The sequence below is a fragment of the Mesocricetus auratus genome, unplaced genomic scaffold (assembly GCF_017639785.1).
Source record: "Mesocricetus auratus isolate SY011 unplaced genomic scaffold, BCM_Maur_2.0 Super-Scaffold_100009, whole genome shotgun sequence".
NCBI lineage: Eukaryota > Metazoa > Chordata > Mammalia > Rodentia > Cricetidae > Mesocricetus > Mesocricetus auratus.
The window spans coordinates 73,886,839-74,175,196 of record NW_024429193.1 but is presented as its reverse complement, the minus strand read 5'-3'; the positions used below and the strand labels follow the sequence as shown (position 1 = coordinate 74,175,196).

The 288,358-nt window shown below is 38.8% G+C and overlaps 1 protein-coding gene across 1 annotated transcript; it reads left to right on the top strand.

The window, feature by feature from the left end:
- The first annotated feature begins 50,073 nt into the window (after window positions 1-50,073).
- On the top strand, window positions 50,074-197,855 carry Pdgfc (platelet derived growth factor C). Its single transcript, XM_005076153.4, has 6 exons — window positions 50,074-50,534; window positions 143,199-143,394; window positions 166,519-166,699; window positions 190,642-190,849; window positions 194,993-195,210; window positions 196,276-197,855. The coding sequence occupies exons 1-6, from the start codon at window positions 50,417-50,419 to the stop codon at window positions 196,390-196,392; spliced, it is 1,038 nt and encodes a 345-aa protein (XP_005076210.1). The 5' UTR covers window positions 50,074-50,416; the 3' UTR covers window positions 196,393-197,855.
- The last annotated feature ends 90,503 nt before the right edge of the window (window positions 197,856-288,358 follow it).

Here is a 288,358-nt window from a genome sequence, read left to right as displayed (position 1 = left end):
GAAGAATAACACATGAGGTTGTTCTCTGGTCTCTCTGAGCATGTACACACACACACACACACACACACACACACACACACACAAGCTGAAATTTAGAAAGGTTGAAGAATTAGTTCAAGGGCACAAAGTTGATGGTACAACCAAGATTTGAAACTAGGAATTCTCCCTTCATTTGCTACAAACGTGAGAAAGAGTCAGTGAGTAACTTCTGGAGCAGCTCTGTTATGGTATCCTGAAACCTAAGGAGGTTCTTCCATTACTGTGGTATAAAGGCCGGGGTCTGAAATCTGAGTCTCAGCCATCTAAACCAAGAAATATCCTTCATCTCTCTACCCATGGACTCTCTGGAATAGTCTCCAAAGGATTCAATAGCTCTGATATATATATATATATATCATATATATATATATATATATATATATCCAAAATGCTGTGAAGGAAACAAAAGAAAGATACTCAATAGAGAATTACTTCATAATTAATATCACAGCTCTTACAAGGCCTATCCATATTCTGATACCCAAGATCCTTTCACCCTGAAAGATTACTGAAGATAACCCATTTCAGATGTCAGAGAACATGGTGTTTTGATCTTCACAGTAAGATTTGCATCTCCAGTGTAAATGTGATGTGTTCTATATTCACAGCATTCTACCATCAACTTTACTCAAGTCAGACCAGAGTCCCAACATTTCTGAGTCCATGGTGTTCTTAGTGTCTGTATTTTTCCTAATACTTATCAGACTAAAGAGTTATCTAATAGTTCATTCTATTAAATTGCAAGGGCCAAGCTCTGTCCCAATAATTTAGTACACTATTTAATTGTCTCATTACTGTGACAACATACCTGACAAAAATAAATTACAGAAGGGTTTATTTTGGTTTACGTTTTCAGTGGACACAATCTATCATGGCTGGGAAGGTATGGCCACAGTAACACAAAGGTCATTAGTTAATATTCGAGGAAAGCAAGCTCAGCTCATTGTTTTCTCAGCTTTACTTATTCATGCTAGAACCCCAGCATAGGGGAACGTGCCTTCCATATTTAGAGTGACATTTCTGACCTCAATTAACCTAATCTAGACATTCTTCACCAGTATACCTTTAGAGTTGTTTCCATGGTGATCTTAAATCCCATCTAGTTGACAGTTAAGATTAACAATTACATTTCTTAACCATGCAGACTAAAACTGCATGTAAAAAGTTTAAAGCAATGGTTGTCAACCTTCCTAATGCTACAACCCTCATAATATGATGACCTCAAGCATAAAATTATTTTTATTACTACTTAACTGTAATTTTTACTACTGCTATGAATTGTAATGGTTCATAATCTGTTTTTCCCCCAATGGTCTTAAGTGATCCTTATGAAAGGGTCATTAGACCACCCAAAGAAGTCAAGACCCACAGGTTGAGGACTGCTGGTTCAAAATATAATAATTATATTTCATTCTAAAACATCTTCAAGTCCTTACTAATGATATGTGCACCTATTGAATCTATGCAGCTTATGAAATCTTTAAATACAATCAGGTAATCCAATCTCATTTCTCACATCATGTCAATTATCATGTAGTATTCCTCTTGAACCACAGAAACTAATGAAAAACCAGATCATCAGAGCAGTGACATCACTGGGTACAAGTCTTAATTGAACTCTGAGCTGCCTAGTTAGCCAAAGGATCCACCAGAGTCTGTGAGCTGCACTTTCCTTGAACACATGTAATGTAATTCTGTTCCCCAGTGGTAATTAGGAGACAATGTTAAGATAGTATGGCCAAAACTCTCTTATGAGATTTTGTTGTTGCTACCTTGGAGAACCAACTTCCTTAGACTTAGTATACTTTCTTCAGGTTTGTTAGCATGTTCCGATTGATGCTCTGGCCAAAGATTTAGTACTTTTTATTTTTTCAAATTGTATCATTTGTTATTTATGTATGTGTTATTTTGCCTGCATAAAAGCACATGTAAAATATATATTGTCTATATAAATTACTTACGTTTTTTTATAGATTAAGTGAAATGATAAAAGTTCTTAGAAGATGATGGACATATCTAAATCCTAAATAAATGCTACTTGTTATTTACAGTCTTTGTCATGCCAAATACATTGAATTCTAAGTACCCAAAGTATTAAATGCATTTAGTCAGATATTTCCTTATTATGTAACACAGCTCTCAATCTTGCTGGGTTCTTCTAAGTTTCACTACCATACATGAAGCAATCAATTTCAGTCATCTATTTTGTTTCTTGTCATTGTGAAATTTTTTTGCTTCTATGTTTCAGTGTCTCTCTTTATTATCCTTAAAATATTATTTTTCATAGCTAAAGAGGTCTTTTAAATTATTCAGATGTTGGTGATTTATTTTGGTAGTACCTGCCGCTTGTTCAGATTGACAGTTGTGTGATGGGGCTGTGATCAGGCTGTGACTTCCAGTCATACCTGCCTCACTGGTTGGTGGATGGCGGTAACATGTAAATGGCACAACTGTCAAAGTGTCCCTTTTGCCCGTAGGCCATTGGTCAGGTTGAGTCATGTCATGTGACCCATCCTGACACTGTTGAGTGGCAGAAGACAAAAGAATAGAGTATTTGTTGGAAAATAACTCAAGGTTCTGGATAAGCAGATACTGGCCCACATCTTATTAGGATAGGACTCACTGAAAGTGATGGAGGCATAGAAGTAAGGAGTATCTATGAGGATGCCTCTATCTCTCATGCATTTTTAGGGCAACTGGTTTTTAATAATGTCCTGCTTATTATCCTCATTATTGTGTTTGTTCTCTATACATGTCTCTACTGAAGCTGTGGGCTCCCCTTCCTAGTGTTAGCACACACCCTGGAGCACATGGCCCACAGAAATGACAGTTAGGTCTGATACTACACAAGTTTACATGTGGCATGTGATTTGAACCTTTTCACATGCAATTCCAAATGTATCAGTATGCACCTCCTCCTCTAGACAAATGTCCATCTTGCTTAATAACTGCACAGCTACACTGAACGATGTTTGACAAGTAAACTGTCTTTCAGTCTGACTATAACATGGTAAAGCCTGGCTTTGCACTTGAAAGGATGCTTGCCTCCAATGTAAATGAGACAGAAAGAGAAACTTCTCCCACTTCCAGCCCTGCAGCCCTTCCTCCCATCATCAGCGGTGAAGGGAGGAATTCTTTTGAATTATATGAAATTGTAGCTTTCATCCTTTAGATAATATTTACGTTCAAGGGTCAGGCTTAGAGCAATCATCTTGAAGCTGGCTGCCAAGAGGGAAGTGTGAACAAAGGCAGGCTGTATTTCTCTGATGAGGAATCCAGCTTATCCATTCTCAGAACCTTTAGAGACTGCACTTTGCACCTGATAGTCATTTCTACGTGCTAACAGATTTCTGGCACACTGCAAAGAAAGCCACTCCATCAGAGCAGGCAGTCCATGAGCATGTCCTTACTCCCCGCCACTCTGTGGCTATTATGTCATCCATCTGTCAGAGTTCACAACTGTGGGGGTAACAGTGAGACATTCAGTGCTTCCGAAGAAATCTTACACCAGCTGCTGACGTCAGTGTCCCACCTGTTCATCTTATAATGAGCTTCAGTTTCTTACAAAGACAGAACGAAACTGAAGCTAAGGCTGGGGCAAGCAGGCAGTCTCCCTGGTTCTTGAGGGTCATGATATCACTCATTCTAGTCCAAAAACATGGAGTAAGTAAAGTACAGAGCTGATTGCCGGGGCATTAGGCCTTTCAGCAGCAAGTTCTTCACCTGAAAGTCTCTGCTGTTTCATATGTGAAGTTGTGTCTTAGGTTCAAAGGTAGTGAAAATATAAATCCATTGAAGCTGATTATCAAAGTTCTTTACTAGTTCGTTCCAGGTTTCACACACAATAAGGAGAACATCTGTCTGAAAACAAATGATGAAATAAAATGCCACGAAGTCAAACTTGGAGAAGAATTACTATAGCCTTGAGATCAGAACATCCCAAATCTAAAGTGCTGGCAGAACTGACTCCAGCTGAGCGTGGAACACAGGGCAGCCTCATTACAGCTGGTGGGGACCCCAGGAATGGATCAGCCACACTTGAAGATACTTTGACGGTTTTGGATAAAACAAAGGAAATTCGTATCGCATGATCTTGCTTATACTGCTGGGTGTCACAACATCATTGGTGCCTATGTCCACATTAGCATGTGGGTATTTACAGCAGCTCTACTCATTTGCCTAAATGTGAAAGCAACTGAGATACTCTCCAATGGGGGATTAGTAGTATTCAGAAATAGGAAAAGAGATGTGCTGCCAGAATATGGAACAGACTGGAGGGAACATATATATCTGTAAATAAGTGAAAGTATCCAGTCTAAAAAGGCTACCTATGATATCCGATTCTCTTTAATTATGGAAAAGTGTGGAAACAGTAAAGGTCCAGCAGATGCCAGGGGTTCAGGTGATGGGAAAGTTCAGTTCGGATTGTTTCTTAATGATTATGGAGTGTTATTTATTATATTTACGATGTGGTGATATTTTAACAAGGCTTATATGAAACGCAATGCAAATCTTGCACAGTGTGTATCAGAACAGCAGTATATTTTTAACATGAAATTTTGCTATTGAATTAAGGTAATTTTGGATGTATTCCAGGCATTTGTCAACATGAATTCCTTTCTATTCCCTTACATCCTGAACTTTCTTTCAATAGTGTTCTTTCTAACAAGATAAAACATCGTAAGAGAAAACAAAAACTATCACATTGACGTTGAGCAAGGCAAACCAACAGAAGGAAAAGAACCCAAGAGAAGGCACAAGACTCAGAGACCCACTCATTCACACACTTGGAAGTCTCATAAAAGTACTCAAGGGAAAGCTTTGATGTATACACAGAGAATGTGGTACAGACCCGCGTAGGCCATGTTCGTGCTGCGCCAGTCTTTGTGTGTCCATACGAGCTTTGCTCAACTGATGCTGGGGGCTTGTTCCCTTGGTGTTCTCCATCCCCTCTGACTCACACACACCTTCTGCTTCCTTTTCTCGTGGGCTCTCTGAGCTCTGAGGAGATGGACTTGATGGAGATGTTTCACGCAGAGCTGTGTGACCCACTCTCTCTCTCTCTCTCTCTCTCTCTCTCTCTCTCTCTCTCTCTCTCTCTCTCTCTCTCTCTCTCGGCAAATGTCTGGCTGTGAGTCTGAGTATTTATTCCCATCTGCTGTGGGAGTAAGCCTCTCTTAGCTGGCAGAAGTCAGCCACCGGGGACAGGGCTGAGAGCTATAGCTACTTCTGGTTCTGGCCCAAGACCATTGAAGGATGGTCCAAGACTATTGAAGGATATGCCAAGGTGTGAATAAGCCCCAACTACACGACCCTACCACATCATAGAAGACCCCAATCCTGAAGTCTTTTCTTATAGATATATTGATCACTGTAGCCAGAAATATAATTGACAGAGAAGGAATGCATAAACTCTTTTGATTTCTATTAATTTCACATAAATTTAAAATTTCTTGAAAACTAAGTGTCATTAGTTTAAGAGGAAATTTTAAGATGATATAGTTGTGTAGGTAATTAGGTTACAATTTATGGTATCTTTAATTATAATTAATTGGGCTGATTATGCAAGGTATACATGAAAATAACTTTCATTATGCATAATATTTTTCTCATGATAATCGAAGACAGATTTGGGAAAAATGTATCCAAACACATTTATCATCAGCTTAAAAGCTTGGTTTTTTAAAGTTTTATTATTTTCTTATTTTTACGTGTATGAATATTTTGCCTACATGCATGTATGTGCATCATATATATATACATATATATATATATATATATCTGATATTCACCAAGGCCAAGGTCAGAAAAGATCATCTGACCTGACCCGCCTGGGACTAAAGTCACAGAACCCAGGTCCTCTACAAAATAAATAAGTGCCCTTAACAGCTAAGGTAACACTCAAGCTCACAAGCTTGATATTTTTTAAAAAAATATGCTGTACTCTGTAAGCAATATTAATTTAAGTATGGAGACAGTAAAATATCAACTTACCACAAAATATTTATAATTTTAAATAATATAAAAGTAATTACTTCAACTGTCTGTATCTGTAGAAGTTACAGTAATGGGAGATATCACTGACACAACTACATTTAAATTCTAATATCTATGTAGCATTGTTAAAATAGCAGCAACAGCTGGGTGTGGCAGCATATGTCTGTAAATACAGCACCAAGGAAGATGTGGCAGAGGGATTGTGGTAGGTTTCAAGGCCAGAATGGGCTATGCAGATAGACTGTCTAAAAAAGGCAGAGAGGGCCAGAGATGTGATTTTTCATCATGTATTCAATTTTGAATTTTCTCACCAATTCTAATTACCTAAACTTCATTGCATCTAGGGCATATTTATTAGCAATTATAGGAAATCCCAAAAGCCCATCAACAGAGATTCTCTTCTTCCATAACCAGGAACATCAGCCAGAGATCAAGTGTACAAACATATGAGCCTTTAGGTACATTTTTCGTTCAAATCACCACAATTATGTTGGTAATTAGAAGGTCATATCCAGTGCCTGATTTCTGATACACTGCAATGTGGCGAACCTCTAGTCTATGCCTCTGCTTCCATGAACTCTGCCATGCATTTTCCCCTGTGATAGACAAAGTTCCTTGAAATACCAATGCAACATTTTATCCTCTGATATTTTTCTGCTAGATATTTGCTCATAGTGAGTTGACAGCAACCAACATACAAATTTTGAGGGCAAGGCCATAAATGTCCAACTTCTCTGACTTCACGATGCTGTATCATGAGAGGGGTTCGTCACAGGCCTACATTTATAACAATGCCATTCCATTCAGCTTTTCTTTCAGTTGTGACTAAAAACAGTCTAAGTAATGCAGATCTGTGGGTTCCTCACAAACCTATGGGAAGATTGTTTCTTAGGAGTATTTAGGCAGTCATGAACTTCTTCCTGGCTAACTGTAGTGCTATCTGTTTCTGGTTACATGAAAGTGTTTCACTGTGCTCCACTAGCTAGGGTTTCAGACCATCTATTGTAGGTCATGTCATCATACTGTTTGTAAGCTGAGTTAGACTGCCACAGTTTTGTGGACATGGAGATTCTTGGAGGTATGACCTTGAAAGAGATATTGGAGCTCTATTCCCCTTTGCTTCCCACTGCCAACAAGTAAGAAACTTTAGTGTATCATGCTCCTGCCAGAATTTATCACTTTACTCTAGCCCCCAAATCAACAAAGCCAACTGACCATGGGCTTCTGAAATTATGACTCCAAATAAACCATCCTCCTTAAAAGTCGATGATCACAGGTATTTTATCACAGTGACAGAAAGCTGACTAACATACATGCAGATGCACACACACGCACACACACACATGCACACGCACATACACACACACACACAGAAAGAGAGAGAGAGAGAGAGAGAGAGAGAGAGAGAGAGAGAAACAGTAATAATCTGAGTATCATCACTTTCTTGGTCCAGATTTATACATTTATTTCCAACACTACATAATTAGGCCAGAAGAAGCCCGTGTGCAATGAGTTGGGTTTATGACTGAAGCAAACTTGTACACAACATGTTAGAGAAAAACTGTCCAGATTATCTTCATGGATAGCAAACAGCCTCATCAAAGGAAGGAAAACTGTTGAGTCCTCTTCTTGTTAGACACTCAGAAATATGTGAGCCTGGGAACTTTCCCTCAGCAGTAACTACTCCTTTATACCAAGGAGTAATTACCTTCTGCACAATTCATACAAGCAGATGGCATGGGCAATTGAGTTTTACATGTCTGTTGTCATTAGCTTTGCTCAGTTTCCTTTATAGATTGTTAATAAATTATAATTATTTACTGACTCCCTTGATATCAAGCTGCTATTTTATTAATCAATAGAAAATATGAATTTGCATTGAATATTTTTCATTGATATACAGTTTCTTTAATCATAGTGTTGTTAAAATTGCAAATTAATTTTAAAAATGACTGGAAAACCAAAACATGCATTTGAAAAACCAAATATATACCTGTATTTATGTATACACTCTAGGTTAATTCATGGGTCAGAAGAAACAATAGTAACAGTAACAGTAAATTCAACAGAAATGACAATCTAAGGAATAAAAAAAAACTAGTTAAGGCAAATCAATAGTTTTCAGTAACAAACGTAACATTACATGTGAATGAATTATTCACTTAAAATGTTAGAAAAGGTACAGTGATGAAGCCCTCAAGGAAAAGAAAGGTAATGAATAAAATTTGAACAGGGCTAGTGACTTAGAGGGAGGGATCCACAATGACGGTGGGAGAAAATGTGAAAAAATATATCTCTTAATAAATGATAACTTTGAACTTTAATCCTGTGAGTTTGATATCAGGTAAAATGAATATTCTATATGGAATTTTATTGACATAAAAATAAATGGAAAACATGAATTAATATAAAATGGTTCTCAATTTTGAATTATTAATATTAATTGGAACACAAAATGTCATGTTTCCTTATGGCATCTTTAAACAGACTTTATTTTGGCTGATCTCATCTCTGGCTCTTCTCTTCCTGTCTCTCTTCCTTAGATGTAGCCTCTCTCTCCTCACATTCCCCTTTATGTTTTCATTTCATATGTAGTCTATTCATCTCCCATACCCTACCTGTAAAGCCTGGTTTCAATTCCATGGTTCCTTATTTTTAGTTTTATATCCCATACTCACTCTCATTGCTGCATAGCACACAGATATAATAAGTAGAATGTAGGATGTGTATGTTGGAGATAACATGTAGTATTTTCTTTCTTAAATCTGTTTCTCCATCTTAGAGATAAGCCTCAAAGATCTTTTAAGTAGCAGATATTCCATTTGCTTTTCAAAATGTCCCAAATAATAGAGAGAATGTTTCAAAAGCTTATAATGAAGTTGTCTTGATTTCAGAAGCAAGCAACTCATTGTAAAATAAACATACAAAGTTTGAATGTTAATAACACTAAAATCTGTAAAACAATTAAAGTATTATTCATGGCAAAATGCCCTTTTTCATGAATTCAGGAAAATTTTACATTATAACATATGTTTATAGCTTTTCTTTTACTTAAAATATTTTTCTATGTATTTATCCTGATTATGGTTCTTCTCCCTCTATTCTTCCTAGTTCTGTACTATCTCCCCTGACATTCACATCCACCCCCTTTTGTCTCTCACTAAAAAGCAAACAGGCTTCTTAGGCATAATAACAAAATAATTTAATATAAAAAATCAGAAGAGTGCAAAACAAACAAACAAACAAAACACAGAAGGAAGAGAGCTCAAGAAAAGGCATAAGAAATAGAGACACCATTATCTACTAGCTTCATACTCAGAAATCCCTTAAAAACAGACAACAGAAAACAGCAGCCTACAGAATGAGAAAAGATCTTTACCAACCCCATATCTGACAGAGGACACAACTCCAAAATATACAAAGAACTCAAGAAACTCAACATCAAAAAACCTAAATAATCCAATTAAAAAATGGGTACAGATCTAAACAGAGTACTCTTCAACTGAAAAACGTTTACGGAAATACTCAACATCCTTCGTCATTAGAGAAATGCAAATCAAAACAATTCTGAGGTTCCATCTTAACACCTGTCAGAATGGTCAAGATCAAAAACTTGGATGACAGCTTATATTGGAGACTATATGGAGTAAGGGGAACACTCTTCCATTGCTAGTGGGAGTGCAAACTTGTACAGCCATTTTGGAAATCAGTATGGCAGTTCCTCAGAAAATTGAGAATCAGTCTACCTCAAGACCCAGCAATACCACTTTTGGGCATATACCCTAAGAATGCACACTCATACCACAAGGACACTTGCTCAACTGTATTCACAATAGCATTATTCATAATAGCCAGAATCTGGAATCAACCTAGATGTCCCTCAACTGAAGAATGGATAAGGAAAATGTGGTATATTTACACAATGAAATACTACTCAGCAGTAAATAACAGTGGCATCTTGAAATTTGCAGGCAAATGGACAAACTGGAAAAAGTCTTCCTGGGTGAGGTAATCCAGGCATAGACAGACAAAGATGGTATGTACTCACTCATAAGTGGATATTAGACATAGAGCAAAGGTCAATCAGCCTACAAGCAACAACCCCAGCAAACGTAGGTAACAAAGTATCTACTGCTGGCTATGCAGTCAACCCTTAAGAGTAAGTTGTTTCTCAGCCCTGTGGAGAAACAAAGATTACATTTCCAAGTGCTTTTCAGTTGGAAACAGCTTTTGGTTTTGGATGGATGTATGGGGGCACTTCTTTCAGAAGTAGGACCCCATCTGGTGCAGACTCATGAAGGCCCTATGCATGCTGCCTCCGTCTCTGTGAGTTTACATTTTGATGCTCCTTATTTAGAAGATCTTGTTTACTTGCTATCCTAGATTCCCTCTGACTCTTACATTCTTTCCTCCTCCTCTTTCACAGGATTCTGTGAGCCCTGAGGAGGGGTATCTGATGGAGATCCCCCACTTATGGCTAAGTATTTCAAGGTCTCACTCTCTACATATTTTCATGCCTTGGGTCTCTGTTTTCATCTGCTGTAGGAGGAAGCTTCTCTGGTGATACTTAAGACAGGCACTGATAAAGAGTATAGCAGAATGTCATTGGGAGTCATTGTATTGCTACATTCTTTCAGTAGAATAGTAGTATTTGGTTTTACTCTAGGTCCTTGGGCCAGCTTCTTGACCACCCAGGCAATGTCAAACATGGGTTCCTTCCCATGCAGTGGATTTCTATATCAAATCAGATATTGGTTGGTTACTCCCACAATATTTGAACACTACTGCACTTGCAGAGGGGACATTAGGGAAGATTGAAGGTTTTGTCACTGGGTTGGTGCCTTATGTTTGTATTTCTCTTCTGGTAGCATGAAGAGTATATTAGAGTACCAAGAACATTAGCCTGCAAGGGTGAAGGCTATATGTGTAGGAAACAACTAGACTCTCCATGTTTACTGGGTTTTATTGGTGTTATCTTCAACAAGAGGGCCTTTATGACAGTTTTTGGAGAGTCACTTATAGCCTGGGCAACAGCCTGAGTTGCTTGATGATTCTTCTCAGATTCGTTTTTGCCAGTATCTCAATTATATGTAATTCAGTCCTCATTCTAGAAATGCCTAGTTGGGACTCTGTCTTTCCTGTTATTTAGCAAGATCATTTAGATCTACTTCATATATGTGTATATTTTAGGAATATTCTACTGTATTGGTTTTCCATACTACCCTTCCAACTGGCCTTAATTTTATGGTGTCTCCCTTATCCCTCTCTTTATGTCCCTTCCCTTATTGATCCTCCCATTACAGCCCCCCCTGTTCACTCTTAATTACCTATTCCATTTCCCTTCTATTTCCCTTCCCTTTATCTATCTGCCCCACCCCAGTCCCTTACTCTATACATAACTTCTGTGGCTCTAAAGATTTTAGCTTGCTCAGTATTAATTTGATAGTTAATATCCACATATAATAGATACATACCATAGTTGTCTTTCTGTGTTGAGGTTATTCAACTTGAGATGCTTTTTTTCTGGTTCTATCCATTTCCCTGCAAATACCATTTTATAATGGCTGAGTAATATTCCATTGCATAAGTGTTACAAATTTTCTCTATCTATCTATCTGTTGAGGGACATCTAGGTTGTTTCCAATTTCTAGCTATTATGAATATGATTGAGCAAGTATCTATACGATTGAATGAAGCATCTTTTGGGTATATGCCCAAGAGTTACATAGCTGAATCTAAAGTTAGATCAATTCCTATCTTCCTGAGGAACCACCATAGTGATTTCCATAGTAGATGTAAAAGTTGGCAGTGCAAACACCATTGTATTATTATTCCCCTTACTACACAGACTCACCAACATGGGTTGTCATTTATTTGTTCATCTTAGCTATTTTGATGGTATAAGACAAAATTTCAAAATAGTTTTGATTTGCATTTCCATGATGACTATGGGTGATAAATATTTCTTTTAAGTGATTCTCAGCCATTTGTGTTCCCTGTTCTTTTGCAATGATTTTCAGTGTTTTTTCCATAGTGAAATTTCTTTTGTTCTGTGGGTATGAGCGTATGCATTAGAGCATGCCTCTACATATATGCCTTCACCCAAAATATACCCTTGCATGTCTCTCTCACCCAGTTCTCTGTTTGAAAGTTTTGGGAGTTTTCTTTCCAAGGCCCTGGTCAAATGACTGTGACATCAACCCCCACCTCAAAGCTTGTGACTCAGTTTCCCTGTGCTACTTGATCTGTTTTCATGGCTGTCAGACCCACTCATGGGAGGTCTCTCCACATAATAACATAGAAGCTGCTGCCACAGTCCATTTAGTTAGCACAGTTGCTGCCTGATATGAGGACTTCCAAGCATCAAAACATCTTCCCAAGTCATTTCTGGAATCCCATCAGCCACTGTGCTGCCACCTAATCTACAAACTCTTCCTGCCACTTGTACCATGTGGGACAGTGGAGGTCGCAACATATGAACCCCATCCACTTTCATACTGCAGTTCACTGGCAATACAGCAGCTGACATGAAGCTGTTGTAAGAAGCCAGGTGATGGTGGTGCATGCCTTTAATGCCAGTACTCGGGAGACAGAGGCAGGTGGATCTCTGTGAGTTCCAGACAAGCCTGGTCTACAGAGCAAGTTCCAGGACAGGGTGCAAAGCTACAAAGAAACCCTGTCTCAAAAAAAACAAGGAAAAAGAAAGAAATGAAAGGGAGCTTTCAGTGAAAACGCATGTACAGAATAAAGAGAAGAGAAAGAAGTAAGCAGGAGAATCCATTGACTCTGTAGCCTGTGAGAGGGGAAGGGTGCAGGACTGGGAAAAGACTGCCATGGTGTTTTAAGAAAATTCACATCTGGCCAGAGGGATTGCAGATACTCCATAGGAATAGCTCCCTGCCCCTGCCCCTGCCCCTGCCCCTGCCCCTGCCCCTGCCCCCATCAGCAGGTGATAATCTTTACAATGCATTTGCTGCCTTATGTTGGCTTTGTGAACTACTGATAGGTGGGTACTTACTTTATTTATTTATTTATTTTGGTTTTTTTCGAGACAGGGTTTCTCTGTATTGTTTTGGAGGCTGTCGGTCCAGCCTGGCCTCGAACTCACAGAGATCTGCCTGCCTCTGCCTCCCGAGTGCTGGGATTAAAGGCGTGCGCCACCACCGCCCGGCTGGTGGGTACTTACTTTACAGAAAGTAGTTTCACACAACCTCTCTCTGCTATCACCATATTTCTGATCAGGTCATTGCCTATCATCATAAGTTGGCTGCCTCATGGTGACCATACCATGTCTTTGTCCATACTCATTTTTAGGTCTGCAATAGGTTTGCTTATGTACTATTTAGAATATTATTCAGGATCTTAGAGATGATTTAATATGTAACATTAGCATAATCATATTGATATTAGTCATATTCAAATTCCATGTATGCATGTAAACTCAAAAAGATTATTGCTACTGCAATGGGTGGCTTTGGCATTCTGATTCAGCTGTATCCTGAAACAACAACAGCAAAAATAAAATAAAACAAAAATCCCACTTGAAATGTATTGAAAACACAAAGTTCACAGTTGAAATAAACAAAATGGAAGCTTAATTAAGTTCAATCCTAAAGGTGAAAATAGACTGTCAAGAATGAGTTGGAAATTTGAAACAATCATTTATAAATTATCAATAAGTCTGGCAGGCCCTCGTGTCAGGGATGTGGGAAAGATAGTCCCAATGGCCCCAGGGGCCCAATGGCCCAAATGACCCCAGTGGCACCAATGGCATGAACACTGTAGAGCTGTCCCTCCCCCTTGCCAGCTGCTCAGTGCTGTAGACTCCAGAGAGGTGGCCCCACCCCTTGCCTGGTTAGTGTTGGAGAACTGTCTAGGCTGCTCCTGAGAACTGGCTGCATGGGCATGGGGGTGGCAGAAATGGCCCTACATCTCATCCCTACCGGTTCAGTTGCAGGACAGCTGGACCCACGCCTCCCTTGGGCAGAGCGGAAGAGTTGGCCCTGGTTCCAGAGGCCTGCCATAGTAGAGCGGGAGAGCTGACCCAAGTTCTCCCCTGGCCAGAGTGAGTGCTGGTTCTGGTGGCATGGATGCAGGAAACCTGACAGGCTGGCCGATTTAACTGCCACCCAGGCCCAGGTCCAGGCCTTTAAGTTGGCCCACTTCAACAGCTTCTCCACCTAGAGTATGACGGGGCCACCAGTCGTTGCTGGAGTGTGTGCTCCATACGTACGAGCAACAGCAGAGTATCTCTGAGCGTCCAGTATTGACATGGCAGCAGAAGCCAGAGTCCTTGGACTAGCCTAATGACTTGCAATAAACATGCGCAAGGTAAAGCTGTCTGGGCTGAGTAAAGGGTGTACCGTGTGACTCACTGCAACTTCCGGTGCCACTTCGGTGAATGACCTTGCGGTGGGGGTGTGAGGAAGATGGAGGAGTGTACTGGAACCTGCACAGAATGTCGCTGCTGGCCGAGGGGCAAGTCGCTGCACAGAGGGGTCAACAAGAGGGTTTTTTGTTTTTATTTTTTATTCCTTCCTTTTCCAATTGTTTTTCTGTTAATTTGGGGGTGAGGGAGACTACAAGGGTGGGAAGCAGATATTGAAGGACTGGGAAACGCATGGGATTGTGGTACATGATGGGAATACCTAACGATTCAATGAGAAAAAGTTATACAAAATACACATCACAGTAGGTTTGCGAAAGCCCGCTCTGTGATGATGACACAAAAACCCATATTATGTGACATAAAATAGCCCTCATCCTGGGTACAACGTGTCCATGGCTGTGAGCATTTGAGTTTCCAAACTTTGTTCCTCCCTCTCCAGCCCTTATTGCTCAGTTTCCTTTCTTGAAATATATCATTTTCTAATAACTGTCCCTGCTTCTGTTGCCAAAAAAAATTAAGGAAAAGAAAAGAAAGAAATCTGACTTACCATGACATAAAAATGGTTAAATTATCTCTCTGTTCTAGCAATTCGTGTGAAAATATTGAAAATTAGATTTAAACATACATTAATATGCCATAGGAAAAAAACAATATAGGGACATGCTTGGCATTTAGTTTATTAAAATACTCTATTAATTCCCTCAATCATGTTTGTGAAATTGCTTATTAAAATATTATTCAGTTTGCCATACTAGTTAAAAATTGAGCTGGCATGTTCTCTAATTTTTATAATTTTGTTTTAGTTTTTATTAAAAATACTGCAACTTGTAAAAGCCATACCTGCACAGAAGTTAAACTCTCTTTCACAAATTTGTACAAGGCTGCAGTTATTTTATTTTCATTTAGATATTACACACACAGGAGTGAAAATGCTTGAAATATTAGAACACAGTGTAGTCTCTTAAAATTGCAAATACAAGAATATCGATTGCATGGTATTGTAAACTGAAATAAACGTGTTGGAGTAAAACTGAAATTTGTAAGAAGGCTCTTGGTGTTTTTATGAGACTGCTAAGCCTTTCAGCATGGACCAGACAGTATCTCCTGTCCTCCAGGCACTTCTCCGGCTGGAAATGCAGCTGGTGCCACAGCATAGGAGAGCACACCACACCGGGAGACAGCACACTTAGGGGTTAGTCAGGTTTCCACAACAAATGAGGGAGCTTTCTTATTTTATTTCACATTTTTTTGTAACCCGTATCAGTATTTTTCTCTGAATGTTTAGAGGACTGGGCTAGGTTTCTCACTATTTTTAAAGTATATGACAATTACTTTCGATTCAGCCAATAAGTGGAAACCATTGTCAGATCGTAACCATATTCTGCTGTTACAGTGACCCAAAACCTATGAAAACTTTCAGGTGTTGTAATGGGCTAATGTTAATAAGTATCACTTATTAACAATGGTACTCATGCTCATATTTAGGTACACATGATTTTTATTATACTTACTATTATTGCTTTCTTAGCAACAACATAAAAGATAATTACAAATGCTTAGGCCAGCTGGACTCTGTTGTAGTAGACAAGTGAAGTCAAATACTGGTGACTGGGAAAGAATAGCAGTTTCTTTTACTCATAAAGAACATACCAGAGGTGAACAGTTAATATAAAAGCTTCATGAGGTCCTTACAGACACCCGGAGCCTATGTGTTGTCTAGTCTACTTTCTCTAGTATGAAACTAAACACCAGCAATAGCTTCTAGATCACCAGTCATCCCAATGGCATGATAGAAGAAAGCAGACATAACTTAAAACAGTGATGTCATGTCTGTCACCATATGTTTTTTAAAGTGTATTCCCTAGAGATACCCTTGAATGCCTCCTATACAATGCTTTTGCTGGCACATTATTTCTTGGCTGTAACTAGCTAGAGAAGAGATGGGGGGAAGTACTTGTTTTTCCTGGAATGCAATAGGTCTGCGGAACCTCAAAGCTGCTCTCTCTGGGACAGGAAGGGGAAGTAGGAAGCAGGATGTACTGCAGTGTGCTGGTCTTGTCTTCTAAGAATTTGTTGCCATTATGATGATTTCTTTCTGAGGATTTGCTTCAGTTTGACTCTTTGACCTCAGTCTGCTCTTATTTTTTTTCCCCTGGTTTCTGTCCTGTGGCATGAATCTAATTATCTCTTCCAAGGAGAACAGCTGGTGATTTGGACATCAGTCTTGCTTCTCTATTTGACTTCTTTGCATTAGTATCTCTCCAGTCATTTTCCCAACTTGGAGGGCCATTTAAGATTTAGTGACAAGCCTTAGAGGCCCTTCTCTGTTTCCATCTCAGTTAGCAAGGGAGGCCAAGCAGCCTACTCCCTTTCCAGGAGAGTTTGTCCACTGATACCCTGGACTTATGGTGAGATTAGAATCCCAGGCAAAACCCCTACAACCCCTTCGTAAGTTTTGTTATGGAATAGCTTTTCATTTTTTAGACCAATTTCTCAGTGGTCTCATTGCTGTATTCGTTTCACGATACTCAAAATGTGTAGATCACCCTTCTTGCACTTCGCTTTAGGAAATAGAGGGCTCCTTTCCATTCATATTGGCACAATTGCACATTCCCAAAATCTAGCAGTGAAAGCAGGTTACACAGAGATAACTCCTTTCCCTCCAGAACACTTCATCACATAAAGCAGGGGATCACTGTGTACTCTTACAATGCCTTCCCAGTCTAATATTTCACGATTTCCAGACAGTTACAGCACAGCTCCTTATTTATCTCTGACTTTCAACTGCTGGGTTTCTCTTCTTGGCAGGTGTTCTCTGGCACTCTTCAGTGGATATTCTACACACCTTCCAGCAGGAATGGCTTCAAAGAATTACTCTATTTACTGTTACTGACTGTGTAGCCCATCATTTTTGACAGCAGTAACACAACTTCCTGGAATTAGGAGAACACATTGTTCTTAGCTGGTAATTTGTGAGAGAAATTTAAAACCAAATTCCCAAGAAAACAGGCTATGATGAATCTAAAAACCATTAAAACTACTCCTTGTATCAACCACTATCTAAATATGCTTCATTAATCCAGAGTATATAACGACATGGAATATTTGCTGGAAAGAATAAAATTGATCCTGGGGAGCAGAGCGGGAATTGGGTGAGAGGTTAGGGAGGTTGGGGATCGGGGAGGAGGGGAAGGAGAGGGAACAGGGATTGGCATGTGAAGGAAGCTTGTTTCTAATTTAAATAAATAAAATAAAAAGAAAGCCAGGGAAAAAAGTAACCCAATGCACACCTCCAGGAAAACAACTGTTTGGTAATGAGGTCAAGTTTTTCTCAAGTTTTCAAACATGTAAACTCTGTTATGAATTTCCAATCAAGCTCAGAGATAACAAGACCAAGAGTGGCATTCCTCAAGGAATGTTAAATATATCTCTAAGAATCTAAGAAGTCGTTTTGGAAAAAGAAATCAGAGAAACATCACCCTTTACAATTGCCACAAACAACATAAAATACCTTGGGGTAATGCTAACCAAACAAGTGAAAGACCTGTATCATAAAAACTTTGAATCTTTAAAGAAAGAAATTAAAGAAGCCCTCAGAAAATGGAAAGATCTCCCATGCTCTTGGATAGGTAGGATCAATGTAGTAAAAATGGCAATCCTGCCAAAAGCAATCTACAGATTCAATGCAATCCCCATTAAAATCCCAGCACAATTCTTCACAGACCTTGAAAGAACAATAATCAATTTTGTATGGAAAAACAAAAGACCCAGGATAGCCAAAACAACCCTGTTCAACAAGGCAACGTCCGGAGGCATCACCATCCCTGACCTCAAGCTCTATTATAGAGCTATAGTCCTGAAAACAGCTTGGTATTGGCACAAAAATAGACAGGTAGACCAATGGAATTGAATTGAAAACCCGGGTATTAACCCACATACATACGAACATCTGATCTTTGACAAAGAAGCTAAAAATATACAATAGAATAAAGAAAGCATCTTCAACAAATGGTGCTGGCATAACTGGAGACTGGCATGTAGAAGAATGCGGATCGATCCATGTTTATCGCCATGCACAAAACTTAAGTCCAAATGGATCAAAGACCTCAACATAAATCCAGCCACACTGAACCTCTTAGAAGAGAAAGTGGGTGGTACCCTTGAACGAATTGGTACAGGAGACAGCTTCCTGAACATAACACCAGTAGCACAGACAGTGAGATCAACAATTAATAAATGGGACCTACTGAAACTGAGAAGCTTCTGTAAGGCAAAGGGCACAGTCAGAAAGACAAAAAGGCAGCCCACAGAATGGGAAAAATATTCACTAATCCCACATCTGACAGAGGGTTGATCTCCAAAATTTACAAAGAACTCAAGAAGCAAGTCTCCAAAACATCAAAGGACCCAATTAAAAAGTGGGCTGCAGAACTAAATAGAGAGTTTTCAATAGAGGAGTCAAAAATGGCTGAGAGGCACTTGAGAAAGTGCTCAACATCCTTAGCCATCCGGGAAATGCAAATCAAAATAACTCTGAGATACCATCTCATTCCTGTCAGAATGGCTAAAATCAAAAACACCAATGACAATTTATGCTGGAGAGGATGTGGTGAAAGGGGCCATTCCTCCATTGCTGGTGGGAGTGCCAACTGGTTCAGCCCCTTTGGAAATCAGTATGGAGATTCCTCAGAAAAATGGGAATAAACCTACCACAAGACCCAGAAACTCCACTCTTAGGCATATATCCAAAAGATGCCCATTCATACAACAAAGATGTCTGTTCCACTATGTTCATAGCAGCTTTATTTGTAATAGCCAGAACTTGGAAGCAACCTAGATGTCCCTCAACCGAAGAGTGGATAGAGAAAATGTGGTACATCTACACAATGGAGTACTATTCAGCAGAAAAAAGTAATGGAATCATGAGATTCGCAGGCAAATGGATGACACTAGAAGAAACCATCCTGAGTGAGGTAACCCAGTCACAAAAAGAGAAACATGGCATGTACTCTCTTATATATGGATTTTAGACATAGATCTGGGGCGAGCCAGCCTACAATCCTATGGCCAGAGAGTCTGGGAAACAGAAACTTCATTTAGTGGCTGATCGAAGAAGAGGCAGACTCCCTTGGTTAAGTACTGAGCTAAACTCAAGAAAGCCAGTAACAGAGAGGGAAGACTGATGATCAAAGGGATTAAGACTGTGCTGGTTTAACCCCCCAGAAACAGCTGACCAGACAAAGGTTAACTCTTGAATCCCAGGCATCAGCCTGGGAATCCAGCATGGGACTGGTCAAGACCCCCTGAATCTGGGTGTCAGTGAGGAGGCCTAGGTAATCTATTGAGCCTTGGGCAGCAGATCAGTACCCATCCCAAGTATACACACGTACTTTGGACTCCCATAGAACAATGTGAGGTGCACTCTCACCCTGAACTCTTGGGGAAGGGTCTAGGCCCTGCTCTATATGAAATGACAGACTATGGACACCCCCATGGAGGGCCTCACCCTCCCTGGGGGAATGAGAGGATAACGGGGTGGGGGGGAGGGCACAGGAGGAGGGGAGGGAAAGGGAGAGGGACCTGGAACTGACTTGTGAAGCAACCTTGTTTCTTATCTAAATTTAAACTGGAAATTAAAATTTAAAAAAAAAGAAAAAAAAAAAGAAGTCGTTTTGGAATAGTTTAATCTTGCCCTAGATTTTATAAAATTCAACAGAACACCAAAAAGTTATTTTTCATTTGGGACCAAAAATTTTATTCATTCCTTTGTTTTCTCTTCTTTATCATACTTCTGTTTAACAATAATCTCTTTTTCATTTGATTTCTTTGCCCATATTGTTTCTGTCACTCTAACAACTTAGCATATGAACATATGGTATTACCACAAGTATTAGGTAATGTATGTTGTGATGGGAAATTCTGAAAATTTAGTGGTTTCACAGATACGTGCATGCACAAAAATGTGCAAGGATGCACACACTTCATGTGCATCTGTGGGAAGCCTGTAGGCACTTCCCTTCAAAAACAGTCACAGCTCTGGTGTCATACTATCTGTGACTCCAGAATGTGTCCATCTTTGGCCCCCAGAGTCACCGCAATGGGAAAATAAAGTCCTCAAGGAGTGTGTAGAAAAATTTCTTTCCTTCATAACCTTTATCTAAAGATTAGCAATGTAAACCTATTCTGTGTGTGTGTGTATTATGTGTGTATGTGTGTAAAGTCTTCTCTGTCCAGTTGAAGTTGTATGGATAGCCCTGATATCGTGAGATACCTACCATAAATCTGAAGTCTAGTCCCAAGAGTTTCACAGTACTTGCTGGTGATGTGTGATATAACACCAGGAATAGTGTGAGGCTGCATGTTACACATTCAGAGCTGAGGGGTACAGTAAAGTCAAGTGATACAACACACGAAAGAGATGTTAGAAACACAGCACTCATTGGAAGTTTGATTTTAAAGTAATTTTGAGGCATTTCATATTCAGAAAACTGACATCATTGTTGAATTTTTTTCAACAATCCTACATTCCTCATATGGAATCACAACTGAAGAAGGAAGAAGGAATAAAGTCTAAAATTAAGGAAATATTGTATCCAAATATCAATAAAGAAAGTAAGTAAACAACCATGCCCACAACTTCCAAGAACTCAGGGCTATGAAAATTAATTCAAACCTAAGAATTCATGGGATAGAATGAAAAACTGATGGAAACCGGTCTCAGAAAATCTATTCAATAGATTTCACAGAAAAGTTCACAAATTTACCAAAAGAAATGAAGGAACTCAAGTGAAATTTTTATGATATCTTTTGTGGGTCCATTTCTGATTGTTTAAAGTACTGGCTATTGTTAGTGCATTAAAGTCACGGTTCTCACTTAAAGGGAATCTGGGATAATTTATTCTGGAGCCAAATATGATGGATCATGGCAAGGGGATGCAGATTCAGATTTCCCAAAGGCCATGTTCTACTGTTTAAGTGGGTGTATAAGGTTTATATTGGTTAAAAAAACAAAGTCATATAGGAAAATATTTACCAAATACATTGGTGGGGACCACAGGTAGGTAGATTATAGCAGTACAGAGGAAAAGGTGTTAGAACTTTAGACATTATCTGATGACAGTCTTAGCTTTGGGTGGATGAAAGCTTCACACCTTTCAAGAGTCCTTTGTAAGACTTTGATAGTTACAGGCTGCTGAGGTCAGGTGCAGGTGTGCATGATAGATAACTTTTAAAGGGATAAAAAAGACCCAAGATTATTTGTCTTTGGCACATAACATTTTAATTCTCCATAATCTTTAAGATTTCTCTTTATAGTATTATTTAAACTTTTATGTGTAAGTATACATATGCATGTCTGCATGAGTACATGCCACATGCATGCAGGATCCTGACAAGTACAGAGGGTGTCAGATCACATGAAACAGAAGTTACAGACAGCTATGAGCTGCTTAACGTGGTATCTGGGAACTGAACCTGGATCCTCTGCAAGAGCATCCAGTGTGCTTTTCACCACTTAGTCGTCTTTCCAGTCTGACTCTCCAAAAGTTTGAAATTTAGTCATTTGGCCCTTGTAGCATCTTTAATATAGGTGTATCTTTGTAGTGTCTTTTTTTCCTTTTAATATTTCTTCTTTGGAGAACCTCAATCCACACTATGGAATTTGACCAGATACTCTGGTAATTTGCCTCTAAGGAGCTATTAAGTGTCACTTAGAAACTGCTCTTACCAAATAGTCCTGACATAGTTTAGGCCATAGGGTAATGAAAAGTGCTATTAAAACTTGGGGGCCAGCCATTGTCCTAAACCCACAGTCACCTCAGATTTCAGGAAGAGTAAGACTGATTGAGAAACACCTTTATGTAAGAGTCCACAACTACCCCCTAAGCTGTGACAGAATTCATGTCTCCACCCAAAATGAGGTCAATTATCAAAGCTGGCAAGGCAGGGCCAGTAGTAGTCACCTCCTGAGAAACAGTTTGTTCCCTCAAGTGATCCCCTCCCATCACCTTCTAGGGAAAGAACTGAGAAACCGATTAAGACTGATTGTGCAACCCTCTTAACACCTGCCACAGATTCCCTCTATTTAGGCATAAAGGTCCTGCCAGTGCCTCAATGAAGGACTTAGGCTCTCCATGTCAGAATAGGCAACAAGTAGGAAAAATGGGAGGAGGCAGACTCTGAGTCAGGTTAAAACTTCAAAAGCTTACATTTCAGCAAAACCATCCCCAGTGTCTCACTGCCTAGTTGAAAATGAACCAGAAGAGCTGCTGAAGATACTTAAGCAGCAAGAAATCATAAAAACAACAACAAAAACAGTTTTCTGTACCTGTTGTACCTTCCTTGCCTAAAACTAACAATACCCAAAAGGTAGACTCACAGTGATGAACGTGGCTATCTATTTGCATTTCAAATATCCAGCCTGAGTTCTGGGATATACAGAGCATTATTCAACTGGTTAAAAATCTTGACCAATAGTAACAATGTGTTTAATTATTTCTTCCTTTACTGGTCAAAGGAGGCACAGCACATTTTTTGCATCCAAGGTTCATAACACCCTGGGCACTATGTAATTTTCATGCCACACTACAGTAAAATCTCAATCATTTCTCTTTTTTTTCTTTTTTTGGGAGGGGTTCTTTTTTCTGTTTTTCCTTGTTTTGCTTTGTTTGTGCTTTTCGAGACAGGGTTTCTATGTATTGTTTTGGAGGCTGTCCTGGAACTCGCTCTGTAGATCAGGCTGGCTTCAAACTCACAGGGATCCACCTGCCTCTGCCTCCTGAGTGCTAGGATTAAAGGCCTAGGCCACCAACCCCTGGCTGTCTTTTATTTTTATTTTTTGAGACAGGGTTTCTCTGTCTAGTCCTGGTGTACTGGGACTCACTCTTTGGGCCAGGCTAACCTAGAAGAGACCTGCCTCTGCTTGAAAAACCCCAAATAAACAAACAAACAAATAAATAGAACTCTCAGTGCACAAAGATGTGATACAGTTGGTTCTTTCTGTCTCCAATCAGCCTACCTTCTTACCAAACAGCCTATTCTTCAACTGAACTCTAATTTCACTTTAATTTTCTTTAGGCTACCGTCTGGGAAGATGTTTTAGGTGAGAAATTTCTAACTTTAGGCCTCCCTTGTTTCTGGGTATACTGAGGTTCCCTTTTATAGTTTCTTAGTTTCATTAGTAAAAGAATCACATAAACAGATTTAAAAAGTAGCATAGGGCAATCATATTAGAATCACCAAGAAGGCATCAAGGTGGCTTCCTCAGGAGGAAGGGGAAGTCCACAAAGACATGTGGCAAAGGAGGATAACCTCAGAAGAAAGGAAAACAAAAGTCTAGAGTACATGAGAAAGCACCCCAGGCTTTGGTCAGCGTACAAAACAAAGAGATAGGAAGAGGTTATCCTTTTTAATAACAGAAATAAATGTATTGCTATGAGTGTGAGCTCCTCAAGCATCTCTTCCAAGGAAAGCACCATGGGGAAGGGCAAGGACCAAGGACGTTATCTGACTAAGGCTGTAATCAGTCCTCCTCTCCTGGTTAGCATATCTTCAGTTGACCATACTCCTGGTCAGGTGATTGACAGGCACAGATAGATTAACTTCTTAAAAAAGGAGTCAACAGCATGTCTCAGGACCACAGGCAGATTTTAGACTTGATTCTTTTGATCAGGAGGTAGAAACTTTGTCTTAATGGGTGCTTTCGTTTACCTTTTGCTGCTGTGATAAAAAAGCATGACAAAACAGATTTGCGGGAGAAAGAGTTGATTTTGGTTTGTGGTTCCAGCGGGCGAGTCCAGAATGGCAAGTGGCAACAGCAGGCTGGCAGATGAAGAAGCAGGGAAAGCACATTTTCAACCTTTTGCAGAAAGCAGAGTAAGAAACGGGGAGGAGCTATAAACTATCAAAGCCTGTCCCCAGTGATGTACTTTCCCCGTGAGGCCATACCTCCCAAAGGTTAACATATCAAACAGTGCCACCAACTAGACACTAAGTATTCAACCATCTGATCTGCTCTCACATGGGACATTTCTCATTAAATCCACTACAAGAGACATCATAAATAAAAAATAAAAGGCCTCTAAGACTACTCTAATGCCCTCATCCAATGAATGGGCTGATTTTCCAACTCTTCAGTGACAACTGAACCCCTTTATCTGTCCCTTTTCCAAATGTGTCACACTGATTCATTCTCCTTTCTGTGCTCCACACTGTTACTGCCTCTTTAATCAGTATCTAGAGAAGCAGAGCTAAGGCTCGCCCAGGTGCACTTGTGGAATAGGGGTTTTAGCATAAACCTTTGTAAGTAGGAAGGACCATTTCCAAATTACTTATGATGTGATGGTATGGTGTTAGCATGGAGCTTCCATGCTTTAGAGCCATCGTGACTACGGTTGCTGAAACTCCTGTTACGTAGGACAGTATTATGAGACTTTTCCTGTTGTCTGTGAGTTTGAGCCAGGCTTCAAAGATGAGGACAAGGCATGACAAGAACCCTTGAAGTGAATGATTTAAGATAAAGAATGGGGTGCTTGTCAGCTTTCCAGAAACATAGACGCTGATGCACACCTGGATAGGCACTTCACTCTGGTCTATCTCAGCAGTGGATGACGCTGGGGACTGGGTGATCTCTGGGGCATGAGGGAATGACTGCTGGGACACTGGGGATCGGTTCTTTTCTAGACGAGTCAAAGTCTAGTGCTGAGGCTGCCTGACAATCAGATCAAAGATTGCAGCTGCTAGGGGAGGGATCAATCCTTGCAGAAATGGGACTGTTTCCCAAAGCTGGAGGCAACAGCCTTGGAGTCTGGCCAGGTAGGAGTCATCAGGAAAGAACTCAGCCCAGGAGCACCAGGAATACAGCTGGGGCAAGACCTGAGTGGCCATTGTAAAGTAGATGCAACAGTCCAATGTCTGTGTTAGGAACCAGAACAGTGCTGTAGCTAGGGGGAGGGAGAGAAGAATGGGGAGTTACCAAGTCCAGCCCTGGATAGACTGTTTGGTAACTTGCCCTGACAGAAGGCCCACATTCATTATTGCAAGAGCACCAGTCCCTTAAGGACTTGTCCTTTTCCTATCATTCTTTTCTTTTTTCAGACAGTTTCTCCGTGTAACAGCCTTAGCTGTCCCAGAACTTGTTTTACAGACCAGGGTGGCCTCGAACTCACAGAGATCCACCTGCTTCTGCTTCCCAGGTGCTGGAATTAAAGTGTTTGCCACCACTGTCCAGTCTTTACCATCATTCTTGCATCCAGCAGCAACACAAAGGGAGGAGGAGGGGAGGAGCAAGTAGGGCAGGGGATGTAGTCAGATTGCCTGTCTTCTTTGACAAACTATAGACAGCATGGTGACTTGGGACCTGGAGAACCTTTGTAAAATTGGAATTATGGCATTTGATAGGAGCAATAGTTCAACAACACCATATGAAACTATGCTAATATACAAGAGGCACTCAAAGGTTGTAGTCTATGTCCACTGAAATGGGAAGAACCAAAGAGAGGACCCCAAAAGGCAGGTTTGTAGAGTGGGTGAACAGAGGGGCAGTTGTTTTCAGCGTGCGCCAAACCGAATCTAGCTATCTTTATTAACTCCCTTCAGTTGTTGCAGCAATCCTTCATGTCCAAACACAGGCTCACTCTTCACAAGCTATATACAAAGCTGATGATAAGAGCAACCCCATCATGAGTTCATGGGTCCCAGCAGTCCCAATGAGAGACAAAGGGTCAGGGAGAAAATATGTAATCAAGGTGACATGTTGAGGGAAGTCGATAAAAAGGTCCTGTGACTTCAAGTCCGTCTTTAGAACACTGGCATGAAATATAGTGGGGTAAAGGGCAAGAGGTGTGTGTAACTAAACAGTCTTGGCCATGGTGTGGTCTACTGGCCTTATTGTGCTTCCTCAGAGTGCTCGCAGAGGTCCTTATTTCGTGAGTGGATAAGTTGGCTCTCAGAAGATAACTCTCACTCATGATGCAGCCACTTGGTCCTGGATACTTGCCCTCATCTAGGCTCTATTCTCTCTTTCTGCCGCTCCTGGGATCCAAGGTTTAGGACAAAGACTAAATACAAAACTCCCTGTCTTGCTTTTGGCTGCCTTATGATCAGTGCTTTATAAGAAAGAAGTTTCTCAGTGGCTCTTCTAGTGGGATACTGAATTTTGTTTCTGTCTTTTCTGTTCCATTGAAATAAAAGATATAATCAACTTTATTAGCTTTGTGAGAACATTAATGTATCAGTGACTCTTCTCATTTCTTTAACAAAATATCTGACAAAATCAGCTTCTAGGGGGAAGGGTTTACTTGGACACACAGTTTTAGGGTACAGAAGATCATAATGCAGAAGGTAGAGAAGTAGGAGTGTAGAATGGCTGGTCAGCTCTTCTCACAATGAGGGATCAACATGCGAATGCTGGTGCTCCATTCACTGCCTCCTTTTTATTCAGTCCTAATCTATAGCCTAAGGCATGGTATTGATCAGGGGCAAAGTGGTTCTTCCCTGCTCACTTTCTGGACATATCCTTGTCATTGACACATGCAGAGGTGTGTTCACAATGACTGTAAAGTTGGCAGTGAAGATTGACTATCACAATCTTTTTTATTTATTGATGTATGGCTGGAGAATTTGTCTTATTTCCTCTCTTCAACTACCTAATTCATCACTGACTATTTCTGGCTGGCGACTTCTCTATTCACAGCCTGGTCAACTAAGAGGCAGCGAGAAATACTAATATCATAAAACAGATATCTTTAAAAAGTAAATAGATGCCGGGTGATGGTGGCGTACGCCTTTAATCCCAGCACTTGGGAGGCAGAGGCAGGGGGATCACTGTGAGTTCGAGGCCAGCCTGGTCTACAAGAGCTAGTTCCAGGACAGCCTCCAAAGGCACAGAGAAACTCTGTCTTGAAAAACCAAAAAAAAAAAAAAAAAAAAAAAGTAAATAGATCTGGGTCCTAGACTAGCTACTGGCAGGGTGATTTTCAATTTCTTAGACCTACCTCTTCTAGGTACCTCTGCCCTTTAAGTATGATAGTGTGGAAGGGACAAAGATTGCCAAAGGCCAGAAGCTTGCTGGTAAGGGAGGGTAAGAACAAAGAAGCAGGCAGATCAAGGAAATAAACAGTACATGTGGTGACCTTTGAATTGAACAGAGGTCCTTGCCTTCTTGTAAAAGACAATTAGCATAAATTTCCAACATCCAGTTTTGGTTTTACAGCTAATTAGAGAGAATACAATAAAGACTTTATTTATGATTCTGTGTGCTTGTAGTTTTTTTTCCCTAAGAATATCCACATTTTTCTGTATAATTAATTATGAATGTGGGTTCTCAATAGATCAACCAAAAGCTCCATATTGTCTTCACTTTAGTTCTGAATAGTCAAGTGTAAGGCATCCACACAGTCAGTGCTTGCTGAGCAGATAAATTTAACATGGCTAATCCTTTCAGAAAAAGCAAAACCCCTGGTGGCTAATCTACAGCACTACCTACATTCCTCCTGAAGCCATGACAGTCACAATAGGAAATGCCATTTTGAAAAGAAGAATTACATTGTGATCCGTATAAATCTTGCATGTGTAGTAGCAATTATACTTGTCTTCTGAATACCTTTCAGTCAATAAAGAGGGAAATGTGGGACAAAGAATTTATTAGTGATGTTTTAAATATGTGAACTCATTGCATTCTATTTTATTGAGTTCTTAATATTCCTTATGATAATTAATAATCTGTTAAGGAATACTTGAAAAAAAATTAAATAATATCTTGTTTACCTACATTGTCACATATATGGCAATGGCTCATATGATTGCGTCATGAGGACAGTTTCCTATCTAGACATGATTAGATTATGGAAATATGAATGTTAATTGCCACTCAACATGTGACTCAATGCCAAAAACTTCCATGCAAACATGTTAAATCTTTCCTTGTTCATGTTTGTACAGTCTAACATTTGGTGAAACTCACCTGATCACTTTAAATATATGTCTCCCCTAGAACTATGACCATAAACTAAGATAACTAAATTTGGCTTTAACAAACATTTATTTAAAAGTATTTTGTAACCTGGGATGGCCTCAAACAAAGCAGTCTTTCTGTCTTAGACCCCAGAATTTGGGAATACAAGCATGAGCCCACATGCCCAGATGGTTTTCTCTATTCTAAGCCATTCTCAAATTTGTACATGTGATAACACATTTATCAACTTAGCAAATGTTTCTGGAAGGGCTACTGTATCTTATGCCTGATTTGGGGAGACAACTACTACTATCTTACAAGTTTGACAACTACAGTTGTTACTAGAGTTTGGATCTGATGTTCATGTACTAGAAGTGTGGTCCTCTGTGTGGTGCTGTTTTGAGGTGGTGCAGCTCCTGAGGCATCAGGGAGAGGGAAATCATTCAGTCATTGGAGCATGTCCTAAGGGGACTATTAGGACACAAGCTCCTTTCTTGCTACATTCTCAGCCTGAGATAAATAGGTTCTAACACAGACTTGAATGCATGTTCTCAGAGAACAGGATCCATGCAGTGACCAACATCTCACTTTTACTTTTTCTATATGATACTGTATACTCTGGTCACTGTAAGGATACAGGCAGAAAGAAAATGAAATGCATAAAAATTGAGGAGAATTTTCGTTATTTGTAACAAGTATGTTTCACAGGGCTTCTATAACAGAGAACTCACAACAGAAAAAATTTCTGAGGCTGGTGGTCCAAAGTAAAAATGTTGAGGAAGCCAAGAGCTTTCTGAGGTTTCTAGGGGAAGTGGGGCTCTTTCCAGATCCTGGTAATGGAAATCAGGGCAAGAACCTTGCGGGGAGGAACTAAAATAGCTTGCTCCCTCTGGCTTGTTCTACTTGCTTTTTTATATAACCAAAGCCCACCTAGTCAGGAATGGTGCTGTCAGTAATGGCTTGGAGCCTCCCAAATCAGTCATCAGTTGTGAAACTTCCCAACAGACTTGCCCACAGGGCAATTTAATGGAGGCAATTACTCAATAGATGTTCTCTCTTGCCAGGTCTAGTTTGTGTAGTTCACAATAAAAACTAAGCAGTATAAATAGCAACTGAGGCAGGGCCAGTATTTGTAACCAGATTTCTAAATGATCACCCAGAAGTATGATGAACATCCATGGCTTCACATATAAAGCACAGCACACTGAGGAGAACACATCCTTAACATGTAATCCCCCCCAAAAAAATGGCTGGAGGTAAGAACAACCTTCTCAGCTTGAATCAGAAGTGCTGCCCAGAGGTGTGAATACCATCTGTGGCCCAATATCCTACAGGGATGCTTAGGGCTTTGATAGGCATCTGGGAGTCCAGGATAGAATGCTGAGCTACTCAGGCTGGAACCAACAAGAGGTTGGACTCTTCATACGTTATCCCTGCAGCCATCTCATTCCTTCACATGTACCTGTCTTCCTCTGTTCTTGTCCTCTCTCTGCTTCTTTCTTTTCTACTTCCTACCCATGTTTTCCCCTTTTCATAGGTTTACCCTAAGGGCATAGAACAGCCTTGTTGGTGAGCTCTCTGTGTCTCAGCTCTCTGAGGGCTGTTTTAGATTATTTGGTTCTATTTATTTTTGTTTTTCTTTTCATTCTATGTTTAGTCAAAACTTCCTTCATGTCCCTACTCTTCCTTCAATTTACATTCCTACTTCCCCTATTTCAACTACTTCAACTCAAGAGTAATCACTGATATTACTCTGTCTCTTTGCCTTTCCATTCATTCTCCATGGTTGTAATATATCTTTGCACACAGTGCTATCAGTGTTTCTATTTCCTAAAGCAATTGGCCCTCAATTACTTGCGTATAGGAGGCATTTATACCAAACATAAAGTCTTGTGTTTTATTAGACTATATTGCATTTTTATAGTAGACCTACCCTTTGATAGTGGTTATTTTTTTGCTGACAGTATTCTACTCTCAGATGATTACTGGAATCAAGCCTGGTGTCCCAAAGAATTTCTAGTCTAGCAGGACAAAAACAAACAACCAAAACCAAAACATCAATGATAACAAAAAATCCTGACACTTTAGCCCAATAACATCTTGAACGGTTTTGAACACTGTATCACTTCCACTGAAAGAATAATTGTAGTTTAAAATTAAATAAAAAAAACAACAAACTTCACTGAATGATGTAACCTGAGAGGCACAAGTCCTAACACAAAAACACAAGAATCATGAAAAAAAAGGCAATACAAATCCTCAAATTCCATATTAATGGTCTCTAATAAAAATGAAGTAGATGAAATCAAATCCCAGAAAAAGAGTCCAAAAGAGTGATTGTGAGTATGTTCAAACAAAGAGGATACAAATAAAAGAATGAATTACAAGGGAACACAATAAGCAACTGAATAAAATAAAGAGGTCAAAAGGGATATGAAAGGGTCATTCAATAAAGCAGTTGAAATATTGAAGATCAATGAAACTTAAATACTGTAAAAAAAAAAAAACCTTTGTGAGATGTTTCACAAATAAAATGGATCCAGGGGATGACAGAACATAAAGTTTGAGGACAAGGTAGAAGATCAGAAGACTCCAGTAATGAAAAAGATAAATTAATATGAAATTATGATTAGAGCATTTCAGATCTATGAGACACTATGAAAAACGTATATGAATTGTGGACATGGAATTTAGAAAAGAATTTCATGTGAAAATCATAGGAAATATTATCAGAAAATGCTCTGCCTCTAGGGAAAGAAAGGAGATGCCCATTTGACTATAGGAAGTCTTTTGAACACACAACAGACAAGATTAGAAATGAGTCTCATAGTGAAAACACTAACCATGAGGCTGGAGAGATGGGTCAGTTGTTAAGAATAGAGAACAATTGTCTATAACTCTGGTTCCAGGAGAATGGAAATCTGCTGGCCTAAAATCATACACGCACGCACACACACACACACACACACACACACACACACACACACAAACACCACACACACATGCCTTTGACAAAACCCAACACCCCTTCATTATAAAGGTCTTGGAGAGATCATGGATAACTGGAACATAACTAAATATAATAAAAGCTATATACAGTAAACCAACAGCCAACATCAAACTAAACGGAAAGGAACTCAATGTGATTCCTCTAAAATCAGGAACAAGCCAAGGCTGTCCACTATCTCCATATCTCTTCAATATTGTATTTGAAGTTCTAGCTAGAGCAATGAGACAACAAAAGGAGATCAAGGGGATGCAAATTGGAAAAGAAGAGGTTAGACTTTCACTATTTGCAGATGATATGATAGTTTACATAAGTGACCCAAACAACTCTACAAGGGAACACCTACAGCTGGTAAACACCTTCAGAAAAGTGACAGGATACAAGATGACCTGCATAGCAAGAACTTTGAGTCTTTAAAGAAAGAAATTAAAGAAGATACCGGAAAATGGAAAGATCTCCCATGCTCTTGAATAGGTAGGATCAACATAGTAAAAATGGCAGTCTTGCCAAAAAAATATAAAGATTCAATGCAATCCCTATCAAAATCCCAGCACAATTCTTCACAGACCTTGAAAGAACAATTCTCAACTTTATATGGAAAAAACAAAAAAAACAGGATACTCAAAACAATCCTGTACAATAAAGGAACATCAGAGCATCACCATCCCTGACTTCAAGCTCTATTATAGAGCTTTAGTCCTGAAAATAGCTTGGTATTGGCACAAAAATAGGCAGACTAATGGAATCAAATTGTAAACCCTGATATGGACCCACTTACATACTAACACCTGTTTTTTGACAAAGAAGCTAAAATTGTACAGTGGAAAAAAGAAAGCATCTTCAACAAATGGTGCTGGATAACTGGATGCTGGCATGTAGAAGACTGCAGATAGATCCATGTCTATCTCCATGCACAAAACTTAAGTCCAAATGGATCAAAGACCTCAACATAAATCCAGCTACACTGAACCTCTTAGAAAAGAAAGAAGGTGATACCCTCGAAGGAATTGGTACAGGAGACTGCTTCCTGAACATAATACCAGTAGCACAGACACTGAGATAAACAATTAATAAATGGGACCTCCTGAAACTGAGAAACTTCTGTAAGGCAAAGGACACAGTCATCAAGACATTATGGCAGTCCACAGAATGGGAAAAGGTATTCCCCAACCCCACGCCTGATTTCCAAAATATACAAAGAATTCAAGAAGCTAGTCACCAAAACACCAAATAATTCAACTAAAAAGTGGAGTACAGAACTAAATAGAGAATTCTCAATAGAGGAATCTAAAATGGCTGAAAGACACTTAAGAAAGTGCTCAAAATCCTTAGCCATTAGGTAAATGCAAATTAAAACAATTCTGAGATACCATTTCACTCCTGTCAGAATGGCCGAAATCAAAAACACCAATGACAGTTTATGCTGGAGAATTTGTGGGGAAGGGGAACACTCCTCCACTGCTGGTGGAAGCACAAACTCATATATCCACTTTGCAAATCAGTATGTCTGTTCTTTAGGAAAATGGAATCAGTTTACCACAAGATTCAGCAATTCCTCTCTTAGGCATATACCCAAAAGATGCACATTCATACAGCAAGGGCAACTTTTCAGCCATGTTCATAGCAGCATTATTTGTAATAGCCACATCCTGGAAGCAGCCTAAATGCCCCTCAACTGAAGAATGGATGGAGAATATGTGATACATTTACACAATGGAGTACTACTCGTTGGAGAAAAAAATGGAATCTGGAAATTCAAAGGCAAGTGGATGGAACTAGAAGAAACCATCCTGAATGAGGTAAGACAGTCACAAAAGAGACAAACATGGTATGTACTCACTCATTTATGGATTTTAGACATAGGGCAATGGAGTAGCATCCTACAATCCACACAACCAGAGAGGCAAGTATACAAGGAGGACCCTAAGAGAGAGACATACATGTTATTCCAGAGAAGGGAAAAGGGACAAGATCTCCTGAAGTAATTGGGAGCATGGGTGGGAGGGGAGAAGTTGTTAGGAGAAAGAGAAGGGGAGAAGAGGAGGGGAAAGGAGGACATGAGAGAGCAGGATTATTGAGTCAGGGAAATAATAAAGAAGAGCAAGAAAAGAGATACCATAATGGAGGGAGCCATTATAGGTTTAAAGGAAAACCTGGCACTAGGAAAATGTCCAGAGATCTACAAGGTTGACGCCAACTAACATTCTAAGCAATAGTGGTGGTACTACCTTAAATACCCCTCTCTGATAATGAGATTGATTATTACCTTATATGCCATCCTAGAGCCTTCATCCAGTAGCTGATGGAAGCAGAAGCAAACACCCACAGCTAAACACTGAGCCGAACTCTCGAATCCAGTTGTAGAGGGGAAGGAGTGATGAGCAAAGGAGTCAAGACCAGGCTGGAGACACTCACAGAAACAGCTTACCTGAACACGTGGGAGCTCATGGTCCCCAGACTGATAGCTGTAAAACCAGTACAGGACTGTTCCAGACCTGCTGAAGGAGGATGTCAGTTTGGAGGTCTGGTTAATCTATGGGGCCTCTGGTAGTGGATTAGTATTTATCCCAAATGGATTTTGGGAGCTCACTCCACATAGATGGATGCTCTCACAGCCCAGACACATGGAGGAGGGTCTAGGCCCTGCTCCAAATGATATGATAGACTTTGAAGATTTCCCTATGGAAGGCCTCATCCTCTCTGGGCAGCAGAAAGGGGATGGGATAGGAGGTTGGTTGGGGGCAGGGCAGGTGGGGAGCGAGAGGGAACTGGGATTGACATGTAAAAGAAGCTTGTTTCTAATTTAAATTAAAAATGGGGAGGAATATTTTTAAGAACTAGATACAGAGAACAAAGAGTTTTCAGTGGCCAGAAAGCATGTGGAAAGAATACAAATTTTGACAATCATTAACTCTAGTGACACTAATTAAAATCACAATACTTTGGATATATATAGTTAAAAATTGCTGACATTATCAGTTGTAGGACAGGTAGAAATCTTACAAAATGTCAATATGTGTTAAGAGAAGCTTTTTCTTTTGCTAGCCGCTTTGGTTTATCCCCCGCCAGTCGCCTGGGCTCTGCCGCGCCAGCCTGGTTCTAGATCCGCATGAGTCCCAAATAAACACACAGGAGGCTATATTAATTATGAAGCTGTTGGCCTTGTTTGTCTCTTACTGGCTAGCTCTGCCTTAAGTAATTACCCCATAATTGTTAATCTAAGTATGTTTCTTACTGGAGAATAGTTCCCGGCATCCTACCCCCATGGCGTCACATGTTGACTCTCTTGTGTTTCCCCTTCCCAGAATCCTCCTCGACTCCTAGTCCCTCCTATCTAGGTTTTCTAGTGGCCAGACAGTACTTTATTGACAAATGCACAGGCAAATAACAGGACTTTCCCAACAAATATGAATGTAAAATGTCACAAATCTGATGACACTAACTTAAGGATGTATTTTATTTTATGGGGATTAATGTTGATGTCTTCCACAGAAGCCACCAGATCCTTCAGATCTGGAGTAGCACATGGCTATGACCCACCATGTAGGTCCTGGGAGCTGAACCTGGGTCCTCTGCAAGAGCAGCAAGTCCTCTTAGCTGCAGAGCCACTTTCTCAACCTCAGAAAATGAATACAAATTAAAGTGCATGTGTACCACACATTGTATTCAAAGATTTGCAAATAAGACAAATTTTCAAGGTGTTTACATTAAAAGGTGATAGGAATCCTGGAACTTGTCAAAACATGCATCACTGCATGAGTGACATAGATTGATAAAGTAATTATCATCAACTTCTAAGAAGGAATAAGTTACTACTTCAGTAAGTTATTTGAAAGGAAGAATCCAAGCCACAGACAAAGGCTGTAAACAACTGAAGATATACTGTGATTTTCTTCTTCTCTATCATTCTGACAGTGCCAGCTTTTTAGTAGTGATGGAAAACAGGAATGTCATCAACAGGACTAGGGTAGAGAGGGGAAAGGGCAGAAATACAAAGAATGATGAAAATGTTCTATCTTCTCAGTGTGTACATCTGATAAAACACCAAAAGGTACCCTTTAGACTCAAGCATTTACTTGAATAGGAATGAAAATTAGAAGAATGTTTGGAGATAGTGTCTCCTTATGTATCCGAGGTTGGTCTGAAGCTCACAATCCTCCTGCCTTATCCTGCAAACCTGCATTTCCACACCTGAATGAATATTTTTAAAATCAAATTTGTAATTTACTTTTCAACTCTTTCCATGTAGTTTTTCTCTAACAACGCTTTGCCTATGAGATTTTCAAGTTTACCTCGGTTTCTTTTCCTTTCTCTTTCTCCTTACTCTGCTGTCTCCAAGGGTCTAGCACATTAATTGATATTTATAGTTAATAGTGTTTTTAAATAGAGTGCTTAAAGAACAAGGAATGCAGCTCAATGATAGAGTGATTGGCCTGGGTTTGAGCCCCAGAACGCCCCCTCCCATCCTGAAACACCTGCCACACACAGTGGGGAGGAGAGCAGAGAGAGAAAGAGATACAGAGACTCACATGCAGAGAAAGAGAAGAGAAGGAAGGGAACTGAGGGGAGGGGAGGGGAGGGAGGGGAAGGGAAGGGAAGGGAAGGGAAGGGAAGAGAAGAGAAGGGAAGGGAAGAGAAGAGAAGAGATTGAGAGTAAAATTGAAGCCTCACAGCACATTCTGACTCACTACCTGAAAAAAAATAGCTTTTACTAAGTTAAAAGGCTGGGAGAGTGTGGAATCAGCAAAGTGCTTTGCATACAGGCAGGAGGACTTGAGTTTTGATGCCCTGCACCCACGTGAAACAGCAGGGCTAGGAGAACCAAGACGCACAGATCCCTAAAACTCAATGGCCAGCAAGTCTTAGTCAGTGAGCTTCAAGTTCAGGGAGAGATCCTGCCTCGACAGAGAGACAGACAGACAGACAGACAGACAGACAGACACACACACACACACACACACACACACACACACACACACAAAAGGATGGAAGGATTGATAGATAGTTGAAAGTGACTGAAGAAGATGCTTGATGTAGTCCTCTGGCTCCCATATGCATGTGCCCTTATGGACTCATGTAACCATACATGTGCACTCATGCAAAAAGCATGTACAAAAACATATAACACACACACTCACACACGCACACACCAAAATACAAGTGAATAATGGTACAACAATGGTACTTTTAGCTGAGCAAATGTATTACTAAATTTCTTTATCTGTCCTTTCATTCTCAAAATCATTTTGTACACTAAACTACATCTTACTTATCCCAGCTCCTCTCTATAACTCTTCTGTGTCACAGCTGGTGGCAAACATTGAGTGAATGTTGAAGTTAACGATACAAGCTAGACCTGTTTTCTTTCTTTCATTTTTTTCTTTTCTCAAAACCAGTTACTTAATAATGACCTGGGAATTTTCAGAAAAAGATGAAAATTTTATTTTACTGCTCCTGACAATCAAATTTATTTATATCTTTGTTATAAGCTGCCTTCCTTGAAAAGAAGAAGAATGGAGAACAAATGAAGTTAAATAAAGTGTTGCCTACTTCTCAACAACTTGAATGTAGGTAGACGGTAATGTTTTAAATTTGTGAATGCTTGATCTTTCCTCTCCTCTTAAAATATGCATACCAGTAACCATGGTAACAGATGTAACGCCTCCTCTATGTGCCTCCTGGTGTTATCAATGTGAATAACTAACTGCACAGTATTAGAATCACAGAAAATCAAGAACAAATTCACAACCACACGTAGTGAGAAAAGTTTTAATAGCTGTAGCACTCTTAATTTATATTTAATCTATGCAATATTAACATTTATTATTATATAGTTATGCAATGATACTGCAAGTAGTTATTCTGTTACGGATAACTTCTAACTAAAAACATTAATATTAATGCTACATAATTTGCATGCACATGGCAGAATAGACAGAGTTTTCAATCCATTACTATTTTATCCTGCTCTATGAAGTTTAAACAACATGGCCATGCTAGCAACAGCACAACCAAAGCAGAAACTGACCACTGACATTTTATAACACTTATGTACACACACATGCACACACATGCATGCATATGTGCATGCACACACACATTAATAACGTGACTTCTAACTTTTTAAACACTGAGACTAATAACAGAGTTCTCTCTATAAATGGATGTTCTGGTGAAATCCAATCTTCCTAATTTTGACCTCACTTCTATTCTCTTAGACTTCATGTGTTTTAATTTTTTTCATTCCCAGATAAGTTTCTTTTTAAACCAATGTTAATGTTTTCAAATTTGCATTTATATTTCCCAAGCATAGGCTTGATAATCTCTAGCCATTTGCCCTCTACAAGGAAACCCATGAAGGCTTATCTGTCTATTAGTATTCTATCATCTCCTCATCGATCATCTGTCTTACTATCTCTATGTCAGTCATCTATCAATCTAAACAGAGAAAGAGAACAAAGAGAAAGAGTTTGGTCGAAAACAAAACAATTGTAGAGGGAACTGGAAAATGAAAACACAGCTAGCTATACTTCATTTTCCTAGTTATAAAAGGTCACGACCAGAGAAATAAGTTAGTATGCTTGTCTGTTTGTTGGTTTGCTCTCTTCTTTCTTCTGTTATCTGAAGAAACAATGCATATTTCTGTTATTGAATATATTCTATTGTATGATGGTGCCCTGTAACAAATTCATATTCTGGACCAACAACTGAGGTATTTTAAAACATTTTCACACCTTTCAAAACTAAATTACAAATGAAAATTCACTCCTGCTTTCATAAACCCGTGTGACCTTTCTCCTCTAATCTTTGCTTGGTCACTTTTGCAGGCACAGTTAGGTGGAGCAGTGATCGAATACGCCACACCCACACATGAGTTGCAAATGAATCGTTTAAGTATATAGCATGTCTGGATAAACCTTTAGAGGGATTTAAACAATCCTGAACAGGTTTTAAAATTCTGACATTAAGTAGAATCAATATTTATGAATTTGAAATAACACACATAATTATATTACATCATTAAGACAATTTGTTGTCACTATGCTATTGATAAATTTATTTCTTAGAATTAAGTACCAGTACATATGCATTTTTGATTGGTGCTTGATAGAGAATAAAAGAAGTCATATTTTATTCATTCTATGGTTGTTTGTCTTTTATGCTACTAACCCAGAGCTTAAGCATAAACTTTTGTAGTAAATTAGGTTTCCCAAAGCACATAAAATTCAAATGAATTATTGTTTAGTTAACTTATTATAGAGATGACAATTTATAAAATCATAACCTCCCACATCTTATAGAACTTGGTGAGACTTAAAATACTTTCTATTCAAACAGCAGCAGTTTAACTTTTATTTAATAAGCAAATGCATTCACATTTTAACTTTGCATACTCACATACAAGGTTAAAATAAAAATTCCATTCACCATCTTCTTATTCAGAAGCAAACATGCTTTCTTACAAGGTATTTGCCAAAATAATGACATCTTAGATGAAATGGCTTGCTTATTAAGTAGACAGACTCTTGTAAACCATATGTTGTGTACAATTTTTCTATCAGAAAGAGTTAACTCTATCTAAACCAGTCAGACAATATGGGCCCTGGCTGTTTGCCAGGCCTTAGAAACAGCCCAGTGATGTTGGAATGGAATTTAGCACCATATTTGCAAAAAGACATACGCATTGTCACTTCCATTTATCTGTGAGCTTTTCACTTAGATGTAGGTGTGAACCTGGGGAATCACACAGTTTGACTGCTGTTTTCTGTAATTTAGCGCTTCCTTTCCTGGATCCCAGCTTTGACTGACAGCCAAGCAAGAAAATGAACTCCACGTGCTCCAGTCACCCTCAGAATGTCAGAAGTGGATGGCTTTCCATCTTCGTTTCTTCCTAAACATGAGCATGGGTGCATCTGCATCTGTTACTTTATGTTTTTTGAAATTCCCCTCAGCAAGTACTAAAATGTGTGCTAAACACGTGTGACGACGTGAGGCAAGCTACTGCTCCCAACACAGGGAGGGCTATGTGGTGAAACATGTGTTGGAACACACGTGGCTACCAGAGAGAAATCAAAAAGTAAGATACAACATGTCTTCCATCAAAAGTTTGTGAGTAATACCCAGGAATATATGTCAATAAAGCTAGAAAATAAATTCATTAATACTGGGTGTGGCAAGGCTACAGATTTGTTCTGCAAAGCTTTTAGAAGATGAGAGACACTGACTGACTCTGGTATTGTTGTGATGTGTGAAAACCGACAGAACATAGGACAAAGTTTCTTTGGTTAAGCAAATGTATTCGTCTTTTCGTGACTTTAATTCCACAGATCATAAAATTAGCTATCAAATTAGCAATAACCTTAAGAGGGATAAGAAAAGAAATGGCTTCTGAGTAGCCTACTAATTAATTGAGATGTCTTGCATTCAGTCTCATAGGTAATAAAATAGACAGTGTTTTCTCATAATTCCAAAATACAGCTATACAACTGTTTGTATAGACTGCGTGTTTAAAACATGTGCAGCTCATCACTAAAGACTTTTCCTACCTTGTCCTGTTTAAGCCTACAGACTCAGAAAAAGATTCCTTTGTGATTTATATGTAATGATGACACAGTAGATGGTGGGAATTTTAGATTTCTGTCCGTGTTTCCTCAACTAGTTAAATGCTCATCCTGATTTTCTTGGAATATGTAAGTATCCTCTATTAGGATAAAAAGAGTGAATTAAGGGATACATGCATGGAAGTTAGAGTTAACCTTTAAAAAGCACTGGAAAATATTAGCTCAAACCCCCAGCTGGGCTACAGCTTAGCACCTGTGAGTTCTTGAGAGTTATTGAGTAATGCTAAGAGATACAACCACTCAGGAGCACACTGACATCTTTAGGAGATCACTACAGTTTTATACTGTAGATACTGTATTTTTTTGTTGTTGATGACAAACACACAGGAAATTCTCATAACAGTGGCTTTTATATAGGAAGATTTAGTTCTTACTAGTAAGTGCTATGTGTTAAGTACTGGGAAGAGACTATAAAGGCCAAACAGCATAATACCTAATAACAGTATCTACAACTGTGGAGAGAGCATAAGAGAAAATGTAAAACCCACTGAGAATAATATGAGCACACACAGTATACTGTGTCTGGAAACTGTAAGGCTCAGGGAGCTGGAGACTTGGCACATAAAGACAAACAGATCAATGATCAGAGATGGAATAGCTTTGATCTTACAGGCAAGGTGGCCAGAAACCTTTCACACAGGGGATCTAGATCTAACTAGATCAAGCTGGCACTCTATCGACTGGCTGTGTGAAAGAGCACACCAAGCAGCAAGCAGGTGGGAGGCCTCTGTGCAGGGAGCAGATAATTAGAGCAGACAGGGGTTAGACTCGAGGTGGAGACTAAAGCAAATGCAGAGCGATTGGCTGGACAGACTCAGAGAGAGCAGTTGAAGGCTTCAATAATGTACTTTTACTTACATTGTAACTTCTTGGGTCCAACTGCTTGCTATTAATGTTCCCCATAGATAGCTATTTTCATAAAGTCTGTGATAATCTCGGTGGCAACAGCAAACATGTCTCTCTCTTGTAACTCTCACTTTCATAAATAATCAAGTCATCACAGCAACTGCTCTTCACAGAACAGTCCTCCAGAATGCATTTGAATTTAACCCATGTGCTTCCTTCATTCCAGCTGTCAAAGTGGGGGGTTTTATTGCGAAGAAATGAACATTAGCGTTTTGTCTTTAGCATTGTTTCAGAAGATTCATCTCTTACTTCTCGTCCCACTCAAGATACTGACATTTTCATCAGCTGGATACCTGCTTCCTTTTATGTCTGGGTCATTATCCTTTTGATAGGAGGCAAAATCAGGATAGTTTATATTTTGAGGCAACAGAATTTGAAGTTACCTACTTATGACTAGAATTATGAAGAGGTATAAAATAAACACCAAATGCTTAAAATAAAGGCATGCTTACTAAATTTGAAACATTTTTCCTGAGGCGCTGTATATTTTCCACTGAGGAGAAGTTTTGGGAGCGTGATGAGAAAATACTTAACCATGCCTGCTCTAGAACCACTTCAAAGCCTTTCTGCCTTCAATACTTAAACACCCTGTGACCTAGGTTGCACAATTTCTCGGTGGTTCAGTGTCCTCAGGGAATGTGGAATGACACCACAGGGAGATGCCATCTCACACCTTTGGGATGGCTCTTATCAGAAAGAGGGATGATAAAATGGGGTCCTGTGGATGTGAGGAAAGGGGAGACTTACACTGCTAACAGGAATGTGAACTATGGAAAAATAAAGAAGCCTCCAACAAAGTAGAATTTCCATTTGACCCAACAGTACTGCTATGGCTATTTTACCCAAAAGAATTGAAATCAACTTGTCAAAGGGATGCCAAGACATCCATGTTCATCATAGCACAGTACCCAAATGATGGAAGCAGCCCAAGGGCACCTAAGCAAAAAGCACACAAAGAAAATGGGACATATATGCTCAATTAAATAGTTTTTAGCCTTTATGATGTTAATACTTCTAAACTTCTATGAAAGTGACTTCACATGTTCTTATCATGAAAAGGTTAAATATTTGAAAGTAATCTGTTAGCTAAGCAGCTTGATTTACCTACTATACATAGTATTCGTAAGTCATGACATCACTTTGAGCTCTCCAAACTTATACAAGATATGTTATCAATTTATATGAAAGAAAGACTTTAAGAGCCAGGATGGAACTCAGGGGAAGACTGTGTGCCTATCATGAAAGAGTCTCAGGTATGGCCCCCAGCATCACAAAAGCAAGTAAATAAGTGACTAGACAAAGACACAATAAAGTGACACTAACTTTATATGATACAAAATGAAAATAGGCAGTGCACCTTGGCTTCATGCCAGGCACAGTGAATTTTTTTGTACCAGACTAACTTGGCCTTGAGGCGTGAGAAGTTTCTGTCTCTTAGCAGTGCTGACAGAGCTGAATGCAGTTGTACACCATGATAATAATCTTTAGACAGAAGTCTAAGCAAGCAGCAAGAAACAGATCTAGACGGGAACAGAGGAAAGGCTATTTGGAAGTGCTTTGAATTCTTCAGATAGTGTTTTTGTAGAGGCAGAGGGCAATCATTTCCATCATTTGAGTATGAAAAAGGTGACTAAAATAAAATATAAATTGCTGATTCTTGCATTTTCTGTTTAGTTTCATATGTCTTAAATAATGTGATATTATTTAATATATATGTATATATACATATACATATATATACATATATATGTATATATACATATACATATATATACATACACACACATATATATACATATATATATATATATATTCCCGAGAGTTGTGGGGTGAGACAAAAGAGGCACTACCCATGGACATTTATAAGTTACATGCCCTCAGACACCAATGGAATTCATGTATGGAGTCAGAACTTCAACAGGAGACTTGCTTGCCTGAGGGCTTAGCCAGTCACCAGTTCATGCATGCCTCAGACTTTATGCTTGGAATCTCTCCAACTAATCTAAAATACCTTTTAAAGTTATCAATGGAGATGCAAATTTGCCTTACCAAACATTTTAAGAAAACCCTCCATCCAGAATTTTAAATCAGAAACATATGGCTCAGGGAAAGAGCCATGTCTATAGGAGTGCATAAGCGATTTTGACATCCATCAATGATCATAAGCCATTCCCCAGAAGGACTGAAAAGGAAGACAGAAGACTTCTTCCCAGTCATGATGCTTCAATTCAGTAGCAACCATGAGTAGCAAAAGAGGAGTGATAATTTATTTCCTTTGTCCTCAAAGTTCAGGAGACAGATTCTGTGACATAACTGCTTGCAGATGGGCTAAACGCAGGCAGTCACTAGATGATTAAGGCTGGCCAGCAAACAGGCAACTATGTCCAGCCCACACTTTGGGTGAGCTGCACCAAGAGACTGGCTTCTGGAGGCCTTAGTCACCCTCACTGCCTCAAAAAGCTACATTCATTTTTCTCTTTTGGATTTTCAATTAACATTAACTGTCTTATGCTCAATTAGTGTTCCTAAACTCATGGGAGAGTTTGTCTACTAAGCCTGTAGCATTCATTGTAGGGGAAGACAAGGAGACATGAAGAAGGAAAGCAAGAGGGAGACTGTAAGAAATATTAAGGTAACAGGGCTTTTGTTCAAGATCCAGGCCTAAAGGTGTCACAGTGAAGTCACCAGGGAAATGTATATAAAGCAAACGGTTCTTATTACATCCTCCTGAGGACATTAACACTCCTCTCTTGGTTTCATTTCTCCACAGTAAAGGGGGGAAGCTATCCAGGCATAGTGGCTCACTCCTTTAATCCCAGACTCATGAGGCAGAGGCAGGAGGATCTCTGTGAGTTCATATCCAACTTGGTCTACATAGAGAGTTCTAGGACAGCCAGAGTTACACAGTAAAAGCCTGTATCAATGAAATGCTCTTCCCCAAAGGGCTGGTGTGAAGATTTAGTGATAATACAGCTTCTGAATACATCTACAGTTCCTAGGATATGGCAAAAACTTCAAAAAATGAGACTGAATGTGAATAATATTTTCATTTTCATTTCTTTGGCTTGCTTTTGAGCAGTCTTCAGGAGGAAATTTATTTTTTCCTAATTTCAATGAGGACAATTCAAAGAAGAGTCGGCTAAAGAGAAAGGAGAAAGTCGCATATAAACACAGCTCTCACTTCAAATGCAGGAAAAGAGTGTATTTCTGGACCCAGTATGAGTGATTGTGGAAAGAGTAAGATTTAGTTACCCCAAACTCCAAGTTCAATTTGGGCAATAGCTTGATGAAGCTTGTATAGTACCAAAACAAAGCAGAAAATAAAGGCACTTTTCAAATACATTAGGTAGGAGGGTTAGAGAAACGTGAGGACATCTCTCTTATAGGTCTCCAATGCTACTAGTAAGATGCTGAAACTTTTGTTTGGCAGGTGCTAGTAGGTTTTAGAGTTACTAAATTCTAGAAGTTCTATTTGTTGGTCACAGGACTGTTAAGTCAGAACCAGAGGTGGCCAAGGAATGGCTACTGAAGGGGCCAGCAACAGCTGCAAACAAACTGCAAATGGACTCTGGAATGGCAACATTCCAACCTCTTCACAGTCATTGAAGTTCTAATTTGCTGTTTAGTCTGGCAGAAGGTTCAGTGTCAGGTGCCTTTCTTTCCAGGAGCTTTTATTTCCAGGGGTAAGGAGTGTAAAAAGACAAAAGAATCATAGGCGCACATGTTGCCAACAGAAATAAAACCTCTTGAAATTTTATGCCTTAAAAGTGTTGCACTATCTTAAGAAGGAGGAGAAGGAGCATGGATATCACTGAAAGGATGACAAACAAGGAAACAGAAGTGATCCCAGTAGTGGGGATGAAGATTTGTTGCTCTAGCTTGAACTTCAATAGTGAGCCATGGTACTTTCAGTACTGTGAAGGCTGCCTTTTCTGTGTGTTGGGTAGACACACACACACACACACACACACGCACATTTATGTATATATATGTATATTTGTATGTACATATATTTAAGTTCTCACATAGTCATTTTATGTGTTTATGGGATATGATGTGATATTTAATATGTACACAGAAGTCAATAACACTTTTTAGAAGTTACTGATAAGTAATGACCTGAGACCATGTCCTCTACAAAGGCTTGTGGTGGAGAAAAGAATTGTGCTTGAAAGGATGATCACAAGCTACAAGGACTCTTCTCCCATGACCTTTGAAATAAGAGAGTCACTGTCTGAGAACAGAGGGTCTGTGGTTCCGACTTGACCTCTTTACTATGATTTGTCACGATGAGACAACGGCTTTCATATTCCACAAATGATTGCAAGGGAGAGAAAAATGACATCATGCTGACTGTAGGATGGGGCCCAGAGCCGTGATGGGTTGTAGTCCATGCTTTTATGGGATGCTTCTTGCTCTGTGGATTGTTTCACATTCCACCAGTGTGACTCTATAGAACGGTATGAGATCAACTTTCTGTTCTTGGCTGACAACAATATTATTTCCTTTTTATTTACAAGTCAGGTTTTACGCTAGCTATTTTGCTTTACTGTGATATAGACTTGGGGCCAGGCCTGCTCTTGGAGTTCTTGTCATCCAGTCAAATATTAAAAATTAAAATGTGGTCAGCACACATAGCTCAGTAGTGTCCTTGGATGCAATAAAATCTGTGATTCTTGCTCTAGCCAGTGATTTCCAAACTCCATTCTCTCCCCACTTTTGTGTAATCAGTAGAACATCATTCTAAACTTCTCAAGCATAATAATAACAATAATAATAATAATAATAATAATACCTTCAGTGGAACTTGTTTTGGCTGGGCAAGTTTAAGCAGCAGCATCTATTCAGTAATTTTCTAGCCAGCCATGAAGACATCTGAGACTGGCTAGGAAATCTCTGCACTACTCATTAAAACAAAAGCACACAAGGTTGAAAATATATTGCCATCATTATCTATAATTGTTCAAAGAATCAAAGAATTTGAAACCAGTCAGGGGTCTGGGACAGAATCCAGGATTGATTTCTGAGGAAATCCAACAGGAGGTGGAGAGGGAGTGCTGTTTGTTTGAGGTACAGGCAGACCCAGCCCACAGTCTCCCAGATTCTTGTGAAGTGATCTTGTGTCGCTGTGGGCAGGAGGTCACCTGGCCTCCTCTTTCTTGGGGCTGGTTGCTGACTGCTTGCTTTCTCTGAAGTCTGAGTCAGACAAGCTCTTCTGAGAGTTTGCAAAACTCTGAGCATACTCATTATGATTTCCAAAGGAAACAGCAGCTTTTCCTCAGTGAGAAAGGCCACAGAGGGCCTCTTCAACAACTGTCCTTGTCACCCACGTACCCTGTATTGGCCCACACACATCTGACTCCCTACCTTTCACTCTCTTACCCAACTGCAAAGTCAAAAGGAGCACATTTCCACTCCCTGAGGAGAAGGGCAAATGTGTCTCCCATCTGCCGTAGAAGGTAAGCCTTTTCTGGACCCCACAGAGAGGAGGCCAGGAGGGGGAAGGAGGGGGAATGTAAGAATAGGTGTGCTGCATTATTTCTAGATGGGAAGTCCAGCTTCATAATCTACTACCACTACTACCGCTGCTAACTAATACAGGAGAGCTTCTATCGCCACTATGTGTGGTTGGACAAAACAGGTTGAAATGGGAAAAGCCTTCAGACAGACTGCTTCATTTATTTATTGCCATCCCCCCCCACACACACACATACACCAAGAACAGACATTATTTCTCTGTGGTCTGTGGCATTTGCTTTGCTTAGTAATGATTTTCTGGGCCCAGCCTTTTCCATATGTGGGTATAATTGTTGCTTCCTAGCATTTTGGAAGCAGGATGGACAGGCATTTATGTACAAGAAAGGTTTCAGAACTCCAGTTCAATTACCTACAACTAAAATGCTGAAAAGTTCTATGAAATGTCCTAAAATAAAAGTGTGTGTGTGTGTTGTTCTGAAAAAGAACAATACAATTTGTATTATTTGATTTTTCTAAATGAAAAATACATTTCCATGGTCCCTGCCCTTCTCCCTTTCCCATTGTTTTCAGATTAACTGGTGTAGTATCTTGTTAGGGAGGTTATTTAAGTTTCAAAAAAATTATAGATACTCTTCCTCCCCTCCCCCATATGGCTATCCGGAAGTCAAGTGCATCCTGCCGTAGTTTTCAGTCATAATTTATTGGTTGCACTCGCTTCCAATGTATCCTGCATGATTGCCATTCTCATGGCTTCCTACAGTCTTTTAAAAAACACAAAAACCACAAAGAATGTTTGCAATGATTTTTTTTTTCTTGGTTGGCGGCATGGATGCCTATCCTCAAGGAAAATGCCTTGGGCTAAAACAAAGCCATATTCATTCAAAATAGATTGTTTAGTAATTGCAGGACTCTGGATTTTGTAAAACTGACTTGCAATGCAAGGGTTTTTACTTTCCCGGGGAAAGTTAAAAGCAAAAGGAAACAAAATACCAGCAGAGGACAAAGTGTTAAAAAGAACTTTGCCAAGGGCAAGAGCAGTTCAAACAACAACCCTTGGGTACATTGTAAAGAAAGCAGCCAATGTGGATGTGATTTTGTCTTGGGGTCACTCAGGAGAACCTGGCTGGCTTTATTTATAAGGCAATTGTCAAATCATTCTGTAGAATATGGATGAGGTGAAACACAGAGGTGGGCTCTCATTGTAGATCATCTGTAACTTTTCAAATACAACCCTCTCTGAAATTCCACAAAGAATGTGATTCCAATAAAGAAAGCTGTCAGTCAGTCCAGTGTGTTTATTTATGATCCCGGTGTGCCAGGCACTGTTCTAGACAATCTGAAGTGATACAAAATAAAGCTTAGTCATCACCCCTTGCAATCTTGAGTGCAAATGGATTAAATGCGAGCACAATCGTGTACACACACACACACACACACACACACACACCCTATGTGGGTGGTCAAGAACACCAACTGTATGGAGACAGAGCAATGAGCTCATTTAGAAAGTTCCTCATCAGAAAACTAAGAAAATTATGAAGACTAGGCAGTAATGGATTGGATTGTAAATAGATCTATTCATAAGGCATGTCTGTTTTCTGTGTGTGCGTCTCATTCTGTTTAAAATTGGTAATTCTCCTTTGCACATTCAAAACTGCACAAAATAGTTTTGGAATTCCTGTGTGCTATTATGGAATTACTCTAAAGTTGAGGTTCTGTTAACTTGAATAAAATAGCAAGGCTTGTACCATTAGCATGCATACTCTTATAGTCTAAGTGAGGGACTTCTGTCTTTATATCCAACACCAAGAAGGTAGGAACCCTGTGAGTTCGAGACCAGCCCGGTCTACAAGAGCTAGTTCCAGGACAGCCTCCAAAGCCACAGAGAAACCCTGTCTCGAAAAATCAAAAAAAAAATGTAGGAAGCAAAGAATAAGGATGAGTGAAGTGAATGGGACACACTTGTAAAGATTTCATAGGAGAACCGCATATTTATTTACTTGGTCTTGGGGATGGAACTCAAGACTTCCTGAATGGCAAACAGGAGTTATCCTAAGGAACAATCTGTCCAGTGCCCACTCGGAAGAGGGGAGACAGAGGATTGAGACCTGTCTGGTAGAGAGGGCTGTTTGGTAGATCCCAACGGTGTCCAAGAACAGAAAGAAGGCTTGACATTTTAGCATGGGGATTGGACCAGTAGTCTATCCCTGGCACCAAATTATGCCTGGGTTTCTGTAGTTGAAGTGCCTGCACTGACTGATTCTACAAATATTTGGTGACTCATCTGATTGCATATCAAAGATTTTGCTTGATATGTTATTTAAACTTTTCTTAGTTTCATTTTCTTTTTATTCGTTTAGCTTTCAAATTCCGCTTGTGCCTTCAACACTTTCATAAGAATTTTCTGCCGTTTGATAAGGAAAGCATGTTAGATCCTGTCACAGACACATGCATTGCACATAGAACCACTGGAGGCTCTGCTAATAAACCCAAACCCATAAAACAAACCATTTAGGTCTTAGCAGGAAGCACTTCTTGCATAAAGACAACCAGTTCAAACATCAGGGGTTCCAGGACAGCCTAGGACAGTATGTGAGTACCATATCCCCAGGCAATTCAGGAATTGAATTTCATGTAAATTGTCAGGAAGCATCCAGCTTCACAGCACAGGGACTCCCGTGCTCAGTGCCACCCTCCAACCCCAGTTCCTTGCCTGACAGGGCGCATTTGGACATAGTGGTGCATGGCTACAATCCCTGTGACAACTCGCACTCTGTCTTCAAGTTGCTCTATTCATCCCCCTTCAGATGGAGTCATTCTAGAGGGATCTTGAGTTCAGCTACACTCCTTCAGTTCAGAACTCTGGCCACGAGTCCTGGCAAAGCTCTTTGGGAGTGGGGATCCCCTTAGGAATGAAAGACAAGGGAGAGCCAGAGGAGGAGGGGCTTCCTCTCCTACTTTGCTCTCTGTCTTTGCAGCACCCTTGAGCAGCCCTCAGGCTCCTTATTTGGGGTTAGGGGCGCCCAGGGGAAAGGAAGCAGGGGCCGCCTGGCCACATTCCTCGCCACAGTGTGGGCTCCGTCTGCCGCGGGCCCCGCAGCACCCCCTGTCTGCGCCAGCACCTGTTGGCCCGCCAGCTGGCGGCCCGCGCCCCCCGCGCCCCTCGAGCCCGCCCCGCGCCCCGCGCGCCGCCCGCTGGGGGAAGGTGGAGACGGGGAGGGGACAAACGCGGTCCTCCCGGCCCGCCAGGCCTTCCCAGCGCAGCCAGTGCAAAGCGGCCACCGCTCCCCAGCCGAGCGTCCTGCCCTGCAGCAGCCCAGGCACCGGAGCGCGCGGGACTCTGAGCCGCCTTTAGGTCTCCCGGCTTCCTGCAGAGCATAGCCGGTCCCGGGAGGACTTCGGTGGCCGCCGACTGCAGCTAGGCGGTGGCTCCCCGGTGGATTGTAGCCAGCTCCGAGTCGCCCCCGCGGCCTCCCTGCCCGCCCGGGACCCGCGCGGCGCTCGCCGGGCACGGTCCCCTCCCCCCCAGGTGGGGGTGGGGCGCCGCCGGCCGCCCCGATCCACAGCTTTGTCATTGATCCCAAGGTGCTCGCCTCGCTGCCGACCTGGCTTCCAGACTGACTCGGCAGGACTTCGAGTCCTCGCCTGCGTCCTGCCCCCCAAACTGACAGGTGCTCCCTGCGAGTCCCCACGACTCATCGCCGCTCCCCCGCGTCCCCACCCCCTCTTTCCTCCTTCGCCTCCCCCCCACCCCAGGCACTTCGGCACAGCTCAGGATTTGTTTAAACCTTGGGAAACTGGTTCAGGTCCAGGTTTTGCTTTGATCCTTTTCAAAAACTGGAGACACAGAAGAAGGCTCTAGGAAAAAGTTTTGGATGGGATTATGTGGAAACTACCCTGCGATTCTCCGCTGCCAGAGCCGGCCAGGCGCTTCCACCGCAGCGCAGCCTTCCCCAGGCTGGGCTGAGCCTCGGACTCGCCGCTTCCCCAGTGCCCGCCGCGAGTGAGCCCTCGCCCCAGTCAGCCAAATGCTCCTCCTCGGCCTCCTCCTGCTGACATCTGCCCTGACCGGCCTGAGAACCGGGACTCGGGCTGAGTCCAACCTGAGCAGCAAGTTGCAGCTCTCCAGCGACAAGGAGCAGAACGGTGAGTCTTGTCCCCTCCTCCCCCTTCCCGCTTCTCTCTGCGTTCCCGTTGGCATTGTGCGGTGGCGTGTGGGGTCCTCCACCCCTGGAGCTGATGGTCGCGTCTCAGGCGCTGCAGATGGTGTCCTGTGAGTCCGCGTGCACTTTCGGGGGGTGGCGGGGATTCCGGGAGTTTGCAACTTCCAAAACTCACTGGGCAGCGGGAGTGCCCCACAACCTCAGCTTGGAGAGGACACTCAGGTTGTGGGAACGATCGGAAAAGTCAGCTATGACCACATTGCAGAGTGGCATATGGCCAGAGTTGCGAGTAAAAGAACACCTTTAAGAAGAAATAAAAAATGAATGAATCGTGGCATGTTTGACTTTACACAGGTATGGGGGGGTGGGTAGACTGAAGAGTTCAGGAAAGGTATCAGCGCCCTTATTTGAAGGCAGGCACCAATTAAGAAATAGCTGAGAACACGGAGGTCCAGAGGCTACTTGGACATTTTGAAGGGAAATCAGTGATGGTTTTTCTCTTGCACTTTTTTTTTTAACGTGCCTTTGTGCCCTGAAATCCTCACCTTTGGTGGTGTGTTTTTTTTGTATGTGTGTTCGTGAATGACTATTTTGTGTGTGTTGGAAAGGACTTAATCCTGCATAGGAAATGAGAATTACTTTCAGCTTTCAAGTGTACCTGAAATGTTTAGAAAACTTTCAGATGCGAGTTCCTCTGGGCTGGGATTGCACAGAGCTGGAGAAAGGCTCCTTTCATAAGGCCAGGGAAGCTTCGGGTGTGTAATTTGCTTAGCCTCTGAACCCCATATGATTTACATCATTCCATTTCTAAACCCTTTTGCTCTTGATCTGCCATTATGAAGTAATTTTTGAGACTCTTTTGTAAATAGAAATTTTATACTGCACTTGAAACCACAATGTTAATGTAGGCTGTCTGAAACTGGAATATTAAACACCCTGTTTACAAGTGGCGGTTCTTGCTGCTATTTGGAAAGAAATGTACATGTTTTTCTACTTTGTCATCTGTTTACAATGCAACTTCACCAACCAGGTAAGAAGTCTATGAGCGACGTTTGGAGTACAAGAATGGGGTGCAAGCATTGTTTGACTCACAGTGATGTTTTCTATATATAGGGGATGCTTCAAGGCTCCACATCTGGATTTCAACTCTATAAAGGGTTCATCTTAAAACGAAGTCCCCAAATACATAAGTACTCTTCATGATCCCTAGTGGTGCCAGGATATAGCATCACACTTATTGTCCTGCTTGCTCCTTACCCCTAGCTAATGTTATGGCATGTGGCATCTGCAGGCTCCTGAACGACTGATCAAAGGGCAGTCTAGTGATCCATCTATAATCATAGGACTTGCAGAGGGCTCAGGGGTCAAAGAAGCCACAACAACAACAGCTATACCCAGGCAGGAAGCAGATCCAACCAACCTTTGTCCTTTCTAATGCAAAATAAATGTCCAGTTCAAAACATCTCTTCTCCATAACACCAGCGTCCAGTGCTCTTCTTCTGTTCCCAGTTCCTCGTCTCTCACCGCCGTGTCTTAGCATCTCCCAGACTCCTCCGTACCTGTGCACGGCCTCGCTCTTTCCTTGCGGTCATTTCTTGTGATCAGGGCGCCATCACTACTTTGTGAAGAGCCCTAGAGCTTTCAGCTGCCCGCGGCCACTGGGTAGCCAGCCTCACATCCTCAGGAGATGTGAGTTCATTAAGCCAGGCCACACACATTCTGGTGCCATCTGAGGCTGGGCCATTCTCATTCCTAAGATGCATGATGCTAAAAATAGCCTAGTCGTTTCCTAATCTGTGGGCAGAGGATCTGGCTATGTTTAGCTCTTGGAGTGCTGGCAGCAGAAAGTTAAGTAGAGAGCAGAGGAACTACTCACCTGATAGTTTCCAGCCTAAGGAGAGGTAGGACTGGCCAGCACTAGGGGGCAATAGAGAGCTATGTTTCTACACATGCTCAGGTTGCATTTCCCACTTGAAGGTTTCAGGATTTGAAGCTAACAGGTGGGTGTGGAGGAAAAGCCCTCTGGAATGTGACCAGATTTCCTGGAATTGCAACTACTTCCTCCTTCTCTTGTCCTTCAAAATTGCCACTTCCTTTTTTTGGGTTATTTTTCACTTTTTCACTCTCATAGTGGCTTGTATTTGGGTTTTGATTGCACTCTTGCCCTGTGCATTGGTGACCAATTCTGTAGGCGTGAACCCTCCTAAAAAGTTCCACCTAGAGGAATCCAGGGGTCCGCTTGATGCGTTGCACGCAAAGGCCTCCCAAAGACCAATCCACAGTCTCCAAATTGATCTGGTTTTGTGATAATAGGAGCTTGTCACTGTTTTCAAAGGCACCTTCCCCATGGTGCTCATATTCCTAGGCCTCATTAGTATTACTTTGATGTCATAAGTGGGAATTGGGTGCTGTGTGTACTCCACAGTGGAGCTAGCTATACCCACTTAGACTGGAACATGTGGGCATGACTCAAACTTAGGGATTGCCATCAGTTGCATGGTTACAAGTTGCTTGTTGGCTTCCTGTTGTACGATTGTAGCTCTTGTTATCTGAATGAAAAATGCTGTTACCTACCTCCCCCACACCGATGTTAGCGAGAATCCAGACCTCACACATGTGAGGTAAACAATATACCACTGAACCTTACCCTTCTTTATCCCTGAAGGCTTACTTCATATCCCAGAGGCTCCTGCATGAAGCAAAGATTTCTAGATTTTCCTTGAGGAAATGAATTAGGAAATAGCATTGACCTACTTGGAGGATTTCTGCCTGCTAAACTCTGAGGGGAAATACTTATGTCAGTATGAAGTAAGTTTTTGGGATGAGAGTGCCCACTGTGAGATGCAGAAGTTCTTCCTGGGCGCTTCCCAGTTCCATCGGGAGGAATCACACATATGTTCCGAAACAACGAGAAGGAGGCCTTATTTTGTGCACTGAACGCAGCCCACATAGATAGCTACTACAAACCTTTTGGGGGAGTAATGCTCTACCTATCTTGTGTCAGTGATTTTAATTGACCCGTAACCTGAAATTGCTTTTTGCCATCCTCATTCTCCCTAACTGCTTAGAGTTTTGACTTAGAGTTTGCCTTTCTTGAGACTCACTTACCACTATCAGTTATTGTATATGCTCTTTCCTACAGGGGCCTTCATAGTTCTTGGGGCAACTTACCTTGGGGAGGATGATCCATTAGGGATGCTTTTAAGATTTTGGTTCCATTTTTAGTGCTAGCTCTTTCTTCCTGCTGCTGCCACATGCCTGAGCCTAATCAAACTGTGCCCATCTCTTATCACCTTAGGTGTTGCCTGGAGTCTCTTTGGTGAACAAACTTCCCAAAGTCTATAGAAAAGTACCCACTGTACATAGGGTCTGAGTGAGGGCTACAAGGGTTTTCCTGCGAGGCAGTCCTTAAGTTTTAGTGTGTGACCTTTGTGCCATTTATTTTTGTTATTTGGGAGCTTTAAAAAGAAACTTCCTCCTATGGTTTTGTTCTGTATGCGAGAGCTGAGGCAGCTGACTAAGGAAAGAACTCTTATGTAACCAAGAGTCCAGTCCTTCCCTTTCACTGGGTGGGTTTGGAAGGTCTTGAATTAACTGTTACAGTTTCTACTGAATCACATGTATGTCACAGTAGATTTAAAAGGTATTCAGAAAGAGCAAAGGTCCTGTAGAAGTTCTGCAGATGGCATGGGATTGGTTAATTCCTTGTAAGCACATGCTGGCATTGGAACTAAGCTTGGCCTGTAGTTGCAGCCTGAGTAGTATAGATCTTCCATCCAGCTAAGCCCCAGCTGTGCCTGGTCATATTCGTCTTCCTGAAAACTTCTCAACTTCTACCTTTGTGCTTGTAACATCTGTAGTGTTAAGATTTTCAACTATATGTATAAATTTCCAAGTCTTTTATTAAAAAACCCAGACGATAATCTGGTATATGATTAGTTAAATAAGACAACTTTGAAACAGTTCTTTTTAAGACCACTGAAGTTGTCCCCATAGGTTTTGCGTTGTGCCAAAATACCATGTCATAATCAAAGTTCCTTCATTAGATTATTCTCATTTTAATGTTTTGAATCATTTACTTGAAACTATCATTTGTAGCCTAAATAGCTCTATAATGTTCTAGTGATAGTAATTGCTAATTCACTTATTAAACGCTTTGTGCTACACATTTATGTCCACTTCTGGCTTCACCTGTGAATAAAAATTTACCCTTTCCTTTCTCCTATCAATCTGTCCAGAGGTTGACTTCCAGATGCTGTGCCCTAGTACTTATGCTATAATGTTAAAATGGGGGAGATGTCAGGCACACACCTTTAATCCCAGCATTCGGGAGGCACAGACAGGTGGCTCTGTCTGAATTTGAGGTTAGCCTGGTCTACAGAAGTAGTTATAGGATACCTAGGGCCATTATAAAGATAAACGCTGTCTAAAAAAAAAAGAGGGTCATGCTTGTCGTGGGCCTACTCTTCCACCAGCACAAGGGGCCAGCCATTGAAAGCTGCCCCAAGCCCGAGAAAAGCTTCTTCAACCATGGAGTCTCAGAACTGACTGAGGGTTGTTATCCTCCCAACAGCAAAGCTTCCTGACACAGTAGACAGCTTAGCTCAGGTAGCAGTTAAGGTCACTGGAGAGACCTGGAGTGAAGAAGGGGTGTGACTTCTTTTGGCTACACTCCTTCTTCCTGGCTTCACGTTTAAGAGTTGTACCTGGAAGAGGTATGGAGGCAGACATTGGAGGTCCAGTGGCTTAGTTGACCGTCCCTGCTTCTCTGACTAATACTGACCACTCTGCTTTTGCATAAGTTGTGGCTTCCTGTCATGCATATTAGGCATACCTTTTCCAGGGCAGGTTTTGCCAACCCTTCTGTCCAAACTATCCAACCTTCCTGTCCCATCAAGGATAATTAGCTACATAGAACATTCCATGCTTTGTTATATTGCTCTTGGTTCTTGATTCTTTTCTTCCCTTTCTTTTAATTGGTAGTTTGTTCTTCTCAGCTCTTACTATGGAGTCTGAGCCTTATGAGAGCGTGGACCTAGTCTAATTTATTCTTTGTAGGAGCTATAGCCTCTGGATCAAGGTATTGCAATCTTGTCTTCTCACTCAATATCTGTGAAATATTCTGGGTGTGAGGTGCCTTTTTATATAGCAAGACAATGGCATCTACTATAGGAGCAGGCACTCCTTGAAGATATTGCCCACAGGGTTTGGCCCTTTTCTAGAAAGATAAACTTGGGCACAGATCAGAATACTACTTGCCAGTTTTGGTGAACATACCAATCCCCAAGTGTGTGGTACCAAGCAATGGGGAGGTTTCCTAGATGCGATGTGATGTTGGCTACTACTCTCTTAAAAGTGCTCTTTGCATGTGCATATGTGTGTCTTCTGAGGATGGGGATTTGATGTGGGCTAAGACTGTTGAAAATTGCAAGTAGATGAGCAGCCATCAAAATTGGGGTGCCTTTCATGGTGTACTTTGGCTCATAGACAGATTGTACCTTAAAATTCTAGAGATCAGCAACCACAACTTTGCTGATGATGTTTGACCTGGAAAGATCTTAGGATTCACTGACAACAAAACTGGGTGAGGTCTTAAAGAGAAGATATCTCTTATCAAGGTATGAGATAGCATATCAGTAGTCAATCGCTAATACGATGATATATTTTTTCCCTTATGTTTGAATCATATAGGCCAATTACATTGTGTTGTCAGACTGAGACACTTTTTGAAGCATATTTTATATAAGCAGGTTTTGTGCTTCGCTTGTCTAAGAGATAATACACTATCTACAAGAACATTAAAGCAAACAACTTCATAATGATCACATTCAATCCATAGATCAATTTGTCTGGCTAAGGCATATTGTAATAATTCTGCTGTATAAACATGGGGCAGTTTGGCAAATGACTGAAAAGGCTGCCTCTAGAGTTCTTGCTATTCAGTTTCATAGCTTCACAGCAAGCAGGCCAACTGCTTGATGAGTTATTTTAATTAATATTTCACTTCAATAATTGACAGTGATGAAATGGATGGTTGACATTAGCAAGGTGGGTTCTAAATGTGAATATTGTATGTAGTAAGATTTGTCACTAAATGTTTCACAGAAAATGATGAATTGTCATGTGGTGAACTAGAAAAAATATGGTGTGTTATTCTTTTCAAGAAGATTTTATTTGCTTATTTATTTTTTAAACTATGTTTTTACATTCCAACCAAAGTTTTCCCTCCTACCTCCTAGCCTCACCCCAGCCAACCCCATCCACTACTCCTAACAGGTACTGGTTCCCATGGGGAGTCCAAAAAGTCTGGCACATTAAGTTGGGGCAGGATCAAGCCATTTTCCCCTGTGTTAAACCTCAGCATGGTATCTCCTTACAGGGAATGGGCTCCAACAAGCCAGCTCATGCACCAGGGATAGGTGATTTTACGTAGTTACATAGTCAGCCCCATTTAGAAGTTAATTTGCTCTTAACAAAGCCAAAAAACATCAGAAAATAAACACAAAGATAGATCATTACCTTGTCTAAAACAGTGTAGATTTAGTTTATTTAAAACCTTTTTGTTAAAATGAGTAAACCTGAGCACAAATGATTTGTAACTTATAAAGGTGAGCTGTAACACAGATATTAACACTCAAGCCAAGTCCTTAAATGTGATATTTTTATGCATTCCAAGCTCATGTCTCCTACATTGATGGCATTACACTCAATCCCTTCCTATTAGATCTCTGGACCTCGCAGATGTTATTGTGGTCTGCTGGCGATTACATTTCTTCCTTTTGGTTGTCATTGGTCTTGGTTGTCACCCTAGTTGTCTTTGAAGACTTGCTTTTGTCCTTTCAAACCATGATGCTTTTGTACTTGGCTTCATCCATTTCCAGTTGAGTTGAGTCATTTCCGAGTGAGATGAGCTGTGTTGCTGAACACCTCCTGAAAAGTATTGTTTTCCCTTTAAGGAAGCCAGCCTCCCAGTTCCACCATTAATGTAAGTTCAAGCCACGAGTTTCCACTGCTGCAGGATCCATTATTCATTGATAAGACAACAAGGGCCATCAGGAAAACATAGAATCCACAGTACAGGCATGGTTCTTGGGGTCTCTGTGTGAGCCTCATTTTGAAAAGCCTCATGAGCTCTTAGGAGTGCCCTACAGGGAACATATTTATGGCCAGTGTTTGCAGAAAGGACACAGTTAATCTGGGAGCATCCCATGAGTTATTCAGGCAAACAAGTAGCTTAGCGCAGTTACCACAGATGGTGAAATATTTTCCTTAAGTCTGACTCCAAGACAAACCTTGTAGTCATGTGCTTTGTCTTTATGAAACAGATCCTGAATGCTTTATCAGGACACTGCCTTCAATCAGCAAATGTAATGAGCATGTGCTCTGGTTCCGTCTCTGCCCTAGGTGCTGGGGTTCTGTTGGGTACATGAAGAGTTTGTTATTCTCCACTCTTCTTTCTCCTCCTCCTTTTAAAACATTTGGTATTACTTTGTAGTTCAAGCTGGTCTTGATCTCACTACTGTAGCCCAAGCTGGTTTTAAAACTCACCATCCTCCTGCTTCATCGTTCTGAGTGCTAGGGCAGTTATTGTCCTTGAAAATCTGCTACAGAAGGTTGGCAGAACCATTCTTTAGCTCATGTGCTATCAGGTCGGTGTCAACAATATTATCAGGATTAAGAGGACTCACCACACTGAAAGAGTTTCTTGGTCTGGATGTCTGATTTTTGCCTGAATAGAAGGTTCAAGGAGAAATATTCTTGTAAGGATAAGCTGAATTTATTCGAAGTGAGGGCTTGAGAGAAAGGGAAACATTCTACACAAGGGAATAGGCTGAACAAAACAACAGAGGCAGCAATAGTCTAGACTCCACAGCATAAAAAGGAAAGGTGAGGAGTTGTATTTGAAGTCTTGATGCTGTTCTCAGTGTCTGCTTCCTGTAGCACTGGCAATCAACATAATGAAGTACAAAATTGACTGCACGTTTATAATTCAGCTCAAAACCACCATTTTAATTATTTTCTAAACAGACATGCAGGGACAGAGTTTTAATTTAGTGTTCATGGTCAATTACTCAGTGCTTGAGTTTTTCTGTTCTTTCAGAAATTAAGCATATTCTGACCTGGCTAGATGAGCAAACTGTCTAATCTCCCTTCCAGCTCCTAAGCCCTACTGTGTTCACACTACTCTGTATTGCCTTCTTTATGTAAACAAAGGGCTATTTTCACACTTCATTCATGAAATAGGTGGCATGCAGAAGGAGGCTGGGGGGAGGGTTCCAAAAGTTGACAAGAAGCAGTTTCTGTTACAGGGCATTAGTATAATGAAGCTGTTACTTAAACATGGACAACAGTCTTATTACTTTTAAGGGAAGAGGAATTTAAGTATAGTAGGTTATTAATCCTCTGAGATGCCTTTGCTGAGAAACTGCATGAGTTCTCTGATGAGGTTGGCCCCTGTATATGTGACAATACCTCCAGTATCTTAAGGTAGTTAAAGACCAGGAAGGATTAAATTGTGGTGAGTATGCTGTGTAGATGTGTTACCATTATTTGAGGCTATATTGTTTGCACTCGAAGAAATCATTGTTCCTGGTAGATGCTATTTTAATCATTTCAGGGTTTGTAAGATAGAACTAGGCCTCTGGCTTAACTATGCCCAGCTGCCCACTGTACCTGCTTTAGATCACAAAAGGGTTACAAGCCATCAACCACAGAGGTTAGATTACCACGACACTCTGTTGTTTCTGGCAGTTCTCTTTTGCTAACTATTTATAAGGACATCTGTCTTCTAAACAGTCATATCATTTATCTTTTCTCTCTACTGAGGGATAAATCACAGCTCATATACCATACTGCCACACATATTCATAGCTAGGGTGATTAGAAATGTAAATCTGTAGGCATTAAAGTGCTATAATTTCCCTTTCTATGGCAGCAGAGGGTGCTTATAATCAGTGCATTTGCGTGAGATGTGAGCAAGATGTGAACATACGAGATGAAAGATTCAGTTTTCTGGGTTTTGAAACAACATCTTCCTACACAGCCCTGGCTGTCCTAGAAGTCACTATATAGACCAGGCTGGCCTCAAACTCACAAAGATCTGTCCGCCTCTGCCTCCCAAGTGCTGGTATTAAAGGTGTGTGCCGCCATACCCAGCCAGAAATGTCAACTTTCTTATTGGTGGCTGCTTTGTCATTGGGCTTGGGAAACTGGACAATTCAGAGTGTTTATTTCTGACTTGTCCTATTGTAAACCTAGAAGTGATTATGGAGACTGAGGTTCATATTGCTTAAGAACTTGGGAGTCACCATAAATTCACAGTAATGCTTGATAAAGTGTCATCTGCCATCAAATGACTGGAGAAACACTTGGCATGTGTAAGGCTCCAGTTTCCATCAATGACAATAAAAATGGATTCACTAATAAATAGATCTGAGTTATTATAGCAAATTTTAAATACTCTAAAAAGATTAAAATTTGATAAATTTGAACAATATGGATTTGTATACACACAGTCAAAGTCAAAGGCCAAACTGGGTGTGGTGATATTACTACTACTACTACTACTACTACTATTACTACTACCACTACTAAATAACTAATTAAGTTGGATGTAACAGGATCTCACACTATGCATATGGTTTAGTGTGCTATTGCTGACACTCTATAAGCACGTGAAGAGCCTCACAGTACCAATGCTACATGTCATAGCACACACAGGAACATTTTAATAGCTTTTGATGCATTTTTCAATCCATTAGAGACATAGATGATGATTGCAATGGAATCTTGCTCTGTCCTGGTCATTGCAGTCAAAATTGTCTTAACTATTTGCAAATGAAGCAAGAATCTAAGAATAGCATAGCATTGCAGGTTGAGAACTGGCCAGGATATTGAAGGGCTCCTCCAGAAACTTAATTGGTGACACTAAACCATTAAAGAGTAACTTTCATTTCTGTTTTCTTGAGGATATTTGCAGACTAGAGTTTTAAAGGCATGATTAAGCACATGGAATAAGGAATTAAATAATCTCTCTGCTTCTTAAAAAATGTGTTTTTCTTTCCTGGTGGAAATTCATTTTTAATCTGTACCGATAACTTTTAATAGGCATCAGTTGGGCACTCCATTAAATTAACTGCTTTAAAATGATTTCCTTCTAGAGCCTGCATTTACATCTTAGGAAAGCAATTAGCTTGTCTGGATTTCCCATTTACCTTGCAGTGTTCCTCGGAAGTCTGTTCAGAATGGTTAGCCCACTATAGAAAAACCCTTGGAGGTTCAGGCCTTCTGGAAGAAGTGCAAATGCCACACTTTGCATTGGAAAAAAATGGGAAAATGGGCCTCATAGGCTATATCTGCCGAGCATTTTAAGCTGCATAAAGCACAGGAAATACTTTTGGCATGTGGGAATGTGCGGAGTTTCCAAACTACAAACACTGTTCTGCAAAGTTCCCCGGTAGTGATGAATTATATGAGACCACGTCCATCTAAGCAAGGCTTGTTTAACTAGCTTGTGGTTCTGGGGCTCATTCAAACACTCTTAAACAAAATAAAGGGAATGGATGTAATAACTTCTTTATGGAAAGTCCATAAAAAGCTAGAGGGCCGTGTAAACAAATTGGGTCATTTAATAGATGTTTCAGTGATAGATTTGCAGTCCAAACTCAGGGCTGCATGTGATGTTTAATAGGGTGGTGCCTGTGTACCACCTTGAGAGTAAAGGGATAAATTTGCCTGTTTGTGTGTTTGTTTTTGTCTAGCACATGAAATCCCACCATTGCTGTTTTATAGTATATCTTGAAAACACCTAAGATTCAGTCCATGTACATTTGTCTGTCCATTCCACTATATGTGAGAAGTTGAATTTGTCTACTTTTGGGTAGCTCTGGGTTCTAATAAAGAAAAATATGATGATTGAAATTGAAATTTTCCTTCTGGGCTCAGACATGTCTCAACTAATTGTAAAATAATTGTTCTGGCTCAGAAGAGTAGAACTATAACTACAGCCATGTAAAATAGAAATCCAACTGCGTTTATGATTTATGGTCACTGGAACTCTGCTTGTCTTGGAATTAAACCTCTCATGACAAACCTCATATGACATTGGTTCATCTTCCTGGAGAATTGGATATTAAATCCACTCCTCAGTTTTCCTCTTCTCAGTAGAGTCTGCTTACCGCATTGGATTATTCCTTTGCCTTCTCTGAAAATGAGCAGGAGGGTTGTGTCACACTGATTCCAAACATGGGGTCTGGATAGGTAGGGGCATAAGCCTTATACATTAGGTGGACAGCAGAAGTCAAGCATATTTGTGTGCACCAGAGTGAGCAGAAGATAGTAAATAATTTCTACATTGAGTCTGTAGCATTATCATAGTTCTCTGGCATCCCTCAGAACTGCTTGGTTTACTTGGCTTTAAAGGAAGTGAGTGTGTAAGTATTCCATAGTGCAGATCAACCAAGCAGTGGTTCTTTCTAGATTTTAATGGTGTCACACCACACTGGCAACTCTTAAGTGTTGCTGTTGGAAGTTTGTCTCCCAAGTTTAAACAACAGACAAAAAGTGAATTGTACAGTTTCTGTACAACATCAGACTTGCTTTCCCTTCCTTCCTTCCTTCCTTCCTTCCTTCCTTCCTTCCTTCCTTCCTTCCTTCCTTCCTTCCTCTCTCTCTTTTTAATGATGACCTTAAGTCTGAAAACAACAACAAAAATCTCTAAGATTTTCTCCTAAATTGAATTCTCTGTGATTTTGCACACAGCAGCCAATGTTCAGACCCAACTCCTTTATATAGCTGTATGCAATCTATCTTCATACAAAATCTTTGAAGGAAATGTCAGTGACAGAGGGAGGACAGATCCTGCTCTAACTGTGAAGCATCATGGTAGACGAAAAGTTGAATTAGCCTTTGCTACTCAACTTTCCATCACTAAAACAGCTACCTAGATAATCAGTTCATAAAGGGACCAGTTTTACTTGGCCTCAGATGTAGAAATTCTCACCAACAACTTGTCAGATCCACTTCTTTAAGTCACTGGCTGGGGACAGCATACCATGATGGAAGTGTATGGCTGAGAAGCAGAAGATAGGAAAATGAGAGTGCTTGTTTCCTGCTGTATCCTTCAAGGATATGGTCCCAGTGATATAAAAACCTCCTTCTGGACTCTGGCCATTTAAAGGCTCTATCACCTTACATAGCACCATTCTGGACACCCAGTCATCATCACATGGGCCTTTGGTGGGCTCTTATAATCAGTGCAGCTTGGTGCCTCCAAGTCATTCATACTCAAGGGAGAATATAAGATATACATCCAAGTCCATCCATGGTAGTACACACCTATAATTCCAGGAATAGGATAGCTGAAGCAGTATTGATGTAAGTTCAAAGCTACTCAGGCTGCAGGATGAGGCCCTGCCTCAAAACACAGAATGACAATAGCAAAAAAGAAAGAACGAAAGAGGGGGGAGGGAAGGAAGGAAGGAAGGAAGGAAGGAAGAGAAAGCAGAGATTTGCCACCAGCATTATGCAGAGGTAAAAAATGCCATAGTGTTGGGCTTTCTTGAAAGAAAGCTTGTTTATAATGGAGTTATTAGAAGATGTTGAAAGAAGTTGTTGGAGCAGGCTCTGAGAAGAGGAACTGGGAATATAGGCACACCAGTACCTTGCAAAATCAGAAGTAAAGTGAGTTTTTAATAAGTGGGAATACACTTTGTCTAAAGTATGGCTTGTCTTCACAGTGACATAACAAATAGACCTAAAGGAATGGTCACAGCAAGGTGGCAGCATGAAGGGAAGAATATTTTACCAGCTTCAGAAAAATATATTTGAGCTTCAGTAAGCCAAATTATAAGCTACATGCAACACTTTGCTGAGTAGAGATGGAGGCATAGGAACACTGCTGACCAGTGAAGACTGCAGTTAAAGGAATAAGAAACTACATGCAGAAATCCCCATGAAGGGTTACAGTCCAGGCAAGGGGGCACGTGCCTGGAAACAGAAAGTACAGAATGTCAAGGGTCAGTAGAGAAGTTTGAAAAGCCACAGAATCAAGAATAGGATGACTAGTGAAAATAAACTTGAAAAAATTTTTGAATGCTTCAATGCAATGAGGGCTATGGAAGAATGGTAAGTAAGGGTGTGAGATCTCGAGGTTTAAGAGGGAAACGGATAGCAGAGTGGTCCCAGAGTAGAGGCAAAGAGGAGAAGCAATGGTTCGCTTCTATACCGGCATGCTAGGACTGGCAGAGGAAGGGAAAGGCTATGTACATAGTAAAGAACAAGAAGACTCAGGCTCGCATAGTCCCTATGCATCAGGGAATGCGGATGAAATGCACAGAGACGTCTGATAATGATTTTCTATATCCGTCTTATGCCTTGCACATTTTTATTATTGTTTAAACTGTATGAGTGTGAGCATGCGTGTGTGTGTGCGTGTAGGCCAAAGAACCATTTTGTAGAGTCAGTTACCTCCTTTCATTTTTGCGTAGGTTCTGAGGGCCAGCCATCATGCCACCTGCCCATAATTTCAGCACTAGGAAGGATGAGGCAGGAGAAATGATGTGAGTCCTATGGATAAAATTCATGTTGCCAGGCTGGAGCCGCAAATCCAAATCCAGTGAGCTAAATCATGGGCCTTGTCATACTCTCGAGTTGTTCTCTTCATGCCCGCCACATGCCTGTTTCCCACCAAAAAGGCAGAAATGTTGAGATCCTTGCTAGGTCTAAGGGATTCAGTATTCACTGAGCATTATAGCATTGCCTCTGAAAAGTGGAATAGCAAGCACATCTGTTTTATTGTTGGTTGATATCCTGGTACCCATCTTGTAGATTCCTCACTTCTACCCAGTTATTCAACTTCTCACATGTTTGGAGTACTTTTAGAGTTCATGGGCTCTCTTGGTCTTAGCACTGTAATATGAAATTGCAACTTCAGATGGGCAGCTTCTGTTCTGCATTCCAACACAAAAAACTCCAGGTGTTTAACACAATCCATGAAAGAAACCCAGAGCTATTTTCAAGGTAGTGAGTGAATGTTGATATTTCTATTAGCAGGTAAAATATTTATAGTTACATTTGTATTTTCTAGACTCTGTTATTATCCAAAGTCTGGTGCTGGTTACCTATGGCACAAGCTGTGCCCAAGTACCCCTTTACTCAGTGATCTAGGTTTAGCTGCTCCTTTTTAGCCCTTTGATCAGCTGAATGAGGGTGATGCCTGATAACTTCCCCACAATGGAGCTGTGGCTGAGTGTACTACAGTCAGGCTTGGGCGCACATGACTTGGGGATCAGATTGTGATTCAGGTTCTTAGTTATCAGGTTCTGAGTGGAGCTTGAGGGTTTGCTTTTGAACAAGCTCTTAGGTCCTGCTGTTGCTGCTGAGGACTAAGGACCAAATCTTTTTTGCTTCCAAGGGTACTGAGATTCTTTCTTCATTCCTTCTTATACAAGATGCCCCATAGCTGATCTGTGTGTACCATGAATACCTTCATTTTCCGAATGAACAGTCATCCCACTGGTCCAAGTGGTCAGTTCAGTACCATATACTGTTGTTCTAATGGCCTTGCCATACTCTGAAAACATGTCATCCAAATGTAGTTACATATACACTTAGAATTCCCAGCCAGTGTATCGTATGATATACTAGAGACCTTCTTGGGATGTTAAAGGAACCCAAAGGTGTTCTACATCCTGGATAGGACAGGTTTCTCTGAAGACATTGACTAAGGCTGATCTTAAAGAATGAAGAATGTAGCAGGAAAGAAAGTGTTGCATGCAGCAGCATAAGCCTGTGAGAGAGCAAGCCTATGCCTTCAGTATGCAATTGTCTTTAACTGCTCTATACTTTGTTGTGGAAAACACAGAGATGAAAACCTTCTTGCTAATTATGAAGTTCTATATCTGATATACTATGTGATTCTGATGAACTGTGTGAATGTTATTGGTAAGACCCCAGCACAAGAAGGGTTTCTGCTTTTGGATTTAAATTTGGTTCCTAATGCTTGATTTTGCTTTCCTTTTAAAATATATACTTAATATTTTTCATATTATTGTAGTATATTTTCAAACTTTATCAAATGTAATCAATAAATAAAAAACTGTGTGCTTACCATATTCAATTCAATGATTTGATATGTGTGTTCACTGGAAAATCACTCTCAGAGATCAGTTAATCACATGGTTATCTTTTTTATATGATGCTACCTTTCAACGCTAGATTTCTCTAATACACACCTGTTGGATTTTTATTTGCTAGAGGATCTATCAGAGTGGTAGTAAAGGACAGAGGAAACAGAAGGTGTATACTGTAGTTCAGCTGCCAGGGACTGATAATATTGCCAATTTAGTAAGTGCTTGTGACTGGCCAGGGAGTTCTTCACACTTACTGAAAGCCCTCAGACAGTTAGGACCTGTCTTTACTGTGCTCTGCTAAAAACTTTTTCCATTTCTCAGTCTGCTGTTCTTATTCTCCAAGCTCCCAGAATGCTCCATAGTCATCACTTGTTATTGTGGATTCTAGTTATCAGTGGATCTAATCTTCCATGACTTTTAAGAGTCAGTCAATGAAATGCTGAATAATCTTTAGTACAGTGCCTCAGATGAAATACAAGCAGCACACTTAGACCCAGGACAGTCTGTCCTGCTGTGCTGTGCTGTGCTGTTGGCTTCGGGGATCCTAAACCATCATCTAAGATCTTTAAGTGAGTCATCTGCCTTATTTCACAACTGAGAGATGTAACTAACGTCTGGCTTCATTTTGAGGAACTAAAAGGAGACCCACAGGATGTCCCCAGTCTTTCTGCTTAGACTGAATAAAATCGATGAACCAAGAACCTGATGGGCAGATTATAATGATGACTGCTTAGAATGTTATTTCCTCAACCAGAAAACAGAAATGTATCATTTCCAGGAAAATCTACTTTTAAACTGTCAATTTTGTGATCATGTTCCATTGCAGTGGGTTTGTTCAGAGAAGATCATGACCTACCAAAAGTTTATTCCCCAAAACTTCAGCTTCTGGACTCCCTTCTCCTTCTGAATTTTCCATTTACACTCAGATGCAACTCAGGTTTTTTTTCCCTTATTTTTAGTTTTCTCTTTGTTCCTCACCTTTTGAGATCGACAATCTTAGTTTGTCCTCTGGAAAGCAAAAATGTTTTTTAAAAAGGTGGGTTCTTTTTTTGATGTTTATAGCCACTCAAAGAATAAAAAGCATATGTTTTCTTCTTCTTTGCAAATGAAGTTGATTTTCTCATTTCTGAACAAATAAGATTATGACCATGTCTTCTGTAGCTCTGGCATGTGGACAAAACAGAAGCAGACCCTGGGGAGAGAGTTCAGAATTCATGGCAGGAAGCACATGTTCAGTATGCCAATATTTATGGTGTCACAAGCAATCTAAAACCACACACTGCTGTTTATATAAGTGTGGTGCCTAGACTGCACAGGCTTGTGCTGTGTGGAAATACAATGTTTAACACACACACACACACACACACACACACACACACACGCGCACGCACGCACGCACGCACACAAAATCAACAAAACAAAACAACCAAAACAGGCGTTTATTTCACATTAATTTTCTTTATGAGGGAGAGTTATTAATTACTTAATTATTTTCTTTATTTATTATGTATGTTTAGATTTGAAGTCAGCTAAAATTACAAGTGGTGACATTGGCTTTATGCTGTGGGTACTTTGTGTAGGTAGTTGCATCCTAGCATCCTTCAGTCCTGGGCTAAGGACTTAGGTGTGCTGATTATCCAACTGAACATGAACTTCTTCATAAGTACACTGGTGATCTTTGTTCTGCCGCATGATACACTTTATTCAGTATCTTGGCTTATATTGCCTCTCCTTGAAAAATACGGACACACATGATTTTGGTAGGAATACATATTTGCTGCCTTTTATGGCAAACATTCTGATAAGCTACCATTTGGTTGAATTTTAAGGATAATAGACTAGTAGAGGCATTGATGGTAGTCCCACTCTTCTCTCTGCTTTCACAAGACAAATACATTTAATGATTTAAAAAGTGACAATATCATTGTGCAATTGCAGAGGAACTGTAGTGAAAAGTCACCAATACAGTGACATTGAAAATGAGTTCTGTGGAAAACAGTGTGTCACATCTGCTAGATTGATGTGACATTGGGTGTGAATCTTGATCAACTCTTTACAGAGTTCTACATTCTCGTTACCTACCCTGTAGCCAACTCCAGCCCAATATTCTCTGGCAAGTATCCAACTTACTGAGCATGTTAAACACTTTGTCTGATTCTGCCCTTTGAGAAATACTGCTGTGACTCGGTGTCAAAAGAAAGTTTCTCAACACGGTTGTTGATGGAAAAGGTTGATCTTTGGTGCAGAGGAGAAGGGCTTCCCTTGTGATGGATAAAAGAAAAAAAATAAAGTAAGGCATAACTCCCACATTTACCAGTGGAGCTTGACTGTATAAATCCTTCTTTTTACTCAAGGGACAGAGCCCAACATATTTAAGAGGTCATCTTAAGTTTTGAGCTCTGTAATTTAAATATTGTGCTATTGCTTTTTGTTTGCATTTCAAACATTTCTTTCTTAGCATTTCCCCCGTAGTGTTTCCATAAAATGTCAAAATGTAATATGTTTATTTTGTAAGTAATTACCTTCAACAAAGATTAAAGGACAATAAACTTTCTTGAACAGCTATTTTCATCCTAACTAATCAATATTCTTTATGCTCAAAATTTTGAAAATGATTATGAGCTTTTTAGATCTAATTTTGGTGCTGGAAAAAGAGAAAAAAAAAAGAAATCACAACCCAAATCAAAGAAAGTTCTCTACAGTTTATTTTGATAATTTAAGCCCATTAGAGGCAAATAAACAAACTGAATTTCTTTAGTGATGATTACAAAGTTGAATAATGGTGCTGGCTTTTTGGATAGACCTTTAATAAATCAATTTCTTGACTATTTCATACCAGGAGCCTCCCGAGACTTGGAGGAGAACTGGCCTCTGCTATCCTAGTGCTAGTCTAGACACCAAAATTGATTTCCACATTTTGTATGTCACTTAGGTGTTTGTACTGGAACTGACAGCAGGTTAAAGAATACTTCGAATTTTAAAACATTAATAGGTTTAGTTTTAGTGTGGTCAATATTGTCAGTGAGTCACCAAAGTGCAGTTGCAATGAAACAGTTTGAAAGGAATCTGAGTTCTCGGTAGTCGATAACTCTTGATACCTTTCCCAGTGACTTAATACCAGCAGGTAGGTATGGTGTTCCGTAAGAAGCTGGGAGGTGTCATTATATAAATATCTATGTAGTAGCTGACCTGTAACTTAGGCTCTCCTATTATCCTGTGACTTCAAGTTCCTATTGCTCACTTTTTCATGACTCCAATGCTCATGTGTAGGGAGGGTGTTGGTCAAACAAACCAGAGATTTAAGCCAAGCTCCAGAACAAAGTTTTGCTTATTTAAAAGTAGCCAGATTAGGCAGATTCTCCCTTTTGGTGAGTACTTTGTCCTCTCCTGTAGACAGGTCATATTTATTTCATTTCAGCCTATGTGCTAAAATGAGTTCTACAGATGCCAATATGACCTGTGCTGATATTTTACTCAGTTTTGGAGAATTAAGTATAGAACAGGACAATATTGCTGGGAGATTAACAGTCTTTTTCCTTTGCATGTAAACAAGTTACTGGCAACTTCATTGCCCCTAAACTTCACACTTGGAAAGATCTAGATATTTTAGATATGGACTATGTTGTCTGAATGTATTGTTGGCTCTAGGAAGCATTCAATTTTATCTCTTGTTCCTCACATTTTATAGAAGCAATGATTTAACTATTTCTAACTAGTTGGAGAGTGGATCATCAGGCTCAGATTTTGGCTAATTGAGAAATACTTTTCTCTGTCTACAATAAAATCTAAAGGTTAAGCTGACTGTGGAATAAAGGTGGGAATCACTTTCCTTCCTTATTTACATGCTATGGATACTGTCCTCAACACCGTGATCTCTCTCTCTTTCTCTCTCTCTCTCTCTCTTCTCTCTCTCTCTCTCTCTCTCTCTCTCTCTCTCTCTCTCTCTCTCTCTCTCTCTCTCTCTCTCTCTCTCTCTCTCTCTGTGTGTGTGTGTGTGTGTGTGTGTTCAGGGAACGGTTGCTAAACTCAACCTCTGGTATAGTTCCTCAGGTATCATCCAAATTTTTACAAGACAGGGTCTTTCACAGCCCTCTAACTAGCCAGTTAGGTAGGACTGGCTGGCTGGCAAATGCCAGGCATCTGCCAATCTCCACTTCTCCAACACTGGGGCATCTACCACACCTAGTAGCTTTATTTAATTTAATTGATTTACTTATGTATTACTTTTACATGGATCCTGGTAGCCAAACTAAACACCTCATGTGTGCAAAGCAGCCAGTTTACCAGCCAAACATTTTCCCCCGGGCCTATAGTTTCTTAAATTGGAGGTTATTCAGGAGTCCTGCTAACTTATTTTCTGCGTTGTGGTGGAAGCCTTTGTAGACTCACTTAGCAATGTTGCAATTTAATTATTAGAACTTCATGCTAATGGTGATTTCAAAATTTACCAAAATCTAATCCCATTTTCATAAGCATGTAAATAGCTGAACACCTGTATCCCTCATTCCTTAACCACACTTTCAGGATTGCACAAGTAATTTCCTGGAATGAAATCTGATTGAATCTAGTAATAAGCTGTGCTTTTTTTGATACTTTTTGGAAGGTAGTCTCATGAATGAAGTCCTTGGACTTCCAGCACGATGAAGGCTGAGGCTGTTGTTAGTAGTGTAAGTCTGTTTTCTCCTTTCTCTGCTTTGTCTGCTGTACCTAGAACCTCAGCACAGGGAGTAGGTACTTATTGTGCAGAGACCAAAGACTCAGGGGAAATAGAAAAGTGTTCACCTTTCTGATTCATGTTTAGACTATGAGTTATCACATCTACAATGTAGGCATTCAAACATTTAGAAAGTAAATATTTAAATCTATGAAAATCTAATTTCCTATACAACTTTGTTTGATATATTTGATAATCATTATCATGTTTTATTTTTGATTTTATAAATACATCCACTTAGCAATACAGCTCTTATAAGCATTTTAGAAAATGTTATAACTACAAATACAAATGAACTTTTTTCATAGTACAATACTACTTATTTTGCTTTTGGAAGGGAATAGCAACAGCTTTACACCTTAGCTTTTAGACCTGGAATGTGCAAGTTAAGCTGAAAATGGCAGTGCAGGAACAGGAAAAACATATGACTTTTATAATTTTGTAGGCTCGGGGACTTCACAGAAAGATGCAGAAACCTAAGGAAGTAGTTAGACATGGGACTTTATCTGCCATGTTAACCACAGATGATAAATTGTAGAGTAGGATAAGATAAAGGAAATGGGGTTTGGATAAACCCAGTTTAGGAAAGTGGCTTGGGAATACATGTGGAAGCAGCAGTGTTTTTGGGGGCTACTGTAATAAAGTCTTAATATTTAAAGGACTCCTCTTGGTACCATATCTCCTTTCCAAGTGATAAAGACCACTTTCTTCCACCTAATTTGGGGACAGGAGGCTTCATGCCATCTTCACAGAGAGAAAATGTGCTCCATGTTTGTAGGTACACAATGTGCTGAAAACTTTTCTTTATTGCTGATTCTCAACTGTCTTTGACTAAAGGTTCTACTGTGGAGCTTTCCGTATCATTGCTTAAAGTGTTGAAAATCTTTTAGCAGCAGGCAAACTTTGTCTAGGAAGAGAGGGTTCAGCCAGTACTGGTGTTGGTGGGGCATGCCTGGGCTTGTCCAAAGAGTACAGCCGCCCTCTTTCTTGGCATGGGTTTTCTTGCTTCCTTTCCTGAAAGTAAAGCCAAAAGTTACAAATACTGTGTCATCCAGTGTGTAATAGCAATAGCATCTGGCCCGACCAAACCTGTGTCATCTCAGATGGGTCCTCATTTGTGGTGCTGGGGTAAGCATTAGAGAGACAGGACTGCTTTTGAATTAGTGTTGCTCTTGACTTCCTGAGGAATCAGAGGTCAACCCACTAACACTGTGCAGTTAGGAAACCTGGAGTGTTATGACTCATTTATTTTGGCTGTGTACAGTATAGAAAATTTCTTGTCTGGGAAGGAATTCCTTTAAAAGTATTGGTATTCCCCACACTTCTGTCTGAATAGGCAGTTTTCTTCACATAGGCATTCTTGTGGGCTTAGCTGCTCTGTAACCTCCTCACCCCTCATTAATAATTTCCTGAGGCCAGTTTGTTATACAGAAGCATTACCTGCCAGACAGTGTGAGTGTGTGTGCGCGTGTGTGTGTGTGTGTCTGTGTGTGTGAGTGTGAATATGTATGTGAGTGTCATAGTGTGTATATAAGTTTGCATTTGTGTGTGAGTGCGTCTGTGTGTGTGAGTGAAAGTGTGTGTCTGTGAGTATGATAGTTTGTGTATGAGTGGGTGTATGTGTGTGAGAGTGTGTGTGACTGTGTGTATGTGTGAGTGAGTGTGTTTTCTCCTTAATGACCAACTAGAATGACGTCAAAGCTCTGGAGAAGAAAGAGAACATTCAATCCCCCATGCGTTGCATGCTAGCCAGGGATATCAGACTCTTAGGAGGAATGTCTTGGATACTTTTCCAATCAAGTGGCTTTAGCTTCTATTTTGTTGACCTTTGAACCATTTGAGGATTTAAAGGAATAATTAAGCATTCTTCCTAGGCTTTGTAGTTATTAGGAAACCACAGAATAAATAGATTTTTTTGTTTCTTAATTGAAAAAAAGAGAAAGGAATAAAGAAGAAAAGAGAAGGGAGGGAGTGAGGAGGAAGCAGAGGAAGGAAGGTCTTTTCTGAAGAGCTCCCTGCCGGTGTGGGTGAATCTGGAGCGGGACCTAGAGCGAATACCCTACATACTAGAATTCTTCCCAACCTTTCTCATAGTGGTACTACACATGCCACCCCGAATGTAACCCTGCTTAGATGGCTGGTCCCCAGGGCAGTAAACCTCTCAAGAGAAAAGTTGTGAACTGCCATTACTCATGGGACTCAGAGGCAGGTACAAATAGCCCTTCCCCACTGGAGAACACTCATTGCTCAGCTGACACCATAGATATTTTTACATGTCTTCATAAGCATTTCCCTGAGTGTATAAACACTGGAGTGATATATGCTACTATATTGTAAATAAAGATATTTTATTGATAAGGACCATGGTAGAAAGCAGTAAAGATTATTGATAATGCTTTTCCTAAAATATATTTACTCTTTTTGAAATGTTCTCTGGTGAGCCCACATTACATTAGACACAGCTGTGAGTTAATTGTTAACCCTAATCCAGAAGCTTGGTGAGAGCAAATGAAGGCTTTTATTTTATTCTGCTTTTATTTATTACTTAGACAATATCTAAAGTGCCAGATTTGATCTTAGAAACTGAGTCATGGCACTGCTGAAAGCTGGCCCTTGAAAGTTAAGGTTTTAAACTTGGCACCACATTTTATCCCAGAGGCTAGTGTGGCTATGGTCAGTGCAGCAGAATGCATGCCCTATACACACAGCAGAGCTGTAGTAACAATTATCTGTGTTGTTGTTGGCACCTAATGAGAAATGCTGTTTTCCTAAGATCTAAGGGTTTGTCTGGGAAGAAAGAAGATAACTCCAACACAAGGCAACATAAAGCTCTCTCCCCCGCCCTTTTCCTTTGTTTCCTTCCTGTCTTCATCTAATTTCTCCTTCCTTCCTTCCTTCCTTCCTTCCTTCCTTCCTTCTTCCCTTCCTTCTTCCCTTCCTTCCTTCCTTCCTTCCTTCCTTCCTTCCTTCCTTCCTTCTTCCCTTCCTTCCTTCCTTCCTTCCTTCCTTCCTTCCTTCCTTCTTCCCTTCCTTCCTTCCTTCCTTCCTTCTTCCCTTCCTTCCTTCCTTCCTTCCTTCCTTCTTCCCTTCCTTCCTTCCTTCCTTCCTTCCTTCCTTCCTTTCACAGTTGTTTATCTTTATTTTTTCCTGGACACTTGTTGGAAGTGTTGGGAATATGCCATCTGGTTGCACACCATGGTCTTTACAGACAAATGTGTATGAGAGTATGAGATATTACCATGTTTACAGCTTATGTCTAGGATGCCACCCGAAGTCCTTATTGACAGGCTGGAGAACTATAAGTTAATTTGTGTTTCTAAATATGATAACTCTCCCAAGAACACTGGCCCCTGCATCTTATTGAAGCAGGCTACTTGCATTTGATCCAAATGATGGCTGTTCATGCTTTCCTACCTGGGCATCTCTTACCTATTTGTTACTTCCCTTCAGAAAAGCCAAGCGAAAGCTCTTTCAGACTCCAGGTATGAAGAACGGTGAACACTCCACTCCGGAGAACTGTACTGTCTTGATTTTTGAAAGGAGTGTATAATTTACATTTATGATAGCAATGTCACTATAAGTGTTGTGGTTTTGTGTATTTGTTTTTGTACTTTGTTTGTTTGTTTTGCTTTGCAGCCATACCCCAGTGCAAACAATTATTTAGGAATGTCATCGTTCATTAACGTGTCCTTTGCTCATTCAGGCAAAGAAGAAAAGTAGGCAAGCAGCCTGGCTCTTCCTGCCCTCCTGCCTTTGGTCTTCCATCCTCTTTGGTTCCTCCTGACTGGGACCATGGCAGCCTCCTTCTGGCTGCACAGGCATTGGTGACTCAGCTGACTCATTGAGACTGCTCTCCAGGCCTCTCACCATAGGAACAGGTCTTCATGCTGCCCCGACCCCAGCCTCTCAAGTGGAATCTGGAAGACCATTTCCATTCTGCAGAATGGAAAGAGTGATGTCTAACAAGTCTTCAGTATTTTTAAGCTGAAAGACAAATCCTTAAACGCTTGTACACTGGACATTTTCAGATTAAGAAAATCTTTAAAATAGAAAGATACACACTGGGAGTGACTTGCATGCCATGGTTGCCTGTCTAGCCCTCTGGCCTTGTAGAAGTTAGGTCATTCTGGAAGCAGTGAGGGCACTGTGTTACTCATGTAAGAGGGGCTGGGAAACAAGGCTGACTCTTGCCTGACTGCTTTCTCCTGATATGCTTCTTAGCCACGTGACAATTAAAATTAAAATAGAGAATTAAAAGCCCTCTTTTATACAAAAGTATTATAAACAAATATAAAAGTTTCCATGAAAAAAGAGTTTTAATTAAAAAAAGAAAGTTACTCCAGGAGAAAGAGTTGTTAGTAAGCAAATAGCTTCTGATATCAGGTGCAGTGAAAAAACAACAACCGCAGCAAAAAAACAAAACAAAACAAAACAAAAAAACCCAAAGTTTTCCTTTCACCCCAGAGGTGAGAACCTTGTTGCCTAGAATATTTGCTTACAGTTTCGTCGTTAATGAGAGTCAGCCGGAGCGAGTGCAGTACCGTGTAGGGTGCATGGTTGCACATTCAGGTTTGCTTGCTTTTGCAATTCTGCTTACCTGCTCACTGGATGCTTTGGAGACAGAGCTCTTGCTCTTCCTCGGTGAGAAGGAGAAGTCACTATTTCAGGTGGCCCATAAGGACAGATTCAACACTCCACACACTGAAAGCTTTCCTCTCCACGTCTTCTACGCCAGGCATGAGGAGGACTTTGTGTTGGTCTCACACCTCCTTTTTGTATTTTCTCTAGACGTCTAAAAAGATTATACAATTGTCATGGAGATACGAAGTTTCCCTCCTAAGGGCTCATGTACTGAGTGGTTGGTTCCCAGCTAGTGACAGTATTTTTTGGGAGGTTCTGGAAACTTAAGTAGGTGGTACCTAGTTACAGGAAGTAGACACTGAGACACAATCTTGAGTCCCTTCCTTACTCTTGTTTGTGTTTTCTGTGAGATGCAGAGCATTCACTCCAAACTCCCCACTCTCAGGCTGCTTTCGCCCAGATATGTGGCTAAGATCCATTGAAACTGTCAACCATGGGCTGAAATTTCTGAAACCTTGAGCAAAAGTTCCCTCTTGCCTTTAAGTTGTTGCATTTGGTTATTGACCCCAGCAATGTAAAAAGCAATCCCACCTTTGAGGTTTTGTGTATATATGGTTTACAGGCTTCAGCATAAGCATGTGGTTGTTGAACAAACAAATACCGTCAAACCCAGTAGAGGGTAGATTATGAATTTACACTTGTGATTTCTCACAGTTCAAATAAGTAAGGTCTGATTGGCATTGAAAGACAAGAGCTGAAATCTTTACACCATAAGCCTCGTGCCCGAGTCATTGGCCAGGGGTGCAGAGGTGGAGGGGTAGGGGTGTGAGGGGAGTGTGGAGGCAAGGGGGGGTGGGGAGGTAGGGGGGGTCTGGAGGCAAGGGGGATGGGCAAGTGCTCATGGGTGAACAGTACCACAAAGATGGACCGGTGCAGCCGTGGTTGTTTTCAGAAGAGAGTTGAAACCAGACTGTGGCCAATAAAATTCCAAAGGTGTCTTTTGCAAGATTTTGAGTTTGTAGCCATCACCCTGACCTGATGGATAATTGCCTGTCAATTGACCCTGTGATTTTGTTTGTTGCTTCCTATTAATATTCTATAGTTGTTTTAAGGAAAAGCCCAGATATTTGGGGTATGAAAAGCTTTTGTGGGATAAAGGTAAAGTATAGATATCTGAAAGCAAAATCCAAATGGTATATAAGCTCTGGTTGACCCACTTCCTGGTCATGTGATCTGTTCTCTGTCTTTCTCAGCACTTAATTCTCAGTTTGTAAAATTCAAAAATTAAGGATTAATTTAGTGGGGACTCTCAGCAAAATTCCTGGTCTGACTAATATATATTAATTTCTTTCTCTGTCTTCCTGGCTGCATAGGCTATAAATAAATATAGAAGTTTCTAAAAATACTTTAAATTAATTTGTTCAAGAAAAAGGATTGTGTGCACTTTCTTAGGTCTGTGTTTATCAGATTTGGTTTTAAAATTATTTTTTGCTTGTTTTGTGTTCAGAAGCCGTTAAGGCTGCCGACTTGTTTATGAGCTCAGCATCTGTTTTTTGGGTCCACAGAAAGAGCTGAGATTTAGAGGCAATTCTCTCAGCAAGAGATGTTCAGTCAGATCCCCAACTGTCAGAAATCATTTGGATCTTGTGACACGACAAAATCAAATATTAACTAGCTGAGAATCATGACCTGGGCCCTAGGTAGTTGGTGTCTTGTCGTCACCATACATCACTGAACAGGGACCTCAGAATCCTTTCAGGGGCTTAAATGGAAGCACAGCTTAGTTTTACACCTGAATACCTGCTGTCATACTGTCCTGCACAGTAACTGTGCATTCACACAGCCTGCTCAGTGTACAGCTCTCTGTGTCTCCAGGGTGCAGTGACTTCAATTGGTTGTTTGCATTTTGACTTTTCAATTTTATATTTTGCTCATTTCAGTGATTTATACAATGTTTCTAAGAACTTTCAAAGTAGCCTTCTAAGTTGGTAAGCAGTGTAACTGCTTGATAAAAGTATCTTCTTTATTCATCGCTTTTCCAGCAACTGCAGTGTTACTGGAAAAGGGTCTCTATCTATGAGAGATGTGTTTTCTGTTCTCCTGAACAAGGTTAAAGCCTTCCCCCCCTCCCCCGAGTACTTCTAAAATTGTCACCTGTCAAATTATAGTGACCCTCTGCTGTGTGTGTGTGTGTGTGTGTGTGTGTGTGTGTGTGTGTGTAGAAGCTAAGTTAGAAAAACAAAATACAGTAGATGTTGGGAGGGAAGTGGTGAGTTCTTGAATCCTGTTTGCTTTGAGCCCTGAGACCGTTGTGTGCTGGCAGCCCTCAGGAGCGCCTGTGAGTATGAAGGAATAGGCTGCATAGTAAATATGATCCTGTGTGCGGTTGCTGAGAACATGCAGACTGCCCTTTTATGGTCAAGCAGGGCTTCCCTCTGGCCCGCAGGCCGACCACAGGACTGTGTGTTTTAGTATAGTTTTGATATCATCTCTAAGACTGGAGTCACAGTTTGGCTCCCTTGTGAAATCTTGGATGCATTTTTGAGATATTTGCCTTTATTCCCTAAAAGATCAGTTAGAAACTTATAAAAATGTTTTATAGGGGAAATGCCATCCTTTTAATTCTTTTTTAATGCATCCATGTTTCCCTTTAATTTTGTTAATAGAGTGTATTTTCAAAGCCGGAAGTCTTTTTTGTTGTTGTTCATGTTCTCCCAATATCCAGCTCCCCTATTGTTCCTGTTCTATCAAGGAAAATATACTCTATCTTCCTTGTCACTCAAGTAATGTCTGGTTTGAATTTGAAATATTCCCCATGAGCTCATGTTTTGAACCTTCAGTCTTCAGCGTGTGGTGCAACTTTGAAGGCTAGGGAGCCTTTTGGGGTGTAGCCCAAGTGGCACTTGATTTGCTTATTAGACAGGACTTCATGATCTCATAGAAGTCTCGTGGGGTTCAACTTCTGACTTTTCTCACGACACTTGGAAACTGACTTAAGTGCTTAGAGGGTAGTCTGTGCTGACATCAGAGAACAGCTGATTTAATGTAATAACAAGATGGTTTCCTGACAGTTCTTTGGCTGCAAGGCAATTTTAATACCTTTAAATAGTTAGGTATGCATTCACAAATTGAAGATTACATTTATAAATAATTTGTTTGCATATGTGTGTGAGTAAATTTCCCAGAGCACACTCAAACAAATCGGAAGTCAGCTTCCAGGCAGTTTCTCATGCCATCATGTGGGTCCTGGAGACCAAACTCAGGTTTTCAGGCTTGGCATCAAGTGCAGGTACTCACTGAGCCATCTTGCTGGCTCTAAATATGCACTACTAAAATCCACACTATTAAGTAATGTAATGGCCCTTTGCATGTTAATAGCCTATCTTGTCATTATTTGTTACTGTATGTATAGTAGCAGTGAATCTTTCTCCCTGGCACATGACTGTGAGTTGGGAAGATGGTTCTAGAAAGTTCTGTTGCATAGCAACCACAGCGATGTTCTCTCCAGTTAGCCCTTGACAGCTTTACATGTGATAAACACAAGTAATTACACTACCAGCCCTATTCTGCCTTTTGCCTTCACTGGACTGGATCCTTCGTCGTAGCTCTGTATAGTAGAGATGACATTTAGGGAGGAAAGTTGCAGAAGGGTCAGAATTAGACTTGAAATGATTATGTAACATGTTTGAAATGACGTATTCACAGAATGTTATGTTCACTCAATTTCATTGGAAGACACTTTTCTATCAACAGCAATGTCAAGTGGTATCTTTTGTACCTAAACTGTGGTTTGTACATATGATGGCAAACATTTATTTCCTGTATTTCTTATGTACCGAACACAACTGCAATAAATCGGTTCCTTTAGTAACAACTCAGGTTGTGTGGCTCATCCTCCTCCCCACGTTCTCCTTGATGAGCCTGGCTTTATTTCTTAGGTTTATGAAAGAAAATTCAGGCATTTCCGCTTGGTCCTTGCTGATTCCTTCATGGAGGGGAGAACCCTCATGTTATTTCTTGTTTGTAATCTGACTCACTGAATTATTTTTCCAATGATTTCACATTGTTCATGATGACAATAGTACAAGTGTACAACACAGAATGCTGTTATATAATGTAAGATGATATTTGGAACTGGAAAAAAATCACACACAATATAAATAAAAGTAGTGATGTTTACAGTGGTGGTCAAGTAGGGTGAGGGTATAACTTAGAGTATCTGGTGATACACAGATCGAACAGCAAAAGACATCTGGTTAATTAATAGTATGGGCATGGATAGTATTCATCCAGAAACTGGGAGAGAAGCCACTGTATTCAAATACATTACTCAACCAGAGATTTAGGGTCCTAAGGAGGGACAGATTCTACATTGGTTTTGTCACCTACTTAGTGGGAATACTAGTATATTATTTTGTACTAAGGCAGTCTTTATCTCAAATCATTCTGACTTGAAAGACATAAATCGTTGTACCTCATCAGTATCAGGATTGTTTTCTTAGTACTGAAAATGGTAAGTAAGTTGCACTTTCGTAATAGTTTATAGTTTATGTTATATGTTAATAGTAATGTTTTAATAGTCGTATGGTTAACAGTAATATGTTAACAGCTTCTTAGTGTATTTGTTGGTATGTCATGCTATTATATAAGTACTATCTCTTAGGGATCACATGGTTTGTGAGGCTCATTGATGCTTTTAAGTTTTTGTTTTCTGAATAAGAAGGCCTAATATTTGCTTGAAAAAAACATTTAATGTATCCTTGAATTACACTTTGTTTTCCACATGTGAGTATTAATCTGAGTCATTATTTTCAGAGAAGCAAGGTTTAATGTGTATTATTTATAGCTGCTTTGTTCACAGTACAAGTTTTTGTCAGTGTTTTTCCTCTATAAATACTTGTTACTGTCAGTGACTCTTCAACTCTAGGAAGTCATTGGATATACTAGAAATATCCGTGGAATGTTTCTCTCATAAAAATTTATACACAAGAAAATATTATATGAAGTGCTCAGGGTGTCTGGGCTGTAAATCTCTCCCGTTAGTGCTAGACCTGTTACATTCTTTACTCTTCCTCAGGATTCCTACCTCTTGTAACCACTTAAATTTTGTTAAGTCAGCCTCTTCTGACTAGGCCCAAAGACTGTGTTAAATTTGGACATTATAACAACCCTACAATTATCATCCAGGTAATGCTATCCTTGTCACATGTTTTCCTGTGTGTTTCAGTATATGACTTCCTGTAAGTCAAAATTTCACTGCTACTTAATACTTGATATATTTAAGGGAGTATGTAAAACTACATGAGTGTCATTTTCCAATATTAGAAATTTTAAACTCTTTTCCTGGTTGATAAATTTAACATATGGATTAAGTAGTAGATATGGTAGCTTGACATTAAAATAATAATTTCTAAATGACTAAGTTGGAAAAGAATTTTCAGGCTCTGCTTTCCTGTTTCTAGCATTTCCTTGGTATTTTTCTAAATAATTTACCTGTCAGTAGGTTTTCTTTACCCCAGTAGTTAAGGTGTTCCTAAAGGCATGCATATTTCAACAAATACTGCAGAGTGTTTGGTGATGCATTTTACAGATATTGTTGAAGAAGTTTGAGTCACAAATACTATTTTTGCCTTCCATGTTCAGGTAGGTAAATACAAGCTTCCTGTTTGTACTTATATGAATCATTCCTGGATTCTTCTGGCTTTGTTATGTGGGATGGCCAATCTGTGTTCTACTGGGCTTGCAGTAGAGAGACAATGGTTGTCCGTGGAGGGATCTCATATCCAGTTCTTGAGAAATGAGTCACATGCTTTAAATAATGATGTTTCCAAGACATTCTGTCATCTTTTCTCTCAAAACGTCATCTATGACTGCACTTCCTGTAGCCATTTGTTGATAATTTCCACATTTCTGTTTTCATCGCATTCCTCACATTTGCCACTCAGTCATGTCTGCGTGACTATTGGGTATAAATTGGTGGATGCTCCCTTACATACCTCAATTTTTAACATATCTCACATGGTCTTCTTACCCAATTTTCAAATGTGATTCTTCTATTTGGTGCACTGCAAAATAGCATTTTCAGCAGATCATTAGCTTCAGAAGCCCTTACTTCTCGTTTCCACCCCTTTACTTTTACGTTTCCCAATTTTTGTTGTTCCTACTGACTCAAAAATATCTCAAACATTCTATGAATCCCCTCTGTTGCTTAGTTAAGGATGTCAGAGTATTCCTGGAAAACTATGATCACCTCTGATTCGAGGTTCTCTTTAATGAGTGGCCTTTCCTCTCTGTGGCCAGCAGTGCCACCTCTAAATCCCTCCACAACCTTTCAAATGACATCTAAGTTGAGTTCCTCAGTATGTCTTTCTACCCTTTCAGTTTACTGGCGCCATTCACAAGAGTCTTGCTCTACAATCTATCCATGATGGAATTCTTGGTCAAAATATGTAGGGGGGGAAATAAGTGTTAGTTTCCCCCCTCTCTGCATTTGCCTTTGATAAGATAAACTGTATTATCTGATTAACAGTTTATGTTTTCAAAGGCAAAGAAAGTCTGTCAACACACCAATAGACTAAACTTGCTCCTTGTCTCTCCTGAGCATCAGGAAGTATGAGGCAGGGTTGGGGAGTCGCGGATATGAGTGGACTTTGTGTGGAATAGACACCAGGGCGATAGAAGAAAGTCTCCTTTGAAGGTTTCTGGTCCCATCTTCATCAACTCATCATTGAAGACCTTTGTCTCCTTTGTGTTTCTGTTTGCAAACACCACATTTAAGGCTTTCTGTTGCCACTGGTGTTTTCTAAGGAGGTTTGCCTTTATATATTTTACATGTCACTCATGGCCAATTCCCTTTGCCTGAATGAAGCTTCTGAAACACATATCTCGTGTTTAGGAACCCTAGAGAGGATTTCAGCTCCTCACTTGCCCCTCGCCCTTTCTTTTTATATAGCACATCAACTGATAGAACGCACAAAAGTAGAGAACCTAGGACTAAATGACCTTCAAAATGAGAAATGTTTGTGACATATTTCAGCTGTAGATGAACATCTTTGGTGTATTTTTTCACAGAGCCTGAGAACATCAGATCCCAAAAACAATGCACCTGGGTCATTCACTATATCATCTGCCAGTGCTCTCAGGATCACAAATGGTGCTACCTACTAGGCATTGATCTTCATCTTACAAATAATTTTTAGAGAGTAGGCAAATTCATTAACACAGATGTTGGATAAAGAGACTTTAATTTAATGAGCCCCAAAACATTACTAAACACATCAACACATTCTCTAAGGATGAGACCAGTTCAGAGTAATGTATTTGTGGGTGATTTCAAGTTGAAATTTTTATAGGGTTCTGGTCCAAACCTACATGACATAGGTCAGTGGCACTATGTAGTCTCTTGATATGCCTGAGGCTACTGCTCATGGAGCACCAGACAGTGATTTGCAGTAAACTGACCTGTGTGTAGGAAGAATACGATCTATTGTAATGTAAAATATTGCAAATACATAAACCAGTTTTTTACCAGCTATCATAATTGTACAGGCTGTATTTGAACAGCAATTCTTTCCTTGTTATTAGGTGATAGATATTTAGCTGGTTATAATTACTACAGACCAACATTTCATTAGCTTTATTTCACCAAAATCTTTAAACACCATATGGATTGTCTGGTGTCCTGGCGAGGGTGAGTAAGCACAAAGGCAGGGATGCTAGCTATGGGAACTGGCCCTGGTCCATAGTTCAGTGGGAAGTGCCAGGGCCAAGATTCTCTATAGACCAGACTGATTCCACTATAATGGCTGTCATAGTTCTCATTCCAAACTTTTCTTAACTCTTTGAGATAACTATAGTATATTTGGCTTAGGCTCACTTCCTTTATCTAAGGTAAACATGCCTGTTTTGGTTTAAAGTCATTAATTTATAAAATTAAAAAAAATGCCCCGAAGAATTTAAGTTGTAAGGGATGGTAGCTTAGTTGGTGATGGTGCACACCTATGACACAGACTTTGGGGAGTGGAGGAAGGAGAATCAGAAGTTGGAGGTCATCTTGGGATCTTGGGTTACATAGCTAGCACCAAGTTTGTCTAAGACATATGAGACCTTGCTTTAAAAGAGGAGAGAAAGCTTAGTGTCAAGGGCAATGGTGACTCTTGCAGAGGCCCTGGGTTTGGTTCCCATGAACTACATGTTGAATCATGACCATCTATAACCTTGCTGTCAGGGGACCTGATGATGTCTGACTTCAAGGAGTATCAGGAACAGTGTGGCACACATACAGATGAAGGCAAAACTACCACACACACAAAACAGACCTGGAGAGATGGCTAAGTGGTGAAGAGCACTTGCTCTTCGTGCTGAAGACCACAGTCTGTGTATTACAGGTTAGTGCCTCACAAATGCCTGCAATTCCAGCTCCATAGGAGCTGAGGCTCTCTTATGGCCTCTGGGTCTGCACACATGTGCACCCATGCACACACACACAAACATAAGTAGAAATAAAAGTGAAAATAACTGGAAACAACGTAAGGAATGCATAGGGTATATGAAAATAACCTCTACCTGCGGTGATAGATTGTTTATGATTTATTAAAGCCGCTGGAGATCAAAATAGCAAAGCAGCCACACTAGTTTGCTACAGAAGCTAGATAGTGGTGGTACACACCTTTAATCCCAGGACCCAGAATTCAGAGGTAGACATATCTCTGTTAGTTCAAGGCCACAATGACTACACGAAATTGATCCAGTCCTAAATGAAAACAGCTTACACAAAGGTCATCTCAGTACCTGGAATCACAGGCCTTTACTCCTAGCACTAGGGAGGTGGAGACAGGAGTGATATGGCTGGGCAGAGAAAGGAATATAAGAAGGAAGAGAGGGACCCACAGCCTTCTGCCTCTGAAGATTCATAGAGACAGGATTGCCATTTCAGCTGGGTAGAGGTAATGTCTGGCTTGGCTGCTTTGCTTCTTTGAACTTCAACTTGAAGTTTGAACCCCAATATAAGCTTCTAGTTCTTTTATTTTTTTGTTCTACAACTACCAAGTGGGCCCTAGTCAAAACGAAGATTACTAATGTTACTAATAATAAATTAAATTGGTCTTGCACTGGGAAGTAAACATCCCTGTCTTATCTTTCTTATTTATACATTTTCTAAAACTTGGAGCTATTTCAAATGTATTATAAATGTCGTGGACAGGTGTTATAACTACTTTAAAATGGTTATGTTCAGAGCAATGTTCAAGGTGAGGAAAATTCTAAAATAAAACACTGAAGAACACTAACTGAGAATTTTCTCTTCAACAGATATTAAAAAAGAAGAAAAAACCCAAAACCAAATTTAAAAAACCTCCTATAAATGCAATGTTTAAAAATCCTATAAATGTGATGTTTAAAAATCCATACAAATATCTGTCCCAGTGTAAGTATGAACCATAATTCTGAATAAATATCTCCTCTCTAGTTTAAGAGGATAGTTAACATAGCTAATGTCTGGGTGGTCCAAAGCTTATGAGACTGGAGCATGCTGGGGCATCAGGGCCAGCAGGCCTCCTCTATTAACAGGGGGGTCTTGCATTTGTCCACTCTTGAGACCTTGGCCATGGCAGTGCTCATAAACAGTTGAGGTGTGATGAATGTGTGTGTGTGTGTGTGTGTGTGTGTGTGTGTGTGTGTGTGTGTGTGTGTGTGTGTGTGAGACATCCGGAAGCAAAGGTGATGAACTGAGGTGAGCATCATCCAGGAGCTCAGAAGTTTACCTGGATCTTTGTCAGTAATTTCAGCTTCCTTATCAGTAGAAACAGTACACTCTTTTTCCCTATAGCTCCGGGGCACCTACCTGGCTCTGCATTGTCACTGTTACCTTTTCAAATGTTCTGTGATTAGTCTTGGAAAGGTAAACATGTTCTAATAGTAGAAACTCCTTACTATTTTACCCACCACACAAGAGGATCCACGCTTACTGATTTTAAACTCTAGCTGTCAGAATTCTAAGGTTGTGGTATCCTTTGCTTTCAGAGTTTTTAATATGCAAGGAAATTAAACTAGAATAAAATGGATTTGAATGCAGACCGAAGTTTACAACCATAAAGCTATATTCATGGTACCTAGTAATCATAAACTAATAATTTGGACAAGGTGTTTCAGCTTTATAAGAGGTTTGTTTTTTTCTAAACAATTATGTAGCTGCCACCACAAGATCATGCGTATAAAATACCTTTTCAAGATTTGGTAAGGAATTACATTGTATGCTTTGTTTGTTACACAGATCTTCCTTTGATCGGGTCAACTCTCCATCTTTCCACCCTAGGTATATTTCCCAGTTCTCTTATATCTGGGGTTTGGCAGTGATTTTCCATGATTTTTATATGTGTGTTTTTTTTTTCTACCACCTGAAACTGTTCCACCTGCCTACTTGGAAAAACATGTATGTTCATAAGGGTGAACTATCCAGAATTCTGTGAAATAAGCAGGGTTTTGAAGGAGAGTGACTTCTAAAATTATAATTTTAAAAAATATTGTACTTTGCACATGGTGTGTGCTGGTTACCTGGTATTCATGTAGCACCCCCTAGCAATGTGGGGTGACATGCTTTTGAGAGGTTTCAGAGACACATCAGTACAGTGGAGAGCTAATGCAGTCAGCAAACCAGGTCCTTCAGGTTGGAGCCATAGTTTAGTGACTGCCTATTTTGTATTCTAACATCTGGCATATCACCATGTGTGACCTGAGGAATTTTTTTAACATCTCTACTTGTGTGGGCCTTGGAGCAGGGCTTTATGCTTCTCAGGACATTGCAAGCTCTGACTTGTCAACACTTGTATCTTCAAAGGATCATTGGAAACAGAGAGAACAAACTTATGAAATTCCCTGATTTGAAAGTATTATCGGTGATTCCTGATGTCATGAGCATGGGGCAGATGAGAAAGCAGCAACCTTTTTCATTCTTCTCTGCACAGAAAGGGAGCAGAGACTCCCACTCTGTTAGCTGGACAGAGCTAACTCTTTTTGAATCTCAAGTTGTTAACAGATGGAAAAAGAGGAAGACGCAGAAATATTTTTCTCTTGGGTTAATGCCTTGTCTTTTGATGCTTTTGGAGAGACTGAAAACCTATAAATTTCATGTTCTGATTTGATGGAGCAAAGCAACTGTTTGTGGAACTGAGAATTATTATTTTGTTGTTTTTTAAATGAAAAACTGATTTTGTAAACTATCAGACTGTTTTTTTTACAAGATATTGTTATTATGTTTTGTTTCTTCTATTTCCATTTTCTTCCCTTTCTTCTCCCACTGGGTAGCTTAGCACTTACAATGTGTAAGTTTAGGAGAGATGATAATACTCTTTAAGCTTACACAGATGCCTTTAGTATTCTATTCACATATTTTAGACAGTGATCTCCTTTTATACCATCACTTTTTAAAGGACAACTCATTTGCAAGCAATCTCCCAGGCTTATCTCTCTTCTCCGGATTCCTGAATGATGGATGTGTCTCAAAGGACATCATTAGTAGAGTTGTCACAGCATCCTTGTCTGTTGCTGACTCTCTTATGCAGCCTCTCACAGACTTCTTGGTCAATCATTAATTTTTCCTTATTCTTTGCTTTATTTTTTTCAGAGACCAGACACATTCTCTGGGTTTGTGCTTTTTCTCCATATCAGCTTGCTTTTTATTGCTTTGCTTGGCTCTCCTTGACATGTGCTCATGTGCTGTTCCTATGGCTGTCCTCTTCAGAATCCCCCTAGAGGAGCAGGGAGGACCACTCCATCACTAAAGCGCTGAACAAGCAGAGGGGCCTGACTTTGATGCACTCAGGACTTGTGCAAAAAAGTTCAATGTAGTAGCAAGGACCTGTAATTCTGGTACAGGAAAGTAGAGGCAGGAGGGTCTCAAAGGTTCACTGTTCTTCAAATCTAGCTGAACTGGTAAGCTTCAGATATAGCGATAGAAGCTATTTTAAAGAAATAAGTTGGAAAGCAATTGAGAAGACATCCTATGTCAACTTTTGACGACCACATGTACGTATATGTTCACATGTATGAACATGGGCACATGAATATCTTATATATTCATATGCTCCCCAAAACAAATAATAACTAAATAAATATGAACCACCTAAGATATCCACACTTAATAACTGTAAACTTTTTGTCTAATAGAAATGGGGAAAATGTGGTTTAAGTTGTGTTTTGCAAGAAGTCTATTATGTTAAATTTTGTTGTTCAGGAGTTGTATACTACACATTCCTCAAAGGCTGTCACTCAAGGATGTTTCTCAGAACCTCTTATAGAATGGGAGATTGAAACCCAACCATTGAGTTTAAATGTAAGAATACTTAAAGAGACTAGTACAGAGCATGCCACAATGTCCAAAAGCTCCTTGTGGTCTCTGCATTGACCTGGCCCCTCCTTAATCATTTGAGCTTCATTCATTCTTTTGGGCAGTCTGACCCTTGTCCTTTACTGTTTGGCCAGCTATTCTGAGCTTGGAATTTGTCTTCTCCTTACTCAAGCAAGACCTTTTCCTGTCTTTTATCCAAATCCAGTAATTTCAACCTTGGATGTGTATTATGGATCTACATGTAATTCACCAGATTTTAATCATTAGGAATAAAACTAGATGGATGTATAGGTGAAAATGTACTAGGAAGTGAGCTATTCACTGGGAAAATAATAACAAAATGGACAATGTGAGAAGGAAATCACTGAATCATTATCACTGTTCATAATTCCATTTAGTCAAGGAAAGTCATATGATATAAAATGGAAGCATAGCATGGTTATTGTTTGTTTGCTTTGTGTGTGTGTGTGTGTGTGTGTGTGTGTGTGTGTTTGTGTTTGTTTCTTTGAGTCCAAACTAATGCTTTGGCACCCTGGAAGAATAAGTTATTTTTAATATTCAATTTTCGGCAGTGTATTTAAAGGTTCTAATGTTATACAAATAGTCCCTGATGACCTTATGTACTTACCACAGAACAGATTCAGCTATTTATTGAATCCTAAATTGGACTCCCACGAGAGTCTCAGCTCCATGGTTGTTTCTTTGCATGTCTCACTCACAGTAAGTGCACATCTTAAGCATTTATAAGCCAGATGTTAAAAGACTATGTTTCTTTAAATAGTTTCAGTGTCTTTGAATTCTCAAAAATTGCCCATGCTTGCACCTTGTGAGAATTGCTCTTTCCCCAAGTGCTCATGGGCCTTCATCTTCTAGGAAACCCTTTGATCATTTTGGAATCTTAGCACTTGAAAATGAGGATTGACACAGGAAATATCATGACTGTCCCACAGCTTTCTGTGTTTGGTCATTATCTCTTTGATGTTCAATATCTGTATAATGATAAGTGAAATATTGGACTGACCATTTAATGATTTATAACATAATCAAAGATTATGGATACAAGCTTATCCTGTAGTTTCCTCTTCTCTTGTTATTTATTTATTTATTTATTTATTTAGTTTTTTTCAAGACAGGGTTCTCTGCGGCTTTGGAAGCTGTCCTGGAACTAGCTCTTGTAGACTAGGCTGGCCTCGAACTCAGAGATCCACCTGCCTCTGCCTCCTGAGTGTTGGGATTAAAGGCGTGTGCCACCACCCGGCTCCCTCTCTTGTTTTATGCTTTAACTCATCCATCTGTTGCCTTCAACATGTGTGTATGTGTGTGTGTGTATGTGTGTGTGTATGTGTGTGTGTGTGTGTGTGTATGTGTGTGTGTATGTGTGTGTGTGTGTGTGTGTGTGTGTGTATGTGCCTGTGCTTTGTCTCTGATTCCCAAGCTCTGTAATCTAATACACATGTTAATTTTAACAATCCAAACAAATATTCACTTTCTTTCCACACTTGTGCATTCCCCCTTCTCCTCTTCCTCGTGTAAGGGATCACTGGCATTACCTCATAGAGTTCCTGATGGACAATGAGGCATGCCTCCAGTCTGCCTCTCTGCCACCTCTTCCTGATTCTTGGCTTTGTGAACAAGTCAGATTCCAGTATACATGCCAGCTTTTTCTTTGGCCTTATGGCCACCACTAGACATTTGCACTAGTGAAATCTGTTAAGAATGCAGAAGCAGAGATTCACAGCTAGGCACTGAACTAAACACCTGGAATCCAGTTGTCGAGAGGGAGGAGTGTTGAGCAAAGGGGATAAGAACATGCTGGGGAAACCCACAGAAACAGCTGACCTGAGCAAGTGGGAGCTCAAGGACTCCGCCGACAGCAGGGGAACCTGCATAAGCATGAACCAGGCCCCCCTGAATGTGGGTGTCATTTGGGGGGATTGGGCAATCTATTGGGTCTCTGGTAATGGAACCTGTATTTATCCCTAGTGCATGAATGGGCTCCTTTGCTCGTTCAGCGCTTTACTGATGGAGTGGTCCTCCCTGCTCCTGCTTTGGGAACCCGTTCTCTGTGGAGGGATACTCTCTCAGCTTAGACACAAGGGTGAGGGGCCAGGTGCTGCCCCAAATGATATGACAGACATTGATGATCCCCCATGAGCTCATTTTGTTTTGGCTATCTGCTACTGGGCATGTGGCCTACCCCAAAGAGTAGTTTGTTGCCTCACTGGGACTCATTTTGAGGAAACTAAATTTTCATTTGCAAGTAGTTATCATTTAGAGATTGCTTATGGGTTAGGCATGGGGCACATGTCCAATTGTCCTTTCAGCTCTAGGACCCATCTAGTGCATGTTGTCCCCGACTCTGTGAGTTCATCTGTGCCTCAGTCTTGTTGGTTCAGAGGTCTAGTTTCCTTGGTGTCCTCCATCCCGTCTAACTATTACACTCTTTCTGTCTCTTCCGTGAGATTCTCTGAACCCTGAGAGTAGGGACTTGATGGAGACATCCCATTTAGGGCTGAGTGTTCCAAAATCTCTCACTCTCTGCATAATGTTTGGCCATGGGTCTTTGTAATTTTTCCTCCCTGCTGTCCACAGTCATGTTGATTTATGTCTGGATGCTCAATTTGATTTTATTGATCAACATGTATGTTTTTATGCCTGAAACCTGCAGTTTTTATATACTATGGCTCTATAGTACATCTTGAAATCAGGGATGGTGATGCCTCCAGATGTTCATTTAGTCCTCAGGATAGTTTTACCTGTCCTGCTTCTTCTATTTTCTTTTTCTTTTTTTTTTCTGGCTAGTTTTAAAGTAGCTAGTAGCAAGAAGTTCATTTGAATGACTTTGATGGGTTTTTGAAAAAAGAATCTTTGCTTTTACATTTAATTCTAAGAAACTACTTGAAGAAGAAAACAGCTTTTGTATTTTTACTTCTTTGTTTACAAGTTAATTGCTTTCACCAGCTTTTCTCTTTAGTGCTACTAATTAGCAGTATTTACAATTAATTGCTAATGACATCTCATCTTGATTTTCTGTTATTTCTTTTATTCACTGAATAAAATTTAATGTGTTTTTATGTTCCTTTTTCTTCTCTTTTCCTTCTTTTATTTTTCTGAGCTGGTTTTCCTTCTTTCTTAATGTTATTGTTTTCCACTTATAGAAGAGGTTGTTTAGATTATGCTTCCAGAGGGATAAGAGGCCATAATGGTAGAACTGAAGCATGGTAACAGATTGCAGATATGGAGGCAGGAACAGAGAGTTGAGAATTCATAGGCAGAAACAAAAGCATGAAGCAGAGAGGGCAAATTGGAAGTATTGGCAGGATTTTAACTCTCAAGGCCTATCCCCAGTGATGATGAGTTCCCTCCAATAAGGCTGCACTTACTATACCTCCCCAAACAGCACTGGGAATCAAGAGTCCAAATGCCCCAAACTATGAGGGATCTTTCTCATTCAATCCACTACAGTAGTTCATACAGAAAATTGGCCAGTGGATCTCTCTTTATGAGCTAGCTTTCTTAACCATGCATTTCTAGGATATGAAGGACACTTAGTTTGATTCATAGATTTGTATTTTCTTCACTTAGACTTTGTTGGTCAGTGATTGTGTCTAGCCTCTTTATACATGCTCTCATTTGGGGATAATGTTAGATTCAGGTATATGGGTTAATGGGTAATGGGTTAATATTAATAGAGTTATTTACTAATGGATGCTAAATCAATCCACGAATTCATGAATTCAAGTTCTTAATCTTTAAAAATTTCAATATCTCCCTGAAACTTTTGGCCACCCTAAATAATCTAAAATAGATCAAATAAATACATTTTGCTATGTTCTTTGATGCTCCAGAGGCATCTCAATGGCCTCTAGGATTTCACTCCTAATTTACAAACATTACTGTATCTGCAAATCTACTCATAGTGGCTTTTTTTTTGGGTGAGGGCCTAGAATTAAGGGTGTACTTAAAAGCATCTCTTTAGCAATGTATCTCTTGCTCAGTGTATTAAAGGTACTTACTACAGGTTTGAAAATGAAAAGGAGATGAGTAGTTTCCTTCAGTCTGTGCTCCCTGCCCCGTGTTTCTCACTCTGGACAGGACCAGAGGCAAAAGCCCAAGTGACCATGGGCCAAAACCTCTGCAGTTATGAGCAAAAATAAACCCTTTCTTCTTAAAAGATGTTTATGGCAGGTGCTTGTCTTAGCAGAGCCTTAGAGGACTGCTATAGGATGTATGGAAGGAAGTTGCCCTGCATTGGCACTGGATGGTTCAGTTTCTTTCTCTAGGATAATCTTCTCCATTTGGGATTTGCTGAAAACTTCTAACTGTATTTGTGGACTGACTTCCTAACCCCATTTTCAGTGCCTACAGTGAAGGTCACTGAGGACATTTGAAGTCACCTGTGTGTAAAAGCATATGTGTTTTCTGATGTTGAGTTGTAACTTAAAAAAAATATATATGTGTATATATATGTATATATACACACACACATATATATATATATATATGTGTGTGTGTGTGTGTGTGTGTGTGTGTGTGTGTGTGTGTGTGTGTGTGTGTGTATTGAGACAGTTAGAAAGCATGGCTTGTGGAGCCAGCCATAAAATGATGCATGACTCCAATTTTCAGATATATTGATATTAACATCTTTTAAAATATAGTTTGCATGGTTCGTTTTCAAATCTGTGTTTCTATGTAGGGTTAAATGCATATGGGAGCAAGCCAACATTTTCAAAGTTTTGTGACTAGGGAATTAAATAAATACTGTTTGACACATATTCAGGTTGGCTACAAGGCTGATAAAATTTCACTCTAAATTTCTGCTTTAGCTCTATTATACAACTTATCACGTAAAATACCAGGAAACAGTAGACCCTACACACTCAAAGTATGTTCTTTGAGAAAATTTGGTGGTAAATTTTTTCATAGTTTTTACACATCTTAGCTTTGTAGGATGGATTAGGACAGTGCTTGCTGAGAGACTTGATTTACATATGTAGCTTGCCTAATTTTCAACTTTTTTTTGTTTGCTTGCTTTTGTTTTTCTAAATGAATTGTGTTAGCTTAATGCCTAACTTGTTTATATACTCTCCTCCTCTCCTTCATCTTCTCCTTCTCTTCTCTTCTTTTCTGTCTCCTCTCCTCTATCCATCCCCTGCCTCCCCTTTGCTTTGTGGTTCTAGGGTTTAAATCCAGGACCTCTTGGTTGTAAACTAAGCACTTTACCACTGTGCTATACCCAATCCTGTTGCATAGTGTTAGTATTAAAATGATGATAACTTGGAATAAATTCCCTAAGAATGATTCTTTGTAAACAGACGCATAAGGTTAGTGTGGTGGTCTGGTAAGAATGTCCCCCATAGGCTCAGATATTTGAGCACTTGGTTCCCGGTCGGTGGTGCTGTTTGAGGAATTGGTGCAGGTTTTCTAGTGGTAGAGTATCACTGGGAGTGGAATTTGAGAGTTCATAACCTTACCCACTTTCAGTGTTCTCATGTAGTGGTCTGAGGTTAACATGCGACCTCTCAGCCTCCTGCTCCCGCCTCTGTGTCTCCTGCTTGTCATATCTCCTTGCTACAATACCTTTGAAACCAAAAAGCAAAGTAAACTCTTTTTTCTGCTGTTGTTGTTCAGCAAGTCTCTTTAGATCATGTTGTTTTATCACAGTAACAAAAAAGTAACTGGTGCACTTAGAAAAATTAAATTTAAGTAGCACCCCAAGGCAAATTAGAGAAGAAGGAAATGTACTCAATTATGGTTTAAGGTTTATGTGGTAGATGTGTGTGATCTAAGGAGTGTCAGCTTCTTGTGTTCCTCTAGCTCCCAAGGCAGTGTGTCTTAGCACACAGATGAACTCTCTACCCCTCCAACCATGATGGTGTTTAATTGGATTTGGAACAAATTGAAACTTCTCTGGGTGTTGGAAGAGACAAGTGCTGTTGAGTCTGAATCAACTTGAGCAACTTAGGACAACAAAAAATGTTTTGTTTTTTGAAGTTGGTGCAGAATTTTCTTTTAACATTGAACCTTTGAAAGCTTAGAAACTACAAATGCTGGCTTGAAGTTTTGTTTAATTAATTTCTTAAATGGTTTTGCAAGTTAAGTATTTTGAAGCCTTCATTTAAAAACTGCATTTAGGAAGATCTTTCATTATATAAACTTAAAAAAAAAGATCAGACTCAAGACAGAAATGAAAATTGCTTTAGGATTAAATTTTTAGAAAATTTATGTTCAACTGTGGCAGCATTTGGATGATTTTATTGTGATTTTTCAATTATATTTATATTCAATTAACTCTGAATGTAGAGAATTTGCCAGTTTTATTCTGTGTCCTTAATTTTCATGCTGTGTATTAGGTCTGAGGCTTTTGTGTTGGACAAGTGATGTGCCTCTTTGCCAATGACTCTTCTTGGGAAGTACACTCTTCTGCTGTATGGATACAAAAGGGAGGTCCAGGAGTGTAGAATTCCTCAACTCTCTCCACCCCTTCCTTCAGCTTCACCTTCCATAGTGACTCATCCCCAGGGTACTTCATGAACTCTAGTTCAAAGTAAACAATTAGAAGTTAGTGTTGCATGTGAGTTACAGGCATTAACTCCTTTAAAAGTGTCTTTACTTAGGGGAGGGTAGATGTTTTTTTTGACAATATGCTAAGTCAGTGTTTTATGTAATTATGGTAAGAATAAAGGTAGTTCTTAAAGGATAAATTAATGCGAATGTAACTGTATTAATGCCAGTTTAATGATCTTGTTAAATCATCTTAGTTTCATAGCTCCGAAAATATACTAAAATGGCGGAATTGTACATTTTCAATGGGTAAATTGTTGTGGATGCATTTGTCTATCGGTAAAACCATTAAAACAAACAAACAAACAAAACTATTATTGACCTGCTCTACTGGTTATTTTTGTTAAAAATTGTCTATTGTAGGTGAGGGATAAAATGGGATTCCACACCTGTGAACCCTTACTGAATTGGCAGTTGGTGCCTAAGGAACATATAAAGTTTTTCAATGGTTTATTGACAGGCATCTGCACATTTTTGCTCCTATTGTCTAGTGATTTCTTGTAGCCAAAAAAGGCAGAGCCCTTGGCCTTGAGCTTTCAGTGTCTAGTTGGTAAACGGAGACAAATGAAATACAAGGAGTCTAGCTACTTTCAGATTTGAAGGTACTTGCGAATTTGTCTGCTTCCATCCTGAAGTTGAAAGTCCTGTACCTATAACACAAGTTTTTCTTCTGACTCCTAGAAGCAAAACAAAACAAAGCTAAATCATCTTAGTTTCCACATTCTGGACTAAATTATTATTTTCTTCATACATTGTTGTGGTTTTTTTTTTTGTCTACATCACAGCAAAATTTTCCTTGTCTCTCTACCCTTTCTTCCTTTGATAGAATCTTCATCAAATCATTTATTTTTTTGTATTTATTGCTCAGCTACAGTTAGTTATTAGTCACCTTTTAACCCATTTTGGTTTTCCTTTATCTTTTAGGCAATATATAACACACACATGCTTGCGAATGTATAGTTTATACATAGAATTTGGAGCTACTTTTATGAAAATATGGCACAAAAATGGCAGTGTACATAATTATTTTAAATTTTATATGAAAAATGCTAGTGTTTTAGTCTATTGATATAAATGTTAATTACTGCCACAAACACCTTCCCAAACACACCCACTAGTACTGTCTACCCAGCTATGGGGTATCTCTTCATTCCAATCAAGTTGTCATGTAAATATGTGCATTACGTGCTAATAGATGCCATAAAGTGTGACAATGAGATAATCTTAAGTCCTCAGCTTGGTGAGGGCTGCATGGTTCCACCCAGCCAATCACTACTTACCTCTATGGTGATCTGTTTTGAATTCTGTCACCTCTCCTCTGTTTTACTTGTATTTTAGTTTCTTTTAAACATAAATTCACAATATTAAACTATAATTTAAATGTCCAAAACATACTCTTTCATAAGCTTTGGTTTTCAACTAAGAGTTAGTCTTAATTGTTATCTTCAAAAGGTCATTTTAAAAAATGTGGATGATATATACATGTGAAATTACTTATGAAAGGGTAAAAAATTATGATTATGAAATTTTGTAGGCTTTTTGGCATTTCATGTTATTCAGAGATTATTTTTAAATATAACTTTATTCGTTAATATGTTAAGTGTTTTCTCTTGCTTTCTTCTTTCTTGTATTGCATTTGAGGAAAGTCTAAACACATAAGTTTCATGTTCTTATGGAAATATATTTTTGTTAATTTTAATATTTGATTTAATACAATAGATACCATCATCACAAATTAGAATAGAAGCCACTAATGCTCAAATTTTAAAGCAAATTATAGGTATTTATGCTATTATTCTAGGGAACAGGCTAGCAAGTGACTCATTTAAATGATATAACCCTAACCAGCTTTCTTGAAGTGCAAGATGGTGGTCTTTTTATATCATACTTTTTAAAATACAAATTAGATGAAAGATAACAAGGAAAACTTTTGATTGCTGTTGTACTTTTTGCAGCTGTTCTCTTCTGTGCTGTAGCCTGAAGCATAGTAGTTATATAAAGTGTATATCAAATCTCACATTTAAACTAATAAACATACTCATGTGAATAAATATTTGAATAGGAATGAGGGGAAAATTTTCATGTAGATACTCCATCATGGAAGAAGTAAGACTGAGTTCCTCTTTCTTAAAAAGTATGGAAATAAGACATAGAAAGCAATGAAACAATAGAGAGTCTGACCCATACTCCATTAGCAGAGTGGTTTGAAATAACATTAGCAATTATAGTTTTGTGGCTAGCATATTCTTTTAATGTGGCATGATGATAATAATATACATTTATTCAGTGTCCTGGTGGTCATATCTGCAGACCACAGCATGATTGTGAAGAAACAGCAAAACTTAAACAGAGAGTCCTTTTACAAAACATTTGTCCAGTATTCCCTTGTACTATTATGTTATCCAGGAACAAGGAAAGGGACAACCAGAAACAAACAAAAGGAAGAAAATTTGAGAAAAACTCTACAAGAGAAACTCAAGGCAACCAACACATTGACCAAATGCAGAATCTTGAAACAGAACTTTTGGCAAAACTAAAGAAATTTGAATAGGAGGCTGGCGTAAGTTAATAATAGTAATGCTGGTTCATTAACTAGAAGAGAAGGAGCAGCTGAATGTTAACTTACTAATGAGAGACAACAGCAAAACAGGACACGGGAATGCTTTGGCTTATCTTCACAGTTTTCCTAAGAACTCTTAATTTCTCTAGAATAAAACATTATGATTGTTTATAATTACATATAATTGCAAAAAAACATAACAGGTGCCAAGTTTAACTGAGCTGCACGAGTCACCCGTGTGCACCCTTTTCCCCATCCCCTCATCTAATAACCTTCCTCAGAACAATGACAAATAAACAGAGCCCTGGGTCTGCAAGAAGAAAAGGCCCCCATAACCTCAGTAGTCTATTTACACTTTAAGTATATCCCAGAACTTCAAAGATAAATGTTTGCCCATGCTCAGGAATTTTTAAAAGTACATCATAAATCTTAAAAAAAAAATCCCTATCCCCCTAAGCTACTTTCCAAGAATTCTAATTACCGCGAAGTGAAAAACCAGGAAGTCAACAACTATTATTCACCTGCCTGCTCTTAAAATGATAGCTTTACATTCCATTGTATCACATGTTTTACAAGTGGTGGAAAACAACACTGTAAATCAAAAGAATAAAGTGATTATTCCCAGTTTATGTTAAACGAAAGAGGAAAGCCAACCTTCTTCCCACTTAAGCAGCAACTATTTTAGAATTATAAACAATGAAATAAAATTGTATTTACTATCTTTAGCAATGAATATAATTTTAAAGATCAGGGAATACTTAAAATTTAGTATCTTAAGAAGTGTAAGCAGGTCATTTATTTTATAAATTATATTTAAATTAGAGACAATTTTATTTTATATATTAATCCCAGTTCCCTCTCCCTCCCATCTTCCCATGACCCCCACTGACCCCCCATCCCATCCCCCATCCATTTCCCAGGTGGGGTGAGGCCACTAACAGGTCATATTTTTAAGCAACATGTCTTGTTGAATATTACGCTTATGAAACGCTGTTAACTTATTCACATTTCCAACTTGATAAATCCAGAGGTAGTAACATGAAAATGTATATTATATGCATACAAGTGTGCAGCTAGTAAGTGCATATATCCTTCTCTCCTTGCCTACAAAAAGTGTACTTGTTCTGGGAACCATAAATTACCTTCTGGTTTTTGGCATTTTGTATGATTAACTTGTAAGCAATGAGATCCATGTATATGCAATTTATTCAGCGTGGAGCAGCATATATGCCTGTTGTTTCAGGTATGTAGTGCCGACCTCAGGTGCCCCATGGGTCACACAGAATGGCCTCTGTGATGTAATTAAAGTGAGGCTGAGCTCTGCACTTTCCAAGTGGATTTACTTCAGTGTCAGGGTATGTACTATTTTGGGGGTATTGAATTAGACATTGGGTGCATAGTCTAAATGGTTACTGGGGAAGGACAACTCCATACAATTGAAGTAGATGATGAGAAAATCTGGGAGGATAAGAATATTATAGACAAAATAGGAGGTTTACAGTCACAACTTAGGTACAAATCCTGCCTCTACTCCTGTGTTATTTAGATAAACTTCGTCAGTATCTTTGAGTCATATTTCTGTTTACATAGGTGCTCATTAGGAATAAAACACCTTTGAATATGAAAATCAGCACAAAATAATTACACAAAATACCTTCTCAGGGCATCTGGCATACAATATTAAAGGATCATACTGCAGCTACTCATAGGCTTTTGCTGAAATCTCAACAAAATCATGAACATGAGGAGGCATCCAAACAATGTCTGGCCTGCACAGTTATAGCATCATCGATTGCTTAAGGGGCATCTGAAGATTGCCACACTCTTGGTCATTGAACAAGTCCAATTAGTTCAATAAGCTTGATGATTCTGTATAATGCTGGCATTTACTTCTAGTTCCAAGCCTAACCCTAGCCACAGCCAGTCCTGGTCTTCATCCTTTTTGTGTAGCATAGACTTTCATTCTGGCTACTACTGCACCGTTCCCAGAGTAGGCTTGTGATGACATGGGGATTTAAGCTAGCATGAGTTTCCTTTTCTCTTAGGATACATTTTTTTAAAGACCGCCTCCACATGGTTTTCTTTTTAGCTCATAATTTTATTAATCAGATATTTTTCGGGCACCTGCTGCACACCACCAGTTATGCAGTAGAGAGCACAGCGCATATTTGGTCTTAAGGAGCTTACCTTCCAGCAACAGAGACAAATAGCAGACACTTAGCTGTGGCTGTATTATGTGATGCACACCTGCCAAATAGCACCAAGGAGCAGGCTAGGGACTGAGGAGCTCAGGTTGGCAGCTCTTTTTTAGCAGCAAGGGAAGATTTTGTTGAAGAGAGGCATTTGAGATTCAAGTGATGGGTTAGTTTTTCACACAGAGAGAATGATGGAGCAATGCAAGATGAAAGGAAAGATGTAGTCTAATGAAGCTCAGAATCTGTTGGAGTTTCTCACAGTAGCTTGGGTGAGAGGTTATTTATGCAGCATGGGTGGCTTGGGCATCTGTATCATCGGAAATCCCATCCCAGATTGAGTGACAGCACAAAAATTCATGGTTGGAGTTCTTTGCATGACAGCTGCAGACCAGAGGATCTCCAATCACCAGCACTTGCGCACTGCTTCCAAATTCTCCAGGATGAGCTTATGAATGTTGGGAGGTTCATGAGCCTTGAGAGTTTGGGCCCCCATGCTGGCATCTTTCAATCCAGAGGATACAGTGATCCAGCATCTAAGACTGCATAATCTGCTTCACTGAAACACACAGGCACTACCCTCCCCAAATGCAAGACATTTTCTTAAGGTTTTAAAAATTTCTGTTAAAGTTCATATCAAAGCTTTCTTAATTGTGCTACACATCTATTCTTAGTTGCATCGTGTAAATTAGGAAGTGGTGTCATGTGCGATCGATAAATGGTAATCCGTGTTCCTAATTGAATGATGGGTTTCTATAACACTTCTCACCAGCTATTTAATGTTTACAGTGGTTTAAGGAGGAGCTATTAGCCCTTGTCTCAGAGGTGTCAGGAGTTCTGTAAAATTTACTAATGTGCCTAAAGGCATAATTAATGACTAATGGAAGGACTTTCAATTCCAATCACTTTCTGTTTCATCAAGGACTTCCATGGGAAACTAGGGCATTGAAAAGATGAAAATCCAATGTGGTTGTTGAGGACTTTAGTTCTCTGTACTATTAAAGACCCATTAGCTGCATGTATCTAGTTTTAATTACATTTAAGTCCAAATTTCTTGTAAATTATTCTGTAGTCTCACTGTACTAGTCTATAACTGTGTCCATTTTAATGTGCGAAGTAAATTCTCACATTTTATTTCATTTTATTTTGGCTGTTTTAAGTTTATTGGAAACCTGGTTTTGTGTCACTAGCAAGACATCAGTTCAGTCAGCCTTCTTAAAGGCAGATGTTATGTCAATGATCTTTCCCTCATTCCTGCACGCAATGCAATACGTTATCCATTCTACTTGTGCATTTTCTTGTATTTAAAGTTAGTTTTAACTATAGCACACATTGTACTGAACTTCCGTTGTAACAGAAATTGGTTGCATAGCCTGTTTGCAATTGTTTGCCATGTCACACTTTGCGTAAGTGGGCTTAACTTCCTTGACAGAAATGTTATCTGAATTTTTGCACTGATCAGACTCACAAATCCAAATTAACTCTTTAATGATGGGGTTACTTGAAATACTTTCATCCTGTGTGTTCATGGATTAGTTCATTTTTAAATAAGTTCTGATACAGATTTCCCAGGATACTAAGACTTGCTAAACTGCATAGTGAATGATACTTCTGTTATTTTCAGGTCCGTATGTCTAATATCGTTAGTGATTGAAGCCATGCTTGTATTCATAACATGATAAACCTTCAGTAGCTATGTAAACATAAGTTGCAGTAGACAGGAATCAAGGTGCAGATATTGGATGTGGCTGGTTAAGCTCTGGGGTTTCCTGTAGGAGTGTTTCTTCTGTGACCCCCTTTGTTTCTCATTGTTAGGTTGATGGATTCCACAGCCAGGAGCACAACCTCATGCCTCCTGCTTCTCTCATTGTGAGCTTTCTCTGTTCTACTGAAATTATTCTGCTGTTGCTGATAATGCACCATGTCCAAAAAGAAACATCTTTTGTATTAACTCTGTGTTTTATTTTGCCTAACTACCAATGTAAGATTAGTTATCCCTTGTGTCCTCCCTTTTCACATTTCTACAGCTTCTTGTCATGTCCTCTCTTGAAGTCCTTGTTATCACTTAGGTCAGGACCTTAAGTCCCTCTTTCTTGCTCTTCAGTGGCACCTTTCAGTATTTCTCCCTTGTGCCAGGATCGTTAGTCCCTCTTTCCTGCCCCTTAGTATCTCTCTTTTGGACTTACAGACTTCCTATGATCAATCAGCTTATTTTACCAGTGATCCTGCTCATTGCATGTGCTAGCTGAGGGCCTTTCTTGACTTCTTTCATCCCTAGGACCATTTTGTGGGATTCCAGAATAGCTCTAATGTCTAAGGCATCTGGAGACTCTGGTAAGAATGTGGATTCTGGGCTTGGGAAATGACTCAGTCAATAAAAGAACTTGTCCACAGCCTGATGTCCTGAGGTAGACCCCTCTTCTCCTACATGTTAGAGGGAGAGAACCAATCCTTATAGGCCTCCACAGATGTGCTGTGGCGTGCTCACCATTCCAAGATAAATGAATAAGAGTCAATAAGAGGAGAAAGAGTGTGGATTCCTGATATTTCTTCAGAGCTGATGGGTTAGAAGTCTAGAAAGGATTCTCAGTATCTTTAAGAAACACCCAGATAAACTAGGTGCTTAGCACAATTTGAGAACTTTCAGTAGGTCACAGAATGAGCATCTCTTTGCCCTGATATGGATGACTAATTCTGTATCCATCCCCTTTCCTCTGGCTCTCTGAATTATTCTTGCTCATCCTTTAGGACTGCAATATGGCAATATTTCATCTTAAAGCAACACCCGTCACCACCCAGGCTCATATACTTTACCTGCACACTCTGTCTAAGTTTTCCTGTAGTGTGGTACTTTTTAGTGATGGTGCTTCTGAGCCCAGGAAACTTTTTAATATTACATATGACACAGTTCCTGACCTGAGGTGGGCCTTTAAGGAGTTGAAATATATGTCAATTGCTCCTTCCGTGGCTGAAGTTTGAGCCTGCATTTTTAGATCTGGAAGAAAGGAAGACCAAACTTGGACACAGAGAATTACAGCAAGAATGATAAATTTAGATACTTAGAAGTCAAGATTGGAAATGAGGATTCAATAAAAACAGAAGTGATGGACATTCTAGAATAGAGGAAATAGAGGAGTAGGACCTTTTAGCATTCATATTCCTTTGGTCCATGGTTTTCATTTATTAATTTAACGGGCATGGACATATTTACTTAGAGATATAATTTATGTCATTAGGTATAAAAATGAAGTATTCAGAAGATGTTAGTCAATTGGAATTCATGAAATGATGGGGTTAGATTATCATCTAAAGTGAGAAATGGAAGGTTTACCGTATGAGTACTGTAAGTGTCACTATTTAAAGAGAAGCTGAGAATTGAGCTTAGTGACACATTAATCAGACGAGAGGTAGTATCAGATGAGTGGTACTTTACTGAGAGAAGAAATGGCATCAAATGTGAAATGCTGCAGAATGGTCACACAAAACATGGATCATAAGTTCTTTTGGATGTTGCTGTTAGAACTTCAGTGAGTAACACTAAAAGGTAATTTAATATGGCAGTGTGAATAGATATCACTAACAGGACATGCACAGCCAATGAAGGTGCATTGATGGAGTCTCCTCTGCATCCCAGAAGTTTAGCAGAGAGCACTAGGGTGCTAAGGCAATGCTGAATTTTCAACTTTTCTTTTGTTGGTTTGATTATGAAAAGTTTGGCTCAAACATTTATGAGATGGAATTCCTGGGAAAGCACAGCTTCTTTTAGAATTTAGTACTAGCATTCCCAGTAACAAAAAAGGATGGGAGGGTGGATTATCTTCAGTTATAAGTAGTGGAACTGTACCTTGGGTAGAGGTTCAGCTACCTCTTCCTATAGAATGCAAGGGATAGCAGGGTGGAACTGGCATTGTGGATGTGCTGTGTACAAGGGAAAATGAGAGATCCAGGTGCCTAGACCTGTGAGGTCATCCATACCAGGCTGCCCTGGTCTAGTCTTAGTTAAGGATCCTTTCTGGTCTCAATAGTCTACTTTGCTTTGCCCTAGTTTTTCCCAATTACAGACACAAACTCTAGGAGGTTTATGAAGAATAGAAACACGCTTCTTGCTGTTTGGGAGGCTGTGAAGATTTTGATTAAAGAGCTAGCAGATTCTGTGTCTCTCTCAGGTCGGGCTTCCCTCTGCATCCTTTGGACTTGGTACAAGGGGCAGATAGTTCTCCTGATCTGCGCTAGAAGGACTGGAGTTCGCCAGGACTTAATCGTATCCGTTATGTCAGTCTACTATGGGTGAAGTCTTATGTCTGTGTATGTCTAAGAGAAGGAAGATAAAAAACAGGCAGTTTAAAGGCAATTGAGTTCAAAAGAGTGATTGCGACTTCAAATATAGTGAATTCAAATATCCTTTGGTGGATTTATGATGGATCCAGATTTTTGGTCACTGAAAAAAATATAAGATCAATTCAGTTTGGTTCAAGACTTTGATGTTCACCTCATTTGCACCTAAAAATTATTATCAGTGCTTAAAAATAGTCAATTAAATTTCCCCTCTTTTCTATTTTATGTACATTCCCACCCATTTTTAGATGTCCTCATAGCTGGATAGTGGGGATGCATGCCTTAAATCCTAGTACTAGGGAGGCCGAGGCAGGGAATCTGTGAGTTCTAGGACAGCCAAAACTAAACAGAGAAACCCTGTCTTGAAAAACAAAGATGAAAAGAAAGTCCTCTGTATGGCAGCAGATGTTGGTGGAACTTCTTTACCATCAGTATAAGATTCTCATAAAGAAATCATTTCTGCCCAAAACCACACCATTTTTGGGGGGTGGGGTGGGCAAATGGTCAACACACACCCTCTTCTGACATCAATTTCAAGTTTTGAACTTTTCTTCTAGCAAAGAAGGGAAAGGAAAAGATCGCTCCAGTATTGCTTAGTAAGCGACAGCTTTGTAGAATGTGTGTGTTGGGGGCTGAGTGTGCTGGGCTGAGTGTGCGGGGGTGAGTGTGTTGGTGGTGAGTGTGCTGGGCTGAGTGTGTGGGGATGAGTGTGTGGGGCTGAGGGTGCTGGGGTGAGTGTGCTGGGCTGAGTGTTCTGGGTTGAGTGTGCAGTTGTGAGTGTGCGAGCTGAGTGTGCTTTTCCTGGGGCTTTCAGTGCCTGGAAGACTGAGTGGCTTTGCCATTTCTCTTCCTCTCAGTTGCTAAAGACAGCTCCCTGCTGTTCAGAAAGTACAATGGTGTCTGCTGTGTTTTCCTGCGTTTTTGCCTTTGTTTTATTTGCAGACCCAGTGTGGAGCTCTGGCCCTTTTGTGTGTACACATCAGGCTCTGAGTTACCCCCTTGTCCATTCTCAGCCTTTAATATACAATTAACTATTTATGCATGAATTTTCTAATCATTCAACCTAATTTTTATTTGGTTACTTTACTTATTAATATACTAAATAAAACTTCTCTGTTCAAATTTATAAAAGTTGTCATCATTTTGTTGACAATGTTACGTAGGTGGAGAAGGTATTTTCTTTTGCAGAGCAGTCTACACAGCTGTATGCTCAAGAGCAAAAGGTCCCTGGATCCCCAGGGGTAGCTCCTGGTATCTGACAATACTCTTAATACTTAGCTTAGTAGAATAACTCAGGATATGAGTTGGTATATGGAAGCATCTAGTAGTCCTCTAGCTGTGAACGATGAATTTACAGAGACTGGCTGAGAGCTGATGCCCCTTATGAGTTCGTGATCTAACTCTACAAACTTTACACTTTAGACTGCTAAGTATTTTTGAATTATCCTTTAAAAATTCTTCAATTATTCCGTATATGTTTCTAAACATTTTGTCTGATAAATGTACATTAGACTCAATGTGTTTTTTGCTTACATTGGTGTTTAATTAACCAGGACCCCTTAATCCTGGCATCTCTTTTTTCAGAAGTTTGTAGCTAAAGTATTACAGTCATTTGATCTCGCTAGCTTTCTGTGGAGGTTTGGCTACATTAGCTTGTTTTGATTCACTCTAATGAAAATGGATTAATTATTAATGCAGCAGAGCTAACCTTTAATAGGTTTGTGGTGTGTGCCGTCTCAATGAGTCATGACTCAGCTCTTCTGTGGCCTCATTAACTTCCCTGTTTCACTCCTCTTTCCTACTTACTCTCTGTCTTCCTGTGAGTTTTAGCCTCATGCTTTGTTCAAAGCCATTTACGTGCCATGTACACACACATATTCCCACGTGGACATACATCGTGCACGCCTGTGGTGTCTGTACCAGCTCCTGTTTGCGAAAATGGGTACGGGTACACAAGGATGCCACAGGTTGATGTCACATTCACTACATGTCTACATTATTTTACTTTTTGAGACTAGAACTCTCTCTAAACTTGGAGTCCATTGATTTCAATAGACTGGCTGGCCAGTGAATTTCAGGGACCCCAGCCACCTAGGATTGAGATTACAGTCTCAAGTTGCTCAATTCAGCTTCTGTGCTGGTGCTGAGTGTCTGGACTCAGGTGCTCATAATCACATGACATGCAGTTTGACTGGTCTAACTCCTCAGTTCAGATCACACATCTGTTAATGTCTTTGTAGAACAGGTAGTTTGGCATCTCCTCTGTTCTTTGCCTTTGGTTGTTATATATTGTTGTGTATACACATATTTAAATTTGAGGGGTAGGCAAGATGGCTCAGGGGCAAGATTGTTTACTGCCAAGTCTGAGGACCTGAGTTCAGACCATGGTACTTACATGCTTGAAGGAGAGAAACAATTCCCTCCAAATGTAAATTGTAAAAAATACCAAAGACAACACCAATGGACATGCTAAAGTGGATGGGGAAAGGCCACAAGGCCTCAACTGTACTAAAGGAAATTGAGGAAAGTCAGAGCCGGAGAGGTGTTTCAATACCAAATGGTTCGACCTGAACGTGAATACAAGTAACCTAATACAGCATGTGTATTGAGTAATATATATGTGTATGCATATATGTATGGGATTTCAAATAATGAAAAAGAAGCCACAGATTTGAATGAGAGTGGGAATGAGTGTATGAGAGGTTTTGAAGGGCTAAAAGGAAAGGGAGACATGTTATGATTATATTATAATCTCAAAAGTAAAACAATAAATTAGAAATATAAGAGTGTTTTAAACTATTTTACATGTTTTAATTGTGCTAATATTTAGAGACAGAATATTCTGAGTTAAATGAGCAACACTTGCAACTTTTGCCTGTTTTATCTTACATTATTACTAGTAGAGACCCCATGTAGTACCAAAAGCATGTACGCATGGTGATGTCTATGGCTGCCCTGGGGTTGTCTCCTATATTATTTAGGAGGTACTGGGGTCTGCGAGGGGAACAAGAAAAGTATGCTATGTTGTCTGAATTAAATATCATCATTGGACATGGCTGAACACTAGTGTGTTTGCAGAAATAGTAGACTGTGTAGGAAGGAGCTGTGATAATCTTGAGGGTAGATAATAACAACTAGAAAAGTTTTGTTAGTAAATATGATGCTGGATCCAAATATAGAAAATTAGAATTTAAACCCAAATCAATGTGTCCAAGGTGACGAAAAGACTGTTGTTTCACTTCTAGCATTAATATATTAGAAAAAGACTAATGATTTATTAACTGGAGTCCTTTTCATTTCCTTTTTGACAGAATTTCAATAATGCCCCAACCTCATGTTATCAATTTTGTTTTTGCGCATACTGACTATAAATAATAAGATTAATTGCTTTGAGTGCATTGTTTTGAAAATTAAAATGTTCCTAGTATATAATTAATTAGCTTCTATACCTATTATATGCACCAGTAGAGGTAGACCAGCCTTGCTAACATGGGCCATTTACAACAAATGAAGTAATATTGTGGTTTTGTTTGTGTAGAGATTCACCTGCTCATGCCCAGCTCTTTTTGTATGTGAGTATATGCAGGTGCATGTGTGTGCTTGTGTGTGTAAGGAAGAGACAGAGGGAAAGAGGAGGGGGTGGAGAGCGACTGAGTAATTGGGATGTCCAGTTAGGAAGGTGTTGCAATAGTATACATTAAAATATCCTGCACTAGTAAGTTTGAACTGTAATTAGATTATTTCTCCAAGGACTTCTAAATAGCTCAACAGTATGTCAAGATTATGAAAATAAATAGTTACTTAAAATTGTCCAGTGGTGGTTATGGATGCAACACGCTTGTTGCTAATTAGTATGCCTTTGCTGATGTAGTAATGCATTTAGTTATCACTGTTCTGTCATCCATGGGTTAAGCAAGGCACAGGCAGTAAGTTAGCTCAACAATGGCTTCTCAGCACCTGCTACATCCTACGACCTGAGCAGTCAGTAATGAAGGGTGAATATTATTTCATTATGGTGAGCATCAGGTTAACTACAGCATAAATCATGGCCATAAACTTTCCTGTGAGAGAAATATGGCAGTATGATTTCCATGGATGACTTTAAAATAAGATGTGTCTTTGTAAATATAGATATAATTGATATTTTCCATGTAAGATGTCAGTAGAATTCTAGTATATAGGTTTACTTTTATCACAGTGACATCTATTCATTCAGCCAATTGCTGGTCAGTCAAGCATAGAAACTAACCGATTTAAGTCCTCATTATAGCGTCAGTAAAATTAATAAATTATTGATTTATTTATCTGGTTTTTTTCAACACAGGATTTCTCTGTGTAGTTCTGGATGTCCTGGAACTTGCCCTATAGATCAGACTGATCTCGAACTTAGAGATCTGCCTGCCTCTGCTTCCCAACTGCTGGGAAAAAAGGTGTGCACCACCATTTCCATGCCAACTTTATTTTTAATGGTAATGAGTGATCTCATGAGTAAATGCAGCCGTGTGTTTTTATGTGTTGTATGTATGGAGTCCACCTTGTTTTGAATCACAGAACTGAAGGTTGAAATGCATTGCTTTTGCTTTGTGTAGTAAACTGAGTGTTTTTACATTAACAACAATATTCTGGTTATATATTAACCTTTTCCATTTGTTAACTAGAATAAATAAAATAAATAGAATAAAAGAACAAATTAAAAATGATTATAGCAAATATGGTGTGTTAGTTATTTTTGCAATAAAGTGACAAAAAGGAAGGGAGGTTGTTTGAGCTCAGGGTTTCAGAGGCATCTCAGTCTATCATGGCAGCATTCATAAATATGAATGATGCCTCTCTAACATGTACCATGAGGCAGAGAGACAAGCTGGGAAAGGGGCAGACATGACTTTCTGAGGCGTAATGTAGAAGATCTGCTTCCACTAGTCAGGGAACACATCCTAAACTTCATAACATCAGAGCCGTGGGCCAAGCTTTAAAAACCGGAGCCACTGGGACCCTAGCACGTGTTTTTTCTTTTTTCTAAATGCGGAGTAACAGAGTAGCAAATACAAGGTTTGGGCCGGTGAGAAAGAAGTTTGTAAGGCGTTACTTAATGAACTGCTGTGGTACGGGCAGCACCTGGTGAGGATTTCATCTGATAGATGGCAAGTTTTCGTAGTTTTTCAACCAAAGCATTAGCTAAGAGGATTTAGTCCTCTAAAATACCAGCCAGGACACAGTTGTGAGAACCTGCAGGCTGACACAGGAGGAAATACCCTGAGTGCCAGCTGCCTCCGCAGCACTCCACCTACAGACTGGCCCTGGGGTACACATGCCTGAGCAATGTGAATGACGTCACCAGCTGTTGCTGAGGAATTACAAGATCAGCAGAAATCCTTTGTCTGAAGGGTTCAATTATTGCAGCTTTTCTAAGAAAAGTTTACTTCTTTTTCTGCTTTCTTTTTGAGGCAGGTTTCTTTGTGTGGCTCTGGTTGTCCTTGTATTTGCTTGCTAGATCAGGCTGGCTTCAAACTCTGAAATCTGCCTGTCTCTGCCTCCCAAATGCTGGGACTAAAGGTGTCTATGTGAAACCATACCTGGCAATATTTTTATGTATCTGTTTTTAAATTTCTTATTTATGGGTAGTCTTTTTCCCCTGAATATTCCCACTCTAATTATTCCCAGAGATGTTTGTATTATGGGGTTTCCCAGTTTATGCTTTTCATGAATCAGGAGAGTGTTCTATCATGTAATTTCATTTCTATTTGAGAGTTTGGGTAAGAGAGATGGTTCTGCCAGGAAAATTAAAAATTGAAGAATTATAACATCAAAAATGTTAACCTTCAGAGCTGTTTATGGAGAAGAAACTATTAATTCTTCCTGGGATACATTGAATTTTCGCTGTGTGTGGGATTTCACAGCTGAACTGAGAAATATGTATTACTCTTGCTAATGTTACCCCAACTAGAGTGTTAGCTACTAAAGTGATTATCATTACTGTAACAACACCTGCCATTTTCATTTTCTATCACTGATATTGTTACATATTTTCTCTTTACCCTATGAGGGAGGTATTATCTACCCAGTTCTATAGGTAAAGCTTCCAGGTCAGAGTTCATTTGTTCACTTAGATAGTTGGTACCACAGCATCTGTGTCTACTCAGGATGGTGTTCAGAGCATGCTCTGTGCCTCTCCAAAATTCCCACTCATTTTTATAGTGTCATTCACAATATGAGCTCTGGTTTAGATTTGTTTCCAAGTTTTTCAACTACAAAAACCTTTAACACACATCAGCGTCAGGGAAGAGCTCATTTTTAATGGAAATGGTTATCCACAGCTAAAACTTTCTCTTTGTCGTTAATGGCTGATGACTTCTTCAGTTTCCACCATGTCTCAGGAAATGTCAAGGAAGGGGAAGTATTTATTTTTGATTGATTAATCTGCACTCAACTTATTTATCTGAGCATTGTAAAAGTTTGGTAAGAGCTTAATCTGAAGTGGTCTTAGTTATCTGTTAGTATTAGCTGAATGGGAGTCACTATTCCTAAACATACTCCATCAGACTAGAGACTGGCCTTGGCTTTGACAGTCCTCACTGAAAAGGGTTTGAATACAAACATAAATACCACTGGGGAACACGGCGAGGGGTGGGGGGGGAGTGGGACCTGGGAAGAATAGAGGGGGTAAAGAGGAAGGGAGTTGGTCATGGGGGAACAGGAAGTTGAGGGGGTGGGGGTAGAATAGGGGGAAGAGGGAATCATAGGATCGAAGACAGATCAGGCACCAGAGTGACCTCGAGTGATCTAAAGGGATAACACCAATTGGCAAGCTAAGCAATAGTGGAGAGACCACCTCGAATGCCCATTCCTGATAATGAACTTGATGTCTGTAACCATCCGGGAGCCTTCATCCTGTGACTGATGGAAGCAGAGGCAAACACACAACTAAGCACTGAACTGAACCCAAGGAACCCAGTGACAGAGAGAGAGGAGTGATGAGCAAATTGGCAAAGAATGGGCTGGCAAAACCAGCAGAAACAGCTGATCTGAACAGGGGAGTGCTCTTGGACCCCAGACTGACAGTGGGGAGGCCAGCATGGGACTGATCTGGACCCCCCAAATGTGAGTGTCAGTGAGAAGGCCTGGGCAACCTATGGGGCCCTGAGCTGTGGATCAGTGTCTATCCCTGGTATACAAACTGTCTTCATGTGCCTATAGCACAAAGAGAGATGCTCTCTCAGCCTGGACTCTTAGGGGAGTGCCTTGACCCTACCAAGAGTAAAATGACAGACTCTAGATATCCCCTATGTGGAAGGATTTGGCAATAGGGTGGGAGGGAGGGGGGGAAGGGGAGTGCGGGAGGAGGGGAGGGAGAGGGAACTGGGATTGACATGTAAAACAAGCTATTTAAAATTAAAATAAAAAATGATAAAAAAATAAATAAAATAAAAAAATAACCCCCCCAAAAAATACCACTGATGCTTGTCTTAAACATGTTGTTCTGATCTTATAATCTTCTGAAATAGTTTGCAAAGAGAGTTCATCAAATCATTTGTGCTTTCACCGTGTGTGTGTGTGTGTGTGTGTGTGTGTGTGTGTGTGTGTGTGTTTACTAGATGAATATATTTGGGGATATGAGCAGAAATGCTAAAAGAATGCCTCCTAGGCAATATTGCATTTTAAAAGATGCTTTTATAATTTTATGTTATCGTTGTGTTACCTTAGCAATTTTTATGTATACATTGTATAGTTTACTAATGGAGTTCTATATTGGCATTTTAGCAACACCATCATTTAGTTTTCACTTTGCTGTGTGCCAAGTTCTTGGTATAAGACCAAGAAGTCTTGTTTCTGATACTAAGAATTCTTAGTTTGGTGATAAACAAACCAATCCAAACACTGCCTATGAACTTTGGAAAGATGGGAAGTAAGTCTGGACCTTAAACAAGTCAGGAATCTTGGTGGTGGCAGCTCACAGAACTCTTAAAGCAACAGAAAAGCTTTTCCTGGGTCGGAGTGAGGGGATGCATGGGTCACACAGAAAAGGACATCTGAGCAAAGGAAGCAGTGCATGGCAAAGGCTGAAGCAGTGGGTCCTGGGATTACGTGACACACAGCCACTGCCTTAAGTGGGTGAGGGATACATACAGTATGTGGATCATTACATTTGGATTACCAAGACTCAGAGTACAAAGAGGAACACAATGTGCCCTATAGGAGTCAGACCCTTTCCATCCTGGTCATTCTATTATCTGAACGTTGCTTCAGACTCATCTCCCCATTGCTTCTGAAATCACACTTGAAACACACAGGTTCCAGACCAATGCTCACCCACTTAGTAACCAAGGGCTGGAAAAATGCAGTCAGTCTACCTGTATGAACCCAGATTACAGGCATTGTGCCTTAATCTAGAAGTCCTGCTTAAGGATGGACGAATACAAAAACCCTTAAGGAGTTAGTGAAATATCCAAGAAAGTGACACCAATGTATTTGTAATACAATTCACCATTTTTCCTGTCATCAAAAATTTTGACCGTTCCACATTTTAAAGATACACATATGTGTATGTAACAACAATTACTGAAAAAGAGGCCAAGAATTTGAACAAGAGCAATGAAAGGTATGTGGTAAGGCTTGGAAGAAGGAAAGGGAAGAGTAAGTGATGTAATAGTATTATAATCTCAAAATAAGAATTAAAGTAAAAATATATAAACACATAATTTCAGCTATAATCAATCCTACATAAACAAACCTGCAAAGTTGCCATTTAGCTATACACATACAGTAGAATCCATTCTTCACGAAAGAAAACTGACTGCTGTAAAAATTGGGCAAACCTCAAGATCTGAAAATAAAATGGAATGGTACCTGTCAGCCCCAGGTCTGCTTTTAGTTCTGAGATGTCTGAGCTTAGCTGTGCTGTAAGGTTCTGGGCAAGTGAGTTTCATGAAGTTCTATTGGCCTAAGAACTTTAGAACTCCTGCACTGCAGGCTCACATCTGTAATGTAAACCCTATATACTTAATCGTTTCCCTTACATATGGACAAATGGTTATTAAATGCCTGGAGCTTAAAGAACCAACTTGAAACCCAGTTTTAACCAGCAGGCTAAGTCCTCTTTGCTTCCATGAATCAAGACAATAATGCTCTTTCTTTCTGAGTAATTCTGGACCACTGTGAGAGATGCCTGACACCTTACATAGGCATTTATATTAGAAAGGACAAAATCTGCTACAATCTACAGTGCGATTAATATGCAGGTATGAGGTTTAGTGATGTTACCACACCTGTGTGGGAGATGTTGTAGTCGCAGTGGGTAATTGGTTAGATAAAAGAATGAGAGAAAAGTAACAATGGACAATGTTAAGAAATCAAGGCTAAGGAAAGAATAAGCCAATGTCTGGGCATGAAAATTAGATTTCTGAGGATAATAACCGTGAGTGAAGGGTGGGAGGTTTTTAATCCTTCAGGATAGAGTCTGAATCCTTCTCTGAAGTGCTTATCACTTGGTTGGAGACACACAGAATGTTTATTCTTTCAAAATTCTGAGGGAAGCCCACAGAGGAGTCATTAACACAACGTGAAGTTCGTCATTATGCCACTCCACAGGAGTAACTCCAAGTACTGAAGTAGTCAACAGACTTCTTAAAGTTATTTTCTTTTCTCCTTTTCCTATTCCCTGGACATGTAGTTCTTGGTTAAGCAATACCTTCTGTAATTAAGCAAAAGTTACATGTGCCTGGTTTTCCTCTATAGCACTTTAAATGCTTAACATATGCACCAACCAGAGGCTCATGCACTAATTGGTAAGAAATTTTAAAATGACCAACAATAAATATGAAATGATATGTGTATAAATCCAAGGGTATGAGAAAAAAGCTGAGTGGAAACATGAATTACAAAATAATGCAACTCTTGAAAACATATTGCCATAGGAAGACTGAGAGCAACCCAAGAGCTAAAAGGTTCGATCAAAGTTAGTTTTTAATGTGAAGGAATTCTGAGTAAAGACTTCCGGAAGAAAAATGTGACAGGAGACTAAAGAGCAGCCAGTGGTGGAGCACTTACCCAGCATGAGTAAGTTCCTGGTTGGCTGGCTTCAACCCAATTCCACAAAGCTATTATTTCCTTAAAGGCTTGATGAATCTAAATCAAATTGCAAACATTTAGATGGGATAAATATGTGCACAAAGCTAAGCTATATAGCAATGTTTGTGCAGTGGTAATTGATTAAGTATAATAAGATAAAGCTCATACTTAGAGATATTAAGTTTTCTTTGCCTACATTTTATTCTTTAACAAGATGCATGTGATATTTCAAATAAATAGAAAATGAAGATAAGAATGTCCAACTTGAGCAATAGAGCAAAGTTGAGATCACATTACTTAATCCCTGGCAACAAGTAAGCTCTACTATGTAGACCCCAGGGGCCACAGGAGTTCTGTCACAACTGACATGAACCTGAATGACTAACGTCTTGTGGAATTGTGTATATAACCTTTTGGACATATTTAAACATTCTGTTGATATTTATCAAGAAAATTTTTTCTAAAAGTTAGTGGTATATAAATATTTTTTACACTAAAATATTCAAAGTGCCATAGAAAACAACAAATTTTCCATTTTTCTTTTATTTGTTTTTCTCAAACACGCATTTGTCTTTTTTTCTTGATATTGGCATAAATATTTGAATTTTTCTCAGTTGATGAAGGCTTGTTTTTGGAAAATGTTAATAATCTTTGATATTACTAACTTACTTATTAGTGAGAAATAATGAAAACGATGTGACTTCAAGCAAGCTATCGAAACATCAATATTTAATCAAATTCACACATGTTACTTTTTTAACAAAAATATTATTTCAAATGTAGAATGGCAGAGGGGCATGGCAGATCTGTGTTTCATGTATCACTTGTAAAATAAGCAGAATGAGAAGGAATCTCACATTTATTAAGTTAATGTGTTTCTTGCTTATACATAATATGAATAATTTATAAATCTATAGCAGATTTTTACAACCACACTGGGGAATGGCACTCATTATTGGGCATAGTCATCTTCTCCCATCCTGTTGCATGCGTGATCAAATGGATGAGTACATAAAGGGGTTCTCTATCTGTCAGTCATATGGCTCCATTTTAGGGTACATATTTTTGGGTGTGGGTACATACCTACAGAAACTCTAATGGAGGACTATAATTTATGATGATTCTAACTGAAGATGATAAAAGATTCCAAATTAGACATAAATGTAAAGCTTGGTGTTTCTTAGGATAAGAAGTCTAGAATTAAGGTAGTTAAAGGGTCAATTTGAGGATTCAGTGATGATGTCATTAGCCTCATGAAACATTTTCTCCTGTCTTTTTCTGTCTTTAAGCTTCAGGCTTGTTCCACCCTCAGCAGCTGTCACAGCTGAGTCCAGACTTGAAAACTTGAGCTTTTCTACAAGCACATCTTTGTGTCTTTGTAAAGCAATTTCCCTGCCATTGGCCGGGTCTGGATCCCATGGCTAGATTCAAAGTGTCTCTGCTGAGGAGACCTGGATTAATTGTATTTGTCATACCTGTATGTTTTATAATTGTGCATCACCACTGCTTCTGGAGTGGTGTTTAGCATTTCACCAAGCCATGATCCTTTGAAGAAAAGTCATAAAATTAAGAATCTTCTGAGAGAGTATACAGAATTGATTTGGTGACAATATTGTGTCTGCAACATAAATTAATATGTTTTATATAATCGGCTAGACAATAAAATCTTTCAGGAATTGTACAAAGTTAAAAAATCTCCACTAGATGCACAAGTCTTACTGGAAAAAGCAGGATGATTATTTGATCTCTGAGAACATTCCACTCATTGTGAAGTAGTCTGTTTGTTTAAATTTTATTGACAATGGGAGTCTCTCAACTGTATCTTCATGATGTTATTGGATTAATTATGCTATGCTTGCGTGTGAGGTTTGGACCATAGTGTCTCTTTTGCTCCTGGGAACTTCTAAAAAGTGATTCTCTTGACATTAACTTGTATCAGTCAATTTTCTCTCATATTTTCAAAAGAGTGGGTAGTTTAAATTGATTTGTGATAGACAGGGTTTAGCTTACTTGACCATGGGGACTGAACAAAGTCATCTACCACCATATTTGTCTGTCAAATGAGTGAAGTTTCTTTATGCCAATGTCAGACATAGTCACATATATTGTAGTTACAGAAACAAATAATAAGCTCTATACATTGCAGCACACTGTATGGGCTTGATTTTTATAATCTAGTATTTTTTATGAGAACAGGGAAGCAACAACAGGGATAGGGATTCTTCAGATTTTACAAATGTTACATATTAACCAAATTCATCAGAGTTTATTGAATATAAAGTACATGAATGCAATGTTTGTTGTGGACTCTAAATAGATTTAAATGCCAAAAGACAATATATATGAGAGCCAGGGAGCATTCACTAAACCCAGCAATCAATGCATTTGCAGCTGCTTCTATATTTCTCTAAGGATACCAAGGATGAATTTTAATGAGATCTAGGAACTCAGAAGTTGTAAGAATACTGCTGAAATGAGCATAAACAGTAAGCACCCAACAACTTTTGGTGCAACTCACAGCTATTGCATTTGTTATGGAACTTTATGTATTGGCATTTCTAGAGACATAGTCTTGCTATGTAGTACAGGATGTTTTAATTCAGGATCCTCCTGACTCGGCTTTCTAAGTACTAGGATTACAGGTGTGTATGACTGTACCTGGCCATGTGAACTACTTTATGAAATAAAAATAAGGGAATGAAGTCTGTGTAGATATGAAGACTATACCAGTATAATAACTCAATTTAATCTGTTCTCTTTATGAGACTAACAGCAGAGGCCTTACTAGACCAGATACTAAGTTGAAACTAACTTATAATGAGGGTTGAAAACAAAGTCATATGTTTACATTGCTATGATAAAGTATTTACAGAAGCAATGGAAGAGAAGACCAACTTATACAGTTGAAACATATAATCTGTCATGGTAACGCTGGTGTAGCAGCAGGAGAGTGAGGCAGTGGTCACATTGCATCCGTAATCAGGCAGCAGAGAGAGGTGAACACTGGTTGTTGTCTCCATTTCTCCTTTATTATAGTTCCAAAACATTAGCCCATCTACAGAGCTGCTCATATTCAGGTTCAATCACCTGTCTTCATTTAGTACTTTCTGGAAACATTATTGTTGGCATACCAGAACCCTGTTTCCATAGTGACCCCAAATCTAACCAAGTTGCCAATGAAATTTCCTATCACACATGATCTATCATAGGACAGAGTCACATATTTATTAATTGATAATTCAATATGACACTTTTATTGAGCTAGTTTATGTAGTGTCAGTGTATTTATAATATTAACAAGTTGAATTTTGTTTCTGCTTTTCCTTTGTGCATAAAAATAAAAATGCTTAGAAGGTACTTGGCCTCAGCAAATAAAGTACTAAAACACTGAAATTTCTCCTGCCTTCACCTTCCAGCCCCTGGGATTAAACTTGTACACCTCCAATCCCAGATCAGTTATGTGTATTTTGTGTAAGGAATATGAGGAAGCATGATCTAATGGTTATTTTATTTATTTTAACCCAGATACTTAACTGCTTAACGTTTTACCTCTTAGGGAGGGAACCTTATTTATGAGAGGCTGACTTTGTTGTAGTGAGTGACATGTGACTTCTGCCAGGCTGGACTCTGGGTATTAACGTAAAAGCATGCATTCCACAAAGAAGGCATAGGATTTATTACCTCTCCACCAAATTTGTTAGACTGACCTGGGGAACCATGAAATGCCTTCAGCAAGAGCTCTCCTTCTTATCTTTTTGTCTAAGAAACCACCCTGGGCTTGCCCTTAGAAATTTTCATCTTTTTAGTGAAAACGGAATTCCTGTACAAAGCTTGGAAATGTCTTTACCAAATTCAGAAAAGAAACAGCCATCCTCACCTCTGTTTATGTTGCCCTTGTTTTCCTGCTGATCAGGCTTAGCTCTCCTTCTTCAAGGATACAAACTTACAGAATGGAAGACGTATTCGTGATCTACAGACAATTATCCAGTCTTATCCCTGTTTTTAGAACAGAGTTCTTAGAGGATTCTGAATGGCCAAGACACATGGAATTGAATTTCCTTTTCAAGACTAATATAAGAACCATTTGCCAGTCAGCTAACACCTCAAGGGTGGAAATGCATCCAGGATGGACCTAAAATGCACAGCAAAAGTGACAGTCAGTTGTGAAGGAGTACTAAATCTATAAAGTACTTCTTTCCCCTAAGATATCCTCTGCTGTACTTTCAGTTGACATAACAATTTAGAAGATAACGTTAGGTACATATATAATATACATACATACATACATACATACAAAATCTGTGATCTCAAAGACGCTATTATCTTTATTGACAAGGTTAGAAATACACACTGCGAGGACAGTGATTCAGGTGTGTGTAATAGTCATTGGCTTTTGGCAGAACTCAAGCTAACTTGTTTTCTTCTGCATAGGATAAATAGAAAATGTAATCTATTAAGACAATAACATAACAAAATACGACATGAGCCCTATGCATCTCTTCAGTAGGGTCAGTTAGCCACTGATGAAATTTATAATTTAGTGTTGGGGGTATGGCAGGAATAAACTTGTCAAAGAGGAAGTAATACAGCAGGCTGACACAAGCAGCCTACGATTCTGACAATCAACTTGGAACCCTTTTACTCTTGGAACCACTCTCTAAATCCTAATGACTATGAACCAATTATTTCATTGAACCATTGGATGTTCATCTGTAAATTAGAAGTTGGATATAATGACTTCTGGAGTTCTTTCTTTATACCATGTAGTAATAGAAAATATAATAATACCAAAAGCCGTGCATTAGAGAAGGATCAAGATAGATATAGTTTTAAAAACTTCTTAGACATTAATGGTATTATTATCACCCAACGTATCTACTAACTTATTTCACAAATAAAGTAGAATGAGGAGGAAAGCCCTGCCAGACACAGGGTGGAGCTAAAAATAAAGATGAAATTTTTATGAAAACAATTCATCCAATGATAAAAGTTCCTTATCTTGTCATGTTTTAATAACTAACTTAGAATTATTTAACCATGATCATTTGACTGGGGCACATAGTTTTTCATGAATAAATTTTATATTAAAGAACAGTAAAGTTGAAAATGAAGCTAGACACTTAAAACCATAATGCTGTTAGTCTTTGATGATGTTAATTGAGATGATCAAAGAGATGGGCTGCTTCTTTTGGCATTCTAGACTATGTTTTGATTGTTGAGGCAACATATTCACATATTTGTTAAGATGTGCCTCAGGATTTAACACTATTTTGAAAGAGGATACAGTTTCTTATTATGCTTTGAAACTGTGACAAAATAGTTTTTCTTGTTTCAAAATTTAGAAAATGTGATTGCTATTGACAGTATGTAAAGCTTCTAAGTTCCACAACCTTGATAAAGACATCATCCCACCATATTATATAAAAGGCAACTTACGGTTATAGAGTTCAAGTATCTGCTAAGGTCCTCATCAGAATTTCTTCATCACAAGGAAACAACTGCTGCTACGATCCTCTGTTTTAGGGAGCATTCCAGGGAAGTCATGGTGACAATGACCTTGAGCGATGCATAAAAGTGACTTAATATGTGTGTGTGTGTTGATGTTCACGTGTGTCTGTGTGCACATATGTGTGTGTATCTGTGCACAGTCTATAGGTCAATAATAGATGTTTTCTTCTCTAGTCTCTTCACCTACTTATATTTTAGACAGGCTCTATCTATCCATTTAGATAGAACACTTGGCTGTGAGTCCCAGGTATTTTCTTGTTTCTACCTCCCCAGGACTAGCATAACAAGAAAATGGGACCAAGACTGATTTTTTTCCATGGGTCCTGGGGAGGTGAACTCAGGTTCCCATGATTTTATGACTAGCACTTACAAGCTACCCTATCCGTCGAGCCCATCACTGAAGTCTTTAATGTCTTTCCTTTCCATCGCCTTTCTTGTTTTGGCAGTGCACTCATTCTGTATACATGCTCTTGTGTAATTCTCTATAGATGATTGGTTTTCTCATCTGGACAATGAAGAATTAAACAGCACCTGTTCAAAAGTGTATAGTGATTGTGAGACATAATAAATGACACCGGCTTAGAACATGTTTAGTCCTTAAGGAGCACTCAGTTCCTAAAGCAGTACTTCTGGTGATGAAATTTGCTCATTTAAGGAGAAGGTAACACCTGTTCATAAGACTATTCTTGAGTTGTTAAAACCTTCTCGTTTGTGGGTGATTGGCTCTGTGAGGAGAATCTTGGAGGACCCTCGCTTTTATGTTCTCGTGCCTTATAATGCCATAAGGCAGAGACTAAAAATAGGTCTTCTTTGGGGGAAGTACTTTGGGTTTGGGGGCAGTTTTCACACTTCTCTGTTCATATTGATCATGAGTTTCGCCTTTGATTCTGCCTTCATTTCCTTCCCGGAACCGTTTTTGTTCTTTTCTTGGCTTATCCTTCTGTTAGTTCCTTGTCAATATGTCTCTTAAGTTTGTTTCTTCAAATCTGTGATGGGTCACATTTGCTGTTTATTTTATCTCTGCTTCGTCAGTATCAACTTGCCTTTTGATTGTATTTTCATGTGTCTTTCTCTGTATTAATAACTTCTTTTGCAAAGACACATATGGAGAAGTCAGGATTTTACTGCATGTACTGTTAACTATCTTATCCTGTCTCAACTGACACCTGAACTATGGTCACACTCTTGTTTCCAAACGTTAATGTTCACAGGCTAAGGTTCCACCCAATTCTTAGTGGCTAGCATCCTGTGAAACTAAGTTGGGATGCCTTTCTTTGTTGTGGGTCTGGAGATGAAAACCCAGTGGTATTGTATACGCCAAGTGAGGGCACAGGCTGAGCTGCTGACCCAGTCAAGGTTGGCCTATCTTATTCTCCGTTGCCTTTAATGCCCTCTTACTTTGATCCAATGTAAGGTATTACCGGTGTCACAGATCCAGCACCTCACAGTTCCCAGTTGAATTCTCAACTACACTGTGTTCTTAAAACTCTTACGGCAGTCACCTTCGACACTAGTGTCAGTGTCTGCCAACTTTCTTTATTTCCATCTGCTCCCACATTTTCTCTTTCAGATAATGGTAATGGCTGTGTTTGAATTTTCATATGCACAAGAGGTTGGTAAAAGTGAAATTCTCATTTAGCTTGGGATAAACCCATTGTCTAACAGGAAACTATGAGAATGATACTTAGTATAACCTTTTCTTCTCCCAAGAAGATTGGCTTTTTGTTTGTAGCTTCATTTTTGTTTTGGGATAGATTCTTGTAGCCCAGGATAAGCCAGTGGGAACTAGTAATCATGGGGTTCTGCTCCTGCATACTGGCAGTGAAGATCTGTGATTTGCTTTCTTGAGGTAAGTCATCACTCTGCTGCTAGTTTGTCTTTCTGCTATTGCTGTACTGAGTTTACCTTTTGTGGAGATTCTTACCAGAAACTCAAGATATTTTGCCTAGTAATGGGTTTCAATCATATTAGAGTTTTCACCATTTTCTAGCATCTGTCCGAGAAACCACTGGAAATTATGCCTGTCATATGTAAGCCCTCAAAGCTATGTAATATGTGATTAAAACATTCAAATTAATGTCGATACTGAGATTCTGACCTATGATATTTCACATTTCACTGTGCTACATCTATGACAAATGGTATATATTAATTTCTCTGCCATTTTTATTACAGTTAAATCAGTTTATTAACTGTGTAATATACAATTGCACCTGGTAGTCATCCGCCACTCTGTATGAACTCACCCCATTGTTCATTATCATATATCAGGGCTAGTGTTCACATAGCTGTTGACTTTCCCTTTAATATGAAAGGTTCTTCATGCTTCCTCTTTGACCGTGCTACATCTTCATAAGGGTTATTAGTATGAAAACTGCTGATGGAATGCTACGTGCCCATGCCACAATAAACACAAAGTTGTCCTCACAGTAGCTATTCATGGGTGGGGAGAATCCTTGGTGTTTGGGCCAGTGATAACTTGTGTCAGTTTCAGAAAGTGTAGTCAGAAAAGACATTTTTAGGAGGGCTGTGAATTTATTTTGTAAAATTATTTTTCCCTGTGGGCGACTGTTGTCTAAATCTGTTTTCTCTCTGTCTCTTCATTTATTTCTTTTAAGTGGCAAGATCCATAAATTATAAACTTCCAGAACATGCTCTTATGAGTACAATACTGTGCTTGGGACTAAAATGGTGGACAGACATGGCTCCATGCTCACGGACCTGTATGTGAATGACATACATTCAAATCAGATCTTCTTGTGTTCCTGTTCATTAAATAGCTGTCATTGCAGCGAGGAACTTTTATGATCTTTTCAAAGATTTATTTGACTTTTAACTGTATGCATGTGTATGTGTTTCTGTGGTGTTATATGAATGTGAGCACAAATGCCCTCACAGGCCAGAGGTGTTGGATTCTCTGGATCTAGAGCTACAGGAAGTTATAAGCTGCTTGATGTTGGTACTGGAAACTGAACTCGGATCCTCCAAACAGGTGTGCTATTTCTCCAGCTCTGAAATAGACTCTTACAGAAAGACTGGGAAATATCTACAGAAACTATATATCTATATATATATATATATAGTATTTTATCAACAGCTAGCAAACACATTTTGTGTATTATAACACACACACACATATATATATATACATACATACACACATACACTTATTATCTGTAAAGTAGGTCATCAGTTGTTAGCAGGCATATCTTCTTATGTATTACATAACAACCTCACACAAGACCTGGTGGTATCATAGATCTCTTCAGAAAACTGTGATCCCAAGCCTCAGTGCTGAGATGAAAATCCTGGAAGGATGTTGGCGACCATGGCCACATTAGGAATTAGCTGAGAGGGGATTAGTGCTGTTGTCAAAATTCCTCTTAAACCAAAATTTGTAGCCAATGAGCTACTGATGCTGATGAGTACGGTAAACACTTGCCTGAAGTGTAGGGTTTGTAATAAACAATATACATTTTACATATTTTAAATCCCATTGTTCGGTCAGTATCACATTTATGTGCATTATTTTACTGCAATAAGTGCAAAGTGAAGTATGGAAGGGATTTTTTTCTACCAGAGCATTTCTAAAGCGACTATTGTGGAGTGTTTACTTTGTGAAAGATCAAGTTGAAATGTTGTACCCAGTAGCAGTACCAGAAACATTGAAAAGAATATATACGAAGACATGTTTTGTAGCCTTGAGTTATTTCCAGTCTAGTTAAGAAAGGGGAAAACCTAAATATATCCGGCAATTATAGAGCAGTCAGGCCTACAAGCTTCCCTTGCACAATGTGAGTCTGAAAGACGTGCCTTGGGCGTCCAGAGGGGATGAGATCATTGTGGGCTGTGTATTCCAGGCTTTGTGCAACACATAAGACTCACTGGTCCTTTGAAATCTTGAGTCAACAAGGTATCCCCATTAAAGTACTTTGGCCACGTTTGCTGATGGATGTGTTAGAAGCAACAGATCCTTAATCAGATTTTTGGATTTGAAGATCTAGTCTTGTTTATGTTTCCCCCATTCACGTTTATTGGTGTGTGTGTGTGTGTGTGTACATATGTGCATGCAAATATGCATAAATGTTTATGTACACATACCCATAAATTTCATTTCATCATGAAATTATGACACAAAATGAACAAGCATAAAATTTTGGAGCAATTCTGAATGTCATGGTTTAGTCAAAGTAAACAATGCTATTATTCTTCATTTGTAATGGGAAATGAGAGCTCACTTTCATGTGTCCAGCATTTTATTCATAGGGCTAATTTTATAAACAGGATTTGTACCTTATTAATATTTACTTATCATTTCTCTAAAGTTTTCCATTAAATTCTTGGGAGCCTAAAAATTATGGATATCTTTAAACATGAAAAAGAACATTTAGACTTGTCTTCCTATGTAAAATATGGGGGATGTTCTAAAATTTATTTGCAAAAGCAAAGTGCTTGTGTGGAACATGTTCCCCATGTATCACTCAAAAATTCAGCATAATCTGAAATGATGTTTTTAAAACAATCAATTTAAAGTGTAGCCTGAATTTTGTAAGTGTTTTATTGTCAGGCATACTTTCTCTTTAATAAGTCATGCTCACTGGGTGTGGTTGTGCATGTCTGTGATTCCAACCCTCAGGGAGATGAAGCAGGAGTTCACAGCCAGTATATGAACTTTCATTATTTTTTGAAGTATAACTTAAACTTTTTAGTTTTTCTTTGATCATTCAATAATTTCAACATACATTTTTGTCAGATAACAAAAATATAATCAGACAGAAAAATGATGCAGAAAAAAATAATATGGATACAAAATTATTTTCATAAAACATGTCTTAACTAGTTTTCATTTACACAAAAGTGTCTTAAGTACACTTCATAATTAACCCACATGTAAAAAGTAATATGATTATGTATATACTCAGCAAAAATTACTGAAGGCTTTGACGCTGCTGAGAGTAGTAGCACTCTCCAAAGATTTCACTTGTCCATCAGTGTAGTTCTTCATGTCTTATGCAGTTTCCATTGTAAATTTGTTCAATGCCTGTTTTCAAAGCTAAAGGAAGACACAGCTGTGCCTACAAGGGCGGTTCACCAGAGTGAACACTGAAGTATCCACAATTTCTTTTCCCTTTGCTTCTTTGCCAAACACAGAATGTAAAAATGTTCCTGCATTTGTAATGGTCCTGTTTGTCTTCAGGATTTGCCATTGAAGCTTTTGTACCTTCTAGCATTCAATATTACTATTATTATTGCTATTATTATTACAATTTAACTTAATCTTTGTATAATTTCTTCAAACAAACCACTTCACTGTACATTACATTTTTTTTGATGACAACAAAAATCTGACGCATGGTCAATATATGCTACTAAAATCAGCTTAAACTGTGAAAAACTATGTCAACAGTCGGATGGAGAGGGTGTCTCAATTAGTTTTAGGAAATGACTTTGTATTAAAAAGTGTTCTTAATTTTCAGGGTACTTTTGTACCAACTGCATGAGAGTGAACATTTTTTGAGGTGCTCAATCTATATTTGATTCATTAAATATTTGAATTAACAGTCTTGTTGAAGTGAACATATAGTATCAATTCTGCACGCATACATGTTTGTGTGTATATATATATGTATGTGTGTGACAGAGGTGTGTGTGTGTGTGTGTGTGTGTGTGTGTGTGCGCGCGCGCAGGCCCTCTAATGCCACACCACACATTTGGAGGTCAGAAGGAATTTATGAGAAGTCAAATGTCTCCTTCCTCTACATGGATTCCTGGTGTCAAACTCTGTTTATTATTAGTTTTGGTGGCAAGAATCCTTAAATGTCTAAGCCATCTTGCTTGCATATTTATTCATGAATGTACCTATTCGTTGAAATACTTTTAATTCTTAACTTGGTTATTTTGGAAAGTATGGGATTAGCTCTTTATTTACACATGATTTTAAACTTGTGTCCAATTGGAATAAAAAAAAACAATGTATTTTTAAGGTGACAAATCTGTTTGCCAGCGAATGGAGCACTCACCTTTTCTTAAGGGAAAGAAAGATTATTGTCTGAGGAAGAAAATGATTCCTGTTGAGGACCATTGCAGAAACAACTGAAATGTCGAACAAGAAGATTATACTTAGTGATGTTTTACTTAAACCTTATCTCAATCATGGCCAGTTGAACACTGTCATGAATGAACAAGGAGATGTTTGAGGTGGCCTGCTTGGTGAATTAGCAAGTCCAATACTGGGAATTAGGAAGTGGGGAAGGAGTAGAGCTCATAAATTGTGCGTGCATCTGGAGTGAGTGTAATGGATATATAAGGGGAAATGTGTTTGTGAATACGACTTTGTGACTTAGGGGAGAGGCCTGAGCTTCTGATGCGTATTGAAAGATCTGTGCTTAGGGACAATGTTGATCTAAGTCTGAGAGTGCTTGAGGTCACTGGGGATTGGGATTATGGCAGGGTGACAGAAGATGGCTTGGGGAAAAGCCAGTATCAAATGTAGGAGGAATCCATTTGAAAGAGTAAACACAATGGGCAAAGGACTGCAAAGTAGGGCCAAACAGCACAGGCAAACAAATCCACCCAATGGTTAACAAGTCACAGCTGACTCTTAATTTGCATTTGGTGGCTGAGAGAAAACAGTCATGCAAATAGTCAGTTAGGATTGGTTCATCACTTAGCTTTTTATTTATACTCAGTAGATGCAGTGCTTCAGATTAGAGAAGAGTTATCAAAAAAAATCCTTCTTGTTGGAATTTAGTCATGGGAGTTGAACTTTCTACTATAATGTTCTTTAATTTGTAAACATACATTTTTTTATAACAGACCTTTATAGTTTTTTTTTTTCTGAAAACTTAGCATCTGGATGGAAACTAGATGCTTTCAATGGGAAATAAGGTCTTGCACTCCCTATGTCTGTACTCTGTCGATGACCCAAGCCCTCTGCCTGGATAGTTTGGATTTTTTTCTGTTTTACTTTTATGAGTGTTTTGCCTGTGTGTATCTCTGTGTCCCATAGGCATGCCCATGCTGATGGAGGCCAGAAGTGGGTGTTGGGTCATCTGGATCTGGAAGTTGCCATCTGTAATGTGGAAGCTGAATCTTATTCAAGGGGAGCATGTGGATAGTATTTTAATTCAGTGATTGTAAAGGCTTCTTACTTCTTTTTTAGTTAAAAATATTTTTCATACAATATATTCTGACTTTGGTTTGTTTGCCCCAAACTCCTCTGAGCTCCTTCCCACTTCCAAATCCACTCAAATCCATGCCCTCTCTTTCTTTTCTTTCTCTCATTAGAATACAAGCAGGCATCTAAAAAATAATACAAATTAAAAAAAAAAGAATAGAACAAAGTAAATGAACTGAAGGGAAGGAGCTAAAGAAAAGCACAAGAAACACATAGGAACTCTGTAGTACACACATTGTTACACCCAGGAATCCCTTAAACATACAAAAGCGGAAACCAGAAATAAATATGTATGAATGACCTGTCTCTAAAACTGATGTTGAATTTGTTATATGTTGGCCATCTACCACTTGTCGCGGGGCCTGCCCTTAAAAATGGATGGTATAATCAATGAGACTCTATTGAAGAAAACTAATTTTTTATTTGCAAGTATTTGGAGATAATTTCTGGCTTATATTGTTTAAAATTACATACTGAAAATGCATTTTTTCTAGGTTGCATATTAAATATTTTTGCATACAGTTGTTTAGTAATATGCAAATGGTAACAGTTTTACATAAAAACGTGAGCCACCCATCTCTTTACTCTTTCTTTTCAAGGACTTCAAACTGGAAGTATAGGCATATAGGCAGAACACTTACCCATCATGTTCAAGGAGGGTGTACCATACCCAGAGCTACAAAAACCAAATGTCTCAAATGCTGCTTATACCTTCCCATTTTGAAATAAAGAATTAACTGGTTTTGCTTGTGGTGATAATGTTATTTATAGAGCAATTAATCTTTACTTCTATTTGACCAAGAAAAGTTTAAAGAGTAACTTCTGATAACAAAGTTAAAACTACATTCCTTTGTGTGAAAGATAGAATACATGCTTTGATGTGCAATTTTCTAGTTTGAGCATCTAGACCTTTATAAGTCTCAAAAATTTCTCAAGCTCATGCTATACGAATTTAAACATAGCCTTTCTCTTCTGTAGACTTAGTTCAGAAGTTTGTCACACTGGAGGGATTTTCAAGTATGCTTTTGTGATAAGAGCAATTCCAAAGGCAAGAGGATTGTAGGCATTTGTATCTTTGTCTTAAAACGTTCTGAACTTCCCTGTGTCTCTTTGCCTAGATTATCCTGCAGGAAGCTTTTATTATGATGGTGAAGGTTTGCTATCCTTCCCTACCACAATGTTTTAGATCACTCATTAATACCCCACATTGTGCCTCATGTGGCACAGAAAAAGAAAAACATCAGCCTATCTAAGATACATTTTGATCTTGGACTTGTGGAGTGACAATGCTTTAAAAACCTTACTGTAGTTTATTAATATTTAATCACTTCCTAAGTCTGGCCAAGAGCACAAAGACATCATTCTTAAAATAAATGTATACCTTTTTATTTCTAAATGTAATGCTTGTTACACTTAGGAACTTTGATAGGGACCCTGAAGAACAGGAGTCTATTTCCAAACATTAATAGAGTATTACTGCATTCTGCAAGAACAGAGTTTTCTCTCATTATGAGGGATGCTTGAGCCATTTAATATGTAAGGCATGGCTCTGTCAATGCATCTTTAGCTGAATAAAAATGCTTCGTTAAAAGAGACTTTCAGATATCAATGAACATTCCAGAATCAACTCACATGTCATCCTTTTTATTTACTAAATTTTCTTTGATGATGTGATCACAGGTCGTGTTGTCTTCAACATGCAATCAATTCATAGATTTATTGTCTACATGGTATGTCTGACTGTGATAAACTTTGGGTGACACAATGGTAGACAAAAAGAACAAAAATTATTTCCAAAATCTAGGCTCTTTTTAGATTGTTATAAGAGTCACACACATTCTTAAAAATAAAATAGTCAAATAGTAAAAACTAAATGATCATTTGAAGGATAGGAAGTCACTAATTTTGACAGTTTTATTCTCTCCTCCACAACACATAAAGACCCTTCACGCAATCTCTGAAATTTGACACCATTTAAAGAACAGTAAATTCCAGAAATAATCTCTACTTTCAAGTGTAGCATTAGAAAGTTTCCAGAGTTTTGCAAATTGGTAATGACTGGCAATAATGTTTCCAGATCACATTTTTTCTTCAATATATGTTTTTATTTAAATTAAAACATGAATGCTTCACATGTCAATACCAGCTCCCTCTTCCACCCCTCCTCCCTTGTCCCTCCACCAGCCCTCCCCCAGTACCACATTTGTCTTTTTGTGTTTGTGACTGGGTTACCTCACTGAGTTTGGTTTCTTCTAGTGTCATCCATTTGCCTGCAAACTTCAAGATTCAATTGGTTTTTTTCCCACTTAGTAGTACTCCATTGTGCAAATGTACCGCATTTTCTCTATCCACTCTTCAATTGTGAGGCATCTAGGTTGCTTCCAGGATCTAGCTATTACATATAATGCTGCTATGAACATAGTGGAACAGACATCCTTGTTGTGTGAATGGGCATTTTTTGGGTATATGCACACGAGTGGAATTGCTGGGTCTTGTGGTAGACTGAGTCCCATTTTCCTGAGGAATCTCCATACTGATTTTCATAGTGGCTGTACAAGTTTGCACTCCCACCAGCAATGGACTAGTGTTCCCCTTTTTCCACATCCTCTCCAGCATAAACTGTCATTGGTGTTTTTTATTTTAGTCATTCTGAGAGGAGTAAGATGGTATCTCAAAGTTGTTTTGATTTGCATTTCCCTGATGGCTAAGAATGTTGAGCACTTTCTCAAGTGTCTCTCAGCCATTTTAAACTCCTCTATTGAGAATTCTCTATTTAGTTCAGTCCCCCACTTTTTAATTGGATCCTTTAGTGTTTTTGGAGACTTGCTTCTTGAGTTCTTTGTAAATTTTGGAGATCAGCCCTCTGTCAGATGTGGGGTTAGTGAATATTTTTTCCCATTCTGTGGGCTGCCTTTTTGTCTTGTTGACTGTGTCCTTTGCCTTACAGAAGCTTCTCAGTTTCAGGAGGTCCCATTTGTTAATTGTCAATCTCAGTGTCTGTGCCACTAGTGTTATGTTCAGGAAGTGGTCTCCTGTACCAATTCGTTCAAAGGTACCTCCCACTTTCTCTTCTAACAGGTTCAGTGTGGCTGAATTATGTTGAGGTCTTTAGACTTAAGTTTTGTGCATGGCGATAGACATGGATCTATCTGCAGTCTTCTACATGCCAATATCCAGTTATGCCAGCACCATTTGTTGAAGATGCTATCTGTTTTCCATTTTAGCTTCTTTGTCAAAAATCAGGTGTTCATAGGTTTGTTGATCAATCTCAGGGTTTTCAGTTCGATTCCATTGGTCTACCTGTCTGTTTTTGTGCCAGTACCAAGCTGTTTCCAGGACTATAGCTTTGTAATAGATCTTGAAGTGAGGGAAGGTGATTCCTCCAGACATTGTTTTGTTGAGCAGGGTTGTCTTGGCTACCCTGGGTTTTTTGTTTTTCCATATAAAGTTGAGAATTGTTCTCTTTCTTTTTTTGGTTTTACAAGACAGGGTCTCTCTGTATTGTTTTGAAGGCTCTTGGTCCAGCCCAGCCTTGAACTCACAGAGATCTGCCTGCCTCTGCCTCGCGAGTGCTGCGATTAAAGGCGTGCGCCACCACTGCCCGGCAAGATTTGTTCTTACAAGGTCTGTGAAGAATTGTGCTGGGATTTTGATGGGGATTGCATTGAGTCCAGATCACAATTTTAATAGCGACAATCATACAGAGACCACTATGGGATCACTTTTTTGTTGCTGTTTTAACCTATTTGAGTAAAGTACTGTAACTATAAGAGACATTCCCAAATGTGTGAAAAATGAAGAAAAAGGTCCGCTCAATGAGCTAAACTGAACAGGGTGCAATCAGGAAAGCTACATCCATCAGGAACTTGAATTTAATGCTTATGGAATGACTTATGTAACCCACTGTGAAAGAGCATCTTTCCTCTTTATTGTCTCAAGTAGAGTGTAAGTGTCAGTGTTACCTGCAACCATGATCTATGACATGTAATATGGTGGAAAGGTAGTTGATAGCCATTATACTAGAGTGATTTGGATTCAAAGTTGACACTGTCTTTTGTTACTAAGATCACCTATATCTTAATTTTCTGGAACAATTTTATGGTTTATAACTGTGGATCTGACATGATACGGTCACTCTCTTTTATTTTAAAAAATGTATTGATTTTGGCTCTGGAGATGTCTCAGCATGTAAGAGTGTAAGGACTCAAGATCACATGCCCAGTAGTTGTGGCAGAAGCTGGATCCAGTTGTGCACACGCCTATAACTGAGATGTTGGGGTGGGGTTGGAGAGCTGCGCATCACTAGTCCATAGTGCTCTTCAGTGTAGCACAGGATTCAGTATGAGACCGTATTTCAAGCATATTAACCAAAGAGTGATAGAGAGGCATATCTGACATTCTCTTCTGGCCTCTTCATGCTTGTGTTACAAGTGCATTTACATACATATATCTGTACACCCCCACTCTCTCTCACACACAATTAAAACATAGAAAAATGAACTTATAGGAAAATTCTTATCGAGACGATTAGCATTTAAGGTCCTTGTCCTGACTGGAAAATATTTTTATAACTTAAAAGTCATGAGACCTATAAAGCACTGTTAAAAATGTTCTCATTTGGGAAGAGTGATGCGGTAACTCTAAAAAAGGATATACTTGTATTTTAATCATGATATGTTTGAATAAATTTGTAATAATTTTATTTGATTAGTTGTACAATGGTGTTTTCCTACAATATGCTGTATTGAAATTAAGTGACAGATTATGTCCATAAATAGCATTGGTACTTAGGCTCTGCTAGAGACGTGGAAAAGGATTGATGTCCTGTCACAATGGTCCAGTGGGTGTATATATTGAGTGAGAAAAAGGAGGACCAGTGATGTCATCATCCCACAGATGTTAAATTTAGTTGGAAACATCCTTCTGTAGCTTCCTCACTATTATCTAGGGTAATTCAGTAACTATTGAAGGTGCCAGTATCAGTATTGTCTATATAAGTTGTTGCCAGCAAACCTAAACTTTTATGATTTTTCCCTTTGAGCTTGGTCTCAAGAATGCAGTCCTCAGACAAAACCATGTACCTTGTTCCGTGGCTCTTCTTGTTCTTTTAAAGCTAACCCATGAAATCTCTACAAATGATGACATTTTGGATTTATTAATTTCTCTCTGGATAATTGTGGGAGGATATGTTAATATGAAAGAAAAAATACGAAACCAGTTTTTAATGATAGCAAAGGGGGGTTCAACTCCAAGTCCCCTTTATCAGTAGTAATACTAACCTAGTCTTACCTAAATAATCCATATAAGTATTTAAAAACTGAGGGGTACTGAGAACTGTGACATGCAGGAATCACCATGTGAGCCTTAAACAAATTCAGTTTCTGGGACTGCATAAAGTGGGGAAAGAATAAAATTCACAGGGTCATTAAATTGTTAATTGAATAATGTATATTAAGCATCTGGCCAGTAACGTATTCAGTGTAAATATAGGTATTAGCTGAGTGAATGAGCAGGCTTTGAGAGAACTGAAATGTCTAGGTTATATATTCTACCAAATAATGCTCTTTCTTATACTTTTTCTATGCCAGCCAAAACCCTCTCCCATAAAATTTAGTAGTAATGTCCAAAATGAAAGTTGATTTGACATACTCAGATAATTTTACAAACTTTGTGTTTTTCAATAATTCAATTTTTTAACTTCCAAAATCCAAAACTGAAAATTCTGAACCACCTAGATTAGGATTTGAGGTTACCAAGACTCAATTTTACTATCTCCGTCTACTGGCAGGGAGGAACTATACCCCAGCATCTGGACTGGCATAGAAAAGACGAGAAAGAACATTAAAAGGTAAGCCAAATGTACATTTTTATTTCCTCTGAATTTGTACACTTTTCTGTCACATGGTGTATTGTATGTCCCGGTATTAAAGGCTGCTGTTATGAGCCATCGTGGAATCACAGAAGTTTATGTGATGTAGTGCTCTTAGCTGGTGTTGCAACATGAACAGTTATATACAAGATGACTTTTGTTCATCAGAACCACCTTTTATGTCTGGGTACCTTTGAGTTTCTATCTGGTCATCCCAATAATTGAGTGCTGTCTTCTGGTCATTACATAAATGCATATAGAATATTCTCACTTCTGTGGAATCTCTAACATGATAAAGAGAACTTCATCTAGAATTAATTATCTGAAGTATAAGGATTTAGAGCGTAGAAGTATGTTTCTGGAGTATACTTCACTCTGGGGTTTCTTATAGTCTTTTCCCAACCTTCATTTATTAGTACTTTCATTTGAAGAAAAACTGAATCAAGATTCCTAGTTAATTAACAAGAAAGTCTTAGCAAATACACGTGAGTGTGTGTGTGTGCACACACATGTGTGTGCATGTTTATGTGTCTGTGTGACAGAAAGAGTAAGCAAGAGAGAGAGAGAGAGAGAGAGAGAGAGAGAGAGAGAGAGAGATTTGGTATTTTGTTACCCCATAGGAAACTTTTTCTAATTGCTTTGGTTTGGTAATTGAGAAGATTACATCATTGTAATTAAATTAAAGTATATAATCTATACTGATCTGCTATAAAATATATAAAATATAGCTGCAATAAAATCAATAGTTGATGCTTTTCCATATATATTTTTTAATGTTAGGAATAGTTGCTCTTGGGCTTTTTTCACACACAACTTTCTTTGCTCACCTTTATATGAACTTGAGATTTGGAGTAATAACTATTTGTCAAGGTAATTGGTAGCACTACATTTGCTGCTGCTAAATTAAGCATAGTTCAAATAATTTTTCTATCCATTCTCTTCTCCTTGTCATTCCTCCCTCAGATTTGCTCACCCAGTTGTTCAAATTCTCCTGGCAGTGTTCCATTTTTTAAAAAAGACATATGAGTACATTTGTAAGAAAAAAGAAGTGGTAATCTCCCACTTTAGAATTAGACTGCAAGGACAAGAATTTGCAAAAAACTGTTCTGTTCAAACGGGTCTGCTCACATCCTGGGAGGTCATGAATGCAGCTGGTCCATTTGTTGGCTGAGGGATTAGCCTAACATAAACAGCAATAATATCACAAAGAGAGATCTCACATCTTCTAGCAGAATCTAACAGCATCTAACTTGACAGAAATGGCCTCCACGTCTTCCTGAGATTAAAAGATAGGGGTTTTAAAATCATGATCAGAGGATGAGTGATACCTAGAGCGTAAGAGGAAAACCTCCCTTCACAGATGGACATTCTTTTGGACTTGGGGGAGTCAGATTCAGTTGCTCTTTGGGGCAAATTTTTTTCTGTTCTGGACTCTAATCCTTCCTTTCCTCCTTATCTTGGGATTCCTGTGTTTTGATTTTTTACTCCATTTGAAAATTATCTTTGCAGAGACAGCTGTTGCTGGAGAAACTGAGAGTGGATAGATTCAAATAAGTTCTAGAAAGCAGGAAACTCTTCATATTTACACATCTTAACTCTTCTCCCACAGTTCCTGTATGTGGTAAAATATTCTAAGCTGGGATTAAATAACTTGCTGCAATTGGGCACTTTGCTGTTATTACAATATGTATTGCTCAATAAGCATAGCTGAAGCACCCCATTTCCATCAAATTATGTGAGTTTTATTATTCACTTATGGCCTTTTTTCTCTTAAAATCATCACATTTACACACACACACTTTTTTGTGTTTTTTATTTCCTCATATATTTAAGGTGGATAAGAATTAAGACCTGTTGGGGTAAGGTGGGTGTAGAGGCAGTGTGTGTCTGGCAGCAGAATGGTTAAGGTGTTCATGAGCACATTTTACGTGAATTCAGCCATGAAGGACAATCATGTCCCAGTGAAATTTTAATTTCATTTACCTGGAATTATTATGAAGAATTAAAAGGTGGAATGAAAGCAAATGTCTATGATGTCCAGTTATCAATGTACGTTAGCATCTCAAATCCTGTTTATAGAGAGAGGAATAAATACTTATTGCCAAAATATAAAGCATGCAAGGTGGACATACTTGTGTGCAAGCAGCTAAATCTACTTTACTTGTCTCGAGCTTGTGTTCATAAGAAAGTTATATGCTGCTTAGATAAACTGATAGCTCACTGGTAAGAGTGATTGCTCAACTTAAGCTAAGAGAATTTTAAATATTTATAAATGCATGTATTTATTCACCAATTTTAATTATCTATGAATATTTTTAAATTATAATTATTTTAAGGTTTTCCTCTTTTATTTAAATCAAAAACAAGCTTGCTTCACATGTCAATCTTAGTTCCCTCTGCCCACCTCCTCTGCAGCCCCTCACCTACCCCTTATCCCATACCCTTTTTGCTCCCCAGGGAGGATGAGGCCTTCCATGGGGAAATCTTCAGAGTCTGTCACATCCTTTGGAGCAGGGCCTAGGCACTCCCCCGTGTGTCGAGGCTGAGAGACTATTCCTCTAAGTGGAATGGGCTCCCAAAAGTCCACTAGGAATAAATACTGATCCACTACCAGAGGCCCCATAGATTTACCAAGCCTCCTAACTGACATTCCCTTTTGGGAGGGGTGTCACACAGTCCTATGCTGGCTTCCCAGCTATCAGACTGGGGTCCATATGTTCCCCCTTGTTCAGGTCAGTTGTTTCTGTGGGTTTCTCCAACCTGGTCTTGACCAGTTTGTTCATCACTCCTCCCTCTGTGCAACTGAATTCCAGGAGTTCAGCTCAGTGTTTAGCTGTGAGTGTCTGCTTCTGCTTCCATCAACTACTGGATGAGGATCTAGGATGGCATATAAGGTAGTCATCAATCTCATTATCAGAGGAGGGCTTTTAAGGTAGCCTCTCCACTATCACTTAGATTGTTAGTTGGAGTCATTTATTGTTATTTTCATTGATAAATTCTTAGCATCCTCCCATCAAAAGACCAGTAATTTATCTAGGGGCTTTGATCTCACAAAAGAATAAGTAACTACTTTGCATTTTAGAAGTTGCCAGTAAACCCAACTGAATATTTAAAATCATATATAAGACAGCTACAAATTACTAGATGTTTATTCTCCAAAAATGTTCTATTTAATTAATGATATTTCTCTACAATAAACATGAGTGATTATTTAAAGTGTATATAATGTGAATTAATGTTTAATAATGCTAGATATTGTGATGACAACATTATATAATATAAATATATTTTGTTGCTGAATAATTTTAGTGACACTACATCCTATTATTTTATCTTATTTTTGTACATTGAACTATAATTAAAATTGTGGACTTGCTTATTTTTAATATGAACATTCTTGAATATTTAACTTATTCCTAGTACTAGTACTGTCTTCTACATTCTGGCATTTTTATGGTGTTTTGAATAATGCTCATCTTAACAGAGTAAAACCAGTTATCATCTGAACTGGTTTTCTTGTCTCAGATCTTGTAATTGAACATATATATAGTCTAGTTACTGGGCATGAATGCTTTAACATAATGACATGTGGATTTGATTGGCTTTCTGTGCCCTGTCATGATAAATAAGACTATTTCCAGCTTGTCTTCTGTAGTAGCTCTCATTTTAGAGCCCATTTTAGAGCCTTAACCCATGGAATCAGACAGGAGTTGATTATGTTTTATCATTACCTGAAAGCTAAAATACCATGTTGTCAGATCTTTACTATTTGACAAATCTCAGTATGAGAAAAGGTTTCTAGACGTTATTTAGTATTTTGTCATGTAAATGGGGCATTTTTAAGAAGAAAAGCGGCAGTGATAGAAATTGTAGCAATACAGTCTTAAATTATTGGAATCCTAGACAAATCTGTCCAGATGGGTTCCCTCAAGTATTAGGTCAGTTATAAGATATTCTATTTAATTTTCTTAAAAGTAAAAGTCATCTTCTAGTACACTGTCTGTGGAAGTCAGAGGTAGAGTGAGATTTTTGTAGGTTTTCATCTTGAATTTGGCTCCATTATTTTACCCTTTGTTGTATCTACCCACTTTTGTACATTGACTTTTTTCCTAGAATTGATGTTGTTATCATAACTGAAGAGCCACCATAGATCAGAATCTCACTGTTACCTTCAAATTGTCTGGTTCCCCAATACTGAGAAGATGCAACTGAGTTCAGTCCTAATGCCCCAGTCGTGAGATCTGAACAATGACAGAATTTAATTCATTTTAATAATGTACCACATGACTCTGTGTAGGACCAGAACAACCCCCATCCCCTACTTCTTCAGAGTAATGAATAGTGAAGGCAGACTCTGAATTTAATTTTCCCTCACTGTGCATGGATCCTCCCCAGTCCCCTTACTCCTATTGCAAGTACTTGCTAAGAGCCTAGCGATTCCATTCTTACAATTTCTTCAGAAAATGATGTAAATAATGGTGTCATAGCAGCAACATTTATGAAAAAGTGGTGCTTTTCCTCATCACACTCATAAACTGTTGATTAGAAGTCACAGCTACAGCTCAACCACCTTGCACTTGTGAAATGGATGTTTTATAATATGACTAATTTTGCATTGTGCCTCATATAACAGCCTTCTGATTAATAACACCAAGAACTTGGTAATTGTTTAACTTTTTCTTCATTCTGTTGCATTTTGAGTGTTTTGGGTGGTGTTTCTGACTAAATTAAATGTAGATATGTAATTACTTTTCTTTTAAAATATTTTAATTTTTAAATAGTATGCAATTATCCCTTGTTAATAAAAAGCAAGTATCAATGGCTTTCTCAAAATATCAGCATTTTATCTTTGATTGACTCATTTTAGAATTTAAGAAAAATAATTGTTATAATACTGTGTTATATATTCCCAGAATGTGATTATTTTTTAATTAATTTATTTAATTTAGAAACAATCTTATTGTACTTATCAATCCCAGTTCCCTGTCCCTCTCATATTCCCATGCCTCCCACCTACTCTCCATTTTACCTCCTACTCACCCCAGGGAGGGTGAGGGTATCATCAAAGTCTGTCACAATATTGGGGGGAGGGCTTCATGTATCTGAGCTGAGAGAGTATCCCTCCATGGGTAATGGGCTGCCAAAGTCCATTTGTACACTAGGGATAACTACTGGTTCCACTGTCAAAGATCCCATAGACTGCCCAGGCCTCCTAACTGGCACCCCCATTCAGAGGGCTTAGTTCGTTTCAATGCAGGTTCTCAGAATTACTACTGGGTTCCATGTGTTCTCACTTGATCAGGTCAGCTGTTTCTTTGGGTTTCCCCAGCTTGGTCTTGACCCCTTTGCTCATCCCTCCTCCTACTCTACAGCTGGTTTTCAGGAGTATGACTCAGTGCTTAGCTCTGGTTGTCTGCTTCTACTTCCATCAGCTACTAGATGAAGGCTCTAGGGTGGCATTTAAGGTAATCATCATTCTTATTATAGGGGAAGGGCATTTAAGGTAGCCTCTCCACTATTGCTTACATTCTTAGTTGGGATCATCCTTGTTGATCTCTGGATATTTCCCTAGTGCCAGATTTCTCTTTAAACCTATAGTGGCTCCCTCTATTAAGGTATCCCTTTTCTTGAGATATCAGGAAGACCGAGTCAGGAGAAGAATAGAGGAGAGCAAGAGCGTGATTATTTTTAAAAATAGTCATATTAAGAAAATGTCCAATCTCGATAATGAGTACTCTCTGATGTAGGTTCTCAGCTGGCATATGCATATATGCAGATGAACTTCATCTTAGATATCTAATACAAATTATGGAATTTAGCCAAGAGTTAATAAAACATAAACAAAAGAAAGTTTATTTGCTGAGTGAAGCATCCTTAACTCCTTAACCTTACCGTGAATAATCTGTGTATATTTAGGATTTGATTGTGACCTATTTCAACGATGGAATAATGAATGTATAGAGCTCTTTTCTGCTATATTCTAATATACACATTTCTTTATAGTAGCAGTATGTGAGAGTAAGGGACACCTGTAAGGAACAGAGTAGTTTACATTTACTTATTTCTCTAAAACTGTCTGCCTCCTGAAAGTCATAGTATGGGAGAAAAACGAAACAAAACAAAATACCAGAACATCTATTATACTCTATATTTGCATATCTAAATTAGCAGAAGAGGAAAACAAGTTCATTGTAGAAAGGTTACATCTACAGTAGCTCTTAGTACCTGAACATTCCTTAGTCATACTGCCAAGCAGGACACTATCTTATCCCTACTAATTACCATGTCAAGAGGACTGGGTTCTGTTTAGTTTCTGACATCTCAAAGTCACTAGACAGTTCTTTCGTTGTTTACTCCTTTCAGGTGAAATAAAAGTATCTCAGCTAGAGTAAACCAAAGAACCTTAACTGGGCATATCTTAAATAATTAATTTGGTGGTATGCTTAGTATAGCAATCCCTTCTTTCAATCTCTGTTAGAAGTCTTTTGTTTTACTAATGTATAAACTGTGATAGACAGATCTAGCCTTGTTGATTATCTTCCTGTTGTTCTGCTATGGTGTTAAAGAAAACAGGAAATGGTAAATTTTGTTAAACAATGCTAAGATAAAAGCTAAAATCCAGGATTCCTGTCTTGTGTATTATCTTACTTCTTTTTACTCAGAATGGAAGATATGAGTGCTGTGGGGCTCCTCTATAAAGACAGAATGGATAGGAAATGCTTGTTTTGGTGTGAAGTTCTAATTTGAATTTTCTCTGAAGAATCAAATAAGGGACAGTAGCATTCTGATTTTTCTAGAAAAACTAGTTTCTGCTCTTGGCCTCTACAAACATCCATGGTGTGTGTCATAGGATTTCTACTATTTTTAAAATCAAATTGGTTAATTAGCCACATAAGCAAATGATCAAGAGGAAGATAAGGAAGGACGACAAAAGGGCAAAATAATAGATAAATAAATACATAATAAAAAAGACAAACAAACCAAAGCACATGAGACTAGTGACTACATGACCTTGTCAAAGGATTAGCAATAGATGCTCTGATTCATAAAGAAATGTTTTTGAACATTTTAAAATAACATGGACTTGGAAGGAAGCATGTTGCACATCTCCAGGCCATCTGTGAAGTCTGCCAGCCTGTGGGTGGTGACACACTACTGCTAACTGCCTTAATTCTGCCAGACAGACACAGAATGAGCTAGTCGTAGACAAAGCCAGATTTTATTGCGAAACCTTAATTCCTACAGTTATATTTTTCTAATATCAGGGTAGCATGTTAATGAATTAGACCCGGTAGGGTGGCACATTCCTGTAATCTCAGCACTCAGGAGTATGTGTGAGGTAGCAAGACAGGATGACTTGTCTGTCTTCAAGAACTAAATATAGTCGATAAACCATTTAAATGTCATTTTTCCAATAAAAGATATTGAAATATTGTAAGTTTTTATTGGTTTTATGATCTTGCCACTATGCTAGTCTCTGTCAACCACAGCAAAGATGCCTTTAAAAGAATCAATAATATATAATTCATGGAAAATAATAAGGGATTTCCTTATTTCAATACTAAACTGGTTTAATTCCTAAAAAATTGAGTTATAGTTGTACATATGTAACTGTTATTTTTATGGTACTTAATATATGTATATTATTTTTAAATTTAAATTTAAATTAGAAAAGGGTTGCTTCACATGTCAATTCCAGGTCCCTCTCCCTTTCCCTCCCCTCTTCCTGTGCCCTTCCACCAGCCCCCCCCCCAATATCCCCTCACTTCCCCAGGGAGGGTGAGGCCCTCCATGGGGATGTCATAGTCTGTCATTTCATCCAGGGCAGGGCCTAGACCCTCCCCCAAGAGTTCAGGGTGAGAATGCATCTCTCATTGCTGGATGGGAGTCCAAAGTCCATTTGTATACCAGGGATAAATACGTAATACTTTAATCTATACTCGTTCCTCTTTTTCCTGCTTTTGACTCATTTTAGTTTTGAAGGCTGTTCCCTTAAGATGGTTGGGGCCAGATAATATGGCATTGGCTATAATTATGAATTCTAAATAAATCTCAGTGCTTTGGTGTAGTTTTATTTGTCTAAGATATACAAGGTTTGTTATTTCATACACATTGCAAGACTTTATGTCGATAACTGAGTGATTTAACTACAAGAATGTGTTTTATTGGTAGTTTGGGTGTGTTGGCCACTGGCTATGAGCAAAGCAAATGTTCATTACACTAAGCACATACTCTGAATGGTACTGTAGACATGTTTATGCTTACATTCCTAGTAAAGGTCTGTTTTGGAGTGATGGTTGTAAAGACCACGGAACTGTAGTGCAGAGTTTTAATTTGGTAGTGTTTACTGCCTGTTGTTGTCTCTACCCTCCTTCCTTTTTTTTTTACCTTTCTGATTATAGATCTGGTTGCTTGAGATCTACATGAAACACTAACCGTCACCTGAAAATCACAGATGTTGGTGGCATACCTCACTTACCTCATATTTTGCAGTGAATTTTGGAAGCTGCAATTTTAACATAAATGAAAATTTACAGTTCTTATTTCCAGAAACAGAGGCTAGAATTTTTTTCTTCAAATGATGTTTAATTAAATCATGAATTATAAAGGCAAAAATGCAAACAGATTGCTAATTATATGTACTTTAGTCATGAACTTTTTATTGTGCATATGAAAATAGAGTTCTAATCTTTCAATAGCCAGTAGTTTTGTTCTAGATCAGTGGTTCTCAACCTTCCTACTGCTGCAGCGATTTACTGGTCTTTTGGTGACCCCCAACCATAAAATTATTTTTGGTTCTACTTCATAACTAATTTTGTTACTGTTACAAACCATAATGTAATTATCTGTGTTTTCCGATGGACTTAGGCCAATTTTGAAAGGTTCCTTTGTCCCCCATTGGGTTGTGACCTACAGGTTAAGAACCACTTTTCTATGTTGTATATCACAAAGGTAGCATACATGCAGGAGCATATTTAAATCATCCTGAGTGACATAACCCAGATCAAGAAAGACAAACTTGTTATCTACTCACTCATAATTTCATATCAACTATAAAGTAAAGGATAACCATGCTACAATCCACAGACCTAGAGAGGCTATGTAACAAGGAGGGCCCAATGGCAGGGAGTCTTCCTGGGAAGGGAAAATAGAGGAGATCCCCTTGTTGTACTGGGGTGGGGGCGGTAGGCATAGGAACTTGAGAGATTGGGTTGGGGTTAAAAAGAGAGGGACACTACTGAGAGAGATACTCAGAAAGGGGAGATTTTTGGAATTGGGTAGAAGCTTGATGCAAGGGAAACTTTGACAAGTCGAAAGGGATGGCCCAGCTAAGACACCTGTTCTAAGTGGATACACAGCCTGAACTGGCCATCCTTGATACTACCCTGGCGATAATTCAAAAGGTTAGATTGGTGTCTGTCAGCAGAGAGCCTTCATCCAAGGAGGCAGGTACAGAGATTCATGGCCAAACATTTAGCCCAGTTCAAGGAGTCCTGCTTAGGAGCTGGAAGAGAGATTGAGGAAAAAGGAGTGTCAGGTATATTACAAGAGAACCCACAGAAACCATGAACCTCTCTCATAGGAAGTCACAGAGTCTGAATCAACGAGGGAGCCTTCATGGGACCAACCTAGGCCCTCTGCATATATGTGACGGCTGTGTAGCTTAGGCTATGTGTGGGGCTCCTGAGAATGGGGGCACAGGTTTTGACTGGCTCTTGGGATTGCCTTGCCCAGTCTGAAAACAGCGGAGGGCAGAGGTGCTTGGTCTTATAGCAGCTTGATATGCTATGCTTTTGCTGAAGCTCATGAAATTTTCTGAGCAATTATGGAGGAGGGCTGAATAGGGAGGTCGAAGGGAGGATGGGAGATGGAGCAGGAGGAGAGGAGGGAGGGGAATCCGTGGTTAAGATGTAAAATAATTTGATAAGTTAATACAAAATTAAATATAATTGAAAAGCTCATGGTCATTTTTAGTAAAATATATGAGGCCGGTTCTCTCACTGATCCTAAAAAATATACTGGTGTCAAGTTATTTTCATGGGAGAGATAGTAGCTTTATTTACTTATATGCATATATACTTATTCTTATATTTATTTACTTACTTATTTATTCTTGTATGTGTGCTACTGGGGATGGTTCTAGGGCATTGCACATGCTGGACCAGTGTTCCACCACAGAGCTAGCCTTAAGTCATGATTATTTTATGTAAGTAGGCATAGTAAATGCATTATCAGTCATTAACACTAAGGAAGAGGAAAATTTTTGGACAGGTGCTTGCTTCCAATGACTAGTTCAAGTACGGATAAATGTGGCATTAGATTATTTAATACCATGAACAATTCACTCTGAGTAGCTTAAGGATGAAACTATTTTGTTCTTTCACTTTAGTAATATTCCTTTGTATCAATAACCTATACTATATTGTATGGTACATTCTTCTTTTAGAAGTTCAAAATCCATAGTAACCAACTAAGGCATTGAGAAGTACTGCATGGATGGCTATATTTTGTTGTCTTTATATGATAAAGAAGTTCTCTTATGACAAAAAATGAGAACATTGCTCTGATTTTCTTCAGAGCTGTGGTTCTCAGCCTTCCATTGCTATGACCTTTTAATAAAGTTCCCCATGTTTTGGTGACCCCAACCATCAAATTAATTTCTTTGTTACTTCATGACTGGCATTTTACTACTGTTATGGATCACAATGTAGACATCTGATATGTAGGATATCTGATATGTGACTCCCAAGCAGGTCAAAACGCACAGGTTGAGAATCACTAGTTTGGAAAGGTCGTGTAAGATCTGGAGTCGGTTAGCCAGTTCCTCTGAAATTCTAAGCTTTTGGAGATAGCTACACACCCTAATGATAAGTTCTTATTGTTGTTGTTTTGATTTTATTGGCTCTGTTCTTCATGCACTGGGCACTGGAGCAGATAGGGAGGTCTGCAAACTTGTGGTGTGGTCGTCGTTGACCATTCCATCGGGGGGGGGGGTCACTGATGACCTCTTTCCATAGCATTCCGTTTCACTTATGTAGCCTCACACTTCTTTTTCTCCAAGTATTTCCTATTTTATCATAAGTAAAATTAATGCAAACTGCGAAATAAGTTCCCTGTAGCTAGCCAATGCAATTGCGATTTAGGAAACACAATTATTTGTATTTTTGAAAATGTATGTATATTGTTGGTCTTGATGGGTTAAGCCTATAATCCCAATACTTGGAAAATGAACACAGGATAATCAGGAGTTGAAACCCAGCACCATAGTGAGTGTGGGGACAGCATGAACTACATGGGATCCTGCTTCAAAAAACATTGATAGAAAAGTAAAGAATTACGTCAAACTCATTTAGAGTCCAGTTACTAATTTACATTTCAGTAATTAGATTAAAAATGACTAATTTCTACTTTCCTTCCATTGTATAATACATGCCTTAAAACAGGATACATTTTGAAAAGAGTGACACTTGATTTGTATTGCAGAAGGCATGCTTGACTTTAACACCTGGAGTGAAATTCGAATAACAAAAGTAGCTATCTGTTTTGAAGCCTGTGATTTTGGAAACATCTGTTCTAATATACACCTGTGCCTGTGTGCTTGCTTTAGGAGTGCAAGATCCGCAGCATGAGAGAGTTGTCACAGTATCTGCTAATGGGAGCATCCACAGCCCGAAGTTTCCCCACACTTACCCAAGAAACACGGTGCTGGTGTGGAGATTAGTTGCAGCCGATGAAAACATGCGGATCCAGCTGACATTTGATGAGAGATTTGGGCTGGAAGACCCAGAAGAGGATATCTGCAAGTGAGTGACACATCTGGAGTTCCAGCATTGTGGAGCAAGCTGTTTTCCTGTTGATTCCTTGACATGATTTTAAATGGAATCTTTGCTTTGTTTTCGACTGACCTAAGTTTACAAACACATTCAAATAATTTTATTTCAATTAAGTTCTTCTTTTTAAAAAATCAGGATACTTATCCATATACACATTCAGTGATTATTTTGTCTTTCTTTCTAAATCTACATAATTTGTAAAAACCATATCTAAATACAAAGGCTTATAATAGACAATAGAGAACAAAAGCTGTGTAAACAATCCAAATTACCATTAGCATTAACCTTATATTTGATCTTCCTGAAAGTCAAGTCAATGAAATAAAGAAAGCACTTAAAGAGTCTGGAGGTGGCCGGGCGTTGGTGGCGCATGCCTTTAATCCCAGCACTCAGGAGGCAGAGGCAGGTGGATCTCTGTGAGTTCGAGGCCAGCCTGGTCTACAGAGCGAGTTCCAGGACAGCCTCCAAAGCCATAGAGAAACCCTGTCTCGAAAAACCAAAAAAAAAAAAAAAAAAAAAAAAAAAAAAGAGTCTGGAGGTGGCTCAGTGGCTAAACTTGCCATACCAGCATGAGTCCTCGATTTCAGATCTCTAGCACCCGTGTAGCTGGTGTATAATCTCAAGATGGGGTGAATACAGACAGAACTCTGCAACTTCTTGGCCAGTCTACATATCTGAAGCTGTAATCTCCATGTCCAACCAAAGATATCATGTCCCAAAATATTAAGGCAGAGAAGGACCTGAATTAGATAACCTGTATCAGCTTTTGACCTGTACACACACGTACACACACACACACACACACACACACACACACACAAATGTGCACAAACAAAAGCTATATCTCAAGATGTACATTATTTAAATGACACACTGATACATAACTACTTGCATGAGGAACTAAGAAGCTTAAGTCTTATCAGGAGGAAGGTACACAGTTTGAAGAGCCGATTTGTCATTCAAGATAAAAACGCAAGGTAGGAATGGACCATGGTTCCCAGCAACATTCAAGATCTGGTGAGCTGAGAAATTTCACCCCCCACAGAAGCACTACTCTAAGCCAGACCAATGTTCTCTTTCAGTCTCGTGTGTATATCATCAAGGTTGAGTGGTCTTAAGAATTTTTACTTCAGTACCATTTGTGTATTATGAAAGTATTTTACTCAAAGGTCTTTGTTGAATTCCTTGTCTTCTTTGATATGCAAATTAAAATAGAATTTTCTTTCTGTCATGTATTACAGATTAACATTTCAATTGCATGTCAAGTAAACTTCGTAATTGCTGTAGTAAGTTTTTAGCTTTAGCATCATTTCCCTGCATTTCTTCTGTCTGTAACTGGGGTTTGAGTTGTGTTTTCCCTTCTATTTACAATGTAGTTCGTCAGCAATGGGAGCTACCTTGAGATGACTGGGAATCAACCATGCATTCTATAGGGTGTCACACAAATGAGAGGAGGGAGCATCTGTCTAGGAGCTCAGGCATACTCTATACTGGAACACAAATGAAAGCTTGTGTTTCTTGGTTCCTGTTTAGATAGTTCTGCTTTGAACAAGATTTCCAAATCTTATGAAACACATGAAGAGTCAGGGATGTATCACATTGAGTGGAAAAACCCTAATTTAGATGGGTAGAAGGGGCCCCAGAAACATCTGTATAATTGACACATATCATAGGAGAAGGCATAATATGTGTGCACTTGGCCTAAGTAATATATGTTTTAAGTTAATGATCTGAAGATAACTGCCATCTTACCTGCCACAAGCAGTGTGTGATATGATTTTTATCCAGCATGGGGCTCCACTTTAAGAAGCCACCCTTTCCATGGCTTTAACCTAACTCCCTGATTGTGTTTTCTTGTTCCTGTAAGTCCTGAACACATGAGTGACACCCCTAGGCTCTAGGCAATCTTTCCATTTTCTCTACTGCTGTGAATCATTGGAATATAGTCATTCTTCTATACCACCAAAGGGACCTTTGCATTAATTTACGTCTAAGAACGATCAGAATGCAGACCTAACATACTATATTCCCAACTGTCCTAAGTAAAAAAAAATTACATTTGAAAGTGACCATTTTAGACAACTACCACTTATGTACAAAGATCTTTGTTTCATAGGAGTTTTACTGATTTTTTTCTTTGTCTTTCTTTCCATTTTTGCACCTGCTCATTAAGTTGAATTCTGTTTTCTGATGAACTTCCATTCTGATAACACTGAGCCATTTTCATATTTACTATTTGCCACCCTTGCTTCCTGTCCTTTGAAATGCCAGCTCACACATTTCATTTTGCTTTGTCTATTTGCCTATTCAAATCTTGTGTCTCACAGTTAAGCCTTGCCTCTGCTGTGTTTTTTGTGGCTGTGCAGGTGATAGCATGCACTCCTCACTGAGCGTAGGATCTCTCTCACCAGGGATGGGCAGCATTAGACAGTGTGCATAGCAGGCTTCCCCTAAGGAGCTGCTATTTCTCGACATCTTGACACTTCCTGAATAGCATTGTCTTAATTAATTTTCCCATTATAGAAGCTTCTGTTGGGGTGACTAATCTTGTTTTTCTCCTTTGGAATCATCTTGGTTACTTAAATTTTCAATATATTTTAAAATATATTCTTTTTAAAATTATAATCCTAATAATAGATTGTATTAGTAGGGTTTTTTTTATAGGAACAGAACTTACAGAAATATAGATGATAGACAGGCAGGCAGGCAGACAGACAGACAGACAGACAGACTTTTGATGTTAGAGAGACGTGATGTGCCTCATAGCAGCTTTTTATAGGAAACTTTTTATAACATTTCTTTATGTTTTCTCCTTTTTTTGGTGCAAATAATCTGCTCATTGCACATACATTTCTGTAAGAAATATGGTAAGAGACGGCATTTGAGAAAGGATGTAGTAATTGCCAATCTGACTGACAATAATGCCTTTTCATCACATTTGGCTTTCTTACATAGGAATACTGGAACCAGCCCATGGAGACTGGTAGTGGAGGGGAAGAGGGGATTATGGAAATGACAAGTTCGTTAAATTAAATGAAGACTTTTTAATATTTAGAATTTAGGATTATCAAAAATGTATAGCCTTTCTCTAAAAGTAAAGCATTCCCTTTAGACATTTGCTTGTCTTCCTCCTGTTTATAACAAAATTAATGTGGCCTTGTTTACTCATTTATTCATTCCCACATTCAACAAATATTTATTGAGTGCTTTGTTGGGTAATGCGATGACAGCAGTATGCAGGAGATGTGTATGCCCTCACACAGTCCATAGTCAGGATAACGTCTAGTAAGCAGACAACATAAAATGTTACCCATCCAGCACATAGAACAGTTGATACTTTAATGGGTTGAGTTTACGCTGCTTTGCTCTCCATTTTATAAATCATACCATAATTGGATATTTGGGCTAACAACTAAATAAATATCAGTTATATGTAGGATGGGTAGACTAAACTTGCCACACAGACCTCACAATCTCACGCATCCATTTTCTGTGTATTGCTCTGACTTTTGCACTTGAGAATAACATAGTTTTCCTATACCAGCTTAATAAAACCTTTGCAAGTTAGGCAACACAAAAATTTTAAGAAGATGTCACGTAATGCAAACAATAAAAACTGGTCTTATTTGGCAGCCATACCGGTTGAATAAAGACAGCATTGTTTATTGTTTATGCGGTCAATATTAACCATGGAGTCTTTTGAGTGCATCATAAGGGCTTCCCAAGCAAAATGTTTTTTGGCACTCCTTAAAAGGACATAGGGAATGAAGACCAAATATAAAGGTTCTTACTTGGTTTAAGCAATTCCATATTTGATACTGGAGAGAACCAAAGCCACCTCACGTGTTTATTTGGATATTCTGTGTCCAGCTTCTCCCTCTATCTGAGCCAAGGATGCAATAACAGGGTGTTGTACTGTAACCCATAACTTCAATTTTCATGTTAATGTGCACAGAAGAGAGATTAAGCAGGCAAAGCCATGCTCCTGGAGTGAGGATGTGGGTTCCCTGCTAGAAGATAGAGATGGACTTGTTTCAGGGCCCTAGATGTCATGGAAACTCTGTGGCTAGCTTGTCTTTACAGGGGCAGCCAGAGTGTCTGGAAACATCGCTAACTTCTCCAGGTCTTGCTTTAGAGGCCCTCTATGCTGAGGCACGCAGTTGGTGGTTATTGTCTTGCTCTTCACCAGATTCTTTTTCAATTGCTCCAAAAGCAGAGAACGCACTTCTCTATTCCTAGGAGTTGGGGAACCCTGAACTTAGGAACAATGAGAATCTACAAAACACCAGGGTTTTCTATTTAAAATCTAATTTATCTTTTGTTCCATGACAAAATGGCTGCTTGATTTATCAGCACTGTTAGAATTTTCACTAGAGAAAAATCTATGGAGATTGTGTCATTCTATGGTCGCTGGGAGAGGTGGCCCTTTTCTCTGCCATCTACAGGATGGAAACAGCAAGAAAACACCAGGACAGGTCCAGAGCTCTTACTGCCTGGTGTGTAGGAATAATCTTCCATGTTGATGTAGCTGTGTAGTACTAAAATACATTTCCCTAGATAGTCAGTGGCCTGACTGGAAAGATAATTAGATATATTCAAGGAGCGTTATTGTGACTCATTCTTTAAGCAGCCACAGAAAGCTCTTTAGTAAAGACAACCAGTTTGGATCTTCTTGCTGGTTGCTTCATTCAACTGCTGAACTAAAGCGGATGGGTGCCTACTATCCTCTTCTACCTCTGTCTTCCCCTCTGTAGGTGACTTTCTTCTCTAGATCCACATTCTTTACAGATGCCAATTAAGCCTCGGGGAAAGGATGCTTTATTGTAATTGCTCTGGGAGGGATTTTGGTGTGGAAGGGTATGGACTCAGTGCTAGAGCCCAAAGACTTGCAGCAGCAGCAGATAGAAACTGTGCTCCTATGATTGATTCATGCCTGTTATCCAATTCAAAGCTATACATTGTGATTTGGGTTCCTGAAAGCAAGCCTGTCTCTGTACTCAGAGAAGAAGAGGTGGTACAAAAATAATAGTGTCTCTTTTCGGTGCTAAGGGTAGTCAAGATTGCCATGCAGCTTTCAAATTCCCAGTTACCATTTTCCCACCTGTACTTTTGGCTACAGAATAAAGCTCCTTTTAGAGTACAATTGCACTTCCCAGCAACTCCTTTGAGTATAGATAGCTCAGTGGCATAATTTATAGCTTTGTTATCCTTTGACCCCTGTAGAATGTACTTTTGTAGTTTTTTTTTAAAAATCAACAAAACAAAACAAAAAAAACATTCCCCAGAGGACTTAAAATGATGGGTGGGGATCTGAATAAGGCTCAGATCAAAGGACTCTGCTGTTGGCTAATGAAATGTTTTGGTTTTATGTTTTGAAATGTTCAAAATCAACATTCCAAGTAGAGAAAAATATGTGTCTGTAATTTCCCACACTCCTGTCTGTCTGACCCAGGATCTGTCTCTCACCAGGATCTGCTGTTTTCCTTGTATCTTCTTGTCTCCCAGCATTTCCTTCTGTGCACCTTCCTTTGCCCACCTCTCAGATGACTGTGTTGCCTAGAGGCCACTTTCCTTCATCTGTCCAGGCAGAGCCTAATGGTTTGTTACTGTGTGGTTTGGGGCTGTTGGAAGTTTCTCTGCGACATGCCTTGCTCTACATTGTCTTGTGGGGTTTCATTGTCCACTTAGGCTATTTAAGTGGAATATTGGCTTGTATGTGGACACCTTATTGGACTGAAGAAGTGTCAGTTCATTGCATGGCTGGTTAACTAATTCTCCACTTGGAATGTCTAACCAGAAAGAAAGCACTTGCAGTGGAAGCAATAGTTCATTGGTGGCTGAGAAAGGACTCAGAAATGAGTAAACTTGAAACGGTCCTCTCTCTGTCGGTCTTTCCATCTCAGCTTCTCTTTCCATGTTGCCTGTAATGAGATTATTTACCCATTATTAAAGCATCCATTTCACTTTGCCATATGAGTTTTCAAATAGCACATTTTTCTTAAGAAATGCTTTTCTGGGTGTGTGTGCATGGGGCGGGGGGCTGACAGTGGTACACTTGCCTGGCACATGTGGAAATCAGAGAGCATCTTTTCAGAACTGGTTCTCTCCTTCCACCGCGTCATTCCATCGTTCCCGGGATGTAACTAGGGTCCTTAGGACTTCATCTGCTGAGATTCCGTTGAAGTCCCACCTGTCTAAGAATCCCTGTTAACAAAGTTAGTTTTTCAGTAGGCTGTTTCCCCAGCCTTTTATAATGCAGGCAGATGCGGGATAAGGAATGCTTCTGATTATTAGGTGGATTTATTTATAAGCTGTTCGATTTTGTCCTCTGAAAAATGACAGAATAAAAAAAAGTTGGCTTGTTCAAAAGGACTGATATTTCTATGCAAATGATCAGAGTTAAATAAACAGATAATCATAACATTGGCACTAAAGCCTTGTTCACTGCACTTGATTGGTTGCGAGAGAAGTTGATTGAAGTGACCCAATGAATATTCATCTTCATCCCTCCACTTTCACAAAAGGCAGGGTGAGGCTACTACCTTCTCATCAGTACTTCAGGGGCAGCTGCAATGATGGCCATCCACACACTGCTCCAGACAGAACTCCCCGGAACTCAGTTTTTAAGTATAAGCATAACATATAATATAGGTGTGCCCTTCCCTGTATGTAGAAACTGAAATTTGCCCAAAACAGAATACCTCCTTTAATTTTCAGTTACATTAAGTATATACCTTCTTAGGTTAGAGCTGTTCCTCCATGGTAGAATTCTTGAACATCTTAGCTTGGTCCTCAGAGCTATGAAAATGAGTGGGGTGGGGAGAAGAAGATGGACAGGGATAGAGATAGAGACAGGGAGAGGGAAACAGTAAGCATGAGGGAGTGTGTATTTGAGTGCATGTGGTGTGCGTATGTGAATGTGTGTGAGTGTGCACATGCACATATGTGTGCATGTGTGAATGAGTACACATCAGCTCTAGACCTACTCATTAGTTTGTGTAAGGAGCATACTTAGGTCATTAGTCCACAGAGGTTTGTGCTCATACCTCAGTTATAGATATTACAATTTAATATAACACTAAGTCAGAGGTAACTATTAGCATTATTGACAATTAGTAGCAAAACTGCAGAAGACCGGAAAAGATTTCAAGATGACTGAATTGTTGTGTTCATTCCTCTTTCCCTAAAAAGAAATACCAACACAGCAAACTGATAACTGTATTTTAAAGGGAAAGCTGTAGAAGGGCTGTGGATGTCAGCCAGAGGAAGATAGGAGGTCCATAAGACTGGGAAGCCACGGGTGACAGCAGAGCAGATCACAGTGTCCAATAGCCTTAGCCTTTTATCCAGTGTCTATGAGGGAAAGAAGGAAGTAAGGAGATAGGCAGGCACATACAGTGAGAGAGAGAATATGAGAGAGATACACAGAGAGAGAATATGAATGAAGGTCATAAGAGTATATGGGCAGTATCTGCGGGGAAGGTGAAGGAAGCTCAGAGTAGAGACAATATCATAAAAACATGATATTGTCAAGTTTTAAGTTTTTTTAAGTGACTATAACCTGCATTGTTTGGGAAGCCTCCAGAGGGTTTCACAACTCTGAGAAGTGTTGTTCCACACCTGCTACACAGGCGCTTATATCTGAGGAGACAGAAATACCACCGAGTGTCACATTCCACAATGTAGATGTGTGTCACATTACAATAATGCCCCTGATAAAAGTACAGCTCCTGTGAGTCTTTTGAGAAACAAATGTTGAAAATGAAGAAAAGCTTTATGTTGTTAAATAGACATGGAAATAAATACAGTATTCATTATGAGATCAAAATCATGTGAGCACAAAGGTTATGGCAAAAGCCTCATTTAAATGTAACATTTCATGAATTCACTTCAAAGGGGAATCTTTGTGCTGCAGTGTGCTGAAGTTAAGATATATGGTGGTTATGGCTTCTTAAGATTTATTGAAATTGCGTGTTGGTCATGGTACATGCTTGTATAAGTCATGCCTTGACTTTTTCACAGACATTTTCTCAAAGGAGGGCAGAGTAGGGGGCCAGACGGCCAGATGTCCTTTTCCTCCTAGACAGAGCTCAATGAGAACTCAGTTTTGGACTATAATCATACTTAGACAATACAGGTGTGCCCTTCTCTCTATATGGATGCTGAAATTTGCCCAAAGCAGAATACCTCTTTTAATTTTCAGTTACATTAAGTATGTACCTTCTTAGGGCAGTGTTATTGTGCCATGGTAGAATGCTTGAGTACGTATGCTTGATCCTGAGTGTGCATGCACACGCTCACACGCACATCTGCACACATCCACACAACACACACACATAGAGAGGGAGAGGGAGAGATAGAGAGTAAGCATGTGTCAGTTGCATTTGTGTGCATGTGCCTGCATGCATGCATGCGTGTGTGTGTGTGTGTAATATATATATGTGTGTGTGAGTATGTGAGGACCTGTGTGTGTGTATGGGGGGGTGTGGGGGTGTGAGGGTTTGTGTGTCTGTTTTGCATGAGCATGCACATGTGTGCACGTGTGAATGGGCAAATATCATCTCTAGACCTAATTATTAGTTTTTGTAGGGAGCACACTTAGGTCATTAGTACACAGAGGTTTGTGTTACTGCCAGGGTAACAGCTACTACAATCTAATATAACATTTGAATACCCAAGAAAAGGTGATTGTCAGAATCAAGGTTAAATCCTAAATGTAGTTTTCATAATACCCATGCAGGAATGACTGGTTTAGAAAATGAAAAGGTTAGTTCCATTCACCATACTGAATTCCTTGACTTTTAATTAGGATGAATTAGCAACCTGTTTAGGATGCCTGTCATGTCTCCTATTGATTTAGATCACTAGTTACTAACAGGATGATCTTGTCTAAATTACTTTGCCTACTAAATCATTATATTTGCTTTGTTGCTGTTTTGTGGTGCTGAGAAGGAACTAGAACCTTACATATGTGTGTTGGTTTAAATAAGAAGGGTCTGCACAGGCTCACAGATGCGAGTGCTTAGTCATCAGAAAGTGACACTACTTGAGAAGTATTAGGAGGTGTGGCTTTGTCGAAGTAAGTGTAGGTTTTAAGGTTTTCAAAAGCCCAAACCAGGCCCAGAGTCTCTCTCTTTTCCTGCTGCCTGGGAATCCAGAAGAAAAATTCTCAGTTACTTCTCCAGCATTCTGTGTGTCACGTGCTCCCTGTCATGATGCTAATGGACTACACCTCTGAAACGTTAAGCCAGCCCCAATTAAACACTTTGCTTTATTAAAGTTGCTGTGGTCATGGTGTCTCTTCACATCATTAGACTAAGACAATGTGCTAAGCAAGCACTGTACCTCTTGAACACATCCAGCCCTATCAATAAATTCTTAGAAAACACTAAAAGTAGTTGATTATATTTGCAAAAAGATACAGTTCTTTTTAGCACTGAGTAGATTTCTGTTGTTTTGTCTTTTTGAAGGTTTTGCATATGTAATAACATACAGAGAATTTTGTCTCCATGCAAACAATATTTTATGAATCAACTTTGAAAATATTTTAAAAAATTATAAAAATGCTTTGAAAGGACTTGATTTGAAAATATATTGCTTGGGTTTCTCTAGCAGTTTGATGCATAAATGATTCCTTGCATTAAAATTCATCCCTTATCCAACATTAGATTTTAAATAGAAAGTGTTTAAATTAACAGTAATCTCCACGTTGGAGTCAGTTCAGAGAGAAGACTTTCCTCGCAGTGAATCTTCTGTGACATGTAGTTCTTTGCTCACTACACATCTCTGCTCAGACAATAGTCATTGTGCATCTTACCTGTTTTTCACCATAGGACTTGAACCCATGAAACCCAGAAATCTTCCATTTCTTCAAGGAAGCTTTCCTCCCAGTCTGAGGAGATACACAGTCGATGTCCGAGGCAGCAGCTGATTTAGCCCCCTGCCCAGTTCTCACCAGAAATCCCCATATTGGCAGAAAAAACAAACAAACAAAAATAAGAAAGCGGTCTCTCTGCATGCTGTCTCTCTGCAGCTCTCCGTCTCAGCTTGGCGGTTTGAACAAGCAAGCTAGTTCATGATATCAGAATATTTGTGTAAATGGAATGAACCATAATTTATTGCTTCTGAAATTATTTCATGGGATTGTGGTAGGCCTTGTTTTTGCTGAGGCATTGGGGATAATCTCAGTGGAAATGAGGCTTTCACTCTATGTTATTATAGAGATTTTTGAGGAGAAAAATTTCTCTCATTTCAGTTTCCCTGCTATTTATCTAGATTAAGAACTTCTAAAAAGTGTCTGTAGTAATTTGAAAACAGGTCCCTGATTGTGGTCATTCTCCGCTAAGCTTAGTAAAATTCATATACTTTTTTATCTGTCTTAATATCCAAACTGTACAGACTCTGGAGATTTCCCCCAAGGAAGGCCTTACCCTCCCTGGGGAATGATATGGGGATTGGGTGGGGGGCTGGGAGCTGGTGGAGGGACAAGGGAGGAGGGTTGGGAGTGGAAGCTAGGATTGATATGTGAAGCGTTCATGTTTCTAATTTAAGTAAAAACACATGTTGGGGAAAGTTTTTAAATGTAAGATTATGTATGTTGATTATAGGCAAACTGCACTATTTACTTAAAACATTCAAATTTAATTCATCTTTTAATGTATATACCAGAGATTTTAACACGAATGTGACTCAAATATTTTTTAAACAGTTGTTGATTGTATTACATTCTAAAAATAACTAGTTGACAGGGAAAATTTTTCTAGTGGGAGATTTTGCCTACTATGTTTTACAGTTCAGAGTGCTTCAATGCATGTTATGTTTCACATCTCATTCGAAAGTAAAATAAATTGTTTTTAAACAGTTGAAACAAAAGATTCAAACTATAAAGAATTTCTCACTTGATGAAAAAGAGCGTTCGTAAAGTGTATGCTAAGTTTCCATGTAATATATTAAGACAGATAGGACAGAATGCCAAAGGGAAGGAAGGGAGGAGGGAAGGAGAATGGGAGAAGATAGCACGTAACACGTGTAGGTTGAAACTACTTGCACAATATATGTCTTTCTAATGCTTTCAAGTTTCTGGAAACTGGGTTAGAGCACCCAAAGCAACCAGACAGACTTATCCCACTATTTAGCAGGTGAATGATGCATCAATGATGGTGTTTATCTACAGCAACTGTGAACTTTCAGCCATCCTTTATGGTGGTAGATTGCTATTATTTTAAATTCAATAATTTAATGTATACATGAGAGCAGTGGACTACTTTGAGACATGTGTGCACTATGCCATGATGAAATCAAGACATTCAGGATATCTGCCACTTTTAACATTTATCCTTCTTTTGTGGTCAGATGACTCATAAATTTCTCTTCTACCTGTGTAGAAATATACACTATGGTATGATTGGCTACTATGTAATAAAAACATGAAAATGTGTTCTTCCTATCTAATTATCCTTTTTATTCACCCTTCTCCTTTTCCCTACCTCAGTCTTTTCTCTACATCTAGGGGAAGAACTTTTAGAATCCACATGGCATAGACTTCATGTAGTCCTATTGTTGTATGCTCAACCAGTGAGGGTACAGACTGAAATGTGAAGGGGAAAGATGCCTAGTTTGCAGAGCTAGTAGAAACTGTCTTGCAGCTTTAAGTGTAGTAGCACGTACCAATAGAATTATTGACGCTCATCAGTCAAGAACACTCACGGCCCAAGCACAGGATGACCTAGGTTTTGTTCCCAGCAACCACATGACAGGTAAAAAAGGTGTGTAACTCCAGATTCAGGGGATCCAACACCTTCCTCTGGCATGTGCGTGTAGTGCACATATATCTGTATAGGCTAACCACTCATACATTTTATACAATAGCAATAATGATAAATCTGTAATAACACTCTATCCATTATTCACTATTTCAGTATTTGCCAAACCAAACAAAATCCTTTCTATCTTTTGTCTTTTGCCCTAAAGTATATGAAAAGTAAATGTGTCAGAGACTGTGGATTATCTACTAATGGGCAGTCATCATGGGAATTGTTGCCTCCTATTGGGTGGCTAAGACAGTGATGGGGGCATGTTCCTGGGATATCATTACATGTTAAACCTGTTAATATGAATACACTATAAAACTGGCACATAGCCACCTATGTTTCAGCTTGCTGCATGCAGATCATGTGGAAATCACTATCCTACATCAGTGTTAATGTGTGCTTATTGCACATGTAGGTAGAGTACAAAAGCTTTAGTGGAAGGCAAGAGGTATTAATATAATCTATGTCTTCCAAAAAATACTTACTGGGCCTGTCAAACAAAAGCAGAAGCAACAGAGTATGAAATAAAAGGCTGTCTTGCAAAGAATGAATACACTTCCGGAGCATATGGAATATATGGCATCATTTATATCAAAGTGTATTCTGTGGTTTGGATGTTGAATGTCCTCCAGTGACATGTGTCTTAAGTGTTGATAACCACAATGACACTGCTGGGAGGTAGTAGGAACTCTAAAAGGAGGGGTTAAGAGGAGGTCATTAGCACATATTGGTCTTCCCTTATAGGGGTTGTGTGTCTCCAGCGCATCCTGTGTATTTCCTCCTTGGTTCATGATGGGGGAGTTTTTTTCTGATCTCTGCTCCCCTTTCATGCTGTTTTGCCACATCGCAGGCTGGACATACAGGGTGCAATCATTCATGCATAGAAACCTCCAAGCCTGGGGAACAAAATAGCCCTTCTCTCTTACAAACTGATTGTCTTAGATATATTGTAATACTGACAAGTAGCTGACTGTGTAAATAGAAAATGAAATCTGAAGAGATTTGCAGATAATCAGCAAGCTGGCTACAAAGAAACATCAAACACTGGCTTTTGCCTTCATGAATTCCTGTCCTAGGATATGGCCTTTAGGTAGAATGACCCGACATCTTGTCACCACCCACCAAACTGTTATTGAGTTTCTCAATGACAGGCTCCTGGAAAATAGAAAACATAAAGGCATATTGATGAAGGGGTGATCCTAGAGATCCAGATGACACCTCCATGATTGACACCTCCACTTGTATTTCAGCACTTTTGTTAAGGGAAGTAAGCCCTTGGTGATATGGGTAAGGAGAAGGGATGCAAGAAGAGGGGACTACTTCAGAGTTCTTTTGAAGTTCCATTGGAATCATCTGTAGTAAGTTGATGAGGACCTTGAGTTGTAGGATTCTAATACGTAGAGAGGAGACAGACAAAATATTTTAAATAAAAATATTTGAAATAACTGTTTCGAGCATGGATGTTTGAAGAAGGTTGGAGACTGATCATATTCTTCTTCAGAATTCCTATATCTACTATTTTAAAAGTAGATGAGATGAATCAAAATATTTAACTTCAATCTCTCCAGATGCTTCCTGCAAATAAGTAAATAAATAAATAAGGCAAAATATTTGTTCAGAGAAAATGATTAACCAGGAACACAAGATTTCAATCACTGTGAATATGAAATTAATGCTTCCTTCCCAGTTCTGAGCTCTGTACAGGAAGGACTGCTGGTGGGTTTTATAAACATAAATCTGCTCTCAATTAGCTGTGTGTCCAGTACCATTTGACAATGCACTCCCTTGGAGATGCATAATGATAATCATACAGAGAGCTAGACTGTGAGGTTCAAGTATGTTAAGTCTGGTAACTAGCGCCAAACCATAGTGAGAGACTGGTATGCAGAGCACAGTGCTTACTATGACCATCATGAGCAAGTAAAATTATGAAACGTTTAAAAGAAAAAAATAAGCTATTTCTATGTCAACACCATATGTAGAATTGTATTTTTGCCTACATTGCCTCTTTATATTTGTCTATGAATCTGTTACATTATCTGTGTGTATATTCACCCATCCTCCCAGTCAGCCAGCCGTCATGTACCCTGCTATGCATCAAACAAGTATCACGCTACATATGAGGGCTACAAAAATTATTCAGTGGCCCTTTGGTCTCCAGAAAGCATTGAATAGCAAAGAACTGCTCATGGAAAAACAAAATTTAAACTTGCAGTGGGTGTGGTATGGACCGTGTTACAAAGATGTCACTGCCTCTGGGACTCCCAGAAGAGCTTCTATGTGGCTGAAGTTTGCGCAAGTAGAAGTGTGTAAAGTCTTGAAGTGGGAAGGTAACACTGCATCAGGGGACTCGAAACATAACTTTCAAAATACTGATATGTAACCCTTGAAAGTTATTGCTAGGCCTCTTCTCAGTATATTCGCTGAAATGTACTGCTCTGCAACTTGGAACCATGAGTAATAATCTAGTGGCATAAAGTAAGTGTTTGACCTATGACAGGGCCATTATTGCTGGAATCACTGTACCAAAAGATGTGATCATATTTACCATCTGGTAAATGTGCTGTCTCGCCCAGCTTGAGGTTCACAGTGACTAAAGGCTTAAGTAGCCCACAATGACTCAGATACCCAAAGGCCCTCAAGCAGGCTGCAGAGCTGTTTGCAAAGCTTCATAGGTTTTCTGACTGAAGTCGGCAGGACAAGAGAGAGCAGATGTGTGTGTGTGCCTTACTCTACGATAACATGAAGACCCTCAGTTCTAAGATCAGCCTAATGGAATCTTTTATGCTCACACTGTAGTAATAAACAACTGATCGAACAGGAGACCTGAAGATAATATCTAGGAGTATCTTAGAATTGTCTTTGATCTAGATCTTTTTTTTTTAAAGACCAAAGTGTAGCTTCCATATTTTAAGCTCTAATTTAAATGAAAATAAAAACAATTTAACAATTGAAATTAGAGTACACAAATTGCTAGGAATGGCCATTTTATTATCTGCCTGCCTTACCTATGTGTATGATACTTAGCACAACTTTTCATATTTATATCTGAAATAACAGAGTTTAATCTCTGTTTGCTTCTATAAAAATCATTGAAGCATTACTAATGGAAGGCTGTCCTACTGTAAATGGCTTTGTGAGTCATACTTACGACTTCCTAACATCATATATGTAAGAATAATCAGACTCATAAATGAAATTCATCTTTGGTTGTTGGTATTTCCAGAGGGAAATTTAAGCTCCTGGAATAAGTAGGAAGATAAAAATGTACAAATATGTGAGTAGAAGTCATGAGATAATCACAAATTTATTTAAAAGAAAACTATCTTTTCTCATCTACAGAGGAGAAAGATCTGAGAGAAATCAGCTGGAGGAAAAAAAAAAGGAAATTGCAGTGACCTATGGGAAATGACAAAAAACTGCTAGGGTTTTTTTTTGTGGCAATGTAGGGACCTGTGGAAGTCTGTGATGGAGTCTTTGGTGTAAAAGTCACCTGGAAGGGATAACTAAAGCAGGGAGGGAATAGAGAGCAAAAAGGAAATAGTACTTGAAATGGAACAAGGAGAAAAGAAAATAAAACTATAGCCAGATAATCCCTGCCTCGGGATCTTGCCTAGAAGGTGAATTATCCAAGTGGGCACTAAGCCTGGTCTTTCTCATTTCCCTTTTAACACCATGGAATAAGAAGTAATCGCCTTAGCAGGACTTACAGCCCTGATCGCATCACCTGACAACCAGCTTGGCCCCTCCGAGATAAAGATTTTGCTTTGTTTCCTTTCTTCGGAAATGGAAACATTTAATGAATAACTTCCCCATTATTCAATCAATAGTATCAGTGAAAATCAGAATCCTACATATCTCATTAGTCCCTTGCTCTAGTAAACAAAGCCAAATGGCAATCCCAGAAAATACACAAACATAAAACAAACAAACAAAAAACCCCCAAACATACACATGTGCAACCTGAGCGTGCTATTGCCCACAGAGGCTAGAAAACAGTGTTAGAAACCCTGGAACTGGAGTCACAGGCTGAAAAGTAACTCCTCAACTTGATATTCCTAATGCCCAATAGAGATGTCACCACATATGTAAGGTACTCTATCAAAACCAAACTGTTATTTAGTTGTGACTAATTCATTAGTGACTCATACCACCTTTGTTGAATGAACAGCTGCACACACAAACCATCATGTTAGCGAAATGCTTCTGTAAAACTCATCATGAGTTAGACTGTGTCAGATAATAAGAACATGCTCCTTAGAGGGCTGGGGTTGGAGTACTCTGAAACTAATCTTATCAGTGACATGCTCTGCATACTTTTTTGGGAACCATGTTGTGTCCATACTTAAAACTGCTGTCCAAACCTTGACTTCCTGTCCATAAGAGTCCAGTGATACGAAGTGAACTTCCATGGAAAATAGAAGCATCTAGGAGTAGGAGGATGGGTAACTATGTATTCCAGAAGCTGTTCCACCTTAGACATGAGATTCTGAGCCTCTCAATGAGTGCCTTTTACACTTCAGTATGGTCATCCCCATACTGAGCGTGACATCACAGCATTACTCAAAGAAGCAGAGGAAAGTGCTCAGAGATTTTGTCCATGACCAATGGCTCTGTCCCTTAATACAAGAGGAGTAACTTTAAAGAGAATATATCTACACCCTGAGCTTATTCTTGGCTGGCTATATTCAAGACAACTGCTTCACAGAGCAAATGACAAGTGGAGATGGTCCTGGCCTCTGTTACAAGGCAATGACTGCGACTTATACTTACCATGCTCTACCGTGATTACTAACCTATTCCTTTACCTTAACTGAAACATCACCTTGTGGTCAACAACTGCTATTTTCACAGCCCCTCCCTTTTCCCAGACTCTGGCTATCATCTTTTTACTCTGTTTCTATGAGGTAGACATGTTTGTTAGATTCCAGGTGAATGAGAGTTGAAACAGTATGTTTCTATGTGCCTGTCTTATTTCATTTATCATAATGTCTTCACATATTTTAGGGAATGACAGGGCTTTAAGTATCTCTCACATATCCCGCATCTTATTTACTCATCTGTATGCGACAACTGAATTTCTTCCATGCCTTTGCTATTGTGAATAACACTGAAGTGAGGATGAGAGTGCAGATACTGCTTGATATTCTGGTTTATGTTCCTGTATATATCCCAAAGTGGTTTTGACAATTCTGCACAATCCTCCATATTACATCCTAAATTAGCTGTATGAGGCTGTCTACCTAACAGTGCTGTATAAATGTACCAGGTACTTTAAAAATAAATTTAATATTTTAATTAAAGGCAAGATGCCTTCTGCTTATAATTATGTACGGAATTTTAGGGCCTTTTCTTCCATAGGGCTGAAGTCTTGCATTAGAGGTTATATGTCATATTAAAACAATTGCTGTGTTTCAGAACTAGTGTTTACTGGATATGGGGGCATGCTCATGTGTGAAATGATTTCAGTACAAGTGTAAAGACTCAAACTCAGATGTCCCAGATTTCTCATAAGAAACTGGGTATGGCAGTACCCACCGTATCCCCAGTGATGGGGGACACACAGACAGCAGGATCCCTGTAACTTGCCCTCCAGGCAGTTTATAGGGCAAGCCCTAGTGTGCTTACACCTGCACATGCATGCTACACTCGTGTACACCTGCCCCCTCCCCCCAAAAGCAAAGGATAGCACTTATTAAACAATTTATCGTTAGATACTATGGTAAAGCCATGAACAGGTATTGTCTCTCATTTAATCCTCACAGAACCTTAATACATGAGTTACTAACTGACGTCTGCTCTCAGACGGTTGGTGTTCATTAATTATTGACTAAATGTATTTCTTTGTGGTTGGCCATCTACAGTGATCTACATTTTTCCCCATGAAGTTTCTGATACTTCGGCCATACACAAAACATTGGTCTTCACATACCAGTTCTATATTCAGCAAATTTACTGACTTACCTTACTCGTTCTTGATCCATTTTAACAGCTCAAAGTTTAAAGCAGATTTGATTCCTATCTTCCCTAACCCAGACCAGCTCTTGTTAGATCTACCTCATTATAGGTGATGTTTAACAGTTATCTCCATAGCATACGTCAATCCTGCTGCCCTGGGCCTGTGCTCTTCAGCCTCTCTACTAAACCTACTGAAGTTTTCTCGCAAAATCTGTTAGCTGGGACTAAGGAACTTCCTCCTGGTAAAGTGCTTCACTTGCATTGGTGATGATCTGCTCAGTCCCCAGAACTGATGCAAACACACCAAGTGTGACATACCCTTGTAATACTGGGGAAGGAAGTGACCGGGTATCCGTGAGCTTGCTGGACACCTTGTCCATCAGAAACAGCAAACTCTTGCTTCATCAGGATTCACTGATCCAAAAGCTAAGTTTGGAGAAGCCCTTGAGGAAGACATCGTGATATCGACTTCTAGCCTCCTTAGTGGAGTTCCAGGACAATGAGTGACCCAGTTTCAAAGGAAGTGGACAGCATTCCTGAGGATCTCACATGAAGTTCACCTCTGGCCTCTTACACACACACACACACACACACACACACATCTCCCAACAACCAAAGATCTTCATTTCCTTTGTTCCTATCCCAATATTTTTATTTCTTCTTTTTAAATTTTATCTGAAGCTCATTCCCAAAATAGGAATGAGACAGCCACATTTGCCTCTCTATGGTGATCCAGTTAGTTTCATTTCACAAAATGAATGTCATCTGTTTCAGGAAATTTTTCATCCAAATTTGAAAGTTTTCTGCTATTATTTTTAATAAGCAGTTAATTAAACCATATTGGTGATTCACTTATTACTATGATCATATTGGTATTATTCATTTTAATATTTTTGTAGAGCACTTTCACATTCATATTTATTTATGGATAAAGCTCTAATCATGTAATTTACTGATGGCTGACAGATAATGAATTTTTTTAACTTGCCTATGTGAATGAAATGAACCATATTTCTGAATGCTAATTATTGCCAATTCAGAGAATTAAATACAAAGTTTAGGTTAGGGGCTTTTTAAATGTTAATTGGGAAGATTATCATTTTTAATGTTTAGGAATTATTTATGAGAAATTGGAGTATTTGTTTATAGCTTAATAGATGTCTTTAAAAACCCCATTTCATTTCATACTTTTTATTGATAAGTCTTAAGCAATTTTTAAATTTCTCTAAGAGTTGCTATTTGCTTTAACTATGTTTTGACTAACTTTAAAATTCATGTTTTAGCCATCTATTTTGTAAAATTTTCCAAGTATATTTAGTGAAAAATTGTATAAACTATAAAATTTAAATACATTCTTAAGTGTAATTATATCTTCTCCCTGGCTAGTAGCTGTTTTCATTGTCATTTCTTTCTGTTTTTTATTATTCTCTATTACTGCCAGGTTTTCTTTTTAATTCTGAATATTAATTTTGTATTTTATTATACCTCTTAACAGATTTTGTTTCTAGTAGTTACTGCTTTTCTACTTTTTCTCTTGTCCTTAATTATTCTTAGTTTTGTAAGATGAATTAGTGGTTTATAGAGTTGCATTACCTTTATTTACTGATAAGTAATTTAAATCTTAACCTGACACTATGGAAACTTGAACCACTTCTCATAAGATGAGTTCTACTGTTCCCGTGAGAATATCTTCACCATTTTTTGTTAGTCCTGGAAAATGTGATTGTGTGCTTGACCTCCACAGTCTACATTGTTTTAAATTTCTCTTCAAGGAATTTAGAGTTGCTGATTATAATCTTTATCAAGTTATTTATAATAAATATCTAAATTATCAAGGTACATGTTCAGTTCCATTCATTGGAGTCTGTTTCCTAGCACTTAAACTTGACTTCATGATCAGTTTTTGTGTGGAAACCTACAATTTCTCTGTTGTTAGGTATCTAAATAAAATAAATTCAGTTATAGAGATATATTTTAAATGTATTGAGCAGTACCTTAGCTGAAGCTTCTTCTTCTGTTTTCTTTTTTTAAATTTACTTTTGTTTTGCTTTAATTTCAAGACCAGGTTTTTCTACAAAGCCAGTGGTAGTGATTCTCAACCTTCCTAATGCTGCAATCCTTTAATACACTTCCTCATGTTGTGGTGACCCCAGACATACATTTTTTCATTGCTGCTTCATACCTGTAATTTTGCTATTGTTATGAAATGTAATGCAAATAAGTGTTTTCCTATGGTCTTAGAGAGACCCTGTGAAAGGGATTTTTGATCCCCAAACGCTTGAGACCCACAAGTCGCAATAACTGTTCTATAACCTTGGAGTCTGGGATTTGGCCTCTGAAACTGAAGCTGTAACTTTACAATTAGTTAAATTGTAAGCTTAGCCAAATTACTTAGCTTCTCTATTTAGTCACCCATAAACTGACATAATCAGTACCTTCCAGTTAAGTTTGCTAAGAGGATCTTTTGAGTTAATATTCAGAAGTGCCTAAAAAAGGTGCCTGACACATTGTAATCACCTAATAAGTGTGACAATTATTCCAAAGCATTTTCAGCGTTAATTAGAGTTTATAAGAATATCTGGTGTTTGACTAGGTGTCTGAAGACACTGTGTGTGTTTGGATAGCAAAGGTATAAGCCGATAAGCTCTGTACAGTAATTGCCATCTTATTATTTTTATTACCTATCCCAACCTGTTCCTGATCCAGTTGACACATGCAGAGCCAGCTTTCTGCAATCCACACACTTGGCATCGTTTCTCACCACTGTCAGGCTTGATAACTCATGGAGCAGGTTTAATTGACAGGGTTTTAGACAGTATGAACTAGAGACAGCCTGTTCTACAGGGTTGGTTTATTTTTGGTGAAAGAAGCTGGGTGTCTGACAATTATGTTTACCAGTGAATTATTTCTCTGGTATACTCCTCACATTCCTAGGAGTAAGAAAATAGCTCCCATATCCTCACAGTTTCTACATTCCCACAGGAGAACAAAAATTTTGTCTACAGCATTAGACTTGTTTGCTAAACATAAAAGGACATAAATCCTCCCTGGGTCCCAGGAGGATGGCAGAGAAGGGGAGTGATCCTTACCAGCCACTTTTCTCCGTGTATGCTGCATCATGTTGCCCTGAGAATGTGATGTTTGATTGGCTCATAAAACAGGCTTAGTAAATCCTTTAAATAGTGGTATGGGCAATTGTTCACCTTGAAAGTTGATACCTGGGAGTGTATTATAAGGATTACTGTGTCTCCAGTATGGTCACCTGAGCATGTAGGAAGGGCTTGCTTTAAATTCCCCATTCCTTTCACTATGATCTATGTCTTAGTTAGGGCTTCTATTGCTGCGATAAAAAAGCAAGATGGGGAGGAAATGGCTAACTAAATAAGTCTTACATTTCAGCATTGCTGTTCATCACTGAAGGAAGTCAGGACAGGAACTCAAACAGGGCAGGATCCTGGAAGCAGGAGCTGATACAGAGGCCATGGAGGGGAGCTGATTACTGGGTAGTTTCCCATGACTTGCTCAGCACACCTTCTTATAGAACCCAGGACCAACAGCCCAGGGATGACACCACCCTCCCCCACTGTTCCTTAAATGAGAAAATATCTTACACCTGGATCTCATGGAGGCATTTCCTAAACTGAGTCTCCTCCCTCTGATGACTCTAGCTTGTATCAAGCTGACACACAAAGCCAGGCAGTGTACCTACATGTATGGTTTTCCTCATTTGTTTCTCTTCCTCTCCTTCCTGATGTTGTGACCTATATTTGTAAACATTTGTCAAATAGCTTCTCCAATGAATCCCATATTCTTTGGAAGGCATCCAGTCAGGGAAAACAAAGTAAGAAAAACGGGTCAAGACCATGCTAGGAAAACCCACAGAAACAGCTGACCTGAGCAATTGGGAACTCATGGACCACAGTCTGACAGCTGGGGAACCAACATAAGACCAAACCAGGCCCCCTGAATATGGGTGTCAGCTAGAAGAACTGGGCAGTCTATGGGGCCTCTGGCAGTGGAACCAGGATGTGTTCCTAGTGCACAAATGAACTTTTCGAGCCCATTCCCCATGGAGGGATCCTCTCTTAGCATAGATACGAGGGGAGGGCCTAGGCCCTGCCCCAAATGACTTGCCAGATATCATGATCCCTCATGAAAGGCCTCAACCTCCCTGGAGAGTGGATGGGGGATGGGATGGGAGATTGGTAGAGGGCATGGGAGGATGGGAGGAAGAAGGAACTGGGATTTATATATAAAATAAGACTATTTCTAATTTAAATAAAAATTTTTAAAGAAAGAAAATTTGGAGAGCAAAAAAAGAAACATAACTGTGTAAATCATTAGAAAAAATAATTGTATTTAAATGCATTATTATTTCCATTAAAAAATATCTTAGTTCTAAGATTATGTGGAGAATATGAAGTGAAAGATTGTTATTACATAACTTAAGGGGAAAATTCATAACTATAGCTGTCCCATACATTGTCATTTGTTAACATTTTTCTTTAAATCTAATACTATATAAAATGTTGGTTTTGATTCTATCTAGTGTATTTATTGTACATTGTATTTTAAACTGATCACTCATTAATAGTTTTGAAACTTTCTCTGTATTACCTCATAATTTAATACATAGGGTAATCACTTATTTATATGGGCAATTATTTAAAAATGATCTCTGTGCTGGCTAAATCTTAGGATGTATTCCTCAGGAAGACAGTATTTCCTTAACAAGTGTTAGGTGCAATGTCCAGGAGCAAAAGAGAAAGCTGGAATAATAGCCAAGTTATTTTATAAGAAAATAATGTGTGCTAGTAAGTACTTAGATGCATATTATCAACTGCCCTAAAATGAACTAAGTAGTCAATAGTTTGCTTCTACTTGGTAAGTATTAACAAAATTCTTAGGATTCATTTGACACTATGCTTTTCTAAATTAGTCACTGTTGGTAAAATTCTAAGCAAAATATGGCTTCCCTAACAAGGAAAATTGAACAATGATGATGGAAATTAAGATACAAACTAGAATTGTGTAATTCATAGATTGAATGTCATATAAATTTGCTGTGTGCAAAATACTTAAGTATCTCATCAATCTTGTATTTGTTAATAGCAAATCTGCAGGCTTTGAAAAAGGTCTCATATTTAAATAAGGTCTCATACTTTTCCAAGTGGGTCTTCTCTTCTTAATTTTTGCCTCTAATGAGATCTCCATTCAGGCATACTTGGGAGCAACTCACTGATTTGCTCCATAGATTCACTGTACACATAAAATTTCCATGGCCTAGATAAGCAATGATGTCTCTGTCCCCTTTGCCTCCTCACAGGTATGATTTTGTAGAAGTTGAGGAGCCCAGTGATGGAAGTATTTTAGGATGCTGGTGTGGTTCTGGGACTGTGCCAGGAAAGCAGACCTCTAAAGGAAATCAAATCAGGATAAGATTCGTATCCGATGAGTATTTTCCATCTGAGCCTGGATTCTGCATCCACTACAGTATTGTTATGCCAGTAAGTACAACCTTGAGATCACCCTTATTTGAGTGAGTCAGCCATTTTTTAACTTGAATTCGTCTTTTTAAAGATGAGAATTAGAAAACCAAACATCAGAAACCATTCTCTACCTTGGATTATTCTTTACTGCAGAGGTCTCATTGTAATTGTCACAATCAACTTAAACATTTTCTCTGTAGGTGATTAGAAATACTAAGTGCTTTCATAAAGTAACATGAAATATGTAATTTTCATGGTTCTAAGAAGACAGTGGACTGGAGAGACGGCTCAGCTGGTCAAGTATTTACACAGAAAAAAATGAAGCTCTGATTTCAAACCCCAGAACTCACTTTAATAAAAGCTAAACACAGCAGCTAATTCAACTGTGGGGAAGGAGTAGAGAAAGGTATATGCCTGGGACTCTCTGGCCACCAATCTAGTCTAGGTGGTACGCTCCTGTCCAGAGAGATCCTGCCTCAAAAATTCAAGATCCTGCCATCTCACTTTGATTCATTACTTGAAATTTACAAGGGACTTGTCCACAGTTGCAGCTGAGGGACTATGTTATGTTTGTGTCAGCATTTCCATCATGAAAATTCTATTCAATGCATGTTTAAATGGCCTTGAGCTATGCATGCAGCTTTTGTATTCTGTCTTCATTCTTCTAGCATCTCTCCACCAGGATGTACTGCTCTGGTCACTAAATTGACCTGAACAGGGTTGTAGGAAACAAAACTATGAGAGTAGTGAAAATGTTATAATCACTCTGATCAGCTTTGGGAAAACAGTAGGCTGTGACTGAAAGAAGCAAAAGAATGTAACGGTCGGGTCCTACATTTCCTAAGAAGTATAATATGGCGATATGAGAAAATTGCTTTTCTTCTTCCAATGTCACAAACTTTGGCTCATTTGTGTTTACATTTACCTTGGTATATAATCTACCACTCCTTGCCTAGGCATTTCAGGGTTTTGTACCTCTTTCTCCTTACTTATAAGCACATCTATTCCACTCTCACTAACCGTCTGCAGAATAGTGGGATTTGATGAGTGAAAATGTGACAGGTGATTATGCTCTTAGGTCTGGCAGAATGTTTTGAATTATCAGTGTATTGCTAAATGCCACCCCTCCCTCCCCTCACACACACATATACTCACACTGGCCAGGAAAGGATTCATCAGTCTTAGCTGTGAATCAGATAAATGAAAGCCTAAAGGAAGACAGCATAATTCTTGGAGAGCTGGCTTAAAGGATCTTGTGGTATTTGCTCAGGGGCAATTGTTCCTGCATTATCCCTCATACATTTCTTTCCTTCTGTCATGGATGAACTTTCTTGTCGACATCCCCACTTCCCCACAGGCAATGACTAGACTGAGTGCAAAGTCATAGCTGCAAAGCAAAGCAGGACCTGCTGTCCTGGCTTCCTAGTTTTGTGATGATATAAGTAGCATGAACCACAGGCACTGGTAGACCATTAGCTTCAAGTCCTGAGCTTTGCTTCATAGGCCTAGCTTAACACCATTCTTACTGCAGCTGTTCATCAAGGTTTTCTGGAAATCCAGCCATTCCCCACTTCCCCAGACTTGTCTAAGACCTAAGTGGAATATTCTAATGTCTGTTACCTTTGTTATTATTGAAGGATAGAGAAGACACTTTAGAGAACTTGAGATAAAAGGATGTCTTGTGTCCTCCAGATGCTCATGTGTTTTTTCTGTGGCACCAGGAATTTACATATTTAATGTTTAATACTATTTCAGATAAAATATTATGGCAATACCATTCCCTGGTCATGTATCATTGATAAATAGTGAAAGATAAATCTGTGTAAATTTTATAGTACATGATATATTAGGTTTTATGATTGTTCACAATAAGTTAATAATGTCATTGGTATTTTTTCCTCCTTTATGATGAGAGGGGAAGAGAGAAGGAAAGGGAGGGGCAGAGTGCTGGCATACATACCCTGGTGGATTAGTAATGAGAGATTGTTTAAGACAAAATGAAAACATTGGGACCTTGTTCCCTTCGAAGGCCACACACAGTGAAAGCCTGAACATCCTTCAGATCTCTCAGAAAGAAAAGTTCTTGTTTAATGTTGGAGTAATTTGTATTAGATTATATATGCCCTACTCTGTGGTATAGCACCAACACCATCATTTAAAATGGTAAGGAACACACAAAGACTAAACAGAACAACTTTTCATGTATAATATTTGATTATAAGTTTTATTTCTCATTTTTGTTAGGAAACTGTTTTTAAAAATCTGAGTTTTTAAGTAAAATGTGCAAATTTAGGTCTGAACCTTTTCAGGGGTTTTCCTTTTCCTAATATGTAGAATGATTTTTCTGGAGTATAATAATGTATATAAAATGTTGTTTTCAATGTTTATGAAATGTGAGGGCTTTATCTTTCCCCTTCTAATAGGGTGGACATTTTGAATAATGATTGCATTCATATTAAATTTGCTTAAATGATTTTATTGACTCTCACTTTTAACTGTTTTGAAGTTACCAAGAAGACAATACTTGTAGCAATTTATTTACTATTTTCCATTTGATGGATATTGGTGTATATTAGAGAACTAGATACTGTAGCTGCCATAGCATTGCTTTCTAGGCATGTGGAAGGCAATTGGGGAGAGAATGAATAGGGCATACCACTTACATCCACTTCAGACAATCTACCCTTAAGATTCTATCAAATTTGTCTTATTTTAAGCAATATTGTACCTCTTTCCAAGTATGTATATTGAATAAGACCTGCTTGGAAATAGATCTTTTGTTATTTTTATTAGCAGAATTATACAAAAAGAGAAAAATTAAGGCAACCGGCCTCCCGTTTCAGGCAACTCCTGATATGATAAAAAAGCAAACCTTGCAATGTTGTATAGGCGGTTGCAGTCCCGGTTCTGGGCTTTAACTGCATCAGAACTCGCTTGTGTTCTTTCACACTGACTTTGTAAATGTCACGTCCTGAGTGAAATCAATGCTCAGCCATTGTAGGGAGGGGTTAGAAGGACACTTGGTGCCTGAGGTGCCTTTGAGGAATGCATGACTGATTGCCAAAACAGTTATTAATTACGCAGAGAACAAAGCGGTTCAGAGGATTCTGGAAGTGGGGAGAGAAAAGGAGGGAGGCTGTTGCCTCTTCCTTCTGGCTGTTCCAGGAGATATTTCATGTCAGTGTTCTGAAGAAAGAAGTCTCTAGTATGAGGACAAATACTTTGTTTTGATTGCATGAAGAAATATCCCAGTTGGCTCACAAGAAAACCTTCAAGTTCAGTTTTCACTTGTTTACATAGAATAAAAGCAGCCTGCTCTTTGGAGTGGTATCTATGCACACAGGTGCTGTGGGACAGTCAGTCCTTGGTGACAGAATATGGTCAATATTCTCCAAAATATTAAATCATAGCAATTATTGCCTCACACTCGCACGTTGCCCAGTTAAACTAGAACTTGCTTTCAAAATGATTTCTTATTTACACGGACAAAGAACAAATCAAATGGTGACTGACTGAAAGATTTTTGAAGGTTTGAGAACTTGAGGGGCATTGCAAACAGCAGATATTTACTGTCCTCAGAAACACCTGTCGATTGACTAGATTCTTATTAAAATACACAAGACTTTGGTGTGTGTAGGAAAGGAGTCGTGAGAGGTCAGTATTTCACTGCAAGGATATTTTATAATTGTTGCAGAGTCTAAACTTGCTTAAAAGTGGTTTACGCCATTATCAGTCAAACTTGTACCCATGGGCAATGTTCTCCTTCAAGAAACATGATCCCACCTGTCTTTGGTTTCCGCTGACTCTTGTTGCAGCTATTTCCCTGTCTTCCAAGAAGGAGATTCACATGTACTGTTGAGAGAAAATAGGCAGAACTCCTGCAGGAAATGTGGAAGGCAGATAGACATTTGAATGGAGTTGTAAGTAAAGGTCATGAACAATTGGAAGCTTGAGTTTCAAAAATCAAAAATTTTAAAGTTTGCTAGTTCCAGAACCAGACCTGGTAAAAGGTACTGTTCTCCAAAGATTAATGTAAGTGGAATGATAAATTAAGGACTTTGCATTGAAATCTCACTGTGTTCTCAATCGAATTTTTTCTATGTATGCCTTGCAGAGGCACATTCGTGCACGTGTGTGTGTGTATGTGTGTGTGTGTGTGTGTGTGTGTGTGTGTGTGTGTGTGCGTACAAGTACATGCATGAGTCCTGTATGCCCTGCATGTAAAGACCAAAGTACTGTCTCGAGTGTATCTCCTCAGGAATGACACCCACCTTTTCCCTGACGTAGTTCCTCATCAACCTGGAACTTGCCAGCCCGAGACCCCCAGTGATTTGCCTCTGCACTTCTCCCAGAGTAGTAGTCAAGGCAAGCCACTGTGGGATATTTTGTTTTGTTGTTGTTGTTGATGATGTTTCTGGGAATTAGAAATCTGGTCCTTATTACTGAAAGGTAAATACTTAACCCATTTTACTAACTCTTTCACTCTCACGTGAATTATTTTAATAAACTGTTGAATAAATTACTATGAGAAATTTTAAATACGTATGGTAATATTTCCCCAAGTCTCTAAGACTTTGCTTCTATCTTGCCTTAAAGAAAAAAAAATATCTATCTCAGTATATAATTTGTCATGTGAGTGATTTGGAACACTTTTAAGAGAAATTGTTCAGACGAAATGAATGTCATAATTCTTAAAGAAAAACTACATACAAATAAAATCTGGAAGGATGATTCAGCATGAGTTTGATATCAAATATGATATAAGCAGCTCTGAAGAGCTTATTGTATATGCCAATTTTCACTTTTCAGAGATTCTTCTTTGTTTTGGGTGGTACCAGTTGTCTTTCTGTCAGGCTTGCTTAGAGATACTGATTCAAGGAGCTCTACATGTCTGATCTGCTGCCATTACCTTGGCAGGAAGCACGGGGCAATGGCTGTAAAATAGAAATTGAGCAGCGGTTTTATTACAACGTTGGAGAAACGTTTTTTATCGTCAAACAACCAGGCCTATTTTGTGACGTGGCTTGGAGCGTGTATGCATATTTGATAGCCAATATGAGGTGTATTCCCTCTTTGCTGCTCAGAGCTGCAGAAAGAGGAGTAAGAATTTCCCATAGAATTTATATGGATGTGTTTCAGATCATAGCACTTGCCTTGTGCTCCAGCTTTCCTAAGCTGCGTATCAATTTGTCAACTGTCAGTATCTGTTAATCATAGTATTATGATGGATTGCCCTCTGCTTTCCTTCTTGCTCAACACTAGCCTTATCTGGTTCTTCACAGGTGTTGTGATTCCAGCATACACGTGGTGCTAGACTAGATACTCTCTCATTACACTGTGTGAAGAGACTCTTCAATAAAATAAAATATTTTCCATTTCTTCACACTTTTGAGAATTTATACAGTTACTGTATTTACATCATTTCTACCCTTCCCTTCCTTTACTCCCCTCTAAATCCACACCACTCCCTGTCAAATGTATAACCTCTTCTTTAATCATTGCACACTCACATTTGTGCACACACGCACACACACAAAACCTTCTGAGCTAATTTAGTGTTTCTGGTGTGTACAAGTAATTAGGATTGACCTCTTGGGAACAGATAATCTATCAAGGGTTTTATCCCAGAAGAAAACTGCTTATCTCTCTCTCTCATTTATTGTTTCCTTTATCTCTATTTTGGGTAATCTGGTTAAGGGCTTGTAAATTTTGATTATCTTTTACAAGGGACAAACTCTTGTTTCATTGATCTTTTGTGGTTTTTCATTGATTTCGCCCTTACTTTGATAATTTCTTCACATGCACTAATACTGTTTTTTATTTCTTCTGGTTTTCCTAAATACTTGAGGTAAATCCTTCTATCATTTGTCTGTGCTGTTTCTGATATTTTGATGGAGCTGCAAATTCTACCCCCTGACTACTTTCATTATATCCCAGTTGTCCTTTATTTCAGTTCATTTCAAGAATTTTTTTGTTTATTTCTCCAGTGACTCTTCATCATTCAACAGTGAGTTGTTCATGCTAAGAGACTTTGTGCAATCTACAGGTTGTTTTTTCTGATATTTATCTCAACTTTTATTCCAGTATGTCCTAATACATGTTCTGTTTTATATTTTTAAAAAAGTAAAATTTGTATACTTTCAAGTTAGACTGGACTATTTTGTAGATGTCTATTAGGTCCAGTTAGTCTACAATGTCATTTAGCTCTAATGTTTACATTCCTTTTAATCTAAGTTAGAATCTAAGCTTGAAAGTGAGATTGTTTTCTTATTTTCTTGGAGATAGTAAAAAGATGCATCTTGTTTTCCAATTCAAACTGTAAGCTTTTGTCTTTTGATTGCGAGATTGAGACCAGTGATAGGCAAAATTATTATTGAAATATTAATGGCTTAATTGCTATCATTTTGTTGGTTATGTGGTATTTGTTTTCTTTCAACTACTTCATGTAATCCCTATCCTTTATTTCTCCCATAGCATCTTACCTTGTTCTTTCATCATATCAAAAATATTCCTTCTGGTACTCTTGGAAGAGATAGTTTGATACTTATAAATTTCTTTAACCTGTTGTTAAGGAAAGTTTTCTTTGTCTTTCATTTATAACAATAAGTTTTGTCAGGAGTGATAGAATGCTTCGTATTTTTCAGAGCTTGAATCAGTCACATGGATCCAACTGGGTTTTAAAATTTCCATTGAAAAGTCAGGTATTATCCTGATGGAGTTGCCTTTATGTATATCATATGCCTCCAGTGCCTGACCGGGCATCTCTTTCCCTAGATTTGGGATTTTTTTCTATAATTTCATTGAAATTGTGTCTCTTTCTCTAGATGTGAGAAGTGTTCTTCTATAATTTCAAGTATTTCAAAGACATTTTCCTTAAGAAAGCTAAAAGCTCCTTTCCATTGTTTTGCTTTTTTGTTTTTCAAGACTGGGTTTCTCTGTGTAACAGTCTGGGCTGTCCTAGTACTTGATCTATACAACAAGGTGGCCTCAAACTCTCAGGGGTCCTCCTGCCTCTGCCTCCCAAGTGCTGAGATTAAAGGGTACCACAGGGTCTGGGCTTCTTTTTCTTTTTTAAATGAAAGAATAATAGAAACCCATTAAAGTGGCAATTATCTGAGATTCTAAAACAAAATCTGAGGCAGGAAATGGTAATACATCTCCAATTAAATGTATGCAGTGTTTAATAATGCCTCTGAAATTATGTCTCTATATCATTTTACATTGCTATGGAGGATGGGGGTAAAAAGAAAAGTCGCTTTCCTGCTGGTGCAAGTTAATGAAATAGCATTAAACATAATTAGTTGTTGTAGGGAAAGAACTGTGTGACACCTTGAAGCACAAGGCACAATGCGTGCCCAGGCTTGAGTCCCAACACCTGAAGGAGGAGGCATTAATATGGATGACACATGCTTTGGATGGAGTCCTTAGAAGTCACAGCAACATTCTGACCTGGGCACTTTCCTTTCTCTGTGGAGTACCATGAGTGACAAAGCCCTGGGTTGTTCCTAATCCATTACCGATAAATGTAGCACAAAGAATTCCCAAGTCTACCAGAGATTTATTTTCTTTTGACTTCCTGGGACCCTTTCTGACTTACACTTTTGCAGAGAACAGATTAACTTTTAACTGAAGTGCTATGCGTCCCTTAGAGTCACCTTTAGGGCACTAAAAGAAGCTTAATATTTGCCATTAAATGTCACATCACTAGAGTGAGCAATTGAAACACCTTGATAAGATCTGTGAAATTACCATATGTTTAAGCTGTTTTCCCAAAGTCACATGATCATGTGTGTCTCCTTACATAATGGACTTACTAATTACACTTCAAGGGCTACAGTCAGTTGTCTCTGTTTCTTCTGCTTATTAGGCATTAATTTAAGAATCTCAACTTTAAAAAAAATTAATCATTTTACATACCAACCACAGCTTCCCCAAACCCATCCACTCCTCAGAAAAGATAAGCCTTCCCATGGGGAGCAACTTTTAATGTAAGATTCTCACATTTTGGAACCTAATAAGTGGCTCAACTCTTAAGAGTATTGCTGTTCTCCCTGAGTTTTGTTCCCAGCATCCACACAGCAGCTCACAACCATCTGTCTCTTGAGTTCCAGGGCATCTGATGCTGTCTTCTGCCCCCTCAGCACCAGGCACATTAGTGTTACAGAGACATGTATGCAGACAAAATACCCACACATGTAATAATAATATTAGTTTAAAAAAAGACCCTCAGTTTTTTTAAAGGTAGCATGATAGTGGCACAGACTTGTCCTCCAAGCACATAGGATGCTAAATTTGAATCCAGCCATGACTCCACAGTGAGTACTCAGATAGCCTGAGCTACAATATGAAACCCTGACTCTGCCTTCCCACACGCAGGCACACACACACACACACACACACTCACACATGGACACACACAGTCACACAGTCACCCTTATGACAGCCTTTGCTTCTGATTTTTCTCTTCATTATTTGCCTTATTAGTGTTTGGTAAGATGCAGTCTTGCTTAAGGAAAGTATTCATTCATTAGAGCTGTATTTGTTTTGTTTAGAGGACAGAAACCAGGCATCCATTAAGCAAGGACTCTATCACTGAGCCTACTCTAGTCATAGGTATATTACACCATTTCAAGGTTTTAATATTTGTACTCATTGTCAATTTTGTACACAAATATACTGTTGATCAAATCCACTCCCACTCCCTTCCCCCAGTTCCCCCTGATCTCTTTTCCCTCTCAAATTCATGTGCTCTTAAAAAAAAACCCACTCCATGTACTCAGTGGTATCAATATGGGCATGCCCATGGCATCTCTTGAACATATACTGTTCTATTAGATTCTTTATGTAAGTTGCCTCTTTTAGTTTTGGCAGTAACAATAGGATAAATTATAATCCTAAGAGGAAGAATTTCCAGAGAGACTACTTCTTGCCAAGTTTCATCACAAATAAGTGCAAAATGGTATAGTAAAACTTGTACTTTCAGGGGGCTGGAAAGATGGCTCAGAGGTAAAGAGCACTGGCTGCTCTTCCAGAGGTCCTGAGTTCAATTCCCAGCAACCGCACTGCGGCTCACAACCATCTGTAACGAGACCTGGTACCCTCTTGTGGCCTGCAGGCCGAACACTGTATACTTAATAATAACATGTTACCAAATCACTTTTTATGTGAAAAATTAGTTATGTTGAGATTATTTCTAATTTGTAAGAAGTCAGAACTTCCATTCATCCCTCCCTATTTTTCCCAAAAGACACTCCATATCACACAGGGGTATGTGGGTAGTTCTCAGCTTGTGCTCATTTTGATCTTTCCAAAGCCTGTTGGTATAATCCATCTGTAGACCTTGATTTGAGCTGAGAAGCCATGGTAGTCAGTAGCAGTGCCCAGACAGTTGTATAGGCCAAAAGGACAAACTTCTGTGTGGTTTCCTGCTGAGCCTGGCTACTGAGTAAGCTAGTTGGGCTGCATGCTTTTTAAACTGGACATTTTCTACTTAGAATTGGTCTCTTAGCATGGACCTGCTCTGCACTGAAGAACACTAATGTAGCATAACACAACCTTGAAATAGATAGATACAGAGGTATCAATCACACATCTTGATTCATTTTTTTAAATTAAAAAAAAGTTCAAAGAACCATACCAGGTAGCAAGTACATGAAAAATCTTTCATAAATAAGAGTGAAACATATGTCTGACCAGTCCATAGTTTTAAACATTTTTCAATCTAGAATAAAGAACATGCATTTTGGTTCAAAATAGGCTTCAGAATACCAACTATTTCAAGAGAAAAATTTTATCCTCAACTTGGTGCCTTCATAAACATTCTCATCTAGAAGTCTGTGGTGTGGTATGGAAGCATTTTTTAGCTAAGAGTAGATCACCTATCATAGATTAACGATTACAAATGAAAGTAATACCACAAAGCACTCCGCTTGATGTTGGATCCAAAGTGAATGTGTGAAACATAGTCATAATACATAAATCCATGAATGAGTGAGTCCTTTCTGCCTGCAAGACAGAGATTAATGAAGTTTCAGGATGCTAAGAGCTCAAGATATAATCTATAGCTTTAAACTGATGTCAAGATTCAGAACTGATTGCTTAAAATGCCTTCATTTTTCCAGAATAGATTGATGACTTCAGTTTTACTAAAGCACTTCTCATACAAAAAAAAAAAAACCTTATGTAATTTGGTTTCAACAGGTGTGGTATGTGGTAGTATTTACATATTCAGTGTAACTGTATAATAACTAAAGTCAAAGCATTTTCAAAGAAAAACAGTATAGTCTATGACACTCTCAAGGTTTTTCTTCGTTTTAGAATTGAGTGGAAGCCAATTCAGGAACGCCTTTGAGGCTGGTGCATGAGGTGACTTGAGTGTTCAAGTGGGGGATTGTAAAAATGAGACATTTATCATAAACACTGGTTTCCAGTCACTCCTCTCCAGTCAGGACCAGGGACTTTCTTTTTTAGAAGCACAATTTGTTAATCTAAATTCTATCTTCTTTCTTCAAAACAAAACAACAACAACCAAAAAAAAAAAAAACCACAGCCATAATGCTTCATTTGTGGCTTTCATCTCAGTTTTCTTTCAGTACAAATGAGAACTCCAATAGACTTCAAAGCAATCTGTGAGAGGACCCATCCTAGTGTTTTATGAGCTCATTCCCTCCTACAGTTGTAGCTTTCATAGCTAATTTAATACTAACTTTGATAGCAGCTCATTTACATGGTGTCCTTCCAAAGCATTCATTCCAATATCAAGGAGCAAAGAATGCACATTTGATTGAGTTATATGGTGTTTTACTAGCTTAATAATCATAGTAAAAAAGCACTACTGATGTGAATACTTGGGAAGAAAATGTGAGTCACTGGTTGGAGGAGCAGAATATTGGCAAGCAGCGCTTAGTGAGTTGTGAGCATCACCAGTTGGGCTCTTCTGCCGTTGCGAAGGCAACTGCCACAGAAAGCTAAGTGAAGGGACTTTCAGACAATGACTGTAGCATTTGTCCTTTGTGCAGTTTCCATACTGATGCTGTCTGTTCCAGCATCACTGAGAAGCTCAGTTTAGTAGAAAGCTAACTGGCAACTGGGTCTTCCTAGGGCCTCATGGTAGCTGAAAACATGTCTGTTTCAGTGTGCACGTCTTGAACGTCGTTGTTTGTTCTCATAATTTTCCTATGATTTAACTTCAGTATTTTTCAATCTGTGTATAATAGACTACTTCACAGGAGGCTTCTTGGCATTGGAAGGAAGGAGTTTCCTACTAAAGTCACGATAGTGTGTGTAGAGTTCCAGATGGACAAGTGTCTTTCCTCTCTGTTCTCACTTTCCTTCTCATCCCATCTTCTGTTATTGGTTTCTCCTCCTCCTTCCTCTTCCTCTTTCTTCCTTCTCCTTCTCCCTCTCCCCTTTCTCCGTCTCTCTCTTTCATCTCTCTCATGAATGTACTCTTATAAACAACTTGTTATTATAAAAGTTCATAAAAAAATTTTATTAGTACTTTGCCATAACACTACTTCTTTATGATAAAGCCAAAATCTTTGTTTGCTTTAATGTTTTCTGCTTCCTAATGTATAGTCTACTCTTCCAATATATGTGTGCTCCACTTTAAGGAGTAAGGAAAAAGAGAGCAGAACATGTCAATCAAGTTCCATCATCACTTAACTTCTCAGTTGTCTTTATACTAAGGCTACCAGCATGGAGATCAAGAAAGGAACATGGTTTAATGTAATCCCCTGCTTATTTTTCCTTACATGCTATCAAATACAGTGCACAGCTTGAGTCATAGCACAGGAAGCATCAGTAGCCACAGCAGTGTTGTCCCTCAGCCCAAGTTGTGCCTGCTTTGTTTTTGTGGCTTTGAATGTTCCTGATCTGGCTTGATTTTCTGTCTGCTATACAACCTGGAGTTCTCCCAGCAAATTGGCTTACACAGAAAATGTGGAGAACAAAAGTTTCTGCCAACATCATTGTGAGGGCTAATTATAAAAGTCTTAGCTCAATGTTTGGGATGCAGGAGTCAACAAGTTTTTATTACTTTTATTTCAAGGTCAGATATACTGGCAAGTTTTGATCTACAGACATGGATCTTTTAAGTGGGCATTTCTTGTTCTTGGAAGACCTACCATGAGAAAAATTTCAAAAGTGTCATCATGCACAGGAGACTACATTTTAAAGGTCACATTTATAGCATTAGCCCACAGCTATAATCCCAACCACTCAAGTGACTGAGACTAGAAGGTAGCAGATCATCCAAAACACCATGCACTTTGCCTATTTTTCTTTATTTTCATTAAACAATAAAATATTTACAAATTCCTTCTTTAAAAAAGCTCCAACTTGCAATAAAAAATACTTACTATTTTAACCTGTAAAACTCAGGAGAAATTCCTGAAAGTCTATGTTCAAAGTGTCCATCAACAGCCATTAAGACTTATTCCTTTTAGGAAATTGAGTTTTAAGAGTTGTACTAACATCTGCAATTGACATCTTTTTGTGTTCCCCTGTTGGATTGGACTGCTTCCCACGTTTTTGATAAACTATTTACCCTTTGACACAGGAATTCACACTTTAGTTACTGAATAGCTTAACAGCCAAAGGGTCCCCCATCATATTCAGAGTCAGTGGCAACAAGGTCAGGTCAAAGAAAGGATTTCCTGTACATCCCAGAGGTCTTAAGTTTTCAGTGAAATCAAAGATGAGACTAGAGCCATGACACAAGCTGAACTATCTTTCCCGGGTGCTTAGACATGCAAGAGATGGCGGTTCTTCTCTTGTTCTTGGTATAACTGAAGAAACAGATGAAAAGTGTTGGAGAATACAGTCACTCATTGTCTGGACAGGTCTGCTGGCTTACTGAATTATGCACTCATTATGACATGGGACATTTAGAGGTTTCTGCTCCATCTATAATGGCCTTCTACCTGAAGATAATGCTTTTGTTTTTGTTACTTTTTTCTTTACTTTTTTTTGGTGGGGGGATATGCAATGAGATTGTCATTTAGCAGAGACATATTGTTTCAAAGATCCTGGGATTTCCAAAAAGCTCTGTTCATTCATGTTCACCTGGTTTCTTTCTCTTTTGTGTTCTGAGCTCGACATGTTTTTAATCATCTGCTGTCTCATTCTTCTTGGAATGTGGTTTTGTGTTTTAACTCACTTCCAATATGGTTAAAATTTTCCAGTCATTCACACTGCTCATTGCATTTCTATTATGAATGAACTTAATTCATATGTTTATATTTTCCTTCCTATATTTGGGACATAGCTTCAGTGAAGTCTGTGCTTTATCTTTTCAAATTGTAAATAATATTAACAATAGTATTTATTTAATTGATTTCTTATCGAACCCCAAAGCTATATCTCTGAGAACATTCACAAGTTCAATTTGTTGCCACATTTACATTAAGCGTAGAGATGCCAAGTCATTCTCTTAGACTCTTTGGGTTGAAAGGAAAAGATTATCTACCTTAAAAACACTGTAATCGCTTCTCTCACTCCCTTTACCTTCTTGAATAAAAAACAAAGGTATTTCATTAGATATGTCAAAGTTTCTACTGTGAAACATACTGGAATGTTCAGATATTATGTTCCCATGTGCATATTAGCCAGAGTATTATATTGTTATTGGCATACATCTAGGCATTACTCATTGAGAACTGTTGTTAACATATTAAGTTTCCCTTAGTATTTCATCTATGCACGTTTACTTCTACTAACTTTTGCATAATTTGAGAGATATTTGATTAACACTAAGTAACTGAAGCTAAACACTTACCATACAGGAAGATAAATAATTACATGGAGTTTTGTTTTAAGTCATACTCTGTAAGATTTTTTTTTTCTTCAGTTCACCTGTCACTCAGTAGTTTGGAATCCCCTGCTTCTTTTTAAGCCCTTGATTATTTGGCCTCTGGGAATACTATTTGTAATATTTTCAGCTTTATTTCCTAAATCTGTTATTGCATTCTTAATCCAAAGAATCTTGTGACAGTTGCTTTATTGGGCCTCTTGAGTAAGGCCTTTGTGAGCCCCAACACAGATCTATTTTACATAGAAGCTCATAGTAAATGCATGATAAGCTGAACACAAACCATAAAAATTAGACATTGTCAGGAATTCCTACAATTTCAATGTTTTCAAACCAGAGATCTACTTTGTTTTGTTATATAACAGAGCACCTGACACATAGAACAACCACTACAATTGCAAACAAATAAATCCAAGCTAGATTATTATTGTTCATCAGTACATTACAAAATAGACATAACACATCACATCATTTGCAATCCATAGAAAGATGGTTGCTCTGTATTATTATCCCTGATCTACTAGCAAATAGTCTAAATCATAGGGAAAATAGTGATTTTTTTCCAATAATCAAAGGGCAGGTAGCAAATGTGGACCCTGCGTTTATTCCTGGGTTTTCTGACTCAAAATCCCATGCCTTCCTATGACTCTTTAAATTCAAAGTATTCTCCCCAGTGATGTTATAAATTTAGATCAGTCTTCTACACTCTATTTCCACTATTCCTATGATGTTTTGTTTGGTCAGCTGGTTGCTCCATTGCTGTATACCCATGTATGTATATATTCCTCTCTCTCTCTCTGTGTGTGTGTGTGTGTGTGTGTGTGTGTGTTCATTGAGTTTTGGGTTTATTGCTTCCTTCCTTCCTTCCATCCTTTCTTTCTTCCTTTCTGTTTTTTAGGAATATGAAGGATTTTGCTTGCTTGCTCGTTCTTCCAGACTGAGTCTCCCTGTTATCCCAGATTGGCTTAAAATTCACAATGGTTTTGTCTCAGCTGCCTAAGTGTTACAATACGCAGACTGCACCATTCTGTTCTTCTCTCAGAAAGGTTCTCACAGCACTTGGCACCTTCTCTCTGTTGTGGCTCTTGCCTAACGGTCATAATTTGTCCATGGAGAGATGAGAACATTGCAGTGGCTCTGGATTTCGTCATCAGTATCATAGTGTGGAATGTACTAGTTACATTGAACATTCTGTTGAACAGATTACCTTCTTTCTTACTCCCCTTTGAAAGCCATGTCATACTATATCAACAGATAGTAGAGTTCTCCCAGGAGTGTAGGGGTGATGCAGTAATGTTTCACGGAAATATTTGTGTTCTTTGTTGCCATAGGTGATTTTTGTGACCTGTGTAAATTCTGACTGTGTAATGTAATTTCTTTTTAGTGGAGTGTCCAGCATGAGAGGACACAATGCAAGAATAAAAACATATTTACTCTACAATTTGGGGAGGTTCTCAGATCTTGGATTAAAATCCCTAAAGACATCATAGCAGAATAGGAATGTCATAAGCTGGGTGCGAAAATGTGCCGCTAGATAAATGATAACATTATCCAAAATAATTTTCACTGGTACCTTACCTTCCTGTTGACATGAGAAGTTCATTCTCACTTGCTACATTATTGGTACCTTTTAAAATACAATTCTTTGTAATTAAGGTAACCATGTCCAGTGGGAATTATCAATGAAATTATAAATTTTGGTGGGATTTTTGTCTTATTTTGTTTAAAGAAAGACAACGAGTGGGAATTTAGAAACGAATGTAGGAGATGTGAGTTAAAGAAATTTCCATATTTTAAGTTCCTTAGCATAGAGGTCATCATGATCACAAACAGACTAAAATTTCATTTCAGGTCTCACAATTGTGAAACATTAATTCCCTCTTTGACAGAACAGCTACTAAGTGTAATTCTCAGTTAGCAGAGACAGAAGCTTGTTCATAGATCTCAGTGGAGCAGGACCAGCTACAGTTTGCCCTGTGTGCATACTATGTTTGCACAGAGATGCCAAGACACACCAGTAGGTAATGTTACTTCCTACAGCAAAGACCAGCATGAGTTATCGACTAGTGTTTGAATAATTATTTATCTTTGCTGAAATATTACAACTATGTAAGAAAGTGCAAGAAACATTTGTATGTTTGGAATTTTCTAAGAATAGAGAGGGCTTATTTGTTAAAAATTTTAACTCTTATTTTGCTTAACTTTATAACAACTTTCCTAGGAAACTTGGAAACTATATCCCTGTAGATACACACAAAAGTAAGTGAACTCCAGAGTGGTACTTCCTCTTCATTGTTAGTGGGACTGGCTCTTCCACGCTAGAGAAGAGAGCACTGATCACATCTGTAACTGCCCATAGCAGGGTCAGTGAACACCTTTAAACAAGAAAGAATGTATCTCATGGAATATGTGCAATAGGTTTTAGAAGCATTCTGGGAAAACTGAAATGCATGGGAACTGTGTACACACCTTACATTATAAACCATTCAAACTATATTAAAAAGGGTAATTTTGAAGTTTAATTTGAAAAGCAGGTATATATTTCTAGAAATATAAAAAATGAGATTTTTATTAGTACCCCTTTACCACTTGTGATAGAATGAGTAGAATGATCTTGTTTGATTCCCAATACAAGAAGGGTCAATTAAAAGGCTATTTTAGAGGATGGCCAAATTGGAACTTGTCAAATTTTACTCATCTTCTGAGCATAGGGCCAAAGTGACTCTGTGTGTCAGTTAGGCAAAAGGGCAAAGATTGGCTACAAACTACAGCGTTGCCATTTACTGAGGTAGTAGGCCATGCAGGATGAACTTCCCATGTAAATCACATTTAGTACTTTGAAGCTTCAGATATTCATCAAAGGAGGGAATGAAAGCAAACTGCAGACAAGTCCACAAGTCCCATCCGTGCTGGGAGAACTGGGAGGAACCAGGCAACAGAGGCAGTGAGCAGCAGCTGCTAGCCAGAAAGCAAACACACAGAGCCCATTGCACTGAAGCCACACAAGGCTATGAGAGCAGGGAGGCTGAAGACTGAGGAAACAGCCCATGAGATTTGGCCACATATGTGTCACAAGTGGCTCTCACATCCATTTCAACAACCTCTGCTGGCAATTGCTAAGGCATGCTTTTATTACTGTCTAAATTTTCATGACCCTGTTCTGCTGGCCCTTTAAATTATTTTAAACTTATTTTTTTGTATGTGTCAGTGTGTTTTACCTGAGTGTATGTATGTGCATTGCATGTGTACCCAGTGCCCTTGCAGGTCAGAAAAGGGTGTTAGATTCTCTGTAACTGCAGTTACAGGTGCTTGTTAGCTGCTGGAAATTGAACCCAGGTTCTTTGCAAGAACACAAAAGTGCTTTTAACTGGTAGGACATCTCTCCAGCTGCCCTCCCTAATGAATCTATGTTAGATAAAAATACTCAAAACAACCTCCTCCTTCATTCAAGTTCCATACAATGTTAGAATTAAGTATATTCTCTTCTTTGACTGTTAAATATAATGAAAATATAATTGAGAATATCTGTCAAATATAGCAATGTCTTGCAGAACTGAGCTAGTGGGAGATCACCAACTATGGGCGGCAGCTGGGGATCCTGCATGAGACAGAGCTAAGCCCTCTGAATGTGGCTTGATCTGTTGGGGGTCGCACTGGCGGTGGGACCAGGACTTATCCTGGGCTCATGAATTGGATTTTTTTGAGCCCATTCCCTATGACGGGACACCTTGCTAGGTCCTACCTCAACTTGGTGTACCAGACATTGTTGATTCCCCGGCTGAGGCCTTATCCCTTCTGAGGACTGGATGGAGAGTGGGATGGGGGAATGTGGGGGTGGGGGGGAAGGACAGGAAAGGGGAACTGAGGCTAGTGTGCAAAATGAAAAAGAATTTTAGAAAAGTAAAGAACGAAAAAATATGGGCACGACTCTGTGCTAGGATCCCTCTACACATTGCACAACTATGAGTGATATGTTGAGTGAGGACAGACACTTGTGATAACACATTATCTAGCATGCTGGGGTGAGCTGAACACCGTTTCAAGCTTGGTAGGGGGATGCTAGTTTTATTCTAACTATTTTTACTTCATATTCTTTCTTACTATCTCTCATTTCTTGAACACCATAAAGAACAATTCCGTGAGTATTCAATGTGACAAAGTAAAGGTCACATGGCACTTTGCTATAAAAGCTACTCCAGTGTATTGCTTTTGTTCTTTTCTTTTTGTGCCTATCATTGCTTTTGATTTAGAGAGCTTAGTAGAAAGCAAACTCACCTTGGTCTCCCACAGCTGCCACTGTGGAAAGTGCTTTGGGGGATTGTTTCTTCTACTGTACAGTTTTACCTAAAAAGTGGAAAACAGCTGACTCATGCTCACCAGCCACCAGCTGTCTCATCCTGTCCATAGCGAGGTGTCTGCCTGCAGGGAGCCCTTCCCAGGAGTCAAAACTACAGGTTCCAACACTGTGATGCAGTTCCTTCTTTATCCTGACCTGCAAGCAAGTTAGGGGAAGAGGATTAGAGGGTAAAGATGTCTTGTTTTATAAATAAACCAGAGCCTGTGGCTAAAGTATCATGGGATAAGAAAATGGAGCCCCTTGCAATTGGTAATCTGCAGGAAGGTGGAGCACTTAGGAACCTGAGCAGCACATGGTTTAAGCCAATTTTGGCCAAACTTGTTATCCTATTTCATTAATAAATGAGAATAGGCAAAATCTTTCTACTTTGGGGGATATTTTGGAACTGTGAGGTTTATGACCTCTGAACAGTCATCACAGGCTTCCACATGGAAGTCACTACTTTTACTTGCTGGCTGAAGCCCACTGTTACTCTTTCGATCTTGAAGTCTGATGGAAACATATCAAGGTAAATTCAGTTGCAGTGCTCTGTTTATAAGACTCTCTCTAGAGTCTTGATGTGGCACAACTGGCTATCGTCCCTAGGATTTTTCACTTAAATATATAATCTCCATCACCCTCACAGTACTAAAAGTCTGTTCCTCCGTCGGAATGCAATCATTAGCTTTTCTTTGCTGGCCTAAAAATAATTTAAAAACACAACCCAGATAAGTTTTTGGATGGATTTAGATAAGAGCAAGGGGAAGGTAAGGGAAGCGTGTTGAAATGGATTGTTCCAGGGCATTCTTGTGTCTTTACCGAGTTGTTCCTGGCAGGAAGTCTTGTCTGCATGCCCTGTCTGCAGCTTATGCTCTTAACATCAAAGCCCTGTGCAATATATCAGCTTGACATTATATAAATGAGGCTGGAGACACCTCTGTGATGCCTGCCACAAAGACTTGACTCTTTAAATACTTTTCCTTTCTTTCGGCAATGAAGCTTCTCCGTGTTTCCTGGGCTGACTTTGAACTCCTGAATTCAGCCTCCTGAGAAGCAGGGAATAGAGGTGCATACCTGACTTTGAACTTTTTGGATTTGGTTGCTTTATTTTTAGCTATGATAATATAGCCCAGCATGCTTTCCTGTGTTAGGCATGAATGAATTGTAACCCTTATCAGCCTAAAATATGTTGTACACCGTTGACTGAGAACACTGTACCATAAATCGTAATCGACACGATAATTTCGCAGTTGCTATGCTACTCAAGATAAACATTTGTGTGTATCTGTCCAGACAGACCTCATTGTAGATACTGTGTTTCTAAAACAACACTCACCACGCAAACCCTAATGAAATGACAAGCTAGCAACTAACTGCTTATTGTGAACTTATGAGCAGTTCAGACTGTACTTTTCCAAACAGGGAGGCAGCTTTTCTAAAGAAGAGGCAATGATGATAACAAGTGCATAAAACACTTAGTGTAGCCACAATAAACACAGAGCACTAAAACACTGGCTATCAAATGTCACACTGGAGAAGCCGGTAAGGAGATTTACTTTCATGGCAGGCTCGCTGCCTGGCTCCAGGAACACTAGTTCACTCCATTTGCTAGTACTTTGTTTGACCTCATGGGTTGCCAGATACTTTTCAATAATAAAAATGAAAATATGTTTGTTTTGCAGCTACTCATTTCTATCATGTTCACTTTTTATGATCTGCGCCTACCAGCATTTGTGTAATACTTGTCGGGTCATTTACATTTTCACAGCAGCAAATCATCCAGTTGGCTCTCTTTGGGTGAGAGAATACTGCAGAATATTCCTCTTAGGATACATGAGCTTCACAAGGGCTAAACCTTCTACCCTCTTGTGCACAGTGCCCACCCTGTAGGCTTCCTGCAAATGTTTGCTAAGTGAGTTGATGGACAGACTATAGTAAGTTTGGTGACATGATTGTCCTGAAAGCCATGCTGTGGATCATTTGGGTGTTCATTTATTTGCTGATATTCCAGAATATGGCCATCCATTGGCCCACAATGGATGCCTATCTTTATATAGATAAAGGAAATAAAAGCATAGGGTAGAAAATCAAGTTGAAGGGTCCTTCTATAATTTTCAAGTTTAACAACTCAATCATGAATACTTAAAATATTTAAAAATATTTATTTATTGGGGGGTTGTGTATGCAGAAACACACTTGTAGAGGTCAAGGAATAATTTGGCAAGTTGGTTTTCTCTTTCCAGTATGTGAGACTTAGTTATCAAATTCAGATCATTAGACTGGCATGCAGGTGGCTTTCCCTGCTTGAGAGCCATTTGAGAGCCCTCCTGCTGATCCTTCACTACTGTTAAATATCAAACATATTGTTTGAATTTTCCTTGTGCTAAATATAGAAGTAAAAGTCTGAAAAATCTGGACTGAACAATGGTATTTTGCAATAGGAAAGAAATTAGATGGGATTCTTTTCTCTAACTTCTGTTTTCCATTGTCTACCCATTCTGAAAACCCCCATAAGCTACCCCGGGGAAACAGAACTCAGATTTTGCAGGCCTTCCTCTGTTGTTTCCAATGACTGCTGAACCCAGAGATAGTGCACTGTTAGTTTTCTGTGCTTTATCATTGCTAGGGAATCTTCTGTGGAGAGGTGCTTTTCATTTATTCAGCTTGAATTTAGCCCTCTGAAAGCTGAGGCATTTTGCAGACAAATCAGTCAACTTACATAGCAAGAGAGTTTACTTCCAACTTTCCTCATTTTTGAGATGCTTTGACATGGAGGCTTCCTTGAACCCAAGAAGCATCTATTTTGCTGGCCTGTTTTTGATGTTTTCTTTTGTATTGATATTATGGACTGTACTGAAACATTGATTTTAACTGTACCTTCTCTACTCAGATTCCAATAGACATGACAACAACAAAGTGAGTTGACAAACTGGTATGGCAATTAGCTTTATATAGCTTAAGTCAATGTTCACACTATATCCTCCATCTGAGTTTTTAATATATACATTTTGATGACTTTTCATACACAGATTATAAAATTTTGAGTTTTCGTATCATGAAATGTGTGCCATTCATTTCTGAAGAATCTGTTAATTTGCATTTCACACAAATATACACATTTTGCTTTATAACTTTAAATTTTAAATTTTTTTCATTAAACTTTTATTTTAGATATCTAATCAGTATAAACCAAAGTGGTTAAATGAAAAAGAAAACCTTTTCTAGGTCATTGATTTTATATCTATATCATAGTTGCTCATTATCATGTGCTTTCTACCAAAGAAATTTTGTGTTACCTGGGCAATGAGAAAACACAAGGTATTTGTGTATAAAATATCAGATTGAATTTCTACACTCAAAAGATTAGCAATATCTGGGGCCTGTGGTGACAGTTAAGTTTTGAAACACTTGCTTTGCATATATAAGTACCTGAGTTAATTTATCCAGATGTCTTAGAAAAACCCAAGTTTTGTGGTAAGTCCTATTAATTTCAGGGCTGGGGAAGCAGAAGCAATCCAATAATTGAAGCCCTGAACCAGTGAGCTCCAGGCCAATAAGAGACCCTGTCACGTGCAAACAAGGTAAACACACCTGAGGAAAGACATCAAACATTGACCTCTCACCTCTATATGCATCTCTATATGCATGTGTAAAAGCATTTGTGTGTGTGTGTGTGTGTGTGTGTGTGTACACAAAAATATTCAAGTATACACATAAAGATATCAATGTTGGCAACTGCATTGGTGATAGATATACCATGTGACATTATCTCCTGGTAGTTGTGGGAGGTTTCTGAACCCAAAAAGCCTGGTGTTCCTGGAATGGCTGCTCCTGCCCATGGAAGAGTGCAACTTGTTTTCAGTGTCTAGAACAGGCTCTGCGTTTCAAACAAAGGGCCCATAAAGTGCTTATAGAAAGGCTCTCAAATGTACACAATTGTTAGAGAATACAAACGTTAGGGAAGTTCAGGTTGCTGCAGATGCAGATGTTTGTATGGATGGAGTGGCTCTTTAAAAAGCTGTTACACATCTGTGTGCACTAATAGGACAGAGAAATGAGTGTGCGGGGAATGTGAGCAGCCCTTCTCGTGGGCAGAGTCTGGGAGGAGTGCAACATGTGTAGTTCTTAGGAATAGACTGGATTCTAGGAAACAACGTGAGCATATCTTTAATGGGCAGGAATTAGACAAAGGGGCTGACTGTGGGGCCTGGATACTGGGTAAGGAATTTGGATTTTATCCTTCAGAGGAGAAATCACTGGTCAGGGATATCTTATTTTTGGCGAGTTATGCCTTGTTTCAGCTACGTAGGGCAAAAGGAGTGTGAAGGAAGACCAGGACACCAGGCTCAGGGTTGATGTGCACAAGGACTGCACCAATAAGAAACAAGGTCGTTGAGGATGGTGCTTTGTTATAATAGATGTTACTGTTTTTGTTGGATCTCCCAAAGAAATCCATGGTTGTTACAGAAAAAAATTGAAAATAAGGAAAACAATGAAAGCCACCCATTCTCATTCCTTAATGTCATTATTAAATTTTATTTTGCTTTAATTAATTAATGTTGAAATTACCATTTATGGAGGATAGTTTAAGGATAATTTTTATTGCTTTTGTTAATACAAATTCTTGAAGGATCTCATTTTTATTAGCTTTCCGTAATTCTGTAGTTTGAACAAAAACAGATTAATCAAATATTGTATGCTTATATTTTTCACATGTTCATTATTTTAAATATCATTATAAATCAACATCAAACAAGCACAAATGTCTTATTAGATATTATCCTCCCACACTTATTTGGATAAGTGATGTCATTTATGTTGTAGAATACCCTGCATTTGTTCACACACTGATTTTGGCCTGATTTTCACTTCAGCTATGATAAAGCACATCTTATATTGAGTTAGCTCTAAAAATTGAACAAAAAGGTGAACCCTACTGCTTCTGATAAAAATATTCAAACTTCTCCACCTTTCCCGAAATTATCAACTTATTTTGTTTTCTGCTTTTCATTTATGATGCTCCAATGAATTCTCCTCTATGCGGGTATGTAAGCTTTCTAACAGTCGTCTAGATTGACAAGATATTTTCCTGGTGTTTATCTTTACCTTAATCATACATTTGTATTTTTAAAAACTAAAATCATAGAGGAAACGTTTCAATCTGACTGTTCATGGCATAGATGCTTTTAATTTTACAACTTCAGGTGAGCGGGTGGGAGACATTGTGCTTTCTGAATCAGAGAACTGAGGACTTTCATTAGTTATGTAAATGAGCAAAGCTGCTGTGCTCTTCCAAAGACGTAATATGTATTAGACCTATGGTTAGACCTCTAGATCAGTCATCTTTTTCCTCCTTGAGTTTTTAGACTCATAACCAATACCGGGCACTGGGCTCAAGGGGTGCCATGGACCAGCACGTAGTGTATGTACTTTTGATTGTCTAGTATGAATAAACAATATTCACATCAACCTTTGTTTGCAGGGATGGAAATAATGTCCCACTCCTTACAGACCATTCACAATTCATCTTCATAGAATTTTGTAAAGCAACTACTTTTTGCGTTTCTTTTCTTCTCCCTTTTTAATAGATAAAATACCAAAAATGAATCCTAGATTAGCATCAAATTTACAATCCTGTCTCAACCCTCTCCTGCATGATGGTATTTCAGCTACATACCATTCAATCCTGCTTCAAAATCACTGCTCCTGACTTGAACATGCTTTCCATGTTCTTCTGAGTATCTTGACATACACATGGAAAAGAAATGTATCACCACTTTTTAACAGCTAATGAGGGATTTATTTTACTTTCAGCAAGTCACTGAAACCACAAGTCCTTCAGTGTTGCCCCCTTCGGCTTTGTCACTTGACCTGCTCAATAATGCTGTGACCGCCTTCAGTACCTTGGAAGAGCTGATTCGGTACCTAGAGCCTGACCGATGGCAGATGGATTTGGACAGCCTGTACAAACCACCGTGGCAGGTTGTGGGCAAAGCGTTTCTTTATGGGAAAAAAAACAAAGGTAAGTTTCCTCTTCAGATTAGGACCTCATTCATTTAAGGGGGAGTTTAAATGCCTTAAATGGTGATGTGATTAAACAACCAATATGTTCTCATCAAAGACATGAGTGTGGCAAATGAGAGTATAAACAAGAGAGAAATCAAGAAACACTCTCCCGAAAATTCTAGTCTCTTCCTGTCTCAACAAACATCTTTTTGATGGCGCCTTCCATTCGGTTTTGTGAGAATCATTGCTAATAAGCCATTCTACATTTTGAAATTCAATAGAAAAATTACACATGAACAAAATCAGGTAAAAAGAAATAGTGATGTTTTATAGAAGTCATGTTTACTATGTATTCCCCCGGTTAAGGATACATACATTTTGTAAATTTAGGAAGTTGTGAAGCATAGGTGAAATTGTCATTGTTCAACTTGATGTGACAGAGGCTCCCAAAGCAGGATTCACAGCAAGAAAACAGCCAGCAGAAGAACGTAAAATGGGAAATTTTCTCTATGTAAATTCTCCTTTGAAGCCTTCACTTTGGATCAAATTGGTTTATCTTCTTTCAAGAGCAAAAGTTTTGATAATCGAACCCAATCTCCCATGCAAAACAAAAACAAAAAACCAAAACAAAACAAAACAACAAACCAGGGAAGGGGGCAGTGACAGACAAAGTTTCCTGTGAAGTTAGCTCGTTCTCACGGGAACACTGAACTGTGAGAGCTGATCAGACACAAATGACAGTGGAGAGAGGTAAGGGGAAAAGGAGGCTGTACCCAGAGAGCTGCAGGGTCTGTCAGAAGCATCTGCTCAGGATCCCCTCAGAGCCTGGGAAGACGGGAAAAATTTATGTGGAAGGAGCAGTGTTCAGTTCATTTGAGCCGTTCACCGTGGCAGATGGCATCAGTCTTTTTTCCAAACCCTGTAAGGAGAAACTTGATTCCTGCTTTTCCTTCACGCCCTTGCAGCCTTCCTGGTCACGAGCTTTCATCTCAGCAGGTCAAGTACGGACCTGCCCAGCCCTGGTGTTTCACTATGCTGACAGGCACGGTTTCCTTTGCAAAGTGTTTGAGCATGGCTATGTTCACGGACACGGGCAGCAGAATCCTGTCCACATGGCGAATGCTGTCACATGTGTATCAGATTTAACTGTGATGAATAAATTCCAAAGGCTCTTCTTCCCTTTTCTGCACTTAGCGATGGGAAGCCGAAGGGCTGTAAGCGTTGCGGGATATTACGTGAATTGTACTTTTCTTAGCAGCACAGATTAGATAATGAGGTGCGTCCATAAGGAGCAGGAGTGAAAGAATCGGTTTTCCACGCACGTGGAGTTTTGAGGGAAGAAGCGATTCTGGATTCTAGCCTAACATTTTTCCTCTGAGCCATTCCTTTAAGCCTGGTCCCCATGCCTGCTGTTCATAGAGCTGACCACAGGCTAGCTTACATACTGAGAAGAGTCTGGTGCTGATCTGGGTCCTTCACGTGTTCCTCTAACACATTCACTCCCAAACTCTTTGCAGATTGTTGCAAACATTAGCTTTCTAAGCATACAGTAAGCATGAGAAAAGTCATGTATACGATTAGGGCTTTATTTACTAAAATACAAGTGTGGGCCAAGCTCTCAAGACAAATCAGCTTCCCTGAAGGGGCCTCTCTACAAAGGAACAGGGAAATACTTTTAACAGGGTCTAATTAGACCTTGAAATAGATTTTTTCCCCCAGAATAAACATATCACAATGGTACATTCGTTTCAGAAAGACCACCCTCAGGTTGCATTACTGTAATATGATAGCCTAGGATTGGCTCTCTGAAAAGGAAGGAACAGCTAAGAAAGTAAGACGACATGCCCATATTTTTGTCAGTATTATCCTTTCTGGGAAAAGAGTATTTTTGGGTTATTTTCTTTATAGCCCTTCCTCTAACTCAGAGTTTTCATTCATATTGTGTGGCTAACAGGGAAAAGACAACTTAAATAAGGTATTTTCTAAGGCATGGTTAGCAGCACTTTGAAAGAGGTCTTTTGACTTGTGAGTCCAGAGTGATAAATGAGTGGGAGCAGAGTTGAAAGTGTGTTTAAATTTTCACATTGCAGCAGGTACAAGAGCACACTTGGGAAATCTACCCTAGCCTTTTATTGTGGGTAAGTAAACATTTTAAGCGGAGCATGTGCAGTCCCTTTCCTAACTTTGTGGAATGGTATGTTTAGAAAGCATGTGTGGTGGGTGAGGGGCCTTTAAAGGCTGACAGCTTCATTCACATTTTGAAGAAGATTTAGACAGACCATACAAATTGCAGCAGCGAGCTTTTCGCATTGTGCACTTTAATTTTTTTCCCCTCACAGTGCAGATATCATATTCTTTCCAGAGAAAAGGGCCAGACCAAATCACACATAGTCTTAAAATTAAAAGGTATCGTATCCATGTATGAATCATTCAGCAAGGTGGAATACAGTGACATCAGTGGCCTCATTAACATAACAATCTGATTAACTTTACTAGTGATGGACCATTCATCTTCACAGGGAATTCGAAGCAACTGACTCATTTGCTTTTTTTTTTTTTAACTTTGTTTCATGGGTTTATTTCCAGATGAAATTCTTAAACACTCAAAACTATGGTTTCTGATTGAATTAAAAAATACATTTTTAGGCCGGGCGGTGGTGGCACACGCCTTTAATCTCAGCACTTGGGAGGCAGAGGCAGGCGGATCTCTGTAAGTTCGAAGCCAGACTGGATGGACAGTCTCGTAAAACCAAAAAAAAAAAAAAAATACATTTTTAGCTTAGTAAATGCCCCTTACCATACACTTGACTGAGGCTTTTGGTCACTCCTACAGTTGAGCATTGTTTTAACTTAAATTAAATATTCATAATCTAATATATTCCTTAGAAGTTTTAAAAGCACCCCTCAACAAAGTGTATCAGTTTTTTAAAGTTAAGAAAACAGTGCTTTATTCTCATTTACCATTGTATGTATAAAAACCATAGCTGTGATTTTTCAGAATTGGAGTTTCACAATGATTTAAACTGTCTTAAATTCAAAAAGTATACTTTTATTTCTATTTTATAATATTTTCAGTGTTAGTTTAAAGATACTTAACTCAAATCTTTACATTTTCTATAACAATATATTTTAGATAGGTACTAAACAAACAAACAAAAAACAAATAAAACAAAACATACTCTGAATAAATAAAAGGGTCTAAAACATTTAAGTTGTATTACAAACTGGAATATTTCTAAGAAAACAATAGGCAATGTCATAAGACAGAAACTAACATGAAATTAGAATATGTATCCTATAATTATTTTTATGTATAAGTTCACAGTAAACATGGCATTGTTTTAATATAGCTTTCCCAGGGCATTATTCATATAGATGAAAACAGTTGTCCTTTGGAAATTTTCTCTAATAAAACGATAGTGCAGTTAAACAACTGCCTAGACAGAATAGAAGTCAGTGGCTATAAATTGGGCACTCCTGCATCTTTCAACAAGGGAACAACAGGAATCTGAAGGAAGCCAATTGTTCTACATTTCAGAGAACACCAATTCCTAATACATTAAAGATCAGCTTTCCATTACTTTTTCATTTCTTTCATTTTTTGTCCATTCATGTGTTTTCGAAAACCCATTTTTTTTCTTCATTCTCTTTATATTTTGTGTTCCCGAAAGCCACCAAGATTGTAGAAGTTCTGTGGAAGGGTTTCAGTAAGCTATTCTGCACTAATTGTAAGAGCCTGTACTCCTTTTTCAAATTACGTTGGCCTTTTAATCAAAGCATTCATACTCCTGCATGCTATTCTTCCCTGAAATGCTCTCTTTGTCTGTTTTTTGACTAAGGTTAAAAGGTGTAGTCCCTTTTCTCTATATAAAGTTTCCTATTTATAGTTCTCAACTTTGTCGTTGGCTCTCTTCTTCATATTGCACAATGCCACTGCTTCATTGGTCACTAAGTCATAATGAAGCTTTGTTTACTAAGAAACAGAAAGTCCAATTTCTGAGCTGCAGAGCCATACAGCCAAGTTAAAATGAGAAGGGATATTGTTAGTGCTATCATTCACGGAATAACCAGATCTCCTTTACAAAAAGAGCTTAAGGAGATAGAAGTGGGTTCAAAACATAAACATCATGGCCCCCTTGCTTTTCTTTATGCCCTGCAGTGATGAATCTGAACATTCTCAAAGAGGAGGTGAGACTCTACAGCTGCACGCCTCGGAACTTCTCGGTGTCCATACGGGAAGAGCTAAAGAGGACAGATACCATTTTCTGGCCAGGTTGTCTCCTGGTTAAGCGCTGTGGAGGGAATTGTGCCTGTTGCCTCCATAACTGCAATGAATGTCAGTGTGTCCCACGTAAAGTTACGAAAAAGTACCATGAGGTAAGTACATCATTTTCTTTGCAGTTCCTATGGGATATTTGGGTTCCTAAAAACAAAACACTGAATCTAAAATACATTGGTGTTTGGGAAGGACATCTTCCCATCACTGAAAATCTAAGCACCAGGTCTACAGAGTGTTGTAATTTTCACTTTTAAAATCAGGGCCTTTAAGACAGAGAAATTACAAATTTAGAAACTACATTGTCTAGTCCTGGATCATAGCTGACCAGTGAAGTTTTGATCTTTTGGGGTTTGTTTGTTTGTTTTTGATCTGTTGTTGTTGTCGTTGTTCTCTGTGATACTGGGTAAAGCTCAGGGTTTGTGTATGGCCCACTGCTGAACCAGAATCCCAGCCCCAATCATACAAGATTTTTATTTCTTATATCACGCACACAACATCTTTTCTGAGGGAAAAGAGAATGAGACTTTTCAACTATAATTTATTTTTAAACTATTAGAGGAGAATAGTTTAGAGACAAACTTACAAAACAATTAACTGTCTAAGTTTGAGCAATGAGATCTTTGATAATTGTTTTTTAAATGTGGTCCAGTGTTCAAACAGTTGTTGCCTCAGATAACATGCTCCACATTTTATGAATTCTTTGATATTTTACTTCATGAAAACATAATCTGAAATATTAGTAATCACTGCAGCGCAGAGCCTTGTGAACCATCATATTCAAAATCTTCATGAGTGAAGACAGGCTTAGTGCTATACACCTGCAGCCTCAGTTACTTGGAGACTGTGAAGTAAGACCACTTGAACCCAGAAGTCAAGGCTAACCTTGGCATCACAGAAAGACCTGTATTCTTGGAGCAGTGCACTTTGAAACATTTGCCATTTGCCATTAACACATTGTCTTTTATGAAATGACAGTATTAGATAAGTTGGGGGCTCGGGTGGAGGACTATGTATACATTTCTTTTGAGACACAAAAGCATGTAAGTCTATCTTGGGTTCCAAAGTTTTGTTTTATTATTTTGTTTTGATTGAAGTGTTACTTGTCCTTGATGCCAGACATGGAAAAATTGATTTTTAAAGGTGACATATTTATTCCCTTATAGGTCCTTCAGTTGAGACCAAAAATTGGAGTCAAGGGATTGCATAAGTCACTCACTGATGTGGCCCTGGAACACCATGAGGAATGTGACTGTGTGTGTAAAGGAAACACAGGAGGGTAACTACATCCTCCACAGCAGCACACATTCCCACTGGCATCCTGAGTCCCCCATTAGCATCCCACATCCCCACTAGCATTTGCCACAGGGCCATCAGATGCTGCCATCAACTGTGGTAAAGATCTTACTCATGGTCTCCATCAAAAAAATCTAAGTTGTTTGCTTCAACAGCCTTCCACAGCAGGATTTAATTGTGTTCCATAAGAAGAGGCACCAAGAGGAGTCAGGAGTTACACAGAAGTACTTTTTAAAAGACGGTCAAAGGATGGAAGAGGTCTTCAACCACAAAAAAACAAATGAAGTGTTTGTAGATCACTACCAAGCTTCAGAGTGACAGTATTTCTTCTCCACTGACAGCATGCTATCATGCTATTTAGTTGTCATGATATGGGCAAGTGATGTCAAAACAAGAAAATGGTTAAAACGCACAGTTGATTGTGAACAATGCAGAAAGAGTTGAATTTCCCCCTCATGCTTGCATATACAAGTCTAAATGGTGTATGCTCTACAAACTCAGCTTTTAGATAGCAGCCATGTTGCTATGAGTTAAATGTACTGATAGGAAAGACTGGATTTTCCACACTTAAACCTTCTCTGCCATTTGGAAGAAGAGAAGTACAGTCATGTTTGGAGGAAGCACACTCACACAGAGGAGTGGCCTTCCTTCTGAGGTGATGTATGTGTTTCATTGTGTACATTTTTATATTCTCCCTTTGACTATAACTGTTGGATTTTCTAATTCTGTTAAATGTCTCTATTTTTACCAAAGGTATTTAATATTCTTTTTTATGACAACCTAGATCAACTATTTTTAGCTTGATGAAATTTTTCTAAGCAGAATTGTTATAGCCAGAGTAACAAAGATCATACAAAATCTTGTTTCTCTGACAGGAACACATGTATTTCTTTCTTGTATGGTGCTAGAGTTTAGAGTCATCTGTATTTGAAAAGATGGAATGGGGAAGTCAATAGAATTGTTAGGTCACAGAGACATGTTGATAACAACTGGATTATTATCAATGCCCACTTCTATTCTTAGAGATACAAATAAAAGAGAACACATGTATACACTCACATGGAGACATTTATAGTCTAACATTTTCTGTGGGTAATAGGAGTGGAGCTCAGAGAAACAGAGAGACACCTTCCTGGAACAGAGCAATCACTTCCGGACACAGTGTTCTGTGCTATGATGCACTGTATGCACACATCCTATTTATTGTGATGCTAGGGTTTTGCTACCTTTAAACTCTGCTCCATACACTTGTATAAATACATGCATATTTTTATGTACAGAAGTATATCATTTAAGGAGTTCACTTATTTTGTACTCTTTGGCGATAGAAAAGAAAATCAGCATAATACATTGCTTGTAAAATGCTTAATACTGTGCCTAGGTTATGTGGTGACTATTTGAATTAAAATGTATTGAATCATCAAATAAAAGAATCTGGCTATTTTGGGAACAAGTGGAAACATTTGTGTGTGTGTGTGTGTGTGTGTGTACACGTGTGTGTGGGTTGCCATGTGCATGTATGTTAACATGTTAGTCTCTTGGATTCTAAGGAAATGAAGATTGCAATTTCCTATGCTACTATCATTTTGTTGTACAAAACAAAATATCTTTCAGGTAAGAATGCATGGAAGAGGAAGCATTTCAGTTGAGCCTCCCTGCCTTCCTCTTCTTCCTAATGCCTTTTTGCATAGATGTAATGATGTTATTCCCCCCCAGTGGTATTAGTAGCAATTCCAGATTATTTAAATTGCAAAGGACCTGACAGTTACATGTGCTTTCTGAAATGTTTAGCGATATGTTATATGATAAAATGAAGCTAGGGGCAGGTTTCATAAGCTGCTATTCCTGTCTTCATTTTCCATGGCAGCAACTTCCTGGAGTGAGTAGTAACTGGCCTATGAATTACCCAGGCTATTTCAAAGTAGAGTCCTTCCATTCCAGGCACAGATCTCTTGGGGTCTGATTTCTTTAGCACTTGGCCCTAGGCTTGATGGAAATACCACATGTCCAGATCCAGTATCTCTACTCTGAGTTTCCAAATAGCACCCATTGACTGTTCTCCCACTGCTGACTGACTTGTCCTGCCTCCTACCACATAAGAAACAATACACAAAACAAACATGCTCTTTATCTCATTTATTTAATTTTTTGCCCTTTTGTCTCAGCCCAGAAAGCACAAAGTAGCTGGCACTTTACAAGCCTTACTGGCAAAGCAAGAACTATGATGAATTATAATGAATTACCCACTTGATGTGTTTACCTTGGTATTTCTATCATTTCCTTGTATGTTTAAAAATGATCATATGAGTAGTAGTCCATTCCCCACCACCAGTGAATGAGGGGTCAGTGTGAAGCATAACTGCCTATGATTAATATTACTCTCAACACTGTGTTTACCAAAACCAACAGAAGCTAATATGTTCATAGTGTAGGTGACTGCAGTTTCTCATAAGTCCAAGAGGTGTCAACTTTATTGACCACAAATATTTTCGGTAAGTTATGTCCATGGCTCAGACTTCTGTCTCTGAGCAAAAGCCTATTTTGCATAGTGATGTTTATTTAAGAAAAAGAACAACACTTAGTTACTTGAGGCAGTATTGCTACCCACATTTTTCATTTCTGTATCTCACTGGTACTTTCCTCTGCTCATTGAATATTCCTTATATAAACCTTGGAAATGTGCCAAGGACAAAATAGTGAGTCTTGTCCACAGAAAAGCATACTGTCTGGATAGGTTTCCTCAGTGGTTCAGTTTCTTCTCCTATTTGAGATAGAGGCTGAGTGAACTCTTCAAAGTCCCCCTCCTTTTCTAATATAACGAGCCATGCTATTTCTGAGAGCCCCAGCCTTTGTTTTATTTTCCTGCTTCCCGTGATTTCAGCGGGTGTCATTGACTGCCTTCTCCTCTCTCTCATTTGTGTCTGCATCCCCATTTCTGTAGCTGCCTCGTCTCTGGCCCTGCCCTGTGGCTCATCCCATACAAGTCTGTCTCCATTGTCCCGGTCTATTGCCTTTGGCCTACTCCTCTCTGATCCATCTTCCACGCCACTAAGAGCACAGCCCTTCAACAAAGCTGATGATGTATGATGGGTAGAATTTCCCCAACAGAACTCCGCAAGAGTCTCTTTTAATCTTCACATGGCACACCAAATCTCTCCTAATCTTGCTGTTTACCGCTTTCTGTTCATTTTACACCGTCAAGCCAGACACAGCTGTAGCACATATTTGTGGTTTTCTAAAAGTGCCAGCCTTCGCTCACATGTGTGCTAATGTGTGCTGCATCCTCTTAGGAACACAGCTCCTACCCATACCCTTCCCAGTTGCTTCCTGCCAAGTATCCCGTCAAACACCACTAGTCGCTCAAGCTAGGTTCCCTTCTCTCCACTTACATAGATTCACAGAGACAGTCCAAGTAAAAGTATTGTTGCACTGAGTTATAATTACCATGTTTTGGTTTCTCATTCACATCCTACATTAAAGACTCTCAGCAGGAATCAAATTATTATTCTTTCACCAATGCCTGATGAGGAACCAAATCAAACTGGGAGTCAGTTAAAAATTGCATCAATAAATAGGTGAGGTGAGTATGCATGAGAGTAAATAATGTTAAGTGGGGCACAGACAGGGACACAGAAACCCTGGGGCTGTTAAATACTCTGGCCGTTAGCTGTGAGATGAAGGACACAAGAGACAGACACTGCAGCGTTTCAGCTCTCCACGGTTGAGGCTACTATTTTGTCAGTGAAGCTGCCAAAATAAATACAGCAGGGAGACTTTTGTCTGCTGCTTATGATGCAAGGTTATAAAATTACTTTTCTCTGGGCCCGGGAGATTGCTCAGTAAGTAAAGTTGATTGCTGCCAAGCCTGACTGACTACCTGAGTTCGAGTCCCATGACACACAAGGCGAAAGACAACCAACTCGTCTAAGTTGTCCTATGACTATCAGAAGTGCACCCTCTCTCTCTGTCTCTCTCTCTCTCCCTGTCTCTCTCTGTCTCTGTCTCTGTCTCTGTCTCTGTCTCTCACACACACACACACACACACACACACAGCAGTGGGGCAGACAAATAGATGTAATAAAAATATTTTTCTCTCTAACAATATTTTGAGATTTTATGGGGGTTTCAGGTTGATGATTGTTACCACAACCTTACCTCATCTATTTCTTTTCAAGTCAAGATTCATAACTCCTTCATGGACTATTCACATCTCAGATACTTAAGATAAACTGTTGTCAGAATAAAACAATCTTTAAACTCTGAACAAGAAAACATGTCCATGCTAATGACTTGTAATCTAATTGTTCATCTTTTTCAATTATTCTGTGTCATCAACCCCAAGACACCCAGTTCTAGCAAATACTTAGCTTCCCAAACATACTGATATTCCGCCAGATGCCTATGCTAAGCTCCATTCCCGCATTTACCTCTGTCACTCCCTGGGCAATTACTAAAATGTTGATTCATCTTTTAAGCACTGCCTGAGCAAGCATTTGTATCTACACCAGATCCAATTAGTTACATAACTCAGTACAAAAAAACCTTGCCTGGAACAAGTCTTTAAGAAATTTAAAAATGAGACATATCCCTTTCCTAGTAATTATGTTTTAAGGCTAATACTTTCATTATTTTTAAAATTATAGATGTAAGTCTAACTGGCTCATTTATAGAAATTAGTAAGATACTTTTAATATCCATAGGGGTGGGTGAAGCCAAGTTGACGATAAATCTTGAATATAGGAGTGCAAAATGAACAGATCCAGCTTCAGGATTTTAGAGCTTGTTGCAAAGTCACAGGAATGCTGTGACGTGGCTAATGGTGTTAGACCCTGATCATTGTGATAGAACTGAAAATCCAAATATAAACCCTTGCAGTTACAGTCAATTGATTTTTGACAGGAATACTAATCCAGTTAGGTAGCAAAAGAGTAGGTTAACTATTCTGGACCAAACAGATGCTCACATGCAAAAGAATGAGGATTCTGCTCTCACCAAACTCAAAACTCAATAAGACACACCTTTCATATTAAAGGTGATGCCAATTCAAAGTAGATCCAACAAAGATGTTATGACATTGATTGATTCTAAGTTATGATTACAAAAGTGTAACATGAAAAATAAATAACAGGTAAACAGGGAAGTAAAAATTAGAAACCTTTGAGTTTTGTTTGACATGATAACTAAATGAAGTGATTCATACAGTGAAATAAAACATGTGTAATTATATGTAAAAGCAGGGTCTTATTTCAGAATGCATAAAGAACTCTGACAGTTTAATGATAAGACAACTCATTTGAAAATGAGAAAAGATTTTGAATGAACACTTCACCCAATAATATATAAATAATAAACAAACATGTAAAAAGACCGTCGGTGATTAGGAAAGTGAACATTAAATTCTGCATAAGATGCTTCACACTCAATGACACAGATAGGATTGAAAAAACAGTTATGTTCTGCAAAGGAATAAATAATTTGGAACCCCATTATAAAATACTATGACCATCTGAGGTGAAATATAGCTCAACAATTCATTCCTAGACAGAAACCCAAAAGAACCAATTGCCTAAAGAAGAAAGTACATAGAATATTTTTGAGAATATTCCAAAAGTAGAAAATATCCAATGCCCATCCAATAATAAGGAATAGAACTTGGTATGTTCCTACAATGGGGGGAGTATTAGCCTACAAGAAAGAATAATGACATAGGTAAATGCAACAGAGTGAATGGCCCTTGAAAACATGTTACGTTAAAGCCACCCTGAAAACATGCTACACAAATGATGTCATATCATGAGTCATTTATAGATAAACTTACAAAGCAATAAATTGATACATAGAGATAGTATATTAGTTTGCAAGGGAATGGAAAGAGGATCATTGGAAGTGGTTGCTAATGACAACAGATTATCTTCCTGAGTGGTGGAAGTATTCTGAAATAAGATAGCACTGATGATGCAAAGCTGAATATGGTGATTTTGGTATGTAAAATCTATCTCAGTGGAGCTGCATTCTACTGCTTTTACATATTTTATCAGTTACTTTGGTTATTTAAAAGTTCCATACTTGTATGTGATACATTTTTATTACTCTCTCTCCATCTTTTCTTATACTCCTCCCATTCCTGTCGACATCCACTCATTCACCCCAGTCTCTTTCCCAGGTTCATGAACTTTGCTTTTGTTTTGGGACCCATTTCCTTTAACTGAAGTAATGTGGGTTTTTTTTCCATTTGTTTGTTGTTTCTTTTTGTACATGCGGTATTAAGATGCAATGCTTCCTAGCAGCAAGGAATAAAGTAAGACAAAGATCACCTAAAGATGTATCTTCTAGTTCCCTGTACTTGGTATGCAGCCTAAAAAGCTGGAGGGTAGGACACCATCACTGGTCAGTACTTCCCCATCTGGCAACATTTCATACCCATATCTGTCTTTGCCAAGCCTATAAACTGGTGATAGTACACTTCCTGCTTTGTTCGTCACTGTCTTGTGTTAGTCAAAGCACAGACAGAGCCTTTGTGCAGTGTGCAAAGACTACAGTCACACTTACATGGGTCCATGTTCTCACTTTCACAGAAGCCTTTCCCACCAGCAGGTTATCCTTCTGTCACAAGCCCCAGCTACATATGTGATTCTAATCCTTACCCTGGAATCAAGTTCAGTTTAGTACAAGCAGCCTGAAGATACTTAAGTGAGAAGATACAGCCTTGGACTGGAAGTCACTGAAATGTCTGGGAGTATCTGCTACCCATCACTATGGCAGTCATCCTCCAAGGGATGGTCAGAGGTGTGTGGGCATATTTGCACTTTGGTTTTTGTGAATGAGGGCCTATGCATGCAAAACTCGTGTGTGTGTGTGTGTGTGTGTGTGTGTGTGTGTGTGTGTGTGTGTGTGTGTGTGTGGCATTAAAGGTTAAATATAGGGCTTAATTCTCCCTAGAGCTCTATCAACTAAGTTGGACTCAGGCTGCATTCTTTATTTTTTTCTCTAAGTATTCTGACCATTTCCCCCTTCTCTTTCTTTCTCTTCTCCATCCTTTTCCCCTCCTTTCCTTCTATCTTGTTTCTCTATGTGAGGTATTTTTCATAATCCCTAGTCCTTTAAGTAAACTCCTAATCATTAACTGGTGCATTAAATGACCCAGATCTTCGTTTACTCTGCTGGTGAAAGAGGGAGTTCCTACCTCTATTTTCACACTTTGAATATTTCTTTCCCAAAATGATCTACACTTTAAGGATTAGCTATACGTGCCAGGTGGTAGTGGCTCAAGCCTGCAATCCCAGTATTCAGGAGGCAGAAGATGTCAGATCACTGGGAACTAGAGGCCAGCGTGGTCTACAGAGTGAACTCCAGTATATCCAGGACTGTTACACAGAGAAACCCTGTCTATAAAAAAATAAAAAGCAAAGACAAAACAACAACAACAGGAGATTATCTAAAATCTACTTCATTGTTAATTCATTGGGGACAAGGGTTATGAGAGCAGATGGTTGAAAGAGGTACTTGGATGAAAAAATTCCACTCAGCTTTCTCAGAAAAGACGTTTTGCTGAGATTAACCCTGGCAAAAGCGTGTATCCATTCCTCATGAGAGAAAAAGAAGACAGATAAAATACGAGTCAGATCATATTCATAACTCATTGTGAAGATCTGCTGGTTACACTTTCATCTTTGGGCATCAGTTCCAACTCCTCAATTTCCATGTTACATCTGAAGCCAGTTTCCCAGAATCTTCTTTCCTCTCATTCACTCAAAGTAGAAGAGAGAGAGAGAGAGAGAGAGAGAGAGAGAGAGAGAGACAGAGACAGAGACAGAGACAGAGACAGAGACAGAGACATAGAGAGACAGAGGGAGGGAGGGAGGGAGGGAGGGAGGGAGGGAGGGAGGGAGGGAGGGAGGGAGGGAGGGAGGGAGAGATGAAATGAAAGAAGAATGTTTTGTTCCGGAGTGCTTTTCTTTCAAGCCAGCCGCAGGAAGGAAGGGGCTGGAGTTTATTTCAGTACTATTTACCCTAAGCCTCCCAAGTGATTTTTATTCTGAAGTTTATAGGATAAGGTATGCTCTTCCTTAGGTTCTATTAGCTCCTTGTCAGGGTGTTGTTTCTGCAGTTCAACTCCCTTTCACAACTGTGACCCTGTTGTTGAAAACTATTTACATGTATTGCTACAATTCTGAAATATATTTTTATTTAAATCTATTATGCTACAAAAATAAATTATTTCCATTTTATGCCTAGGAATAACATATATTTCTGTAAAAAACACATGTACTCTGCATTTCAGTCTGGAAATATACTTAGTATAAAACATCATTAATGCTACTTAGTACTGGGAATGTTATGGTTACTCTGCCCATTTGTAGGGACCACTGGGATTTCAATGCCTTCTCATTTGTAAGACAAATTGTTCCACAGATCTTGGGGAAAAAGTATAATAATTTCCTGACCTGAATTTAAAACAATCTTCTGAAAGTATGTTTTCTTCTACTTAGGAAAAAAACTCATTATAAATTTTACAGCAATCTTAAGTCATCTAATTTAGAAGTAAATACTGCAATAAGAAATCAAAAGTTAACTCTTTAAAGGCCTTATGTTTTTAATTTTCAAAATAAGGATGCATGCTATTAGATATTATTATGGTGTTTACAAAACAGAGACTGTTTTAGTAAATTATCCTTATCTGACTCTGCACCTCTCCTAACCCTGGCTCCCCCAGGACTATTATCCCTCTTTTATGTTCCATCCTTATTTATCATTTACTCTTCCTTTCTTTGCATCTCTGTAGTTGTAGGAACTCATTCCACCAATCGCCCCAGGGTACCGGCCCTAGGGCATAGTCTTGTCAGCTGTATGCCAACTGATAAACTGAGAGGGAAGAGTCTCTAGCTCTCATGAGCTTGCTTTCTCTTGGTGTGGCTGAGAGGCGACAAGGTTGGGCTCTTGGCCCCTGGGCAAACGACAGACAAAAGCAGATGGATCAGCAAGGACATCTGCTTTGCTCTATATCTGTGAGTTTGTCCTTTCACCCCCTAACAATTTGATTATTATGCATTGGGGAACCTCCCATCATCTCCTTCCTAGTATTTTAGGCTTAATGTACATACGCTGATGTGCATACTTAATCTATATTACAACACTGTGCACATGCACTGGTGTATGTGTGCGTGTGCATGTGTGTGCGTGTGCATGTGTGTGTGTGTTTGTGTGTGTGTGTGTGTGTGTGTGTGTGTGTGTGTGTGTTATCTTCAGTCCAGGCTGGGATTCACATATAAGAGAGAACATACAGTTTTTGTCTTTCTGAATTTGGTTCACCTCTCTTAATATTGTAGTTCTCATCGATTCCTTTGCAATTTTCTTAATTTCCTTTATAGACCAATATAATTTAATTGTATTTCACTATCCACTTATCTCTTAATGGAATTTAGGCTGGCTCCTCTATTCCCTTGCTATTGTGAATAGAACATCAATGAACATGGTAGTGCAAGTATATTTGTGGTAGGCTATGGAGTATTTTGAGTATATATCCTGGGACTTTTTTTTTAATTGACAGACCACTACTTACTGTCAGATTTGCTGTTAGTTATGAAGACATCCTGGAGATGGAACAAAACCAAACTTTTATTCAGTTATTAATAGAACTATCCTGTGGAAAGCATGAACTCTGGATAGAGAGACATACATTTGCCTCTGGGTAGGAAGAAATATTATAGCAGTAATCAATAGACAAAGTTAGAGAGAAAATCTCTTAAAAACTAAAGAACGAAATATATTCTTTTTCCATGCTTAGCAAAGAGGTATAAATCACTTCATAATTAAAATACTTTTAAAAGACACACCTATATCATTTTAATTATGTATATGTGCGTGGTATATGTGCACAAAAGTACAGGTGACGGTGTAGGCACAAGCCCTACTGGAACTGAAGGAACAAATGATTGTGGACCACCCAGTGTGGATACGGGGAGCCATACATCCGGTCCTCTTGATAGAGCAGGAAGCACTTTTAATCTCTTAATATCTGAGCCCTCTCTGAAGTCCCCAGATATCTTTATTATCCTTTTACTGAGAGTAGCTTTTTCTCATATAATAGATCATGGTTACAGTTTTCCTTCCTTCTATGCCTCCCAGTTCTTTCCTACCTCTTCTGGTTAAAACATTAAAAAACAAATAGGCTTCCTAAGAAGAGTAAAATGTAACATAATGAAATAAAACAAAAACTAACACATCAGAATTGTGCTAAACAAGCAAATGGAAGGAAAAGAGCCCAAGACAAGGTACAAGATACAGAGATTCACTCAATTGCAAACTAAGGAATCCCATAAAAACACTACACTGGAAGTCATAGTGCATATGCAAAGGACTTATATGATAGACAGAGAGAGGTAAAAATGTAAATATGTGAAAGAAAAATATAAAAAGATATAAAATAATAGGTACTGTGATCACTACTGTTGGTTGCCAACTTGACTGTATCTGGAAAGGACTATAATCCAGAAATGGAGGGCACACACGTGACCCAGAGCTTGAGGCAAGAAGATAACATACCTTTGATCAAGATATTGAAACTAGATGACACAGACCTTTATTCCAGACCTTGAGGCAGGAAGGCACACCTTTAATCTGGGCCACACCTTCTACTGGAAACCTGTATAAGGACAAGGAAAGAAGGAATTCTTTGTTTGCCCTCACCTTGCCAGCACATTCATTCCTTCATTGATATTGGAGCCGTCTTCTTTGGGATTTTGGCATATTCATAAGACCAGCTGAGACTCCCAGCCCCATAGGACTGAGCAACTACTAGATTCTTGAACTTTCTCTTTCACATCTAGTTGTTGTTGGAGTGCAGCCTGTAAGTCGTTCCAGTAAATTAACATATAAACATATTAATAATTTTTTATTCTGTCTTTATGTATATATATATATGTATACTTATTATTCCATAAATTCTGTGACTCTAGAGAAACCTTATACAAGTATATTTAAAAAAAAAGAAAATCCTTGGCACAACATATGACATAAGGAACCTCCAAAGAGGCCATTGACTTCTTTGTTGGCGTTCTACTTCTAGATATGCAGCCTATCTCAAGGGTAGTTCGTTTCTCCAGTAACACTCCCTTGGAGGGAACTAAATATTTTCTTGCAAGTGGTTCTCAGTCGGAGATTGTTTATGGGTTAGAGATGAGGGCATGTCTCCACTTGTCCTTTCACTTCTTGGACCACACCTGGTGTGACCCACTCAGACCCTGGGCATGCTGACTCATACTCTAAGTTGATATGTGCTTCAATTCTGTTGATTTATAGGGCCATGTTTTCTGGGTTTCTTCCATCCCTCTGACTCTTACACTCTTTCTGCCTCCTTTTCTGCACAGGAGCCCCAAAGAGAAAGATTTTTATGGAGACAATTCATTTAGTATTGAATGTTCCAAGATCTAAACTTGCATAATGTCTAGCTTTGGACCTCTGTATTTGTTTCCATCTGCTGAAAGAAGTTTCTCTGATGATGGCTGAGGAAAGAGCTGACCTATGCACATAGCAGAATGCTACTGGAGTCATATTATTGCTTCTTTTGCTTTTACTCTGTAGTGGGTATCCTTTTGGGCCACCAAACAGCTCTCAAATTAAGATGCAGAGACTTGTTAGTTATGAAGGCTTGGCTTTAGTTTAGGCTCATTTTTTTCTATCTCTTATAACTTAATTTAACTTGTTTTTCTTCATCTAAGTTTTGCCCTGCTTTTTTGTTTTGTTTGTTTTTCCTTTTTTTTTTTCATTCTATATGTACTACTCTGTATTTAGGTAGCTGGCAGCTGCATGGCTGACTGGTGGCCAGGTGTCTCCCTCTATTTCTCCCTCATTTTCTTTACATGGGGAATGTTCTGTCATCTATATGTTGGTTGGTTGATGAATAAAGCACAGCTGGCCAATAGGGAAGCAAGATAGGTAGGACTAAGAGTAGAAGATTCTGAGAAATGTAGTAAAAAGGAGTCACCCTGTGATCCAGGCAGGAAGTGATATAGCAGGGCAGAATCAGTATATAAGCAGGGACAAGCAGGAAATCGTGCTCTTCTCTACAGAGACGCTGAGCAGACACAATGTAGACCACAACGGAGTAAGAGGTACGGACCTCTTCTTAAGATAAATCCATGTGAAAATACATGGATTATTAGAAAATGGGTGAATAATTAAGACTGAGTGAGCCAATAAGAAATCCATCTTATAAAAATATAGCATCTGCATGTTTCTTTGGGACAGAGAAGGGCAGTGGGACCTAGCTGGGCCAGAGTAAAACCAAAGTTACACTCTTTCTTTCCCTCTTGAGCCTGGATTTCTCCTCTTACCTATTATCTCTACCCACCAGCCCTGCATATCTCTCTATTGATAGGGGATGTCCTTCTGTATGCTATGAACATATGTTTCTCTTATTGGTTGATGAATAAACCTGTTTCGGGTAATAGACAGGCAAGATGCAGCCAGGCAGAAGTCTAGACTACCAGACTAGAAGAATGTTGGTGGGAAGAGTAACAGAGGAATGAGTTGTGGTGAAGACACCATGTAACTGTTGAAAATGCAAGAGATAGGATCATCCAATCCAAGACCATGTACAGATACACAGATTAATTAATCCCAGCACTCAGGAGGCAGAGGCAGGCAGATCTCTGTGAGTTCGAGACCAGCCTGGTCTACAGAGCAAGTTTCAGGACAACCTTCAAAGACAAACCCTGTCTTGAAAGACCAAAAAAAAAAAAAAAAAAAAAAAAGAAAGAAAGAAAGAAAGAAAGAAAGAAATGGGTCAATAATTAATAGGGAGATAACCAATAAGAATCCTTGTCACGTCTGCAGCGTGGCCTGTGTCCGAGAACGTGCGGAGGGTATCAGGGATTGACAACACAGAGACTCGTTCAACGATATAAAGAGAACTTTAAACAGGCTCCAAAAAGGTTCAAGAAAAACTTCCTAAGAAAAGCTCCCACCAGAGAAGCTTCTGCTCTCTCCTCTCCCCTGGCTGGTTCTGCTCTGACACCAGAGGTGGATGTGTGTGGGTTTTTGAAGGTGCGGTTAGTCTTTGGACAAGGTCGAGGTCAGGGCGGTTTCTGTGGGAAGGCCTTTCCCAGGAACTTATTGTATCATTTTTAGTAAACATGTTTTTACTAAACATTGTCTTACAGCTGCCTACTCCCAGGCAGAAGGGGAAGTGGCCAGGAACCTATTGTATCATTTTTAGTAAACATGTTTTTACTAAACATTGTCTTACAGCTGCCTACTCCCAGGCAGAAGGGGAAGTGGGTCTCTGCTCAAGGTCTGGTGTTCCCACAAATCCTGAGCCACAGGTCAAAAAGTTTCTAATTAATATAAGCCTGTATGTTTATTTGTGACAAAACAGCTGTGGGAATGGGCAGGACAGAAACTTCTGTCTACATTCTATTTCCTAGCCATTAACTCTTTAGCTTTTTATTAAACCAATCAAGTGCCTTAGGCAGGCAAGATAAAACAGCAACACATCTTTACATAGTTAAACAGATGCAGCCTAAACAAATGTAACACACCTTTAAATAATTAATGTTCCACAATATAAGCAAATGTAACACATCTTTATATAATTAAAGTAATATTCTATTCCACAAAATTACGCTAGGTTCCTGGGCTATCTAGTCTCAGGTTCTCAGTCAGTCAAGCAGTACTGCATATGGATTGCATCCTGTGGAATGGGCCTTCCATCAAGTCAGATGTTGGTTGGTTATCCCCATGGACTTTGTGTAGTTGCTCTAGAGTGTCTTTCAGGCAGGACAGGATTGCAGATCAAAGGATTTATGGCTGGGGTGGTGTTTTAAGTTTCTCCTATGGTAGCTTGTAGAGTATCTTCCTGTAACAGAGACACTAGAACACAGGGGTGAAGGGTTTTTGTACATACTAGCTTGTCTTCTCCATGTTTAATGAGTTCTCTAGCATTGTTTTCAGCAATGAGGCCTTGCAGGGAGTTTGTGTGTTGGCAACACACTGGGTTTCTTAGGATAACTATAGGACTTGCTTGACCAAAAACTTAATTAGTTGTAATACAATCCCAGTATAGGGACATTCATTCGCTGATATATGTATGTATGTGTATGTATGTATGCTGATTAATGTATGTGTGTCTGTGTATATGGACTACCCCTCAAATGACCCCCTAACTTAGCTGTCTCTCCCTCTATTCCCTCCCTCATCTTCCTCTTTTCATCCACTCTCCACTTGACCCTGTTCTAACCCCCCATCAAACCATAACTATCTAATCTATTATTCATTTCTAGGGAGATCTATCTGTCCCTCCTAAGTCCCTTACTCTGATTCTAACCTTGGTGGTTCTACAAAATGGGTTTTTAAAAACATTTAACATTTATTTATTATGTTCTGCTAACATCCACATATAATTATTACATACTATATTAGTCTTTATTTTTTCTACTTTTATTCACTTACTAGTGGACTTCATGGTTTCATGATTTTGTTTTACTTATTCTTTCATATCTTACATCCTGACTGAAGTTTCTCCTCCCTTCTCTTCTCCCAGTACTTCCCTCTTCCAACCCACTCCTCCACTTCTCTTCAGAAATGGGCAGACCTCCCAGGGATATCAAGTTGTAACAATACTAGGCACTTCCTAGTATTGTTAAGAGGGGCTATGTCAGACCCATAGAGGCTTCCCAATTGTTCATTCAATCTCTTCAAGCTCCTGTGAGTCCAGATCAGTTGATTCTATGGGTTTTCTTACATTGTCCTTGGCCCTTCTGGCTCATACAGTTCTTCCTATACCTCTTCTGTTTGACTGTGTGTCTCTGCTTCTTTTTCCATCAGTTGCTGGATGGAGCCTCTCTGATGATGATTATGCTAGGCGCCTGTCATGTTTGTCTTTCTGAGTCTGAGATACCTCACTCAAGATGATTTTTTCTAGTTCCATAATTTGCCTGCAAATTTCATGATGTTTTTTTTTATCAGCTGAGTAATACTCAATTGTGCAAATGTATCACATTTTCTTTATCCATTCATCTGTTGCAGATGAGATTGTTTCCAATTTCTGATTATTATGAATAGAGCAGCAGTGAATATGTTTCTTTTATATGATGAAGTGTACTTTGGATAAATACCCAAGGGTGACATAGCTTGATCTTGAATTAGATTCATTCCCAGATTTCTGAGGAATGGCTATATTGATATCCACAGTGGATGTACAAGTTTACAGTCCCACAAGAAATGGATGAGTGTTCCCCTTGCTCCTCAGTCTTGCCTAAATAAGTTGTCACTTGTTTTATTGATCTGGGCCATTCTAACAGGAGTGAGATAAAAAATCTCAAAGTAACTGTGATTTGCATTTCCCTGATGACTAAAGATGTTAAACATTTCTCTATGTGTTTCTCTGCCACTTGAGTCTCCTCCTTTTACAATTCTGTTTAGAACTGTACAGCATTTTAAATTGGGTTATTTGTTTTCTCAACATTTTTTAGTTCTTTCTATATTTCTGATATTAGCCCTCTATCTGACTTGAAGTTGGTAAAAATATTTCCAGTTCCGTAGGCTTCTACTTTGTTTTAATGATAGTGTCCTTTGCCTTGCAGAACCTTTTCAGTTTCTTGAGATCCCACATAGTCATTGCTGATCCTAGTGTTTGAACTAATACAGTTCTCTTCAGAAAGCCTTTTTTGTGTCCATGAGTTCAGGTTATTCTCTACTTTCAGGTTCGGTGTATTCAGTTTTATGTCAAGAACCTTGAGTTGAATTTTATTTTTGGTAGTAAGCATGGACCTATTTGGACTCCAGTACATCCAGTTTAACCAACATTATTTGTTGAAGATTCTGTCTTTCTTTCCAATGTGTATTTCTGTCTTTACCAAAAATCATATGTTCTTATGTTTGTGGATTTATGCCTGGGTTTTCAATTTGATTCCATTGATAGATGTGTCTGTTTTTCTGTGCCAATGCCATGCTGTTTGCATTACTATAGCTCTGTAGTAAAACTTGAGGTGAGGGATGGTGATACCTCCAGAAAGTCTTGCATTATTCATGATTGCTTTAGCTATTCTGTGTTTTTGCATTTCCAAAAGTAACTAAAGATTGTCCATTTAAGATCTGTGAAAAGCCAGGTGTTGGTGGCTCATGCCTTTAATCCCATCCCTTGGGAGACAGAGGCAGGTGGATCTCTGCGAATTTGAGGCCAGAGTGAGTTCCAGGACAGCCTCCAAAACAATACAGAGAAACCCTGCCTCGAAAAACTGAAGAAAAAAAAACAAGATCTGTGAGGAATTGTGTTAGAATTTTGATGGGAATTGCATTAACTGTGGAGACTGCTTTTGGTACAATAGCCATTTTTACTATGTTAATCTTGCAGATCCACAAACATGGGAGATTTTTCCATCTTCCTTTAACTTCTTAGGTTTCTTTCTACAGTGCCTTTAAGTTTTCATCACCCATGTTTTTAACTTGGTTGGTTTGAGTTGCATTGTGATCTGTTTGCTACCATAGGAACAGAGGCAGAGAGCAAGGAGAGGCCTTAATAGGTAGTCAACTACAAAGATGGGCTGAGACTCACAGATTGGATATGGAGGAAGTGATAAAGAACAGTGAGGATCTGAAAGCAGCCTACCTGCTTTGTTCTCCTAGTTGTTCTCTAGTAGGCTTGTCTGGTGGATTCTGAGATTTCCTGGTGGAGTTAGGGCTGGGATAATACAGTGAGTAGGGAGAAAAGTTGAAGAAGTTCTACATGATCTGAAGAACATAGAGGGAGAGAAGGGCTGCAGCATGTGGTTTGCTGCAGAGCACAGAATGAGAGAAAGGTTTCAACTTAGAAAAAGAGATAGAGAAATAAAGATCTGACATTAATCTGTAGCATATATGCTTCCCTGAAAGGAGTTCCTGGCCTGCAGATTCCTAGGCAACATTGTTTAAGACATATTTTTTGAAATGGTAATGCTTACCTTTCTGGCTTACCAGATCATATATTAATTTAAATGTGTTCACAGATCAGCAAGTATCTGCTGTATGTATTTAGAAAAAATCTTTTAAAAATGAGAAGACATAATGAGAGTAAGTCATTGAAGTCATTTAATAGAGGTTTATTCCTTTTGTTTTAAATCTTTTTTTTTTTCAAGACAGGGTTTCTCTGTATTGTTTTGGAGGCTGTCCTGGAACACTCTGTAGACCAAGCTGACCTCGAAGTCACAAAGATCTGCCTGTCTCTGCCTCCTGAGTACTGGGATTAAAGGCATGTGCCACTAACGCCAGGCTTTGTTTTAAATCTTAATGCTGTGATTGCAAAGGGAAGGAACAGTTCTTATATGCAGGCTTTTAGGAACCTCAGGGTGTGACAAAGGCTTCACTTCACAACTGTGAGAAGAAAATGGCCTTAAGTAAAAGTACAACAACGAAAGACTTCACCTGAGTAGTTACAGGGGCTATCTTCAGAAATTTTCTAGAAGTCATAAAAATTTAACCAATGAACCTTGGTTATTATTATATATTTAGATAAACTAATATAAATAAAATTCTTTATGCTATTACACAGGTTTATCAATTTTGACAATATATTTTGTCAACATTGTAGAAGGGCCTACAGAAACTTAATAACAAAACTGAGTCTTGTCACATTCTATACCACCATGCTAATAAATCTTAGTTACATGTTGTCAAAACTAACTTATACAAATATCATTAATTGCTTTATGGTGATTACTTTTGTGAGAAGTTTTCATTGTCATTTTTGGAGCTGGAGATTAAGTCAGGAAGTAAGAACTTGATGTGACTGGATAATTTGGTAAACATCCAACAATAGAAAGTCATTTGAGGGAAACTTTGAGATTCCTATTTGCTTTCTGTTCATGAGATATAGAACTATTTTGCATTGTCATCTATATGTTTTAGAATTAGCACATGCCTCCCTCAATAAAGAGAGTCCTCCTTTATGTGACGGAAGTTTTACATTTTTATGCTCTATCAAAGGTCCTCCTGAATATCTGTTTCAGAACTTTCGTATTCTAGGTGACTACCAAGTCCTGGAATCGATGCTTACTGTAAAAGCCTGTACCATCTTTCAATAGGTTTTTCTCTATTTCTACAAGGCATGAAAAAAGGACACATAAAATATGTAATGTACCTCCTCATCACCTTGCAGTCACGAATCTACAGGATTTGGATTGACGATGCTTAAGTTCTTGGACAAGTAATGACTTGAACTTTCTAGACTACTGCTTCCCACATCTCTTCATGTTTTACAAACAACCCTCAGCCCAGTACAGAAGTAAATTTATCCCGGCATTCTCAAAAGATCAGATTTAGCAAAGGCTCAATTAATTTTGAATGCATAGAGCACAAGTCAATATCCAAATTACTTTTCTCAGATATGTGAAGCCTTCATTGGGATTATCTGTGACTATGCAATCAGGTGAAAATGATGTTTAACCATAGTTTTCTCAGCAAACTAGCCACCCAATTTCTACTATTATTTTCTTTTGTTTGCTTAATGTGTTGGTCATGAACTGGACCAGAACATTAAGAGATAGGTATAATTGTCCCTCCTAACAAGAGATATATCTGAAATCCAGCCTTGTAGGTCAAGTGTTCCATGTACTAAGTGGTTTAGGAGCACACTGAGAGATACATAAATGCCAACCTTACCTTTTTTTTGTCATTGTCTACCTGATGATAAATTTGGTTTAGATAATGCCAAAGACTCCCTGTAACACTTACAATTTGGGCTTTAGAGATGCCTTCCAAGAGGTATGCTACTTTAAACCTGTCACAATGCAATTAGACAAATGAGATGAGACAGTGGCTTCGTTATGCCTTCTACTCCTCTATGTAGTACCTAATCTCTGCAATGTTGATACTAGTGTGAGAAGCACTGATCGAGTAGAGTTCTATAAACACTCCTCTGCTTTTACCTTGTGGTCAACCCCAGTGAATAGATACCATTCATAAATCTTAAGCCTTATGCTGTGTCTGACTACTGAAATAGGAATGTGCACCTTCATGCTGTAAGGCTGTCCTGATACCATGTGACACTTTGTGTCATACTCTCTTCTGAAGTGCTCTTCATGTTTTCCACTCACCCTGGTTCTGATAAAGAATTGAATTTTGGTTTCCTATGCTATTTACTGTTCACGAATTCTCATTGTTTTGTATGCTTTTCAAGCACTACACCTCTCTGGCTGGCAATACTCGCCACAGGGTGCTCATTTAAATACTGTTCACCATCATCTCTGTTCCTGTTCCTGGGTTCCAGACCAGTCCAACAAGTCTATACAGCACAACGTCCTACGTGTACTCCTTACATAGAATCATTCTGATGTGTTCCCTTTTCTCATACATGTTTGAAGGTTAATCAGTAAGCAAGTAGTAGTCATCTTTTCTCACTGGAAACCTTCTTAATACTCTCTTCTTCACCCCAACACAAGGTCAATTCTATTGCTGAAATAGCCCCAATGCATACCCACTTTCTCTGCTTCAGTTTAGACTACAATTATCAGTAAAGTTCTATTTGTGCCTTCATTGGTCTCTTGTCTGTAGCTGATCACTGTCTTTCCTGGGCCCTGATTTTCTCCCACTAAACACAAAAAAGCATCTTTGCAGACAAGACCTACTTCAAACATAGATCTTTGCTTTTTCAAATTTTCTTATGTCATACTTTGCATCATGCATCTGAACTCATACAATCTAATGCTGCCGTTGGTCCTAACAGAACCTACTGCTCAATAACTTATCTTTCCTTAAATGCGTTTCCTCTTTTCTTTTATTACCAAAACAACTCTCACTTCCTGTGAAATTTTGATTTGAAATGGTCCCATGAAGTGTGTGCTCCTTTCTGAAGATAGTGGCTCTGACAACCAGACAGGCTTCTGCCAAGAAACCATGCTTGACTCTGTTCTTTTGTTTCTAAAATCCCATGTTAAGCTTTTGTCATTCTATGTGAAAATTCATGATGCATGTTGCTGGTACCTTTTTGTAACATGAAAGTTTCTTGGTCCAGCTAGGTCCTGCCTCCCTTCTCTGCCCCAAGAAGCATACATACACTATATAGTTATAAAGCTGTTGGCTGTGGGCTATGGTTCCTTATTGGCTATCTCTGTCTTAATAACTAACTCATTTCTATTAGTCTAAGTATTTCCATGCGGTCTTAACTTACCAGAGAAAAGATCCAGGCCTCTTACTCTGTTGGGATCTACATGGCACCTGTTCAGTGTCTCTGTAGAGAAAAGTGTGATTTCCTGTTTGTCCCTGATTATATTCTGAGTCTGCCCAGATATATCCCTTCCTGTCTATCGGTACAGATCTCCAGACCTCTATGGTTAGTTAGTGGCAGTTTCTGCCCAGCTATATCACTTCCTGGGATCACATGACAACTCCTCTCTGCCTACACTTCCCAGAATCCTCCTTGTCTCCTATTCCTTCCTATCATCCTGTCTGGCAATTAGTGTTTTATTCATCAACCAATAAGACAAATATATACAAAGGAGAATATTCCCCATCAAGAATCTATGTCTTACATGCATGAAGTAGTGGGGTTCACAAAACAACAACAACACACACACAAAACAGAATTTTACAACAGAAATGTATGTACTTTAGTACCTAGAACCAGAATTCCCAGACTAGAATTCCCAGTCTAGCCCATGGGTGTCTGCAGAGTGCAAGCCATGACAAGGAAATATTTACAAAACTGAATAGGGATACTTTTCCAATGCTGTTTAAGGATTCTTGATTCAAATAATGTTATGAATCAGTAATGTGACCAATAAAAGAAGCCAGAAGATCATGTGGCAGCATCTGTTAAAGTCTGCATTTCTGAAGAAAAGCCACATGAATAAGATGGCCCCTGTAATGGGCTAAAGCAAACCTGATCTATTGGAAGAGGCCACACACCAGGAAGGACCATGGTTCCCTGAGATATTGTCCTTTTCATCTCCTCTGCAGTTAACTTTATTTTAGTACCCTGAAAGCAGCCCTACTAATCAATGCCACTCTAAGTGTCTGTGGGAGTAGGAATCAGGCTAGCACTTTCAGCACAGTTACAATTTCAGTTCAGGGATGCTGTGAATCACTCAGTGAACTCTACTCCTTGCAGAACTGCAGAAAGACTCTCAAGGATTAAGTTGCCAGATGTATGTCAGAGATAATTACTCAGAAAGAAAACAGAACCTGCTTGGGTGAAATTATGGGAGAGATGACAGGGAGTACAACAAAGGCTTAAGCATATTAACCTTGGCTCAATTTTGGACTTGCCTCCAACATAGTGACCATCTGATTTTCACATGTTTAAAATTGAGGACCTCCCTTCAGCAAGATCCTAGTCCCTAAGAATGCAGACCTCCTCTCTACATACACAGAAAAAAGCCACATGGCTTACAAAACATTATCCTGATTTAGATAGCAAAAGTAGGAGAGGAATTCCTGGATCATGGCCACAGTAGGCCTTCAACTCGTTAGTTGTATTCTATTATGTTATTCTCTATTTAAAATTAGTTTCATATTAGTTTCTAAGAATCCATATCATCTTCAAATAACTCACAGATGAGAATTTGTGTTAGGCACTTTCTTCCAACATATAATGCAGTCATGAACAATAAGAGAAACCTTCGCTGACAAAACAAATTGACAAAACAAATTTGAGAATAGTACCTTGAAAGAATATCCAGTGATGAAATATTTCTTCATGTTAACACTTGAGTAATTCTTTCCAATCACCTTTAATAAAGTTTGAGTCAAAATGTTAATGTCCCTTCCTGTCTTTTTGTGATTAATAATGTGGGATAAGATCTTTGCCCATTTCATTAAAGTCATATAATTTAGTTGAGTAGCTTCATAATATCACAATTTCTGGATATATAATTATTTCTATCCTCCCTTTCTATTCTTGACATTTGTGTTATTATGAAAACTTACCTTTGAATCTACTGCTGAGTTGTGTCCCTGGGTATTCATAATCAGGTTCACTCTGTGAAGAATTTATTATGAATAAATTGCAGCAGAATAAAAATGCATTATTTGTTGGTAATATATACAAATAGCAAGAGTTACAAGGGTCTTTCATTTTATTTGACTGTTTGTGAATTCAGGCCTCTTCTCATCAAAAATCATTTCCCACATTTTCATTTGTGTATAATATTTGGGACAATGTGAAGGCAGGAGTGAAATTTAGTTGTTTGATGCTCTCTGGAAGTCTCTATTTCATCAAAATTCTGTCTACATTGCAAGTTAAATTTTCAAGGAAAATTTCCTCTTAGTGCATAGTTTGTGTTCTACTTGTTTTGTACAGAGTTCTTTAATCTGGAGAAATTATTTTTCTTTCCACTTGTCTCTTTAAAAATGCCTTCTAAAATTACATCACTTTTCATACTCCTTTTCTTCCTTCCATCCTCTCCCAGATATGCTCACTTTCATGGCTCCCCTTACTCTCACATTGATACATGATCTTATTTAATTATTATTGTCATATACACATGTGAGTTATATATATATATGCATATATATATATGTGTGTGTGTATGTGTGCACAAAGACATAAAAATATAACCTATTGAGTCTGGTTTTTTTGTTTATGTTTAAATGGTTTGAAGACTTACCACCCTGCATTGGGCATCTAATACTCTCTCTGTCTCCCTCTCTCTCTCTCTCTCTCTCTATATATATATATATATTTCAGATATATGTATATATATTATATATTAATGTATTTTATTAGACAGGAAAAAATGATAATCTTGTTACCTGCTGATATTTACAAAATAGAAATTCATCCATTTGATAATCAAATAATGACAGAAACTTGCCTTTACCTTCAAGCATGCCTTCTAACTCAAGTAGGAAATGAATTTAGTTCCAGGAATACATTTTTGTCTGTGTGGATTGATAAATTTCACTGCTATTTTTTAATCATTGTGGAACATATCTGGACACAAATGACCTTTATCACATGTGTGGTTAGGTACTTGCTGTTTCAACAGGACTAAAATTATCTGCATTTTCCCTGATGATTTTTAGATCTGAATGCTTTTATGTCATGCTAGAGTTGCTTCTATGTTTATAGAGCCTTTATGGCACTGAGCCGACCTGACCTAGCTAACCATATGAAGGCCTCCTCTGTAAATTTTCAGGTTCTTTGTAGCACAATGGACAGGCTTTCAGAGAAAAGAACCAAGGTTTACTCAAATGATAACCTCTTTCCACAAACCTGCATTCCCAAATTATAACCTGTGTTTATTTTTTTAATATCAGACATCAAACCCAGGGAGGGCCTCTTGGGTAATAGACATGTGTTCGTTGTTGACTTAAAACCTCTGTCCAAAAAATTATTTGTTTAATGCACAGAAATAGTGAGAATAAAATCTGCACTATGAGTTTGTGCACTTTTATCCATTTCACACAATCACACACACCCACACACACACACACACACTCACAATACTAATAGATATACAGAGACAAACATATACAACATGCAGAGCTGTATATACAGGTGAGTAATATCAAAACAAGCCAAATAGGGAGTTTCAAATGAATGAACTTAATATTGAATGTTGCTGTCTAAAATTACTGAGTAAATTTTGGAACTGAATGTCGCACGTGATAGATGCTCCATCTGTTGTGGATAAATGCATAAACAAACCAAAAATTATGATTGCAAAATGTAAATAACCAAAGCTCTGATGCCTTCACTCTTAGTGTTCCCTTGACTCTGTGGAATCTGTGTTTTATCTAACATAATTCAATTTTGCTCAGATCAAACACAGCGATTAGATCAAGTGTTTAAGATGCTTTGCGTTCAAGATTTATCCATCTGGCAGTTTTTCATGATGATGTCTCCCACCCCACCTAGCATTCCTTCCTCTACTGTTTATATCACATCTTAAATCTTGCAGGCACATCTCAAGTCCTATTTTTAAAATTTTGGATTCGTTTAACTTCTTTTCTCTCAGAGTGCTGCTGGGTGAAGAGACACACATTCTCGTTAGGAACAACTGATGCTTTTCCACATTTAACAGCTCATTATGGAGGCATAGGGAGCTAAACTACTAATGCTACATTTCTAAGCATGTCTTCTTTTCTCCTTTGTACGTAAATGAGAAGTGGGATTACTTCATGCCCCTTGACATGGAGTTGAGAGCCAGAAGCAGCAGTTTGGATACCGAGCCACATGCTCACTGTACTTTCATGAGCAAATTCATTCACATTCTCTTCTTGACAGGTGATGGTTTCTATAAAAAAAACACATTTCCCTCTATGTCTACACCATTCTCACACTAGTAGAGCTTGGAATGTGTGCCTTATAGTCATTCAGGCCCTTCACATTTGCCATTATGGCAATGCATTTGAGACAAGGTGAAAGGTCATGAATCATGCATGCTACAGGTGGCGCTCCCGGGTGACAGCAAACACAGCTGAAACCCTCATCACCAAGTGTCAGCAATGTTGCCTCGGGAAACATGACAAATGCCACTAAATGTAAGATACCTTGGCTACAGATGATAGGGGAATAAAAAGGGCTAGCTAGTATGCTTACATGAATAATTAATCAAAAGAAACATACATACACACACACACACACACACACACACACACACACACATCAGCCAGCTCAGCGTCCAGAGCAAACTTTTTTTTAAATAGTAATTCAGGCTGGTGCAGAATTTATCATCTCCAATGCATCCCAGACTGGCCTCAAGTTCAGGGCTAACCTGGAGTCAGTATGCCAAGCTCTAGAACAGTGGTTCTCAACCTGTGGTTTGTGACATACTTTCATCAATTAGATGTATTAAATTTCTAGCTTGATCCAGATACATAATGTTTTCCTAATGTATTACTTTTAATATTTGGAGATTCTGGACTGACTGACTCAATGCATGCTCCCCTCAACTGTTAGCTACAGGGAATTTCAACAGCTCTTAGATCTTGGGGTCATAACCCTGATGCAGTTACTGAATGATTTTATCTGGTCATAATTTTATGATGAGCCAAGAAGCTGTTTGTTCATATTCACAAAATTTCATGGTTGATAAAATAACAGAAAGCAGTCATAACTAGATTTTAATTTGAGACTACTTTTGAAGCCTTTAGCTAACTTTGGTAAAATTAATGCTGATATTGCATAAGATGTGAGCATAAGGGTATTTATGGATACAAGGCTAAATAAAGAAGAGGATGTAGAGCCCTGAAGAACACTGGATAGTTCTTTCCAAGACTATTGTGTAGCAGAGGTACTAGCATAGGGACTCAAGGCAATGGACAGGAAAAGTTCAGAGGCTGAAAACCCCACAGTTGTTGAGAGATCAAGTAAGCAGTGGTAGGTTTCCCCAGAGCCCTCACACTTTTCAATCCTATTGGGAAAAATCATGGCTTTAATATCATGACTACTATACTAATAGAAGACATAGAAAGTCTATGGAAGGTGTTATTATATATAATAGGATATATAAAAGAGAATGTAAAAGTGGTGAATTATTTGAAAGCAAACTATATGAGTTGAGATGAAAATTGTATGTTTTATCTTGCCTGACCTCTCATGGACACATTTATTACATCTCATTTCTTTCCAACGTTCTATGCTGCCACATTCCCTGGAGATTGGTGACTTTTGAAAGCATCAGAAAATCTTCTTTCAAAATCTGTGCAATGAAGCATAAAAATGCTAGCAAGTGTTGAAAAATTGAGGAGAGCATAGCAATCTGAGTGAATGTGAAGAATAGTGAAGTCGGGAGCAGTCTGAGGATTACCCCTTTGGTTTGAGCTGCGGTAGAGATAAGAGCCAGTGGCTGGCTGCTTTGCTTTACTGAGCTTCAACTTGAAGCTTGAACCCCAATATCTGTCTCTGGGTCATTTATTTCGTGCTACAGATAGTGGTTCAAAGTGCTGAAAGTAAGTGAGTAAGCACTCAGAGATAGATGACACACCTAAAGCAATGTCCCCCAGTGCTCAGCGAGGATCGTGGAAAGAGGAATTTGAAAGAATGTAAGATGTTGATGAGAATGGGGAATAAAGCTGTGACATGATTTCTTTGGAACTTGATGTGGCTATTGCTCACACGATCTGGTAAGAGTTAGCCACCTGTACAAAATAAATCTGGTCAAAAATTCCAACATGAATGGGGGGAGACTGTTTAGACTCTATCTCTGGCTGAGGAGCTATTAATAATTGATGGCTACTGGGAGTCACTTTTGGAGAGTGAAATGGCTACTTGCACATTTCAAATGTTATATTTATGCATATATATGAGCAGCACTAATTTGAAATAGTGGGTTTAAAACAATAACTAATTTTTAAAAGAGGACATGAAGTTTTGAGTATCATATGGGGGAAGTGAAGGGTAGATATGATCAAGATACTTTGGATCCATGGATGAAATGAAAAAGAGGATGCCTCTCTTTCCAGCACATGGTCCATGATTTTTTCAGAAGCTCTTTTCTATTACCTCCTTTTTTCATTGACGTTGTTAGTGTCTTTCCCCAGTGAGGTCCAATGTAGTTGCCCGTATGCATTCCTCCCATTCCATCAACTTCTTAAGTCTTAACTTGATTTTCATTATTAAATTTGATGGCTCCAAACTTGGAATGAAGCAATTTCTATCTAAAAATCCAACCACTTGCATCATGAATATCACAGACTAGGTTTCCGGAAGCAACTGGAAGAAAGTATTCTGTGAAAATAGTTTATTGCCAGCCTTTGTAGGCTCATCACCATTGAGAGAGAATTTGCTGGACTGAGTGAGTGGAGGAGCCAAGCTCTCTGTGGCCATACAGTGGATGAGCTTCACAGATGTCCTTTATTAGAACCACAGTGATGAGCCTTTGCTGCCCTGGGCACATAACCACCATTAGACATGGATGTGCCATTATCTTGGAAAGGTTGTCTTCAACTAAGGGCAAGAAAGAACTTGCAAGGGAGTTCTCAGTCTCTCTCTCTCTCTCTCTCTCTCTCTCTCTCTCTCTCTCTCTCTCTCTCTCTCTCTCACACACACACACACACACACACCACACACACACAAAATGGAGATTCAGATACTGGTTTTGTAACTGCAAATTGCTTTTATAATATGGTTCAAAGACTGATGGCATTCATGTAACAAAAATCATTCATATCTGAAAATTCTGGAAACCTAGGAGTCGGAAACAGTAACCTGCTGTGATGAACAAATCACACCATAGTAGTACACTTGAGTTAAATCTATGTAAGTCAATATGTGCCTCCACTTCCTGGTCAGAGGCAAAACTCTTTCATCTTTACTTTAAAATAGTTTCTGGTTCCTGCTCCTTTAAAGCAGACAAATGCATATGCTTGCTCCTTTGAAAAATGTAAAGCTAAATGTTTGTTTAAAGTACATTATAATTCGCTTTCCCATCATTTTAAGATGGCACTTAGAGAAATAAGTGCAGCATTCCTTACAGTAGAAAAGCCATGAACAAGGCTCATTGTATAAACATCTCGCTCTGGGGCACTAGCATTAGCGTATCACGGCTATAAAAACAACACTCAATCATGGTGCCAGAGTCTGGGCACTGTCTTAAATATAGTAGCTGAGGTTCAAACTCCTGTAAACACAAAGGAATCACCCTGAATGATGTCTGTGGTGGTATACTTTTAATGTATTTCCTTCTTCATTCTCTTTACTCCTAAGGGAAAGAAGAGAAACAAGAGCATGAAACACTTCCACATGTACATCCACGTTGGCCCACCCACACTCTGAGGGGCTGGGCCAGTGCCTGAGATCACAGGGCACTGCATCATGCTGGGGCTTGAACTTGCACTCTGGAGATCATTTCTGGTCAACTGAGATAGAGGAGGTGAAGGAAACGATGAACTATGGAGTGACACTAGTAGAACCATTTTGTGTGTTCTCTGCTTGCTGTCCTTATATTTTAAAAATTATCTCTTTTTTGAGATTATAATATAATGTACCCTTTCCCTTCCCACCCTGCAAACCCTCCTATGTAACCCTTACTTGCTCTTTTTGCAAATTTATGTAAGTAACATTATAAAGACTAAGGAGGCTATGCTTACATATTTAGGTATATGTACACACCTAAATGTAAATATACCTAAACACACATATGTATAAATATGTATATACACACAGATGTACATATATTATGCCCTTGTATTTAACATTTTTTCTTTGCAGTGTAGTATCACCAATTTAAATTTTTTGTGAGTATCATAACTATGTTTCATTAACTTCATTATATTAGAATTACATACATTCAAATGGGAAAGGGATTTCTCTATGAACACAGGATTGATTTATGTGTGTCAGTCTACACACACACATACAAACACGGACAGATTTATATGTATGTATATATATATGTGTGTATATATATATCCACATGTATCTGTCTGCCTATATGTATCTATCTATGTATATGTATGAATCTGTCTATATATACGTATGGATCTTTATCTGTCTATATGGATGTATATATCTGTTTTTCTATGTGTGTGTATGTACCTATATCTGTCTACATGTATATTTATGTACCTATGTCAATTTGTCTATTTAAGTCAATATATCTTTTATTTATGCCTATATGTGTGAATATATCTGTGTCTATCTGTCTGAATAAATCTATATATCATCAATATATAATATCATTTCATATATATCTATCATCATATAGATCTCTTAAAAATATTGTACAGTGCCGGGCGTTGGTGGCGCATGACTTTAATCCCAGCACTCGGGAGGCAGAGGCAGGCGGATCACTGTGAGTTGGAGACCAGCCTGGTCTACTGAGCGAGTTCCAGGACAGCCTCCAAAGCCACAGGGAAACCCTGTCTCGAAAAACCAAAAAAAAAAATATTGTACAGTTTACCAATTGTTAGGTTCTTCTTCTAGAACACTTTAGTTTTAAATAAATACTTTGAGGATTTGTATTTCTTAAATTTTCTGACTTTTGATGTTTTTTATTTTTTGCCTTATAAAATTAGACACCAAAATAAAAAAGCAGACAATTAAGTGAGGAGGCCTAGGGAATCTATTGAGCCTTGGGCAGCAGATCAGTACCCATCCCAAGTATACACAAGGACTTTGGACTCCCATAGAACAATGTGAGGTGCACTCTCACCCTGAACTCTTGGGGAAGGGTCTAGGCCCTGCCCTATATGAAATGACAGACTATGCACACCCCCATGGAGGGCCTCACCCTCCCTGGGGAAATGAGGGGATAATGGGGGGGCTGGGGGGAGGGCACGGGAGGAGGGGAGGAAATGGGAGAGGGACCTGGAACTGACTTGTGAAGCAACCTCTTTTCTTATCTAAATTTAAACTGGAAAATAAAATTTAAAAAAAATGAAATCTCATCTATTTCAGTCATGTTATTCTCTCAATATGTTTTTTTCCTTTTATGAGAAGTTTCTTCCTTCTTTACTAAGCCAACTCTTCAATGAAGAGTATAGTGGTAACTAATTGTGTTGATCATTGTACTTTCTGTGTCTGCAGTCAGATGAGCAAGCAAATATTGCTCAAGTGCACAGACACATAGCCCATTCAAAGTGATATCAGTTAGCAGTGTAGCATCTCACCACAGTTATTATAGCTTGCTCTAGTGAGCATCTATAATTTATGTCAGTGAATTAATTTCCTGTGGTGATATCTTGTTTATACTCTAACAAATAAAGCTTGCCTGAAGATCAGGGGGTGGAGCAAACCACTAGCTAACCACAGAAGTCTGGAGGTCTGTACAGACAGACAGGAAGTGAGATGGCTGGGAAGAGAGAGAAGAATATAAGGCAGGATGAGGCAGAATCTGGTTCTGTTTTCAGTATGCGAATTTTGATAGCTAAGAGCTCTAATGGCTGACTGCACTGTGTCTCTGTCTTTCAGGTTTCACCCACAAATATCTGACTCTGGGATTTTATTATTAAGACCTATTAGAACCCATGATACAATATCCTGCTTTGTTCTGGTAATAAAACCATGAAACGTTGTTGTGGCATATCCTTCCTCATCTATGTTTACAGGTTTGGTTAGGAGTGGCAACAACCACCCTCAAAAGGTAGACTCCAGTTGTTCCATTTCCTTGTCAATAGCAATTGGCATACAACCAAACCCAATAGAAGACAATGGAGGCTTAAAGATAAGGCTTAAGATGTTTGTGACATTCCTAAACAGAACAAAGTGGTAGCTTTGCCTGAAGTCAGAACTCTAGAGTGGCTTGTTTCTCAAATCTTTTCTCTCATGATAATGAGCACTTAGAGGTATGCTTTCTCCTTAATCTACACCAAAAGTACAAAAGTAGACTACAGGAACATGTGCCCCTCATATCAGAATTGACAAATTTGTATATGTGTGATTTTGTTATCTATGAAAAGTCATGCAACCACTATAGCATTCACATAGAGAAAAGCTCCATCCACTTAATACCTGTTAGCTCCTGTTTTGTATCATCAACTACCTCCCTTCCACCCCTGATCTCATTCCTCTCACCATTGATCTAGTTTCTATCTCTGTGATGTTTTCCTTTCCAATTCTTGACTTTTAAATTTGTGGTTGTTCTGAGCGTAAAGTCTTGCTCATGTGGAACTTGACATGTAGGTGTTCTCCCATTTGAAACCCTTTTTCCTTAACCTCCTATGATTTGGGATTTCTCTAATGTTCACCATGATGTCTTTAAGTACATCCTTATGAATAACATTTTTTGTGGTTGCTTCAGGGTTTTGACTCTACGTCATTATACATACTTAACTTACCAAGATATATTAATATCAGCATCTTGGCACTCCAAGTGGGGTGTGAACTTTACCATTTTAGCTTCCACTGTATGTAATACAATAGTCTTAAGTATTTACATATTCAGAAAATCATATTACATTAGCTTCAGCCTTTGAGCACGATGTGTCAGCATCTGTATTTGTGTCTGGGGATTGTCTTCTCTCATTCAGTCTGAGAATTTCCTGTTTCTTGGCACTTGAATGTCTCTAGAGCTAGATACTTTTGATTGTATGTGATTCTAATTTTCTTTAAATCATTAGTGGAAAAAAAAGGAGACCATGAATTTCAAGGAGCATAGGGAAGGGTATATGGGAGGGTTTGGAGGAGGAAAAGGAAGGAAGAAAGGTAGGTTTGTTGTAGTCTCGAAAATGAGGGAAAAGAAGACCTCTCTCAATGTCTATTTGACCATGGAAGAGAACCTAGTTTTAATACTTGATTGGGGAGAGGAGACGGCTAAACTTTCAACTTGGTCCTTACTGCTGTATGCAGAAGTAATAAAGGCTCTAAGATTCTTATGCTGGGTAAAGGTGAGAACCTGAAGTTATAGAAGTCAATGGCTGATATCACTGTAGTTTAGCCTGTCTCCACTTGACTTTCTGTAAAGCATCAAATCAGGTAGAAAGGAAAGTGTCACACTGTCCCATCAGCGAAAGGCTCTCCATTCAGCTTTCCCCTGTTCTACCCAAGGGCAGCGAGTCCTTTATATGGCCTCATGATGACACAGGTTTGAGCTCTCTACTTGGATTTTGCTGGTGGGGAAAGGAAGTGCGCTGAAGTGTGCTGTAGCCTTTTGTGGGATCTTCGGCTGGAGTCCTGTGGCTAGGTTCTAAAATGGTCTATTTTCTAAGCTTTCCATTTCCTAGTCACTTGATTGCAGAAAGAAAAATTTCCTTGGGAGCTTTTCTAAGTTTTGCTGTCTCAATTTGCTGTCATTTCTTTATCTAATAGCTACTATGCCCATTTTAGGATCCATACAACAGGAATCCAGTTCATACAGCCATGATCGCCGTTTGGCTTCTCCTTTACAAGTTTCAGAACATTATTCTTTTTATTTCACAGGTAACACTGAGAGTGTTATTGTATTCATGGGGAGGATTATATTTATTCCAGTATCTCAGAAAAGAAATTTCAAAGTGATTTTTAATGAGAGTAATGATCATTTATCTTTATTATTTAATCAAATTCTTTTGCTATGTCTTCTTATTTTGTGACTACTATTATTACAATTTGAGTGATTTCTAAAATGTTTTTAATAATTTATAGCATCAATGCAGATCATTTTGTCATTTAGCAGACCCCATTGCTGCAGTTTATTTTTACATATTTGAGTGGAATTTGATGGTTCCTTATGTTTTTCCCCTTCTGTTTTTTGATTATTACTATTTTTGTTTTTGAGACAAAACAAATTTATTTATTTGTTATTTAATCAAATTCTTTTGCTATGTCTTCTTATTTTGTGACTACTATTATTACAATTTGAGTGATTTCTAAAATGTTTTTAATAATTTATAGCATCAATGCAGATCATTTTGTCATTTAGCAGACCCCATTGCTGCAGTTTATTTTTACATATTTGAGTGGAATTTGATGGTTCCTTATGTTTTTCCCCTTCTGTTTTTTGATTATTACTATTTTTGTTTTTGAGACATTGTCTGCTTGTGTACCCTCACACCCTAAGTGATTTATATGGATTTCACCTTTGTTTTATCCCATAGAAACTGAAATTCTAGAAAACCATTCTTGATTCTCAAGTGAGAAATGTACCCAGCATTCTGCCCTCTGACACAATTCAATTCATTTCAAAGGCAGAATTATGAGTCAGCAGCAGTCCATTAAAAGCCATATTTCTTACTGCCTGACTGACCACATTTCTTTTACATATTTGCTATCATTTTTATCTAAACTAGTCTCCCAAATTGAACATACAAAATGAAGAGGGCCAAGAAATTGTTGGTACTTACATGAATTTGGTGAGGCCAAACAGCGTCATGAAACTGCGAATGACATAAAAAGGAATGAACAGAGATGGTGTTCTTCTAGCTTGCCTTTGGATAAACTTCTTAGTTGATTGTCACTACTGTTTGTTTTGGACTACGTGGAAAATTCTGTATTGTATTTAAATATTTTGTTGTCAGATTAGAGTATTCATCGAAGTAAGCTGAGACATTTTAATTTTCTAGCAATTTGAATTCACAGTAGACTATCAGAAACTAAGCTGCTCCAAGTTTTCGTGATGAAGTACACAAGGGGGAGGGACAGAAATGGATTCTCTTAGGAGGAAATAATAAAAATGGGCTCAAGTCCAATAGTTGAAGTCCCAAAATGTATTTGAATAAGACACTTAAAATTTTTTACTAAACTTAGATAAATTCCTAACTAAATTTTTCCTGTTACTTCTTCAAATATATGGTATTTATTTAAATACACTTATTGCATTTAAAAAGTAACAACAATAATGAAATAGAGAGCAGAGATGGCCATTAAAATGATGATCTCTTTATTGAAAGTGGCCTGCATTGCATTTACATATTGTATACAGTGGGGACAGAAATAGAAGAGTAATAAAAATAGGGTTTGGGTGGAGTGTGGGATGGGAAAACTGGATTGATATGTAAAATAAGATATTTTCTAAATTAAATAATTAAAAGTAGTAATAGTGATGATAAAGATTATACTTTTGATAAGATTTCAAAGGAGCCTACGTTTGACTAAAGAAGCTAAATATTGATTCTTACAAATGATGTTAAAAGAAAATTATAGATATTAAATAACAGATAAAAGTAGAACATGTAATATTTGACAAACTGTTAAAGGCTTCTAGAGGTAACAGAACTGGGTGCTTAGGAAAGGGCCAGAGGGAGTGGAAACAATGGGAATAGTGTAAGCAATGTTGAAAATGTACCATTCATGGACACAAAAGGTAGCTACTATGGAAAGATCAAAAGATATATTGTAGAAAGAAATGTGTAAAGAAGAAATATTTGGATTTGTGTGTGTTAGAGCAGTGTGAAGATGGGAAGTTAGCTGGAAGTGAAATTTCAATCTTTCCCAGCCTTGGATTGAATGAGAGCATTTCTAAGTTATCCCGATGCCACAAGAGTTCAGATAAACAGCAAATCTATGATCAAGGTGCTGTTTTAGGAGATTATATTCCTTGGAAGGATTAATCTGTGTATTAGAAAGTGAAAGATATGAGGAAGAGATATGCATTAATTATTAATGGCAAAATCAATATTGAGTCCATCAACTTTAGTGATAACAATAGGAATAAGACAAATAAATGTTATTGACCAAATAGTTAAAGACCTTGCTTCTTGATAAAATGCATGTGGGAAGTTGAAGGGAGTAGAGAAATAATAGGGTTAGGAAGTAATCACCAAACACACTGCACCTCTCTTGGTATTAGTGGGAACATTTGCCTAAGTGATTAAATTGTTTGATGAGAATTTGTAGCTAATATTTTAAAACATGTATGCTAATGGGAAGAACTAGATAGGAAGGGATGGCTGTAGGAGACAGTGAAGGGCAATAACTAAACTTTGTGATGGAGTAGGATTCAAACTAAGTAGAAAGGAAAAAATATTATTTAATAAAATAAATTGAAGATACTTGAATATACATAGAGGAGGAAAAAAATTAAAGGATGTGTAGTGCTCCCTTGACTGGTTAGGATGGAAAGCAGAGATCATTAAATTGGTGATCTCTTTCTTTATGAAAATATACAGTGGTGACTCTGGAGAGATGCCCTAAGGCTTGACTGTGTCACAGGTATGGGGATTGTTTCTTTTTTAATAGTCTGTGATTTTAGTCAAACTGTTTTCCCTTCTGTGTCTCAGTTTTCTGTCCCACAGTGTATCAGTAGTTCTTACGTGATTGGGTCGACTAAGGTTGATTAAGATAAAACTTGTAAAGCTACACAGGATCTAGCATGTAAAACCCCAGTCAGTGTGGGTAAGTTACATTTATTTTTAGTAAGTTGCTCTGGAGTGATGGACCTGCAAGTCTCTGGTTGAAATATTTTTTCTGCGAAATTCCAATCTCTTGATTTATAAATTTATTTGTAAAAATTGCAAGTAATACATAAATATCAAGATGGTTGTGGGGATTTACACAGAAAGGAGTACACATCATTTTACAATATGATTTAATTAAAAGTGGAACTTTTTGATTTTAGGGTAATTTTGTTATTTTTTCCTTTACTCAATAATCTTTGTATTCATCTTTAATTTTTCTATTGAAAATTCATACAATGTCTGTTGATCATGGTTTCCACTGTCCCATCTCTTCTGAGATTCTACCCACACATCCACCACCATGTCTTCCTTTTCTCTGTAGAAAACAAATAGACAAATAAAACAAAACCAAAGAAACCAGAATTTTTTAAAAATGCATGATGAACACACACACACACACACCACACACGAGCATGCCATAAAAATACAATATTGAAAACCATATATACAAGCAAAAGACCAGTAAGATTAAAAACCAGAACGCCCAAACAAAGAAATATGAGACAAAAACATCTACAAAAACACTGAATTTTATTTCGTGTTGCCTGTCTCCGGCTGTTCATGGAGGCTACCCATTAGAGTGAGACTCCAGAGTACATACCCAGTGAGACTCCACCAGCTCCATGAGCCCCATGGGAGGTGGGTTTATGAAGACATCCAATTGAAGACTCAATGTTTGAAAGGCTCCCAGTCTCTGCACAGTGTTCCGTTGTAGGTCTCTGTGTTAGCTCCTTTCTACTGCATGAGGAAGGTTCTCTGAAGATGGCTGAGGATCACACTGATCTACAGGTAGAGCAGAGTGTCACCAGGAGTTATTAGCGTTATTGTGTTCCTTCAGCAGATTATTAATATTTGGTTTTTCCCATGGCATACATAGTCTATGTAGGTATGAGCCTGACTTCTCTGTGTTCAATGAAATATGCAAGTGTTTTCTTCAGCAATATGTCCTTACCATCAGTTTTTGGAGTGCAATCAATAGACTTTGCAGTAGCCTGAGTTGTATATGGGTTTCCATGGGGCCCCTTTGTCTAATAACTCAATAAAATGTAACCCATTCCTGGTTCTTGAAGTTTCATTTGATGGCAAAGATGTCTATTTGGGGCATTACTTACCCTGTTACTTGCTGATTGCATTTAGTTTTTTTCATATTCATCTTTTCAGAAGTTTCTTTAGTATTTAGTGGCAATCTGCCCACTCAAATGACCCTTAGTGTTAGTTTTCCCTCCCCATAGCCCCTCCCTTAACTCCTCTTTCCTCCTCCTCCCTATGTAATCCTCTTGTTCCAGTCTACCCCCTGTCTCTCCATAAATATACCTATTTCTTTTTACTTAGATGATCTCCTCTCCCCTAATCCCATACTTCATATCTAATGTCTGTGGTTATATGGATTGTAGTATGCTTATCAAAGCCCTAAAAACTAGCATCTACATATAAACTAAAACAGACTATACTTGTCTTTTTGGGTTTGAGGTTAATGGGTTCACTCAGAATGGCTTTTTTTCTAGCTCCATCTATTTACTTGTGAATTTCATGATGTTTTTATCTATTTAATGGTCTATATTCTTATGTCTTGATAGGAACCTAATTCTTTAGATCACAGAAATTTTGTTCTACAATTTTCTTGAAAGTATTTCATTTGTCTTTGGTCTAGGTTTTTTCTCCTTCCTCTATTTTTTATTATTCATAGGTTGGGTCTTTTCACAGTGTCCCGAATACCTGGATGTTTGGTATCTAATCTTTCTTTTTATATTTAACACATTCTTTTACTGAGATAATAATTTCTACTACATTGTCTGCAGTACCTGAGATTCTGTCTTCCACATCTGAAAGTGAAACTTACCTCAGAGATTTTGTTTGTATTCCCAAAGTTTTCATTCCCAGTTTTATCACAGTTTGGAGTTTCTTTAGTGGCTTTATCTCCACTTTCATATCTTGAAGTGTTTTCAGTATTTCATTTCACTATTTGTGTTTTCATAGACTTCATGAAGGGATTAACCCATAGTTTTTTTACGCTCTTTGGATATATTCACACTTGTTATTTTGAAGTGCCTGTGCTTCAGCTATATTGCATTTCTCAGTGTCTACTGCATAGGGTTACTGGGTTTATGTGTTATAATGGTGTCTACACATCTGTGGTTAGCATGACTAAGGTGATTCTAGGTAGTGATATCTGATCTTATCTTTTTCCCGTGGTTGGTCCATTCCTTTATTTATTTGCATTTCTTTCTTGGTTTTTGCCTTTCTGGATTTTAGAAAATTGTGTGTAGCTGTTGTAGGTTCCCTGGTAGAAGCCTATGATTCTACGGGTCAGTGTGTAATAGAGAGGAATAGAGACGAGATCAGAGAAAAAGTTGAGGGGGGGATTATAAAAAACATGAGGATTTGTGCACACATAGAGGCAAAACCCCTGGGGAGTTGGAGTTGTGGTGGGAGGGGTCACTCCTGCAAGTAGATTGCAGACAAAGAATAATCTGGAGAGACAGAGATGAAAGGCCCGGCTTGAACCAAGAGATGGAGTCTGCAGTGAATGGAGTGTCATCTGCCGGCAGGCTGCTACAGCACTGAGGATGAGACTGTAGAGTTACTGATGGAGGATACAAAGGATAATGAAAGTTGCCTGAGTAAATTCAGCCTGCTGTGGCCACTGGGGTCCAGGCAGAGACTGGCATTAGTAACTGAAACAAAGCAATGAGAATAGCCTACAGGGGAGAGCTTGGAGGATCCACAGGATGGAAGAAATCTGGGTCTGCACCTAGCACCTAGGTTCATCAGCATCCCCAGAGAATAGAGGTAGTAGTAATGGGGTGTCCACAAGCCTGGTTGAAATCATGTACAGCTTCCTGTCATGCTCTGTTCTTGTGACTCTTCTAAGAAAATTAAATCACCCACGAACTGTTGATATATTAATGAGGACCTTCACATCTAGAGGAGAATATAGGATAAAAGGAGATGACTGTCTTCCTCAAATGTCTTCCATAATGTCTGTTTTTGTATGTACCAGCTTTTCTCTCTTCAAATACTGCAATTTTGGCAATGAAATACCTGTTTTTGTAATAAAGACTTTGCCATCATTCCATGGCACTATTAAGAGGTGGCAGAACCTTCAAGAAGGTAGCATGACTGGAATGTAGTATGTCATTAGAGGCATGCTTTTGAAAGTGTTGGTGAGACCCTAGCCCATTCCCTTCAGATCTAATGTTTCAGAGATAAGCTTGGTGGCATTTTCTGTCCTGCTTCAGTCCTGTACAGGAATGCAGATACACATTTACAGAAATTGATTTATTGATTTGACATCTTTTAAGAAATAAAATAAAATCTTTAAAATTTAATGTCTAGTTTTATTTCTGAGATTAATTCTAGTTTTACTGTTATATAAGGAAATGATAACTAAAATATTAAAATATTGTAATACATTTTAATCATAGAAAACCAAAGTATCTTTCTGATTAACATGTCAAATCTATGCCTCTCTAAATAATCTATCTATATATGTGTGTGCTTATGTGTGTGTTGACAATACCTCAGTCAACCTAGAAAAAATTTTTTTCTGAGTTTTTTTTTTAAGTTGTAAACAATCTTGTTTCACATGTCAGTCCCAGCTCCCTCTCCTTCCCTTCTCCCTCACCCTCCCCACCAGGTCACCCAGTCCCCCACCCAACCTCCACTCAGATCCTCAAGGAGGGTGAGGCCCTCCATGGTGGATCTCCAGAGTCTGTCATTTCATCCAGGGCAGGGCCTAGGCCCTCCCCCAATTGTCCCGGCTGAGAGAGAATCCCATATTATGGCATGGGCACTCAAAGTCTATTTGTACGCCAGGGATAAATACTACCCAAGGCCCCATAAATTACCTAGGCCTCCTCGCTGACACCCACATTCAGGGGGTCTGGGTGAGTCCCATGCTTTTCACACAGCCATCAGTCTAGGATCCAAGAGCTCCCCCTTGTTCAGGTCAACTGTTTCTGTGGGTTAAACCAGCCCACTCTTAACTCCTTTACCCATCGGTTCTCCCTTTGTGGCACTGGATTCCAGGAGTTCAGGTCAGTGTTTGTGTGTATCTGCCTCTGTTTTCATCAGTTTGTATAATAAAAGCACAGGTTGTTGAAATGTAAAAACCGTCTCTGATTGTACTGTGGTTGAAGCTAATTTTTATGATGTTATTATATATTCTATCACTCAAAAAGTTTTCTATGACAATTTTTATGGTTTAGCTTTCTTTGGAAAAAAATAAAACCAGTCTGAGAAGCAAGGACAATGGAGAAGACTACATGGATATCAACAACAAGGGTTTGGAGTTGATTGTGTACAAACTCAGATTTAAACTTATGCTGATCACATCTTAGGTAATTACATCTCAGCCCTTTGGTGTCCTTGTTCTTACTAGTGAGAAAATTAAGAAGGGGCAAGTTAAATAGGATTCACTGGGGTGAAGGGGCCATGCTGGGGATTGAATCCCTCTGAATCTCCTGCATTATAGGTACGAATTATAAACAAGAGTTTAATCACAGCCTTTGAAATGGTATTTTATCTATTTGTATAAAACAATGTATTGTGTGACCAGACTGGCTGTCAAACTGCAGGCCTCTCCAGCCTCTTGAGTACTGGCACATGCCAACAGGTCTAATGGCATCAAACATTAACATTCATGTTGAGAACTTTGTATTTTCTTGATAACTTAAACTTCATTCTTTACTTTAGATAAAATTCTTCTTAAATATTGGTCATGTATCTAGGAAAGTATGAAATTGGCAGTTGGATTAATGCAGCCAAAAGACAGGCAACTGAATATTTTATCTATGGTATTTGCCATTTTAACTCATTGCCTTACTACCTATAGCAATAATATGCCAATTTTTAAAACTTTGAAAAACTAAATAAATTCAAATTTATTTATAAAACTCAATGTTGTCTCAAAAGAGATATTTTAAACTTTCCTTTTACTTATTCTTTGTGTCTTTCACATCGTGCATCTCAATTCCATTCATTTCCCATTCCCTCGTATTTTCCCTCTACCCTTGCAATCCCCAGATATACAGTAAAAATTAAGAGAAAATAAATTTTTTTTGGTTTTTACAAAAAAGGGTTTCTCTGTATTGTTTTGGAGGTTGTCGGTTCAGCCCGGCCTCGAACTCACAGAGATCCAACTACCTCTGCCCCCCGAGTGCTGGGATTAAAGGTGTGCGCCACCACCACCTGGTGAGAAAAGAATTTTAAAAAAGGAAAAATCCTATCATGGAAGCTGTAGTTTGACACACAGAGTCACACAGTAAACCCCTTTATCCATACATGTTTACTTGGAAGCATTCATTGCAGAGTCATTGGTCTGGTTTCTACTATACTATCGATGCTGGGGCCTCACTGGGACATCCCTTGCTTATTCTGCTGTTGGCCTGTGTCCTGGAGATTCTGCAGCTTTGGGTCGGCAGGACCAGCCCATTAATGTTCTCCCACAGATCACAGATGACATAGATATTGGGGTGGGTCAACTCATAATCATGTTTCTGGTCCTGGGTAGTTGCAGTGTTGGTCAGCCTGTCAGCCCTCCTGTCTTCACTACCAGGGTGAACTCTCCAGCATTTCCCAGGGTAGCTTACCCTTTACAGAGATGAAAAGGGGGAAAGGCCAGTTCTCCTGCTTTTGTGCCCCCTGGGTAGGGTCAGCTTGCCCACACCTGTACCATCAGGGCCAGCTCTACTGTGTTGCCCTGGCAAAATCCAAGGACCACTCCCCTGAGTGCTACAGCTGGTGAGGAGGATCAGCAACACTGTCTTTCACAGGCAGAGGGGTAAAGGGGAGCATCTCTTCCCTGTTCACGCCATTGCACGGCGGATGCTCTCAACTTCAAAGCTGGCTCACCCACATGTCTGCCAACAAGGTAAGCTCTACTTTACGGCCCCAGTGAGATGCAGGGCCTGCTCTCCTAAGTGCTGCAGCTGGTGAGGGGCAGGGGCACATCTCCAGTTCTTAGAACCCCATGGCCAGCCCTCCTACCCTCCTCTGGCATAGAGGGGTGTGGGAGGGGTCATGTCTTCACAACCAATGCCACCATATGGGAGATGAGGGGTAGGGTCTAAAAGGGTTTTTTTTTGGTTGTTCTTTTTTCAGTTGTTCATTTTTTATTAAGATGTATATATTTGCTTATTTTATGTACATGGGTGTTTCATATACATGTATATCTGCACACATGTCATTTGTGGTCCTCTAACAGCATAGAAGAAGCCAGCTCATTTGTCCCCTGGCTTCTCTATTCTCTGACATCTGTTCTACTTCAGTGAGTCCCAGAGCCAGGGCAGACTACTGGAAAATGAATCTCCCACATTTGACTTTTCTGTAGTGGTTGTTCAGGCCTCTATCACTGGGGAAAGAACCCTGGCCTCGGTCTCATCTTTCAGCTCTCCCAGACACTCACCCCAAGGCTGTGACTATCTGAAGTGCGATTTTGCTTCTAGACCTCCCTGGAGATCTTGCCACAGTCACACAGGATCAAGTCTAAGCTCGTTAATGTTCAAAATATGCTACAATCTGGCCACATTCCTCCTCCAGTGAGGTCACAGAAAGGAACTCTCATTCATTCAGGAGTCAATTTTCCCTTTAAAAGAAAGAAATCTGAATGAAAGATAAAAGGTTAACACCAACCTGTGGTCACCTGCTTTTGGATGCCCTGCAGAAGGGAATGTTGTTTATGAAACTGCGTTGGACAAAGGAGTTCCTTCAAACACACTATGCTTCAGATTGAGGAAACATTCACTCTCTGACCTCTAAAAAAGTCAATGAAGCAGAGGAAGAAGCAGCTGCTTAAAATGGTGATGGCTGAGCTATGCCAGAGACATGCTTTGATAGGCAATGGGGATTCTCAAATGAGCTAGGAAAGCAAGGCATTCTGGCAACCATCCAGTCACCAGAATCCTAAAAGGAAACAACTCTCTCACAGACACCCCTAAAATTTTTACCTCAAAGAGAAAAAAGTGAGTGCATGTCTTCACAACTTGAAAATAACTGAATTAGCTATTTTACAATCTAGACCTTTGTGGCCTGGGAAGGAAACCCCGTGACACACACCCTACTTTCATCATGTACTCTCCTGTTCCTCAGAGAATCCATCAGCTCTCTTGCACCAAACCACCTGTTTGTTATTAACTACCCTCTGTGTTCTTATTCAGTTAATTTCCTCATTAGGAAACTAGTCTCGTGTCTTTCCATTGAAGAGTTGATTCAGCCTGTTGCTATGTTTTCAGTAGCCAGAGGTGACTTTGAAATCGAAGAAGCCAGATGTTCCATTTTGCTATGTGTAGACTGCAGATCAAATTCTGTCTTGGACCTGCACTTGGAAAATACATACATTAACAAGAGTCCATAAACAGTATGCATAACCTATTCTCTAGGTTCAGGCTCTACCATCACTTTGAAAGAAAATTTTGTTTAAGATAAATGCAGAATGTTCAAGCTTCAGCTTTCTTTTCCATCAAGAGTTACATCAAATCTCCAGAAGTTCATCAAAAAGAGAATTAAAGAGCCATACCTGTACTTTGGAGCATTTGGACTCCCAGAGCACCAAGGGTAAGGCACATATGCAGGCATTTAGTTAGTCTATGCAATCCTAACCATGACATCACTGCTTATACACATATACTGACAAACCACCAATGTCTTGAGTGTAAGTAAGCCCTTTGTGAAATTCACGGCTTGACTTATCAAAGCATGGGAACCAATGGCAGGAGATGGGACTGCAAGAAACCCCAAGCTGTGCTGTCCAAGGACTTCAGGTTCTTGCTTTGCCCAAATACCAACTTTTAAAAACATGCAGATCAGAGCTGTGTAGGAAAATCGTGTCCTTGAGGTGACCCCTCCACTGATTAGAAATGTGGGCAAATTGTTCAGGAGAAAACCTAATTAGAATAATGATGGGCAGCAGTGGTGCATGCCTTTATTCCCAGCACTGGGAAGGCAAGTGCAGGCAGATATCTGTGAGTTTCAAGCCAGTCTAGTATACAGAGTGAGTTCAAAGACAACCTGTCTTAACAAACAACCTCACGAAAGCAATATTTTATATTATTTGAGGCTATTGTGAAATGTATGGCTTCACTAATTTCTTTCTCAATACATTTGTTAATTGTGTATAAAAGGGTTACTGATTTTTGTGAGTTAATTTTGTGTCTAGCTATGTAGCTGAAAGTGTTTAACAGTTGAAGGAATTTGCTAGTGAAAGTTTTAGGGTCATATATGTATACTATCATACTACCTGCAGAGGAAGTTACTTTGACTTCTTCCTTCCCAATTTGTATCCCCTTCATCTCCTTCAGTTGTCTTATTGCTCTACCTAAGACTTCAAATATTATATTGAATAGGTATGGGTTAATTTAATTAAATTCTCACTGTTAATGCTTTTTATTTTAGGGTAAATTCAAGCTAAAACTAAGAAAATGAGGGAAGTCCATTATACAGACTAAGCAGGTTATATTTAGGAGTATATATGTACAAACAAATACATATTATATATGCAATAAAAATTATTGAAAAAGCGTCCATGAATTTGAAGGAGAGCTGGGAAGAGTATGGAGGGGAGGGGTTCAGAGGGTGGTCAGGGAAGGCAGAATATTGCAATTTCTTTACAACCTCAAAAATAAAATAAAGTGAGCAAATAGAGTCTAATTATTTTTACTGAAGATGCTTCTAATAATTCTTCTTACCGCATTTACATTACCTTGCTATACACTTAAAGAATCTCTATAGTAGATGTTATTTACCCTATTACTACCTACCTGATTTCAGACAGTTATATTCTACAGTGATACCTTAGTACTCTAGAATTTTGCCATACTTCTGCTATGAGACTGACAGCATGGACTTGAAATTGGGAAAATAAGTGTTGTAATCCACCCAGAATAAACTAAAAGTAGCTGCCAGTGTAAAAAGATGACCTAAGCAACTTCTTAAGCTTATAATTTCCATGATTCCCTACGTGTACATCGCATGAGAAGAAAAAAAAGAAGATCAAGATTACTTTGTTTACAGCCTTCAGGACTTGATAATGTTAATGTTTTTTGTGTGTGTGCATTTGAGGAGTACCTCAGCTCTCACCATAAAAGCACTTTCTTACCTTAATGCAGATTCCCTCAGTCAGGCTTTGCTACCTCTCTGACACATCTCAGAACTTAAGGAGTTCTGGAAGGAAAGGATTCCCTATAAAATTCTATAGTAATTTCAGCAATGGAAAATATGTATGCCTTTCAAATAGTGGAAATGGGGAGGCGGTGTGGTTGTATGCTCTGCCACTGAGTGATATTTTTTTCCTCCACTGGCTTTATTCTGTGTTTTAAACAAAAAAAATTCAATGTGATGACATTTTCTTGGATAAAAGTTAGAGAAAACACCTCACAGTACTTAAAAATTCATTCCTTAGATCTTGTTTCAACTTGAAGTTAGCAGATACAATTTTTGTCTGAGTATATGGTTTCATGTGATTGAACACTTGGTTCCCAGTAAGGGTTGCTTTTTAAGAGGTTGGAGAACCTTCAGAAGGTGGGGTCCAGCTGGAGAAAGTGAGTTGCCTTCTGACTTATAGCCAGACCCCATTTTCTGATCGTGTTTCTTCCTTAAATCTGAGGACTGTGACAGATGTGTCCACCAAAGACAGACTATCCATCATCCACCTCCTTGCCATGATGTCTTGATGCTTCCTATAGACCATCAATGTCACTGGAGAGATGGCTCAGGGGTTAAGAGCACTGCCTGATCTTCCAGAGGTCCTGAGTTCAATTCCCAGCAGCCGCATGGTGGCTCACAACCATCTTAATGAAGTCTGGTGCCTTCTCCAGGCCTGCAGGGTTATATTCAGGCTGAACATTGTATACATAGACCATCAATGTTTCCTTCCTCAATTTGCTTCTGTCAGGTGTTTTCTAACAGCAGTGGGAATGCTAAATAATCTGGTCTACATATTCTGTCCTCAAAGGAAGAGCTGCTGTGGAATAATGCTTTTTGTACACTGTTACTATGTATTACTCTCATCATTTTAATAAAGAGATGACTGGTCAATATACATATTTTTTGTTTTTATTCTTCTCACCTACTACACTTTTCATTTTCCCCTCAATTTTTTGCCACAAGAGAGATCCTCATGTGTTCTTCTAATAGATCCTATAGTTCTTTTTTTCTGTTCCTTTCCTTCCTTAAGGTATTTACCCTCTTTGCTCTCTTTTCTATAACTTACACTTACTCTAAATAAAAACTTCTATACATATGCATAAATGTTAAAAATAAAGTTAAAATAGAGAATCAACATGGGATATTTGTATTTGTGGATATTACAGTTAACAGAATAATTTCTAGTTACAGTCATTTTCTGCAAATATCATGATTTTGGTTTTCGTTACAACTAGAGTAAAATTCAATTGTGTATATGTATCATATTTGCCCTTTTAATTCATGTGTTTATGGGCATATATGTGTGTGATGACAGATTTTTATGATTTAACAAAGCTTGCCTCAGAATCAGAATGCAAAGCCAGAAATACTAGTTAGCCATATAAACTGGGCAGTGGTAGCACACACCTTTAATCTCAAGACTCAGGAGACAGAGGCAGATGGATTTCTGTGAGTTCAGGGCTACATGAGAGTGAGTCAGTCTAAGAGAGTAAAAGATCTCACACCTTTAATACGAGCACTAGAGAGGTATATAAGGTACAAGCAAAGGATCTCATGGAAGATTTACTTTCCAGTCACAGGGAAGTCAGGATCTGCATTTCAACCTCACTAGAGGTAAGAGCTACTGGTTGACTGCTTTGCTTCTCTGATCTTCAGCTTGAACCCCAATATCAGTCTCTGGGTTTTTAAAATTCATGTTAGATATGTGAGTTCTATTTTCTTACCATTATGAATTTTGTATCAATGAACTTATGTATGCAAGTATGGTAGTACTTAAGAGTTCTCTGGTTATATACTTAAGATTAGGATTAGTATGGATTAGTTACAGTGTGGTTTTGTTTAGACTTGAGAAATCTCCATACTGATATCCACAAGTGGCTGCATCAGTTTTTATTTCCGTGCAAAATGAATAAGTGTTTCTCTTTCCCACACTCAAGTAAACACTGGAGCTCCATTTGTTTATGTTAGTCACTCAGATTGGGGTAGATGGAATCTTAAAGTGCTTTAGTCGCTCCCCCCCCCATGACTAAGGATGTTGAACACTTTTTGAATAGTCATTAGCCACCATTTGTATTTCTTCTTTGGAGAGTCATCTGTTCAGATCTTCTCATCAGCTCACTTGTTGATTGTAGACTTTGTGTCTTTAGTGTCTAGGTATTCATTTCTTTACAGGTTTTGAATATTAGTGAACTCTCTGAATTATAGCTAGAATACTTTTCTCTCCCATTCTATAAAATGTCCTTTTCAGCTCCTGCTGGTTTCCTTTGCTGTGGAAAAGTCCTTTTATGTAACTCATTCCTGAGAAGTTTGCTTTGCTGTTGACCCCATTTTAAGAGAATTCTTGTGTTTTTTCTCCCTATATATTCTTGTAGTAATTTCAGTTTCAAGGCTTATATTAAATCTTTCATCCATTTGTTTAAGATGAGAGATATAAATCAAAACTCATTCTTCAATGTGAGGATACACAGTGTCCCTATACCATTTGTTGAAAGACTATCATTTTTTAAACCAATGTATGCTTTGTGTACTTTTATAAAAAATATAGTTGACTATAGTTTTATGAAGAAATTTGTAGGTGTTCTGCTGTATTCTGTTGGCCCATATGTGTCTTGTTTTTACTATAGTGGTACCTATGTAACTACTTGGGTTCTGCAGGCAAACTCTGAGATCACACACTGATCCAGCACTGCTCTCTGCCTTTAGCATTGATGGACTACTCAATCAATTTACAAATTAATTTTAGGATTCTTTTCTCTACTGTTCAGAAAAATGTCATTGGAATTTTGATGACAATTTTGTTGAAACTCAAAATGTAGTCATTTATTATAAATTCTGGTGATAATGGAAGGTCTTTCCAACTCCTATAATTTCTTCAATTTCTTTTATTTGGGCATTAAACATCACAGATATTTCCATCTCTTTTTTTTAGATTTAATTCAAGGCATCTTTAATGAATGGGATATCTTTCTAACTTTATTTATTGTGAAGTACATTATTGAAATGCATAGAAACTATTGAGTTGTATGTGTTAGTTTTAGATTTCAGGGTTTTGATGAAAGGGTTTATTATTTCTAGGATTTTCTCAACAGAATCTCTAATGTATTCCTCATGTAATGTACAAACAGGGATACTACGACTTCTTCCTCTCTGGTTTGTATGCTCACATTTCTTTTTGTTTCCCTACTATTTGAACTGAGACTTCAAATATTATGTCAAATAAGAATGGAGAAGCCGGGCGTTGGTGGCACATGCCTTTAATCCCAGCACTCAGGAGGCAGAGGCAGGCAGATCTCTGTGAGTTCGAGGCTGGGCTGGACTGACAGCCTCCAAAACAATACAGAGAAACCCTGTCTCGTAAAACCAAAAAATAAAAAAATAAAAAAAAGAATGGAGAGAGGAGGCATCTTGTTTTGTTCAAAATTTTGAAGAAAAAGCTTTCAATTTTAGCCAATTTGATATAATGTGGGCAAATGGCTTGTCATATGTGGTATTTATTAAGGTATTTTTAATTTATTATTAGATTATTCTGGATCTTTTCATGAAATCATGTCAAATTTTGACAAATGCATTTTCTTTACCTATTGAAATGTACATGTGAATTTTATCCTTAATATATTCATAGGTAGTGCTACATTTATTGGTCTGTGTATAGTGAGGCAAACTTGAACTCCTGGGAAGAAATTATGGGGGCCATAATCTTCCTAATAAGTTCTTGAATTCATTTTAAAGCATTTGTTACAATTTTTGCATCTATATTCAATAGGAAAATTTATAGCTTTTTTTTCTGTTGTATTCTTACTTAGTTTTGTTACCAGGGTAATACTGGCTTCATAGAATGCATTTGGTGGTGTTCCTTCTACTTTTACTGGTTGGAAGAATTTGGTATTTATTGTTTAGGTCTTCTTTAAATGTTTGGTAGACTTTAGTAGCAAAGCCATTCAGCCCTATATTTTTCTTTGTAGGCAGACTTCAGTTAATGCCTCCATTTATCTGTTTGTTAAGAGTCTGCTTCTGTCGCTTATTTCTTCTTGATTTAAATTTTGTAGATTCTATGCCTATATCAATTATCTATATCACCTAGATTTTTTAGTTCCTGGGAATATACATTTTCAAAATATCCACTTTTTATTTCTTTGGAGCCTGCTTTAACACCTGTAGTCTTTGGAGCCTACTTTAACTTAACACCTGTTTAATGTCTCATTTTATTTATTCAGGTCGTATCTTTTCATTAATTTCATAGCTTACTGTGGTGGTGTGAAAGAAAATGTGTCCCAAAGGAGGTGTGGCTTTGCTGGAGTAGGTATGGCCTCGTTGTATGATATGTACCACTGCAGGATGGACTTTGAGTTCTCCTATGCTAAAGCTTTTCCCAGAATGAGAGTTGACTTCTGAGAGAAGATAAAACAAATCAAGAAATGGAATAAAAGGAGTGATGACCTCAGGGCAAGATCCCACCCAGCTAAATTTCCAACTTGTGAAAAGGAACAAAAGAAGAGATTAGAATACACTTTCAATCCTAGCACTGGGAAGGCAAAGGCTGGAATAGATCTGAGTTTGAGGCCAGACTGGTCTACAAATCCAGTTTCAGGACAACCAAGCTTAGGCAGTGAAGAACAGGAAGCTGGTGAAAATGTAATTAAACAAGGAGGGCATTTTCCAGCCCCAGTATGCTGCAGAACTTGGCAGCTTCAACCACATGGTTCTGGAGTTGAGGGTCCAGAAATGGGGGTATGGAATTGCCCCAGAAACTAAGGAAAGCTGTTTAGGCCAGGGGTATCCCTGAATGGAGACCTAGACAGGCCACTGAATGAAGCTATGAAGTTGAAACCTGGATTGCCTTGGAGACTTCAAGATATTAGAGATGTCAGAGCTGTGGGAGATCTGCCAAGGAGAGCTGGTAACTGTGAGTAGAACCAGCACAAGAGAAGTGTTACAGTTACCAAAGATGAAAGGAGTTGATCTAAACAGTGTTTTTATATCAGACATGGAGATGCAGAGTTTGGAGATTGATTGCCTAGCTGGTTTTTAGTCTTGCTTTGATGCACTGTTTCCTCACTATGTTCCCTTCCCTACATTTTGAAATGGACACAATATATATATTGTATCGTTATATATGATCTGCTTTTTGATTGTTCCTTTATGGGGGATTACAGGTAAGAGATTGCCAGGAGTCTAATAACAGACTTTGGACACTGAAACAAGTTTGAGACTGTTATAGACTATGGTGTCTTGTGAAGTTTGACTGAATGTATTTTTGTGTTATAATATGGCTATAAGCTTTTGGGCCCAGGGAGTAGCATGTAGTGGTTTGGGAAAAAATGAACCCCAAATGGAGTAGCGCTATTAGGAGGTGTGGCTTTGTTGGAATATGTACGTCCTTGATAGATGTAGTATGCCACTGTGGGGATAGGATTTGAGTTCTACTATGCCTTCAGATCAAGATGTAGCCAGCACTGTGTCTGCCTGCACACTGCCATGTTCCCAGGTGCAATGCTCCCCACCATGATGATAATGAACTGAGCATCTGAACTGTATGCAGCCACCTCAATTAAATGTTTCCCTTTATAAAAGTTCCCTAGGTTATGGTGTCCTTTCACAACAATAGCAACCCTAACTAAGACATATTTATTAAGAGGTTGTCAAACTTATTCATCTTCTCAAAAAATAAACTCTGTGATTGCTTCTATGTACTATTCTTTCCATCCATTCTAATTTTCTTTTCTTTGTACTTCTTACAGCCTACTAAGTTTGTGTCTGACTTTTGATTTTTCATAGTCTTGAAATCAATTAGATTATTTGAAATATCTCTCAGTATTTTTTTTTCTGTTGGGATATGTGCCAATTCATTCAGTTGTTTGCTTTTTGCTATACTTGGGACTGAAACCAGGGTTTCAGGCTTACTGGGAAAGCAGTCCTTAAGCCATGCTTCATTCTCACATTTCTCTCTGAATTTCTTTTTTTCCCCTGAATATATGTTTTTATTTAAATTAGAAACATGCATGCTTCATATGTCAATCCTAGCTCCCTCTCCCCCCCCCCTTCTTCCCTTGTCTGCCCCCCAGCCTCCCGGCCCAATCCCCACATCATTCCCCAGGGATGGTGAGGCCCTCCATGGAGGGATCTCCAGAGTCTGTCATTTCATCCAGGGCAGGACCTAGGCCCATCTCCATGTGTCCAGGCTGAGAGAACATCCCTCCATGTGGAATGGGTTCCCAAAGTTCATTTGTATGCCATGGTAAACACTGATCTACTACCCAAGGCCCCAGAGATTTCTGAGGCCTCCTCACTGACACTACATTCATGAAGTCTGGACCAGTCTCCTGTTGGCCTCTTAGCCATCAGTCGGGTTCAAGAGCTCCCCCCTTGTCAAGTCAGCTGTCTTTGTGGGTTTCACCATCATGGTCTTGAACCCTTTGCTTATCACTCCTCCATCTCTGTCACTGGGCTCCAGGAGTTCAGTTTGGTGTTTAGCTGTGGGTGTCTGTCTCTGCTTCCAACAGTCACTGGATGAAGGTTCTAGGATGGTATGTAAGGTAGCCATCAACCTTATTATCAGGGAGGGGCTATTAATGTAGTCTCTCCATTATTGCTTAGTTTTCCATTTGGTGTTATCCTTGTAGATCTCTGGAAATCTCACTAGTGTCAACTCTCCTCAAACCTATAATGACTCCATCTATTATGGTATCTCTAATCCTGCTCTTCTCTGAATTTCTTTTTTATTCATACTTTTGTTAACTTTTGAGACAGGGTTTCTCTCTATAGCCCTGGCTGTCCTAGAACTCACTATATAGACCAGGATATCTTGGAAGCCTGAGATCTACCTGTCTCTGCTTCCCAAGTCCTAGAATTAAAGGTGTGTTCCCCAACTTCCTGGCTTTGGCTAATGTTCTAATGAAATTGTTTATTGTCACAAACTTTCATCTAAGAATATCCTTAGTTATGTTTCAGAGGTTCTGAAAGGACATACTACCATTTCATTTGTTCTTAAAATTTTAGAATTTCTTTTCTGATTTCTAAAAGAAATGTATTCAAAAGTACATACTTTTTACATTTTCTATGGTGTCTCTTGCCATTATTTCTCATTTTATTCCATTGATAAAAGACATAAGGAATTATTTTGATTTTTGTTTGCCTACAACCTAAATGATGTTATAAAAATCATTTATTATGATACTGTATATTTATTTGTCTCATAAAATGTTTCTTTCCTGTGTCCTCATACATTAGACTGCCTTACTTTTTCCTCTCTATAGTATTCTTTTAACATTTTTCACAGTGCTTAGTCACCACAAATTGTATTAATTTGTGTATGTCCTAATTTTTACATTAACTTAAAGAGATGGATTTTCTGGCTACACATATTTATTTTCAAAACTTGAAATGCGGGAATACATTTCCTAATGTTGTCCTGGCACTTTGGACTACTGAAAAAAGACGTGATGGTATTGAGATATGGCTGCATTTGTATATGATTGGTGTTTTCTAAGAGCCTTAAATATTGTTTCTTTTCTTCATATTTTTCCATGTTCCCTATAACATGCAGAGATGTTATTCTGATTTTTTTGAAAGCTTCTAGGTACTTCTTATTTTTGAATGTTCATTTGTTTCTTTAGGTTTAGGAATTTTTTGTTACAATCATACTGAGCAAATTATTTACGTTTTTAGCTTTTCTCTCTGCTCGTTCTCACACCCCATGCATTTTTCACTTTTGCCTCTTGAGCAAATATCATACACCCTGGAAGTTTATGTATATTCTTTTAATTTTTTTGTTTACTTTGTTCTCCATCCCTGAGATTTGTTCTATTGTTCAGTCTTGTCTGCTGGTGCTTTTCAACTCTGTTTTTAATTTGATTGAGTTATTGTTTTATTTCCATAATTTTTTTAAAGTCTTTCTCATTCTAAACCTCCATCTCGAGATTTTCCTCCATGTTTTGATTTGTTCTATTTTTTAAATTTTCTTGACATTTCTGGTCACTTCTTTTGCATTGTTTCTAATTCCTAAGTCCTGATTTTTCTCCTATGACAGATCTGTTAAAGACAGTTTTTGTATATTTTCTAGAATATGAGTGCTTCCTTTGTCTCATCATGCCTGGCTTCCAATTATGTCTCTGTGCACACATCATAACTGCTTGTACATGTTTTTTTTTGTATTTGTTCTATGTGGTATATCCGTTGGGGTGTGGTATTATCTGACTTCTAGTTTATGTTACATGAGACCTTCTGTTAACTTTATTTGTATTTGTGTTTCCTGCTGCTATATGCAGGAGGCAGCAGCAACAAATACAATGACTTGATTGAATACACTACATTTATTTGAAGTAGAAGACATTTATGTACTTCACATATGTTCCAATAAGGCCAATGTTCAGTATCAATAGGAGACAAGTTAGTATAGTCAAGTAGTAAAATGAGGAGAACATAAGAAAGAAGAAAGTACAGAAAATGTAAGAATGATAAGGAAATGAATGGATAAAATTTTGAACAGGTATAGAGAATTAAAAGACAATAATATAGAAACTTTTCTGGCAAGATACCAGCTAAATCACAAGCACAAAAGTATAAAATATATATAATGAATATCTAAAACTAAGCAATAAGTTTATAATAGAAGGTATGATCATAATCAGAATTGCTTCTCAGTTGGAAGTAGACAGTTTCTCCACCTACTCTTGAATGGTGTTTTGCAGAAGTCTCCTCACTTGAGGAGGTCTGGCAGTTTCCATAGTTTAAAAAAATAAGTTAGTGTGTAATTCTAGATAAGAATGATTTTTGTGGCTGGCATCCATTTTCTCCAGAATTCCCTGGCCTGATCCCATTGCTTGCATGTGACAGCCTTGTCTCTCGTGTTTGGGCAGCTAACCATTCATTCTTCATAGGGGTTTTGGATGATGAATTTCTGAAGGGGTGTGGAGGCCCCATACACCCGAATTGCTGTTACTGCACCCACTGAGTTACTGAACTAACTTCCACTATGCTCCTATCATGAGCTCACGTAGCTCATATAGGTAATGGAAGACACGAGGGAATCTCTAAGCTGCAGGCTACCTTGATAAACTTCTACTTCTATTTCCACAGGTTACTGATACTCGCATCACCTCTCTTAGCGATCATTTTGGATAAATGTTTTCTTTTGTGAAAATAGTGAGGGATAGGGGCATCTTTATAGACAGTGAGGAATCTTGTAATTCCCAGTATATCACAAATGCTGCTCCCCTCTTATTATTAGCATATCGTTTGGTGTCTCCTTACCTTGTGCAAAGTCCAGGTATAAGTCCCCATAAGTCACATGCTTTGTAAGACAATTATTGCTCCACATAGACTTGACCTGTTTTATCGACCTGTAAACCAATAAATAAATAAATAAATAACAGATGCTGATATAACAATGATGTACTATAAAATACATAAGTTTTGCACATAATTATGATGGGCTGCCAAAGAAACTGCAGAATTTGACTAATAGATAAATACAGAACTACAGAGACACTGAATGGGACTGTATTTAGTAGAGACAGGTGTAACATAAATCTGGAATATATATAACATATATTCCATGTTTAAATGTTTAAAATACATTTTAACATTGACTCTTATACACACACCCTATGCATATATATATATATATAGAGAGAGAGAGAGAGAGAGAGACAGAGAGAGAGACAGAGACAGAGAGAGAGATAAAGAGAGAGAGAGCTGCCATGTTGCCATGATAACTTTTGGATATGTAAATAGGAGGCATGGTCTATATGAACATCCTTCCCATGAGTGGAGAAATGGATTAAAGAACTTTCTGGCATCTTAGATAGGAAGCCTCCAAAGTTCAGCATCTGCTAACTGGAAATACAGGAAAACTCATGATGTGGAAATGTGAGATGAGATAAACCCTTTTCTCCTCAAGTTGATTTTGGGCCTGGTGTTCTGTCACAGCAATAGAAACCCTAGGATAGGAATCTACAGACTTGACAATTTATTTTCAGGAGGATTGTGTTGGCATTTGAATTCTGAGTTAGAAAAACAATTGAGTAGTCAGAGCTCAGAGGCTTGTTCTGTAGGAACTGGGGAAATAAGAATAGTGACAATAACATGGACAATGGAGGCCTGCGTTGTAGCGTTTCACAGGGAAGTTTTGAGAGTCTCTTAGAAAGTCTATTAGGGCCATTTGTCATTCTGGATGAAGAATCTCTGGTTCTTGTCAGCTAGGGCTGACGAAGTGGCTGTTATTAACAAGAGACCAGAACAACTAAAGTAAAAGGTTTTGTTTGCTGGGACAGATGATACTGGTTAGCAAGCAGGAGCTGAGAAACAGAGACACTAGTGGTGATTAGCAAGAGACCAGTATTTCTGAGCCAAAGTTTTGGGGGAAGTGTTTCTTCACAGTCAGTAAGCACACAGAAGCAATGTTCCAGAAGTGGTTAAGATTGTACCTCATGCTGGCAGCTGAACTTGGTAATGTATAAGAGCTTCCCAGATGGTACTCCTTTAAAAGCACTTACAGAAAACAACTGATGCTTGGCTAAGTAAGAGGCTCAGAGAAGCTATTAGTGAGAGTGCAGGCCAGTTGCAGTGGACAGCCCAGAATTTTGGAGATGTCAGTACCATGGGGCAATCACTAAGTTCAACAGCAATTGTAAAGTAGACCCAGCATGAACTTAGGAGGCAAGCTGTGTGTGCTGTAGATAGCAGAACTAGAGAAGTAGCCATGACCCTTTGGAGTCCAGAGGATCAAAAGTGGATTCCAGACAGAAAACATTTGACTTGTTATACTTATGAATGTTGCTTTTGCTTGGATTTGATTGTAACTCTTCTCTATTGGAATAAGAAAGTATATAACTTTTATTTTCTTTTTTTAATTTTTTTAATTTTAATTTTAAATAGCTTGTTTTACATGCCAATCCCAGTTCCCTCTCCCTCCCCTCCTCCCGCACCCTCCCATTCCCCCCAGCCTTCCACCCTATTGCCAATTCCTTCCACATAGGGGATATCTAGAGTCTGTCATTTCACTCAGGGCAGGGTCCAGGCACTCCCCTAAGAGTCCAGGCTGAGAGAGCATCCCTCTTTGTGCTATGGGCACACGATGTCTGTTTGTATTCCAGGGATAAACACTGCTCAGGGCCCCATAGGTTGCCCAGGCCTCCTCACTGACTCTCACACTCAGGGGGTCTGGATCAGTCCCATGCTGGCCTCTGGGGTCCAAGAGCTCTCCCCTGTTCATATCAGCTGTCTCTGCTGGTTTTGCCAGCCCATTCTTTGCCAATTTGCTCATCGCTCCTCTTTCTGTCACTGGGTTCCTTGGGTTCAGTTCAGTGTTTGACTGTGGGTGTTTGCCTCAGTCACTGGATGAAGCCTCCCTGATGGTTATAGACATCAAGTTCATTATCAGGAATGGGCATTCGAGGTGGTCTCTCCACTATTGCTTAGCTTGCCAATTGGTGTCATCCCTTTAGATCACTAGAGGTCACTCTGGTGCCTGATCTGTCTTCTAACCTATGATTACCTCTTCCCCCTATTCTATCCCCCCCCCACTCAACCTTACTGTTCCCCCATGACCTACTCTCTCTTCCTCTTCTCCCCCTCTCTTCTTCCCAGCTCCGACTCCCCCCACCCCTTGCCGTGTTCCCCATCTGTTCAGAGGATCTTGACTCATTCCTCTTCTCTTGGGTACTGTGCATATATTTTAGGTTCTTTCCTGTTTCCCAGACTCTCTAACTGTGGAAGTGCAGACTGGCACTATCCTGATCCATATCTAGAATCCATATATGAGTGAGTTCATACCATGTTTGTCTTTTTGCAACTGGGTTATCTCACTCAGGATGGTTTCTTCCAGTGCTATCCATTTACCTGTGAATTTCAAGATTCCATTGTTTTTTTCTGCTGAGTAATACTCCATTGTGTATATGTACCACATTTTCTCTATCCACTCTTCAGTTGAAGGGCATCTAGGTTACTTCCAGGTTCTGGCTATTACAAATAATGCTGCTATGAACATAGTGGAGCATATGCCCTTGTTGTATGAATTTGCCTCATTTGGATATATGCCTAAGAGTGGAATTGCTGGGTCTTGTGGTAGATTGATTCCCATTTTCCTGAGGAATCTCCATACTGCTTTCCAAAGTGGCTGACCAAGTTGGCATTCCCACCAGCAGTAGAGGATTGTTCCCCTCTCTCCACATCCTCTCCAGCATACAAAAGGCCCAGGATAGTCAAAACAACCCTATACAATAAAGGAACTTCAGGAGGCATCACCATACCTGACTTCAAGCTCTATTATAGAGCTATAGTCCTGAAAACAGCTTGGTATTGGCACAAAAAATAGGCAGGTAGACCAATGAAACCGAATTTAAAACCCTGATTTTAACCCACACACCTATGAACACTTGATTTTTGACAAAGAAGCTAAAACTATACAATGGAAAAAAGAAAGCATCTTCAACAAATGGTGCTGGCATAACTAGGTACTGGTATTCAGAAGACTGCCGATAGATCCATGTTTATCGCCTTGTACAAAACTTAAGTCCAAATGGATCAAAGATCTCAACATAAATCCACTGAAACTTTTAGAAGAGGAAGTCGGAGATACTCTTCAATGAGTTGGTACAGGAGACCACTTCCTGAACATAACACTAGTGGCACAAACACTGAGATCCACAATTAACAAATGGGACCTCCTGAAACTAAAAAGCTTCTGTAAGTCAACAAGACAAAAAGGCAGTCCACAGAATGGGAAAAGATATTCACTAACCCCACATCTGACAGAGGGCTAATCTCCAAAATTTACAAAGAACTCAAGAAGCAAGTCTCCAAAACACCAAAGGATCCAATTAAAAGGTGGGGTACAGAACTAAATAGAGAGTTCTCAATAGAGGAGGCTAAAATGGCCAAGAGACACTTAAGAAAGTGCTCAACATCCTTAGCCATCAGGGAAAAGCAAATCAAAACAACTCTGAGATACCATCTTACTCCTGTCAGAATGGCTAAAATCAAAAACTTTTATTTTCTTTACAGAAGTATTTTAGAGATATTGGGTATTTTACAGAAACTATGAATACTTTTGTAAGATTCGTACATAGCCTTCATCTAGAAATGGGAGAAGAGATTTTAGAATATTTTCTAACCAGTCCTGATTTGTAGAATGAGAGATATTGTGGTCTCTTCATAAGGAGTAAATATGCCAAACAAGAAGATCAGCACCATCAAGTAACTCATTCTTGCTAGTCCTTATCTATGCCAGTGCCTATAGTAAGTAGGATGAGCTGTCTTCCTTTCTAGAAATTCTAATAACACATTTCCAAGACAATTGAAGATCAGCAGCCTGCAACCATCACAGTCCAGTGGTAAGACTAGATTAGCCAGCAAGGTATCTCTTGTTTCAGAAAAACAACAGAGAAGACTCAGCAACAGCAGAAAAGGGCATTCAGCAAGTGAATCACTTACTATTTATTCAACCAAAAGAAGTCAAAGACAGATAATCAGATAAATGAAGCTTTCTGCTCTTGATAAAAATCAGGATCCCTTATTTAGATTTCCACAATCAAGCCAATACTCACTATTTAAATTCAGGATCTGTGAACTTAAGGAGAAGCCAGACTGCTAGGAGTAAAGATGTGGCACCTCTTCAGTTAGTATATTCAGGAGTAATGCTTCAGTTAATCAAGCATTGCAAATATACATTGCGAAGGGGAAACACCCTGACTTTATAAAACTCATTGTATATAGGATATGCAATAATATTGGCACTGAGACTCATGGTTTCCTTCCTAGAAGAAAAGACTCCATGTCTGGCAGGTAGTCAATGGAATTTGGCCCAAATCCTGCTCACCATTGAGCCACTGTAGTTCCAAATCTACCATATGGCCATATCTTTAAGTTATAATGTGAATATTTGGTAGCCAGCAGAAATTTTAGTGGCTTATTGATCCTGTAGTAAAAGCTACTTTAACTGAAGGCCACATAGAGGTATCTAAGACTGCCTCCTTTCTACTACAATTCATCAATGTGGCATCTTAGAGTATAGTGAATGCTGGATCTAAGTGTCAAGTACCACACGCACAGAATTCAATTATTTGTCCATAAAACTCATCACTCCAACCTGCCTAGTAATGTGATAGTCTGTAAAATATAATGGTATATTCCTCAAAATGCAACCAAGTAATAGCCTTAGTTGTACTGTTTATACTGGACAGGGCATCCTTGTTAAATGTTGTGGTTAGTTTTTGTGAACACGACACAGATTAAGAGTCACTTGGGAAGAGTGAGTTTCAATTGAGGCATTTTCTCCATCAGATTTTTTCCTGTGGGTATATTTGTTGGGTGACTTTCTTTATTAATTATTGATTTAGGATGGCCCTGCCTGTTCTGTATGGTTCCACCTCTAGGTAACTAGATGGGCCTGGTTTGTAGTTGAGTAGTGTCTCTGCTTCAGTTTCTGCTTCTAAGTTTCTGTCTTTGCTTCTCTTGATGATGGACTATAGCCTGTTAAGTAACACTATCCTTCCCAAATTGTTTTTGGACAGTGTTTTATAACAATGGAATCCAAACCTGGGCACTAATGAAATTAACAAAGATTTGACATATGGTATGCTTTCACTGACTGGATAAACACTGTGCTCTCCATCCCTATAAGTAAAATGATCAAATGATGTTCACGCAAAACATGTAATTCTGTACATTCACTGTGTTGACTGATATCAGTATTGGGTCCTCCACTGTCTGCCATATATAGTCAACAGGGGACTGGACTGTCAGTTTGACAGATTTCATTGTTTGAAATACTGAAGGCATCATGGTAATACAGCTAAATGGTTATAGATGCATATTCTGTGTCAAGATTCATGCACCCCACAGAATAGAATGAAAAGCCACTTCAGGGCTTTTAGTGTTAACGAAATGAGGGAGTCCTGGTCTGAGGAATTTCAACATATCTCCTTCAATGTAAGAGACAAATTCTAACATATATTGCCTTCTATATATGAAACACATTTTAGGGGATCTTTTTCGTGTTCTGGAGAAAATTTCTTAAATTTATAAATGAATGATCTTTCAAATTTGTGTGCTTGGTGGAGTATAAGTCTGACTGATTTGATTTGTGTCTAGAGCAAGACATAGTTCCATATTAAGATTAGGAAGTTCTAGCGGCAAATTACACATAATTCAGAAAGCAACAACCATGATATGCACAGGCTAGCCGGGAAACACCAAATTATTAGCCCCATTGAGAATAAACATCCATCATAAGCAATTTTCTGTGGCCACGTCATGCCATGTGTCAGACAAGTCAAACACTGATGTATAAAGTAAAGATAATCCCAAGTATAGGCAGGACCAGAGGGCACCAGTAACCTACATAAATGATGATATAATCCCTCTCCACCGTCTTTTCTACCACAAAATAGATACTGGTTGACAAAAAGCCAGCTTGCTCATTTTCCTGGAACATCAATGAAAGATAAATGAACTGCCCATCAGGATTAATAAGAGTCAGTACATAGTGTATGACAGTATATTTAGTCAACTATTTGGTGTAAGGAGAAAAATAAACAAGTATAAGAATATACCTTGACTCATAGTTGTTATTGCCAATCACACAGGTACCTTTAAGGCAAAAGTCTGGAAGAGTTAGGCCGAGAAATTCCAGGAGAAGATAGAGAAATAGATCTAAAGGAATCTGTCTACAATAGAAATGTCTTCTCCTCTTGTTTTGGCACCGTGGTGTATAAACTCTCACAAAAAACATCTGTTACCAATGACTTTTATGTTGACCAGACTGGCTAGTAAACTGTGCTAGTATGTCTCAGCATGACTCTGCACTGGCTCCCCAGTGCCAGAATTCTGACTGCATGTGAAAATGTGGAAGGGCCTATGAATGGACTTTATTACACGTGATCTAGCTTTCTAGCATCAGAAATCAATCCTGAACTACCACACGGAAAATCATCTGACTGTATACCAAGTAATGTCAATTGAAATTTTGAGCCCTTGAGCACAAACAATTTTAAATGGAATTAACACCTGTGATGTGTGTACATTTACCTTTTGTACATAAAATCTTTGCCATCACTAGTACTAGAGGGATTGTAGACCCTACTATCCACAGATGTATAACATCTGTAAAAGTATAATCAAAAAAGCATAATACATCAAGGGTATTGGTTTTTGTGCACTGATCTATCTAATAAAGACTAAGTGGCTAAAACAATAACAATTTATCTCACAATAGCCTGGAATGCAGATGTGAGAATTCCAAGATCAACGAAGTGGCAGGTTCATGTCTTCAGAGAGCACTCTTCTTGCCTTATCGAAGGCTTCTTCTCCTGCGTACTCACACAGTCCTTTTATCTGCATGCCCCAGTGATCCTATGGGTAGTTCAGGTCCTTGTTTTTATAAGATCACCGGTCTGACTAGATTAAGAACTACCCAGTTGACTTCATCTCAAATTAAACTCCTTTTCAGAAGCTTGAATTCATATATTAGTCTAAGTCTGGGTACTAATGTTGAGGGATTTACCCATATGGATTAATGTGGGCCATGAGGAATCTGCCCTACTGAAGAAATTATACAATGGGTAGATGAACCTAGTGTATATAACTAGTGTGCTTCATAGTGAGTCGTTTTGTGCTTTGTATCTTGCAGCTTTGGAATTTATGATAAAGAGACACTTGTTCCCAAGGAGAACATTTCTGTGAGAGGGCACAATAGGAGTCCAGAGTCCCATGTGCTGCCTCGTTCCTTATGCCAAGAGATCAGCAGGCATAGAGTGAAGTAATATCACTAGCAATAGCAATCCAATGCAATTATCATGAGAAAATGACTGATGGTGGGCAAGAATATAGAGCTGATGTCAGGTGGATGATGTTTTGCATTATTTTAACAATAAATAGACAGTAGAATAGGCATGATTTACAAAGACATTAGGATTCGCTGGAATTAGGATCTCTGTTATATCTCTTGATAAGAACATAAAAATCACAAGCTAAGCATGAAGGTAATTGAAATTGTGTGGAAGTGTTCTAAATAACAGTTAAATCCTGATATAAAGATTAACTCTGGCATTGAGAAAAACTCAATCCACTGACCTTTTTAGTACTTTAGGAAACTCTGTCCATGTGGCAAACATTTTGCTTCACTTTACGTGGGATGAGGGGTTCTCTCATTATGGTTACTGTACACACTGGAAGGTACACTGATGGGTTCTCACGATTAAGTCTTTCAAGGAATCTCCTTCCTCCTAAACTTACCCCAGGCTGAGTGTTGCATGACTCAAGAGAGCAGGCAAAGCCTGGCCCCTGGATTTTTTGGATTAAGTCAAAAAGTTCAATTAAAGGTTCAGAATTCCTGGCAGAGTTGGCAGAAGTCTCGTTTAGCAGTGCTTGTTCCTTTGCCACTCTCTGACCTGCTTCTGCCTTCCTCACCAGTTTACAGAGATTTCGCTGTGACTGTACACCAGTACCAGTTCCCCCTTCATCTCTAATAATGCTTCCACTGAGCCCCTTTTATGTCAGCTGGAGATAACATTTGGCTCTTTTATGACAAGTTAGGTAGGATAGCTTGGAGGAGGTTTTCAGTAATCAACCTAGCGCCATATTCTGAATGCTGGAAAATGAAAATATTTTAACGTTTTTAACTCCTTATCCCTCCCTCCCCACCTGCATCTGTCTCTTCTAGTGCTGAGGGTAGAAGCTAGGGACTCACACATGCTTGGCAAATGCACCATTGAGTTACAGCCCAGCCTCAGGTCCTTCTGTTCTTAAACGAGTGAGGACTTAACATAGCTTGAACAGGGTGTAATCTGTTTATACAGAAAAATGAATTTAGTGTGATTAGAAATATATACTGTTCATCAACAGTTTCAAAGACCGTTTTCTAATATCTAATGCCAGGACACACTGGTGATTTCACATTTCATTTATGAAGCCTTTGTTTCTGTCATTGTTACTATTCATAAGGTTCTCACTAGCAGTGGAAGCAGAGACGCTGCCATGAGCCTGTCTCTCTTTCAGAATATCAAGTATGATAGTGCTAATTGATGAGTTAGCAACTAAATTAATGTACAATTTCCCTTTCTTTTACACAGGTTTGCTTTTTAACTCAGACTCTATAACTTTTTTGACATAAATCACTTAATTTCTCTAAAATGCATAGCATAAACCATGCCCTTCCCCCTTTATATAGCTATTCACACAAACCCAAAGCATCATTATCATACATATCCATGGCTTAAGTTTCTGGCTCATAATTGCAGTAAAATTCTTTCTGGTAATATCATATGTGTCAGAGACTAATATAGCTATGATAATTATGTGGCACAAACGTGCTTTAGCCTGGGATTTGTGAGCTGCTGTGTGAGGCCCATGTCCTTCCTGCTGCTCACATAACATCTGCAGTTCCTGTTTTGTCTGCCTCAATATAGTTAAGGTTTCACTGTTCTTCTTGAAAAATTTATGGTGAAAGGAAAATCTTAGTTGTAAATTCTGAATTTACCCTACTCAAATAGAAATAAAAGGCATTCTTCCACATTTACCAACTTCTTTGATGCCTGAAGACAGAGATGTGTAGACAGCTGAATTTTAGGACACTGTAAATCAAGGTGGTTCTGAAGAAATGGGGTTTCACTTATTAAAATATTAATTAAAACCAACATTACCTTCTTCCATCCACCCATCATCATCCTCCCCTGTTATACCATCTTAGTCAGCCGTTTACACAATTAACGTGATTTCCAAACTTGGTGTTTTAAGAATTACTTGGGGAACTTAGTAAATAAATTCCTCATACCTCCAGAGATTCTAATTCAAATATCCTGTTGTAATTGTTAGGTATTGTGGTTTTCTAAGCTGAACAACTTTAAGTTGCACTAACTATAAATTCCACTGAAATAAAAGAGTTAAATATGTTTATCCTCCAGTCCATGCACACTGTTGGATAGGATGCTTCTGACAATTCACTTGAAATGTTCATACAGTGGACATCTTAGTCATCAAAACACAGGTTATATTTTTTTAATTGACTTCACCCTTGGCTAGCCTTTGGGAAATCAACAATTATGCTCAACACCCTTACATGGGTTCTATAACACCATGCTTTAGGGAGTCACTACTTCTCTCCCTTTTCCTTTGGATGAGACTCCTTAAGCCTCCGGCAGGCTTGGCTTCTCAAAGCACGCATCACTATTTCACAACTTATATTTAAATAGTTTAATGTCAACATCTGCTTAACATAAATATTGTTTTCACTCTATACATATACCTTTTTCCTTTGGTGATTAAAAAACATGACTCAGAACATTCATATTAGTTCCTTTTTGGCAGTATAAAATGTCACTAAGAGTAATTTGGTATAATGCTCAGGGTTGACCAGACTATGTCTGTATGAATTTTTACAATAGCAAAAATATCTACAACATGAAGCTTTATAGTACAGTGCATTGTCTAGTGGATATTTTGTAATAAGGATCAACTTTAAATAGTCACTAAAGGAATACATCCTGACAGTCTTTATTAGTTTTCCAGCTCCAAGAGTTTTCTATCTGGAAAATTTCAAGGGCAAGCACTTAAGAGTTCAGTTGTCATCTCTGCTACTGACCTGTCAATTCTTATGTCATTCTCCTCACTGGAAGAATAGAGACTGATCCTGTTGGTCCCTTATTATAGTCTACACCACAATTACCTTGTTCATCTAGAAAATATGGATGCCTTTCCTTATTAGCAGTTAGGAGAAATGATAAGACCAAGAACAAGCCTATGAAGAAGCACAGATTTAGAGGGAACTGTATTTCACCTATCTATACCTCCTGTTCAGGTTATTTCTGTTTTATTGTCATTTCTGTTCTGTCATTTCTGTTCGTTTGTTTGTTTTCATTTCTAGAGATCATTCATTCTCTCAAAAGCTTTGAAACTCTGCAGGTAAGTGTATTTTGCTCCCATAGGAGCTGGTTTCTCCTAGAAGACACTCTCCTATATGTATGATAGGGAATTAGTAGCTGTTGGCTAGAGATTTGGGTGACTGTGAAGCTTGTGAGAATCACCTAGTGGATGATTAGAAGGTATGGATAAACAGGACAGAAAGAGCAAAACTAGGACCGAGATCGGAGAGCAAGACTGGAGACCTGCCCCCTGCCATGGCGCTTCTGGAGCTGGGATATGCAGCACAGGCTTGCAAAACAAAGAGCTTCTGCTAGATGAGCAGGTTGTTCTGAGACTCTTCCAAATTCAGAAAGCTCCCACACAGTGCTGCCTCTGCTGCTGCTGCTGCTGCTGCTGCTGCTGCTGCTGCTGCTGCTGCTGCTACTGCTGCTGTGTCATACAGGATGCATGCTTTGAGAAGCCAAGCCTGCCAGAGGCTTAAGGAGTCTCATCCAAAGGTAAAGGGAGAGAAGTAGTGACTCCCTAAAGCATGGTGTTATAGAACCCGTGTAAGGGTGTTGAGCATAATTATTGATTTCCCAAGGGTTAGCCAAGGGTGAAGTCAATTAAAAAATATATCCTGTGTTTTGAGGACTAAAATGTCCACTGTATGAACATTTCAAGTGAATTGTCAGAAGCATCCCATCCAACAGTGTGTGTGGACTGGAGGATGGAAGGAATAAAGGTACAAGCCGCGGTAAGACAGATTTAGGTAGATCAGCAGCAGAAGAGTGGGAGTGACGTATAAGTCATGAAGCTGGTCAAGTCTGGATCTCCAGACAGAGGATTCTAGAAGAAGAGCAATAATGAGAGTGTAAAAGCAGTAACACAGACACAGTCCAGATCCCAAGATACATACATGCATGCATGCATACATGCATACATGCATATGTCCTTTCTCTGTATACCCTTATTTTCCTGTGTAGCATTATATAGACAGTATGACTGGGGACAAGTTCATCCTTTTTTACACACTTCATTAATTATCAGATGCAATGAACTGAGTTACAGCTACTGGTGCAGAGACGAAAGGCCAAAAATATGAAGAATGTGTTTACTGGCAATATCCATTTGTCAGCTGGAAAAAAAGCAATCTGTTCTTCTCATTCTAATAGAACCTGATGGACATAACTTTCAGGCAGTTACTCTTGGAAGATGCTCTGAAACATTGCAACATCAAAGTATAGGGCAGATAAACCATCTGAATTCTGATAGACAACAAAGGGAAACTCAACACTCTTACAGTACTAGCATTGTATTTACAGCTGTTGCTGCTGCCTGCATGAATTAGTGTTCCCTATGGACCAGATCAAATGTGTACTCATGGGGCAACAGCTTGAGACCATACTGTAATAATTTATAGATGGATCAGAGTGGTTCAAATGGATGTGATGTCATATAAGGTGCAGGTGTTCATAAGCATGACACGGTGTTCAATCTGCTCCGGCTTGAACCTAAGATGTTCCATTTGGTGATTTCTTAGGACATGATAACCATAGCAATCTCTGGCATACTGAGGCTCATGTAAGTGTATATGTGGAAAGATGTGTGTTTCTTTGGTAGCCCACTGTATTCTGGTATTAATGCTCAGTTTTAATAGAAATTGCACCTCTAGGGGACTGTAAGCCACTAAGAAGTACCTCCCTCCATTTCATGTTTTAAATAGTAAAGTTTGAGCTCCTGCAGCCCTTCTGTCCTTTCCCAGTCACAGTGTCTGTATTCGTGTCTCAGGTGGCAGATAGTAGAGCACTTATTTTGTTGCACTTTCTACTGTTAGTTCTCAGTGTCCTTCAGAATTAGGCAACTCTGGGTTATTTTTTTTAACTTAAAAAATAGTTAGGCCTTCACAATGGCTACTAACCAAATAACATCTATATTCATCTTAAACGTGAAAATGACTAGTAGCTTGGAAAACAGTTTGTTTTCCCCTGGCACACCACCATTATTTCCTAGATGCAAAAGATGCAGTTTTGCTAAGTCATCTGCTAGCATTACAGATTGTAGTCACACAGCGCTGGTGAAGTCATTGTGTTTATAGAGTTTGCTTAGATTTAAGTTTAGTAGTGCATGCTTGTTGCATGTCTCACATCTTATAAACCCATAAAAATAATTCACAGTAAGTTTAAAACGCATGTCAAGATCTTTTAACTGCCTATTTTGTTAGTATTTTAGTAACTGTCTTAATCAAATGTTAGTTGATTTGAATCTTTGTGCTTATTAGAAAACAAACTACTACGGTATAGTGCATCTGTTTCTTTCACTATAATTCTTTTCAGAAATGCGACATTTTATTTCACAGGAATTACTGATTGTATTTAAAGGATTTAGAAGGGGAGGACTCATAGTGATACCCAAATTGCTTTGTGGTTGATCGAAATTTCTCTTTCTCTCAATCTAATAGGTGTAACCAAAGCTGTTAAAAGAAGGGATAACATGAAGCATGTTGTTTGCATGACTGTTACTGTCCTGTCTAGCAATGAGTACGTGTCACATCTTGCATACAGAGGGCCTGTAACATACTCTATGTATTCCAAGTCTCCAAGCATGAAATAGTCTTCACATTTTTAGACCTAAGCTTTTCAGCTTCCCTAGACTGTTTGTTGTGGATTTTACCACACACGAGATGATGTGCAGCTGTAAAAGCCGTGTACATAAGGATTCTTTGAGTGATTTTTTCTCCTTTGTGGAGAGGTGTTGGGACATTTTATTCTACTCAGGCTAGCATTTCTTTTTAGGCCTGTTATCAGCATCATATCAAGAGACTGAGTGTTGTTATATTTTATTTTCACTTTACTTTTGTAGCTTTCTATAGAGCAATAAAAAACAAAATAAGATTTAAGAAGTCAAGGTATTTAACTTGACATTTTGATATGAATGTATGTGCAATGACACTATCAGTAAGTTATCATATCCTTCACTTCATTACTTGTTGTTCTCTCTGTGTGTGTGTGTGTGTGTGTGTGTGTATGTGTGTGTGTGTGTGTATGTGTGTGTTACAAATGTGATGAGCCAACCACCATGTAAGGGAATTTTAAGTCTGAGGCTCTGACATAAAGCCTCCACCTCCCAAATGCTGGATCTGGATTATAGGTGTATGCCACCAAGCCCAACTCTGAATTATCATGCTTGCTGTCTTTATATAGTACTGACATTTTCATTTTCCCTCAAGAGATAGACTTAAGATATATACTTCCCGAAAAAAACTAAGAAGATTTAAAATTGAATTGGTTAAATACAATAAAATCTCTGAAATTTTGAATTGTTGTTGAATAACTCTATAATGTTTAAATGTATAAAATATAAAAATATTTTATAATTGTATTGTCTGTGTTTATGATTATTACATAAATGTATGTTACAAATATATGCAACAAGCCGGGCGTTGGTGGCGCACGCCTTTAATCCCAGCACTCGGGAGGCAGAGGCGGGCGGGTCTCTGTGAGTTCGAGGCCAGCCTGGTCTACAAAATGAGTTCTAGGACAGCCTCCAAAGCTACAGAGAAACCCTGTCTCAAAAAAAAAAAAACAAAAAAAAAACAAATATACGCAACAGGGTAAAGTTAACACAACTTTCTAATTCAAGATCTGATGGAATCTAAGTTTCAACTGCACATATTTCTAGAATTTATTCTGATTATATTATCCATAACCCTCTATTTTGTGTCTCCCATTTTTGCTGGTTCTCTTTTCAAACTATTCTCCCTCTGGATCCAAGGGCTCTCTGTTAGTGTATGGTAGTCTTATGTAAGAAGTCACACTTGTGTGTTTGCAACTGTGACAGCCATGCCATATACATTTTGTAGCATTTCTGTAGCTCTTTTCTCCATCCTTTAGATCTTAAAATTTTTCTGACCCTCTTCCATGATGTTTGCTAGGTTTTGAAGGGACTGATGTAGATGCCTTGTTTAGGAGTGACCACTGAATAGTCACTACTTTTCATCACTTTGACCACTTCTGAGACATTAACTGTTGTTCTATATTATTTGTTAATATAGTCTTCTTTGGTCCAGGATAAGAAAAGCACAGGTTTAGGTCATAAACATAAATGTTTAGGAGGAAGTCTGGCTACATGTTCATTTAGAAAAATGCTACTGGTGTATTCTCCCCGAGGGTCTTTGACCTACAGAGTCCCAGGATTTTGGCAAGTGTTATAGGACCAAGAATGTGTGCACTCTCACCGAACATGCTTCAAATGTTATCAAAAAGTGCTTAATTGATCTCCAAAACATTTTTGCCACTGTTAAACCAGTGGGCATATCCTTCCTGTCAAGTTGGAACTGTAGCATTGAGAATTCACATCCAGGAAAAATCAATGATGCTTTTTCTTCCTCAGTGCCTTCATAGCGTCTTCTAATTCACAAATGGTGGCCAGCAGGGAGGAAACATTTAGCTCAGTTTCAGTTTGATTGCTCTTTGCCCTTTATCCAAACTGTGTGTTGCTATCTGCAAAGGGGCCTTACCACCTAGTTCTGGTATCAGACTGAAAACAATGGCAATGTTTTATATTGTTCTGGTAGCCTCTGAGCACTCTCTGATCACCAACTTGTAAGGAAGTATCCAATACCTGGCTACTAAGTGTTCGTGAAGTCATGATTATTGGAGAAGAATCTACAACTACTAATTTACTAAACCATAATAATCCATAACAGTGAACTATAAACATTTGTCTTTATACAGACAGATCAATGCAGTCTTCATCCCTCACAAAAGGAGTGTCTCTTTTCAACAAAGACCATTATAGAAATACACAATGAATCAAAAGCAGAGTTGTGGAACACAGTCCCTGTAGAAACATCTACAGAACATTCCCATACTTAAGGCTCAGAAAGCATTGAAACAGAGGCAACAAAGTACTTTTAAGAGACACAGAATCAGGGACTTTGCAGTGTGGTTGTGTCTCACAGGGATATGGATATCAGAGGTATTTGTAAAATCTAACCGACATGACCTCCCAAATATGAGCTGAAAAAGGATGGCATGAGTGAATATGCCAAGCTGGACTGAGAAAAGCCCATATGATTTCAACCCTACTCAAAGAACTATAGGCAACAGACAGAATCTGGCAATGGGAGAAATGGCCTTCCCCAAGGAAGAGCACACCTATTGGTTGCTCAGTGCCAAACTTTCAGCCTGGAAAACATTCACACAGGTAGCATTATATGGACTAAGTAGGTTAAATTTAGGAATATGTATGTCTGTATATATAATTTATATACATACAATAACAATTTGTAAAAATAGAGTAATGACTTTGGAGGAAAAAGAAGAAGGGTACATGGGAGGGCTCAGTGGGGGAAAAGGGAGTGGAGAAGTTTTGTGATCCAAGTACAACCTCCAAAAAACCATAAAGATAAAAATTACTATGGATTCTTGGAGTAGTATTAAGAGATACAGGGTACCTCTGTTCAAACTCTTTTATTTTGAATTATAATTTTAGTTTTTAAATAGTAGTTTTCTACTGGAATTTTTCTCACATCCTCAGGTTGGTTGACTGTTCCCCTCACTTCCTCCTTTCCTGGGGCCTCTGTTCTCTTCCCATGTCTGCTACTTTTGTAGCAGACATGATTTGCTCTCACCACTCCTGAAAACACTCCTCTTCCTCTCATGACTTCATTCTTTTTTGTTTGTTTGTTTGTTTGTTTTGTCTCTACTAAGATGTATTAAAATTTAAACACATTCTAATTCCAATGCTAGAATTTGCATATGAAAGGAAACATGCAGCATTTGCCTTTCTGGATGTGGGTTTTCTCATTGAATATAGTATTTTCTAATTCAACTCAGTTTCCTGTAAGTTTTATTTTTCTTTAGTGCTACATAGAATTCCTTTGTGTGTGTGTGTGTGGGGGGGAGAGAGAGAGAGAGAGAGAGAGAGAGAAAGAGAGAGAGAGAGAGAGAGAGAGAGAGAGAGAACACACTTTCATAATCCAGTCTTTTATTGATAGACATCAAGTCTGATTCCATTTTCTAGTTATTGCGAATAGAGCAGGAATGTATATGGATATTCAATGATCTCTATAGTAGAATATAGAGACTTTTGGATATATTCCCAGGAGTTGTATAACTGAGTGATGTGGTGTTTCTATTTTTAACTGAGTGCCATAGTGGCTGCACCAGTTTGCAGTCCAATCAACAAGGAATTACTGCTCTCATTTCCTTATATTCACACAGCATTTACTGTCATTTGTTTTCTCAGCCATTCTGACTTGGGTGAAATGGGCAAGGGTTTTAACAGTTACACATCTGCTAAGATTGCAACCTCTTCTGTAAACACACTTTACCTTCAGTGTCTTTTTTATCATGTCTAGATGTGCATTCTGGTTTTTTTTTCTTATTCCTCTATTCTGTGCTGGGGATTGAACCCAGGGTAACACTGACCTATTCCCCAGCCCTGAGCTTTCCACTGGAATTCTCAGGAGTCTGACAAAAAGAAGGATCCTTCTACTTCAAAGCTACATCTACCTCCTATTTCTGTCAACTTTTTTGGATAGTAGCCACATGTGCCACTTTGTCTTCTACCTGCCCTTGAAGCCTTTAAATCATAATTTCTTGTACACTATTGGCTTCTGTGCTCCACCCAACTGCCAAGTGCTGCTGCCTAGCAGTTGGGGCAAAAGCATCCTGTGAAGACTGGCATATTAATTTCCCCTCCAGACTTTGGCTGCTCTAGAGGGGTAGGACATATTTATGTGACAAACAGTCACATCAAAGGTTACCTGTGGGAGCATTATTTAACTTTCTGACCCATTAAAGGGACCCTGGAGAAAATTTATCAAGTTGTTTGACATAGGAGCTACAAAAAAGGAGTCAAAGAACTCCCATAATTTTGCAGTATGGTTGATATGGGGGCCTGATAATGTCTGTCATAGAAACAGGAAATGCTGACCAGAGTGGAAATTCCAAATATCTCATGTGAAATAATAATTTGATATGGGTTGGAAAGTCAGGACCAAAACATAGGATAAAAGAAGGATGAACAGGGAGATTTAAAAAGTGAATTTTCATGAGATAGCATTAAAGCTATGAGATTTATTAGCCAGAATATTCAAGGCTCACAGCCCAATAACAGCTCAGTTTAGTAATGAGATTTTAAATGTCATCAAGGGATGTGCAAATGCAGATCCATGGGCCAGACTCTGATGATTTTTGGAGAAGTGCACACATGTGAGTGTAGAGAGTGAGTAGGTGTGTGTGTGTGTGTGTGTGTGTGTGTGGAGTAAAAGTCTGATTTCTACATAGTGTCTTAGAATTTCTTCATGACATCTATTTGCTAGTTCAGACTACAGCTCCTCTGAAGCCAGACAGAATTTACTATTTGGCCGTAGTCCACTCCACTCACACAGTCTGTACTTCTATTTTTGAACCCCACAAGTGTGTTCTCCATGCTTGTCACCTTTATGGTTTTGAGTGTGCAACCTGTGACCCATGAAACTGAACTAAAGACTTCGTCATGAATGTTATCACTAAATTTTGAGCCTCAGCAGTAAGAATTACTATTAACACTTTGTTTTATTTCGGATGTACTACTTGCATACTACAAATTTATGCATCAAACTATAATCTTCCATGCCTCAGGCTGGGTTACTGCAAACATGGTTAGTAAGGATTGACATCATGGGACAGAAGAGACGCCTATATCACTATGCCTGGGTCTTCATCCACAAGGAAGTCTGAGTACAAGCATGTATAGGGAAGAATGTCATGGAAAGGCAGGATCTTCAGGCTGGAGGACACCAAATATTGGAACAAATATCTGGAGCAAGTTTCCTGCAGGATCCAGTCCTTCTAACATGTTGGTATAGATGTTTTGGCCTCCAGAGCCAAGGACAGTAATTACTGCTGTCTGTGGCTTCAAGGTTGAAGCCACTGAAAGCTAAAACAATGAAAATGTATTCCTCAAGAAAACAATTAACTAGCTATTTTTTTAAAAGGGAGATTTTTGTTTTCTGACTGTTTTGCCATTGCAATGACTGTTATTTTCAAAACTCCTAAGAGAAAAAGGATAGAAATTATCAGGGATTTTTCAAAGATTCATTTAGTTAACAGACATGCCTAGATTTGAATACTATTGCTTATAGAAATGCTGTGTGTATGAGGGTCTACTATTGAATTTCCTTCACTTTTAAATCTGAGTTGCGATTGCATCTACCACATAGCATAAGATGAGGGAGACTATACAGAAGGATTTATATATTTGCCAACACAGGGTTGGCATGGGACAACTGCAGCTGTTATTATCATAAACTACTTGCAGTCACTTACTGTTTTATGTTAAGATTGAAGAGTGAGGTGATATCTGAACCTTGAATACTGCAGAAACATGGAATTTGCTCTTCTGGGTTCACTATGTATTTCTTCAGATTTATTTATATATTCAGTCACTTGACTGGTATACACATCTTGGTAGAAGGAAGCATCAATGAATCCAACCTCACGGCCGTGGATATCTCTATCTCTGAAAAGTGCTTACTTTATAGCTGGTGTCAAGGTCAATTTCAGAGAATCTATTGTACAGAGTAGAGACCACCAGCACTACAGGTATCTGATTACACTCAGCACCATGACTTCTGAGTTGATTGCTGTCCCCTGTGATGGAAACTCCCTCCTAAGTAGATATTATTTAATTTTTATTTTCATTAGCTACAGCAACCAGTGCCATAACTAATGCTTACTGAATTAGTACAAACCAAGTCTCCATAAATAAGGAGACAGCATACAATGTGGTTCTAAACTCTAAGGAAAAGGAAAGCATGCAGCATGATGTGCAGGTTAATTATAGATAGCATTTTTCTTTGAGTTCCTCATTTTAATGCACTTCTCTATGTCAGTTTTCATTACTATTATAAACACTTGACAGAGTCACTTACAAAGGGGAAATTGTAGCTGCGAGGCTTTTTTTTTTTTTTGCGTCTTGCCCAGTCCTACAGCTGCTGCTTATAAAATAATCACTCAGAGGCTTAATATTAATTGTAATTGTTTGGCCAATGGCTCAAGCTTGTTACTAACTAGCTCTTACAACTTAAATTAACTCGTGTTTTTAGTCTATATATTGCCACATGGTTGTCATGTTGCCTCATTTTCTACATGTCTTCCTTCTGGTGGAGCTTGAACTTTCTAACTCTGCCTTCTTTCTCCCTGTATCTCTGCTTGGATTTCCCACCTAGCTATAGTCTGCCCCGTCAAAGGACAAAACAGCTTTATTCACTAACCAATGAAGGCAACACATATTCAAAATGTACCCAAGGACATCCCACATCAGGAAATGTGTTTTTTTGTCAGTTTTACTTGTGATTTCAAGTGTTTCAATTCAGGGCTGATTGGCCTCATTGCTTTTAGGACCTATGGTAAGGCAATGTATCATGGTAGGAGCCTGCACAAGGGAATGTTTCTCACTTGATGACAGGCATCTAGAAGAAAGAGAGAGATGATGATGATGATGATGATGATGATGATGATGATGATGATGATGATGTGGGGGTCAGAATGATGAATGCTTCTTCCCGGCCATATGTCTTGATGACATCACTTCTTTTTGTTTTAATTTTTTTATTCATTTTACATACCAACCACAGTTCCCACTGCCTCCCTTCTCCTTCTCCTCCTACATTCCCCCCATCCCGCATCCCCCATCCACTCCTCAGAGACAGTTAGGCCTCCCATGGGGAGTCAATAAAGTCTGGCACATCAAGTTGAGGCAGCCTCTCGTCACCTGTATCAAAGCTGAGCAAGGTATCCCACCAAAGAGAATGGGCTCCAAAAAGCCAGCTCATGTACCAGGAGCAGATCCTGGTCCCACTGCCATGGGCCCCACAAACAGACCAAGCCACATGACTTATCATTCACATGCAGAAGACCTAGTTTGGTCCCAGCTGTGGGTCCAGAGTCTATGAGCTTCCATATGCTTGGGATCACTTGGATGACATCACTTCTTGCTAAGTCCACACACAAACACACACACACACACACACACACACACACACACGCACACACAATTTTTGTTTGTTTATTTGAGTTTTTGAGGGGGAAGTTGAAACAGAGTTGCTTTGTATAGCCCTGGCTGTTCTGAAGCATATGCCTCTGCCTTCCAAGTGCTGGGATTAAGGGCTTGTACCACCAGTGCCCATTTTCCTGTATTATTTTCTAACTTTCACCTACAATTGCTTTAGTTATAACTTTTGAAATGTTTGGCTACAGCAGTGTACTCCGAAGACTTGCAAGGGACAGTTCATATTAAGAGTGTAAAGTTAAAAAGAAATGTTTAGTGTGCAATACCATCTTCCTGACTGGCCTGATAATTGTTGTTCTCTAATATATTTTAAAGAAAAACTGGCTTACAAAAATCAAAAGATGTTTATAGAAGAACAACATATGAATGATCAGAGTGAAATAAGACACATTAAAGCAACTTTATTTCTTTCTTAGATGCCACTAAATTTATTGCTTTCCCTTTCATACATGATTCTTTTTGCATGTGAGTAATGAATTATAAAGCTTTACCCAGCTAAAAGATCAAAACCATGAACACATCTTACTCAGATCTCAAAGAAAATGTCACTAAGCCTAGAAATGTATACCTATATATATGTAATATAATAAAGCAATTTAAAACCCTGCTTTAACTTGGAAAAGTATTTCCAGAATGATAAAGAATATACCCAGCATCATACTTGACTATACGGTGGCTCTGTTAACTATGATTTGCCTTCCTAATAATGGAAATTTGTAGCTACTCACTTTCATGCCCGCTTTATGGGAAATGAGATGACCTCAAACTACATTTATAGGTGAAGACTATGCATAGATGGCAACAGTTGGCTAGTGCTGGTGGTGCGGGGGCTGTAGTTTAAGCTCTGAGTTTATTTTTAAGGTGTTCTAGAAAGTAGGGGTATTGGGCATATGCACAAATTTTTGTGAGGAGAGGAATAATGAATAGATTTCATCAAGGTGATTAAAAATGAATTTAATCAAGGTATATTTTAAATCACAATTCACAGACACATGAAGGAGACAAAGTGACCTTCCAGGGGCCCTGCACATCACTGTGTAGACTTGTAGGGTATGACAAGAATAGGAACCCTGACTGTGTGGAACCCACACCATTTCTCCTATTGTTCTGTCACTTAGGTTTATTAAGTGCTTCTTAAAAACAGGAGACTCTCCAAAATCAGTGAGTATTTTCTATGTCTCATGGAAGATCAGTATCTGACTGGCCTTATTTGAGCCTTAGAGACTGGGTGGATATGAGCAATTTGCAAGAAGCTGACTTGCATGCTACCTGCAAGGTTTCTTGTTGACCCAGGAGCCTGTGTCTGCTGAGAGCTTCGATGAAACACCTATAGGCTTACTGTGTAGCAAAACAACTCATAAGGACAAATCAAAGGTCCCTAACTGTATCTGAACTCAAAATGGAAATGCTGCCCAGTAAAAAGGACAAGACAGAGTGTGAATGATAACTTCTGCTTAGACTGTCACTCCTGACAATTCAAAATGCAATTGAAACACAAATGACAGTTCTTTCAATCTTTTGCTTGCTTTGGTTTGAAACTTTCAGTGGAACCAAAGTAGGTATAAGCCAAAACCATCATAATCATATGTAACAGTAAAAAATAATTTTTAGGAAGAAATTTCTTATATACTAGTCACAGCTTGGAGAAAATATTTTGGAATTTTTTAACTGTAAAGAAGAAATACACTTGGAAAGTCTTTGAAATGAATTTATATAATAGCGTAATTTGTGCTGCTTAGCAGCCAAATGAAGATCCTTTCCTATTATTCTGATGTTCCAAGCAGTATTGATTTGATGTTTGAGCTGCATCCTTTATTGAATATGGGTTGGAACAATGAAACAGCTGTGGTACAGTTCTAAACATCCAATTTTTATTTTGTGAACTATTTGAGAGGCTGTAGTCTCAGGTTGAAGGTATTAGGTTGCAGTAGGCAGTATGGAGACTGAAGCATCTAAAAAACTGTGCTTTGAACGATGTTTACATTCAAAGATTCTTTTAAAGCCTCTTAAATTTGATACAAAATGAAATGTCCATGTTTAAATGGGAAGGAAAAACCTGACAAATCTCTTTAACATTGTACACACAGGCTTTCAGTTTAGAACAGAGACCAGTGGACATAGAGTCATAAAATTACTATTAATTCATATGCTAGCTCATGAGTAAGAAAAGAAAGGCTATGAGAATCAAGACAGACTCAAGCATGTCCACAACTCCACTGACTACTAACTACTAATTTAAAAAATTCACAAGCTATCTTGTCTTTTAAATCAATTTATACTTTTATGTTAGGCCACATTCATAGCTGTCTTATAATACATGCTAGGACCCTATATATTCAAATAATATCTCCATAAGAAAATCTAGAAGGATCATTTCATCCTTAGTGTTTTCCCTTTTGCTTCATTCACTAGTTTACACATCTCTGGGACACAGTGAGATCTTGTGTACAGTGATGGTAATAAAGATGCTAAACTAGAAGCGTTTTGTCCTAATCAATACTTGGTTCATTCCTTTCACCTTTCTCAAGTAGTGTTCTGTGAATCAGCAGTATGTGTTGCCCTTTGCCACGTTCACATATTTCTGTGAACATCGCAAAGGGCAACACAATCTGTGGTTGGTCTCTGGGTATTTTATGTTTTCTGTGGGTTTGCAGGGGATGAGTATAGGGTTTGGCTTTTGTTTTGGTTGGGATGGATACAGAAATGAGAACACTGATTCTTTGGTAAGATGCAAGGATATCCAGGGTCACAGGGCTGCATCATTTCTAGACTGTGTGCAAGTACCTTTCTAATTCTCCATGACTAAACATCTTACAAAAGCAACATAGACATCAGAAGTGGTCGGTGCTTATCCACATCCTGTCTGCCATCAAGAAGGAAATACTCAGTCTATCATGGCAGGGAAATCATGACATCAGGAGTGAAAGATACCTGTCCACACCATGCCTGCAGTCAAGAAGGAAAGAGAGATGGATGCTACTGCTCAGTTCATGTTATCCTTTTTATCTAGTCTGGGATAAAGACCAATGGGCTAGTGTTGCTTATCCACAATGTGGATCTTCTCTTCAAAGTTAAACAAATAGATGAGTTGCCATGGTGATTGTCAGTCTCAGCAAGTCAACAATGAAGATTGCCCACCACAGACTGTAATCTTTATTTTGCAAGTCCATCTAATCAACAACACTGCACTGGGGCATATTAATTGTTGGTGGAAGGGAATGCTTGTCTAGCGTTTGCTGCTATAGTCATCAGAACAATTCAGAATTCTTTTCACTTAGTTTTTAATGTCTGTAGATCTTGTTCTTTTCATTAAAAAGGATGTCACTGTCGGCTGGTATAAAGCAGTGATAGGATTCTTGCCTAGCATGTTGTAGTCTTGTGGTTAATCCAGAGCACTGCAGAATAAAACGAAGCCACACCACAGTGTGCAAAGCAAAATGCCCCAAATATTGGGATATCTGCTTTCCACTAACCCCTGTTCTCCTAAGAGAGGTGTTAAGACTTGACAGAAGAGATCAATACTGGCCCCTCTACTCCACTTTTCTAAGAGGAAGGGATGCTTTAATTCCCAGACTATCTCCTACCAACACAGTATTGTCCACATCAGCATCTAAAGATTAATACTGGTTCCTTTCTGTTCTTCAAATAAAGATCTAGAGGTTTCAATAACCTTGTCTACCCATTATCCTGCTGAGTCAGCTGAACATGCCAAGCTGATTGGCTGGGAGAACCCAAGAGCAGGACATTTTCCTATAGCCTCACTTTCCTGGAAGGGTTCTGTATTAGTTCTCCATGCATACTCCACTTGCTGCCCTCTCAACAAGAGTGGCCCACTGCTTCCAGATGTCTCCCACCTATCTCCAGTGATACAAATGTGTGGGTGCCCCCTGCGGTGACTCTTTATTACTCTGAGAATCTGCCAGGTGTGTGCAGACACAGGAGCACTTCTACAGCTCTTTAAAGGATAAAGATTCAGATCTCATGGACCAATGGAAAGCTTTCTTCTCTTCTAATGTGTGAAGGTGCTGATATTTCTTGTTTCTTTTTCTCTCTCAACCTCAGGAAACCTGGCTGCCCTCACTTCCTTTGAAGGATTACGTAGCCAAGGCCATTATCACACAGCTGTGCTGGCTGTCAGATGACAGCAAATTATGAAGGAGAATGTCATTCAAGCTTTGCCTGTGATGGATGTCGTTTCTGGTGACCAAGCCAAACCTCACAAAGGGTCCCCTCCATAGCATCAGTCATCACCTTGCACGGACAGTCAATGACACTGTCACTACACTTGCGAAAAAGATGGTTCTTTTAAAAAAGTAGGATTAATTTATTTTAAAACAGTAGGGTAATTGGTGTCTGCTTCTTGTCACTTAAATGTTATGGAAAATAAATACATATTTCTTCTCTTTCATTTTACAAAAATAACATGAAAAAAACTTAAAGGATTTGAACACAGATGACACTGCTTTAATGTTAAGTTCAAGAGATATATGAGAACAAGATAGTGAACCAATTAGACAAATTATACCCTAGCAAAGAAAAGTTTTATCAATTAAAATTCAAATGAGAACAATTCCTCTGCCAGGTCCTGTTCACCCTTGTCTACAAAGAGGATTGCATCTCCTCCATCCATTCTAGACAAATGTTGTCAAAGTTTCCAGTCTAAAATATTGCACGAGAACTCATGTTTTCAATGCTGCACCCACAGCTAGTGGAGACGTTTTAAGAAGCCGTGGAAACTGTATAAGGTGTCCTGTAGCTGGATGAAGCTGATTACTCAAAATGGTATTTTTGGTGGCATCTTGTCTCCAGCACCCTCTTGTCTCTTGTCTGCAGGAAGTGGACAGCAGCCTCTACAACACGTTCCCATTGCAATGAAGCTCTGCCTGAGGACCTGGAGCCAAACAGCTACTCATTGCACTCTGTGAAATTTTGAGCCACATTGAATCCTTCCTCCATGATGCTGCCATGCCAGAAATTCTAGACACGGCAGCAATCCCCAGAGAATAGCAGCAGGTGAGGATGAAGTTCTTCTCTTAGAGGACAGCATCCCGATTATGTCTTTCAAATATGTGGAGCAGACAACACGTCTACTGGACCTCATCACTCTTGAATCTGCAAAGGTCAGAACCATGACTAAGAACAATAGAACTAAGTCACCTTTTTCTCAAACTTGCCACAATGTGCACAAAAACAGTAAGAAAAAAATAACACAGTTAAACTACTAGTGAAAAAATTTGGGTCGGAAGTGTATTTTGAAAGAGTTTTTACTTACTCCCCATTAATATTTGACATATCCAGCTATAGTTGCTCATGCCTCTGGTTCCAGTACACAGAAGGCAAGAGACAAGTAGATCTCTTTGAGTTCAAAGTTTGCCTGGCCTACATAGTGAACACCAGACTTGCCAGGGCTGCTTAGTGAAACTGTGTAAGATAAATAAATAAATAAAGCTATCTATTTTTTAAAAATGCATCAAATTCCTATTCAATATCATGTCACACTGACATGCTAATTGTGTTTTTAATAATTAAAATACAATTTATTTACCAATAGTTAAAACTGAATTACTGTCCCAAATTTGTGTGTGCCATACTGTCATGCCAAAAATGTACTTATTACATGTATCTACACAAGCACTACTATAAGCACACACAAGTTTCTGCAGTACACATAATTGTACACTTGAATGTGCACAACATACTCACACATCACACCCATATGAAATACGCACACACACACAATGTGCTTTCTAAGGGAAATAATGACATTAGATTGACCTTAATACATCTTAATGCTAAAATACCCCCTCCAAAAATAAGCCAATAAGTATGTTTGCCATCATTTGCCTTCTCAGAATCTTAGAGAAAAGTTTATTGTCTGAGAATGACAATCCACTCGGCTCGTAGCTGTTATTCCAATTTCTTTCAGGAAATTTATCTTTAAATGTTTTATCTTATACCACATTCTTTAATAAGCTTCAAAAATTTTCAAAACACCAAATCACTAGAAGCAAGTTTTTATTACCAGCAAGAATAGACAGGTGTCTACCTTTAATCTCCACAAGTAAAAAGCTGTGAATTTCAGGGGTAGAAACAGTGGAAAGAGGAACCTGAATGCTTTTGTTATAGTACTATGTTTTCATTAAACATTTTTTCTTTTGGTGGCAAAATGTCAGACTGTCTTTTCACCTCATAGCTTTTCATTTAAGAGTTTTAATCTTTGGAGCAGCTGTCTTAATTTTTCATAGTCTTGTTTTCGTTCAATAATTCTTTCTCATGTGCACACACATAACGGCACACAAACTGGCCACGTACCGAAGAAAACTGCACTGGTACATACGTATAATAATCTACTCAGTAGAAATCATGCATCTTTTAGGAATTTAATGATATTCTAAATCAATAAGTCCGGTTTGACACGTTATGAAAACATCAGCATGTGGTTTCATTTTCATTTCCAAAATGGATTTCCTACTAAACTCTACAATTTCCCATGAATCCAGGGATTCTGAGACGAGAAGCACATTAGCAGTTCCCCACCCTAAGGATTAACGGGAAAATGTTAGGAGTTTTGTAGCTTGGACTGAAGGCTGGGTGAAATCAATTTTCAAGCACTAAAAAGCAAGGGCTTGGGGCTCAGACAACGATTACAGAGCAGACATACTTTAACACCCAGAACAAACATCTGGATCCTGTTGACTCCTTTACCATGACGAAGGGCTGAATGAAATATAATCCATGTCTGCTGAGGCCATGGAGATTCCTCCAATCCATGAGCAGCTGGACCCATGCCCCACATACACACAAACACATACACATGAACACACATAAATATACACAGACACACATATACACATATACACACATGCGGAGACACACACACCTACTGACACATGCACATATACACATTTCTCTGCATTAACTATAAAGAATTTCTACAGCTTTTACTAAAGCAAAAAGAAAAGCAATAGATTTTCTCTTTCCCATATCTGCAGTAGTCATCTTTACCTGACTCAATTTCGGTCAAGCAATAAATGTCAAAGCTGTTCAGAGGAAAGCATTATGTTTCTTACTGTGCTCTAGAAGTGGATGTGATGGGAAATGTGTTAAACCGTTGGTGTAACTTCTGCAGAAAGTCTGTGCTTTAAATGCCCAGAAGACAGGGACCTTGCTTTGCCTAGCAGTTGCCTTCCCACCCCCCAAGGTTTCCCTATTGTCACTGTATTAAGTTCTTCAACTGAATGGATGTCACATTGCAAAACCCTTCTAAGGCAAAGAAAGCCACTCCATGTTTTCGAATGGTTCTAGAGAGAAAGGGAGTTGAGTAGGAGGAATCCTGAGAGGAAGAAGGAGTTTTCCTAAACAATCTGCTCAGATCTCCAGGTGGAAGATTATCCCAAGTGCACGGCTTTGAAATCTAATGATCACATAAAACTCCCCTCAAAGCAGTTGCAGCATTTAGTGCCACTTTTTTTCCTGTGTAGATCAACCCAAAGTAATATATCAAGATCAAGGTACATTTCAAAGAGAAACTCTTTGAAAACAAATCATGGTCACTGCTGATTAATCATTCAAAATCATAAATCTTGTGTGTGGGTAACCATGCAGTCTCCCTTAACTGGAGCGCTTGAACTCCCTCCTGGTGTGCACTGATCCATGTGAGGTTTTACCATCAGCACTCCCTCCTGGTGTGCAGTGATCCATTGGAGGATTTACTTCAGTCCCACCTCAGTGGAGTTTCTTCTGTGGTCCATGCTTTAGGCTGGAGGAATGGGCTGCAAATGTTACTCACTTGCCCCTGAAAGATTCTCATGAAACTATGCATTGCTTCATGCACATGACTCTTTAAGAGGTTCATCATAACTGTTAATATTGCACCCTTGAAAAATCCCAGAATATTGTAAATCTGTTCAGGAGTCAATGGAGTTAAAATTCTTAGATTGTCCTTTAAAATGTTTTATATAGCACTGTGGTATGCACGGCCACCTATTTAATGAGTGCATGTGTAGAAACATCATATGGTGCCTATATACATATATATGGTCTCATAGGGAAGTAGTCTGAATGGGAGCCACATCAACTATTCTTTTCATCATAGTCAAGAAAAGGGCATGATGTTTCCTTAGATAGCATCACAGCAAATCCTCTTGATGCACTATCAGGGAAATACTACTCCTGTTGATAATGAGTAAGCAGACACGGCAGAGCTATACCTTTTGCTCATATGACACCTTATTGCACGGTGGAACTATGATTCAAGTGTAGTTATTCTGAATTTTGACTTTGGCTGTGGCTGTTATTTAGACAGCATAGTCTCAAGGAACATGATCACATCCAAGGACTTCAGCAGCATTATGTGTGACACTGTAAAAGACCTAACTGTAAATTAAATGACAGATTAGTGTAAACTCCCCTCTGAGAAGTCCAAGTAAATGGAATTCAAATTCATTTGTCTGAATCATTTCTTTATTTTGAACACATCATTTACCAAAATTCATATTTCATTACAAAATAAGATTTTGAAATCTTTATTCCCATTCAGAAGTTGATCTGTGACTTGAGTTTTGCTTGCTAACAATGTCCTATTTTTTGAGCTTTTTCATCACATGGTCATAAAGCCCCCAAGCACAACTGTGATGAGATGCTCCTATTTTTGTAAGACATTTGCATGCTTCCTTCTCAATTTAAATGTGTTTTCTATTGATGCTTTTTTGTTGTGTTGTTTTTATTTTACTGCAATGGCAAACAAACAATTCCTTCTTGGAAATTGAGACAAAGCAAGATATTTATATAATGCTGTAATCAATAATATTTAATCGATGAAGTTAGCTAATATATTTATATACATCACAGTGTTTACTCATATGGCATCACACCAAAACCTCTTGATGTACTATCAGGAAAAACTATTCTCCATGTTAGGGATGACTGAACAGATGAAGCAGACATCTACATTTTCCTCACAATGACACTCTTGAAGAATGATGAAGTTAGAATTCAAATGTGGCGATTTTAAATTTAACTCCCAGTTTTAGATGTTAATTAGACAGCAGAGTTGAAAATAGTAAGCTTTGAAGTCATTCTATTTTTGAACTTCCCATTGTTATGTCAAATACATTGTGAGTCTGTGCAGAACAATACCTTTTCCCAAAGAAAATGAAGTTCCTGTACTTCTAAACCTGTATCTTTACACACTGGCATACATATGTCAATGGTGTGTGTGTGTGTGTGTGTGAGAGAGAGAGAGAGAGAGAGAGAGAGAGAGAGAGAGAGAGAGAGAGAGGCAGAGAGACAGAGAGACAGAGACAGAGAGACACAGAGACAGAGAGAGAGTGAGCTGGGATGTTGCTTTTACTTGTTCCTGAATTGTAGACTTCAAAATGAATGACGAAATCTCTTCAGTATTATGAATTCACTTTCCAGTGTTTGTTTGTTAGAACTCAAGTCCCACTTCAAACCTCCAATAGAGTTGGTGTTGCCATTTTTTGTATATCTTATTTTTATTTTTATTTCAAACTTTTATTTATTAATGTATTTTTAAACTTCAATTTACCTTCCATGCACAGTTCTTCCACCCACACCTCTTTTCATCCATCTTCACCTCCTCTTACCCCCTATGCACTCCTTCCAACAGGTTAGGGTTCCCATGGAGAGTTGACACAGTCTGACACATTAAGATGGGGCAATACCAAGGCCCTCCCACCTACATTAGGGCTGAGCATGGCATCCCCTCATAGGGAATGGGTTCCAACAAGCTAGCTCATGCACCGGGGATAGATACTGGTCCTATTGCCAGGGACCCCTCAGATAGCCAGGTTTCGCAACTGTCTCCCACATATGAAGGCCTAGATTGGTGTCTCTACAAGTGTCACTCTAGATTTCATGAGTTTCCACCAGGTTGGTTCAGCTGTATCTATAGATGTCTCCATCATGATCTTGACCTCCCTTGTACATATATTCCCTCCTCCATCTCTTCTACTGGATTCTCAGAGTTTGGCCTGCTGTTTGGTTGTGGATCTCTGCATCTGGTTAAGTCAATTACTGGATGAAAGCTCTATGATGGTACTTGGGGTATTCATCAATCTGATTACAGAGGTAGATCATTTTGGGTATTCTCTCCATTACTGCTAGGAGTCTTCGCTGTGGTCCTCCTTGTGTATTCTTGGGAGTTACCCTAGCACCATGTTTCTCCCTAATCCCAAAGTGGCTCTCTCTATTAAGATATCTCTTTCCTTGTTCTCCCTCTCCATCCCTTCCCGACCCTGACCATCCTGATTCCTCATGTTCTCATCCCCCATCCACTCCCCTTTACTGACCCCCATGCTCCAGTTTACACAGGAGATCTCATCTAATTCCTCTTCCTAGGGCAATCCATGTGTTCCTCTCAGGGTTCTCCTTATTATCTAGTTTTTCTGGAGCTGTGGAGTGTAGTCTGGTATTCTTTATATTTTTTAACCTCTAATATTAATTTATGAGTGAACATACACTGTCGTTCTGAGTCTGGGTTACCCCACTCAGGATGGTTTTTCTAATTCTACCAATTTGCCTGAAAAATTCATAATGTTATTGTTTTCTACAGCTCAGTATTACTCCATTTTTTAAATGTCCCACATTTTCTTTATCCATTCTTCAGTTGAGGAGCATCTATGTTGTTTTCAGGTTCTGGCTATTATGAATAATGCTGCTATGAATATTGTGGAGCAAGTGTCCTTGTGATATTATTGAGTATCCTTTGGGAATATACCCCAAAGTGGTATTGCTGGGTGGTATTTTCAGTTACTCCCTTCTGAAGTTTGTGTTGCTTTGTCTGTCAGTGGCCTATGGTCCCACTGCACTTTTGGAATTGCTTCCTCTACCCCCTCAGCTGCCCATCAGCACTCATACACCTCTCTTGCATCTTAGCATCTGTATTATATAGTGCTGTGATTTAAATTAGAAACTCCCCTGACACACACTCAAGTATTTGAACACGTGATTCTCTGTTGGTAACATTGTTTGAAGTTAGAGAAGCTGTAGGAGATAGAGTCTTACTGAAGGAAGAATGTGATTGGTGGTAGGGTTTCAGCGTGTATACCCTGGCACCAATTCCTCTTCTATCTCTCTTCCTATGTAGGTGAAAATTAAAACCTACCAACTCCCTGTTCCTGATATGCCACATGTTCCCCAGAATGATGGACTCTGTCCCATAGGAACTGTAAGCCACATCAAACCCATTCTTCCTTGAGTTTCTTTGGGTCATGGAAGTTTACTATGGCAACAGGAAAGTAATAAGTGTTTTTAGTTATCTTACAGTACTTTTGTTTTTAGCAGACAGGCAGGCAGGCAATTTGTCAGCATTTGTGAAAGGAACAGTGATATAAATGGGAAAACTCTTTCATGAGAAAATTGAAGTCATATATAACCAGTTATCATGAAAGAATAGTGTTTCCAAACTGTGTGACATCTGAGAACATTCTACAATGAGTTCAATTTAAGTCCACATTTCTACCATAGAAGCTGCAGTAATTTTTCCTCATAGGTTAAGCTGGAATCTAGTTGCTCCATTCTTATTTCTGGTAAGGAATTTTAACTCTGGGAGTTCTCACTCTGTAGTTTAATAGCGACCTCAGTTACTGTGCCTTCTCTGCTTTGCACGTTGATCAGTATATCAAGCTTTCCAATTACAGCAGTAGATTATAAATGTCTTCATGTGTAATTAGGTAGTTTTTAATTACCAGAATAAGTGTTCAAGTGGGTTCTCAATGATGAAATTAAGTATACTCTAAATCTTGATTTAGCTGGGATGCTTTGGAGGTATTTTTACTCCTTCTGGGGCCAGTTTACATCATTCTGCCAAGGTTTATATTTTGTCTCTGGAGAGATGACCTAGCATAGCAGTTGTAAACCTTTGGATCCCAGAGTCCATATGCGGTCTTAAGATTCATTTAAAAAGTTGAAAAGATTTATGACCAATCAAAATGCAGAGTTGTGGAGCCCAATTTCAATAGATACAACTACAAAACACCCCTGCACTTAAGGCTGGGGGAATATAGTAGAAGCAGTGACAAAGAAACATTGTAAGGGCCAGAGGATCAGTGAGATTGTGTCTCCCAGTGACATCAGAAGCTACTCTCTCCTATGGTCTCACCAGCATGGCCAACCACTCCAACCTGAGCTGAAAAAGTCTGACATCAACGATTATGGCAAACTGAATAGGGAAAAGCACATGAGAGCTCATACTATAGGCGACTGAGTGAAGCTGGGGATGGGAGAGGTGACCCTCCCCAGAGCAAAGCATGCCAATTGTTTGTCCAGCGTCAGATGCTCACCTCTGAAAACATAAATTAACAATATGTGGACTCGACAGGTTGCATTTAGGAGTATATATATATATATATATATATATATATATATATATGTATGTATGTATATTTACTGATATTTACTATATGTATGCAATAACAATTAATGTGAAAGAGGCTATGGATTTGAAGGAGAGTAGGGAGGGGCATATAGGAGGGTTTGAAGGGAGGTAGAGGAAGGGAGAAAAAATGTAATTAAATGGCAATCTTAAAAAACAAAAAGGGTTGAAAATAACACATATGCAAGCCTTTGAAGATCGCCCATGGAAGGCCTCACTCTCCCTGGGGAGCAGAAAAGGGATGGGATAAGGGGTTGGTGGTAGGCAGGGGAAGAGGGGAGGGTAGGGAACTGGGATTAACATGTAAAAGAAGCTTGTTTCTAATTTAAATAAAAATGGAAAAAGTAATTGATTTAAAAATGATAAGGAAATGTGATAAACATAAACATTCATGAAAAATAATTTTAACAAAAGTGAGAAAACTGATTTGACCTTACATTGAAAAATAATTTTACTGCCTGGATTAATAGAACTAATGAAAGTAAATTTTCACATATTCTTCTTCCAGGCTATTCAATCTAACTGTTGTAGTTGCAGACCATGAAGAACACTGAGCCTCATGTCTCAGTTGAATTACTCAATTGAAAAAACACATATTTTAATATCCATTGAAAGCAATTAGAATATATTTTCTTAATGATTACACCATAATATAAGTGGCTTTTTCTCAAAGAATAGTTTTGATGAAGTATTTGAAATCATATCCTTGAACATCCTCTGTTCTGGTACATTGAAAGCCATGGGCATATCTTGAACTTGCAATGGATTTAGGATTACCTAGCAATGATCATTAGTAAATGTCTATTCCATGGTCTCTGCATATGTTACACCAAAATAGGAGTTAATACTTACTGAACATCATAAATCATTAATATAATTACCAATCTCATAAAATTATCATATTGTGATACAATCAAAGTGGTGAAAAGGGAAAGGTTTTCAAAATTCTACCTTTTGTTTGCAAGTGGGAATTTCATCACTGCTGAAAAGCATTGCTGATGGATACATTAATGTAATGAGTTCCCCTTTCACTGGGGGGGGTTAATCTTGCCAAAAACACAGGCTGAAAAAAAAGCATTGTACATTTCGTGTCTTTCATATAAAAGTAGTGTCTTATGCTGGGAGCACGTAGGTCAACTCCAACGGAATTGGATATATGCTTTTCTCTAAAGCCAGCCGTGGCTCTCATTATGTAGAATACATCCTTCAGATTAATGTTTAATTCTGCCCCCAGAATACTAAAGACTTGTTCTCAAGGGCATGGGCTTGAGATAGAATATTGACAACTTATAAAAGTAGTAAGAGACTCTTTTTCCTCTCTTTTGATGATGAGCACTGAACCTAGCACCCCGTGGTCTAGTTACATGCTCTATAACATTTTGACATACAGTATTTCCCTTGTGAGTGCAATAGCAGTGAAGACCATGAGATCCTGCCAGAGCAGTTACTGTCTTGCTCATGCTCTGGCATTTCGATTCACCACTTTTTCTCCATTAGTGCAAACTATAAAACTTGGGGGGGGGGAAGCAGAACACATTTTAGCATTGTTCCAGATTAGAACCGAAGACCCTTGAAGACCACACTGTAATAACTCTCTACTCATTCTGTATAGTAACAGAAAATTCAGGTTGCTCTCATCTGGTGTCTTGTTTCTGGAACTCTGCTCTGGGAAGTGAAAATGCCCTCTCTGGCAGGCCTGGATTTATGAAAAGACAAGAATGTGGACTTCAATGGGCTTACAGAAAGTACATGTGAACCATACTTCACTTATTGTTGATAATGACAGTTTCTATCAAAACAAGGTTAAGAATGATTCTGACATCTGGATAAGGGCAGCACATAACACTTGAAAAATGAAAGAAAATTCTCCTGAAAAAGATGCTTGTCATCTGGGGTCTTTTATATACAAAGAATGTGAATTTGTACAGGTTACTTTTCACCAGAGTTCAGTCTCTTATTAATCAGACAAGTTTTGTTGTTGAAGGGACTAGGAGCTATTGCACATAAGAAGGCTAGCATATCATAAACTCTCATTAACAGTGGCTACTAGTCTCATCTTCACCCTGATGACTTAGTTTGGATTTTGCTTGGTCAGTAGTGTGCTTTTAGTTGGCAAGGTAGCCACGTAAGGAAAGACTAAATAAATATCTGAAGAAACTGATATGCTATTTAGTCAGGCCAAACTTGCATGTTTAAAAGAGGACAATAGGAAGTAAAGATAGAAGAGTTGGTTCAAGAAGACTCTTAACTTTGAGGAATGCTGCTGGGCGTTGGTGGCACACGCCTTTAATTCCAGCACTCGGGAGGCAGAGGCAGGCGAATCTCTGTGAGTTCGAAACCAGCCTGGTCTACAAGAGCTAGCTTCAGGACAACCACCAAAGCCACAGAGAAATCCTGTCTCTGGAAAAAAAAAAACTTTGAGGGATGTCACCATTGAGATGAGTGATGAATTCATACTTTTTTGAGTCAAAAAGTCTGGATAGTTAGCATTGCCATGTTTTAAAATTATATTTGGCACCTGCTTAACTTTGTTCTATTGGGGGAACTATGATATTTGGTTGCCAATTATTGTTTGTATTTGATTGGATGTAAGAATTTCATATGTGGCCGGGCATTGGTGGCGCACGCCTTTAATCCCAGCACTCGGGAGGCAGAGGCAGGCGGATCTCTGTGAGTTTCAGGCCAGCCTGGTCTACAAAGTGAGTTCCAGGACAGCCTCCAAAACAGTACAGAGAAACCTGTCTAGAAAAACCAAAAAAAAAAAAAAGAATTTGATATGTGATCCTTTCATGTCACTATACCAATATTGCTTTTTGATCACATAGAAAATGTGTTAGATTGTATAAAAGTAGAATGCACTTTTAGTCATGGTGGTATGTGACTATAATACCAGTTCTTAGTAGGCACAGTTAGGAAAATCTTGGTTTTTAGGTTACCCTGGGCTGCCTCTCAAAAAAAAAAACTGGCTCAAACCATTCCCTTTTCTATTAAAATATATTCATCGTGATTATGTGATCAAGTTTTCTCTTCAGTTTGCAGCAAGAATGCTTCCCAGGAGGCTCCATGTGTGGCAGAACCAAGCTGTTTGAAGAATGTGTTTGATGAAAGCAGAAACTGGGGTATAACAAGGAGAAACAGGTGATTTGTCAACAGCAAGGCTTGACATCTGCAGGTTGCTCTGCAGATCCGGAGTCAGATTGACTCACTCCTGTAGAAACCTCATGGGATGTGAGGTTGGCTAAAGCCACATGCTCTCCTGAAATGTTCCAAATAGCTTAAATTCAGTAAGCACAAGGGAAGGTATATCAAGGCATCCAAAACTTAAGGAAGGACTAAGCTCTCCTCAAATACACGTATTTACACTTATTCCCATAATGTGCCTATTAATATTTTAGTATGATATTACATTGCAGGATAATGTGTAGCAAATAATAATAATCATTCCATCAAAGTTGCCAAATGGGCTTAGATCATCTATGCCTTTTAATGTCTTCTTATACCAAACCAATAATGTATGCCCATAAATAAACCCCCTCTGCCCCTGTGGCATGTTTTCCCTAAAAGTACACAGAATTATAATGTATTTAAAGAGACAGAATGCTTAATCTGCAGCTGCTTTCACAGCTCACCAGGACAGCATGGTGAGATGCGCCTCTCTGCCTGTAGCTCTGCAGGTTAATGGTAGGGCAATCACTTCTGCAATGCTTTCCTTCATCTCTTGTGGTGAGTAATTCCTCCCCCACGGCATCCAATTACACAATCTCTCCATCGTGTGTAGTGAGTCTTTTCTGGACAGCTGGCATTCCTTAGTCCTGGATGCAAGAATCATTCTGGTAAATAAATATCTACATAGGAACAGGAGTCATGCTGTTAAATCATGTCTACAATTTCATCCAAAGTATCTAAAAGAAAAGAAAAAGCCACCACAAAATCTTTGCTTTCAGGATTTTGAGAACTAACTCTTAAAGAATCATTTACTGGAAAGCAGTGGAGAACACTTTGGCAAAATGGATTCAAGAATGGAACTAAAAAACAAAACAATAAGTATAAATGCAAACTGTTCTTTTCAGAGTCAAAATAGGCAGCTGAAAGTTGCACTAGCTTTCTCTTCCAATTTTGTAACTTGTGGAGGTGCAGTACATTTAGTGGCCTTACTGGCTGTGCATAGAAAAACCTGGCTGTAAGAGGCTGACAAGATGAATAGCATGAGTTCATACACTTTCTAAGGACTGTTTAATCGTGCCTGGCATAGTTGAGAAGAACAATATTAAGTTCCAAAGCACATTCAAATTTGCATGGACCAATTGCTTATTCGCCTATATTCTCTGCAAGGTCCAAACCAGGTCTTCAACACACAGAAGATAATGTATCCTAGAATTTCAACTCCGAGTCTCCATTTGAAGTTTAAAAGCAGTGATTTCTGATTTTTAATAATATGAAATGAAATTCCACAATACAGGGTTGTGGCGGTATGTTCCCTCTAGTACCTTATCTAAAGGCAGATGGAAACCACTTGAGTAGTCTTGGCCAATGGTCTATTGCCTACCGCCATTGTGGTTACTCTGAAAGGCTGTATGTTGAGGATGGACACTTGATGCCATCAGATACCCAACTCATAGCAGACTTCACTAATGAGAAATCAGCCTTGTGTGAAAGATTTGAGCATTTGTTTTTGTGAAGCAAGCATCAAGAATTTGAATTAAAATGTGAGCTTACCAGTGATTTTTAACTAAAATTTTAATCTTACTGTTACTTATTCAATTTGGAATTGATAATATATTCCTGAAGTTCTACTCATAAAGCTGCAGGACCATTCTACTTATTTAGGAAAAAACAAACAAACAACAAAAAACAAATAAAAAACAAAAAAAGCCTGTATTATTTTAAAACAAATGGAAACTGAAAGCTTTCTGTACACCAAAGTTAAATCTCTTTGCCAATGCAGTGATACGAATCAAGTCAAATTAAATATAAAAGTCTAGTTTTATTAGCAAAACATTCCGGGATGATCTTCCTGACCCCCAGAGATGAGACCAGGAAAAATCACGTGGCCATTCTCCAGGAGGCAGAGTAAATACTCCGTAGGTGTGGTCTTGAGTGGCTTCTGGGAGTGACTGCTGTTTGGCAGGCTTTTTCGAAGGGGTTGGGGTATGGAGAGAGAGAGGAGTTGAGGTGGAGTTTCCATCTAAACAGAAACATATTGCACATTACTTTTTGCCTTTTGATTTGGGGGAATTCATTGCATATTAGAATAATTTAGCTTTTATCAGGGATGGGTGTCACTTGCCATTTTTTTCAATCTTTTTGTTCTTGGTCATCAGGGTACAAGTAGGGTGTTCCCAGGTTCTTGGTCTCAAATAAATGAAATAAAATCCCACACAGGTTTGCAATGGAGCGAAGGAACAGTTTTAATAGTCTTTAAGTGGAAGAGATGTGTCTTGTGGGCACATGTAGCCTGATTGGTATAAGTACCCAGGGTTGATAGATGTGCTGCTCAGAGATTTAAGTATATGCATGACGTCTACAGATAAAGAATCCAGGCTGTCAAGTGCATTATTAGAACAAAGAGGTGTACTTAACTAAAACCAAGTCGAGTTCCAGGCTACGAAGCTACCCCATATGCTTGCTTGTTTAATTTTGCCATGTACTTTTTAAATGAGAGGGTATTCATTTTATTTCAATTAATTCATCAAACTCTGAAGAACTTCTGGGATGCTATTTTGAAATTCTGTCCTTTTTTTTACTGTTTCATGTCATTTCATTTGAAATATTGATATGATTGAAGGAAG

Excerpts from the sequence above, each read along its gene's own strand:
- Pdgfc (XM_005076153.4), top strand. The coding sequence starts at position 50,417 with ATGCTCCTCCTCGGCCTCCTCCTGCTGACATCTGCCCTGACCGGCCTG. Across the intron at positions 166,700-190,641 it reads ACTACAGTATTGTTATGCCA|CAAGTCACTGAAACCACAAG; the intron begins GTAAGTACAACC and ends TTTTACTTTCAG. Across the intron at positions 195,211-196,275 it reads TTACGAAAAAGTACCATGAG|GTCCTTCAGTTGAGACCAAA; the intron begins GTAAGTACATCA and ends ATTCCCTTATAG.